Source organism: Larus michahellis, chromosome 11 (genome assembly GCF_964199755.1).
Source record: "Larus michahellis chromosome 11, bLarMic1.1, whole genome shotgun sequence".
In the NCBI taxonomy this organism is placed as follows: Eukaryota; Metazoa; Chordata; class Aves; order Charadriiformes; family Laridae; genus Larus; species Larus michahellis.
This window is the reverse complement of record NC_133906.1, coordinates 13,126,254-13,409,704: the sequence shown is the minus strand read 5'-3', so window position 1 is coordinate 13,409,704 and position 283,451 is coordinate 13,126,254. Positions and strand designations below refer to the sequence as shown.

At 44.4% G+C, this 283,451-nt stretch overlaps 13 protein-coding genes across 42 annotated transcripts in view; 7 read left to right on the top strand and 6 right to left on the bottom strand.

Annotated features, from left to right (window-relative positions):
- The window catches only part of KIF3A (kinesin family member 3A), a 21,198-nt gene extending 17,403 nt beyond the window's left edge, over positions 1-3,795 (bottom strand). For both annotated transcript variants that reach the window (XM_074603651.1, XM_074603652.1), the window contains exons 1-4: positions 3,725-3,795; positions 1,983-2,265; positions 258-402; positions 1-15 (exon numbers count right to left, since the gene is read on the bottom strand). The exon at positions 1-15 is cut by the window's left edge and continues 70 nt beyond it. In XM_074603651.1, coding sequence (XP_074459752.1) covers positions 1-15; positions 258-402; positions 1,983-2,265; positions 3,725-3,730 — 449 coding nt within the window. In that variant the 5' untranslated portion in view covers positions 3,731-3,795. The remainder of the gene's footprint in view (positions 16-257; positions 403-1,982; positions 2,266-3,724) is intronic.
- A 6,315-nt stretch (positions 3,796-10,110) lies between these two features.
- SEPTIN8 (septin 8) lies at positions 10,111-56,984 on the bottom strand. 7 transcript variants are annotated; one of them, XM_074603717.1, is made up of 10 exons: positions 56,817-56,984; positions 39,633-39,747; positions 35,688-35,883; positions 34,823-35,009; positions 29,330-29,491; positions 27,721-27,817; positions 27,209-27,377; positions 26,819-26,951; positions 25,963-26,153; positions 10,111-11,078 (listed from the first exon to the last, which is right to left on the bottom strand). In XM_074603717.1, exons 1-10 carry the CDS (start codon positions 56,844-56,846, stop codon positions 10,916-10,918), a joined length of 1,443 nt encoding a protein of 480 aa, XP_074459818.1. In that variant the 5' UTR covers positions 56,847-56,984; the 3' UTR covers positions 10,111-10,915. The 7 variants fall into 7 exon arrangements, with proteins under 7 accessions (XP_074459818.1, XP_074459817.1, XP_074459819.1 ...); XM_074603716.1 differs by having other exon boundaries at positions 10,111-11,081; positions 56,817-56,983; XM_074603718.1 differs by having other exon boundaries at positions 10,111-11,081; positions 34,823-35,003; positions 56,817-56,983.
- An 8,247-nt stretch (positions 56,985-65,231) lies between these two features.
- Positions 65,232-71,505, top strand: SOWAHA (sosondowah ankyrin repeat domain family member A). The gene has a single exon (XM_074604373.1). The coding sequence runs from the start codon at positions 65,413-65,415 to the stop codon at positions 66,796-66,798; it is 1,386 nt and encodes a 461-aa protein (XP_074460474.1). The 5' UTR covers positions 65,232-65,412; the 3' UTR covers positions 66,799-71,505.
- A 6,016-nt stretch (positions 71,506-77,521) lies between these two features.
- SHROOM1 (shroom family member 1) lies at positions 77,522-117,828 on the bottom strand. 10 transcript variants are annotated; one of them, XM_074604265.1, is made up of 9 exons: positions 117,811-117,828; positions 117,345-117,485; positions 89,888-90,086; positions 87,177-89,083; positions 85,899-85,969; positions 81,877-82,437; positions 81,319-81,472; positions 79,829-80,101; positions 77,530-78,332 (listed from the first exon to the last, which is right to left on the bottom strand). In XM_074604265.1, exons 3-9 carry the CDS (start codon positions 89,979-89,981, stop codon positions 78,078-78,080), a joined length of 3,315 nt encoding a protein of 1,104 aa, XP_074460366.1. In that variant the 5' UTR covers positions 89,982-90,086; positions 117,345-117,485; positions 117,811-117,828; the 3' UTR covers positions 77,530-78,077. The 10 variants fall into 10 exon arrangements, with proteins under 10 accessions (XP_074460364.1, XP_074460357.1, XP_074460363.1 ...); XM_074604256.1 differs by having other exon boundaries at positions 77,523-78,332; positions 87,177-90,086; XM_074604262.1 differs by having other exon boundaries at positions 77,523-78,332; positions 81,319-81,469; positions 87,177-90,086.
- Positions 117,829-124,363: 6,535 nt separating this feature from the next.
- On the top strand, positions 124,364-128,058 carry GDF9 (growth differentiation factor 9). The gene is made up of 2 exons (XM_074603983.1): positions 124,364-124,831; positions 126,755-128,058. The coding sequence occupies exons 1-2, from the start codon at positions 124,402-124,404 to the stop codon at positions 127,705-127,707; spliced, it is 1,383 nt and encodes a 460-aa protein (XP_074460084.1). The 5' UTR covers positions 124,364-124,401; the 3' UTR covers positions 127,708-128,058.
- A 2,464-nt stretch (positions 128,059-130,522) lies between these two features.
- On the top strand, positions 130,523-131,994 carry UQCRQ (ubiquinol-cytochrome c reductase complex III subunit VII). The gene is made up of 2 exons (XM_074604276.1): positions 130,523-130,756; positions 131,772-131,994. Exons 1-2 carry the CDS (start codon positions 130,603-130,605, stop codon positions 131,864-131,866), a joined length of 249 nt encoding a protein of 82 aa, XP_074460377.1. The 5' UTR covers positions 130,523-130,602; the 3' UTR covers positions 131,867-131,994.
- Positions 131,995-133,661: 1,667 nt separating this feature from the next.
- On the top strand, positions 133,662-138,130 carry LEAP2 (liver enriched antimicrobial peptide 2). Its single transcript, XM_074604277.1, has 3 exons — positions 133,662-136,267; positions 136,677-136,807; positions 137,767-138,130. Exons 1-3 carry the CDS (start codon positions 136,211-136,213, stop codon positions 137,801-137,803), a joined length of 225 nt encoding a protein of 74 aa, XP_074460378.1. The 5' UTR covers positions 133,662-136,210; the 3' UTR covers positions 137,804-138,130.
- A 597-nt stretch (positions 138,131-138,727) lies between these two features.
- On the bottom strand, positions 138,728-193,236 carry AFF4 (ALF transcription elongation factor 4). Of its 5 annotated transcripts, none has more exons than XM_074604274.1 (23): positions 193,018-193,235; positions 176,654-176,808; positions 173,479-173,605; positions 171,307-172,098; positions 169,905-169,949; positions 168,869-168,955; positions 163,548-163,584; positions 162,044-162,092; positions 160,730-160,750; positions 160,117-160,171; positions 159,074-159,111; positions 158,559-158,721; positions 156,886-157,803; positions 154,534-154,622; positions 152,721-152,958; positions 150,275-150,372; positions 148,461-148,524; positions 148,163-148,299; positions 147,695-147,766; positions 146,868-146,961; positions 145,779-145,822; positions 144,619-144,839; positions 138,728-144,033 (listed from the first exon to the last, which is right to left on the bottom strand). In XM_074604274.1, the coding sequence occupies exons 3-23, from the start codon at positions 173,599-173,601 to the stop codon at positions 143,915-143,917; spliced, it is 3,504 nt and encodes a 1,167-aa protein (XP_074460375.1). In that variant the 5' UTR covers positions 173,602-173,605; positions 176,654-176,808; positions 193,018-193,235; the 3' UTR covers positions 138,728-143,914. The 5 variants fall into 5 exon arrangements, with proteins under 5 accessions (XP_074460375.1, XP_074460374.1, XP_074460372.1 ...); XM_074604273.1 differs by having other exon boundaries at positions 192,807-193,234; XM_074604271.1 differs by lacking the exon at positions 176,654-176,808 and having other exon boundaries at positions 193,018-193,236.
- Positions 193,237-195,975: 2,739 nt separating this feature from the next.
- On the bottom strand, positions 195,976-208,161 carry ZCCHC10 (zinc finger CCHC-type containing 10). The gene is made up of 4 exons (XM_074604269.1): positions 207,511-208,161; positions 204,142-204,303; positions 201,360-201,401; positions 195,976-197,819 (listed from the first exon to the last, which is right to left on the bottom strand). The coding sequence occupies exons 1-4, from the start codon at positions 207,624-207,626 to the stop codon at positions 197,549-197,551; spliced, it is 591 nt and encodes a 196-aa protein (XP_074460370.1). The 5' UTR covers positions 207,627-208,161; the 3' UTR covers positions 195,976-197,548.
- A 12,598-nt stretch (positions 208,162-220,759) lies between these two features.
- On the top strand, positions 220,760-238,397 carry HSPA4 (heat shock protein family A (Hsp70) member 4). 3 transcript variants are annotated; one of them, XM_074604442.1, is made up of 19 exons: positions 220,760-221,042; positions 223,935-223,992; positions 225,697-225,837; positions 226,548-226,670; positions 227,140-227,239; positions 227,642-227,775; positions 229,673-229,917; positions 230,321-230,397; positions 230,694-230,845; positions 231,842-231,948; positions 232,287-232,420; positions 232,890-233,071; positions 233,476-233,565; positions 234,057-234,209; positions 234,716-234,841; positions 235,831-235,938; positions 236,256-236,375; positions 236,776-236,937; positions 237,201-238,397. In XM_074604442.1, exons 1-19 carry the CDS (start codon positions 220,936-220,938, stop codon positions 237,405-237,407), a joined length of 2,526 nt encoding a protein of 841 aa, XP_074460543.1. In that variant the 5' UTR covers positions 220,760-220,935; the 3' UTR covers positions 237,408-238,397. The 3 variants fall into 3 exon arrangements, 2 of the variants coding, with proteins under 2 accessions (XP_074460543.1, XP_074460544.1); XR_012589547.1 differs by having other exon boundaries at positions 220,762-221,042; positions 236,256-236,433; XM_074604443.1 differs by having other exon boundaries at positions 220,762-221,042; positions 225,761-225,837.
- A 256-nt stretch (positions 238,398-238,653) lies between these two features.
- RNF14 (ring finger protein 14) lies at positions 238,654-247,022 on the top strand. Of its 6 annotated transcripts, none has more exons than XM_074603485.1 (9): positions 238,654-238,788; positions 239,820-240,023; positions 240,549-240,741; positions 241,288-241,445; positions 241,805-242,332; positions 242,949-243,177; positions 243,990-244,162; positions 244,755-244,885; positions 245,616-247,022. In XM_074603485.1, exons 3-9 carry the CDS (start codon positions 240,588-240,590, stop codon positions 245,671-245,673), a joined length of 1,431 nt encoding a protein of 476 aa, XP_074459586.1. In that variant the 5' UTR covers positions 238,654-238,788; positions 239,820-240,023; positions 240,549-240,587; the 3' UTR covers positions 245,674-247,022. The 6 variants fall into 6 exon arrangements, with proteins under 6 accessions (XP_074459586.1, XP_074459591.1, XP_074459588.1 ...); XM_074603490.1 differs by having other exon boundaries at positions 238,656-238,794; positions 240,579-240,741; XM_074603487.1 differs by having other exon boundaries at positions 238,670-238,788; positions 240,579-240,741.
- Positions 247,023-249,699: 2,677 nt separating this feature from the next.
- On the bottom strand, positions 249,700-253,509 carry GNPDA1 (glucosamine-6-phosphate deaminase 1). 3 transcript variants are annotated; one of them, XM_074603492.1, is made up of 6 exons: positions 253,246-253,509; positions 253,067-253,168; positions 251,881-252,063; positions 251,056-251,240; positions 250,228-250,402; positions 249,700-249,952 (listed from the first exon to the last, which is right to left on the bottom strand). In XM_074603492.1, the coding sequence occupies exons 1-6, from the start codon at positions 253,367-253,369 to the stop codon at positions 249,855-249,857; spliced, it is 867 nt and encodes a 288-aa protein (XP_074459593.1). In that variant the 5' UTR covers positions 253,370-253,509; the 3' UTR covers positions 249,700-249,854. The 3 variants fall into 3 exon arrangements, with proteins under 3 accessions (XP_074459593.1, XP_074459595.1, XP_074459594.1); XM_074603494.1 differs by having other exon boundaries at positions 253,067-253,139; positions 253,246-253,488; XM_074603493.1 differs by lacking the exon at positions 253,067-253,168 and having other exon boundaries at positions 253,246-253,497.
- An 8,086-nt stretch (positions 253,510-261,595) lies between these two features.
- NDFIP1 (Nedd4 family interacting protein 1) lies at positions 261,596-280,137 on the top strand. Its single transcript, XM_074603926.1, has 8 exons — positions 261,596-261,798; positions 271,497-271,584; positions 272,744-272,874; positions 273,848-273,935; positions 274,126-274,250; positions 276,072-276,138; positions 276,747-276,852; positions 279,119-280,137. Exons 1-7 carry the CDS (start codon positions 261,754-261,756, stop codon positions 276,848-276,850), a joined length of 648 nt encoding a protein of 215 aa, XP_074460027.1. The 5' UTR covers positions 261,596-261,753; the 3' UTR covers positions 276,851-276,852; positions 279,119-280,137.
- The last annotated feature ends 3,314 nt before the right edge of the window (positions 280,138-283,451 follow it).

The following is a 283,451-nucleotide window of genomic DNA, read 5'->3' as shown; positions in this document are numbered from 1 at the left end:
ACACGAACTAAAAACCTGAGGACAAACAGTTGGGTAGCTTTCTTAGCAAGATACTTGTTCAAGTCCAACACACACAATAACAGATTGCAATGAAAATGTAGTGATATGCAAACACAATTGTGCCCCATCAAGAACCACCTAAGCAGGAATACTTTCAGCAAGGGCCAGAGGTACCATTTCAGTCACCATTGTCAGGGTCAGGCTCCTACTACAGATGGACACACAAAAGACAGAAGCACTGAAGAGAAACTGTTTACCTTGTATCCCCCTCTGCCTTGGCAATGTGACCAAATATATGGGCAAAGGAATTGGGAATGATGCCTCTAAGCTCAGGAACTGCTCGGACCCCTTCCATAGTGAAAGTTTTGCCTGTTCCAGTTTGCCCGTATGCAAAAATAGTACCTGAAGGATAAGAAAATATATGAATAAACTCTAAGAAGTTGCTAACTACAGTTTTACTTCATCCCTTCTTAACCTGAGAGCACTAAACACCTCTATTTTTAGAGATTTGAAATTTTCCACCCACTCCAGTAGATACCAAGGCTAGGAGTGACAGAAGTGCTGGACAACCACAGTGAATACAGTTGAGCCACTGTTTTATCCAGCCTGCAAGATACCTAAGAAAAAGTCAGCTTGTTTTAACTGCACAGAGTGATTAAAGTATGAAATGCTAGTACACTTAGGTCTCACACACAAATAATAAAGGCAAGCCCAATTAATAACATAGTCAATTAGAGGAAGATGATTATAAACCAACTGCAAAACCAATTATTGATAGCGCTAAGCCACAGCAGAAACAGCATGAGGCTTCTACAACACAGGCCACAGCACAAGCCCAGTTCTGAACCTGCAGAGTCAGCTACAATTTAGACTAAGTAATCAGCCTGCACAGAAAGACATCCAGAAAATTTACTGAGATCCCAGACTCTGGTACCCCAGAAATATACCGGTTCTTAAGTTTAGCCTAGCACTGCTGAAAACTCCTATTTTCCTTGTCAAGCCACTGACATTACAGTTTGGAAAAAGCTGAATAGAATATTTCAGTTGGAAGTGACCTAAAATGATCACGTAGTCCAATTGCCTGACCAAAAGTTAAAGCATGTTGTTAAGGGCATTGTCCAAATGCCTCTTAACACTGACATACTTGGGGCACCAACCACCTCTCCAGGAAGCCTGTTCCAGTGTTTGACCACCCTCTTGGTATAGAAATGCTTCCTCATGTCCAGTCTAAACCTCCCCTGGTACAGCTTTGAACTATTAATTTCTGAACCATGAATGTTCATCAGCTGAAACCTGGGTGCGTTAGCACAAGAGCTTATTAGGCATTTTACAAACCTCTAAGAACTTTGTAATCTGTTGTTGTTTATAGCATACTGTTATGGAAAGCAGTAATTTGCTTCCTTACTAGTATCTGCTTTCCTTTACAAAATACATTTACATGCATAACAGACACACACACAAATCATGGTCATACTCTTCCCAGCTGTAGGAAGCAACAGATTATCTGTGGAGCAGGGCAGATGTGTTTAACTAGTCATCTTAGTTTAAAACAGCAAAGTTTAGCAGAGGATATGCAGCAGTTATATGCACAAGTCTGGTATGCATACCTAGTTACTGCAGGACCGTGGCAGCTGCCTGGTTACTGAAATTGTATAGTGAAGAGCCGCTGAGAATTCTGATAATGAGATAAAGCGTATATCTTTTGCAAACAGAAGATACAGAATAAAAACATACAGCTGACTGACCTCAGCTGAGTCTTGTTCATCACTGATCTCCCACTGCTAATGATCATACTAGGTACAACCACTAAGTACTCAGAACAGCAAGTACCTTCAGGCTATTTTAAGTTAGAGGCCACAACAGAAACAATACAGGGCTACAGCCCTCAAAAGGTGAAACTCCTTTCAATAAGATCAGCAGGAACTCCACCAACACAAAGATTAGGAGATGGGATCCTTGACTTAAAAGAACAAGGGACTTACCATTGTAGCCTTCTAGGACAGAATCAATAATAGGTCTTGCAGTTAAATTATAGACATCCAGCTGTTTACTCTCTGGTCCAAACACTGTGTCAAATGTAAACGTCTTGGGAGGCTCATTGGAAGAGTCTGTTTTATGAACAGTTATTGTTCCTCTCATTTCGTCTACGTTGACTGCCATTTTGTAGCCCGTAGCTTTCTCTCGGTCATTAAGAGGCCGGCACCTAACAACAACCTTGACATTATCACAGCTTTCTGGCTTGTCCAGCTTCTCAGGCTTGTTGATCTATAATTATTGAAAAAGAAAAAAAAAAAATCACACAGGCTGTAATACTACTGTTAACACACCTGTGTGTTTAAGCACAAACACTGTTCAATCAACTCAAGTAGATGCATACATCTCCATAGGATCGTGAACTTGAGGACTTAAAACCAGAACTGGTTTATAATTAAAGCTGAGAGAATAACATACACTTACTTAGTCAATACAATCTTCTTCTGCTTGCTACCTCAGAATCTGGAGAATTTCACATTCAAGATCATCTATGAATTTCTTCAGGAAACAACTTAATGCTTGCAAATAACCTGCAAGCAGTTTGCTACAAGTAGGTGCAGCCGTGCCATTCTTTTGAACTACCACTGACCATGCTCTCACTGGAGCACACAAGTCTCACACCTTACAGATGACATAAGCAGAAACCAGTGAGCACTGGCTGAAGGAAATTCATTTAAGTAACAAGCTGTACTTGATGAATTTTAAGTTCAATAATTTAGAAAATTCAAACGCTGTACTGTAAATCCTCACAAACCTTTTCTTTCACAAAGTAGTTAAATACAAATTTTGAAGCACCACTGATTAATCTGATGTCATATGCTTCTCCTGATTAAAGAGGTCTAAAACCCATGTGATCCAGTAAAGTCTAAGACACAATCCCTGGTGACAGGTACTGCAGCTGAGCAGCTATCTTGGATGTCAACAAGAAACAAACCCCGTTTCCAAGCACCTCTCCCACCAGCTGCAGATTCCTCTCAGGCCCCAGCAGAAGCCAGGAACAGCTTCTGCTGCCCTGTGAGAGCAGAGGGCTGCCCAGTCTCACCTCAGCGGGGGGAAGACCCTGCAGCCCCATTCCACCACCACAGGTACTAGAGAACTTCTGAAATCAGCTACAGAATTAGCAAGTCCGATGAACCACACGCTACCCCTCCATCGCGCTGTCACCCGCAGCCTCCCAGAAGCACGCAGGCCGAGGAAGGCCGCCCGAGCCAGACAAGGCTCTGAAGGGGCTGACAAGGCTCTTCAGCCCGGCGAGACACCCCCGCTCCTCCCACCCGCCGCTTCTCCGGTCGGGGGGGGAGGCCGTTTGCCGGCGCACCGTCCCCGGGGACTCGGGAGCGGAAGCCAGACCCTGCCGTGAGGCGAGGCCAGCCTTAGCCCCTCATCGCCAAGGGGTGGCCCCCCCCCGGGGGACTCTCGCCACCCGCAGCCCTTCGCCGCACCGGCCCCGCTCGGCCTGACAGATCGGCACGCGCCGCCCGCCATCTCTCACCCCACCGCGCAGGCAGCCGCGGGGCCTGCGAACCCAAACCCATGCCTCCCCCCGCCCCGCCCCGCCCCACCCCACCCCCCCGCAGCTCCTGTCAGACACGGCCCGAAGAACGGGACAGCACCAGGGCCGGTCACACCGCGCCCCCGGAGCCCAGCGGGGTCTGGCCCCTCCGGAATCCGCCATGGCGGCAGAGCTCACCGGCATGGCGGCGGCGCGCGGGCAGGGAGCGGCGCCGGGCGCGAGTCAGCCGCCGAGCGGCACAGCGGAACAATAACAGCACCGCGCCTGCGCCCGCCCCCAGAGCCCGCCCCCCTCCACGGCCTTCAGCCAATCCCCGCGCGCTGCGGAGGCCGCGTAGCCAATAGGTGACGAGGAAAGGAGGGGCCCGGCCTGCTCCGCGCGGCCATAGGTACAAGGCCTCAGCCAATGAGAGAGGCGGGCGGGGCGTCGCCATGGGAACGGCGGGGCCGCAGGGCGGGGCGCCGCCGGTGTCACTGCGGTTCGACGGCGGAGGCCTGGCCCGGTGGGCCCGGGGCTCCGGCACAGGGCTGCGGGGGGGCGCCGGTTTAGGCCTGACGAGGCTCCGGGACTGACAGGCCTCCGTGGGGCTGACAAGGCTCTGGCGGGTCTGACAGGGCTCTGGATCTGACGAGGTTCTGAGGGGGCTGACAGGGCTTTGGGGCTCTGAGAGGGCTTCAGGGGATCTGACAGGGCTCCAGAGCTGACAGGGCTCCAGAGGCTCTGACAGAGGTCCAGTGGGTCTGACGGGGCTCCAGAGCTGCTCCAGAGCCGACCAGGCTGCAGCCCCAGCCTGCTCTCCACACAGGCAGAAAATCCATCTCCTTCTTTTCCTGGCCCCTGATCAGTGTCTCATGTCCCTCCCTGGCATTTCTGCACACGCAGATCCTGGCAAGTGTTTGCAAATCCTGCACACCTGAGTCACTGCCTTTGCTCTGGACACCGAGGCCCGCGATCCCAGAGCAAGGCCAAGAATAACCAGCAGTGAGCATCAAGCACAAACAAACTGAGAGCTATAAGTCAGTTGTGCCATATTTTTGCCAGAGGGCTGTAGGTGAGAGCAGGAATGTGGACAGGATTGATGTGGAGCTTTCAGAAGTGTTTCTGATCTCCCCCACCACACTCTCTGGTGTATCACAGGGCTGGGAACATGCCGGTAATGACAGGATGGGGCCATTCCCTCACACCCAGCTGAGTGTCTCCAGGTGAGTCAGGAAGCTTAAGGACAAGGTGTTCAGCAAATACAGTCACTTTGCTATTTATACATTGCCACAGTATTACTCAGAGCTGTACTGTATCCAAAGATTTGTAGACTAATAGAGTAAATTAGCACCAAAAAATGTATAACCCAGAAGTCTAGTGAGAGAACAGGGAGTCGTGTGTGGGCAGACAAAGTTGAGGAACAAGAAAAGGTTTAACATAATATATTGGAACTGGCTCCCCAGTAGAAAATGCTGCATGAGAAAAACAAAGGGAACAAGGAGCCAAGGGTAAAGCTGAGGAGAGCGGTTGCAAGAGGTGGAGAGACTCTGGTTGGAAGCAAACGTGGGGTGAAACACAAATGCTGGCAGAGCAGCCCAGCCCTGGGAGGGGACAGGGGTGCATATGCTCCATGAAACACAAAATCAAGGATCCTTCCCAGTGTCTGGCAGGAAAACAGCTCCTGACAGGTGTTGGGGGTGGTGTGGATGCAGCAAAAGGGTATTTTGGACATGGCAAGTGTCCAGATGGGGCAGTGCATTTGTTGAGGCAATAACTGATGCCAGTAAAAGGGGACGGGGTGGAGCTGGGGGCTATGCTGAAGGTTACCATGTTTTGCACCGTGGCAAAACTTCATCCCCATCCCAGGAACGTACGGCTTTGCCTGACACAATGATCTCTGTGCAGGTGAGACAGACCCACGTGGGCTGAGACAATGTTCACCTGGGAAATGCCAAGCGGTTTGGACTGGGAGAGCAGTGACCTGATGATCCAGTGGAGCCATTCCCCACGAGATCACCCCAAAGTCCTGCTTTCAGTGAAACACACACAACACAGTTTCAGCTTTAGAAAAGTCGAACAGTTTCCAGAGGATTCATGTCACTTTGGGGTTTTTAATGGACCTGTAGAGATAATGGTGTGAGCTTCCTAAAATCACCAGTGAGGAAACCCACATCCAGCACTCTACAAAGAAAAGCAGAAATGTTATATCTAGTAACATCTTTTTTCTGCTGTTAAAGAGACACCAAATGAGAGCTGAATGTGTGAAACAAGGTAAGGGGAGTAATACACACTGCTTGACCCAAGGTTACTCAAGCAAGCCTTTCCACAGCCTGGGAGGAAAAAAGCTTGACTGCACTGTTGTTTAGCCATCTGACGTTTGCTTTCATCATGGGCTTCCCCTGGGGAAAATCGATGACAGGATTGCTCTGTCTGCAAACAAACAAGTCGTATGGCTCCTCCCAACTTAGTTCTCAGCGTTGGAAAAGCATCACGAGAGGAAATCAGACTCAGCACAAGGAGCTGGGATGTTGCTTTGTAATTCTTCTTTTGGTTTTGACAGCAGCTCCCATCAGGGAAACTGCCTCAAAGCCTTGCCACCACGTGCCCTGGGCCTCCAGAGAGCTCAAGACTCACCTTCTTCCTGGAAAATGCCTTAGCCAGAGGGGCTAGGATTTGGAAAGTGTCAGTTTAGCAGAATCTCACCCTGAAGATATTCTCCCCTGTCCTCTTTGGGAGTGCCTAAGGGCCTCTGCAGATGCAGCTCTGGTCCTGCCATCTAATCCACCTGAATGCAAAAATCATCCCGTGTGGACTAAGCTTAAGGAATGGAGGCGGAGGAGGGCCTGTATTTGTCCCATCTTACATCTTATTAATGCCCCTTGTAAACCAGGTGCTTTGCATTTTTTTTTTGACTCAAGTAGTTTTGGGAAATCGAGTGGAGCAGGAAAGAGCAGACGATGATAAAGCCATAAAGATGTTACGTTAGAGCTAATTGTGCTCAACACCATCTTTGAGTCCCATCTATTCATATGGGAGAAGAGGGAATTCACTGAAGCCTAACAGAAATGCAGTCCCATTCCCAGCTGCTGAGGTGAGTCTATCTGCCACCTTAGGAAGCTGCAACACTTACTGGCTTCTGCGCACAATGGGGACAGTTACGCTCAGCTGCTCCTGTGAAGTGCATCGGATCCATGGAAGAAATGCACAGAAGTGCCCTGCCAGCCTGGTCTCTTTTTTGCAATAGTGTTGAAATGCTATTTTTTACCAAGTATTTTTACTACCAAATAAAGCAAAATAGTGACAGGGATAATGTAATGAGTAATATTAAATGAACTGGTGGTAAATGTTGTCTGTTCTGTGCAGCTACTTGGCCCTTTCAGGTCAGCAATAATGTCCAAATACGTGCCATGGGTCACGCATGACATTGTAACGGCAGCCACAGTCAAGTCCTTCCTCTCACCTGAATGCATCTTCAAATAAAATATCAGAAAGAAAAAACTGAGTACATTGTGCCTTGGGGGAGTCAAAAACCTGCCTCTGTTGTCCAAACGCTAAGCAAATTCAAGGGCTGTTAAAAAAGAACTCTTGAAGAGTAAATCAAAACCTGCTCCCAGCTCCAGTTTCTCTCTCCCTGTGGAGGCCATGGGAATGAAACACATGGTGCCTCGAAGGCTTCACGTAATAATGAACGTACTCAGCACTTCATTTGTAAGAGCTCGGTTTGGTGGCTCACACGTGCTGTGCAAGGGGAGGGCTGGGTGCTTCCCCATTCAGAACTCCAGTGCAGCCCAGTACATTCAGCATCCCACTGGAGCCTGACTGGGTGGGCAACACCAATGAGTGCTTTAAACTGCTCCGAAATTCACCCTTGCCCTCGCTCTGCAGACACAGCCCACAACTTTCTCCATTTCAAGCCTCCAGACATCTGAAATGTTAATTAGAGCACTTACTTAGAATGATTTGAGTCTTCCTTTGGAGATATGTTAACAAAATCATCAAAGCGCTAAGTGTATTCTAACTTTTTCTTCCCCTCAGGGCACAGATACCTCTCTGTCGTGTTACAAGAAAGCAGTTCTCTGGGTTGCAGAAATAAGCTCTCGGTTCCATTTTTACCCTGAAACATTTGCCTTAGCTACCAGCATCCTTAACCGGTTACGTGCACCAGTGAAGGTAGAGAACCTCTGTCAGCTTTTTCCTGGCTAGATTACTGATTGGGGATGTAAGGGAAATGTAATCAGTTTATACACAAAGCAGGTACTATGTTTGGCAGCAGATTTAGGGAGCAGACAGGGTCTTTGCTGGGGAAGGTTTTTAAGCACATATCCATGTATGTGAACTCCAGTGTCTGATGAGGTTCTACTGATTTACAGTCCTCGGAAAAAGTGTTTGTGCGAGTTGTAGTCCAAATGCTGTGATAAGTACAAAGAACTCATTATCTGCTTGCCTCTGCTAAACAGAAAACATTTGCATTATCACTTTAATATTTTAGTTTTGAAACTACTGTTTTTAACCAAACCACGGGGCTAACATTTTCTGCCGTTGAAGCAACAGCAAAGTTATGAGTTGAACTGCACCTTGCAGCTCTCAATTAGATCCATACTACCATTTGGCAAACGCATATTAATTAATATTTCATCTGAGAAAAGGAATAACATTGCATTGTAAATACTGTGGCATTGCATAGTCTAAAAATTGTGGGATACATGAATAAAAATTGCACCAAGAGGATTTATTTTGTTTCACTTTGGATTTCTGTGCTCTATTTCCAGCTTCAAATGAATCTTTCTGCAGCTAAACTAATTCAGAAGCAACTGTAACTTAAATGAAAGCTTGAAACTTCTGCATCTGTCGCAGAATGACAATTATTTTTCCCCAAGACGGTTATCTTATCTTCCTTACTCAGTGTTTTCTTCTTCTCCCTTCAGGCCCAATTAAAATATCTTCAGTGCATAGCAATTTCCTGCCTCGTCCTTGCAGCAAAAACCAATGAAGACGATGAGGTCTCTGTGTTTAATTTTAAACACAATAAATTCACCTCTTGTGCTCAAGTTGTTCCAAGCCTTTCAACAACTTGGGCATGAGGAAACGTTAACTTGTTTACCCTGAGTGGTCCATAAGGGGCGACAGTAACATTTTCAGTCCTGTTTCATCGTTGTTTACATGAATTGTGACCTTTATGGATGAAGGACTTGTGTTTGCTTATGTAATGGATGCATTTCCCTCCTCCTGCCCTTAGACGTCTCTCCTCTATCCAGAATCCTTGGCTCACAGTAAAGCTTAGTTGGGGTCGGGGGGACGGGGGACAGTCAAGATGCACAGGCAGAGTTTTGTGCGCACAACGTCAGAGTGCCGTAGTCCCTTGTTACAGGTCCTGGGAGAGTAAGGTAGGCAAGACAGACAGAGGTTCTTCAGAGGAAGCTTAAAATAGAAGAGTTTGCTTAGAGTCAAAACTGGTTTCTGAACCTGGTGAGGAAACGACTCAGTTCTGCACCTCAAGGTGAGCATGTAAAATCAGCAACCACTGATAGACTCCTTCAGACATCCACAAACATGAGCCAAAAGTATTTCAGATTGCATTTCTCCACTTGCCTTCATTCTGTTCTGAAACAGAACAGGAAACCGAGGAGGTGGGGTCTGACACGCAGGTCTCGTCGAACACCCCCTGCTGCGGTGCAATGCTCTTCATCGCCGTTCTTAGGATGCATCACACGGAGCTTATTCTTCTTTTCCCCTCAGCTAAAAATGAGAAGTTGAGTCCATGACCGCAGGAAACAAGACGACCACAGAAGGCCCCATAAAACAGACCGATAGGAAGCCGCCTCCTTGGCAGAGGAGCAAAACTCATGAGACTGATGAGACTGGCAGCGGGCAACGCGTGTCACTGATGCAGCGTTGAGGAGCTTCACGGTGCTAGGGAGGTGAACAGCATCATTCCTGCCGCGGGCTGGCTTCGTAGCCAGCTGCCCTGTGGCGAGCGCCTGTCAGTCTCCATTTAGGATGGGAGTTATCCAGGAAAGCGGCCTCCTGAACCAGCATTCCGCTCACCACTTTGGGATGTGTATAAACTCGTCAGATCCCTTCGCTATGCAGAGAAACACACACGACACAGTGCAGGATGTTGGCTTCTTTATTTTTTTTATTTTTTTTTTTTTACAGGTAATACCATCGGTGAAGATGCTCGCAGTGCAGAGTGGCTGTAAACGCTCTCCAGCTGAGATCTTGAGAATGGAAAGAATTACACTAGATAAGCTTCACTGGGATTTTTACACAGCAACACCAATGGATTTCTTAAACATTGTAAGCACTAAGTTTTGCTGATTTTTTTTCTTTAAAGAAACAGCTCATTATCAAATAAGACTAGAAAACACAGATGCACACACACACACCCCCACACATCCTTCCCCAAGATGCTTTGCAAACTACCTGTTCTTAGCGATCTGCAAGTCTTTTAAAGAATGTTACAGTGATTTTTTTTAAAATTTCTTTTTAAAATTTTCTAATATTTAAAACCTTTCATTTTTCTCAAAAAAATTACTTTCATCTTTAAAGGACAACTAAAACAGACGTTAAAAAGATTCTCATAATGCACAACTATACGCCATTTTTATTTTTTTAAATACACACTGCAAAAATATTTCTAACTATTTCCATTCTAGTAATACTGTACATAGAAAGCTGTCAGAGTTTTGCTACATTTCACACACAGGTTTTTTCTTAAACCATTTTACTTTTCATCCCACTAATTATTCCCCCTTGTTTTAGGCAATGAGACTACCCCAATCTGGCACTTGGTTCACGCTGCAGTTACTAAACATTTGATAGAAACAATTAAACTTTGTCTTCAAGAAACGATCATGTGCTAGTAAGGCAAAAATCATGTGATACGAACACGTCCTGGATCCCTTTTTTAAAGTTATGTGCAAATATTAAGCCACCTTAGGCTGCTGATTGTGAAAACTGCTTCTCTTAGGTGCTTGTTTCCTCAGCAAATTCAGAGCGCAGTCATTATTATTGGTTTTACTCTACTCGTATCTGCTGGCCTGAACTGAATCTCCTGGATAGCAATCTGGATAACGTAGAAACTTCAGAAATCGTTAGGAAACACAGACCTTGTACATTCATTATAAGCTCAAAAAAACCAGTTCAGTGGTTGGCAAGTACAAACACAGAACACAAAAAAAAAAAAAAAAAAAAAAGGGAGCAGGAACCCTTTAGTGTTCCTGATACGAGATGAAATTAGTCTCTATTCTGGTTGATAACATATGAAAACATACAAAGTTCACTGACCTCTGCTTTTTTTTTTTTTTTTAAATATATATATACTTTATCTTCTCTCCAGTTCCATGCCATGGTGATGTCCAACGGGCCCCATCTACTACATGGGCTGCCTCAGAGGAATCCTTCCCGCCATGTCGCGTTCTTGACCAAACAGCTACAGCACTGTATGGCGTGCCACCAACTAGTGCAGTTTAAGGGCTCCACACTGGTTTTGGTGATCATCACCTTGGAGCTGGAGAGGCTGACTCCTGAATGGTTTCCTGTTATTACTGATCTGCTAAAAAAAGCACAGGTAGGAATCAAAATGGCCTTTGGTCACAAATCTTGAGGCCGGAACACCGATAAATTAATACAGCGCACGTGTATTTCCAACCAACATTGCACTTCAGCAGCCGCCTGAGAAGCGCGTGTCCATGTTCTGCCTTTGCTGCAGACCTTGCTAGTGCCAACAAAAGGGAATAAAACTGCAGTTAAGGGCTGGGATCGGGGAGAGGGCCTTGCCTTTGGCAGGGAAGGCAGGTTTCCCCCTTGCTCGGCCGCAGGTAGCCCCTGCCTGCTGCGCAAGGCGAGATTCTCTCCCAGTGGCGCGTCCGGGAGCACCTAAAAACCTGCCCACTGTCCCCAGCCTCCCACTGAACACTACAAAAACTTCCAAGTACAGTTACATTGCTCTTAAAATACAATCAATTTGGCTTCTGATGACACACATTAAAGGCAAGCTCTGTTGGTTGGTTGGTTTGGTTTTTTTAAAGCTTTTCTCTGGTTTCATAAGACACACACCTTTTAAGAGAGCATACCTGTCAGGCCGAACACCCAGGCTGGCAGCTTACCCTCGACCCATTTTGTGATCTTGAATTTGCGTGGAATAACCCAGCCTCCTGCCGTCCCTCTGGACTGTTGTCCCCTCCTGAGAAGAGGGAGTGCTTGCCCACCTTTTTTGTGGAGGTTCAGGAGCTCCTGCTTAAGCGTTTTGCACCAAGGCCAACACACATATTGCCGATATGCATCTATGGAGGCATCCAGTGCAGCCTGTCCCTGCCCTCCCTCTAATTACAGAGATACAGGAGCAGTGGCCAGAAGAGAGAGTAATTTATCATCAACTTACAAAAACCCTGCATCTTTCCTTAGGGGTTAACAAACAGCACTGAAATCATCCACCGCCAAGAGCGTGTGGCTCAAGAGTTAATGTGCTGGCAGCCGTCCAACGCAGGAGGCTATGAACTGCACCAGGGAGAACCAAACACCTCAGAATTTACTTAATGCGTTAACTTTATTTGTGATGAAGGGCGACAGACTGAGCCTTTCATCCAGCTCAGTCCATTGCTCTCTAATTAGAGCTAATTGACTTGCCCCATGGGAGAGTAAAGAAGAGCTGCTTCCGAGGAAGGGGGAGCTCCCGCTGCTGGCTCGGTAAGAGCAGTCCTCAGGTGGAACCAAGGTTTGGATTCACAGTGAGAAGACTGAGAACCAAACCCTGCAGTTTTTCTTAGAGCCTTACTCTGGAATCCCAGAGGTCTGAGGTCTGTGCCCCTTCCTGCTTACACCATTACAGACCCAATCCCAGCTCCTACAGCCGTGGGAAATCGCTTCTTGTCCACAATCACTGTTGCCTTGGGCCCTCACCAACCAGCACGTGCCATTCAGGGGTTTTTGAATTTATTCTGTTTTACCAGACTAGACAATACAAAATGCCTTTAATTAATTCCCCACCACCACATTAGATTTTATTAACTGCTAATCTCCATAGCAAAGCATTTTTATAAGTTACAAAGGTCAGTTTAAACCTCTACTGCACTTCTTAAAATCAGCCTTACACATTCTTTTAAGATAAGTGTTTTCTTTAGGTTTTTATGTTTCTGTTCTTGTTTTACACAATAGGGCCAGCATTTTCAGGTGATTGTTATCCTAGCGTGAAGGTGCAATCCAGACAGTACTGGATGAATAACACCACCACACCTGCCAGTCCTGTCACAGAGCAGGAAAGGGTTTCATAGGGACCGGCACAGGCTAAATGCTGAGCAGGTGTCTCACCTAATGACACAGGATAAATAAATATGGGACAGGGATGAGACAGGAGCAAGGAGACCCTCATGCTGCATTACAGCAGCACTCATTAGCGCAGGAATAAAGTTTCTGGCCTTCCTCCCCTTGCTCATCATCTTACCTTGTAGGAGAGGAATTCCCGAACACCGGGCTGAGCAGGACTGATGTCCCGCGCAGCTCCACTGACAGATAACGCTTCCTAAAGTATTATGTTTGCCAGAACTGGCACCGAGAACAGAGCGAGCTTTGTGTGTGTGCAGGGAAAAAGCCATGCTTTTCTTTTTAAACCGCAAAGAAAGTGGTGCCAAGTGTTCCAGAAAGAAACATTTAGTAGTAGAGACTCATTGCAGATGCCACGTGTGAGCAGATGTGACTTGAACCAGCGCTGAAGGAGATCCCACCAGGCCAGGCAAAGCCAACACAACCTGTGACTGCTGTGCTGCCAGGGCAGCTCTGCCCTGGCACGGGGATGCCACAGGACCAGGAACCAGCGCCCAGTTTTAGACCAGACGAGGTTCAACAGGTACCTGCGCAGCCGGCAGACAGGCGGCAGCATATTTATTCATCCTGCCTATGGACCACAGGGGTTTTGATTGTGTAATAGGGCTCTCCTCTCCCCCCAGTGCAGCACCTTCCTTTTCTATCACAAGCTGTGACTTGACTGCCTGATTTTTTGAAGGAGGCAAGTTGTCTTTTGTAGTTTTCATTACACAAAATACAAGTTTGGTCTGCACGTTCTTGGTGTGCTGCTTGAAGAGTCCAGCCAAAAGCCCACAAAGGTCAACCTGGGGCGTGTGTCTGGTGCTGCTTTCCTCCCATCCCTTTGCCCTGTCTCAAGCACCACCACCAGCTGCGTTAACCAGTGGAAGTGCTAGCAGAAACAATCCACACGCAGTAATTAACATACTGTAACTTTATACCACAACAACCACATGTGATGTTTCTCCCCCCAGCTTTGAGCCTACATAACATGGTTTCTTGCCCATAAACTGGATGACACATTACAAGCCATGAACAAACCCGCTTTTCCAAACCTCTGCACATCTGTATGATCAACACTCAAAAGGATACGTTAACAGGGGGTTCATTCTAGAAGATGAAGTCAGTGCTGAAAGGCCCACCAGAGTCCTGTGTTCCCAGTCAGGGTGCGAGGTGCCATACTGGGATGGGAACAGTAAATCTGGAGCCTGGCTGCTCTCCCGGGACATGCTGCTGCTTCTCTGGCAGCACAGGTCCTTCCTGCACACCCATTCCCGTGCCGGAGATACCATAAAGGAGCTAACGTTTGTGGCTTGGTCTCAGCAGCTTAGAAGTGCCGCTTACCTTTGCGTTCCCGTCATCGTCAAGAGTGGAGCTTCCTGCCCTAAAGAACAAGCTGCAAAGCTGCTGTTGCAAAGGGATCATTCTTGTCACAGAAAAAGCATTTTTGACAGCAAGAGCTGCACAAATTCCCTTCGGACTGGCAGAACAGAGTCTTAGGCTGGTAACATCTTTCCCCTCTCCGCCTGGACAGGTACCAGTAACAAGACCAACACACCACACGCCCGGGTCACAGCAGTAACAGGAGCAAGCATTTTGCCCAGCTGAGTTTCACAGGTGATGAATATCCCACTTCTGCGCCTGCCTGGACGGCGCACAGCCTGCACGCTGCAGACACCTGCAGCTAAACTCACCCCTGGGGGTCCCATAACCGTTTTGCTACACACCAGTTACTGGCAGGAACAAGCCAGGATCAGCCGGCACAGCAAGTGCTGGCACAGATTAGACATATTTAGGGCTAATTTTGTGAGGATTGCTGTTTTGGGGAAGATTCAGTCCCTGTAAAAGTCCAGAGAACATTTACAGAGTATTTCAAAGAGTTCTTAGGGTGCCCCATCTTGACCTGGTAAGGACGGCTGCTTCCTCCCCGTCTCTGGGCACAAGCCCAGCGCAACTCCCCGGCCCTCGGCAGAGAAGTGAGGGGAGATTCATGTCAGCAATAGCAGGAGCCCATCTCCAGTAGAGGCTCAGCCCAGGTGAGGCACCTCTCCAACCCAGACCCTGAGGCACCCGTCTCTCTCCAGCCCAGACCCCGAGGCACCCGTCTCTCTCCAGCCCAGACCCCGAGGCACCTGTCTCTCTCCAGCCCAGACCCCGAGGCACCCGTCTCTCTCCAACCCAGACCCCGAGGCACCCGTCTCTCTCCAGCCCAGCCTCCCTCTGCTGCTGCCTTACTTCAGGACAGATTTCCAGATGCCTGAAGTTAACGCCACCCTGTAAACAAAGCTGCAGTTACATCCGAAATCCCCTACGCTAAGTACCCATGGAATTGTTTCGTCCTTCAAGAAGTTTCCTGGCAGACACCACTGCTGCTCAGATGCTGAATCAGAACCAAGACATAAACCAAACATTAAATCATCCTCAGAAACAGCAAAGCAATTTAGAGTTATCTCCAGTTACCACCGCATCTCCGATTCATAAACCACCACCAAAAGGAAACGTGTCACAGATAAATTAATAAGAACCATTACGAGGAAGGATGAAGCTGCCTCACTGCGGACCCACGTTCACCACCGCGTTTCAGATAATAAACCTGACTCAGCACTGCTACTTACGGTGGGCGTGCGATGACCTAGAAGAAGAGTTCATTTACACAGTTGCACAAATAAAGAAACTTCTGTGGTCAGAGAATTGATCAAGATAGAAGAAAACAGCAGAGGGAAGAGTAATACTCAATCGTCATTTTACTGTATTACAGGTTTCTGACAAAATTCGTTGATACATCAAAGAAACGCAGAGAAGCGATTCATAGCAACCAGCACCGGGGGCACAGGAAGCCCCTCCAGAGCAGCCCACCCCGGCACATCACCGGTACCAAGTGCTTTCAGACACGTATAAAGCCTTTATATCTCCTTTGTGGGGTTGCCTCTATGTGGTTGTTTGGGATTTGTTTCCTAATTGTCTTTAGTGTTTTAAATTCAATTTGACGAGTACTTACAGTTCAATTCTTTAAGAATGCAGAAAAGTGCACTTGGATCGAGTGATGCATTAACTCCCAGCCATTCTCAGCAGCTCCCCCTCGCTCTTCCTCGGCAAGGCGTGCAACTTGAATCCCACCGGTGACCAAACAATGGTCATGGCAAAGAGAACTTAATCAAATCTCCTGAGCAATCTGGGGGGAGGGAGACCCAATTCACCTGTCTGGATGGGAATCTAACTTGACAATAGCTCCAAAGTGGATTAAAGTTTTGCCAAGGGAATTTGCCTCAAGAGAGAACAGAGGCAAGTTTCAAACGGCCATCAAAGCAGCAGCAAAGGGCGTCTCATTGCCCAGCTCAGCCCGATGGACACCGCCTGCCCCAGCTCTCCTCCTGCTTGGCGCAGGCACAACAGACACGCAGGCAGACAGAGCCACCAGAGGTGGACTTCCAGCCCTGAACCCCCAAGAGACAGCCTGGTCAGACCCCGGCTGCTTCTCACTTGGTCCCACTGATGGCCATGATGCCTCGGCCCCGCGGGCTGCAGCAGCGGGGACAGGCAGGGACGAGCCGTGTGGCGTGGACGCACTTGTCAGGGGGCTTAGTGCCTCCTGCCTGCAAGCGGCAGGAGTTTCCAGAACTTCCCCATGTGCCCAGTTTCATTATTTTCAGACCACATACCTGTTACTCACCAAGATTTATTCCCAAATTCTAATTTATGCCAAGGGCATCCAGAGGTTTCGGTGACTGTTAGGTACAACGCACCCCGGGGACGGGAGCTCAGTGCCTGCGGCAGCCAGTGCCTCTACACCATCCTCTCAGTCTCAATGAACTCCTGGGTGGTGATGGAGACCCAGCCTGCTCAGCGGGAACCCCCCTGGGCTCCTGTCACCCACCCCGCTGCTCACAGCCAGACCGTGTCCCACCCCGGTCACCCCACACAAGGCGGGGGTGCGGGGGGCGAGCGTCCTCCAAACCTCTGCCCGAGGGCTGGTCTTCTGCTGGCCCTACGCCCCCAGCACCGTGTCAGGGCACCCGGGGGCAAACAGCCGCTTGGGGAAGGGGAGGGGGGTCTGCTGGCAGCAGCCCCCCCAAATGTATAGGGACACACAGGGGACATCACACTAACCACAGATACACAGGGTAAGGGGGTTAACAGAGAGAAACTGGAATAACAGCGAGGGTTGTGAATTTGGACACAGCACTCTGTGGTTCCAGTGAACATAACTAACACACAAAAGGTGGTTTTAACAGATGTTTGTTAAACAAGTCAGCTTTGATTTTATTAAACCCAGCTTTCGTACAAGCAGGTCATTCCTGAGATTCATTTACAAGGTTGTTTTAAAACAAAGATCAACCGGGGCCTCTCCCTGTTCCCGTGTGAAGTTAGACAGGGGCACAGACAGCACACTTTTTTTCTTTCCCCTTTTCTTTTTTTTTTTTTAAACAAGTATTTGTGTAAGGGGAAGTCAGTCACAAACACAGAACCCATGACCAGGAACGTTGAGTCTCCAGATTTAAACCGCTTCCCCTCCATTAACACGTAACATTTAGTTGTCCTTCAGAATGGTTCCCTTCACCCCACCACAGCGCGGGAGACGTGGCGGCGCGGGGACGGGCCAGGCAGCGGAACCGACCCCAGGCAGCCAGCGGGGAGGTGGGCAGGGAGCTCGGGGCGGAGGGGTAAGCGGTGAGACACCTCTCTGCAGCCCTGGGACAACTGAACAAACGAGGGTTGGGGGATTTTGGTTACAAAACCCGTAAGTCTATGGGGAAAAAAAAGCTGCCCGGAAGAGTTATTGCTAAGAAACGTGAGAATCCAGCGGAATTAGAGACGTTAGGAGCTTCTCCAGTTACACCCCAAAGCCAGACGGAGGAGAGGACACGCGGAAACCCCCTTCCAGCAGCAGCACAAGCAGCAAGTGAAAACTCACCTGGTGCTAACCCGGCTGAGTCCCTGCTCTCCCCAAAATCCCGTCAGTGCAAACTGCTTTGCACGGGCTCACGCCCGGAGATTAGCGCTTTGGTTTAGTGCAAGCCATGCAGCAGCCTTAATTAGCAATTTATCTTTTGGCAAGTATCTTAGATTTCAACCTTATCAAGAAACCTGATCAAGCAAACTTTTCCCAATCAAAAGATACGGTGCATCTTAGTCCTTGCTATTTAATCTCTTCTGTGCAATATATTGCAAGCTTAAAGGTGAAAGCACCAATTAATTTCTTCTGCATGAGATGTTTTGGCCTTAATAAATCTTCTAATTAACATGTCTTCCTGATGTTATGGAGCACGCACTGGGAAGACTAAAAAAGCTACAGAAAGAACAAAAGAGAATCAGTGTTTAAGTTTCAGTTATTTACATTACATAAAGACAGCATGAGAGGTCGAAGTACAAACGTAACACGTGCCGCCTGGCAGCACGCGGGGCTGGGTACGGACATGCCAATCTGAACCACTGCAGCCTGGAGACACTCTCACGGCTGCCAAGACCTGGTTTGGAACTGGTCATCGGAGGACTGATGTAAAACTTGAATGAGGCAAGAGCGCTGACTGGGAAAACCCGAGAAGTCCTGTGCTATGGAGATGCGGGATGGGGTGATGTGGGGAGCGCCTCCAGCCCCGCCAAGACCATAGGCGCCGCCGACCATGACGGGCAGCCCGAGCCAGGCCTTTGCCCTGTCCTCGCCTGGCCGGCCACGTCCCTCTCAGCCGCATGGGTCTCCCCATGGAGCAGCCTCGGACAAGGAGACGAGGCTGGGTTTGGGTTGTCTCCTGAACGGAAAGCACCAACACGTCCTAGGGCCTGTGTCACCGGGCTTCATGTCTGGAACTGCAGCACACGGAGAGCATCTACCTCAGCGCTCAACTGCCTCTGTAACAACCCTCTGCACTTCCCGTGCGCTTGCAAGCATCTCTAGGAGCTTTGTACAAATATCAGTGATATTTGATATCATAATATCATATCATGATATTTGAATTTTTCCACTCCTGTGGAAAAATTCCCAGTGTATATCATCCTGAATCAGCTGGTGGCCCCACCTTTAAGATGACCAGCCACTCTGCCACCTTAGTTTCCCCATTCGCATGTACCTGAATGCACTTTGTCTTCTGTGGCCTCCTAATTTGGCTTTAAAAAGTATTGGGATGGGAAAGTTGTAAAACATTTCATACAAACCACTTGGTATCAGCTGTGAAGTCCCCACTAAGGCTTATCCTTCCTTAGGATAGGCTTATCCTAAAAATTTAATGGGCTTAAGCAACACCTCTAACCCAGTGCAGATGCAGACTTTCTCCTGCACTTTGTCAGTGACCGCTACAGGCAACGTCACCCTAGTTCCAGCCACTGCCCCCGGCAGCGCTCTGCAGGGGGACGTACAGCGTCCGCACAGCACGGTACCGCAGGGGACAACCCTCCCGGCCTTGGAGGAAGGTGGGATGCAAAGAGGTTGCACAGAAGATGACCGGAACCACCCTCTGCCTTTTACGCAAGCTGTGTATTATATACAAAAAGCAGAGTTGTGGCACACAAGCCAACTCCTGCAGCAACAGCACAGTCCCACTGCTTGTTTCTAAGAAGATTTCAGAAGCAGCCAGTATCACCGACTTGGTTTTGTTCTTGAAACTGGGGCTGCAGGAGCAGCTCTCATGAGAAGTTCCACTTCAGCAAACACCGGCATCAAACTCCACTCGGTGGTTTTGCCTGAAATGCAGCGTTGATCTCAGTCCAATACCAAAATAAACCCGAGAGACACAGACACCCAAAGATAACTGAACATAACGTGACACGTAGCGATGGCCCACGGAACAGACAGCAAGAACAGGCCTTCAGGGAGAGCTCCAGCAGCTCTGAAAAGAGAACCCCAAATTAAAGCTCTGCTCTTTTTTTGGCCTTGATCTAAGTGTATGACGTGCTTCTCCAGAAAAAGCATAGAGCTTTGGAAGTACCCTTCGGAAACTAGCACCCTCCATCTCTGCTCCCTTCCCATCCTACCCTTAAATCACCTCTTTGGGCATCATTACAACAGCGAAACTGCTGGTAAATCCACCCGCTCAGTCACCAGATCCCAAAGGGGAAGTACAAACAAGCTTAAAGGCAACTTTTGCCCAAATAGGGATGGCAGTTGAATTAATACCTTAGAATTTCTCCCCAGATTACAGATGAGGTGCTTCTTGGCATACTGTACGATTAGCTAGTTGTTAATTAATTAGCTAATTTTATTTTTGAACATTCCCAATAGTCATAAGACATCCTGTGACTGGTAAGCTTTCAATCATCACATGCCATTATTTCAACAGAGGGGCACTAGGTAAGACAGGAAATCCACCGCTAAATAAACGACACCACAAAAACTCAAAATACATGTGAGATTTAATAAAAGAAAAAAAGTACAAAGTGAGTGGAAAGAACTGAAAGTCAAAAAAAAAACCCAAAAAAACACCAAACAAAAAACCCCAACACATTTGGAATGACGAAGTGAACGGACACAGCGCGTCCGAGGGGCTGCCGCCCCCCGGGCAGGTCCCCAAGTCACCTCCACCTGCTCCGAACCACCCCATCTCCACCCCCGGGGCACCCACCACAGCCAGATGCGAAGCCCACGGAGCTTAGAGCCCCGCAAAACACATTTTAAATTAGAAAGTAGACAACATACATGATGGTAAATGTTTAAATGATTAAAAAAAATGGATACTTTTTCCCATTAATACCAACCTTTTACAGATAAATGTATAAACAGTGGAAAGACACGTAACTGAACAGCTTCAGTCATTTCTGAAGGGTTTTTCTTTCACTTCTAGCCTATGAGATGTAAATCTTCGGACTGGAGTGAGAATAGCATCACCATGCACTTGTAACTTGTTAAATAAAAGTAAGATACAGAGCTACCCTATAGAACACATACTTAAACCTTGTCGCAGCCAAAAGGAAAAATCAGTACGAGAGGAAAAAAAAAAAAAAAAAAAGACTGAGTCCCATCGGGGCGATTATGATGTCAACTGCTCTAAGGAACAAGTAACTACAAGGAAAAGGTATCTTTGTCACAACATAAAGTCGTTGTATATATAATAATCATCATATTAAAATATTGTTACATACATTCTGAATGTCTTCATCAGAAAAAGCTGGAAATTTCTCCACAATGCCCACGGATTTGAAGGTTTTTACTCTTCCATTGTTATCATTATTTGTAACTACCTGTTATTCTAGGAAAAAAGAATTGATCTCTGACGAGCCAGGGCAGATGGAAGTGATGTGCATGGATCTTGCTGGCAGCAGCACGAGATCGGGAGAAAGCTATCGACTGGAAAAGCGATGGCAAGGCAGCTCTTTGCATACCCAGTACCACCAGTTACTGTTTCATCCCAGCTTTCGTAGCACTGGCCTCAAGAAGCACAACAACAAACCAAATAGCGCTGCTTACTTGTGCAATTAGTGCACCAGAGTTTCTCTCATTAGCAGAAATGAAAATCCTGCCACTAATTTGCTACATGTCTGGACTGGAGTCAGTAGTGAGCCGCAATTGTCTTCTTGCATGTAACAGGAGGTTGGGTTCCTCGTACGGTTCTCTGAGAAAAACACATTAACCCTCCTAACGTTTGACAGTTACTCTTTAAAATACACCTAACCTGGAGGCACAGCCTTAAAAATTACGTGTCCGGCTTTCAGCAGACTCCTAACAAGTGCACATAATTTTTAGTCTTTGAAAAACGGCCTGTTCCAAAAGGTACCTGTGAGCTCTTCGTGAGGTTCTTACGTGCACCAAGTAACACTGACATGACTTGCAGTATATCCAGAGAAAAGGCCAATGGCCATAAGAAAACAGTTTAACACCTGAGAATGTATTTAGAAAGAAAGAGGGAAAAAAAAAAAGCTGCTTTAATAGGATATGCAAGTTAAAGAACCTCATTTTCAAGTCCTGCAAAACGCTACCCTCGCACAGAGCCGTAGGGCTCGGATGCCAGGCCGTGCACCGCCACCTGCAAGTCAAGTAAGGAATTTGCTGACAGCTTAAAGACAAATCTTTAAGAAAAAAAAAAAACTATCAGAGAAATCCTGTAACATTAATAACTAAATAAAAATGCACACACTCACAACTAACACTTAGCCAGCCAGTGTTTTTATAAACTCCAAAGACACTATGTGGGGGTTAATATAAAATATTTGCTTTCATCTAGCCTGTTATCTGATGGATGGATGGAATTGGGTCCAACTATTTTTCCATGACAACATAGCTCTTTAGTTTCTATTTAGTTATCGTCCTGCCTTATCACAAAATGGTTTGAATGGAAAAAAATAATATTGATCCTAATTATTCCTCCAAGGTCAGTCGCTCAGGAAAACAAGGCCACGATTTCTAAGCATGAGGAGTGTTAAAGGAAGCACCTGCTAAGAGGAATAGAGCCCAACAGCATAAATACAGTGCATAGCTCAAGAGCAGGGGATTCTCCTTATTAGGCACACAATAAGTTTAAGGTTAGAGTAAAAGTAAAGATGACCGCTTAAATAGTTTTTCCACAACAGTAAAATACATTGGTAAATGACAACTGAAAAGTTACACAAATCCTGTAGTTCCATATTATACAACAAACTCTTATGAAAAAATCTTTCTATATAAGTGTTCTACTTTAGCAGTAAAGAAAATTCAAAACATTGTCCCATGAATTTTATTAACCACTCTCTCTTTTTATATATATATATATATATATTATAAATGATGTAGAAAGTGTTTAGAGTAATTCAGGATTAAAATATATAATCACTGGAATAAGGGTTACTCTGACTAAGATTCCCCAGGCAGAAAGTACTGTGTTTTTCTACCCATTCTAAAAACTTATTCAAATCAAGAATTTTGTTAGAAAAATAAACGTTTCAGCTTTCTTCATACCACTCCTCACACTTGTGCATGTACAGAGGAAGACAGATGAGCCTCAAGCAGCCACCTTAGCCAATTAAAAAGAAAATAAATCTAGAAAGCGAGTATTTAGCTGGTGGATGAGTTCAGACAAACAGTTATGGTCACTTTATACACAGCTGCTCAATCACTGGGTTTAGAACATCTTACTTTAGGGATTAGTTGACTTTGTTTAACAAAATGTACATGGTAAGGTTACTTCCTTAAAACCTCCTGATAAATTCTGTACAGATAACAGCGAGTCGTTACACCGCAACCACCGAAGATGCTCATTTTCTCTTTCACTTTGGTCCACTCACACAATGTTATGAGAAGGGTCACAGGGTGGGAAACTCAAGCAACTTAACACATGAAAGCACCAAGTCCACTCTTGGCCTGAAAGTCTGTGTGTGATTAACTGAAAGAAACATAAAAAAAAAAAAAGCATGAATTAAAGTTATGAAAATTAAACTAAAGCAAAACGTAGCGAAATATGTTAAAAAGAAAAAAAGGAAGAGAAGGGCAAACACTGCTCGGGCAGCTGGAGACCCACAGAGGAGAGTACCCCCTGGCACGCAGAGCCCCATGGCAGAGCACAACCTGCCCGAGAGCTGCAGGCACAAGAGTCTCAGCACCAACGCTTTCATTTCCCCTCCACACCTGCAATTCTTCCAGCTCCATTTTTTTTTACTTATTAAGGTACTAAAAACACTGTGTTGAAAAAGGAGACGATAAAAGGTTCAACTAGCTCTCCTAAAACTTGAAACAGGAAAACACCACCCCCCACCCAAGATCCCTGTCTTTATTCCCCCTCCCCAATATATTCCCAGGTCCCAACATCTCACCCATAAGCCCAGAACGCGTCTCCACCCGCATCCCCATCCCCTGGGGGACTGCAGGGCCTCTCTCAGCAGCGACGCTCCCCTGGCACCCTCTGGGTCCCCCTTCCCTGGCACCGCCCCGGGTGGGCGCCTGCCCCAGTGCCAGCCCCCAACTCCTATCACACCCGGCCCCCGCAGCACCGGCTCCTCGCTGACCAAAGCCCCGGGCGGAGCCTGACCCCTGCGTTCTGCCGGGGGGGTCCTGGAGGAGGACACGACACTCCTGCCACTAGCTCCCCAAATCCCAGCTGCCTTCCAGCCCGGCTTGGTTGGAAGACTTCGATAAGAAAGCTGGCAAAGACATTCCTGCTGCTTCCCAGGGAATACGCAGATCCTCATAACACTCAAGCAGTCGGTGGGGTCCGCATCAAACGCCTGGGATGGGTTAAGGCTGTGCTCTCTGACACACAGGTTTCACGAGACCTCCCCGGCTCCTTCTGAGGCCCCCAGATGAAGAGGGGGTCTGGGAAGACAGGTCACTGCCAAGGCCAAGGGGAGGTACCTTCCTTTGAATATTTTATTACAAATTTTGTTATCTTGCTTGAGCAGAAACCCCCGAATACCACATGTTGAAATAGCTCACAGATTTGCAAAAATAACCCAACAAACCAACCAACCCCAAAACCCAATCCAAAGCCACTTCCTCTCCCTAATTTATTAATTTTCTTCCTGGTGACAGTGCACCTCCTCTAGCTGTGCTCCAGAGCTGAAGAGAGCCCCCGCCCCAGCGCCGCGCGGGGGTCCCCACCGCACAGAGCACACACTGTGGGTGCCCCTTGGCCCTTCGTACGCTGCCTTCTCCTGGCCCCGCTTCTGACCGTGGCTGCTCTCTAATCACCACCTAGAAGAGGAAGGGCGTCCGGCTCATGGCTGCAGGTGGCCTAAAACCAGCAAAGCGCAGGAAACTTACTTCTATCGCAGCCAGACGGAGCAGAGGGGCAGCTGTAGCGTTTCCACCAGGCCAGCGCACCCAGTGCATCACCGCTGGAGCATTCCAGCGACCGGCACTGCTCGTGCAAGGGAACAGCGTGTGGCTTAGTGTCCTCACCTTCTTCAAGGCAGACCTGAGCCCCAGGCTGCCCTGGTATTCAGCCCCTAATTCATGTCTGAGTTTAACTGGATTATACCCTATTTTCAGCAAAATAGAGTCCAGAACAAACCGTTCTGGAGTCTATGCGTGCGGTGGGACATGCCCAGAGCATGCTGAGAGGTCTGCAGGGAGAGAGTGCTTTGGTTTTGTTTTAACACCAACACTTTTCATTCCAAGGAAACAGGTGAAGTAATACGCACTGTTATCTTCCAAAGGAAGACACAAATTACTCTCATGTCAGTACGCAGCATGAGCTGCTCCAGTGCTGCAGTTCACAGCAGAGAAATGACAGAGCACAAGACCTCATCAGCAACGTGAAGCCGAACACTGTGCTGTCAAGAGCAGCCTCGGGTGTTGCTATTCTTGATGGTCGTTTTTTCTTTTCATCACTAAAAGGCTCAGAAAGCATTGCCACCAGCCTGTTCCGGATTTGACAGAGTGCAGTTCAGACTCTTCAGCCCCTAGCCACTGTTCCTTGAAGACTGGCTTGAATGGAAGCAGGATCGCTTCCCCCCACCTTTTCTTTTTAAACCTCTTTGCCCCATTCCTGCTCTATCATTACACAACCAGGCAGCTGAAAGAGCATTATTTACATGCCCTCGCTCCATGTTCTTGCTGGCTTCAGCAATGTCAATTAACTTGCAGCAAGCTAAGATAAGAATTCTGCCTTTAGGGGAAAAGAGCTTTCTCGTAAGCAGAACTGTGTCTTGGAGCCCTATTTCGCATGGAGCTCTAATGAATTTCGAATGCATCTTCACTCTAAGCTGCTGTTTCCCTCTTTACAGCTCGGCCTCTAAAAAAAAAAGTAAGCGCAGCCTCCAAAGAGGGCCCCAAGCCCAGAGATCACAGTGAGGTAGTGTATGAGGGGGGACTTAATCTGTAAGACATTACAACCGTGTCACACTTGTCCCCAACTCCTCTCTGCTGGGGAGAAGATGCAGTTTATTTCTAGTCACCTTCCCGGCTGTCTCCAGGAGGAAATGTCTCGTCTCGCAGGGTCACTTGAGCTGGCCGTCACAGAGCCAAGGGCAAACCCCACAGGACTCTCAGCCCTTAGGAAATGGCCCCAAAGTGCGAATCCCTCCCACCTGCACCCACCAGGACTCCCACAGGGCAGTGCCCGAGCACAGGAGGACCCTGTCTCTCTCTACTTTAAGCAATGAGTCAGACGAGTAGGAATTAGGGTTCCAAAATTCCCTTTTCCATTTGCTGTCTAAGTAACTGACCAGACATTAAAGCGTCTGAACAGCCACCCAGCTTCCCAGCGGCAGAGGAGAAAGACTCAAGTTGAGACACTTACTTTTTCTTGTCTTTGTCCTTCTTCAGCGGCTGCTGTGAGGTAGCCTGCAAGGATTGGGACTGCAAGGTTTCCACCGCTACTTTTCGCCTGTTGAAGGCGTTCATCTCTTCCTCCAGCTCCCTCCTCTTCTCCTCCACCTTCCTTTTCTCTTCCTGGTGTATCCTTTTTAAGTGCTCAAATTTCTCATGCAGCTGGTAGGAGACAGATCCTCTGAGCATCACATGCAGCAGGACCGTCCGGAGCCAAAGTCACACCTCCCGCATGAATCCCACCACTCTACAGACACCGACCAGCTAGCAGGGTACAGCAGCCAGTGCCCCTGCATAAGCCCTGGATAAGCGCACTGAGGATCTCGGCTCAGTCTGCAGCCCTGCCACGGGGCTGTGGGCATTGCGGGCTCTTTCATTCCTCACTAATTTTGAAGATGGTCCATTCATTTCCTCCCCAGTCACAGCAGCTGCCCGTGGCCTCACAGCACTGACCTGGGGGACTTAAGCCCAGCTGCCCCCTTTATGCACTATCCAGTGAGCATCCGGGGTGAAGTCTACCCGACATTGATGCTCACCAAAACGTCCCGCATTGCCCTTTACTCACCAAGCGGCGGATGAATCTCCTACACACTACACAGGATGGGGAAGACTGTTGTTCCTGAGGCACCTAAAGCAGTGATGCTGTTTTGAAAACATTACCCCGTGTCCCCTCCTCTGAGTGGGGGAAGTTGTGTGTGTGTTTGTGCTTTGGCTGGTGAGGTGTGCTCAAGAGCTGCATGTGCTTTCCAGGATTCATATGTTGCCCAGACCAAAACCCTATGCTGGCTGTATTTTAGGCTCCTCTCACAGGTTTTTGGCACACCCACCTCTCTCTCCTTCTCCTTCAGCTCTGCCTCTGTCTCCTTGACTTTGTTAACAAACATTTGTCTCATTTCCTCCTCTTTCTTCTGGAGCTCACCCAAGAACTCTTTCCTTTTGGTCTCGTATGTTTCTTGGAGGCTGGGGAAGAAAGCAAACGAAATCCAGACTCTTTGGACACCAATGAGTTAGGGATGGGGAAATGCACGCCTCTCTGTGACGCTTAAAGACAAACAGGCAGGGAAGGGAATGCCAACAAAGTCAGCTGCAAAGTTCAAACCCAGTGCTAGTATTTTGCAGCCCAGCATCGTGGATACCACCTACAAACCTACCTTTTTTGGGGGGCGTCAGTACCAAACTATTGCCCTAAATTGATGCTAGATGTGTAGGCCGCTCACCTGAAGGGCTGGCTGTCTGGATCCGTGTCCTTAAAGCCCATCTCCTCCAGTTTGCACCTCCTGTACAGCTCGTAGTGGCGGGTGTGAGTCTGCTCCCGAAGATCCTCCATGTTGACTCGAATCAGCATTTCCCGCAGTTTCACAAAGTCACAGTGACTTTCATTCTCAACTGATGGAAGCAAAGGGGGAAGTCAGCAAACTGCACACATGGCGGGGGAGCACAAACGCACACACAGATTCACTCCAGAGACTCCCCTCCCAAAGACCTCTACCTGTCGTCCCGCACAGGGCACAACACAGGAATCATGCAGGGATTCCTGCTGACCATTACAACCTGCCAGTAGGAATGGGAATTCAAAGGAAAGATTGGCCAACCCACAAAGGCTGCACAAGACATTTCTGCACAGTTTAGCACCTTCATGCACGCGCGCTGGCAGGAGGGCAGAGCTGCAGAGGGTGCCAGTGTGCGCACACACAAGGGAGTGGGGGGTGCCTGGCTCACAGCGCCTTACCTTGCACCACTCCCCACGGGTACTGCCGAGCTCTCACCAGCTTGTTCCCAACCTTCACCTCCTCTGTGCTGCCGACCACAGCGAAGGGCAGATGAGCCTGAAACAGAGCCAAGGCCAGCGACTCAGTGCACGGGTGAACCCCTCAGAGATCAGCCTGACCATTAGGATCCCCCTCACCCAGACACAGGATCTACTTCAAAAAGTCCTTCCTCTGAAGCTGACAATCTCCAATACTCAGACCAGTTTCTACTATGAACTGGGATATTACAACAGAGAGCAGCATAGGGCCATATCACAGCTTACTAGCAATGCTGCCTGGACTGAACTAGATGAGGAAAATATTGTAGGAACACCATGATCAATACCGATCTCCCTCTATCCGTTTGTCAGGTTGTTCTTGCAGCTGCAGTCCCTCCACATGCCAAGAGCAGGGCGCTCCCTGCCTTGCAGAAAGCACGAGCAAAGACATCCGTAAACAGGGCTTGGCACAGCAGTTTGCGTGTGGGCACTGGAGGGGACATGTGCAGGATACAACATGTGCTCGCTGCTCGCCAAGTCTGCAAAGCATCGGGCACAGAAAGGAAGCAGGGGACCGTCCTCAAGCACTGCAGGAGAGGAGCCATGGAACAGGTGCTTCAGTGGGACGAGGTTGACAAAATCCTTCGCACTTAGGATAACATGGATCCAGAAGTGAGGAATCAGTAAAGAGGTGGCCAAAAAATATTTTTCTGGGGCGGAGAGACAGGGGGACACGGGACACGGGGACGGGATCAAGCAAGCGTGGCTCTTGTTTTTGTCCCCGATGCACGCAGCTTGCAATTATTTTTAAAAAGAGTGCATCCTCCAAAGTTTTCATGAATTCCACAAAAAAAGCACTATTATAGTGAAAACGCGTACCTAGTTGACCCAGAAATGAATTGGTTATTCAAAGTTGGTTGGTTTTGGCTTGGTGGTTTGTTTTTTTTTTTTTTTAAAAAAAGAGGTGTGCGTGAAAGAAAAGACAAAGCATGTAATCAGAAACAGCTATGCAGGAAAATGTTCATTCTGATGAAAAAGCTACTTTTTATTTAAAAAATTAACATTCATCAGTTTCTATTGCGATAGCTGCACTCTTGATTTGGGAGGCAGGAAACTTGAAAATGTTTTGCACATGCTTCAGCCAGGTCTGAATTTGATCTTTGAATTTCAAAGAAGACAAAATAGAGTCTAACAATTTTTCCTCTTTATTTTAAATTGGGTGTTCAGAAGTCAGAAGGCTAATGTAAATCTTAACTGTAAAATTTTTATTCAGAGTTTATCCTTCCTCAAGTGAAAAGTAGCCTAAAAGCAGACAGAATGAATTTCAAAGAAAGTATTTTTCAAAAATTCGATAAAAAAAAATTTAGAGCTGAGCTGACTTTCTCCAGAGAGCCCACAGATTAAACAAGAGCCACATTTTAATTAATTCTGTATGTAATAGCCTTAAGCATCTGTCAGATCCACAGCTCAACTTTCAAACAGATTTAGCGTCTGGACAATCCCAGTGAAACTTGCCCTTCAAATGCATTTTTGTGCAGCAATTTAATTTGTCACAACTTCTGGCATCAATGCCACTGGCAGCATTACTCACATTCATCACAGAGTTGATCTCAGCGACTGCTTCGTCATCCGTTGGGAACTGATAGATCTGCACGCCATTGCTGACCAGCTCGCTCATTATCTTTATCTTGAACTTGTGCAACTCGCTCTTGGAGATGGTGTCTGCTTTGGCAATGATCGGGATGATGTTCACCTACAGCAGAAGGAAGGAAGGAAGGAAAAATAACCAGGTGAGCAGTGGGGCAAGCAGCTCTGTTGGGAGCGTGGGTGCCCGCGGGGTGACCCGGGTCCTATCCCTCTGGCTACTTTACATTTCATAAAACGACAAAGCTGCTACGTTTTGCATGTGAGCTGCAGCACAAGCCCAGATGAACACTAGAGGGAAGCGTTTTCCAGGACTAATTTGTCTATGAGACTTCCAGATAAACCGAAGACAAACACCCTGCAATAAATACACAACGAGCAGATCAAAGCCTCTGCTCTTGCCTATGTATTTTGTTACACACTTCGAGGGAGGCAGAGACAGCGTAACTGTCACATCTCGAGTTATCACCTATCCACTCCTGGCTGTGCTGACAAGCCGTTTTATAAGACAAGTGCGAGGATGAAACGCTGCAGCGAGCTGATGTGAAGCCTTCCCATGCTTAAGCAGAAGGAGCAGGGACTCCTTACACACTTTCACAGCGGCTGTGGATCCCTTCGAGGACTCCCCGGGCCTCTCCGTGAGGATCACAATTCAGGCGTGCTGTGCAGATTACATGGACCAGCTGGGAAAGGTGCAGGGTGCCACACAGCAGGCGGGAGATTTATTTTCATGCTGCTGCTGTTCAGCTTTGGTTTCACACCAGCAGACACCACGCACACCACAGTGCACAGCTTCATCAACCCAGGTTTCACAAAGCCACCCGCAGGGTGGGGAGGTCACCCCTGTGCTCGGTACTTACAGCAAACGAGGGCCACGTCCCACATCCTTCAGGAGGGATGTGGTGCGCTATGACCCTGTGCTTCGGAGAGCTACAGTGGGGCAGGATCTGTCACAGGAACCTCTATTAGACAATGCTGCTGTGACCAGAAAAGCCAAGTGCAAAACTGCAAACCTGCTTAAACAAACAACAACAGAACTCGTCTGTCTGAACAGCGGCCAAATTCAGAGCAGTAAAACACAAGAATTCAGACAAATGAGGGGAAAGTCTGATTTGCCATCGAACATTTCCCAACAGCCAACGCTTTTTGTCCTACAGAGCAGAAATTCATAGCAGCCATTTGGTCTCCAATGGGTGCCCATTAAAATAAATAACCTTGTTTCCCAGCTCAAGTTCTCTTTGTAGCTAAGCCTTTTTTCCACAGTTCTTGTTTCCACCCTCACCCCCCACACACCCTGGTTTAGCACTCACTAAATAAAAGAGCATTTACTTGCTCCAAAAGAAAATAGTCTTAATTTGCTCATTGCAAATTTATCTGAGAGGATAAATTCCTTCTTTTTCTCAGCCACTGATACGACCTCTTTTACCAAGGGCCACAAGCCCACACAGAACAAGGTCTGCTGCTGACTCCACTCGTCAGCAGGCCGATGGCCTCATTACAAAAGTGAAAAGGGCCATGACCACAGCTGGGTGCCTCGCTGACCTGCTAAGAGGCGAGGAGGCTTGGATCCACCATCTCCCACAGGAAAAGGGTCAGCTCAGGGCTCACGTACCACCTGCTCAGGGAAAGGCACTGCCAGGGAGCTGCTGTCTGCAGGGCTTCGCGCACCCCAGCCAGCCAGGCACACTGACAAACCAGCACAAGAGACGATTTTAGTCCATTTTCAGATGGTCTAAGCAATTCCCCCTCTCCTTCCAAAAATCACCAGCTCAGCCCTGCCTACGGCAAGGCAGGGATACAGAGCCTGGAGCTTGGCACGGCTCTCCCAGCAGCAGAAGGCAGGCCCTGGGGTCACAGCTGCTGGCCCCAGCAGTACTCAAACAAGGTGCAAACTGAGGTTAACTCAAGTCCCCTCCAACCATGTGCTCCTCATGCTTTGAAAAGGCAACTCAGTCACAAAGTTTACAACCCAAAAGGATTTTACAAGTTCTCGTATTTCCAGTAATCAATAGCCAGCATCCATATTGTGGAGTCCTGGAAATGACATTTGAGTGTATCTCTCTCCTCCTCTCTTCTTCCCTTGTGAGTTCCTTATTTTTTTAAATTATTACTATTTTTATTTTGATTTCATGCATGCCTTGGAAAACCATGAGCTGGAATGCCACAGTTAACAAGTGACACCTGGAGCACCATTTAATTATCTTCCTGTTTTCCCTTCTCTGATTTTGAGCATGCGCACCCAAAAGCTGCCTAAGTCTAGAATGAGCTCATCCCTTTCCAATAAGGAGAAAGGATGGAAAAGTTTGGAAACAAAAACCAAACAAGATATGAGATGCTACCAAACCAAAGTGCATGTCTAATCCTGCACTCCTGCAGCACCTTCCACACATCCATTTCTATGCAAAGGCCCACTGTCTATGCAGTGTCTGTCAGTTCACATGCTGGAAGTCTTTGCTGGAGCTGAAATTATGACCAGAGGAAGTCTATGCTTCAAATAAGACAGTGAATTTACAGGCACACACAAAAAATGCACCTCATTCTCAAGTCATTCTGACCACAGAGTTATTTCTCATCTCCAAAAATAAAACTTAAAAGAACAAGCCAAAATAAGTCAGTTGGTAGAAAATAATTTTGCTAATATAACAAGGGTACATGCATTTTCACCACATAAAATACAGCTGGATCCTTCTGCATCTCCAAAGTGGTCCTGAATGCAAGTCCCAGTGAAGCCAAAAGGCAAATCCCACCTTGGAAACCAAACAGCAGAGGCACAAACCAGCCTGAAGCATCCCCACTGGCCAGTGACCCGCCTAGGATGTGTCAGTGCACGAAGGGCAAGCAATTAGCCACAGCTCGTAAACAGCACACGCTGACTGGAAACCATCCAGGGACGGCACCCAGGGAGCCCCAGGATGCCCATGCCAGCACACAGTTGTGCCATCACTTTGCAGGGCAGGGCTGTGTTTTAAATCAATAAATCTTGTTCTCATCTGATACAGATGCAATTTTGTTTATCTTATTTATTTGTCCCCTCCTTTTCCCAGGTTAAATCCAATGGAGAGCTAACCCTTGCCAGGTCATATGTGCTTCCCACCTGCCAGCCACATTTCACCTACCTAGAACCACTTCTGAAGATGCTTCTAGCTCTCTGTCTGTAATTAAATACCCTAGACAACAGCTGCCCATGAGCTCAGCCAAACAAATATTGTGTTACAGTACAATGGAAGATTTTATTTACAAAACAACTTTACTCAGAAAGGATTTTGTAAACTTCACACTAAAAGCAAGATTCATCACTGAAATTGTCACGCAGATTCAAAAGCCTGCCCAACCCCTGATGCCATGTCACTGGTGTGCTAAAGCAAAGGTGCAACGGAGCCTGGTTCCTACCGAAACCTCGGTAAACTAGCCTCAGCAGCTGAGCACGCAGCAAAGCATTGCCTCTGATACACCTTTTGTCTCCATGGACTCCACTCCTCAACCATAAAACAGGAGCCAGCAGCCATGTAAAGCTTTTCCAGAGGAAAGCCAGGTTCAGGTGTGCTCACACGACTGCAGACGTGAGTCAGAGCACGTCACCGCTCTGCTCAGCCGCGACAGCCACTCGCTGTCACCAGTCTGGAGCAGACAGAACGCTGCCTGGGGTTTGCTGACACCCCACTTCACTCTGCACACACGCTGGCCCCCAAGCACGAATGGTTCATGTGTACTGGGAAAGGTGCACAGCATCGTCACATACAAATCTTTAAGGAGGGCCTGGAAAGCACCTTGATGTCCTGGGATGACACTGATGCAGAAATGCAACACAAGCCCCTGACACCCAGAAAATATCAACGGTCTCTACTCGCTTGTTCATTTCCACGTGCGTGAAGCCACCACACGATGAAATCGAAGATGGTCTCAGACTGTGGTAAGAAGGGAGATGAGAGCAAAGGGATAAAATGACTTCAGAGACAACTATTTAAGTGGAAGTTTAGAAGTATAAAAAGCTCGTGTGCGCACAAAGTTCCCGTCTCTGCACAAGTCCAAAGGATTTATTTTGGTACTACCCAAGGACCACATTAAAGACAGCCACAGGGAGATGTGAAAAGTAGGGAACGCAGAAGGAAAGGAAGAGAAAAGCTTTGTGGGACCACCAGCACCAAGGGGAATCGTGCAGAAGCTTTCCTCCGAACATATTTCTGGGAACTTGTAATGCTGGCACAGCACCAAGAGACAAGAGTTTATTAAGGGAAAGTTTTCAGATTCCTGATGAAGTCAGTGTAACAGCCACCACGGTTACAAACAGCCCACTGCAGTGGGAAGCCAGCGCCTGCTCTGGAGCGGGGCCAAGGAAAAGCAGGCCAACAGCCCCGGGTGGCCAGGGCAAACAGCAGGGACTCTGCGAGGGGGAACTCTACCCGCCAGGAAAGTCCGATAGAGCTGCACGTGGACAACAGACAGAGAAGAGACCATTCCCTAAATGTAATCCAGGGGATCCCCAGCTACTGCAGGGTCCCAGCCACCTTCCCTGCCCCCTCTGTAAACTGGGCAGCATCTGCCATCTGAAAGGAACCACCACTTTGCTGCTAAAATACTGCTCTGAAAGACAGGAAATTCTTGCAAAGAAAAGAAGAGATACTGCTGCCACTAGTGACCTTTGAAGCCTCCTGCAGTTCCCTGGAAGCCAGCTGGAACAGCCAGAAGTGTGTCAGAAACCTCCTCCGAGCTACAGGAATACCAGCAGTAACCAGTTAAGTAACCCACTGCCCCCTAAGGCAGAATAGCTTATGCACAAAGAAACAACCCCCAGCTAGACCCTCTCATGACCCACTTTCAGGATCCCTATGACCTTGAGAACTTCTCACCATATTTACATTTTCAGAGGACATTGTGATCTGCTATTCAGATCATCCGGCACTACCAGCAGTGACGGCTCATATACTCCCTGTGTGCCAGCATGCACAGCCAACGCTCCTCTTCAACCCCTGTCTCCTCCCTACTGACCACCACCTTAGGACGCCTACAGCTTTAGTTGCTCTCAGCCCCTCCATCCCTGGTCAGGACAGCAGAGGTGGCTCCGCAGATTCCACACTTCAACTGCAGGAGCTGGAACACATCCTTACCTGCACACCTGTAAAGAAGAGCTAATAAAAATGCAGTTGATGGCTTTGATAAATATAAACTAAACAGTGATGGACACTCTAGATTTCCCACAGCTAGCTGGAAAACAAGTTTTTCACCTGACATTTTCAGGAAAGCCGGTGAGAAAAAAAGCACAGGACTTCAGCAACCCATCAGGGCAGACAAAGTTCTAGCAGAGTCCTAAAAACCGGTCAGCTATCGTGCAAGAAGGACTCCAGCACTTACATGTAAGGAACAAAACCTTCCACATGACAACCAATATAAATAGAAGTATCACCACTTCCAGAAAGAGGGACCAGGGTCTCCAACCCCTTACCTTGCTATCCAACTTCTTCATTGTCACCAGGTCCAAGGACTTGAGCGAGTGTCCGGTTGGGGTGATGAAGTACAGGCAGACGTGAATCCTCGTGTCATGATAGTTGAAGAGAGATCGGCGGATTTTCAGCTCTTCTTGCAAATAGTTTTCAAACTGCGTATCAATGTACTCAACTATCGGCCTGTAACTAAAACCATACAATTAGCAACCCAGATACTGGACCTCAAAATTACACAATGTGAAGGCTTAAGGAGTTCTCCTACACATACCATGCTATCATTTAAAAAGTAGTTATAAGACTCAAACAATTTAGCCTTACCACAGGAAAAGTGTGGCATTTACACACAGACCTTATAATCCAAAGGTTGCTGGAGTCTCCTGAGGCTGCACTGCAAAGCCTAAGGACAGCAGAGCATGGAAAGATGACTGCTTCCACAGAACAGACTTTGCCCAGATCTCAGGGCCGAGCCATCTGGCTGTAGCAATGCAACATGACCAAGGAGAGACCTTGGAGTCCCAGAAAGCCTTTACCTGGGGCTTGAGCAAGATGTCTGTGTAATTAAATGAGACGGGTCCAGAGACACTGGTCATTGCCAGAACAGATAATTCCCAACCCTGCACTGAGGACAGCTTGTTAACTGCTGATGCTCCTGGAGGACACCATTCCCTGCTGGAAAGACCTCCTGTGACCTCTCTTTCTGGTCCTCACCCAACTCCCTCTACACTCAGCCCCCAGAACCAGAGCCACTGCAGGGAGCTACTCGGTTACAGAAACATGGACACCGCCTCTGCAACACTGCAAGCAGCTCACATCTAAGCATCAAAGGCCAGCCCAGAAATGCCAAGCAGATGGCACGAGACCTGCCTTTCATCTTTATTTATCTGATCCCCAAATCCAACCGCGTCCACAATTGTTAGCTTCAGGTGGACGTTGCTCTCCTGCAGGTCGTAGGTCCGTGGCCGCAAGCGAACTGCGCTCTCATAGTGACTGGCTTCCTCCGTCTCAAATGTGGTATTGAAGAGGGTATTCATTAGTGTGGATTTCCCAATGCCGGTCTCACCTAGGAAGGAGAAATCATCAGCTCACTGCAGCATGAATTTGTCACAAGTACTTCAAAGAACATTAATTACAGAGCAGAACTAAATTATACTGTGAAAGGTTACTACAAACTGCTTGTGGACAGACATGTAATTGTCACAAATGTAACTGCATTCTTGAAGGCCTCCCACGCTTAATGCAAAGCTAACGCAGAGCACTTTGGTCTCATCTCCCCAGTGAGGATCTTACAGCACAGCAAAACATGCTATTCTCCTTTCCACGTACCCTGACTTTGCTTGGGATTCTGCACCAGAGAAGCTGGGGAGCGCACAATTTTAGTACAGTCTTTTGTGTCTTCAGATGAGAAGGAATAAAACTCAGCTGCTCCTACTGACAAGGACTATCTGGTCAGTTGTTGGCTGTCCCAAACACAGCGACAGCTCCAGGTAACACCGCAGCTCAGCGTGAAGCCAGGGGTGTTTGGTGGGCTGTGGAGGGGACAGGGAAGTCTGACAATGAGGATTCCTCTCACTCCTTTCTGTGAGATTCCAACTTTAACAGGCTTCTCTACCATTTTCTCTCTTTCCTTTATCTTGGCATTAAAGTCTCCGGGGACCTGCCTTTTTTGAAAGTGGAGATCTCTGTGAGGAGGGAATCTGGGGGCCTGTTTCAGTGCAGAGAAACAGGCACATAGCTCCGGACCTGCTGGGACAACTTGCCATCAGACCAAAAAATATCTTTTCACAGCAGAAAAGACGCTGGATGAAGGTTTCAAGATTTCACTGTGCAGCTGAACTTTGGTCCGCCTGGAAGCCTTAAAGCAGCTTGTCCCTCTTCCACAGCCTCAACCCTGCAGTCCCACATGTCCCATTAATAACTGCCGAAGGACTAAAGCCCATTCTGCTGTAACCCTTTCCCACTCCATCCACACAGCAGCTACACCAAAGCCAGCTCTGTGGCTCATTTGCTCTCCCCTCTGAAAAGCACCGCAAGCTCCACACAAGGCACTGAGCGAGCTGCTGAGATCTGGCTCGGTACATGCAAACTGTCCAAGATGGTCCTGTTCCGCACAGACACATCGCAGGCAGCATGTCTATGCTTTGAGATGATGGGGCCACCCGTGCAGCAACCAGAATTGGCCAAACTGGAGGAAATAAGCAACAAACTCTTCCATCACATCAAGCATGAGCTTCCACAGGCATCCAAACCATCTCAGCAAGACGGCAGCTGTCTGACAGAGAGCAAGAGGTGCTGCTCTGCCCTGAAGAGCTCCAGCTGCAGAGGGAGATCTTGCAACCCAGGCCAGATGATGGTGTTTGTTTTCAACATAGTCGGTTTCATCTCGTATCACTCTTGATTTCTGGAGTTTCCCTTTAGTATTTCTGCTTCCTTCAAGGCTGCCCTGTGGCCTCATGATTCTTCACACCACATCAGCCAAGGGGAGACAAGAACTCTGTTTTAGGGGAAAACACAGTGAAACCAATACCAAAATGCTATATAGCATCTGTGACACAGAGGCCAAAGCATGACAATGTTCTCAGAGGCCATGTTCCACGGTGCGTTTTTACTACAGACGTCAGCAGATCGCTGGGCTCAAGCAGGGCACTTCCAAGGCATCTTCATCTTTCCAATAGCAGAAAAAATTCTGCCAATTTGAACCTCTGAGATACGCAGAGGGAGAGAACGTGGAGTCATGAGGGGATAGCAGAGAAACTTGATGGGGAGAGAATCGTTCTTAGAAAACCAGTAGGGGCATGATTAGAAGTTTCCCATCTGCAGCCCCCCTGTTCCAACAGCCATTGAATGACACCTGGGATGCATCACAAACCAAGCTCCATCCCAGAATATTTGGCTCTCAGGCTGTTTCTGAGACAGAAAAGCTTTGAACTGCTGCTCCTGGTAACAAAATGAGACTCTGACATTTTCCAGATTGGCCTTCTAGGGGCCCCATTTAAACTCCTCATTCACTACAAGCAGCCCTATTGGCCAAGGGAGTGAAGAGAGGCAAAAATCCAAGGAAACAGCCTTCGACTCCCTGCTCATTTCCCAGGCAGTCCATCGTATTACACCTTTGGCATTGACAGCCTTCTACTGAGTGCAGCCCCTCTCGCTGGACCTGGCCACCTCCAAGGAGTCCTACAGTGGACACGCCGATGAGAGAGCAGGAAGGTGAGTGAGTATCTGTTTGAGGGAGGTGCCATACCTGCTGCCAAGGAGTCTGGGCTTTTTTCTTCTTCAAAAACCGCAGGTTCTGCTCTTCACTAGAGAATAAATACCTCATGGTGCTCAGAACAGGGCAGAGGAACACACTGCTTCCTACCAGCTGTGCCTAAGAGTCATGCAAGGAAATAAAAACAGCTTGGTGCTCCAGATTAATCTGAAAGGAAATTCATATGGAGATAGGAATTCTCCTGTTCAGTTGTAGGCACAGTTGGGAGCAGGAACTGGCAAACAGGGGTACCGTTTCTTTTTTCCTCTTATCCAAAAAAAAAAATTGCAGTAATTTTTTTCCAGTGCGTTACAAATGGTATGGCCAGGTGAGAATGCAGGTGTATCCATTCTGGTGTCCCCAAGAACATACTGCCTTCTGCTAAGGAACAGGTCTATGAAGTTCAACTGTGATTTCAGCCATGCTTTTTACTTGCGGTTGGATATGCAGAAGTGGCTTAGATATGGCTCAAGCACCTTGTGCAAGCTGCCAGGGTTTCACTGCACAGTCTGTACAGAGCCATATTCTCTTCGGGCAGATGAGGGCCAGGCAGGGATCTGCTGTCTCTAGATGTATTTCTGCTGGTCTAGCAGGTTACAATACTTCAGACCTCACACACAATACAAGAACCAGCCAAAGTAAAAATAATGCTCATCTCATCACTGGAAGGAATTGGTTTCCAGTAGTCTAGCCAGCATCGTCTACTAGATCATGCCAATACCAAAAGTAAAAAATAAGAATATAATGAGGGTATTTTAAAGACAACCTCTCGTACCTGCTCACAATCTTCAATGTAAATACTTTACTATCAATAAAAACAGAACACTCCCTTCCCTTTTCCTAGCACAGAGATGGTCATGCTTCAGGCCCTTTGACTTGCCCTGGGAAATCATTAACCAGGCACACACAGCTCAGATACAACCCTCTCATCCCCAGCTTCAGGGTGCAGGCTGATGCTCAGAAATGACCGAGTTACTGCCAGCAGCTCCCAGCTAACACATGGTGCCTCTGATGCATCTACTTGGACACCGCGTTCACCAAGAAGCTGCTCATACCAGCCACCCCGGTTTGCAAAGGGAAATATTTAACTTGCCACACACAGTCTTCCCTTAATCCTTCCTATTGAAAAGCTATTGCAGCGGAGGAGATGAGCAACACTTCACTGACTGCGGAAATTCCTCTAGTTCAGCCACTTGGACCTCCCTGCAGCTCCTGCAGCGGTAGCTCAGCTCAACGCACAGCTGGGCAGTCCCACACCTGTTTCCTCCCCCTTCCTCCTAACCAAAGGCAGAAAGCTGATATATTAAAGCTTTTCCCAAAACTCTCTAATTTTTGGCAATGAGTCTCCAACAGTTACTTGTGAAAGTCACAACTCAGAAGTATCAAGCTCCAGAGAGCTCAAATTCACTGAAATTAAAACATATTTAAGAGAGGTAGGACTTTCTGACTTGCTAAAGCCACTGCCGAGCCCCGTGGTGCAGCAGGACACACAAGAAATGCCGGTCCCAACGTCACCATGCCGCCTGCCCAGCCCACGCCTGTTTGCAGAGGACTGTGCTCACCCACACAGAGGATGTTGAAGCTGAAGCCTTGTGTGACAGACTTGCTGACCAGCTGATCGGGGAGACTGTCGAAGCCCACATGGCCCCCCAGGGAAAGGTTCCTCTTCTCTTCATTCTGGTAGGGAGAAGAAGACAGATTAGCAAACTGCACTGAGATGGCAAGTCAGATTGATGAGAGGAACCACCAAGCCCAAGAAATGACCACGCCCCCGGGCACTACAGAGCCACCAACACAAACCCTAATGCTGCCCACAAGAGCTTGTGTTTCAGCACGCCACAGTGCAAACCCTCTGACAGCCACCACCAACAGAAAAGAGAGGGGAAAAATACCGATCTTAATGGGGAATCGGGAGAACCAAGCTACCAGGCTACAAGGAAAACACCGGCATGAGCTCCAACTATACGCAGCTGGGAGAGATTAGCAAAGAAAAACCCACCACCACATGTTTTAGCACTCATTTCTCCTCATCCTTTTTTATTTTATTTTCTTAAACCCTCCAGCACTGAATTCAGCTCAACACACTCTGTATTTCACCCCCCGAGTACTTGATTTTTTTCCTTTGCTCTTGCCATAAGCAGCATGGTTTCATTCGCTCACGCGTCCAGGGGTGCTGGTCACACAGGCAGCGTGAGGAACCCTCTCGCTTTACCATCTGTGACCGCACGGTTTTCCACCGTTTCTCTGCTGTTCCTGTTCCTGCCTCCCCATATGCACTTTGTTCTTCCTTCTGTCTCCTCCCTCCCCCAGACGAAGGCTAAGCCGATCACCTGTACTAAGACAATAAACATCCAAAGAGACAACAGGTCTATGCCCTGCCTCATACAGAGAGGCAACCCGGATCTGCTGCAGTTCCAGAACAGAGGAGTTGACAGAAGGGTCGTTTCTGTTTCTAGGAGTTACGAAGGGGAGAGTTTGGATTTGCACAAATATTTCAACTGATGTTGCCACTTCTCAACGCAAATAAGCAATGCTGTCTGAGCCCAGGGATGGGAGCACTGTCCCTGCAGCCTCTCAAGCACTCTTATCCTTCCATGGAGAAGCAAGGATACATGATTTCAGAGCAGGATTCATTCACCTTCATAGTTTCTTCGGTAAACCACTCTGTTTTTCTTAACCACCAGCATGCAGTGGAAGATGGGGATGGAAAAAGTGTCTGCCCTTTGCCTGGCTCTGGCTCTTCTGTCCGTCCCTGACAATTCGGACTTTATGTCCCAGCACTAAGACTGCATGACAAGAGCATATCCTGAGAAAATCCTAAGCTGGCTGTCAAACTTCAAATTAACTCAAGAGGAAAATAAAAGAAATGACGTGACAAGCCTTGAGTATTGCTCTCTGCCTGCTAAAAAAAACACAAACCTTTGTTCAACCGCATCTCCGGTCAAAGCCTCCTTTAGTTCTGCCTTTGGTAGAACAAATATTCTCAGGTTTGTAAAATAAACCATTTAAATCAAAAGAATAACTCGTGAACAGCTGAAGCAGCTCCCATGCCTCACATACAAACCTTCTGGATGTCCTGGTTAACATTTGTTACCAACTTTCAGATTATTTTAGCCCAGTGCTCTCCCAGGAGACTCCCTGGACAGAAACACAATCAAATTGTAGCTGGGCTCCTGCGATCAATTCTGTTTCATCCCATCAGGATCCATCACACTCACTAACTAAGCGGAAATAGCAATCATTTAAGGTTTTCCTGTGGGAGAGACAGCATCAATTAAGGTTTTAAGGTGGCCAAGAGCTTAGGTGAATAAAAAAGGACCCCTAAGACAGGGAAACCTCTGAGTTACACTTTCTTCTGTTCATCTGTCACCACACGGAGATGCTCAAGCTCAGACTAACACCTCTGCAGGGCCAGACCCCAATGGCAGGATGATTCCCCGGCACAGGGAGAACAGCAAGTCCATGCTGAGCTGGCCAGCCCAACGCTGAACCGCAGATCCGGCACAGGATGGTGCAGCCGCACCAGGAAGGGGACTGTGGACGCACGTGTGCTGGGAAAGGGCTCAGAGTTGTTCAAGTTTGGTTTTCCTCTTAAGCAGGAGACTATCACAAGGCGCAGGAGGCCACTGCGTGTATCAGCACGGCTCGGGGGGCTTCCTCGGGCTCTCAGCCCTCGCTTCTCCTCTCCCCCCATGTCCCTCCGAGCCACCACCTTACAGAACTTCAAATGCCAGTTCCCACCACTGCAATGCAGTGACAGCCCAGCAAGCCGTTCCCACAGAAAGTCACCGAGTTTGACGGTTACACTTTGTGTCTTTTCATTTTAAATCATAAACAAAACCAAGCAAACAAAAACACAAACCAGAAGCCTGGGATGACATTTTGGAAGGGAAATAAATAAAGGCTGCCGATGGCTATGATTAGGCTGAGAGTGCCCGAGGCTGCGAAGAGGTTTCCAGGCAACAGGCAGCACCACTGCTCGGGATTTTAAAATAGGCTCCAGCTCGGCGAGGCTGCATTTTAAAATAAGCTCCAGCTAGGCAAGGCTGCATTGAGAACTCAGTCATGCTTCGGCCGGAGGAAACCCAAACGCGTTCGCACAGGGCTTTCTTTTTCTCTTCTTTTTTTGATGTTTGGTCACTCTTCGTTATGGGACAAGAATACGCTTACTCAAAACTGCTCGCCATCTCTTAAAGCGGCTAAACCAACGAGCCAAACTTCAGTGAAATATTTTTGTCAGTGACCTTGAAATGCACAGTTTCCTTTTATTTCTGTAAGCAGCGATAATAATCTGGTTCAAATCCAAGACACTGCTGATACCAAAGCAGAAAACCATTTGCTGTGCTTGCAGTGCGTTCAGCTGTCATTCAGCCTCCAAAAGGATTTTGCTATTGTTGCTATGTTAGGACAGACAATGGCAACAACTACTGGAAAGTAGTAAGACTAAGAAAAGAACGGGAAAAAAAAAAAGAAAGAAAGAAAGAAAGTTTTCTCTGTTTTATTCTTTCCCTCCAATCCATTGAGCTCACAAACTTGACAGCCTTGCGAACACAACCAATTTTTCTGCTCTCTTGTGTTGTTTGGTGTGCTGACCTGCCCTGCAGAGGAACTGACCCACCACCCCGATGAGCAACCACTGGCACTTCTTCCTGCATCTACCTGCAACTGATTTGCTAGTCTCATCCCGGATGACAAACCCTTTTAGCCAGCTCCCGCTCGCCCAGGGTAGCTCAAGGACAGCTTGACATGGTTCACCTACTAGTAAAGACAACAAGGTCACACACAAAATTGAATTCTTTCCAGCAGAAGCAGCCAGCCTGCAACGCTCAGCATAAATAATCAATCCAGAATACAAATGCTGGAATAAACGAGGGCAGCAGTAACACAGCAACGTGGGGTTTCTTTGTTGTTTTTGTTTTAAACAAGAGCTAGGAATTTCAGTAGGACTTTTTCCACCTTTGGTGCCAGCAATGCGCCTGCCCTGCAGGACGGGAGCAGGCAGGTTACGTGGCAGGGCTGGATGGGATCGGCTATGGCGAGAGCCAGGCAGAAACACAGCCCTGCCCTTTCCAGTTGCACTGCTCTCCGCAACACCCCCGCCCTCCACAACGCCCCATGAGAATTAGGTTCCTCATCTCACAGCCTGGAGAGACGACTCTCCTGCTTCTTACCAGGCAAGACCTCATCCTGGGGCTGCAAATAACCATGAGGCAGCCAACTTTTCCTGAAGCCCATTTGGTCATTTTGCAACATGATAATTAAGAGTCCGGGATGGCTCCGAGTGTGAACTCCCACCACGAACAACCACTGCGGCCCTGAACGTTCTTGGGTCACTAATGGCATCCAATGATGGGCAGCTACCAGGGTTTTACTGGGTGCCTTTGAATGTGTTCTTCGAAGACCTTCTGTGCCCTGAGCTTATCTTCAGGGCTTGAAGCAGAGAGACAAGGGGATGATTTGTATTTTGAATTTGGAATTTTGTGGGAAACAAGAGTCACCAGAAGGTCAGAGCAGAATTTATTAATCCAAAGTCCTTTAAACATTTTCACAGATGCTCTGGCCGGGCCGAGAAGCAGAGTCTGTCAAGGCAACAGGCGCACAAATGGCATCGGGGTGCACAGCCACGGGAACAGCCACCCCGGAGGGAAATCGATCTTTGGCTCTGGTTCCACAGCTACGTCACAGGACCCTTCTCCTGGCATGCAGCAGACAGACAGATGTGCCCTTGGTAGCACACATGGCCACACTTAGCTGAGCACCATGAGAACCAAAAAGAAACCTCCAAACATAGTGCCTCAAGCCTGCTGTAAGGCACCAGCCACCCCGGCTGGTGGCCACGCTCTGCTGGAGGCTGGGGATGCACTTGGGATGCATGATGGCACGCTGGCCCATTCCTGAGGCCACACCAGCACGAAGCTGCCCAGGCAACCGAAAACAGCATTTCAAACCCACATCAGCTTCCCAAGCCCATCCACGGCAGGGCCGTGCCATGCAGTGGGACTGCGGGGCTGGAAGGACACAGGGGGCAGCATCGCCGCAGGCACAGGCAGCAACACTGCACGCAGCCGCCCACAAACCACATCCGCAGAAGATATGTTATTTGGCCCTTTATTGCAAGTGAGACAAGAAAAGGCAGAGAAATACAATCAGAGAGAGCAAATCCAGATCCCTTTAAGAGGGTCCACACAGCATTCACATATTAATTAGGTTCTTCCTAGTAGAGAGAGGGATTAAAGAAACCTGTGAGGAGAAGTAGCACCGGCTACAGCACCATCCAGTGTGCCTATGATCCTTTAAAAAATAAAAATCTGATCACAGTTTCTCTTCTTCCAGTCTCTTCATGCTTCACCTCCGAATTAGCATCAGTTTCACTTTGCGTCATTACATTTTTCAGCTACTTGTACCAGGAAAAGTGGCTTTATCACTGCCTGCGCAACCCATGGGGGATGTCAGCAGCGAGACGATCAGCTCCGCATGCAGCTGCCCCTCAACTGCACAGTTTTCCTGGCTGGGGCTCCTGGTGCCGAGCGGAGCAGCTCACTCTGCTTTTAGATATGCTGCCCCTGTTCTCCTTGCTTTTCACACCAGGAGCAGTACAAACTGACTGGAACTTGGGATATAAAAAACCATTCTGACATCAGCTGGTTAAAAAAAAAAAAAAAAGAGACATATGATCTTTCAATTAATCTCAACAAGAAGTGGTCTTTGGTGACATATGCTGGTGTTTTCTGCTTGAGACAACCCTGACTTGTTTTACTGAATGAAGCAGGTGAAAGCATACAGGTAATCAAAAGCATAATTAAGTGCCATAATCATAAATCGTGATATTTATTTTTTTTAAATGGTGATCATTACTTTTTAAGACCTTGGCACGATGGGAGCTGTAACAGCAGACTCGCCAGCGTACAAGCAACTTGTGAATACGTCCTGTAAAACCAAGAGCAAAAATCGAAAATCACTGTTTATCAGCTAAACCATGACTTGAGTGAAGAATCCTGGTTTTATACCCTGAGGCACAGCACTTTGCTGTATCTAAGGTGCCTTTTCACTTTTCTGCGGCCCAACAAAAGAAGAGTGAGAAATATGAACAGCTGACATTTTGCAAGGCAAAACAGCAAAGGCCTACAGGGGAAAAAGGAGGGGAAACTCAGTCCTTTCTTCATTCTGCAAGATGAAAAAGGCTTATACTTGAGCAACAACCTTCAACCTGCTTCTCCCAAACGCTCCCTCTGGCAGCTCCGTAGGCTTCACACCGCCAACCTGGGGTGTCCTGGAGCTGTGGCCAGGCTGCAGCTCCCCAGACGCCAGCCCCGCACCCAGGGGAGAGGCACGGCTGTTCCGGTGAGAGATTTTTTGTTCCAAGAGCTCACAGGCAGCGGTATCACAGGTCCCTCTCTTCTGAGCTTTTTCCATTTACGTTTTCCACACACACTTATAAAATAGCAAGAGACAACAAACCAACATCTGCACAGCACTTTTCCATAGCGCTTCAGTTCCCACTGCTGAGGCACACTTTTGTCGATAAATTCCTCAATCCTGGATGACATCTTGAACTTAAATAATACCAACTCCCACAGGACTGTGCAGCACGGGAACCCTTCCAACCTGGGTACAGTCCGTTACCTTCTCACCAACGCCTTGCAGTAGCTCTGTAGCACTGGGTATACACACGGGCGCATCGTTTCGCACTGCAGTAGCACATGCAGACATGGAGTCACGGATCAGCGTGCCAGGCACCCTGCAAAGTGCAGAGCACAGACAGATCCTCTCCCTTCCAATTTACAATCAAATCAAAACAGAAAGATAAAATAGCGCTAGCAGACAGATTGCAGCTCCCCGATCAGAGTGACTCAGAGACCAGCATGAGGAAAAGCAGGGAAAGCTCCCATGGGCCCCCCTCCACGCGGCTGCGGCACCTTTGGCAGCGCTCCCGCGACGGGATGGAGCAGTCATCGCCCTGCAGAGCTGGGCACCCAGCACAGCTGGGGACTGCTGTTAGTCACAAAGCAATGACTTCACCTTCTTGATTCCCCATCCACAATCCACTGCCACAACAGGGCGTGCAACAGAAGTTTAATACCTATACCAGTGATGTCTGTAGGATGCTGTTCCCTTGTCTCCTGAACGGAAATGCATAGAATCAGGAAATTATTTGGTCCTGATGCAAGGAGTTTCATTTGCAACTGAGCAGAGAAAGGACTGAATGAGATCTGGCTGTTTATTAAATCCAAGCAGGGAAAGCTGGTCCCACACACAGGCTCACACACACACTGACACCCCAAGCAACCACACTGCCAACAGCTGGCATTGCTCTGCCCCTCTCAGACCAGTTCAGGCGACGGGGCAAGTCCAACTGCCCACACATCCATAGAGCAGAGTGCTCTGCTTCAGGGTCCAGCACATGCAGGGTCCCTACCCTAGTCCCACAACTGCGTGATGCTGAGGGGACCTCCCCCAGACATCCCCCAAACATCCATCCCTGCAAGACTCCTTGCAGAGGCGCTGGTAGTTTTATCGTCATTTCACAAGTAAACTGAGTCATGGAGCAGTTGAGTGCTTGCCTAGAGACCTTTGGGCAAACAGCGTCAGAAGCCAAATTCAGCTTATTTGTCCAAGCAGGCACTCCCTGGGGCTTGGCCCGGTTTCTGGATCAATGCAGAAAACTCTGGCAAGTCACTTCTCTCAGGAGATCCTACCCCATCTCCGAATACTGGATCAACAAACGCCACTTGACATTTTCAAAGAAATAGCAGCAAGTACAGACTGAAGTTTCCACAAAGAAAACACTTCTTTTGCCAAGCTCAGCAGCTGAGGGGTAGTAACAGCACCAGAACTGACGTTTGAAAAGCACCTCTGTGGTGCTAGCAACGTTCAAAGTAGACACTGTCACACACCAAAATACCTTTCTTGTAGTCACAGGTTAAAGACTATTAGATGTATTACAGCTCCGATGAATGAGCTCGCGCTTTACAGTCTACTAAGCAGGAAGAGATGGCCGAAGAGAGGTAATAAGACTAGATTTGATGTTGTCTAACAACAGTCAGAGGATGCTGAGCATAGTAAGTCTTGGCAGAGGGCTTAGGCACGGTACGCGTGACCCCGTGGGTGCCTTTGGTACTGGAGATGAAAGGAAGCACACTTTCAGCTGGGGCTGACCAGTGGAGATCTCAGCACCTCTCAGGCTAAACTTGTTGCACCCAAGTACCACCTAATCTCAAGCAGATTTGCAAAGCGCAAGCACATACGCAACTCTGAAGGTTTTCAGTTAATCTTAAGCATGTGCTCAAAACTCCAGATCCCCATTGTGGAGCACTTAATAACAGGCTGGGGGAAGAATGGAAGAAAAAAAAACTAAACCCTACAGAAATAATTTTAGATGTGGGGTTTGTACTGATTTACCACTTGTCTTACAATAGCAACCTGCTGTGCTTCAGCTTCTCTGCTGCCTCTCACTCCCAGTCCACTCTGGTGGTGGTACATGGCCAGTCAAACAGGACACATCTCAGATGGCATGAGTAACTCTGCCTTCACTGTGCCTGTGCAGGGAGGGCAAAAGTGTTTTCCCCACTATGGCAGCCCTGAAGAGCTGTAAATGGTAACACTGCAATGCCTAACACTGGCCTTCCTTCCAGCAATGGCAGGACAAAGCCTCCATGGCCTTTGCTTCCTTCTCTTTTCCAACACACAGCATAACAGAGCACAGCCACATCTGAACCACCCCTCCACGTACGGGACACCATTCCAGCCACTCATCTCCAGTTGCCTCATGCTCACAACAAGCTCCCAGCCCACACTGTAGTCTCCCCCAGTGAAAACCTCACGCTAAAAAAACCCCACAATTCCCAGCCCCCCTTTAAACCACTCTCCTAAGAATGACAAGAATTTTCCCAGACACTCAAGCCTTTATTCATATCCCTCCCGGCTCCCAGCTGCACTCCAGGCAGGCAAAAACATCACTGAAGAAATCAGATATGGAGTCACCACCAAGTCATGCCAAATCAAACTGAAAGCCACTCTACGTTACAGAGGCAAGGCGACTCAAAAGCTGAGGTTCTCTCCTGTAGGGCTCACTAAAGGTTACGTTGGCTGAAGTGATGCCTTTCTTGAAAGCTTTTGGATTCATTTTTAAGAGCTATTCATAAACCCCAAAATCAGTGAGGGCATTGTGAAGAGCAATGTTCAGCATTTGGAAAAACAAACAATAAAAACAAACAAACAAACAAAAAATCACTGGTCCAGTATCAATGTTTCATATGCCCCAGGCTAGTCTGGGAAGAAAAGGCGGTGCTGCACACCTGTAAAAATCCAGCGTGCTGAACACGCACTTGTAGTCACCTACACATAAGAAGGTGGACAGGGATTCAAGTGAGAAAGCAAAACTCCTTTTAAGGGAGGAACTCCTTCGACAAACTCCTTAACTGCTTTCCTGTATCCAAGCCACTGGTGCCAAATGGTGTTTTGATTCCTGCGGCACACCTTGTACCGATATCCCAGCAACACGCCGGACGGGAAGCACTCCCAGCAGTGAGCCAGGAGCAGGGATCTGCACACTCAACATATTCCCCTTCTGCAGCCAGCCTGCTCACTCGAACATCTGCAAGCAAAGAGCTAAAATGAACTGCAGACACTGCCTTCAGCTTTGCTTCAGTCTCAAGCAGCCTTTCCTCCTTAAAAACCCACAAAAAACCCTGCAAAACATCAAATAGAAATCCTACACACATCTACAGAATCAAATGAATTGGCACAGGCTTAAAACATCAGGTTTTGCTGAATTTCGGAGCTAAGTTTGAAGGGAGAGTAAAGCTTCTCATCTTTTCTCATACAACACACACCCAAGATGATATTCCCAACCTGTGAATGCAACATCGGTTTTAATTTTCTGCAAACAAACTGACTGTTTCTGGCTTAAATTCCTCTCTGACTTTTTACAGTAAAAGTAAAATTCCCACATGCTTCCTGTTCTTAAGCTGTTATTTAGTTATTTCTCTATAACATTTATGAAGCTTAATTAATTAATTGTGAGGTCCTTCTTAATTAAGAAAGGATTAAACATGCATTTTGTCCCTATCGCAAGCCCCAGCTGAGAGTTTACCAAGGAGCAAAACAGGATTTGCTGGGCATTATGCACACAATGTTTTGCAAACAAGAATGTTGCCTTTGAGAATAAGGAAAGTTGGTTAAAACAGAGAAAACTATGGAACCAAAAATGAGAGACATTTCCTTCAAAATGACCTTGAAGGATGAGAAAGTTCAGCCTTTCGTCAGCCTGAGAATTCCATCCCCCATGAGCTATTCAAAATCAAGAAACCAAAGTCCAAAACACAAACATAGCTCTTCCTTCAGCCTGTTTAAAAAAGAACCCAAAATACAGATAAACAAGAACACACCAGACTACGCCAGTTCGTTTCTTTTCAAAATTATTTATTCAGAAGGTGCTGAGGTTTTTAATTTAATGGAATTTCCCAATTAACCCTGACAAGAGACTAATCTTATCACCTTATCTACTAAGAGACTTTCCCAAGTTCACCCAAGGCAGCAGATGCATTCCCGGCTTGCACTCAACCGATCTGGCCAGCAGGACCTCTTCCCTTCCCCACCGTCCCTCCACGAGGAAGAGGAGGAGATACCTGGCACATACAAATGGCCATGGGACAAAGCCAAGAGAGAAATGGAGTGCCTGCCCCTAAGGAGTGGCATGGAAAAGGCTTGGGGAAGTTTAAAAGAAACGTCAAAAAGGGAAAAAGGATCTGGATCCCCATCATGCCAAACAAGCCATGCTGGATATCAGCCACCACAACTATTTGTTTTAGTTACCACTTAAAATAAACACAGCTAATTCCCACATACATTTCCAGAATTTATTGCCCAATTACAATAAATACTATTATTCAGCATATTTTTAGACAAGGAAACAGAGATATAATGGGAACCCAAGAGTTTTGGTCACCACTGCATGATTTTTTTCCCAGTTTGTCTTACGCAGCCATCTCACAGCATCTCCACAAACAGCATTTCCAGCTACTGGACAAGTCTCGTAATACTGCCTGGAAGACACCAGAAAGAGAAGTTTTACATATCCCAGCCACTCAGCTCCAAGAGCTACACCAGAGTCATCATGCTAATAAGCTGACTGCTATATATCCTATTAACACATGCCTCCAGAAAGCCTCAAAGTGTATTAGCGCAGAATACCTTTAAGCTGAAGACTCAAGGCCATAGAAAAAGAAAAGAAAACCTCTATCTGAAATAAGTACATTGCAAAAAGAGAAGCTGAAAGAACTATTCATTCTGTACGAAACTACAGAATAAACTTATATCACCAATGCAAACTGGAAACATCTTTGCTGCAGAAGATGGGGGAAGGAGAGCGTTCCTGGGAGCCCGGCTCTGGCAGCCCTTTTTCAGACAACCTTTTTACTGCAGCAGAGCTGAAAGCCAGGATCGAGTTGGATTAGGACCCAAGATCCGGAGCAGCGTGCTGTAAGCAGGGTCTGGACCAGAGACCCAGCAATGTCCCTCTGACCCGAGCTGCCCCACAATCGCACCAAGCACCTGCAGGAATATACATGCAATTTAAATGCCATGCGGTCAGTCTCCTCTCCCAGCAACCGACCTGAGCAACCTTGGCTGCGGGAAGGTTCGATTTTCTAGCATGAACACCACGAGCTCCGGGAACATGCTTCACGCCAGCCCACAGCTGAAGGCATGCCTGTACAGTCCTTTGCAGGCAGACATGAACTCAGCCGAGCAGAAGCCAACGGATGTGTCCTGCCTCTCCGTTACAGCAAGAACCAGCCGAAACGCTGATTGCCTGTGGAGGACTCTGGATGCATTCCCCACATGCTTCCTCACACACGTAATGCAGTGGTGGCACAGACTCATCACAACACCTCATCCAGCGGCGAGGAGAGGATGGGAGCAGCCCGAAGTCCCTCCATGGAAATCCAGCCCAGGCTCTCTCGCTCCACAGCTCCCTGCGACAATCTGGTTTTGAGGCTGTGCGAGCCAGAGAGGGCAAGAGCCCCGAGGCAGGGTGCTCCATGGGAACCTCTCTCTAGCCGTCTGACATCTCTGGAATTTCATGTGTGTGGGAGACAGACGCTTTTTGGCTTCACAAAGGAATCCGAACATCTAAACAGTGGTGCCTCCACAACCCCAACCCCATCTATGGGCCCTGGTCAGCCCGTAAGCTGAGACCAGCAACCGGGGATGTATCTGAGAAGGCTGTGGTTCTCACTGACGTTGTTCTCCCACAGCCCTCTGAAAGTCTCCACTGTCACCCCATTTTGGAGGGTGCAGATTCCCTGTCTGGCTCCACCTTTCACATTCACATGTCACAAGACGGAGGCGAGCACAGCCACTTATGCCGGAGAAAAGGCTCTGGAAGCAAAGCATCTGGCTGGGACTGAGGAGAAGCAGCACCTTTAGGATTCTTTTTCTCACTTGAGCTGCTGTGGGAGCAGAGATGGGCTCTCCTCCCCATCTGACGCTTCTACGATACATGAATACAAATGCAAAGTTTCAGGTATAAACCCAGAGCTCACTGCTGCTACACTGATGGGAAGGGGACAAACAAGCAGGCTGTGCATAAACACACAGGCCTCACCTCATCAAAACACAAACACGGGACAGGACAACATAATTTCTAAGGGCTGCAGCTAATCTGAAAAGAGCAGGACAGCTTCTCCCAGCCACAGCCTGTGATGTGCCCAGGACATGTTCTGAATAATCAGAGTTAATCACATAAATGTGCCCCTACCTCACACAGGCGGGATGGAAACAGCGTGCCCACGCCCTGTGCGTCTCCCTCAGTCCCATGGCCGCCCAGATTCCTCCTCTTAATTGCACAACCCATGAAAAGCCAATTTAGCATCATGCCATTTCTTCCCCTCCCAACCTCTGAGCCAAAGGAGCCCGAGAAGGAAAGGAGATGAGCATGACCACTGCTCCTGCAGACAGACAAACAGCCCAGTCCCCAGAGCACTCCGTTTGCACGGTGGTGCCTCGAGACGACGGGACTGGGGACAGCGGGGGCACTCGGAGACAGGGCTGTGTCTCTCCCCGCAGCTGGCAACAGCACTGGTATTCTGCTACAGAAGATAATATTTAGGGAGCTTTTGGCCTTCCAGCAACGCTGGGGACTGGCTGACAGCTGCCACCACAGCACTGATGACGAGCCCTGACACCATGCCGGCCTCCTGAAAGAGAGTTATTCTTCAGGCTTTCATTTGTTTTGCCGAGGCAGAGGGCACACACGGCTTCAGCATTTGCCAGCTCACGTCCTTCCACCCACCGCCTGGGCGCTCGCTGTGATTATAAGCGGTTAAGAGCAGCTCTGGAGCTCCCACGCAGAACAACATGTTGCATCTCTGCTGCAGGAGGAAGAGATGCTCCGGATTCACCGACAGCAACAGAACCACAGCGGGGAAGGAAAAAAAAAACCAAAAAACAAAAAACACACACACCCCAACACAAAACACCAACCCAAAAAAACAAAATCTTTTTCTGGGCAACATTTGTTCCCAGCACATACATTCAAAATAAGTGTTTAACTGCGATGGACTGTGGTTGAGCTAATTGGTCCTGCGGTTGAAACAGTCAGGGCTGGCTTCCTGTCTGAGCACAGGCGAGCCTCCCGGGGAAGGATTGCGAGGCTCGGAGAGGCAACCACCAATTTGTCTTCTCCCATGGAAGACCATTTTCCCCATCCCTCCTTCCCAAAAAAGCATACGCTACAGGCAGAAGAGCTGGCCAGGGCAGGGAGGGAAAGGGCTGCTCCCGCTGGGCCCGCTTCCTGGTGCGTGTTACCAGCTTGGAGAAAAATCTGTCACTTATGTTCCACACTGCATGGGGGATCACTTGAGTTTTTCCAGGCTAAAGGTAAAATAATTGAACGACAAAAACAGACAAGGAAATTTAACCCTGGAAATTCCAAATGGTGCTGCTGGCTGGGCAAAAAACAGGGCAGGAGGAATGTCCGAATCCAAACAAACCCCAGTTTCCACTGGAATTGAGCCATGGAAACATTTTCCTCAAGAGTTTGATTAAAAGAAAATGTAAGCCTATGCTTAGGACCTGTAGCGATTAAGTCTTCTGGCAACTGCTCTGCTCCAGCCACAGTACGCAGAGCTGTTCTCAGCCCACTCCTCATGTCCGTCTTTCATGGACTATGGTGTAACACTGGCCCCCTCACACAGGGGAGCGGGTTCAGGCTGTGCAGTCAGTAAGAGAAAACACAAGCTTACAGAAAACAGCAGAAATGCATGAAGTTTATCGCAACCCAGGCGTTGTGGCAGGACCAGGCACAGTTCAAAGGTCCCTCTCCTCCCACAGAGTTGGGAGCCGGTCACGAGAAGGCAGTGGTGTGTAAACAGGTAACGCTCACGCGAAGCTGCCAAACTGGCCAGACCCCCCCAGCTCAGCAGCTCCCTGTGACAAAAAAAACTCCATTGTCTCTTCCCAGCAAGGAAGATGTTGTTCGTCTTTCCTCTATATAAAGTGGTGGTTTTTCTGGCAAGATCTTCTAAGGGGCATTAATTTACAGTGAAGCTACCAGTAAAAGCCTAGCTATCAATCACTGACATGAAGGGGCATCTTCTCGGGACTGCACATAGACAGCTGCCCCGCAGCTACAGCACACACACAGCTACATGCACGCTGTGCACTCTTCACTGGGCGTCACCATGCCCAAATCCCTTGTCCGTGCACAGCGTCACAGTATGCACACAAAGCAAAGAGCGACAACATTTTTAAAACTTATGGCATAATGTTAAATTCTTCTTTCAGCCCAACCTTAAGGCTGAGGACACCTGCTCCTCCTCACATGCATGCGTTTGAGAGCACGTGGCCGCCTAGTTTAGAGACCAAGCAGCTGCCTTTGCACTTCCAAGTCAGACAATAGGTTAATGCAGATCGTTAAGCAACGGCATTTCGGGAGGTCGACAGGTTTTATTCTAAAAGAGAGAAAGCAACAGATTTGGGGGATTGAAAAAGCTTCTCAAAAGCAAAACAGTCTTACAGTCTCAGTCTCACATCTCATCCCATTTACTCTCCTACGCATCTGCAGTTGCTTCTCCATCACTTCTTCTCCTTCCAGCTTTTCTAGCTTCCTCCAGAGCTTCTGCATTTCCCTGCTGCATTTCACGCACTTTCTGGCTTCCGCTTGCACGTGGTGGTTCGGCTGTTTCCCGCTCAACATACCAACATCTTTGCTAATACTGCCAGTGTCTGCTCCAGCACACAGTCATCACACGTGTGCTAGCTCAGCACCAGCCAGAACAGGCAATGGAGAAGCTCTGAGCTTTGGTGACAAAGTATTTCATAATAAAACCAAACTTTATCAGCTTGCTTTCCACTCTGGTGGTAACTGTAATGATGACAACTGGCCTCGGGTATCTAGTAGTGATGCTTGCAGAGCAAGTACCAAACGCAGCAGTGGTGAGACACTGTCTCAGGGCAGATCTGCAGAAAACTTCAGTCTCCAGGGGCTGAAGCCAATCTCTCTTACAAGCCCTACATTCACAAAAACAAAGGCGGTCTTGAGCACCGCTGGTGTGATTCTGCTGCCTTAGAGGCAGCTTTCTATGGGCGAGCTTCCTTTCATTTGCTTTTGTTGGTCATTTCCAACAGCAGCACTTCAAGGGAACTTTATTGTGCTGGAGACAGAGGCGTTCTGGAGGACTGTACAAGGGAAGCGTGCATCTGGGGAGTTTTGAAAACACATTATCCAAACCTAAGGGTCACTACATTCCAGGATGTCAGTGTCAGCTGGACACTTATAAATAGCTTCACCAATCCAAATAGCATGACCTATTGTATATCAAAAACCTCCTTCAGAGGCTTTTTCAACGTTACTTCCCACTGCAGATACAAACAGACAATAAAAGTAAATTAATTTATCATCACCTTTTCTTGGCAGTAATGAGCTATTTCCACCCAGACTTTGTGCTCAGGAAGCTGAGGCACAGTGATATAAAGTGGCACCAAGAAGGCTGTAAACCCCGCAGAAAGAACAACTCGGAACACCTTAATCATGAGGTTTCTATGATACTGGTGGAGGAACAGCATCAGAGCTGAGACACGTGCTGAGGATAAAGGAAACAGCAGCTGGGACAGTCCTCTGCCCTACATCAAATGGAAACGAGATGCTGCTCTCCCACACACTTCTGCCAGATCCATGGTTCCAGGCGAAAGGCAAACTAGTCCAAAGCAAAGATCAGCACATCACCAGATCTACTGGGCCTGCAGATCCCTATAAACTCTCCCCAGCTCCCCGCACAAAGTAAGCAGATTTTCTCCTAATGGAGTTGGGCACTAAAGTCATGTTGGAGCCCAGCCATTTCACTTTGGTGCCCAAATGAGAGCCCAGCACCCTTCCCCCACTCCCCCCTTTCTTTTTTTAAATAAAAGTGACAGAGTATTGGCACAAGTACACCAAGCATTCAAGTACCCACACCAAAGAATGCAAGATTCATTTTACTTTTCTCCCAGGCTACGCAGTATTTTAGGTTCCTGTAACACCTATGAATATCTGCACAGGCACACCAAATCAACATTAGAAATATTTACATATGATATAAATGCCAAAAGAATTGCAGTGAGACAGTTAGGGTGTTCCCATTCCCTGACACTGAAGCTTTACCTTAATCCGCTCTCCCCAGAGTTTAGAAGCATTTGCTTTCTTAAATAAGAGCCCACAATCAATTTTCCTTTATGCAAGTTTTAAGTAAGTTACAGTCTTGCAAATTCATTCTTGAGCTGGAAACTTTTGGGCCAGGATTCAAAGAAATGAAGCAGAGTTTGAGATTCCTGGCAATAAGTAGTTTACAGCGAAAACAGTAGCAGGGACTTGTTTGTGCTCAAACGGCATGCCTATAATTCAGACAACCACCACTGCTGTTCCCATTTATTTAGCAATATCACACCAGACATTTTTGACTTTTGCGAGCCATGCTATTTAGTGTGGTAAAAATGTTTTTAGCTCCGAAAGGCTGCAAGATGCATCACCGAGTTACTCAATCACAACAGCCGTCCAACGACAACAAAAAACTCAAGCCTTAGACAAAGAATAGTTTGAAGCCGACACAGATTTTAGCCAGATTGACTTCCGATAGCAGTTATACAACATGTGAGCTGCAGAGAGGCGGCGGTGCACAGGTCACGCTCCATATTTGCTGTACAGCATTCTTCATACATTGGCTCAGAGACCACTTAGCCTCAAGGGTTTGCTTTGCCCGTGTTTGAATCAGTGTGCCTCTCACAGTACTATACACACACCGTTAAGTTACTCACTGTTTTAGTGTTTGGATACCAGTGGTATGTAAACAATTCTTATTTAGGAAGGTCTGACCCCATTTCTTTCCGCCCCTCATTGCGGGGTGCTCTATGCCTGCAGACACAGGGATACGGGACACCCTTTGTGAGCATCTCAGGCATCCAAGGAGCGCTCACGGAAGGTTTTCGTTACCGGTTTCAGCATCAGACCGAGCACCAGGGCCTCGGAGCCTCCCAGCCCCCGGCGGGACCTTCCCGCACGGACTCTCCCCGCACCGAGGACACCGGCTTCGTCCCTCTCCCAACCCCATCCCGCCTCCTCCCGGCTCCGCTGGCCGCTGACAGCATCCCCCCGGCTGCCCTGGCCCCAACACCGCCTGCATAATTTCCACACACACCCCCCGAAGGAAAAAAAAAACCACCCAGTGATTCCCCCCAGGAGAGGCGCGCAGGAGAGCGGGGCCGCTGCTCACCGAGAAGCGCTCCAGGTCGGTGGCGGCCATGGCCGGGGCTGGCGCGGCTCCGGCGGCGGGAGCGCGGCTCTCCCCGCCGCGGCTGGATGCGGCTGAATGGATCCAATATGGCCACTTCCTGGAAACTCCCCTCCGCCCGTCGCAGGCGCCGCCCGACGGACCGACAGACCGACCGGGGGACGGGCACCGGCACCGGCCGGGGGCGGGACTGGGCGGGGGCGGGCGGGCTTTAGCCCGGCCCCTTCCCTCCCTCCCGTCCGCTGCCGCAGGGGGGACACGGAGCCGAGGAAGGTCCGGGCGTCTCTGCTTCCCCCCTCGGGACCGGCGTCGGCCGCAGGGACAGGGTGGGAGGTGCGGGGAGGGGGACACGGCACTGATGGCGTTCCGCAGGTGGAGGGGGCTGAGAGAGAGCCGTGCAGAAAACCTTAACACAGACATTAATCATAGAATCGTCCAGGTCGGAAGGGACCTTCCAGATCGAGTCCAACTGTCAGCCTAACACTGCCAAAACCACCACTAAACCACGTCCCTCAGCACCACCTTTACCCAGCTTTTAAATATTTCCAGGGATGCCGAATCCACCACTTCCCTGGGCAGCCTGTTCCAATGCTTGATAACTCTTTCAGTGAAGATATTTTCCTAATATCCAATCTAAACCTCCCCTGGTGCACCTTGAGGTCATTTCCTCTTGTCCTATGGCCTGTTATTTGGGAGAAGAGACCGACCCCCCACCCCTCTACAACCTCCTTCCAGGTGGTTGTATGAAGCTTTGAGTGTGACCATAGAGGTGCCAGGAGCATCCTCTGCAGGGTTCAGAGGATGCACACAGAGACCCATTTCCCTGCCTCGAGGAGCTCTCATGTGTCCAGCATGCTGGAAGATACCCGGCCTCTGCACCAAGGTGCCTCATCGCACATGGGAGTTACACCAAAGGTGCAACCTGAGCATGGGTTTGCACAGGGATGCCAAGACCTCATGGCCGTTACGCTGCCTGTCTTCATGGCAAGTTAAAGTATGCAACAGAGGACTGTCGAGTCTTTCTTCATCATTCCTTCCCACATAAAGCACAAAGCCAATCCCATCACCCTCAGTCTTTGTAACCCACAAAGACATTGGTATTTCGCAAGCTGTTAGCACAGAGCAAAGTTTTCCCGGCTTTCTGGTGCCCTCTGCTGCAGTGCACCGACCAAGGAACAGCTCACCAGAGCCACACGTTCTCCCAGTCACACAGCTGGTCACTGGGCCAGACCTACACCCCTAGGTGTGTACACCCCTAGACCTACACCCTAGACCCTGCATTAGTCGTTCCCCAGTCTTTCGATCAGACGCTGCGTCCCCCTCTTTTCTCCTCATCCTCTCTCTTGGAGCAATGCTCACTTCCAGATGGAGAGCTGAGTTTGAGCAAAAAGATCAAATACTTTCCCCCCACAACACTGACTCTGCGTGGGGAAAGGGCTGCTGAGGATCGTTTTGAACCCCTCAAGAAGGGCAAGGTTTTGCAACTCCCTGCACACGGGAGCCAGAGAAAAGCTCCTGTGTGCGCAAACGGGCAGCGGTTACTATGGGATTGCTGAAGGCACAGCAGAACCACCCCCTCCCAGCAGCTTTGGACACAACACAGAGCCCTCCCTTTCTGTTGTTAGACACGTCTGCTCAGCGAGCTGCTCCTCAAAGCCAATCCTCGGGGCTGCTCCTCCACTCAGTGCACGCACCAGTGATAAGGGAGCGTTAAGGAATGCAGGTAACTCTGAGAATGGGTTGAGGTTTGATGTTCCGCTCCCCTCCTCAGGTAGGGCTAGAACCTGCCGTTCCATCTTTGCTGTCATTGCTGGTGAGGATTGTCCTTCAAGAATCAGTTCCCAGCCTGAACTTCCCTAAATTATGCCAGATGTGGGATGCTAATCCCACCGCACGATGCAACCACCTCTGAGGGAACGGACAAGGGAGAAGTTACCTGGAGTGACCCTGTCCAGGAGACTCTTCCTTGTCTACTCAGGTGCTCCTAGATCACCTCCAGCATCCTGCACAAAGGAGGGCCACAAATAGAGTCATTAGCTAAATATGATACAGCTAAAGCTCTGAGCCCCACCCCAATTACTAGGAAACAGTGAGCAACTGTGCTTAGGCCCCACTTCCAGTTATTTTTCAAAAGGTTTGCCAAATTTCAACTTTTTGGCAAGATAAGGAAAAGGAAAGATAGCCAATATCCCAGTTCCTTTCATTCATCGCCCACAAAAGCACAATCCCTGGAGAGCCCTAAAGCAGGACTGAAGTATTCAAAGACAATCAAACCTCAGCGACCAAATTAAAACAGAACTTATGCTTCATTACAATAGTCTACGAGCTGCACTTCGTATTAACGTCTGTCTTCTCCCTTACCTGCTATTTGTGATCTTAACAAAGGTCTCTTGCTCCCACGGCCATATAAATAAACGAGCCCACGCTGTGCTGGTGGGCACTGAGTTGCTGTGTTACAGCAGGTGCGTAAGATCGTATGTTCCTTCTCTGCATCTTTGATTCTTCCCAAGACGCCTTGGGATCCACCTGTGTTGCGCTGCGGGAGCTCTGGGAAGCATTGTTCACCCCAGAAGGGGACTGTGCTTATGCTGGAGAAATAAAACAGGTTGTGAAAATTAGATGTAGGTAATTGAAGGGAGGGGGCAAGGGTTATCAAACGCAAGTGCTTAGAGGGGTTAGAGATTATGAAGAAGGTTGTGTTCTCCCTTGAAGCAATTTCAAGGCATTTTCTGAGTGTTATCCAAGTGATCTGCTTTTTGCAGGTCAAAAAAGCTGGGTTTCTGTCTTTCCTGAGTGAACTGCCTACAACCAAATTAATTCTGCTAATCCATGTATCAGTTCTGGCTAAAGATAGGTTGCCAAAATGTTGTATTTTTCTAAAAAGGACATTGCTGAACACCATCTGTTAATTTATTTTCTTGGGTCACCAAAAATGACAAAAAGCCCCACAGCTCGTCACTAATGCTGCCTTGTACTAGAGCTGCTGGGGAGTTAACTTTCTGGGCCTTCTTTACATATCACAAAGAAGCAAAAATAAACAGGTAAAAAGGTTAAAAAGTTACTTTTTTTTTTTCTTTTTTACATTACAGGCACACTTTGGAGTCCTGATTTAAGACAACGTAAAACTCCTGCTTAACACACACTTAAATGCCATTATAACAGGTACTTTGGGAGAAGTGATTGACTTAGATTCATTAAGAGCTCTTTTCCCTGCCAATAAAGCGCAGACTGTAACAACACGAGACTCACAAAAGCCGATTCCCAGACAGCTACAGGTTTCTGCGAGCTGCAGTCAGATTCATGGCATAAAGGGAATTCTGAGCCATTGGAACAGATGAAGGGACAGCACTGCTGTCACCTGGCTCTGATTGAGCTGTGCTGCTGAGACCTTCTGCAGCTGGAGTCCTCTCTCCCTTTGTCCATCGGCACTGCCACCAGCATGGGGCGGATCTCTGGGACAGGACAGCACTGCGTAAAAGCTTGCAGTTATTTTTAAACACCTTGTTATTTCAAAAAGCACACTTTTTCTAATGCCAATTCAAGAGAAACCCTGCTAATTTCAAAAGCTTCAGGTGCATAAAAGCTGCTTCAAGAGAAGGGAAATGGATTTGGTGGCCCCTTTAACTGCTAAAGCATCAATTGTTATGCAAATTATTCCTAATAGCTCGGAACTCAACGTATGTTACAGTGCTGGATGCTTCTGCAAGGATTTTAAACTCTGTGGAATATTTGTACCTGCTAAATGCACAGTGAATTTAGGATGAGCTCTGAATTTTCTACAGTTAAAGAGCTGGGGCAGAGAGGCACAAATGTACCCTGGAACCTCTTTGTCCAGGGGAGGGGAAGGAAAATGCCCCTTGCTGCATGCATGGTGGCATGGCAGTAGCGCATGGTGGGGAGGTCAGCAAGAGTTGCTTTACTTTTTCATGTTGTCACCCCAGGTAAGGCAATGAAAATGGAGAGAAACAAATGTTATCACAGCCCCTTTTACGTCACACGCAGACACAGCGAGTAAGTGATCATCCTACCTGCCACATGAATACCACAGCAACACCAAGGCCTTAGAAGATGGCTGCATCTTTCAGGGCTGAGTAAAATCCTCAATCTGCAAATCCAGGTGGTGCAGACAAACAGAACTCCATCACGTTTTTCAACACAGGCCGGAGGAAGCAGCTTATTGGAAACTCTTCATTTCTCACAATGCGTCCTCTGGGGATTATTAGAAATCCAATGGTTTCATGGCTACTCTTTTAGCAGTACTACCACCAAGCACCTTATTAAACTTTCACTGGTTATACTAACAATATATGGGATGTATAAGGCATTTCTACAGAAGTGCTGTCCTTCTAAGCTGAAAGTCAATAGGAGCTGCAGGTCCATTGCCCCAACGCAAACTAAGTGGTCCTGGTAAATGTAAGTGGGATGGCTGGAAGCAAACCCTGAATTTCCCCAGCTCCTCACGTCAAAGGGCAGAATTACCACACTGCACCTCAGGCCAGCTTTGCATTATCCTGCTAGAAATCCCATCAAGTTCACAGGCATCACCTGAAAACCAGAGGATGGTTGGGATGGGTCCTTGCACCACCTGTGTGGAACAAGCAGTATGTAATAAATACACACCCTGAGGTACAAGGAAAACTGCATTTAAATGGTTGTGGTTGAGAAACATTGTCCAAACTGGTTGCTGAGGTCCTTGAGTTACAGCTGAACCTTGCTCATTTATGAGAAAATGCCTTTTCTCTGCAAATAATCTTCTCTACCTCTCCCTGCCCCTTCACAGACTTTTGCTCAATTGTTTATCTATGGAAGGTTACTGCATTTCTCCATGGAACAAAGGAAGAGCTATTTTCCTTCACAATGCGTGCTCTTTGTTTCACACGAAAATATCAACAAGGAAAGTGGAAAATCATGGCCTTTGTCATCCTATTTATTCCGCGAACGCTGATATCATTTCAGAGGAAAACAAGTTTTCCTTGAGGTACAAACCCCATCCGCAGTCAATAGCACCTAAGCTTCACCTCCCTGCAAAGCACCAGCACCCTCTCCGACTATGACTATCCCCCTTATTCCCTTTTTCTTCCTCCGTTGCTTCCAACCTGGCACCTGACCTTCCCTGTGGCTCTGAGAATGTCACACACGAAGGAGCAGGACCTGGGATACCACCTCCTTCAGTTTTGAAGTGTCACTAGAAACTTCTTTGCTCTGACTAGATGCTTTGCTTGATCTCCCACTTCATTTCCTGGTTTTGTGCGGTGTGAATAATTACACTCACATAACCTTTACCTTCCTCCCCCGAAGGGGTGGCAAAAGGCCCCAGATCTCTATGTCGATTACTACACTGTAATGTTGGTAGTTTGAAAGTTTGTGAAACTTCTTCACTGGAAAGATAATTCTCCTCAGTTGTACAGTTCAAAATAGAGGCCATCTATGGCTTATGACGTAGAACTACCAAACTGCAATATTTGTGTTTAAAAAAAGCAGTAGTAAATTAATTTAATCGTGGGTTTCTGTACATTGTTTTTCTCCCAGCCAGTAAATTAAAAATATCAAGACAGTTGGCTTGAAATCTCCTACGAAGCAGCCCACAGTATTCCGTAAATAGCCCCACAAAAAATACTTGCTTTGTAGGTTTTTGGTGACACAGAAAAAGAGGCAAAACTTCTCATGCTTTTGAAGACTGGAAATTTCAGATGACTGATAAGCACAACACCCATAATGCTCCAGGCTCTTATTATCTATATTAATAAAATTCATTCAGACAGCTTAATTTCTGCTGCACAATCTGATCAGAATATGACCAGTGCTCAGTAAAGTAAGAGGAGCTCACTGGGATCTGGTCCCTGCGTACTTGGCACTCAGCCTGAAAGGTGGGCAACCAAAAGGTATCAATGGATAGAGGGAAAGGTTGGCAAACAGGATGCACCCCATGCTGCAGTCTGGAAACGGTACGCAGGATTAGCCAGAGTGTTGTTTCCTTCTTAATTACAGAAAGTACAAGACTAACATAACACCTACTGACTGTGAAAAGGAACACAATCACACGGCACGGGTTGCCCACAAAGGAGCACGCATGGGACAGGTGGTTGGATGCATCACTGGAAAATTACCTGGGGAAAGAGCTCCTTGCGTCAGGGCAGTTAAACGAGAGCAACCAGTTCACCCCTGGCATGGCACAAGGTGTGCTTGGAGACATCCTTCTCTCCTCTTCTAGGACCTCCTGGGGATGTGCCCTTCTGCTCAGTGGCCACAAGGAATGCCAGCACCTGCAGTGGGGAACAGTCTCAGTAACACCCCTCCTTCGGGACCCCAACCCAACGCCCTGGAGAGATGATGGGACCTCAGTGGCCCCAGAGTTGCTCCTTGGGTGCTGAGCAGTAAGGCTTCCTGGGGACCACGGAGATCCCTCTGCAGGATAGATGCCAGGGATAGGGCTGGGGATAAAACGGGTGGGATCTGATGGCACCCTCGTGGGTCTCAAAGGATACATGGGTGCAGGGGGCTGATGCTTTCCTCAGGCTGTCCAGGCAGGGAGGGAGCACCCACAGAAACACCCTCCGCGCAGCGGTGAGCCCGAGGACATACCCTGCCACGCTTGAACCTATTCAAGCAATAAGAACAACTTCTCCCTTAACATTTGTAGCATAAGAAAATGTTGCGGGCTTTTTTTTTAAAGAACCTATTCTCCTGAATTATTTTCCCTCCTCGCTCATTTGCAGATATGAACTATAATCCTAGGGTATGGCTGAAAGTTTGCAACGCAAAAATCATAGACTGCTGAGATTTTCTTATGCCTGCAATGGATTCTAGTAAGGAAAAGAAATCAACACTGAAAGCAAGGCATAGCAATTAATGTTTGGATGCATGCTCATTATTAGCTCTCTACAGTAGGCAAGGCAGAACCGTGGTGATGCCATAAGCTAGAAAGCATTGCTAATGCAGTAAAACGCTAGACGCAAGTGGCTGCTTCAGCAGAGGGTGAGGTTGCTGTGTACGCCGTGTGAAAAGGCAGTAATAAGAGGTGTGCGATTCACGTAGAAGCACTGAATTGCTACAAGCAGCATGAAGATTACATGCTATTATGCGAAAGAACATTAGAGCAGCAAAATGATTTTGAGGAACTGGCTCAGCGCCAGCTTGTTAGCAAGAGATAAAATAGCTTTTCAGAGATTTGCACAAAGATGGAGAGGGAAGGGGAAAGGCTGCCAAAGGAAGACTCTGAGCAATCTGTGGGAAGAGGCTCTTCCACCACCAGGAAAAGGTGTGAAGAGGCAGAAGGGAGGTCAGCATCAACAAGAAGGGAGAGAGATGCACTGCGTGGGGATCAATGCACCTCAAATTGTCTTCAAAATGGAGACTTTGGCACAGGCTGATACTCCATTTTATTCAAGTTCTAAGACAGTGAAAACAAAAACGAATCTGTTTTCTTATCCATCCTTCTACAGACAGTTACTTTTATCTGTCTTCATACCACACCGACTGTGTTCATTCTGTGCTCAGTCTCTCTTGCTGTTTTCCTAGACAAACTGTTCAGTCATTTAGGAATCAATTTAGCCATCCCAATTGCAACACTCTGTGGAGGAGAAAACAAGTTTGCAGGCTGAACGCCATCCCTCCAGGAGGTCTTCAGCCCTACTCCTTCGCCTGGGGAAAGGCATTTGTCTGGGATTTTCTTTTTTTCCCCCTGTAGAATAGAGAACAATAATGTTAAATGCTTAAGCAGAAGTAATTGATATGTCTGCAGAGACAGCTTCTCGCTTTAGAAAAAGAGCTCTGTCTTCTCCAGGTGTACATGATTAGATGCAGGCATGTTGTAAAGATGTAATCAATTATATAGTTACACATATGCACACTGTAGATGCAATGTAAGTAAAAGATATATAGAGAATAGATATAATACATGTAGTATCACATAGAGTGGAATATCTTTCAAAAAACTGATCCATCCATCCATCTTCTGACTTATGTTGAGGCAGGAAGCTGTTAACCCAGAAGAACTGCAGCTCCTGCCCAACACCAGAGGCTTCTTGGAGAGCGGAGACCTGACTCTGCAGAGCGATTCCTACCTAAATCCGCACCACTTATTTACCATTGAAAAAAAAAAACAACAAACAGCCAACCAACCAACCAAAAAAACCAACAAAAAATAAGCATTTTGGGAAGCTGGAAGAGGAGTAAGTCAATCAAGCGTTTTCCCTGCCTGAGGAGTCTCCCAGGAGCTGACACACCGGTGATACACCTCCCCGACCCTCTCCTCAGCTCCCCGACAGTCAGGCCTTCCCACCCGGCTCCTCACCTGCCGCGGGGATCGCCGGCCCCGGCGCGGGGCCGGGCGGGTTCCCCTCAGCACCGCCCCGCGGGAGGAGACAGGCGCCGGTGCCGCTCCGCTCCCTCAGACGGAGGCGGAGGCAGGGCGAGGCGGGGCGGCCCGGCCCGATCACCTCAGCGGGAGCGGCCGCCGCAGGTGCCTGCAAACCCCGGTGAGTCCCCGGAGGGCGGGCGGGCTCCCTCACCTCCGCCGCGGGGAGTCGGAAGAGGAGAAGGAGGCGGCGGCGGCTCCACCACCACCTGTGGCGGCGGGATGGCGGAGCTCGACATCAGCCCGGCAGCCGTGCTGGGTTTCCTGCGGGAGCGCGGCGGCTGGGTGCGCAACACCGAGCTGGTGAGCACCTTCCGGCCGCTGCTGGAGGCCGGCGGGGAGGCGGCGGAGCGGGCGGAGCGGCGGGAGCGCTTCAAGGCGGCGGTGAACGCGGTGGCGGTGGTGAAGGAGCGGGACGGCGCCAAGGTGGTCGTCCTGAGGCGGCAGCTGCGCACCGCCCCGGCGCCAGGGGGCGCCACGCCGCCGGGGGGCGCGCTGGCAGCGGAGGAAAATGGCGGCGCCCCCGTCGCTGTCCCCGTCCCCGTCCCCAGCGGGCGGCTGTCGCCGGTGCCCCCCGAGGAGCTGCCGTCGCCGCGGGCCGTCTCCGAGCTGCGGGATCTCTTCCAGGGCGGCGGCGGCGGGGTGCCCCTGCCCGCCGGTGCGGGGGGGTCCAGGCGGGAGCCGCTCCCCAAGCCCTGCATGCTGCCCGTGCGCTGCGTGCCGCCCCCTGCCGCTGCCGCTGCCGCCACCACCACCACCCCGGGGCCACCTGAGGAGCCGGCATCCCCCTTGTCGCCCCCAGAGGAGGAGGTTGGGTCCCGCTCACCTGGCCTGCGGCGGGGGCCCAAGGCCCATCGGGCCAGCGAGGAGACGGCGGCGGCGGCGGTGCCGCTGGAGGAGGCCGAGCACCAGTGGCTGGTGATGGCAGCTGGCGGGCAGTGGACCCAGCAGCTCCACGGGCTGCTGCTGGGCGACGCCAGCTTGGCGGCCCGCAGGGACTTCATCTCGGGCTTCACCGCCCTGCACTGGGCTGCCAAGAGTGGCAACTGCGACATGGTGACAAATATCATCAGAGCGGCCGAGAAAGGGGGAACTCGTGTCAATGTGGACGCCAGGTCACATGGCGGCTACACGGCGCTCCACCTGGCTGCCATACACGGCCAGGAGAAGATCATCACCATGCTGGTCTACAGCTACCACGCCAAGACCGACCTGAGGGACTACAGTGGGAAGAAGCCGCACCAGTACTTAAAGGAAGGGGCCTCCTCTGCAGTCAGGCGCTTGCTGGGGGACCCCAGCCTTTCCCACAGTGCAGAGCCCTCCGTGCCCATCAAGAAGACCACAAAGCTTGCGGCTTCAATCTTGAGCTCCACTAGCACGTTTCTGGGGGTCATATCCGATGACATGGCTTTCTACGATCTCACCAAAGGTTTAAGGAAGCCCTCTTCTTTAAACAAGCTCCTGGCTGCCACTACGGGCCCGAGGCGGAAGCCAAAGACCAGAGGGGGCTTCCCTTCATATTCCTCCCTCTCCGAGGTAACAGAGGAGGAGGAAGAGGAGGTCGTTGTGAAACGCAGACCCGTTTCTGAGCTTTTCTTCGGCCACTAACCTCTGCCTTCTTGGGATCAAAATTGTTTAATAACGTGACTGGGGTCTGGATTTTTCTCTCACAGAAGCAGCTTGGATTTCTTCTCTCCATGTCTGTCTTTTTGGATGTTCAATTAAATCAGTGATAGAGCCTGGCTCCAAAGGCCGCTGGATGAAACCCAGCTCACAGACACCTGTGGAAAGGGAGTGTTACAACTGCTGTATGTACCATCATGCTGCTGTGTTGGTGGAGACTGCAGACTTTAATGGTTGAAAAACTAAAACAACCTCTGTGTGTGTAGACAGGTTAAAATGCTTAAGGTACTGCCTTCTTGATCTGTGTTCCTCGGATGGAGAGCAAAAGTAAGGTAAAGAATGGCATATCCTACACTGTGAATAGCAAGCTGGTAGCTGGCTACTTTAACATGGCTTGTTATATAGCAGGCTTAAATTATTAGAAGCAAGATTCATAGTTTTCTATGATGTTTCTGATTATTTTGGTAACAGAAGAGGAATATTTCTATTTAAAAAAAATTGTGTACTTTTTCAAAACAAAGCTTGTCACTATCAGAAATACTAACATAACAATCTCAACTGTTGCCTAAAGCATTTTATTAGATGAACAGGTTTAAAAAAAAATAAAACCCCAACCTTCAGCACTCAAGTCACCGTGACCTGTCTACCTCAGTTTCAAAGCTAGGTTAGCATTTTAAATTTTTTTTCCTCTTCCTGAAAGACTTTTTGTCCAGGTGGAACTAGCCACATGTCTTGATGATACTGTGAACATTTAAACTTGACTGTAGTTCAATCACTTAATCTGAATAAAAGCCTTGGTGATGTCTGACAGTGAAAAACTGAACTGAAAACATGGGAACTGGATCCTGCAGAGTTTCCGAGTAGCCAACTGGAAACAAAGTTGGGCTTGTATGTCTGATTCTTTTTATTTAAAACTTGGCCTTTGATTTTGACCTGTTTACAATAAATATTTATAAAAATTGGGCTTTATGTTATGTTAGGTGCTTCATGATAGAATGTCTGCATGACCTCTTAAAGCAATGTTTATCTCAACAGCATGAATCACTGACCTAAAACTAACTCTTCTTCTTTTATATTATAAACATAATTGTTCTATATATAGAACTACACGTAGCTCCAGAAAGCATGCTAACTGCAGGTTAAGTAATACATTTGCAGTGAGATTAACCAATAGTAATTAAAAAAATAATGATGTGAAGAGGCAGAGCTAAGAAGAGAAACTGTCCGATTCCTGGGGCCAATCTGGTAAACCATCACGTTTTCTCTAAAAATGTAACAAAACCACCTGTATCATTCAGAGGTGAGGAAGGTGATGGCAATACTGCCCTTGCTCTGCTTTTCAGCACCGTCGGGTGTTTTGGTTTCCGTACTCAAACACTTGTTTGCATGCTTTGCCTTTCTTTCCAAGCCAGTGACTTCAGGAATGTGTTTTTTTCAGCCTTGAATTAAGCCTAGTACTTCTAATTGGCTGTAATTGGCTTCTCCCAAATGCTGGGCAAGGAATGCCGTAGGACTGTGCTGAAGGGGGAAGCACTGCCCTCTTTTACTTTAAAACGTTCTCCTTGGAGTTGGTGACATTTGCTCGAGCATCATCAGCGATTGCAGAGGGGTCTGCTCCGCCCGCTCTCAGAAGAGAGTGGATTATTCTGCACTGGGCTGCTTCCGTATTGAACTAATTAAGTTGTTAAGCAAACGTTAATGATCAAGCGCCTCATGACTTCTATATCTGGAGTAGGGTTTAAAAAAAAAATCCTATTTGCTCCCTCGCTGTTGGTGTGACCATTGACCAGCATGGTCATTTGAAACCCTGATTTGTGCTGCACTGCGTCAGCTTGCAGAGTTCCAGGAAAAAAAAATTTGTTGCTCTGTTTTAAAAAGTCTTTCCAAGTTTATTGACATTAAATACTTTTTTCTGTATTTTCTGAAACCAGGGGAGCCTGTGTGTGTGTGTGTTACATCTGAGGCACTGGCAGGACTGACATTGCCTGGTAAAAGCGTTCGGTTTCTGTGTGAATTGGAAACACTCTCCAGTTTGACTTGGCCTTATTGGGAAGTTTGTTCATTAGTTATGGATACGAGCTTGATACCTGTTCAAGTCACTTAGCTGAATTTTTAGTGATAATTCTGAGTAAAACCTACGTGAGTCGGAGGTAAGGTTCCAAGATGGAGTGTTTTCTGTTTAAGAAAAAAGCGAACCAACCAACCAACCTATAAAGCGCAGTTCTGACTTCACCGTAAGGGAAGCAGGGAGAAGGTCTCATTGCTCTTGTATTGTTGTGTCAAAGGAAAAACAAGAAGTCACGGCTGAGATAAGACTTCGTTGCAACACGTATCATCAAGGAAGTTCTCTGCTACTCCTTCCTCAGAGGCATCACAGCCACGAGCTAGAAAAATGCCTGGCAACAACCACAGCGGAGCCCTGGTCCTTTCGTCGCTCCCCGGGGGGGGGGCTGGGAGTTGGCAGGGAGGTTGCAACACAAAGGTGGGGAGCTGCAAGGTCAGGTGCTGTGGGTGGGGTGGGCCAGGCTCTGCCAACAAGTCTTCGTGGTGACTCAGCTCATTCCTCCTCCTTGTTGAGCAGATGAAGGAAAAGATAGTATTAAGGCAGGCTGTGATTAGTATACCCAGTGCTGCATGACTTCAGGTGCAAACAAATACTGAGAGGTATTGAAAATGCGCTGCTGTAATCTTACAAAAATATACATCACCCTTAGTTTGAAGTAAAACCAGTCCATCAGCCTTTCTGGGGTTTGCTTTCGTATGTTGCCATTTACACTGTGGAAGGGGCACCGTAGGATGATCATGGGAGTGTTTTTCTGGCAGAGACTGAGGCTGTGGCTGTTTCATGAATCCCTCAGCTTCATAGATCTCCTTAATTTCACTCTTTGACTTAATTTCAGCCAAATCTGTCTGAACACAGTAGGATTTTCACGTGAATGAATGAGAGCTGTGAAGTTAAGCCAGGATGCTTTCACAAGTGATAGAGGACATGGCTCCTGGTGCTGCTGGCCTGGGGCAGAGGCTGTGTGCCACAGGCTGGGCGAGCAGCCTTTTGAACCTCTGGCCCAGCCCAGAGCCGGGAGCTGCCTTCTGCACCTTCAAAGCTGATTGCAGAAGAGGATAAAACCAAAAAACCCTAGCCCCCTGGGCTCCTGCCCCAGGGAGATGGCTTGTGTGGTGGGGGCAGGCTGGCAGCAGGGTAGAGCTGGAGACGGGAGGTGCAGATAAGGCACAGGACCACGATTCAGCAGCTCGGGGCTGTTTTGCCTTGGTTACATCTTTTCCCTGCCTACTTGCCACAGCTCAGTTTTCCTGCTATAAAATGGAGATAATCATCCTGGACGCCGCTTTAAAGCGTGCAATATTGATAATCCAAATAGAAATCAAGATAATTTTTTAGACCTGTAGGCAGCACAAGCAGTGTCATCCGCAACCCATGGATGCTTCGCATTCAGTGGGGCGCCTACGCAAATAAAACTGGCTCAGGTTTTAGCTCGGCAGCATCAGAGATCAGCAAAGCTAATGTTTGTCTGACCCTGGCTCAGTCCGTCTTTCTAAAGATAACTCAGTTCATCTATTCCTCAGCACATTTTGTTCTGAGGCGTATCAGCTCAGCAACCTGCACTGGAGAGGTCTGCAAACAAGCTTCCAGCCGCGATTATATACAAAGGGACAGACTTTGTCCTCCCGGATGCGGCTGTTTGAGCAGCATGCGGCGGAGCGCTCCTGCTCCGGCTCAAATAGGTTTTTGGCTGTCTCTGTTCCCTTGTGAGTGCTGCACAGAAAGACCTGTTCTATAGAAGTCCTGGGAAATGCTGCTCCTGCACTGCAAAGGAGACTTTATGAGATTTCAGGTTCATCACAAAACCAAGGTCCGGAAGAGTCACAGAATAACTCCAACAGACCAGCAGCAGCCGCCAGCTGAAGGTAGAGGAGGCCTTTCGAGACAGTCCCCAAGCCCCACAGCTTGTCCCTTCTCCTCCCGCTCCGCAGGTTTCCACTGTGACCTACATTCCTTGGATGCACTTGCCTCCCGATTTGCATTTTAATCTGAGTAAAATGGCAACATGGCAGTTTTTGCTCTTTCCAGTGATTTGTGGGACTCCCCCCAAATTAAGAAGTTGTTAACAGGGACTTGGCCAGCACGTAGCACGGGCACGAACAGCAGGGTGTTTGTTTGCTGCAGGGGGAGAACAGGGCCAGAGCAGATCAAAAACTCTGCATCATAATGAGGAACATTCATTCTCTATTCCAGTTCCGAAGTTTATTTCAGTAATTTATGAGACAAAGCAAATCACTAAGCACATGGATGCTGCTTGTGCAACACTGAACTGAACCATCACCAACTGCTGGTCACTGAACGACGGTGGCTGGTCACCGACTGGCCGTTTTGGAGTGAACTACCAGAAAAGTCCCACCAGGAGACGCTTTCTGATGGTGATGTAGCTGCCAGGAGTAAGACAGGGTCCTTGCCAAATAATCTAGACTAGTTTAAAAAAAAAACACATTTAGAGATAGATAAACTGTTCTCACCAACCTCATTCCACTGATCAACACTGTTGCACCTGCAAAGATTTCTAAACCAGACCTGCTGTAGAAAGCCCCCATCGGAAGTGCTCTGGTCCTATTCACTGCCCCCAAAAGGGACATTAAGAAAAATGTTTTTTAAAAAAAAAAAGCCAATTGCACTGCAAAGCACTTCTTGGTAAATATGTATCAACAAACGCTTCTGGTAGAAATGCAGATTTTACAAGGGAAAGACTGTTTGCGTAGAACTCGCACCATTCCTCAAGTGGAATAAAACATACTGGATTTTCTGGCCAATCTGAGCGTATCCACCAGCACAGGCGCTGGGACAGGATTTACCACAGCAGCTCTGCCAGTAACACCCCTAATCTAGGCCGAGCCTTGGCAGCTTCTCTGAAAACACACAGGACGCGCAGCCAGAGCTGCACCCAACCGCTTTCCTCCCCGGTCCCCACGTCTCACCTCGCACCCATCGTTTCACACCGTCTCTTCATCCTGTTTGAATTGGCCGCCGCAGCATCCTTCCTTTTGTGACAGCCACAGCTAAGAGCTCGCCTGTCTGTGCTTCATCAGGCTCGAAACAAAGCCCAGATGTAAAGGGCCTGTGGTGGCGATAACGCTGCACTCGGACGATGCCTGAAAGCCTGCTGGTTTGTGTCGCGGTCTTCAGCGGGGCCACCAAGCAAAGGTGCTGCCTGGACCAGCAGCACCATGGCCGGGCTGGGAAACCCCCAGCCTGGCTGCAGCCCCCCCCCCCGGCCGGCAGAGCTCTGCCCCTCTGGGGCTCACTCAGCAGCCGCACCGCGCTGCCAATCTCCATCCTTCCAGCTCAGCACAGGCAGCTGGGTTTTTTTTTTAATTATTACTGGGATGAAAAATACCTCTGATCTTAAGGCCAAGCAAAATAGATCCGTACTGTTAATATCAGCACAGCTTTTGTAGGTCAAAAAGCGGTGCTGGAGCCATTAGCCATCCCACCAGGAGCTGCCCAGGGGCAGGGATCTCGGGAGGGATTTTTTCACAAGTGGTTCCTTCTTGAGGTAGTTTGGGATGTTCTTGTTCTCACATGATGGGCTGAAAGCCATTAGAAAGACACCTGCCTGTTTCCCACACATTTTTAGAAGCGTCTCTTATTCTCTAAATCAAGACTATCAGTTCAGCCCATATTTCCTCTCCGTGGATTTATCTATGAGATGACTCAGCTTCGAGGCTCATGTGACATTTAAGAGTCTCTTTGATAACCTTTAGTGCCGTTTAGCACTGAAATTCATGTGCCGCTTCTTGAGTGCGTTTTGTGAAACCCAGAGGTTGCGTGATTCCTACAGCCTGATTATTCGTTAATGTATACGTGGGCTCCCTTCAGGCGCAGAAGATTAGCTTTGCAATGCTGCTCTGGGTTTATTTTTAAAATTTTATTCAGATGGTTGCCATGAATTCCCAAAGCAGAGAGAACATCCTTCTACTTATTAAATGCAGCTCTCACAAGCACCAAATAGACCTTCTGCAGAGTACATTTACATTAACCCCTGCACCCCTCCATTCCTTAATAAGCTCCACACGCAAAAGTCCCAGAGCATAATGCCCCAGTGAAGAAAATGAGGCCTGGGATTAAAAAAATAATAAACAATCCTTCAGTTTAGTGCCGGAGAGGCTGAAACAGCAGCTCCGGATCCAGCAGTGACTCCCACACACTGCAGTGGGTGTTAAATCAAATTCTAAATGAGCCGCTATGTCTGAAATCCCAGCAGCTGCTGCCAAGGTGCTGTCAGAGGCGGGACGTGATGCTCACTCTGCTCTCGCTGGCCACTCGCTCTGGCCCACACCTGTAGTGCTTGCTCATCTCCCTGGCGCTAGGCAATAAACGGGATCTTTTTACCCCAAAATCAGGCCCACCTGCTTTTGCTCAGCAGAACATACGCTACTGCAGTTTCCTCCCCCTCACTGCTTGCGCGTGGATGGCCACATGAGTTACAGAGATGGTTCCTGGAATCCCACCAGCCTCCCACAGCGTCACCCCCAGGGGAGACCTCGGCTCTCAAGTTTTGCCTGTTCCACCTTCTTCCTTCTCCTCAGCACTATTATTTTGCATTCTCCTCGATGTAGCCGCAATTAATTCAGACAGAGGCCTCGCCGCAGGTCTTGGATAGCAGTCCTCTCACAGTGGCGGGGTCATGTTACCTTCTCCCTGGGATGCTAAGAAGGAATTAGACTTGCAGGCTGCAACAGGAGACTCCCAAGCATTCCTGCTCCCACTGGGGATTTCCTGCCTGCTCTCCCCAGAGGGTCAGGTAGCAGGGAGCTCCTTCATTCCTTACATTCCCCCAGCACACACGCCTGACTTCGTCTGCATAAGAAGTAGCGCGGCAGGTCTCAGCACTGGTGAACTGCCGAGGCCCTGCAGCCCCTGAAGCCACCAGCTTCGGGAGGGAGAGCAGAGCATTAAGGCTGCCCTGGTCTCATGCACGCTGGGCACAGGCAACTCGGTGTCATTTGCTGGAGAAGTCACCAACGGAAGGCTAGTGAGTGGTGATATTAATAGTAATTACGTACACACACCGCACAGGGTTTCATTTCCATAATCCTTATATTTGCAAGATTTGCCTTCCCAAGATCACTATGTACTGCCATTTACAGCCCAAATATCAGATAACAGTCTTCTGCTTGTATAGGGTCAGACAATAGCTGTCCAGAGAAGTTTTTCATAGGATCATAGAAAGCGTTGGGTTGTAAGGGACCTTTAAAGGTCATCTAGTCCAACCACCCTGCAGTCAGCAGGGACATAGAATCATAGAATCATTACGGTTGGAAGGGACCTTAAAGATCATCTAGTTCCAACCCCCCTGCCATAGGCAGGGACACCTCCCACTAGATCACGTTGCTCAGAGCCCCATCCAGCCTGGCCTTAAAAACTTCCAGGGATGGGGCTTCCACCAACTCTCTGGGCAACCTGTTCCAGTGTCTCACCACCCTCATGGTGAAGAACTTCTTCCTAACACATCTTTAATGGATCACATTGCTCAGAGCCTCATCAAGCCTGGCCTTGAATGTCTTGTCTGAAGAAGGGGAGCTGGAACTAGATGATCTTTAAGGTCCCTTCCAACCTAAACCATTCTGTGATTCTATGGAGTGTGGGATCAGTGTTGTAGAAAGAAGGTGCTCTGCTCTGGCCATCTTGGTTTCTGCACTCCAAGAGGGAGGAGAGGAAGGCAGAACAAACGGGGAGCCGTGCGAACGTGACCGCAGCAGTGCTGGCCAAGGCTGGGGTCGGGGTCGGCTGCCTCTGCGCTGCAGCAATGGCAGATGCAGCAGGTACTCGGGGTTTTGGTCTCCGTTGCTGCAGGAACCTGTGGAAGGAGGCACCCAGCTGGAGAAGGGAGAGCCCGGGAAGGCTGTAGGAAATCTGTTTACAGAGCTCCTCAGGCAGCTTAGGCTGGAATATGAAGTCTTCTCATGTCATCTCCCAGAATAAAGTTAAGAGAATATCAGCTAAACTGCATGACTTGAAGTTGGGAAAAACATAAGCAAAGGTTATTGGTATGGGGACGTACTTAGTGCTTTAAATACTAAACCTTAAGAAAAAGGTAGTCCTCTTTTTTCCCCAAATAGGATTCAAAAGCAGGTACTTAACCATTTCTTGACTTCAGTCCATACTTCCAAAGACTACAGCTGACCGGAGCGGAGAGGGACACTTACTTTACGTAAAACAGCTGAGCTGCAGGATGATTCAAGGTCTCACTCACTGGGACGGCGTCCTGCAAGCCCCGTGAACAAGCTCAGTCTGCACGCTCCACTTCAGAGAAAGAATTTTAAACAAATAATGTAAACTGATGTAAAGACAAGATCACCCAGAGGATGCAGATGCCACCTGCCTGACGTGGTCCTCTCTGCCAGCAGCTAAGATCCCTTTCTCCTGCAGGCAGTGGCTTTCACCAGTCCCAGAGGCACCCAGGGCTGCTCCTAGCTATTAAAAAGGACCCTCAGTGAAGCTCTTAAGAGGGGATCAGATTAAATCATTATTTGCATTTGCACATCAGACTGTGACTTTAAAAGCCCACATCTTAGTATGTCGGAGTGCCAGGAACGCTGCACGTGACTTACGTCCAGTATGAACTACCATCGTTACCTTGGGCTTGGCCCCCAGTAATAAATTGGTAACAAATGATCAGTACCAAAATCGGGACTCACCTGACAATCCAGACCTGCTGGTGCTTTGGAAAGGGGGTTTCTGCTTGGCAGCGAGGAGGTCTCCATGCCATCCCTGTATCCATTTTTCACTTTGCCTGAAATTCACAGCTCTAACAAAGTAACAAGGAGCACAGATATGTGACTTTTTGGAAAAGAGATTAAAAGTTATTTCTGATTGTTGCTCTTTGAAGCATACCTGTGAATGCCAGTCTGGGAGGAGCAGCAACCATCCTTCCCATGACAGGAAAGACCAAAAAGACAAGAGAAACTAAACAGGGCAGACCCATTCTTCCCCTTAAAGGCAAGCATTAGCTTCAATTATCAAACGTTTCTTTTCCCATCTGGTGGATTTTCCTCAACTAGGGATAATAATAACAGAGCGCACCTCCAAGTCAGGTTTCTCAAATAACGCAAACAGCTCATTTAACATATTTTTTAAATTCTCCACTGATTCCGTTAGCATCAGTTCTGTTATTTTAAAGACCATTTTCAAAAGGCAGCTTTCAGATTTACATATGAAAAGCCTTTTGAGAACCACTGAGCAGATCTGCTCACAGGAACTACAAAGTCTGGCCATTTTCCCCCACATGTTAAGGCAATAACCACAGAACACAGGGCACCTTGGTCCCTGCACTCCTGCAGTTGCTTGTGTCCAAGTGAAAGTGTGTTTTCAGCATTAAGCACAATCTATTTTGTTCAGATCACTGGAACAAAATGTTAATATTCCCAAAACTACTCTTTGCTATGTACCATCCACTTGCACGCTTTATTGCAAATACCTTTACTGATAGTTGGTACACATCCTAAAACTGACTTCTGGTGCCAAGTCTTGGCAGCCTTACTCAGCATGCGATGTTGTTTCTCTTGAAATGTGGGCAGGGCTATAGATACGGGCACTTCTGCATGAATATGCAAACTTAGAACAGAACAATGCTGCTTTGTTGGAGTCTGGACAGCACCTGATGATACACTTGTTTATTCTGACGACACCCTTGGAGCCTGGCAAGCCCTTTGTGCTTTACTGTGCTGTCCGGTAACTCCCAGGCCGCTTCTCAATTTGCTCAGGGGCAAGTGCAGCGCGTTGTACCTTCTTTGGTGCCTCTTTCAGCAGGCAGGACTGTTGGCACGTTATCCGTAACAAACATCACTCACGCAGAACGCCTACAGTGGTCTCCTTTTCCTACGCTGCCATTTATTGATCAGTTCATCCATGTTGCCCAGTGGGTAAACTCAGATGAAGAATGTGATGCGAGGTAAAACGAACCCAACTCATCAATCTAAACCCATATGGAGTCCCCATGTTGCGTGGCTCTGTGTTTATTGAAAGCTCACGCAATCCCAAAGGAGAAGATGCCTCAGAAACAGGACAGTGATAGTCTCTCAGTGGTGACGGTACTCACTGTAGTCAGGACACACACCACTAGTGAAACATTTCTTGGTGAAGCCCAACATCATAAACAACGAACATCTCTTTTGCCTATGGAAGAAACCTGAGTTCAATCAGGAGCCGCCTTACTCATGGTCTAGGTAAGTAGCCCAGATGGAATATTCCTCTCACTGAATAATTAAACAAACAAAACACACTCAAATTTTAAATACAGCAACGTTACTGGCTTGACTCAACACACAACATTAGTTTAAAAGATTTTTTGCCAAGGGATTTATATAAAGCCTCATTGAAACTGAATAATTTCCTCCACTCGTCCTAGCTGCCTCGTGCTGCCGCAGAGCTTCCCCTCACGCTGAGCACCTCCTTGTGCACGCCAACAATTGAAAACTACCTAAAAAACAAACCCCTGAAGGTGCTGCTTGAAAAATAAGCACTTTGAAAGCATAGCAAGGACTTTGCAAATGACTGTGCAGGAATAGGTTTCAGAGTTTATCATTCCCAAAAGTGCTCATTCAAGCTGCCTCCGTCAACGATCGGCTCTTTTTCATGTCAACAAGGACCATTCTTTTTTCTGACCTCCTAAAACTTGCTACTGAACAGCCTGCCGGGATTATGCAGAGCCAGGAAAGACTCATGGATGGCAACTGCCAAGAAAGGAAATAATTATTTTCTTCCATTACAGTGTATTTTTACTGTGTCATACATATAAACAGTACAAACGAGGAGTTTCACTGAAATGGTCCATAACATTTCCTATGGCTTTGTGCAATCTCCAATTCAAATTTGAACACCCACATCATTTTTCATTTCAAACACTCAACCCACCCACAAGAGGAAAATATTTGTATGGTTCTTTTATTGAGATTATGTCAATCTGGAAACAGATGGACAGACAACAAGAAAGGGAAATATGCGCCAAGTTAATAGGAGCAACACATCCTATCAGTCATTTCCAAAATGCAGTTTGCTACATATGAGAGATGTTGTCAGTTGGACTGTCCAAAGGGGAAGGAACGTACAGCGTGTGCCCAGAGCATCTAAGCACTTGTCAATAGCGTGGCACTAACAGGATTGCAAGAATTCACCAATCCAAGCACCTGGGGATTGCCAGGGAAACATCACAAATTACGATGTGTCAAAACGAACGGGCGGTTGGTGGGTATTAGAGGGGGATGCTTTTCTCAAGACTTCCTAATTGTTCTTCCAAAAATTTAATCTGCTCTTCAAGGTCCTTCTGTTCAATCAGCAAGGAGGTCTTGAGTTGAACGAAGCGCCGGTAGTCCTGGAGCTGCTGGTCAGTCAGGTATTTGGCAAGGATGCCAGAGACCACTCTCTCCCTGCGGTCTAGATTCTCTTTCAGGTCTTTTGCGTCTTCCCGCTGTCTAGACAAGAGCTTGTGCCGTTCGTTCAGTGATTGCTAATAGGATGAAAAAACAAAGCAGCACACTATGAAAACTCATAATTCCTGGCAGACTCTAGATCTTCATTTGGAAGCCACAGTCGATTTAGTTTAATTACTTCCTCTTGTGGGCTTTGTGTTCCACATGAGTTTTTTCTTGATTGAATTACTCATTCTTGTGGCTTGTAAGGTAAAGGCACCCAGTAAAACCCATCAAGGCTCTCTTCTTCCATGCTGCCCTCAGGAAAAAATTCAATCTACTTAACATTCTGTTAATTTTAGACTCTCCTGTATCAATCTTCTTTCAATTAGAAGCTCTTTAATGCACATATCTTTGTATTTTGTGAGTTGCGTGTGGCCAGAGTGCCAATGTCATATTAAAAAGATAGTGTAACTTCTATTAAAAGGTACATGCAATAAAATAACTTTGATGGAGACAGTAGCTGTTCATTGAAGGTTTCTTTTTATCAAATCCACAAGAATCAAGCCTTGCCTGTTCTACAGGATTTTAATACCTTTGATATTTTAGCTAATTCTCTTTCAGCTCTACTGTTCTTCACAGATTTTCCGTAAGTGTACCACAGAGCGATGGTCACCATCGACACCCTAAAAACGGAGTCAACGATCAAGACCACTGGTTTTGCTAACATGGGGGCAGTTGCAGCCACTGGAAGATAGTTGTAAAAATGCTGGCATGTAACCAAGTCTTTATTGAGCATGTTTTTCAAAATCTTGAATAGAAGATTTTAATGTATTTACTATGAAGACTATAAATGTATCACTAAAGAAACAGCAGCCCTCTCTACCCCCCGCCAACCACCATGTCTGTTGGCCAAAGTCAGCATGAGATACTGCCCCAAATTATTCATGTTAACACGACTGACATTTTGGAGCGGGTAGATCCTGATCCTCCATATCACACTGCACGGCAGGACTCTTTTAGTGCCTTTCTGCATGTAAACAACGATAAACCTCTAGAGCTACAGGTCAGAAGCAGCACAGCTCCAGGAAACCCCAGCTTTTCTAACTCTCTGCTTTTCTAACTTCCAAATGAGAGATAACAGCAGGTATTGTATTGATAAAAACATGCCTAAAAGCAATAAGGACAGCGGGAAAGCATCATTCCTGGGATAAATTTGGCTTGTCTTCTCTAGCAAAAAAGCGTATATCAGACTTGAAAAGATTTCCTGGTGACGTGAGACAATTCCTCACTTTCCAGCAAAACTGGCTAGTTGAGTTAAACTACAGGGAATTTTGTCTCAAGTTGCGACCACATCTTCTTCCTGCTTGCTGTAGTTAAGACAAGCCCATTAAGTGAAATACAATATCACAGGCAGTAATTACTGTGGGGGAAAAAAAAAAACCAAACCAACAAAAAGCCCTCTGAATCTGGCTGGGATTCCTGTATAATTTACAACTTTCATTTAGAGCTGTCAGACAAACGAGGTGAGCACAGCCCCACCTGAAGAGAAGTGAACAAACCAAATTAAATACCCTGCTCGTTTGTCCCTCACCTTCTCTTCAGCATCTGTATTGCCATCAATCCTCCTCATGGCGTTTTGGACTCGGGCAAGGCGGCTGGACAGGCAGAGTAAGAGGCTCACAACCTTCTCCAGGTCCCCGATGAACATCATGTAGCGCTCGAACTCGTTGGGCTTGCAGAGCTCCCGCACCGTCGCCTCCAGCTCCTCGCCCTGCTCCGCACACTCCCTGGCTTCAGAGAGGACAAGCTCCCTTTCCTCCCACAGCGTCCGCAGCTTTGACCGGAGGCTGGAGATGAGTTCCAGCTGCAAAGGGTAAAAAAAAAAAAATAAAAAAAAAATCATAGAAGCTGTTATGGCCGAAGAGAATCCATATCATTTCTAGAGAATGGATTTTCCTCACGTTGTCTTTGCCAAATTTTGCCGTTTTAAAATAATTTTAAGCTCTAGGAAAGAAAAAAAAGGAAAAATTTTCTAAGCTGTACTTAATTCTCAAACTCTGAAAAGCAAATTACTGGTAATCGCCTTAACTAGTGATATAATCCCTAGCTCAGAGAGAGCTTCCAATCAGTCAGAAGTGAACTGCAATAAAGATTACAACATGATTACACATGGTTACGCTCTAAGACATGAGCATGAAGTCACAGCTCTATTACCAAGCTTTACGAGAACTGACTGCAATTTCGTTTATGATATTCACAGAAAAAGTCCATTCCATGGCTGATTCAAGCAAGCCATGGTGCCTGTGCAGCGAAGCAGAGGCGGCTGTTTGTTATGGAAATGCTGACATGGAAAAAGGCCCCAAGAGAAGGTGGGAGAAGATCCCTATCAGCTTTTTTGTAAATCAGGAGCGGCAGCCAGACAGCGGGTACCAAAACCATCACCGTGTGCCCAGCAGGAGGAGCTTCAGGAAGGCAGATTGTCATTACCTGGGCTGGGGCATGGCCAGGTTCCTACAGGAAAAAAAAAAAGGTATCTAATTCTTCTACATCTCGCCCTTCCAAGCTGCCGTGTTTCTATCGCGGTCCAGCTATGTCCAGGCTACCTCTATTCCCTGTGTGTATGGAAATTAACAGGGCACTGTAGTGCGCAGAAACTGCTGCCAATTCTCTCAAGAGTAAAAAATATTTCTTATTTAGGCTGCCAGTTATAATGAATTTTACAGATTTTGAGACCAGATTTGAGTGCTAAACCGTGAGTCAGCTACTGCACAGGAGCTGGCCTGGCACGGGAACGTATAGCCAACTCTGCATGCTCATTCCAGATCCAACCTATCCCTGAGGACCTGCTGAAGAGAAAAGTATGTGGGAGGAGAGATCTGAATCAAAGCAGGCAGGATTTAAATACCACCATTTATGATCAGTATGCCAATTTGCCAGGACTTTACCTATAAGCAAAAATGGACTCAAAGTTATCTGTGAAACATTATTATTGGGATACAAGTAATGAATAAAAATATCCACAGTAATAACTTCTTTGCTGTGGTGAAGAAACTCTAGTTCCTCTGACATTCATCTACCCACTTTCTTAGACGTGATGTCATCTAGGTCATTTGTGCCGTCTCTGCTCCTGTTCAGGACTTGATTTCCCTTAGAGGTAGGATCTTCGCTCCTTCGCTTGGCATAGCGTTCAGATTCAGGACATTCTTCTGTTGCATCTTTACTGCTTTTCCTGCTACTGGAACAGAAAATAAATACCTGTAGCAAGCTGAGTTTTGTTCTCAAACATTGTGTTCATGGTTTTATCCATCCTGACTTCAGAATTACTCTCCTCACTTCTCACAGCAGCATTTTTTCTATTTTTTTTAAAGATAGAGAGCAAAAGATTTGCAGCCCAGGTTTGTCACAGTCCCTTTTAATAAGGTATCTTCAAACCACATTTCTTCTGTCATATGCCCATAGCCTCAGATATTTCTTGCTATGTAAATCAGAAAGCTAAAATATTTTGCTAGTTAAATAAATATTAAAAAAAAAAATATGCTCATCATCTTACTAGTAGTACATACATGGTATTTCTACGCTAAAATAGTTTAAAATACTAGATAATTGCTTCTGTCTACTTACTCATTCTGCTGCACATACCGTACGTCTCCCTTTTTTCGGTGTGATTTATCCAGCATAGAAACGTTAACAGGGAACAGACCCTCCATCAGGTCCAAAGCAGTTTTTCTAACAGGATGAGGCATGAGAATATCAACCAGAGAACGGTCTTTGGCAACGACCTCCATAGCAAGTTCTTCATAGCGCTGGTCCTCAGGAGACTGCAGTCTCCTTTGGGGCAGATCTGTCTCTGTCTCGGGGAGAACGTCATCTTGGCTACTGTGCACAGATGTCTCCTTTGCAACTAAACCCTTGGCTGTATCTTTGTCTGCCGGGTGAGGCTGAGGTAACGCTATGTGGCAGGGCAGTACTTGCTCCGGAGGAGCTGCAGGCTGCTGCTCTGGATTTATTAACGCGTTGCCATTCAGAGATGTAGTGCTGCATTCCTCCTCCACCTGAGCATCTTCCTCGCCTCCGCTTCTCGGGACAGGAATAGAAGTTTCAGGAGTCAGCCCCTTCATATCCTGACAACACGCACATCCAGTTATGGCACTGTCTTTACATTCATGATCCTCACATCCATCTTTCTCAGGATCACGGAAACTATAAGAAAGAACACACTTCCTTTGATTTCAGACACTTCCTCTACAATAAATATTTTTGCAGACTGTTTAAGCAGCTGCAGGTAATTGTCACTATCTTTCCAGCTTTCTCTTTTTATTAAAGGTTTCTAAATTAATATTCCATAATAGCTATTAATTGTGCTTGGGGAAAAAAGGGAGTATGTAAAATGTCTCGCTGCACCGGATTGTTTGAACCCCTATTAAACTTCTTTGTCTAATTATGACCAACATACATGTTTTCTGAAATAAACCCGTGGTAAAAAGTGCCCTCAATGTCACACCGATGCCGTCTGGCAACTGGATGAAAAGCACGCAGCATCCCACCGGCCATGGCGAGCAGCTGCTGGCAGGACGAGGCACTTGCAGGGACCAGGGCTTGCCGAGACCTTTCTGAGGCCACACCTGGCACCACCGGGCCGCCACAGGCACTTTGCGATTCCCTCCACCAGCCCTCTCGTAACACACTGACTGTATTGCAAGAGGGCAAATCTTTACTGACTTGTTCCTTACACCTTCTTATTTCTATAGCAAGAACGTTTCAGCCCAAGAGTGAGAGCTGGTTTACGCCATCACTGTCTCCTGTGCATCAATTCTCAGTCCTTCTTAGAGACCACAGCTAGCGCTTCCTCCTCTTAAGAACTGAATGCCACCACAGAGGAAACACTTCATCTGAGGCTTCCATTTTGAAAAGGCCCTTAGACTTCAGTAAAAGTTTTACTAAATCCTTTCAGTTAACCATTTTGAGATCAAACTTCTACTCTTGAGTTGGCCAATGCACGTCTGACTCAGTGCTTCGAGTTTTCTGACATGACACTTCCGATAGAAAAAGCTACTGTCTGCAAGGCATTAAATAATTATATTCATGATGACAGAATAAGTAGATGTATGTAATTTAAAAATACACTTTGGACCGGAACTTGCAAGGATATAGGGGCACTGTTGAACACAAGATGACTGGAGCACACGTAGACCATCTTCTGCAATCACTGACGTGCACATATACATCCATGGAACTGCTTGTGAAAACAGCCAGTGCATCTGTGTATTTAAATACTATTATATTAAACCTATTTCTTCCTCTAGCAGAATTTTTCATAACCTAAAAGGATTATGAGGGGACAGTAGAGAGGAAAGCTAGAGGGATTAGATGGAAGGAACATCTATAAGGCCCGATTTAACTACGTTAACTTTACATACAAGCTTCAAAGTTGTAGGCGCAAAGCAAAAATTTTCTCCCTCAAAACAGGCAGACAGGTTCTGTCCACCGTTGCCTGGCTTTTTCTCTAAGGTCGCATATAAAGGCGACGGCAGCAATCGCTCCTTCCTGCCCCTAAAGGTACTCGTTAAGCCCATCTCTATGGATGGTGTCTTTCCTAAGCCATACATGAAGGTAGGAATTTTCTTTCCCTGACAGAGACCGGGGCAGTGGAGAGCCATGAAGAGAGTTAGTGCCTAACAGCGAAGACTGCTGCTCCCCCAGTGGAGATAGACACACACGCACACAGAGAATAGTTTCTAGATTCAAGAAAATACCAGCAGACTGTTGTGCTAGGAGAGCTTCCACATGCTTGGACTATTATATTTAACGCCACGAGCCACACACTATCTCCAGCCGTTGCTTGTCTGGGCAGGTTTCCCGAGGCAGACGTGGATGCAGAGTGCGGACGGTCCACAGCCCAGCGGGGCTCACCCGGCACAAGCTTCTCATGTGGCCAAACCGAGGGGCGCTGTGGCTCAGCAAGGAAAGTCTTGCTATTTCATCGTCTCTCACAGTTTCCCTTCTTCCAGCTCTACTCTGCAGCTTTAACGCAGTCATTTTAGCTTCTCATCAAAAAATGAAGTCAGCTTGACAAAGGGAAATTTAATCATAGTTCGTACTAGATAATGACCAACAATGTCACTTAGAGATATCTATTATGTGCACATTTTCACTGCAATTAAAAATAAAAAACTCATTTGAGCTTAACTTGAACTACCTAGTTCTGATGATTTAGTGATGCCATTAACACTGGAAAAGCCTTTCCATCAAAAACGTGCTAGAAATACCCCCTGCAAACACCACCACATCACAATGCGATGCTGTACTGTGACATATAAATCAATGTGATGATGATACAATATTGCGATCATGGATTGATAAGTGTTTGTGGAGTGATTGACAATGAAAAGAAGAGCCACAAAGACACCCAAGAAAATCACCACAAACATGGCTGGGCCTTATTCTTACTCATTCTCAGGCCCCATTGCAACGGCAGCGGGTAGGACCAGCTTGTGGGCTAAACCAGCCATCTGCAGCAGTTACCACGGAAAATGGGTAATATCAGTGGAAACTACCTCTAAATTGTATTGTGCAATCAGATGGATGCAAAATATGCATAAGAATGTCCTCAAGGATTTTTTTCACTAACCCCCAGACACCATCGGGGTAGGTAACGATCACAGCTTGCTCTTCCTGCTGGTCCCAGCTGGAACTTTTATTTGAGTAATTAACACTGCAAACACGCCCAGTCTAGTTGTTGAGCCACAGCTCAACAGCACTTTCTGGTGGAGGAAAGCAGAGAAAAATGAGATACAGCTGTAACAGAATGAAACCTGTACTTACAGCTATTTCCCAAAGATTATCATCTAAATTAATTACTAATGAAACCAGTTCTGGATTTCTCATCTTTTCATTACTTAGAATATATTACAGAGCTATGATCAAATATGTTTCTGATGTTACTGTTCTGTCCAGAACTTCCAGTGACACTCATGCTGACCCGCTAAACCTCTTAGCTAAACCAGGAAATCTGAGGAAAAACTTCAAAAGCTTAGTATAAATACATATTTTTTTTCCTAATATAATCAAGCCTCCAGAAACCACTGGGAGCTTTTTGCATGACTGAAGCAGTGGGAATTTTATTACTATACAAGTGTCAGCGTCACCGCCTTGGCGAGACAAAGTTCAGATCTTTTTCTCCCCTGATGCTCCTCAAAGAAGAAAAACAAATATGGAGAGTTAACGTACAAACTTCCTTGTTAGCTATGCGTAAATGGCACAGTATGTTTTTTCCTTTAAAAGAAAAACACACCAAAAGCCCCTATCACACCACTCTGCGAGCAGGTGTATTTTTCGAGACTGGGGACATCCGAGCTGTTGCAGATGCCGTTTTTGCCAGAGCTCAGATGAGGGAGCTGCGATCTCAGAGATGTGAAGGAGCACAGCTGCCGCGGGGAGAGCGGCTCAGGTTCACTCTGCATTTCCACTTTTGCTCCACACCCTAGAAATTATTTTAAAGACTGTCCCAAAATGAAAAAAAAAAAAAAAAAAAAATAGCGTAGTGGATGAGTATTCCCGTCTGGGCAAAGGATCCCGAGACACAAGGACAGACGCAGACGGACGTGGCTGCCGCTGGAGATCACACATCTCAGACACAGGCTCTACCCTGGGCGCAGCCTTACCTGGGGGAGCCGAGACAGCTCTCACAATGCCGAGCCGGTGCCGCCTCACCACCGCTGCTTCCGTAAGGCTCCTGGAAATGAAAACAGCACACTGGGACAACCAGCATTTTCAGGCTAGGTTTCATTCTACTCCCCTGTTTGTTATCCCCCAAAACAGAAGTCAACAGTAGATCTCCGAGTAGCTACACCAAGGTTTTTATTTTTGAGTTTATCTATCTCTTTTTATTAATGAAGTTGCTATTACACTCTTCCTAGGTAACGTCCGTCTCTTTGTCCCAGAAAACCAAAGAACAGCTGGCAACACAACAGATACTCTCACTGACTCTTACCATTCAGAAAGTAGGCAGCATGGCTGGAAGTCTGTCAGCCTCTTCAGTTGGGTAATTTTAATAGCATATTAGATTATTTGTTTTCTGACCCTTTCATCTTCTTTATTCTTCTTAACAACAATATTGACAGCTGCTGTCCTTCAAATTCAGGGGCCAAAAAGGTTGGTCATTTATAAAAATCTCTCTCTAGCAACCTTTTCTGGGATAGTGCTGTAATGAAGTTGCTGTAGTTAACAACAGTCGCTGCTGAAATGCGAGCATCCTGCGTACAGCACGTGTTCTCTGCAAATGCATCTCCCGCGTGCCAGACCCCGCGCACACCCCTCAGCGGCTCCGCAGGGGACCCTCTGGCGCCCGGTGTTGGCCCACCCTCGAGCGGAGCCCCCGGCACTCGCACAGCGTGTCCCTTGAAGCAGACGCTCCTCTTCCTTCCTGCCCGTCCCCGTGCCCTGCTGAGCGGTAACAGGGAACTCGCCCAGCCCACGCACCCTTCTCAGGCGGCTGCCGTGAAGTTCCCATCCGTATGCAGTTCTCCTATCACTTTTCACATTAAAGAATGCCTCGTTTGGCTGCAACACTTTCTTACAAAATACTTTCAAGAATAATGAATGGTCGCTATTAACCATAAGTATTTAATGTGTTAAAATTGGTAGCACTTCTCCCCAAATCCCCCTGTATTATTTCTCCGGCACACTGGAAAGCAGAGCATGCGTTTTGCTTTCCAACAGCTACACAGCATTTCCTCTGGATTGAGCAAACGTGGCTTCTCCTCCACATCCATCATCTCTCTATTGCACGCTAAAAAGATAATTAATAATAAATCAAGTCTTAATCCCTAATTTGTGATGTTCAGCAGTTTTCCATGGGTATAGTCCCACAGTTCTCTAAAACAGGTAGATAGTCGTAACTTGGACTCAAACACTAATCACTCACTTCGCATCTTTCTTACCTGTGTGGAAGGAGGAGTCGATTTTGACCCCTCGCGAGCTCTCCCCAATGCGGGATCGCCCGCCTGCGGGAGGCTTTCGGCTGAGGCACACTTGCTGCTGCAGCTCCCGTCTGCTGCGCTAGGAGACGGGTCGTGCTCAGAGGCGGCTGCTCCAGCAGCAGGGCTGGGATCGCCCCCACTGCTCACGCTCGGGGGGGGAGCAAAAGCCAAAGGAGGAGAAACATCTGATGATTTTTCTTTAGAGATAACTTGGCAGAAAACCTCAGTGTTCTGCACCTTCCTGCTCCCGTTTGGATTGGAAACCTTGCCGGGAGGCCATTTGGGATGCGACAGCCTCTTCTGCAGGGGTGGCTTATGCAGTGGGAGGTGCTGGGAACTACCTGGCCTTTGATTAATCTTTCGCTCCATGTATTCCATAAGTGCAGTATGCTGGATTTGTTTCAGCTCTGTCCTGGAGATACTTGAACTGGAAAGTGCCCTCCCTCTGTTCTCCAGAGTCTTTTTCCTAGCTGCCACTGTATCTTGCTCAGTGATTTCATCCCCGACTTGATTCCATGATACTTCCTTATCTGCCAGCTGATCGAGTTTCTCAGGTTCAGAGTAACACAGTTTCTTTTGCTCTTTGGTTACCCTTTTCCTTCCCCCTATTCGACCTGTTTGTGGCCTCTTGATTTCTTCATCTCTATTGAAACTTTCCAGGGATTCTAGGTGAGAAGGGGAACAAGGAACAGGATTGGCATCCTCACTTGCACTGGATAAAGAGAAAGACCTAAGGTGTTCAATTGAAGGCCTTTTAGAGGGTTTCTGTCTCAGTCTAACGGGCAAACTCATCTGTAAGTCTTTTCTTTTAAAGGAAGTTTCTCTCAGAACCTTTTTCTGAGCCACTTTAAGTTTCTCTCTATAGTCATTCTTGAAACTCTCCTCCACGGATGAAGCAGGACTCCCAAGAATGAGATCTTCAGTCTCAAGCAGGAGATCGTCAGCACTGTATGGAAGGTGGTGGCTGGTCCTTTGAAGCTGACTGCTTTCCCTTTGGATCTCTAGACACCGCGCTGAAGCAGAGTAGCTGCTTACTGGAAATGCCTTTGGTGAACTCCTCGAGTCCTCCTGACACCGGGTGAGCTTGTTGTGGTGGAGGATGTTGGTTGTTTTCCCTCCAGAAAGATAGTAAAGCATGGGAGTCGTCTGCCTGGTTATTTGTTCACCAGCAGGATCATCCTGAAGCTGTCTTAAGAGCTGTTTTTGAAATTCAGGTTGGCGTTTCTGATAAGGAACAGGAGGTTCCTCTTGTTCCAGACGCACACTAAGGTCAGCGCTGCTGTTGGTAGCCTGTTTTTCTTTCTTGACTTCATGTAAAAACCACGACGTGGAATCTTCCTTTGGTCTGAAATAAGACATTTGGTTAGTATTGTCATAGCATTGCTTGTTTCCCTGATCTGACCCCTCACAGCGAGGGTGCTCTGCTTCTGTGGTGCCGCGGCTGCAGGACAGTGACGATCGCTGCATTTTGGCTTGCTGATTATGGAGCGGTTCCTTAACATCGCTCCCAATTTTTCCTTCAGAGTCACAGCACTGATTTTCATCTGTACAACTGGTCAGCTTCCTGGAAGCGTTTTTAATTAGAAGAACATTGTCCATATATTTTATATCACAACTGTCCTCAAACACATCTTGATCCAAGTCTGAACACACCTCAGCAGGGATTGGGCACTGAGCGCAGGGCAAGGATCCTTTTCGGTGGCTGGGCTCCGGCACCACGCTTTCCAGATCTGCGTCTCTGAAAGCTGGCTTACGTATGCTGCAGGGATGCTGTTCGTCTTCTTGTGTATCATTAACTGTGCTGGGGCTGGTATGCACTGGGCGACAGGACTTGGAGCTCATCTCTTCAGGAATTTTGTAGGCAGGAACTGAATTATAAGCAGAAAGTATTTTAGGGACATTTGCCAAAGAGTCAGTCTTTAAATATTCTTGAAAAATGAATGAAGAAGGCCTGCTAAAAACGTGTGGATTGTTTCTCTTTATAAGTTGTTGGGAAGGGCTCCACTCTCCATTTTCCTCCGTCTTTAACCCCTGAATTTTTGATATAAATACCTCATTTGTAGAATCAGAAGAAGACAGACCCTTGTTTTCCAGAGTCTTTCTCCGAGCAGCCACTATATCTTGCTCAGTCATCTCATCCCTATGTTGCCTCCATGGTACATCCCTGTCCGCTGGCTGACTGTCCTGCATGCCAGGACCTGGCTGCACACTACGCTCACTGTGACTGCCAGAGTTGTGTCTCCCTCTTGAGTTTTCAAGGTGTCTAGTGACTTTATAGCTATCGAGTCTGGTGGGAGGAGAAGGTGGGGGTGCAGCCAGAGGCAGCGGTCCCTGATTCGACGTCCCTCGGGTAGGAGTGCTTCCACAGCGTTCAGCGAGGCTGGAGCTGTGAGAGTTACTATGGATGCTCAGGTCTGGTGCCTTGTACAGGTGCAGGCACCTGAGGTCAGAGTTTGCTGCACTGGGATTATAAATACCTCTTACGTATTCTGAGTCCATGTACGATACCTGCTCTGGAGGCAAACAGCAGTTTTCACCATAGCACAAAGGGGTGGGATACTCTGGAACATTTGATCCCCCTGAGAAAGAGCTATAAGCAGAGTCTGCTCTCCCAGGCAGGTGCAGGAGATGGTCTACACCGCCCATCGACTTCACCGGCGAAAGATGATTACCGTTTTCAGGCGAGATGATGGGCTCCACCAGCTCTCCAATCCTGCCACCTTGCCTGTGAGTCCATTGTGCTATCTCATTCCCTGAAGAAGCCATGTTGTAGCATTTCCAGAAATCAAAGTCTGATTAAATGTCCACAAACAAGTTGTTAGAAAAGTGCATTTTTCTCTGTAGTCACATTCCAATAATATCTAGAGGATCCTAAAAAAAAAAAAAAAAAAAAAGAGAAACGTGAAAAAAAACTCAGTGGGAGGATTCTGATGGCACCTGAGAAGATCAGACAACGAGCACCACACACATGCTCGAGATAAGAACTTGAAAATAGTATTTAGAGCAGCTAGAAGTAAATTTCTGGCTTCAGCCAATTATCAGAACCTTGGAATGATCATTTCCTCTATCACAGAGCAACTGAGTCTTTAATAACAAGAGTTCTCTAGATCTTCATTAAATCTAAAAGACTATACATACAATTAGAAGATGCCCTCTCATTACAACTGCAAAATATCAAGGGCCAGAATCAAAACTAGTTTCTGAATCTGCCTAGAAATAAACCTGAGAGGTTGAAACTCCCAGCTCAGATGCTGCCTCCTCCTGGAGGCGCTTAAATACAACATGCACCTGGTGGTTGAAGTTTCAAAGTGACTTAAGAGTTGTGCTTCCAAAAATGCGCATAACCATGGGCCAGTGCCTGGCTCTCATCTAGCTCTCATTCGGATGGATGCGGCCCTGACCCAAACAGCATGGGGGTTTGCAACTGCACGACTGCAGTGACAGTACACAAAGTGTGCCCAAACCCCACATTTCCTTCCAGAAAATCTCACGCAGAAATATGAACACATGGACAGTGAGTCAGACACGTCAGTGCCCTGTGGATAACTGTACCGAACAAGCAATGCACAGATTAACCCCAAAGAATTATCAAATATGAAGACATCATTATTATAATCAATCTTATCAGGCTTCTCCCCTCTCCTTAAAGGCTTCCATTGTTTCTCAGAGAAGCAAGAACCAAATCACACTTTATTTGATGAACGTGATGGAAATGGTTTGTTGTTTAAGTGAGTTTCCGTGCCATTTCCATCCATGCTCAAAAATACATATTTTCAAAAACCTTTCCCAGAGGCTTATAGAAAGTGCCCTGATGAGAGATCGACAGAGTATCTCGATGAGAGATTCTGCAGCCAGTAGCAAATCACAGATTTTAAGAGACAGCCAAATATTTTTATGGCTGATGCTAGGAACTCCCCTGCAAACACACCAAACGTACTAGAAAAATACCATCTTAGTGTTCACGTACAACAAAGACACAACTTCTGTAAAGTCTAGAAAACAGCCTGTGTTTATTAGCAGCATTTGACATTTACTCTGATTGTTATACATGGCGCATGCAGGTTTACTTTAACAAGTGAGATCCCTACCGGCAGCCCGCTCAATAGGCCAACAGAAGACATGCAGGAGACGGTCACAACTCTACCAGCGCGACCCCCTCAACCGCCTCTGCCACTGCAAACCCCTCTGCCACGCTCACAGCCAGTATGAGCCCCTAACAACAGCCTGGACCTGGCAAGGCAGGCAGGTACTAGCCACAGACCTGATTTAGTAATTTGCATTTAAATGAGTTCTAAAGGCTGATTAGTTATTAAAATAAAGCCAATAGTCTTGAAAACCTTTGGTGGCAAACTGCTCCACATGACACACCTTCCGAGGAGATGTAAACTGTTCCAAGTCCTACCAGAATATTACATGTCTCTTTTCTTCAAAGAGGCTGAACTCGCCAGACCTTTCATCTGTCATTCCCAGTACCCCACTTCTGCGGCGGGGCCTCATAGGTCTGGCAGAGAGAGAGGTTTCAGGGATGATGTTGCTGTTTAATCAAAAAACTTCACATTCCTGCCTTGTTTGAAAGACAGTCCTGGTATCATTCACTTTGAGCCAAAGGAAGAGGTGGACAGGAGCCAAAATACACAAGTTAATCTATAAAGGGAACTTGGACTGGTGGGACACAGTAAATAAATTAACTAGATTCTGGGAAATTAAAACAGCATAACACTGCACAGTGGGAACTTCTGCTGGGCTTTTTTGGATGTTTCAGTAAGAAACTGACTCAAGGACGCCTGGAGAAGTTCTCTCTCTCTTTACAGATGATCTAAAATGCAGCTGTGAATTTAATTGTCTAATCCCTGAATAACAGGGTCACACAGGAAACATGAAGCATCAACAGCTGATGACGACATTCCCCACCCTTTTCACCACAGTGTGTTGAAGAATTTAAAGAAATAAAAACCTTAGATACCCGCTGAAAGGAAAACCTTGGATTTTCTGAAGCTGCACAGAAAGAGAAGCAGTGGAGGGGATGACCGCACTGACACTAAATGCAGGATCAGATCGCACCACAGCTGCTGTCACACCACCATGGCGGTACCTAAACGAACGGACTGCACCGGAGAACCGGGAGCACCGCAGTGAGCACAGGGTCTTGCTGAGCCGGTGGTATCTGGAGGTGCTGGGAGGCGCACAGGACCGAACCCCGTGGGAGCCACATTCCATGAGAGAACCAGAAGGCAGATTCCTCTGTCATTCTTATCTCCATTTTTTTTTAATCAAAATTTTGTTCCAGTGGAACTTCTCCAAGCAGCTCAACTACTCGACTGTTGCTATTAATAGACCGAGCCAAGTCTTTGTCTGGGATGTGCTGGCACCGTTCCACTGAAGTTAATGGAGCCACCCTGATTTACGACGAGAATTTGGCTCTAACTTCTCCCAGCTATGTGTAGAATTTAAATAACAGTTGTACTTTGGTTTATGTATATCAATGAGAGTACCCTCTTGGTTTCCTTTACCAGCGGTTCCCAAGATGTCTTTTCCCCTATTATTTCAAGCTACCTATTCATGATTTACAGTGAGGTCAGCAACATAATCAAGGTCTTTTGTCTCAGGTTTTTATGATAAAATAAAAAAGAAATAATAGGAAATATAATTTCAATATCTTAGAATACCGAGGTAAAAACACCTGACTTGAGAACAGCAGCAGCAAGCACTGAATCCCCATTTGCAGGAGGACACTGCAGCTTGTAGGACATTCCCTCCTCCGTCTGCTCCTCTTGCACAGTCTCTCCCGTAGCCCGTCTGAAGTGACCTGAGCCTTTCCTTCTGCTCCATGGAGAAGTGCCAGACAAGCAAGAGGACTTTCCCCCTGCCTCACTGGGTGCCCTCTGGTCCCACTCTTGCCGTGAGCTTGCATTTTGCGTATCTGTTTTGCTTAAGACCAAGTTTGCAAATTCTCATCCTTGAAGTGACAGAAAAACGATAAGAACTGCAGTAATATCCTCAAGAACAGCAATACACTCTTCTCCAGAAGCCTCTGCTAAAATGTAATGAAACGATACAGTAATGAAACACATGTTAAGGAAAATCTAACATGTTTCTTTGGGGGAAGATGTCTCCTAAACGCTGGAAGCAGAATCGTTGGTCTCAATGTGTTTAAAGAACTATGTGAAAACTGCTTTCTCTGTCACATGGCAAAGAAAAACATTAATGTACTTAAAACTCAACTGACAGTAACAATGGTGTTACTGTTCTACTCAGCTGGTAGGTGGTAGAGCACCCTCACGGACTACATTGTCTCTGGGTCTTAGAAATGCCCTGGCAAGGCTGCAACACAACGTGCACATTCCAGACAAGCTCGCAATATTTTCATTGTAAACCTCTGAAAGCAAAAAAAGAAAAACGTTAAATTAGAAGTACATCAGAACCAAGAACACCAGAAGATAAAGGGAAGTATATTAACGGTGTGTTGCTTCGTGCTTAAGGAGGAAATAAATCCACTAACAACCTATTAAGATCCAAAGGTTTTTGGTTGGTTGGTTGGTGGTGGTTTTTGGGGTTTTTTTGGTTTGGGTTTTTTTTTTTTTTTAAAAAAAAAAAAAAGGCTAACTTGACTTCCACTCACTTATTTATCATATGTACTCCAATACTACCCAGAAAACCCTACACAGAGCACAGCCCTCTATGCAAAGCCTATTGCAAACATAAAGCACACACTCTCTGCTTTATAGATCTGACAAACAAGAGAGATTAGATGAAAAAAAGTGTGGAAGAGAAACAGGGTCTCCGTAGGGATTGGGACGTGGCTAATGCTTCCCAGCAGGCTGACAGCTGAGGGAGAACAAGACCCAGATGACACACTGTGTACAAGGGGCTGTGCTGTCTCTGGGCTAGGATAAAGATGTCTTATGTCTCAAAAAACAAGATTTGTTACAAGTTTTCACCATAATAATGCAAAAAAAAAAAAATTAGTAGTGGCAAGGCAGCGCCAGGAAATCCACGTTGTCGCTGCCCACACTGTATGTTTTCTCAGCTCAGGTACCAGTGCTGTGCATTGGAATTCTGTGTTTACCCAAACATTATCAAATACAGTCCCCGAGCGACCAGTGCAGGTTCAAGCCCTGCTGATGTCTCCAGCCCCACGCTGACTGCTGTTAAAATACCAGTCGCCACCTCAACCTCTTCATTCTAGGGAAAGGTGGTTTATATTGCACAATCTTGAATTCCTTGCAACCAACTCAGTAGGTCAAAGCCTCATGTCTCTGGCAAATTAACTCTGTACAGAGAGAAATCAGTGACTCAGACGGCGGCCAATTAACAAGTTACCTGTCTTTTAAGGGTAAGCTTTCTTCTACTTACAGTTTGTTCTTGTTTGACGTCATTTAGATTATATTAGGTGCTGCTAATTAATCCATAACTCACCTGCAGTTATACACAATGCTTGCCCAAAGTGTCACCCATCCGAAACACAGGTATTTTCTTCATTAAGCCTCTCATTTACCCTCAACAACCCAGGAAGAACAGCCCCTGGTGCTCAACACAGCCATGCAGTATGTTTGCATACTTGTGCAGTTCCATTAAAGTTTACCAACACAATCTTTCCATCAGAGAAGCAAGAATGAGCATTTTCCACAATAAATACAAGCAGAGTTCAAACCTTCTTTTGAGACCGGGCTGTTGGTTCTTATGGGTGAGGAATTGTAACTTTGGAAAACCAAACAGGATTTCTCCTCCAAAACGCTCTGGAGAAAGAGGCAACACCCTGCTAACATGCTGGCATGTGGAAAACTTCAGAGATCTATTTCTATTAAAACCGTCCTTTTAAAAAAAAAACCAAACATGGCTCCATGGAAATAAAGGGGGAAAGCACAGCTATTAATCCATATCAAACTACAATATGCAACTGTTCTCCAAGCAACAGGAACGGTAAGTGTCTGATGCAAAGCAAACACTGTGACCAACCTACCAATATTATGTCATGTACGTGTTTGTGAATGACCTGTTTCTTATCAAAGGTTAAACACCCGATGTAAATATTAGCCGAAATTCTTCAGATTCCGATCAGTTGCACAGTCTGCAGCACCTGACCCATCTGCTTCACAGACCATGAGATCTAATGGCTACCAAAGTACCATCTGCGAGACTCTTGCTTTAGCAGACAATCTTCCTGGCTGCCCTAGGGAAGCCTGGAGAGTCTGAAAATCTGGTGAAGGCAAGTACCAAGTCTCTGGTATCACAGACACCTTCAGTAGGTCATCGGTTGATGATCTAGCACAGGTTCCCAGATCTCCATCCAGGTCTTCCTGGACAGAAATCTACATGCATGCACAACACGGATGCATTCTTGGTGACTGTGCCTCTGAGACATGAGATGGCTGGAAATAAGAGCTGCTCCTTTGACCAGACTGTGAAATATCCAGAAATTCCAGACAAATGTCTGAAGTCTTCAAATTCCAGCACTTTCACAGGACTGTTGAAAGGGTGAAAGAAATGGAAGGATACCACATCCAGGAAAGTGTCGCTGTCTCATCATCTTTGTACCCAGCACCTCTGAAAGTCACCATTTCTCTCTTTTAAAGAGATACATTCCCTTTATTATTTTTTCTAGCCTATAATCAAGAATTTTGTCCCCTAGGACTTTCAGCTTTAGGTTTCAAACAGGAAGGCAAGCATATCAGATGACGTCCCCTTTAGATGACTGGAAAACACACATTCTGCTAATCTGTATTTTTCTTGCAAAGATTTCTGAGACTCTTAAAAAGCAGATTTCTCATTTCCTGCAATTTCCAGAACTACCATGCAGGTAGCTAGCAGTTGCCAAGGACATCATACATCAAAACCCAAGGACACACTTTCAAGTTTGGTTTACACAGGCCCAGTGGGAACCTTACCCGGCTACTGAGAGCCAGGGAAAGTCAAAGTGTCAGACGTTCTCAAAACAGAGCCTAAACGGGATTTAGATGAGGTTTATGCCTTGTGTGCACAGGAATAAATTTCACCATAGTTTGAGGAATGTAAACACCATAGACAGACTTAAGGCTTTCTGGAGCTATGAAAGTGTCTTGAATAATTTAGAGGAGGATGAAAATAATAATACTGCATCCCACTATCCCCCTTTTTGGGGGGGGGGGAGAGGACATGACGTGGGGCAGGATGGATGGACACAAGAGAGGGGGAGATAAATCTTCCTGAACTTCCTTACCCAGCTCTGCCGAGCTCTCTACAGAAGGAAGAGATTCCTCCTGGCTAGCGTGGGAGCTTTGCTTGAGCCACAATGGCAGAACTGGTCCATCCTCCACCTTCCCTGGAGTCACTTCCCACGCAGCGATGACATCTCACTGCTGGACATGAACGTTTGGCATTTCAATAACACACATACTTGGCTGGTGAAAAGCTGAGGCCCAAATAAAATGCTTTGGGACCCGAGAACCATGGTCCGATCTCTGGCCAAGGATTTAATGAGGAAGATCAGGTTTGGCAATTCTTCACAGCCCTGTGAGAGACCTTTTCTGAGCACCCAACAGAGTCTGACCTTTTAATTAGGGCACTCACCCGCCACATACTTCTCCATTGTCCTTGAATTCCCTGACTTTCCTCATTCAGCCTCAAAAATTTCTCTTGGCTTCCCCATCGTCCTTACTCCCTAATCTACTAAACACCAAACACTTATTTCTTGTTTCTACTTCTGAAAGCACTTCTCAAAAAATGCTTTTCCAGAAATCACAGCTTCATCCTAAACGTACGCGTTTCTTTACAGTCACTTCCATTTCATCCCTTCTTATTTCATCACAATTTCCCTTCTTTCTTTTTTAAATCTAATCAAGTTCATTCGATGCTGTAAATTCACTATCCATGCTGCTTTTACAGGCTACAAGAACAGACTCAAAAATATTCAAGAGAATTAAAGAATTACAGACTCTGAAGAACTCAAAATTTCAGAAAGAGAAAAAACCTAATGACACTGTTGATTTTTTCATACATATGCCTTTAGAATTAGCTTACATTATCCAATGTCCTAGAAAACACATAAGAAAATTCAAAGTAAAAAGCCTTCATTAGTCTCCTTCCTCTCCCAACAAGTTTAGGAAAAAAAGCGACTCTTTAAGGGCAGAAAACTACTTTCCACTTCCCCCACACACACACTCGATTCAGTACACATAGCGAGGCAAGGAATCTCAAATAGACGAGGAATCTCAGACAGAGGAGGACACAGCCAGAGAACTGCTTTCTCCTTGATGGATAAACCACCGTATTTTAACATAGCAAGAAAAAAGAGATTTGATTTCCAGGAACAGGGTAAGCCGCAACATAAGCGCACCCATCAGTGGGCAGAGCCGTCTCAGAAGATGTTTTCTCATTTCCACCTTACTGACAGCTCGCCAGCAAAGCCGTCCAAGAAACACCAGAGAAAAATAAAATTCTCCTAGTCCCCCTGACCTACTACTGACTGCACCGAGCTTCCCACAGCACAGGCGCCAAGCCAAGCCCACAAGAGAAGAAACCGGCCTCTAAACAGGTGAAATCCAGTTCAACATCTCCAACTGATGTATGGTTTGGGTCCAGAATAACTAACAGTAAGAGTCTGTCGTCACTCTATGCAAGACAGAGTTTTAAAAATATGTCTGTTATTAGCAGCTTGTAATTAGAAAAATCAGACAGCTCCAGCAACTGCCCCGCATCCCAAACCAAATGTAGTCACAGCACTATATGGATCAGAATTTGCCTTTCCTGGGCTTTCTTAGAGCTCTGAGAGAGCTAGCTCTCACCCAAAGTCATGAGTGAGAGCTGGCTGGCTGGGAAATGCCATAAAGTCATCTTATCTTCTGAAGAATAGTGGTTTTCTGGCAGCTAGATATGCTTTCTTCTGTTATAATATAAAACTGTTCTCAGAAGCTTAATGGATGGCTCAGTCATCACAGCCCAAGAGGCCCACACAGAAAAAAACCCCTGCAGACTCCAGTTTCCCTGTGCTGTAATTATGTTTTCCACAGACAAAACTGCCATGAGAAACATCGCTGCTGCTGCTCCAGCTTTAGACCAGGTGGATCCAGAGGCACCGGGCCGGGCAAGGGGCAAGTGTTCAGCTCACACTTCATCAAGTGGGATTATATATATTATTGATCTATATAAATATATATATGTGTATTTATATTTAGATTATTGCTTTTAGACATAATAAAGATGGATTAAACAATTCATTCTCTGCCCCTTAAATGTAATGAGAAGCCTTCTGCTGAACTTGGCAAGCTTTAGACTGTGTGCTATGAACTTCTTGAAGGAAACGGAAACACTCATGCTCCCTTCACCATATCCCCACAGTCATTCCCACCTAGGGATTACCCACACGTACAATGTTGGACGGAGAATCCTACCAGATCTTCCCAGAGCAGAGGGATGGCACAGCCAGGCTGGCTCCTCACCCAGAGAGCAGGGGAGCACAGCAATCAGCTTGTGCTAATTGGAAAACCTCGTAACACTGAGCGCAGGGGAGGAGGAGACTGAGCACGTGAGAAAAACAGACAAAGAGAGAACGAAGGCAGAGATGTGGCAACAGAACTTCATCTAACAAAATGATCTCCTTGTACCTCAGAGTATATCTTAAACTTTAACCACACACCGCCAATACCAGCAGGATTATTTGCTTTACCATAAAACCGTTTGAGAGTCCTACACTGGAACAGCACCCACCACTCTGGCCTCCCCAGCGCTTCTCCTAACTACGAATTAACTTTTTTAATAACTTACTCCCCTCAATAAAGCATATAACTTTTCTACCCTTTCATAGCACATTGCCAGTCTAAAATGTAATTAGCAAACAATATTAGCACTTCCATTTTCTTATATACAGATTAAGGATTATGAATTAATATTAATTTATTTGGTATTAAAAGAGCCATTAGCCCTTTAACTTTTTTATTTTGACATACGAAGCAGAAACTATTCCCTTCCAGAGGATGTCTGTTTTCAGTCTAACTCATCCAGATGTTAAACATAATCGTGCCTGCCTTCAGGCTGAGGGAGACAGTAATGTAATATCCAGTTACTACAGAACATTCCACTGGAATAAGAGAAAAACACCAAATATATAAAAGACACATTATACTACGCTGGTCCATTCCTTTGGCAAGTATTGCATTTGAGTATTTTCCCATATCTTTCATTTAGGCAAAATTCATAAGCATTTATTCTTAATCTTACTGGTTTCCATAACAAACAATGAGAAAGCGTGTAAATTAAAAATAATCTGGAAATATCTATTAGTTATGTTAGTAGAGTTTAATGGCAGGGTGCAAGTTGCTCAGAATCACAGGCAGAAACGAAGCACCTGGTCTGCAAACAGTATTCAGACACGCTGCAACACTGATAGGGGATGCTGGAGGAAAAAGACTGGGGAAAGCATAAATTTATATAATTCTGGGAAAAGGCAGTACCTGGAGCAATAACCAGCGAGACTTTAACAAGGCAGCTGGCACCAGGGCAGTTACCGCACCTCTGACGACAGGCGAGTAATTCCACTGAGAAGCGGAGTTTCATTTAGAGGATCGCCTGCCTGGCATATAAACAAGAGACCACGCGATTCCCTGTCTGTAACACTTCATAGCAGTTAGTACCTATCCAAACAGAGAAGTGTGAGATTTTTCAGACACGGCTTTCTACATTTACTCTGTTCTCCAGGAACTTCCTCTTTGAGTCCCCAAATTGGTCACCTATAACCTGCGTTTCACCATCTGCCTCGCCACTTAAACACTGCCTGTGCCGAAGGATCATGACGTGCATTTCTATGAAGGTAACTATTTTTTCTGTAAAAACGTCTAACTGCCAGACCTCTTACCTCATCTATTTAATATGGATCTACATTTTATTTATTCTGAATAAAAAGAAAAAAAATACATAATCTGCACACCCAAAGGTAGAGCAGAGCTCCTGCGCTTGTATTAGAATGACGGTCACGCCAGACGTGGCACACCGGACTGTCCGTGCGCACAACAGGTGTGAGATCGGTCCTTTACACATTATAACACACTAATAATGTTATCATTTCAAAGATAAATTCTCTGCTGTAAATTAAGTTCTGCTGTTGTTCCACTTCCTTGGTTACATTCACGCATTTCCCTATGAAAAATGTCATCTTGCACACGCAGAGACAGAGGGGATAAGCCCAGAAGTTCAGGCTGCCTTGTGCAATTACATATGCCTAAGGCTGCTTTCAACCCCAGGTTAAACATTTCAAAGCGTGGTTTTAATATTTTCCAAGATATATCCTGCTCCTTCCCCTGTTTTCCTGCAGACTGTCACAGAAGGGTGCCTCCGGATGGAGCAGATGGACTTTGGCAGCAGATGCTCTGGAAGAAACTTGACAGCTGAGTCAGCCCTTGGTGGGGAGACAGGATCCATAGAAAACAGGACACTTCCACACTGTTTTCCAACGTAACACCATCTTCTCCCGCACCTCCACCAGCTCATGCCTGGGTCTGGGCGTGCGCTTGCGATACGTCTCTAATCATCGTCACCGCGTGTGACCAGCAGCAGAGCACACACTCTGCGCCTCCTGTTCCGTGCAGACCTTGCAAAGCACTTGGAAACTGCTGCCAGGATGCCCACAGGCACACCTGGAAGCACTCAGACCATGCAGCATCGCACAAACTCTGCATTAAACCCTGTGAGGTCTGAGGACCTGTGTGGCATCCTCCAGCGGCTCTGGGACACGCTCAAGTGCCACCGTCTCAATGAGGGAAAAGCTGTGTGTAAGGAGAGACGAGTGCGATCATCCAGAGCACAGCACAGACACAGCCACTGGGGCCCTCAAAGGTCCGCCCTCGGGGTTTCGCTAAATCGCTCTCCCTCCCCAAACACAGGCACTTATCCAGAGATGAAGGCGCAGTTACTTAGACCACGGATCAGCAGAATCACTGTTCCTACCAGATTTACAGCAAACTAGATACAACACAGAGTAACCAGAATGTTATTTTCATTCTTTTCTTGCATGAAGCAAATATACACATAGGCATCACAGCAACTGTTGAATTACAGAGAGCCAATATATACCAGATACAGACATCTAGAATATATGTACCACTCTGAGACGACATTTAGTTTAGTTACCTCTAGAGATCTGGATGCACATTCACAGTAAATACAGCTAGCTCAGATTTTCTACCTCCAATTTTCTCTTTAGAAAACCAAAGCTAATGCTTTGGGTCCACATTCCAGCTACGTCTGTAGAAATTATCTGAAAGTCAGCGGAAAAGAAATCGCAAACATCAGAATCTGAAGTGTTTTCAAATGCGACTCGTACCGTGTCAGAGATTTCCCTGATCCCACCTGGCCCCGCCACCGGGACGTCTCAGAGGCAGCGGGCGGCTCCACGCAGGGCACGAGCACCAAAGCTGCACGAGTGACTGTCACAGGCAGCTCCTCCGTCTCACACTGGAGGCTGCCCTTTGGTTCATGCCATTCCGCCGTGCGCAGTGTTACAGTGGCAGTGGAAAAGGAAGAAAAGCAAACAGCAGGCTCGGCTATTTCATTATCTCACCAGTCAATCATTAACGATGGCGCTTTTTCTGCCCAGCTGTTGGGCAGCAGCCACGACTCCCGCGTGGGCACAACTGAAAAATTCCATGAAGATGATGCCGAGGCCACAGCGGAGAGAGCAGGAGAGGCCCTCGCCCCCCGGGACCAACGCACCCCCTCCCGTGCAGCCCCCTGGGTGGTATCACCAGAGGAGCATCCCTCAGCTCCCCCACACCTCGTCCTCCCCTGTCCCCAGCCCGGGTCACACCGCACGGGGAAGAGCCCCTGCTCTGGGGCAGCTGAGACACGCTGCCAGACAAAAGCTAATTAAATCCAACTGAAAGCAGGTAGATTTAATCCAATGATTTTATTTTCTTAAAAAATTAGGTACTACTTCCAAAAGGGGAGAGGAAGAGGGTTGCACAATAAAAGTTAATACAGTTCAAGGAAACACTGAAGCTATGTTTTGTATGCTGCAGGTTTTTTCGGTTTTTTTCTTGTTTGTTTGTTTTTTTAATGTTTTGTTCATAAAACAGCACAGAAGGCACACAGATTGAGGCTTTCATCTATTTTGTGCAACTCTGAATCAACTCAAGCCTGTGCAATAAATTCTTTCCTGCCTCCAAATATATGCGATGGAGCCTGAACATTTTATAACATCCTTATCTGGCGAGATGAATTCCTGCTCGTTTCCAGCTGGGCTTAAAAAATAAGCCGATTTTATGCCACTATTTTTTTCCTCAAACTAAGCTGCCAACTGGATAATGCCATGCAAGCAACAGCTCTCTGATTTGTTCTTAGGTGTCGTCTCTCAAAGGAAAACCAGGGACTCCTTCAACATTTCCTACAAAAAGAATCCGCTCGCCTGTGGCTACGTTCAATCTTTACATGGTGGCAAGGAGCAGACAGCTCTCCAGTGGGACACAGATTCTGCTGAAGACACCGCAGAGGCTTCAGAATCCATCCCTGCTTTACTGCACAGCAGAAATAGGAGGGGACAGGGATCATTTCGTTGGGAACATCTAAATTCTGCATCTCCTGTGCAGGAGGGGAATACAGTAGCCTCCGCCGAGAGCAACCATCCGGGCTCCTCCTCAAAATCCTGTACACAAACAGGCCATCCCTAAGCATAATTTTTTTTCCCCCAGCAGCACATGATGTGATCAGTACCTCCCGGAGTATAGAAGGGCTCCTGGGAAGTTACTCAGTAACTAACTCCGTGTTTAGTCACTGCATTAAATACTGTTTTCACAAAGCAGTGACTTGGTATCTGATCGCGTCAAGTGTTCTCCAATGGGAGGCGAGGGGACTGTTTCCAATGGTCCAAGACATGAGAAGAAAAAAATAATCTTGCCCTGCGTGATGCCAGCTTGGCAGGAAAAAGACAAACCTGAGCAAGTCCTCCTGCCAGGCCACGAGCAAAGCTCTCCTTGGGGACAGAGCTGGTGACGCCGGTCGTGCCTCGTCTGTGCAGGGGGCTTCGTGCATTTCTTTTGTAACTGTAAATTTTGCGCAGGTATTTCAGAGATTACCAATTTGTTAAAGTGCTGCAGACAGAAATCTGATCTTAGCTCTACATGAATAGTAAAGGTTCAAACATACCACAACAACAAAAAAATAAATATAGAAAGCCGAAGTCGTCATTCTTCCACCCGAGGCCTTGGGTCTTGGAGGGTTAATGCACCAACTGCTGCCTCTCCGGGCACAGGGGACACCTGAATTCGGCAGAGAGGCTGCGAACGTTGGAGAGTTCAGGTTAGCACCGAGATTTGCCACAGATCTTTGTAAGCTTTGGCCCTTAGATTACAATGAGATTTTTTTTAAGATATTTGAGCACATCGAGGTATGACAGTGTCCAGACTTTTCCGGACACAGCACAGCACCCCACCTGTGACTCCTGCCCACTCTGAACAAGAACTGAACAGACATGGAAGTTGAAGTGTTCCTAAACGAAGTGTCTCTTTTATGTAAATGGGGGATAAACAACTTGCCACGCTGCTGTCAGGATAAATCCATTAAAAACCGTGAGACTCTCAGAATCAAACACAAGTTCCCCCCTAAGGTGAAGGTGCCGAAAGCTCTGCAGGACAGAGAGTGTCAGCAACAGCTCGGAGCAATCACCTGAAACTCTGCAAAACAGCGCAAAGCCTCGGGAAAAGGGCCCTGTCAGCACAGTATCACATAATCCAGAGCTCTAAACCAGCCGAAGTTTTACTAGTAACTTGCAATAATAAGTTTTACTAGAAACTCGCAATAATGCACAGTACTATACATACAATAATAGCATTCACTGGTTATAAAATTATTTCAGATATAAATCACATGCCTCCAAATGTTCCTCCTAAATTATAAACCAGTTGCCTTGTAAAGAAGTTATTAAATATTATATATGGTCCACAGCTCTAATGATTTGTATCTCACAATGGCAAGTTGTTCTGAGGCTGGTTACGATGGGGGAGGGCAGCGCAGCCCCCCTCGGCTGCTGAAACCCCAAACCCTGGGCAGAGCTAACGGGGAGCAGGGCTAGAGCTCCTTCAGGGCCCCGGCTGTCACAGCAAATCCCTGTTTTACAAGAATTAACAATTAAACCTTCCCACTGCCTTTGCATGAAGCGCTGTAGCTTTGGGCTGAGTAACTGCCCTTTGCTCCGTGCTGGGATTGGAGTCACCCGTCGGCACAGCCGCGCAGGAGGGACGGCCAGAACAACACACTCCTGAGAGACAGGGTAACCACAGCCCTGCCCCGACTTAAATGCGGTATTATGTTTAATGACTAATAACGACTGAATGGGATGGGATGGAGAGACCCCGGATGAGAGAATTTACAGCTGCTCTTGGCAATTAAAAAGCACTACAATGCATCAAAATCAGAGAATACGATAGACCCAAGGCAGAAAACCTCCTCTCAGGTCAGCACAAGCACACCAGCCATCATTCATCACCACTAGGACATAACCAAAGTATTCTCAGGAGATCTACAAGTCATGAAAATGCACGCTTAGGTTTGTTACCTGTAAACTTCCATGGTAACAATAATAAACAGAACCAAGAGTAAAAACAATCAAAGGATTTTGTAAAAACAACAGAGCTGAGGTTCGTTTTATCTGTCCTTGGGTTCCTAAACGTTTAGAGTGCATTTACATTATGTTTTCAAACTCTTCTTCACAGCCAGAAATATTGATATATACAGTGGATTTCTTAATGGAGAGTTAAGACTTTCAGGGAATCCCTTGAATTTTTACAACTAATGCTTTCAGAGATGCGTAAAATCTCACAATGCTCATGATAAAGATGTCAGTGGTTGCCTGTCATTTCTGAACACTGCCACAGCCACTGCACAAAACTGCTTGGAAGTAGAAAATTAGGTTTACGGGCCAAAACTTGCCTCTTAATGTTATTTTCCAGATCTTCTGCTTAATCTGCACACCACCAGGATGTGTTCTGCACTTGTGTGCAGCTCCTGAGGGCAAGGACCAATAAGTCTGGATAAAACACAGAAAACACCAGCGATCAACAACAACCAGGGGAGACGTCTGCTCACCATTCATCGGCACCTCACATTCCGTCACTGCTCATTTCATCCTAATTGCACAGTACCGACATCACAAAAGTGCTGACAAACTGTAGAGGTATCAGATAAGCACGCAATATTAAAATAATTTCTCGTGGCTGTGACAGTCTTTTTTCATACAGCCCCACATACATCCAATTAGTCTCTGGTGAGCCCCTTAATGCAGCAGGATGAAGTAAAACCACAGCGACCCTGGGATTCCTCACCCGCCTCACGCAGGTAGAGAGCCGTGGGCTGATCGGAGCCTCCCGGCCCCACAGTGCTACTCCCTGCACATCTGCCTTCCTAGCCTTTGGTACGAGGTGTCGGGAAGTGAAATCCGACAGGGGAAGCAACACAAACAGCAAATGCTACCCATAAAAACCTCCAATCGCCCACTGGGCTATTACCTTTCAATGTTATTTTCATTACTTGGCATCAGCTGGGATACAGATGGCTGCTCGGGGTTATTGGCTTCGAAAACTAGGTCAACGGCGGCACAGATGCAAAGTAAAAATAAAAATCCTGGGGTTTACCCACCAAAATCATCCAAGTAACAGCAGCCTAATAGAATAATATCCCTGAGAGAACTCATCAATCCCAGACTTCACGGATGTGGCTGCCCTACCTAGTAACCAAACCAGCTCGCAGGGCAGGACTCCAACAGGGCTATTATAGATTATATTCATTACTTTTTCACTAGAATCTAGTAACTCCTACAGGAGTTAATCCTTCTGCATAACATTACAGCAAACACAACCAGTATTTTTTTAGCATTTCCTATGATTTAGTAAATTGTTTAGTAATAGTGTATAGAAGAAAGGTAACACAAAGCCAGTGCTATTGTTCTAAGTCATGCAGATGTACCCTGGATCAGAGACAGGTCCCCGTGTTCCTTCAGTCCCTGATGGGATACGAAATGTTCCGCAGCCAAAGCAACCTACAGAACCTTCCTTTGCTCGCGCTCCGTTTAAGGCTGGTTTCCCAGTTCACAGCAATGGAAGCAGCTGCGAGGAGCCCGGGTTTCTGCTGCAGCGCGGAGCAGAAGCCGCCAGCCACGTGCTGGGGAACGCACGGCTGCCAAGAATTACCTAAAATTGGCACTGCCCCCCAACAGCATAGCCACGCTCTCACTCACGTACATCTTCCCTGGGAGTTTTGACTGAGTAGGGTTACAGGATTTGTCCCTGGTAAAATACTTAATGTTCTCACCTACAGACGTGAGGTCAAATCATACCATATTTGAAAGCCTCATTAGAAAAAGAAAACAATATTTAGCTGAACACAGTTCCCAGCTGAAACCACGCTGTAAGCACATTTAAATGCTGCACCACCAGTGCCTGAGCTCTTTGAACCCACAGAAAAATCTTCAGAGAATAGCATATGCTGTACCACACAACACGGGGACATTTGAGCATCTGAACCAAGGGGCTGCACCAGCCCAGGTGAGTGGGTTTAATTTTACTGTTTAACATAGTTTCTCAAACCAGCTGAACTTCATTTTGTGTGGCTCGCAGATTCCCAGCCATCCCTGGGCCTCAGAGCGGAATCCACTCAAGCCATTAAAATGGAAATGCAGCAGAATCCCAACTGCTGCCGAAAGGGGCGAGATTTGCCTTTGTCCTCCTCTGCCCACTTCTTCCTCCATCCCCACGCTGGCCTTACTGCAGCCCCAGCGTTTGTGGGCTCTGCCGAGTCGATTCGGTTCGCTAACCCGGCAGGAGCTGTTCAGGGTGTGTGTTTGGTTTTCTGCTGGTTTATTGAGCTGAAAGAGCTCACCGAGGAACTGGGTGAACGTCAAGCTGACGCCGTGGGAGAGGAGGGGAGCGGGGCAGGGCAGCCACGTCCCAGCAGCTCGTGCTCTAACGCAGAAATTCATCCCCAGTCACTTCATGCTCGCGGTGTCAGTGCTCTGCCGAGCTTCCTTCCACATCCAACAGTCTGGGCAAGAACTGCAAAAAGCGTTAATTAGGGCTTGTCCCTCTGACCTGTGCTCCCCTGAGCCACTGGCAGAGGGTGCACCCTCGGGGGTGCGGTACCCGCGGCACAAACCTGTACCCAGCAAACAGGCTTAGCAGAGATCTGCTTTGAGTCTGATACTGATTCCACCCAAATCAATGGCAAAACTCTTCCTTTAAACCGGCTAAATGAAAGGGCATTAAAAAAAAAGAAACAGGGCATTGTTTCAGGAATGTGTCACTCATCAGAAGTTGTAAGTTCTCTTTTTTTTTTCCACAGACTATTATAAAACTCATATTTAAAGGAGATTTGTCACTACATTTAAAAAATTTGTTCAGGAGTCACACACATATCTAAGTATTAAAGAGCAGTGCAGGATGCTAATAAACAACTCCCAAGGAGACTGTGATCTATTTGTTTACCTTTTAAGCATTGTAAAATGTGAGAAAGTAAGAAGAGAGGGACATTATGGCTCCCCGGGGACAAGGGTCCAGCTGAAGAGCAGAAATGCCAGCTGCTGCCTGCTTTTGTCATCAGGTATGTGCTCCTCTCTTTCTGCACTAAGAAAAATAAATAAATATCAAGGGCTTCTGGTGGTATGTCGATCCAGTTACACGGCAAAGGCAGCGTCAGGCTCTCTGCTTTCTCTCACAACACACAAGTACAATGCTGGCTTTGTTATGGCGAGGCTAAATAAATAATGTAGCCATTAGATGTCATAAAGAAAAGGAGCACTAGGCGATTAAATTCCAGATAGAGCGCGGGGCGGCTCTGCCACGCTCCCAGATAAACCGACGTACAGCGAAGGAAGCCACAGACTCTGCCAGCGCTTAGGCCAGCAGCTTGCGGTTTTTAAAGGCCAAAATTACACACAGTCAACAGAGATATGGAACATGAAGGTCTGGGCATTAAGCAAGTTCAGTTCAGAAGAATGACTGATAACAGGTATTTCTTTCTCACATGCGTGCGTTTACTGCAGTGGAGCTTATAGATGTATAAAACCCGCAGGGTCTGAACTAACGTCTCTTGAACGCAGCTTTTGAAAAAAAAAAAAATCAGTCTGTCCAACAAGGCAACTTGAGCACATGTATTTTCACAAGTAAAAGCAATATTATTCTTATAATCAAACACTAAAAAGAGTTTTGGAGGTCTCCAAGCAAACCTGGCTCATTAATCACATAACTTCACATTTGGTAAGCACTCATTTGGCCAGCAGTCTGGAAATACCAGTTAATCATTTAAATTCTGGAGTCTCCCTGAACTTCAGGTGGCATTGGGATGACAAAATAACAGAGAGCCATTTTACATTTAAGATTAGTATTTTAGGAAGCATACATTTTCTTTTCTATGAACCTTTTCTGCTAATAAGGACCTTATTCTACAAGCTATCCACAATGGAAATTTCACAACAGCTTTTGTGAGAGCCTTCACTATGGAAAAAACCCAGGAACAAGCTTCAAGATGTTTTTCGTGTGCTAGAGTTGTAAGAAGTTATTAACAGAAAACAGGAAGCACAGAAGGCGTCTGCTCTGGAAACTCCTATAAGTGGATAAACAAGATGCTACACATGATCTCTGCTTTTTATATCTGGTTTTATATATTAAAAGAAGCAATTTTCCTAGGTACACAATGGGAAATTCCGTTAGTCTCATCTAACAACTGACAATTCACTAACAAAACTCACTAACCTGGAAAGCATTTCTTTTTTGTTTAATATGAGCAAATCCTTCTTGTTCTACCAGTCAGTTTTATATAATATAGGCAAAGTTACTTGCAATATATATAAAGGTCCTTTGAACTCAACATTTCTCAGATGAAGAGCTGACAGAAGTTATTCAATGGACAGGCTTGGGGCTACACAACGATTTAGCCGCATTCATGCAATCAGTTAATGGCAAAAGTGGAAAGAGAACAAGTCTACTGTGCAACCCCCTGCTCTACGGACAGACCAGATTTCCTGCGTTAAATCATCACGCAACAGGCAAGCTTTGTGGGTGCACTTCAGGGGTCAGCTCAGGTTATAGGCTCAGATTCTTAAGCCCGAGAGACCCAAGGGTAGGCATGCAAGCTCACATTCCCTTAGAGTGCTACAAGAAGTTCTACTGACCCTCCTGAAACACCCCCCAAGACACCTCTGAAATACCACAGAAGCAATTCTAAAAACCGTGCCACTTACCATGGGCCTTAATATGGATTTTAAGTGTCTCTTCTACATTAGTGTGCGAGATGTGCCACAGGGAAAAGGAGAGCAGCTGGTGCAAAAGGAATGGCAGGGAGGGACTGGTACATCCTGGTGTCGCTCTCACCCGGGTAATTCTAAGCTTGGTTATGGTTCTGCATCTGCCCGATACATGGGGCTCCTCAGCCCTCACTGGGAAATGCCACTTGGAGCTTCCCAAGGAACAGATGCTGCTTATGGAGAGAGTCATATCCTCCAGTCAAACCACTTATTTTAGTCAAGGGTTCACAGGGAATTCTCATGAGACTGGGACTAGAAACTCAAAGTTTCACACCAGTAGAACGTCAAAGACATGAACCTTGCCAGCCGAGATCTGCCAGGAACAGCTTTCTGGCTTTGTCCCATCGTAGATATTTTCAGTTTGAATCAGTTAAGAATTGCTTCAGTTCATATCAAAATCACTTTTTCAGCTTGTCTATAAAAAAAAACAACCTTAAAAGTACAAGCTTTTGTTTTGTGCCACATAAAACATTCCAATTCCACACAGAATCAAACATTTTATTTCAAGGTATTCAGGACAGGCAAAACCATCATAGAACCACCAAACTGCCGAGATGGTCATCAGCATAACTGCACAAGGGCTGCAAAACGCACCTGAAAGCAGGACGCTTCCTTGGGCAGTTAACTCCTCCTGAGGTCTCCTAGAGCACTGGAGGTAGCTAAAGCAGGGGACCGCGAGGACAGCACTCCTACCCCTACAATCTTACAATTAAATTGCCTTAGAGCTTCTTCTACAAATGGTCTTCAGCAGCAGGGACAGGTGAGGGAACGAGCAGAGGGAGGCTGGGACAGGTGCAAACTCCACACTTGCCATACACAGAAAGACCACACGATGTCTGGATTCAACAAAACCACAAATGGTATGAGCTCATCCGATCTGAGGCTGGAAGGACCCTTGAATGTCTAAATCCCTCAGCAATGCGGAATATGCACGTACAGCCGTCATGGGGAATCAGCCCAGATGACCTCCTTTCAGCCTCCACCAAACGCACATTCCCAACACAAGCCAAGCTGTTACCGCTCGGGATGCGCAATCGGTGGTCGAGGGAGCAGAGAATTCCAGCTCTGCCAGATCCCATCATCACATCGCTGCTGTTCTGAGCGTGCCGAAGTGGGGTGGGCACCACATCCTAGGGCTTGCATAAATCTCCTAAATCAGACCTAGTGGTGCTGGGAATACTGTTCCCCTAAAAGGCTCGATTGGGTGAAGAGCTGAACGGGGCAGTTTGGGGAACTGAGACACTGGTCATGTCTCGGGACAACGCTGGTAGTGTCAGTAACGTACAAGCAGCATTACATTGCTAGTGCTTGGATTTCTACTGTATGAGGTATGCAACAAAGTCACTCTTGAGCCTTCTACAAACGGTCCTGTAGAAACGGCTTGTGATATTGTAGGTACCACAAAATTCAACTTAAGCAATAAATATGCAACATGACGTGACCATTTCAAAGATTGAACGGTAAAAACCCAGCGATCAGCTTTACAGTCTACAGATTAGTCACAAAAGTACAAACAACCCTTGGGTCAAGCCTTTAAATTTTACAGGCTCTAAGATTATCACAAAACTCAGCTCAAAGAGTATGTTTACTATCTCAATCATTTGTTTTACAACTGATGGAAAGTTTGTTGACGAATCTAAAATAAATACTCATTTGTAATTTTATATGACTAACTTTTTTCAGAAAAACAATGAAAAAACCCTTGCTGATTTATATTATTATCATAAAAAAATAATTAACAGGAAACATTCACTTCAAACCAGGACTGCAAGTTTATAAGATGCATAATTACTCCTTGACAGACGAATAGCAAAAAGATATTATTTTCAAATTCTGATCATCCTCCTTCCCTGTTCTCAAAGCTAGAAGGCTGTCTAGTAACAGGGACAGGTGCAGAAGAGATCCAAGACATAATCTTATATAGCTCCACACATGGAATGCCGCACCAAGAATAAAATCCCAAAGAGGAGAGATGTCATTTCGTATTTGGGATAAAAAAAAAAAAGAGAGGTTTGTGTATTCTAGAAAGGTCCTATGTGTACCAGTGCTGCTTCCTGCTGTGGGTACTTATTATGACAGATGTTTATCCATTTGATGGGAATATTCCAGGTGGAGATGTGGTCATAGGGTTTGGGTGTTCTTTTTTTAAATTGTCAGATGAAGTGTTCCAGCTGTTTCAGAACAAGTCTCAAGATAATACATTGTCTTATCAAGGTTAAAAAAAAATAATATCTGGCAATCCTTTATGAAACAGTAGCTCTTGTCCTTTAGAGTTCAGACTAAAAATCTGGCAAGGAACAGCCATTGCACCAAGTACTTGGGTTTGATTTATCTGTGAAATCTAAGTAATCTAAATTTGGGACTGAATTTAAACCCCAGAACAATCCCTTTGCATTAATACATCAAGTCTCTACTGAATTTAAGTTTCCATGCAGTCCATCCACAGCTTACAAGGCTGTTCTTGGAATTTCTTTTGGAAGCCCAGCACGGCCCACAGCTAGTGAAACCAGAGCTCCTTTCGGCTGTGCTCGCGCCTCTGTGCTGCTTCTGTCAGTCAGGTGGGGCAAAGGAATTGCCAAATTCAGAGAAGAGTTACAATCAGGTGGAATATAGCAGAGGGAAAGCGTGTTGAGGCTGGACTGGTGGGCCAGAGGGAAAACGATGGGTACAACTGTCCTAGGAAGGAGGGTTGAAATAGGAGCCAACAAAGGAAAGTAATTGGGGGGGGCACCAAAAAACCAAAAATGCACATTTGGAGGAGGATGAAGACAAAGATCAGATGGGAAACAAGGGGAGTTTGGATTTGCCCGGCAAAGAGATTGGGGCTTGGAAGTAAGAGAGCGACAAGGAAGAGCTGCAGCCCAGGCACACAGACACGGCGAGAGCCAGCAGAACAAGGGCTCCTCAGGCAAAAAGAGAAATGAACAAAATCTCAAAGCTCAAGACACAAAATAAAATCAAACTAATAAAACCAAGGGAATATTAAGTATTCTTAACTTAGTGAGAAGGAAGAACATTCTTGCTAAGCAAGCTAGAGGCTTTGCTCAAAAAGCCAAAAACAAGCTGGTCATTTTGGTCATTACTGAAAACTACCACCCCAGCGGATGAGCTCACCCTTGAACAGGGAAAGTACAGATTCCTAAGCAGAATAAATTACAGGTCCACACATTGTCTCAGTCTGACAGACTTCACTCCAGGATACTTAAGGCCTGGTTAAAGCAGCCTCAGGACTGTTACTGTTTATCTCCGAGGGCTGATGGAAGCTCATCACATCACAGAAGACAGGGAAAAAGGCAAATAAAATGCCTGTCAAAAGAGGGTGAGCTGGAAAAAATAAAGAGGAAGGAGAGAGAAAGCATCTCATTGGCCTACCTTTGATTTGACCATGTCATTGTTGACAAGTCCATGTTTTTAAACAGTCTGTTAACTTACAGTTGCTTATGATCAGTTCATTTGATTATTTACATTCATTCACTTTATGAAGATTTTCCAAGCTCAAACACTTTACATATGCCTACACAGTAGCCCAAAAGTATTCATTCTTGGACTACCTTCTGTCATTCCTCATTTATTCTGTGAGTCCTCCCAGTGTCAGACACGAGAAGTCTTTGGGGACAGCAAGAGGCTGATGGAAGATCCCCAGGCTAACTCCGCCAGCACACGGGTCACTTCACATACAGGCAGGAGGCAGAAGCAGCACATGTTTTACCCCGTACCCAAAGCCTCCCTGAGCCAACTGCTGCTCTGGCAGGAACACAGGCCATGCTTGTATTTATAGAGTGATGCATATCTCTGAGAGCAAGTACAAGCACTCTGTTAAACCGCATAAGAAAAAAATTATAAATCTCATTCTGAGACACATAGTCTACATCCCTGCATGCCCACAGAGCAAAAAATATAAGTTCTGTGTCATCTGTGATGATGCACAGACTGTATTTGGGCATAATTTTCTAAACGTCTGGTTCCCATTCTGGCTTGACATGCATTGTACAACCACAGGAACAGGGAATCCCCGAATCAGCAGGAGCATCATCCTCAGTATTGGTATGACCGATTTCACCTCCAGGTCCCACTGTCAGGTGCTCATTCTCACACCTTAGCACTCAGCATTGTTCAATGCCAAAAACTAAAAACACTTAAGCCATAAAAATCATCCTCCTCCTGATAGTGAAGGATCTCCCAGGTCACCAGAAAGTGCCCTTGTCAGATTATAATAAATTTATTCATTTTTAAAGACAGACATAATTTGACACAACATTAAGTTCTGTTGTTATCCTTTAAAAAGCTTTTTCAAGGCCAACTGAAGTAAATGCACCTTTACATTGATTTTGCTGTTTTGAATCAGACCTAAGTCAGACCCAAAGGAATGCGCCGGAGATATGCACAGCAATTAATCTTTTGCATACACTTGAGATAAATAAATCCCTTGTTTAAAGGAAGTTTACATTTGCCCTCGCTCCTTGGAGTGTGCAAATGGTACACTGAAAAAAAAAAAAAAGAGCAAAAACCTGCGCTGAAACACAGCAGGGTGATAGGCAGGGAACACCGAGCACCTGAGCTGGGGAGCGCTCCGCTACTGGAATCACCTGAAGACACTGAAATCACACGGCCTTGCACTTGGCCAACACTTCCAGCACAAGCAGTGGAGGTGTGGATGTCCACAGTATTCTGGATGATACCTGCTGTGCTGTCCAGCGAGCTGATACCACAACACCAAAGAGATGAAAACCCAGGTAGCAGAAATTAGAGGGAACTTCTCAAAGCATAAAGTTTGAGATATAGTCAAATTTGATATCAATGATATTTCTAACACAAGTTTTCCTTTGCAAAAAACTTCTAAAGAAATTAAAACTTCATTTTAATAACTAAGATTAGGAAAACATTATAAACAAAGAACTAACTACAATTAGTTCCTTTTCCACACCTCTCCTTTGCTTTTTGTTTACTCGGTATTAAAATTCTATACATATAAAATTATGTTAAACACACACTCGCAGCACTCCTATTCCACTTCTGTGCCTGCCCCACCCTTCAATTATTTTACAAATCCATTTTCCCTGTTTCGTGCCAGCAGGTCTCCTGTCAAGCCACCCCAGAGGGCTCAGCCAGTGCCAGCTCTTAGCTCCAAACTGGCCAAGGCCAACTGGAACCAGCCACAGTGGTGACAATCTGGTTTATCATCTGAAGCCACAGGTCAAAGGCAGTATCTTCATTTATGCTTTGGGACTGGCACAGAGTCAGCCCAGCCACGGCTGGAAGCTCTTGGAGATTCCAGCATGTTGAGGACAGAATCCTCAGACATTTTAAATTACTAAAAAAAAAATATAAAATCAAAGCATGTACATTTTTCAGAGACTTGTTAATTGGCCAGACTTGGGAAGATTTTCAGAGGGAACAACAAAAAGCACATCCCTGATGCAAATTCATGCAAAACAAAGTTTAGTTCCCTTCTCCAAAGCGTGGGAAACAAGAGTTCTTCAGTGACAGGTCAGAAGCATTGAAAATAGGGAAGACATCTTTTTCTTCCCTCAGCTTGTTCTTAGAAATACAGGATTCATTTTGTCCCCAGCTGCCCAAAATTCTAGGCAAAGGAACCAACCGGAATGCAAATTCCCAGATGAAAAACTCTGGCAAAGGCAGAATGAGGAAATGAGTGGGTTAAAACTGAAAGTACCGAACACCTGGTAGCAGGCAGAAGGACCAGCTACGCTCCTTCACCCTGAGCCAGAGACAGGGCTGGAGAGGCTGTGTCGGGGCTGGCCAGGCAGGGGACCTCGGTGGCCCATTCCCCAGCCCCTCTCCAGCCACATCCTGAAGTTTCTGTCACTGGATGCTTGGATGTGGTTTCCACAGTTTGCCCTGGGGTGTGCGTGCAGCCAGTGGGACCCTGACAGGCCCGAGTAGCTCTGGGAGTATGAATGTGGCCCTTGGCATGTTTGGACTTGCACCTTAGCACTAATAAGGCCAAACAAGAGACAGTATCAGAGCATACCAGAACCCTCTCAGGCAAATTAATAAATAAATACATTTGCATAGTCTCTCACCATTTGTAAGTGGCTGGAAAATCTTATATGATTCCCTCCCCCTACCACATGAAAATACTTTTCTTTCTCTCCCCTAATTTTTTCAACCTGGATTTCTATTTTCTAAATGCACACTCAAGTTGTTTTTCAAGTTTTAATTTTGCTGTTTTCTCATTAATTTTCACACATCAGTGCATACCAATTGGAGATGTTTCTACTTTTTAAATACATCACGTCAAGAATACTTTGCAAAACACCAAACACTCTAAAGTTAAGTCTGGAATTTTTTAGAATATGCTTCTGCATTGAAATACATTCAGTTTCTACCTGACACTGCTTCATTCTTGACATTAAATGCTGCTACGGAGACCTTTCTTTCTGAGAGAAGAATCCTATTAACAGGTCTTTGCACAACAGGAAAAGAAGGGTCCAGGCAATTACTGCCCCTGTGATTTTTGCAGGAAATAATTATGTAGCTCAGATTCTGTAAATTCTAGAAAGATTAAAAACCCTCCTGCTGAAGACAGCACAAATAAGCCACACTGTTACATGACAAAACTGTTTTGGCACTGTAATTCCACATATTCTAAACTTTGAAAGAATGCTTTTTACCACTGAAATAATACCAGCTGAGATAAAATAATTTTTAAGAACTCTTCTGTTCTTAGCAGACAACAGCATGCTATCCGGCAGCGCGCCTGTACCACCGCACACGCGATCCGCGGCAATACACCGAGGGGACCCGCGGCAATACACCGAGGGGACCCGCCGCCCCCCCGCTCACCCGGGACCGCTGAAGGCAGGCGGGGGCTGCGCCGGCCACACGCGTTTCCCCCCATCGTTCCAATCCCAGGCTGGTGGAAGCGCCGCTTTGTGCGGCTTCCAAAGAGCTCCCCGAACTTTCGCTGGCTCCCTCCCCCCCAGCATTCCCAAAGCCCTCCACCTCCGCAACCCCCATTCACCTTCTCAAAGGCCACTCGCCTCCAGCTGGGCGCGCACAGTTACAGTAATTAGAAGCAATCAGTGTAATTTCTGTAACGTGGATCATCACCGCCAGCGTTCGTCACATCGGGCTGTAGCTTCCTCTGCCAGGTCCGCGGGGACAACGCCGTCTCCGAGCATCCCCCATCCCCCGGGACGGGCTTACCTGGACCCCGCGGCGCTCCCCGGGCCGGCCGCGCCAGCTCCGCCTCCCGCGGGGACACCGCGGGCAAAACGCCCAGCCCCCGCCGCTGCCGGGGCTACTTGTATCCCGGGAAGGTAGCGGGGAGGGCCCTGCCCTGCCCAGGGGGAGGCACGGAGGTGGGGTCAGGGTAATGAACCTGAAGCTGCCGGCGGGGGAGAGGCTTTTCTCTGAGCCACGGCGGGCGAGCGCTCGCCGCCAGCGCAGGGCTCTGAGGCACAGGACCAGCTCCAGGAGAGAATCGGAGTCATTTAGGCTGGAAAAGACCCTTAAGGTCACCGAGTCCAACCATAAACCAAACACATAGCCGCACACCAGGAGCGTATCCATGTATGAAGCATAAGAATGGAGAGACTGGGAAAGAATCTAATTCTGTAATTTATTTCCCTGCAGTTTTAAGAAGCTAAATTAGCCTTTTTTCTCACTAAGGGTCACATAAAGGCTTGCATCTTCACCATATCAGATAGTAGTAGAAAATAAACAAGATCTCAATAAAATGAGAAAGACACAGTTCCCCAACTCCTACCTTACAGCCACAACTGAACCCTACGGCAGAGATGCTGCAAGAATAGCCAGAACTGTTATTTTATTTAGGAACAATGAAAACATTTCTGAAAAACAAACAAACAAACAAGCCACCCTGAAATCGCACTGATTATACAGCAACTTACCTGCCCTGTACGCTGTCTGAGGTGAGGTTTGAGGTAACAGCAGCAGGCTCTCCATTTTTCACAATTTTTATCCCTCAGGGTTTTCTTTGCTCTCCAGTTTGTAAACAAGAGTTTGCCAGGCAGGAAAATACACCAGGAAGGCTGAAAGTGATAATAACAAGCTTAGCAAATTCAGTTTTCCACACCAATACAAGAGGAAGAGCATCCAATATAAGACCCCAATTTCCTAGTTTTTTTTAAATATTCGTTCCAAATATTTTTCTTCTCCCTTCTGAAAAAAGGGAAAGGAGATAAACACACAGGCAGGATTAAGGAATCATGAAGAGGAGGGGAAAAAACCACCCAAACAAACAAAAAACCCCAACTAATTTCTACCTGCTCATTTACATTTTCTCATTTGTGTAATTTCACATTATACCCAAATTAAGCTAACTACAAGATGCTCTCAAAAGCAGCAGGCCAGTACCTCCAACCTTCTTTCTTAGTACAGAACACATACCAGTCTGCCCCACAGCTTTATATTGAGCGTGCAGCTGGGGAATGATAGAACTGGTCGTTGAGCTCACAGCCCAGGTGAAAACTGTTCCACCAACACACGGAAAAAGGCTAAAAGCCAAGGAGGAAAAGGCAAAACTCACCCCTGATAGTGGGAGCCTCAGACTGGGTTAAATGGATTCTGAAACTTGGCCTGAAAGCCACATTTTATGGATGTGTGTATAGCACCTCCCTGTAACAGAAACAGCACGTGCAAACAAACAGCAGTTCTATTTACACAATTCAGAAGTTTCATTTCCATAAATACTTAACTACATTAAAAGACTACCTCATCCAGGTTCCACATGGGCAGCCGTGTTTGTAAGCATGCACAAAACTTTCCCTAGAATGGCTTTTCAAAGATCTACATAAAGTCAATGTCACGGATTTTACTCTTTGCAGATAGTGCATACCAAAACTTTAACTCTGATATTTTTGCTATACGCCTATTAGATGCTACACAACCGAGAAATAACATAAATAGAGGTGTCCCTCTCTTGAAGGGCCCCTCTGGGAACTTTCTCTGCTACCTTCGGTAGCTCTTTTCTGCAGCTGTTGTTTCTTTTCAGAGAATGAGATCTCATTATTTTTTAAAAGAATATCTGATTACACCAAGGAGAAACCTACTAGTTTCCCATGGGATATTTGCTTAGCAGGTAAAATTGTGAGTGCCATACTTTAGCACTGAGTATCTACATTTTTCCCCAGTCATCACATGGATGATGAACAGTAACGTGTGAATGAGTTATAAACCAAACTCTTGATACAGAAGAGCACTCTAAGAGAGCACTCCAGAAGTGTGTACCCTCAGGTCAGTAAAGCTGAAGAGGTTTGACAAAGATACCACACCAATATCCCAATGGCCACCAGCAGTCTCCCAGCAAAGGGAAAAAGAGGCTCATTTTCAGTGGCAGAGGGAAGCCACAGGTTGCTGGTTGCTAATCATTTGTTTTCACAACAGGACGAAATAAAACTTTTCTCACGCTGCTGCCTATAAAGCCACTAAACTCATGTAGGAAATGAACCAACTGATTACCCTGTCAAGAACATTTATTATTTCTAGTTGTGTAAAGTGTTCACAAGGTCACTTCTCCTCAGTGTTATTCAGCGGTGGGTGTACAGCAATGCCACAGAAGGTAACAGCAAGGTGACGTGCCCAAAGGGATGGCAGCAGGAGCTCTGAAATGTGCCACCATTCCAGCTTGGCACCACCTTCCTCGGCATCCTCTGAGAAGCCACTACGTTTATTTTTATTGCTGTATCTTTGTACATCAAACCCCACACTCAGACCAAGCTGTTTCATCTGTCAGCTAGTATTTTGTAACACTTGAAAGAGTTACTTATTTTTATTGACATATAAATAGTACAATAAACCAGCGATGAGGTTTCACTTTTGGTCAGAACATCCTAATTCATTATATAGAATGCACGAGCTATTAAAATGTTTAGTAAAATGATACTTCCATAAATCTAGAATTTATTTCCATAAATCTAGAAATTCTATGTAGAACTAAATTGAGTACTGGACCAGCTATAGCTAGATCTTTTAGCACAAAGCGCCGACACCTATTGTGAATAATGGAAGTGTACATTAACTTTAGGCACCATTATAATGTATGTTTTTGTAAAGTGGGAATCCAGTACTTTAGACGCGGATGCCTTAGTGAAGCAGGCAGAGGCAGAGGCAATGTTTTTTTTCTCTTTTTGACTGACTCACTGCTGTGCCCTTGGCAGGAGAGTAAAACATAACAATATGCCAGCCCCTGCCTTTGCAGCAGCCAACTCCACTCCATGGGGAGCGGTTCAGAGACCAGTGTCTTCAGGTACAGAGAAAGCGGGAGACACCTGTGGAGGAGGAGTATTTCTCTTCTGAGCACTCCTCGCTGCCCGGTACAACACAACGCTCATCTCCTCCCCCTTCTCACCTTCCTCACTGGAGTCAACCACCAGGGAACGATCTTTCCTCATCCTGGTGCTTTGGGGACCTCGGCGGGCGTGTAAACAAAGAAAGAGGCCCTCTTGGGCATATCCTCCTCATGCAGGGTTTTCCCTTGTCCAAGGAACTGAGACAATTGTAACTTGAAAGTTTTGAATTATTTGACATTGTAAAACCTGATTACTGTGGAAAACCCACCATGTTTCACCATTTCTCTAAAGTCCATCATCACTGCTGCTGGCTATTACAGCAGCATCCTGCAGACACCAAACAATACTTGAGACACAGTCATGATCGTGGCTGTGTGCCGAGCTGTGTGTATCTATTTCAGGTCCTTACAAAACTAGTATTATCCTAGGGCTTGAATGCTTCATAATGTTTAATATATTCATCCTCAGAGCACCCCGACAAGGTAGGTGTACTTTGCCGACTCCCTCTCATGGGGCCAGCTTCCATTCTTCACCAGTTAAATTTTCAAACAAGATCTTCACGCGGCCCCTGATGCAAACAGCAGCAATGCTCTCTTATAATCTCCCTTAAATCCCTAAAACTCTGCTTTTCTATGATGCCAACAAATAGAAGATAACTGTTCGTATGCTAAGTCCTTTCTCTTGTCCTATATTTAGATTACAAACTCTCTGGGCAGTTCAGTCTGTATTTATGCAGCACACAGGAAAATAGGCTCATGGTCCATTAGGGAAATTTCCAGGTTCTATAAGTAATGATAATAAAGTGATGGTAAATTAAAACATTTAGAAAACAAAAGATACATGCAAAGCTGCATAGGTCATAGGAGAAGTAGTCTGCACGAAAAAATGAATTCATAAACTATCCATCACTGCCACAGCTTATGTCTATGCCTAGGACTTTTCAGTTCTTTTCCAAGCTTTTCAGGGAGGTTGACCTTTCAGCTAGGGAAATACGACTTCCATGGGACAATTAAAGATATGATAAATGGGGAAAATCTCATCCACTGTGTGTGTGAAAAACAGCTCAAATGGCAGGTATGACTACAGAGACTCCGGGGACTGCTCTAACGATCAGGTACCAGGAGGTGGTTAGGAACAGAGGCAAATGCAGCCCAGTCTTCTGGCTCTCACCAATTTAAGGGACTGCTGATGTTAACATCCAGGAGATAAAAATGGGCTGACTTGAGCATAGGCTGCTATCATCAGTGATTAAAAAAACAGCTGTTTTACACTCTAGTCATAAGATCAGTGTTACATAGTTTTTTAGCTCTGATTCTGTCTTGTCGAACGATGACATATGTATATATGCATTGGTTCTTTAAAATGATTTGTTTGATCTTTTTGGTTTATGGCAGGAAAAAGCTATTAGAAGTAACAGGAAACATTTCTTCTTTTGAAATTGTTAGAAATCTCTAGAGCTCACATCTGTATAGCAGACACGTATCTCAGCTGTTCCTGTGCGCAAGCAGTTAGCTAAGTTTCTGCAACATTATTAATGGGCCTTGCAGAGAGCACCTGATACTTCTTATATTTCAAAGTCCACTGAGTCAGCTCAGTGAGCCAAAATGAAAACACTTTGTTTATCGGGGCATAACAGCTATGCCTGTGATTAATGCTTTTGCTCCCATGTGGAAACAAACAAACGTCATTATCTAGTTCCAGGGCAAAGCTACACATTCTTCAGGTCTGTTTTATAGGAATCTGAAAATTGTTATTACTTCGTGGTAGTATGGATTACGTACTCACTTAGTGTTTCCCAGGGAAAAAAAGGAAAATACAGTTTCTGCTGCAACAATCTAATGATTAATAATAGAGAGAATAAATATTCGAGATATACAAAACATAAGATTATCAAACAATCTAATAATGGTCTGGATTTTAAAGAGATTTAAGAAACTAATCTCCTTGGATACTGTGTTTTACTAAACAAGTCTTTAACATCTTAAATGCTTGTGCACATGTATTTGCAACTTCCTACAAGTGTAAGTATGCCAGAATCTTCCCTCAAATACAGCTGCAATTTATAACTCTTCAGCAAGTGTGTCCAAGCGTTGAGAAACCTGAAGCCCCGTAAATAGTCACTGTTTGGAGGATAAACTGGCTTTGGCAGCAAGCATGGCTTACACGGCTCTCTCTTTCCTCTTGCATTCCCTCCCCCAGCTCATGGCTCCCCTGCAAGTCGCTGGGCGCCAGTTCTGCACGTAGGGATTGCTGGGACTGGGCTGGATCAGGGATCTGTGCAGGGGAACTGTGTTTCAGAGGAAGTAATCAACAGCAACATAAACTCCAGTTTTCTCCCTCTTTATTATAGGCTACTGCAGAGCAAAGGAAGTCCAGTTTATTAGAAGCTGCTGAAGAAATGCCTGAAGTTATAAATAAATTCACATGAAGACTCTAAGGCTTCAGTAATGAAAAGAATTCCTGCATTCCTATAGCCCCTCTGAGCACTTCAGCTCCTATTTATGCACTGAAAATTATCACATTTTCTAAAGGGTCGAGTAGTCAACCCACCACAGTCAAATCAATTGACCTACTGAACATTTCCACAGGTCTAGACCAACCAGTTACTAAAAATGGGAAAACTTAGCCATAAGACCCTTTGAAAGCCTCCGCAGCATCTCACCCAGCCAGACCCCAGGATGAAGGAAAATAAACAGGATCTAACCTTCTTCTACACCAAAGCACCACAGGATGGTAATCAGCATTATGCTTGACCACGAGATGAGAAACAGTTGTGTTGGTGGCCTCCAGCCATCACTACAGCAGCTCCCAGCTTTGGCCAGTGCACCACCAGGCAGTTTGCGTTAGATTTCTCCTTCTCGTTACAATCAGTGAAGGTGCCTCTTCAGGGATATATTGGCTCAAGTTGGATGTATTTGGACTTTGACTTCTCTGCTTACATTTCTAACAAGACAGCAAATACATGTGGATGAGCTTTACGATCAGGCCACTAGACTATGCAAAAGAGGGGGATATATCTGGTCAGGGCTAGGTTTAAATCTACAGTTAAAAATCTCCATATCCTTTCACCTGTTTCCTCAACTTTTCAGTCTACTCAAGTAAAATTTTCAAAAGCTACATCTTTATGAACTCTTCAATGCAGTGTATATATAAAAATATGTAAGATTATTTTGGCACTCACCGTACTGAATAACACTTAAGGATTTCCTACACCTTCAGCATCCAGAAGTAGCACTCACGTCCAGTCGAGCCCTGAATTATTCAAGATAGGCTTAATTGTTCTCAACTTCCCCAGTGGTTTCAATAACGTAAAGCAAATATTCACTTTTTGTTGGATTATTTCCCCACCATTTCAGCTCCCTGACTGGACCCACCATAAGATCTGATAACAGGAAAATCAGTGCAAAGGAGAGAGCAGAAATGCACATTCGGTTTGTGGAAGAGGGTAGGGTTAAAGGGCATCTTAAATTGTCACCAAACAGCTGAAACTGTAGTTACATTTGTTTGAAATGAATGTAAAGTGGGACTAATTCAGACCCACAAGGGAGCGAGCAGATGAGCTTGTTTGGTGCAAGCATACCTGACTGAAGGATATATTTTTAAAATAAATCAAAGTGCAGATCACCTTGTACAAAACAGTTTAAGCATAGGTGACCCTAGAAGTGACAGTATCCCCCTCTTATCATAATCAAATCAGCTTTAAGACATTTAGCAGCAAAGGTTATATAGTTTCATACTATAGATTGTTATCTGAGTTAACCTACTCCAAATCAAAGAATGCCAGACTGACATTTTTGTAAGTTAATTAAACACTCTCCCAACAAGCAATCCTTACTCAGAAGCCTTAAGATATGAAAGTTAAATTATGGGTGACATTTCACTAGATTATTGATAGCATAGCTCTAATTAAAAACACCTGTTATGAAAACACATTTTTTCCCCCCTGTATTTTCCTAATGAAATAAAACTAAACTCCATCCCTTTAGTTATGCTCAGCTACAAGAGTTTCTGAATATTCCTGATGCAATCAATATTACTCTGTTTGGAGTCTTTTGGAGCACGCTCCACAGACATCTGATACTGAGTGAAAAAGCATTCTGCTTGTTGGATGCCTTACCTCAGACTGGAGGAAAATACGTGCTGTGTGCTGGAATGAAAACGAAGCTGATGGTACCAGAGTCACAGTTACCTCCCTCAAGCGGGTATTACAGTCAACACAGAAACGAAATGTGAGAAGTATATGAGAAAATGAAAACCAGTTTATTTCTTTTTTTTATTAGCTTATTATTGCTAATAGCAATAATATTTAGCATTATGTATTTCTGCAAATAAACAGATTTAGTTAGACTAGCCAATACCAACTTGTCTCCCCAGCTCCCTCTAGAGGATGGCACACGCTCTTGTTTTGTAATTGACACGTGAAAAAGGTTAACTCTCAGAATAAGGATTTTTCATGGCCAAAGGCTCTAGCCTAAATGCAGACAAGCATGTGGTTTCAGCAGACAGCTGCAGGTCTTTCTCTTTGGTTTCTAATCAGAAAGATTCCTCCCTCCCATTCCACAGCTGTGACATATATAAGGGATGGGGCTTAGGTGCTCTTTTTTTCTTGACTATTTTAGGAGAGGTTGGTTTTTTTTTGGCTGTAACCCTAAAGAGCATGGAGAGTACTTGGAGAATTTGTGTTTGTTTCTATTGCTGTCTTCACTGGCTTTCTTTGAGTATCCAGTGTTCCCCTCACTCCAGGGGTCGTGTGGTCTTTGACAAGAGCCCTGGGTTATTGGTGGCTCCTGAGGACACCGCCATTGAGCTAAATCCATTGTTGCGGCTGCCGAAAGGCATGAGACGTGGATATGCCCTCCTGCCTCCCCTTCTCAAGGTGCTGTCTGACCGGGGACACAAGAACTGGGAGAGTGAGGCCCCCAGGCTACAGCCACACTCCAGAGCCCTTCGGTACATGAAGAGGCTGTATAAGATGTCTGCTACCAAGGAGGGAATCCCTAAGGCTAACAAAAGCCACCTCTATAACACTGTTCGACTTTTCACTCCATGTTCTGAATGCAAGCACCGTCACAAGGACCTCCTGAAAGGTAGGTGTGGGGTGGCCTCTGTTGCAAAGGTCAAACAGGGGTTTTCTGCGTGTTCTGTGCTTGCAGCATAGTATAAAAATATCTTATTTCTTTAGAGTTGTTGCTATTTTAATCCTGATGGTTCTTCTCTTAAACAGTAGGAGTTTTTCATAACCTACTTCTCCTTGAATGGTATTAGACATAGACTTCCCCACAGTTTGGGAACTGCCATGCAAATGGTACTATGTTCAAGACGATATTGAAGTTTCAGGATGACTCATCTTATTATAGTGAGTCAGAGAAAACTCTACAATCACTTCTAAGTAGGAAAAGTAGAAAAATGGTTAGGTGTAATGGCATCACGTTTCCTTCTACTGCCCATCTCAGTTCTGCTTTTTTTAAGGCCATAAAAACGTAGCACTGTAATGAGACTTGTAACAAACTGCCAGAATCCCATTGCAAGATCACTTTTCTCCCTGCTTTGTACGCTTGCTAGGGACAAAACACAACCCAAATGTGTGAATATCCTAAAGGGAAGAGTAGAACTACTTGTAAATCAGGCAGAGGACTGAAAAACTAGGATGGCTGGGGCCCTTGTAACTTACTGTGCTTTCATGGTTTTCTTCAATGTGGGCTGGTCACAGCAACAGCAGCTAGAAATCCTTGGCCTTTAATTCTACTTATGGGACTGCTGGCAAGTGATCTGAGTTCTCCTGGCTTGGATTTTTTCACTTGGAAAGACAGATAACCTTAAACACAAATACCATACTCGTGCACAGTGAACTTTGAGATCGAGGATCAGTTAAGAAGTATTCACTATGGAAAAAATAAAATTAAAATCAATGTTCGTGACTAAAATTTCCTGGCATAATATAATCTTCTGATTCAGAAATATACTCACAATTAATAGTTAATCTCATGATTATATATCCTAAATGTAGTAATAATTAAAGTAGCAGCCTGAATCAACTTCCTACAATTATTGAGGCTATTCAAATTCATGATTGTAGAAAAGTTCATTAATATAGAAAAGATAAGTTCATCAAGATCCACAGAGCCCCCATCTGATTTCTGGTTATTTGGCGTATGTAAGTTTGAAGACATCACTTAATGCATTTGAGTTTCTAATTCACAGAAAAAATACAGTGGTGCGTAGTAAAAAAAGGCAATATATTAAACATATGTTATGTCCACATCTAGAAAACAGGCCAGGAAACAGGTTCATCAATCTCAAAATAAGATGGAAATTGGAGCAAATTCAAAGAATGCATAAAAATGTTTAAAATTGGGGCAAAGATAAGAGTAGTGTATCTTACAGTAGAGGTGAATGTGGCAGAAATGTGCATTCAGAATAACTTGGAAGCTCTGGTTCTGTTTCATAAAAGAAAAGCAAAATGACACTCATGAAACAATGATAATTTTTTTTTAAGTAGTGCTAATAAATAAATTTCTGCCTTGCCATTACTCAGACTTGCTGGCAGCTGCTGGTCAAGTGATTTAAATAGGAAAAAAATATATAAGTAGGAAGAATAAGTAGAGCTAATGCTAAAAAGCTCTGAAAGCATTCACTTTAAAACTTTAGTTATTTCCTTTCATGGCTTGTATAATCTGGAGTGTCTAGTTCCTGTTTCCCCATATCAACACTGAAAAGATTACTGTCAGCTTCCTCCTATACTGTTTTGGTTTTTGGTTTTTTTTTTAAATTAAATGAATCCTAATACCTCTGAAAATCATGGGGCTTCTTGGTTTTGTTGTCATTTCTTAACTTTTAAATCTTATATCCCTTACCAAAGTAGAAACTCCATACAATAAAAGTAAGGGAGGGCGTCTACATTGGTTTCTTCTGCTGCTGAGTATTTTCTACTTATCCACTACATGATAGTATTTATGTCTAGGGGAAAATTAAGATGCACTAACTCTACAGAATTTTGTTTCCCTTTTCAGGAGATGTTCACTCGGTGGATTTACTCTTCAACCTGGATCGTGTTACTGCTCTAGAGCACTTACTCAAGTCTGTCTTGCTATATTCCTTTGACACATCGGTTCCCATTTCTTCTTCCATTACATGCATGTGCCATTTATTTGTCAAGGAGCATGATTTCTCTAGCCAAGTATGTCCCAGCATTTCGCACTCTGTAGCTTTTAGCCTGCACTTTGAAGTTAGAAAACGCAAGTGGGTTGAGATTGATGTGACTTCTTTTCTCCAGCCTCTAATTGCTACTAACAGGAGGAATATTCATATGGCTGTGAACTTCACTTGTCTGGTGGGTGATCCACAACAGAACACTAAACTGGAAAATCCCATTAATGTGGCACTGGTTCCCCCTTCTCTTCTTCTTTATCTGAATGATACCAGTGAGCAAGCTTATCACAGGTGGAACTCACTTAGACACAGAAGGAAAAACCCAGTGCGGCCCAGGCAAAGGAACAGTCTGCGTGTTGATCCTACGGGCGACAAAGGAAAAGAGAATTCACAGGGTAAAAGGGCCTCTCGACGCCGAAGAGATGAGAATCTGAAAGAAGCACCAGCAACTCCACCTCACAATTTGAGCGAATATTTCAAACAATTTCTTTTCCCTCAAAACGAGTGTGAGCTCCACAACTTCCGTCTAAGTTTTAGCCAACTAAAATGGGACAGATGGATCATAGCACCACACAGGTACAGCCCTCAGTACTGCAAAGGCGACTGCCCGCGGGTTGTTGGGCATCGTTATGGCTCTCCTGTCCACACAATGGTACAGAACATAATATACGAGACACTGGACTCCTCTGTTCCAAAGCCCTCCTGTGTTCCTGCCGAATACAGCCCACTGAGCGTCCTGACTATAGAGCCTGATGGCTCCATCGTCTACAAAGAGTACGAAGATATGATAGCTACCAAGTGCACTTGTCGGTAGTGGGTGACTCCTCATTGGTTTTACTCCGGGTTTGGGTATTTCTGCATTCTCAAAGTATCTGTAATCAACTGAACAGCATTTGTGTAGTTCTAAGAGCGCTATAAAATCAGTTGGGATTGAGCATGGAGTTAGTAGAAGGTGTTTACATCATAGCACTTATTTTTGTAGCCACTCAGCCTTTCTAGAATATGAAATTAAATGTAAATAATATCTTTTTATTGGAATAATTTTGCATTTAAAATATGGAAAAGGTTTCAACTACCAGTTGTCTATTTTAAGCTGTTTTGTTACAGATTTAAAATAAGAAATAAATGCCTATCATGCATACCACTTACATTCAGTGCCTGCTAGTTTTCCTCTTTATGAAGAAATCTTTTGTGTGACAACTCCAGCAAGTCTCTAGGAAGAGAGGAGAGTCTTTAATGTTAAAATTGCTGTCTCAGTTCTTAATTCTTTTTCCCTACCACATTTCCAGTTCACCCAAGCAAGAAGACAACTCTTCCTTATGGTTCTGTAAAAAGTTTCAAGGTTGTTTCTTGCTTTTCTTCTGTTGTGCTCTTTGGGCTTTCTCAACCATGGGTGGTGAGAATTTAAGGACAGCTGTGTGGTAACTTGTAAAAATTTAAATAACTGAACTATTTGAGTAAGAACTGGCACCAGCTTACTGGTGAGCTGTTAAAAACAGAGAGGTCTGATCTAGTCCAAGAACAAATCACAAGCTGCTCACAGGGTGAGGGCACAGGATCAGGCACATGGAACTACACTGCCACTTGCTTGGGAATTGTGAAACGTTCAATGCTGTCAGCTGAAAAAAAAAAAAAAAAGGCTTTTAGAAGCCTTTAAAATTAGTTTATTTAAATGCTGTTAAATTGGTTTTGTAGTCTGAAAATGTGGGGCCACAGCCTCATTTCCTCTCTCAGTGAGATTGTAGGGTAACACTGCCTTAATTCTATGTGCTTTCAAACCAAATTTTTACTACAATTTATTTATTTTCTCCTGGACTTTTCTAGTGTTTTTTTGGTCAAAAATGCTAGTTTCAGGCTGGAGACCCCAGCTAAGAGGGCTTTAGATGGGACTCAGACACAAAAACCCCGAGCTTTGGTAGGGATTTTAAGATTTTTTTATTATTATTATTAATAAAAGGATGTGGAGTAGCACTGTATTTGCCAAACTTATTAGGAGTAGCCCTTAAAATGGTGACTCACTAATGCATCAATACATAAATGCCTGAACTTTCTACAGTAAGCCACCTACCCTGAGATCTGACCTGTGCAACGCCCGTGGGCTCAGCCTGGGGTTGGGAGTTCTGCCTGGCAGGGGAAGGGCTGAACCCGAGGGGACTCTGTGACTGTGACAATGGCTCAGCTCGGTACTGCTGGTGTGACACCTCTCCAAGCTGTAAGTACTCGGGGGAAGAGCAATAGGATCTGGCTAACAGTCATTTAACTTCTATCAAAATGAAGTTCCTAATTGAAGATTGCATTAGCCTGGAGCTGTTGAACTAAAAATAGCGCTCGCTTTGGCTCTAATTGAATGTACGTTTGAAGTAAGTACTAAAAGCTCAAGGTAAATATCTTGATGTCAAACAAAAAAAAAAATCCCAGCCCCTGGTCCATGCTACGTTTGCTTGGTTTGAAACAAATTGCTTAATACAAGGTCACTCCCACTAATCCCTTTACAACAGTGGGAATTCAGCTTTACTGGGCCTCCGAGGAGGATAATAAAATTAATTCTTTCTTTAGCACAAATGGAAAAGACAAAGGGCTGAAATCAAGCTAAGGAAATACATTTTTGGGACAGCTACAAGCAGTTTTGGAAATACGTAGCCTCAGCAATGGATTAAAGGTTGAGACGTTCTCCAGGGCGGATTTATGCTGCTACACCGTTTTTAGTCTGCAGCAATACTTATTTGAAGAATAATCCCAGTAGTCAAGACCTCTTGCTGAGGTAGGAAACCGTCATTGCTATAAAATGCTGGCCTCTTCTATGATGATAAGCTTGGTTTTGCTATGAATGAGAGGATTTTGAGGCGTCCACTCACAAAGCTGTTGTCTGAGAAATCAGATTCGTTACCTGGTGTGCAATACCCAATCTCACATGCCAGGATGAGACATTGATTATTTATTTCAAAGTTGTACAAGGCTGGGTGCTCGCTGGTTTCCCACAAATCAAGCACACCAAACGGGACTCTGCGCAATTTTATACACATCTTACAACATCATTATCATATTAGTACCTGTATTTGATTGCTTAGTAATTTACATATGGTTACCCAATCGAGTTAGAGTGTGCTCAGGGGAATGGTCTTCACCTGGGCGAGAGTCATCTTTGACCTATGGGTGTGATTTTCAGTATTATAATGAAGGTACATCAGCTTAGGACACTTAAAATCTTCACTTTTCTGCCAAGTTGGCTTAACTTTTTGCCACATGTAGTTTAGTTGCAGTTTCAAGGTCTATCTGCTCATATGTTCCAGGATGTGCCTCCTCAAGAATGATAACAATACATACTTTCCTCGATTAGGCGTTCTCGCATTAATTCACCCTTGACACATTCAAGGATAGAATCCTCGTTGTCCGTTATGTGCATACGGCCTCTCAACATTAGTTCGCTGTTAATGATGTCGAGGACAAGCTTTGGTAACGAAGCGGCACCCACTCGCCTTTTGAACCCCTCCTTACTCAGGGGAAGTGTCACCGCGATTAAATTATTACAACTGGAGTATAGAAAAGGTGATTTTACACCGTCACCAGCCGGCGGCAGCGCTGAGGAGCGCAGCTGAGGCAACGGGCCGCCGTCCGCACCGGAAGCGGAAGCGGCATCGGAGATGCCGCTTCCGCTTCCGGTGCGGACGGCGGCAGAGGCGTCCGGTGGGGAAGGTGACACGGAGCCGCCATGGGCCTTCACTTCGGTAACCTGGCGCGGGTCCGCCATGTCATCACCTACAGCCTCTCGCCTTTCGAGCAACGCGCCTTCCCCAACGTCTTCTCGCACGGGGTGCCCAACGTCTGGCGCCGGTTCAGCTCCCAGGTCTTCAAGGTGGTGCCCCGTGAGTATGGGGAGATACCTCAGGGATCGAACACCCCCCACCCCCCCGTTTTCCTCCTCAGCGTCTCCATTTTGGGGATGGGGGATTGTCCAGAGAAAGGCAAGGGAGCTGGTGAGGGGTCTGAGGCACAAGTCTGATGAGGAGCCCCTGAGGGAGCTGGGGGTGTTCAGCCTGGAGAAAAGGAGGCTGAGGGGAGACCTTCTCGCTCTCTACAACTCCCCGAAAGGAGGAGTAGGAGCTGGGGGTGTTGGTCGACAGCCGGCTGAACATGAGCCAGCAGTGTGCCCAGGTCGCCAAGGCGGCCACCAGTATCCCGGCCTGTGTCAGCAACAGTGTGGCCAGCAGGACCGGGGCAGTGACTGTCCCCCTGTACTGGGCACTGGGGAGGCCCCACCTCGAGTGCTGTGTCCAGGTTTGGGCCCCTCACCACAAGAAAGACCTTGAGGTGCTGGAGCGTGTCCAGAGAAGGGCAACGGAGCTGGCGAGGGGTCTGGGGCACCCTCAAGTCTTGTGAGGAGCGACTGAGGGAGCTGGGGGTGTTCAGCCTGGAGAAAAGGAGGCCGAGGGGAGCCCTTCTCGCTCTCTACATCTCCCTGAAAGGAGGGTGTAGCCAGGGGGGGTTGGTCTCTTCTCCCAAGGAACAGGCAACAGGACAAGAGGAAACAGCCTCAAGGTGCACCAGGGGAGGTTTAGGATGGATATTAGGAAAAGTTTCTTCATGGAAAGGGTTATCAAGCATTGGAAGAGGCTGCCCAGGGAAGTGGTTGAGGCACCATCCCCAGAGGTATTTAGAAGATGGGCAGACGTGGTGCTGAGGGACATGGGTTAGTGGGGGTTTTGTCAGAGTTAGGCTGATGGTTGGACTTGATGGTCTGAAAGGTCCCTTCCAACTGAGATGATTCTGTCTGTGTAATGGTGGCCTTCTGTAATGCGGTCTCTAGCACAGAAGCCTGGTGGTGTGAGCCACTCTGTGTTGATTGCAGTGTGACTTGTGAGTGTCCCCTTTCCTTTCCAGCTTTTCTGGCAGGCTATCTCCTCTACTCCTGGGGAACACAAGAGTTTGAGAGGCTGAAGAGGAAGAACCCTGCTGACTATGAAAACGACCAGTAATCGACTTAATAAGGAGACTGTTACCACCCTGTATTATCAACTTGGTGTTGCTAAGCTTGTTTGCATGACTACAAGAGTATTAAGAGGGAGATAAGTCTTGTCTAATAAACTTTAACTTTGTCCCATGACTTTGTGTGAAATCTGTGTCTTGAGATGTTTAAGGTAAGTAGCAGCAAATCTCTGTCTGGTTCACTCTGTACAGGGAGATAATCGGGGTAAAGTTCTGTATGCTCAGACTCTTCTGTTAGAGCATTTCCAGCCTTTTTTGGCTCCTGTTTCTTTGAAACGTTTCTCAGTATAACTAGTGTAGCGAGGGGTGCCTTCAGCTGGAGGTGATTGGAAATAACGGCTCATTGCTCCTTTTACCTTTCCAGCAGTGGCCACTGCTTTTTTCTTTAACCTTGATACCTGTGAAAAACAAACAGGCACCTCGTTTGGTATTGACCAAAACGGCATGAGCTGGCTGATGGCTCGGGATTGAATGTGGACTTTGACCTCTGTACAGAGGCTCATCCCTTCACATCCAGGAGACACGGGGCAATGGGTAAAATTTGCAGCGGGAGAGATTTCATCTCGATGTAAGAGTGGAATTTTTTTACTGTGAGAACAATCAATCACTGGAACAACATCCCCAGGGACGTGGTGGTGACTGGACAGGGTGCTGCATAATCTCATCTGGGCTCCCCACAAAAGGGATCTTTTGAGGTCCCTTCCAACCTGGGCTGTTCTGTGATTCTGTGTTATTATTTACCTAGTTATCATATTAATGTTAATTGGATGCTTAACTGCAATTCTGATATCTGATTAGTGTTAATAGGCTGGATCAGAAGTTTCTTCTTGGAAACTACCAGGAGAAACAAGACTGTTTAATACCTGAAGATGATTTAAAAACAAATATCTGTACTAAAGTTACTTAAGTATGTGACAAATTCACCCTGTGGCTCTCAGTGTATAAACAAGCTTCACTATTCAAAGTCTGGCACATCTGGCTGGTTCCTTTATCCCTTTACTTCTTCCTTTCAGCCTTGAGCTGACTGTCTGAAGCTCGTGCACTGTGCAGAGCCACACATTTATCTCCTGTCCTGCTGTTCTTGTAGCTGGTACTGAGCGTTTATCTTATCCGCAGGGCAGGAGTGACGTTTCCCTGTGTTGGTCTCTTGGTGCGCTCAGGGCTGGGCTCTCTGGAAGCCAAAGATGCTGTCTCCCATGTCAGGAAGTTGGGGGGTATGCAATTTTTATAGCTGAATGCTTTGTTCTTTTGGGGCTCAACATACCTTTAAAAAGCACGTGAGACTAAACTCAGTCTTAGGCTGTTCCTACTGCTCTTGTGTTTACTCCGAGCACAGTCTGAGGTTGGCATCAACAGGAGTAATACAAGTCACACTGCAGCAAGTTGTGCTAAAAATATTCCATGCTTAAATTTAACTCTGAGTTTCAGTTCGTTGGTATTTTCTAGGCGGCTTAACCAAGCAGGGAGGAACGAACTGACTGCTATGACTGTGAGAGCTGGCGAAGACGTCTAGAGGCAGACTTTATTCAAAACTTTACTTGTGTTCTGCTTATTTAGCCTCTGAGAGCACCCACAGCAGCTGACAGGTAGCATCAATGAGAGCACGTGTGAACTTTTACATTAGTAGCTTCAGTAAATAGTTGTTTTTTCCACGACTTTTGTCTCAGCAGCTCTGCTGAAGGCGAGCAGCGCATCTCGGTTGCTCTCACAAGGTCTCTGTCCCCATTCACAGACAGCTGAACTGTGTCTGAACCAGTTGCCAGGCACCTGTCAACAGCGTGGCACCTTCACCCCAGCCGCCGACCAGTTACCCGAGGCCCCGCAGCCCAGCGACTGCGTGGGCAGTGGCTCAGCCCCGCCGCATTGTCAGCAGCGAGGCAGCCGCCAGGCTGGGCCTCCTCACCCTTTGCTCCACCGCCGGCCTGTCGCAACCCTGCCCAGCCTTTCTCCGGTCCTGCCCAGCCGTTCTCCGCTGCCTCCGCCGCCCTGTGCCTCCCGCCGGGCAGGGAGAGGGATGCAGAACCCGTTACCGGCAGGGATGGCTCCTGTTGATGTGTGGCATTCAGGAGTTTGGACAGTAGGTATTTCAGAATCCGAACAAAGCGCATGAAAATTTTTCAGTCATTAATTAATTTCTGTTCTCCCTTTCCTAAATGTTAGAAGTGGCAACAGAGCAACATTTTGTGTCCTTTTTTTTTTTTTTTTTTTTTTTTTTTGTTTTGTTATAACATCTTTGCTGTGGCATTTTACTGGTGTGCTGGACTTGTATGCATGGAAACAACTGGTTCAGTTTTATTTTGTTTTCCCTGGTTTCTTGCCCAGAGTAAACACGTTGCTGCCTGAAAGGGATATGCTGATGCTATTAGTAATCCAGAAGGAGACAGAACAATTTTGACGTACGTATTGTCACAAAGTACTAGTCTCACCTAGCCAAAAGCTGACGACTTGCAGAGGGCACTGCTGTCAGAATTGAAAGAGCTGTCACTGCAGGTCCTGTGCTCCAGAGGTGAGGGTGAGACTGCTGCTGCTGCCTCTTGCTTTCCTTTCCCTGCTCTAGTACAGTGCCTAGCGGAAACAGCAGAAATTAGAACTCGGATGCATGTAAAGAAAGGATTTAATGGGAAAAACAACTGAGAAATTCACAGCCAAACGTAAAAGAAACTTTTAAAGTTCAGCTGTTTGTTGTGCCATGATCCACTGTCGCATTTCCTTCCCTCTGTAAGGCCCAGGAAGGTGAAATGATGAAGGGGTTTGATTCCTCCTCACAGGGCAGGACGACAAACAGGTCAGAGGAAAGAGTGTAAGAACCATTGTAGGAAAGGAACAAATTTTCCAATAGGAGCTGTAGACAATACAATGCAAAGGGTTTTTATTTAATCCAGTGAAGTTTGGGCTAAGGGGTAATCATTGCAGACAGGAACCTGACAACATGGCATTATCTTAATCTAGGTAACTCGCCTTCCACGCTGGCACTTACGCCTCCATATCAAGCAATCACAGAGAACGGCAGCCTGTTACATCCAGATTTCTATTTCCAATTCAGCTAAAATGTAGTTCATTTTTTTTGTACAGTATCTTCCTACTTGAAGTAACTTAAAACACAGTGTGCACCAAAGCCTGTGTGTACTCGACTCAAGTAAACTGGTAATCTCTTTATTATGTTATTCTGCAATCTCACAAGTCTGGTACCCAGCAGACCTGGCATTCACGGGATGGATGTGGGAGCCGGAGGCACGAGATCCCACAGCTGAGGAGCAGCAGCGAGTACCAGCAAGGTCCATTTAAAGACTGGTGATCTCAGGCGTACGCTTTTCCCTTGTCCCCATGTTTGTAAGCTGGGAGAATTTTAGAGAGAATAAGGGGTAAGAGAGAGCTCTTCTTAAACACTCTCTTCTCTGGGCTGTCACAATCTCGTTTCACAATGGAAAAAATTAAGATTCCTCTTAATTACAAACTGCCCATCCCCATCATGGGAGTTGCTGGCACCTTTGAGAAGACTAACGGTGAGTGACGCTGTAAGGTTCGGAGCAGACTGCAGCCGGCGGCTCTTCTAAAGAAACCATCCTCTGGCCACATGGAGCAACTCGGCTCTGGAACACCCCTGTGGCAGTCGCTTCTGCTTTGGGGATTAGCTGTCTAGGGATCAGCATCTGCAACTGCACATCTGGATCCTTGGCAAAAGAGGTCTATTATTTATCACACATAACATTTTTAAATTCCAAAACCCATCTGAAAAGTATTACATCTGCTTTTTAAGTGCCACGTGCGTGGAAAGGAAGGTGAAGTAACTTCCTCGTGATTCTTTCATGTACCAAGAACGGGGAGCAGAATCACAAGCGTGATTCTCTGCTCCAAACAAGCTCGATAAGACAATACTTACCTCTGGCTGACAAAATCAAAGCCACACACACTGTAAACGTCACGGAAGTTAAATAGGGTTATGGCTTTTGATCTTTACCATAATACTGTGGGCCAAACACCCTCTTGCTTGCAAATACACCATAGAGTTCTGGTAACACATTAGGTAGGTTTTAAAAAAAGGAACAGTTGGCGCATGTGGTAAGCTGACCAGACAAAGTACAAGTGGAAGGAGAGTAAATCATTAGCTAAACAGACAGGCCTTGAACCAAATCACTTCAGCAGATGCTAACTTAGTAATTCCCTCTTGCTCCGAAACGAACTTTGTTCCTGTAATGACTGACAGCTGATGCAATGATAAGAGAATGAAGTCTATAAAAATCTAGCTGAGGCTTGGGAAGTTCTATTTGGGGCTCTTCCTACCTCCTCCGCCCAAGGCCGGTCCCGCGGTGGAAGTGGCGGCTCACAGCGTGAAGATGCACTCCTGGAAAGCGATGGCAGTCCTACTGCTCTGCTCGCTGCTGCTCAGCCAGGTAAAGAGAGAACTATTTAAAGCGCTAATTCGAAATGGTCAGGCAGTTAATAAAAAGCGTTAGGATTTGCATGAATAACTGGCAGGAGTTAGAGGTGACAGCAGAGATCTCTTAGAGGATTCGACATCGTAAAAAAGTAGAGTAACTGCCTGGTGAATGCTGGATTGCTCTGAGATGTACCTTAGCAATTCATTCTGCCTTCCCTCCATGAGGATTAAAAAACCAGTTTTTATACTTTTTGCTTCTTTGGGGTTAAGATACAAGCAAGTACACATTACCAGATCATGCTAGCATCTGAAAATGAGAAAGATTTCACGTTTCTCACTTGAGACTACTGAGCTCAGCATCAGAGTGACCGAGTGCTCGCAGCCGCGGATGCTCTGACGGCGGCACGACCCCTCTGTTTCAGACCCTCTGTGCTTCCCTGCACCCCCCGCTCAGCAGGCAGAGGCGGATGACACCGTTCTGGAGAGGCGTCTCGCTGCGACCCGTCGGAGCCTCGTGCAGGGATAACAGCGAATGCATCACCATGCTGTGCAGGTAATGGACCCTCATCAGCGTTAAGGTTCGGCGACACTTGATATCGTATTATGTAGAGGAAGTTCCCACTTATTCTTACCCAAACGAGATACGGAATTAATTCTGTGCATAGAAAAAGATACCAGGAATAGGGATGGGGCAATAGATTCAGACCTCTTTTGTAAGCAATGCAAACAGAGCAGAGTCCACGTGCCCTTGATTACAAGCCTTAGTCCTTTCCTTGCAACCCAAAATAACCTGTCTCTTGAAAAAGGAACATGGGATTCTAGACAGCTTTTAGGTAGACACTTAAGAGACCTTAAAATTAAGCCTTCTTAAAGCCAATACTGTTCACTTGGGAGCACTTATCAATTAAAAGCAGTATCTTACCCTAAATTAATCACTTTAAGGTGATTACTTAAGCTCATAGTTTAAGACAGCTAAAATACCAAAAGCCATTTAGTTCTCATGAACACAAGACATTAGCAAATCGTCCAACTCCATATAATTAAACTGATTAGTTAAAATTACTGCTTAGTGACCGAAAGCTGATTTTGTGTGGCACCTGCTGTACACATACCACAAAGCAGAGACAATCCATAAATACAATAGGGCATGGTAGTCGAGCTGCTATTTTACATGCACTTGAAACACGTCATTTCGTTCTACCGACTAACAGAGGCGAACTGTAACAGCAGCTACAGGAAGATACAGACAGAAAGGGATTTATAGAGCCTGTAATTTCTGCACCCCAGCCTGACAGTATAGCCCTGGGAAACAGGCACTTTGGAGCTGTTGTGCAAAGCAAAGAACATAAATGAATCAAGCTGAACTGAACAGAGTTAAAGAGGTGAATACAACGTGCACGGCTGCAGGAGCTGGGCCCGAGCACTGCTGTCGCAGTAAGCGCAGCACTGCTGGGGACGTACGCGTGGATGCCTGTCCGAGCTGGCAGCGCCTGATGATGTTTTGTTTTCCAGGAAGAATCGCTGTTTCCTTAGAACAGCCTCGGAGTGACCTGTCGCCATGAAAACACTCATCACTGTTACTGCTAACGATGCTCCCCTCTACTTGGGAAATATTTATTGACCGTTCAAAAGCTAGGACAGTGACTCGAGCAATAAGTATATTTAACATTTCTGTCATATGAACTGGTAAAAGGACTTCAAAGAGCTTGAGCGCGTTTCCTAGCCAAGGCTGTCGCTCTGCAGCAGCGTCAGGATGACTCTCTGGCCAAGCTCAATAAAAGGACTCTGCCTCTCCTCTTCGTTTTGGTTTTTTGTAATGGTTCATATATATTATTTTTTTTAAGGTGTGAATTAAAAATTTATATTCAGCAAGCCACCTTGGTTTTCCTTGTATCCTCTGAGCAAAGTGTGCGGTGAGCGCACATCACGGAGTTCAAGCAGAAGTGCTTATTTCAGACTGGACTTTAGACATTTATCCTTCAACCTGGCAAGTGCAGAAAGTAGATCAGGCTTCCACCTGGTTTCCATCTCAGCAGCTGAACTCTCTAACAGGCCCTTATCTGAGGTGCTGATAAAAGAAGGACCAAACAAACTGATAATACTGATAGCATTTCCAATATCCCAAATATAACCAGTGATAACGGGGGGGGAAAGTATTTACTTTTAATTACTTCTAATCACACTTACTTAAATGACTGTCCTAGACTGACTTCTGAAACCGAAGCATCTACTATTTTAAAATAAATCGATCAAAATACATTTTTGACCGGTTGCACGTTAACTTGGAGGGCTAAAAGAAACAAAGTCACTTTTGATTAGGCAAATACCACCAAGTCGGGGACACAAATACTGAATGCTGCTTGCCCTTTGTTATACACAAAGCACGAGGATCAAAAAAGACAACTCTGCTTAAAAATGCAGCATCGGGGAGGAGAACGGCCACGCAACAGACACGAGCACAGTGGTTTGGAAGTTTAATACAGAAAATCTATTTGATATTTATTAAACTTAGTTTCTCCAGTTACAGTTTTGCATTGTACAAAGCATTTTAATGACACAGTAGTTAAAAAGATCTTTACAAATTGAAATGTGATACCCTTTTCTCCAAATATTTTAATTGCCATAAATTTGTTTAAAAATACACATTAAACGCATGTTTCAGACACTAAACTTTCTATAATCTCAATACCACAAAATACATAGAATATACTATACAGATGTGGAAAAAATCTAGTTAGTATATAATACTTTGCTCACCATTAACAGCTTTATTACGTGAAATGCACATACTGACTTAGAAATCCTAATTTTGAGCCCCAAAGTACCCTTTGAAATTTCAAATGTATTGCAACAAATAAAAATCACAGTTTGTTTTCTTTTAGGTTTTGGTTGAAGACAGATGCCTAAATATTTTGATAGAAACAAAAATGTAACACATGGACTTGTCATGTACAAAGCATAAAACAGAGACATCCCATTAGTTACTAACAGTACCTTTCTGTACGATTAATAAGGGCTTCATTTATAAGTGACAGGTTAAAAGTTACCTTCCCCCCACCCCCCCCCAGCCCTCCCCCGAAAGAAAAACCTTTCTTCACCAAATAATAATTTCAAATAAGATAAAGGATTTTTAATAAATATATAAGCACTTTATCCTCCATATACAAAATTTCTTAAAACAATTTAAAAGGGGGACCAGATACAAATGTCAGGAACTGTGCTTGCAAACGTCATGCCTGGTCCTTAGAGTTGAGTTTTCGGATGTGTAATGCCAACGCAGCCAAAACCAAGCGCTGCGCAAGTTCCGCGCACCCAACGACACCGACCGCGGGGGTTGCATATAAAAACCGAAGACAGGGAACGCTGTGTTCTAATGTGCCTGGATCCGCTCCGCCCGTGCGCATCCAGACTTAACGCCCGGAACGGTGGAAACCCACCAAGGTTTCCAGATGAAACTAGAAGAGGTGAAGCCTTCACACGAGGACAGCCAACATGAACCCCATGCTGCAGCACAGCGCGTCCAGCTGCTCCCTACGCTGTGTTTGGGTGAAACTCGGCCGAGCGCCGGCGGATCCCAGCAAGCAGAGGAGCCCCTGTGGCGGCGCTGGCGCAGGGCAGAGCCCTCCCCGGGCCCCCCCGGCCCTGCTGTGGGCAAACGCCACCGTGGCCGCACGGACCCATTCCTCGAAAAGCAACGGAGCCCGACACACACCACCATTCCCTGATTGTTCGAGTTGACGTAACTTTCCTCCTTAGGAAGTTCGTCTCCTGGAATAGGTCTGGATTTGTCTGAGTTGGCTGGCAAAAGCTTTGGCTACCCTTTAGACGGAAAGATGTCTGGCATTAACTGTGTCGCTTGGAAACCCAGGGTTTTCCATAACACTGATTCATCAGATGGAGTAATTGAAACGCTGACCAAAGTATTTGTCAGAAATCTAAGAATTTGGAAGTTGTTTACTCCCCAATGGGTAATTCAAACTTGACTTGCTCAGGCCCTTTTGTATCTGCCTTAATATAAACACTGCAGTGACGGCAAATATCTGTTAGGTAAATGAAATATTAAATACAGCAAAGGTAGTCTCTCTCTCCAGTGGTTTGCCATTTTGGCAAACTACATTAATTATCCGCCTACGGCTTTATTTTACTTGCCCCAGGCAAGCGCTACATTTTTTTTCCATAAAGTCCTGACTCTCCGTATGTTGGGGCCATTCATAAATACATTTCAGGGCATTTTTTTGTTATCACAGCAATCAAGCCTCAGCAATCTAAAGGAATATACATTGCACTCCTGTATAATATGCAAGATTTATCACCAATAAGATGGTGACTCAGCACTCAATAAATAATATATCAATATAGTCAGTTGCACCATAATCTAAAAACAAGTATAACATATACTTTGGACAGACTGAGTTCATATATATATACATATATATTAAAAGACACATACAATACAAATTGCATACTGCCATCAAAAGCCAAGAAGAGCCATCCATATGCTCTGCTTTATGGCTAATAGTTTCAAATCAAACTAAAAGTCTCGGGCTGTTTGACTCTGGGGTCCTGAAGATTTGTTTATAATTACAAATGGTTGCACCTTATCACCTCGGAACCTGCAAGTTTGACAGCAAATTCAAATAGTTGTGATATCTGAGCAAGCCTAGTCTGATTAAGCCATTTTTAAGATTCACCAGCTGGGACCGCGTTCAGTGAGGGAATTCAAATTACGGCGTTGATATGTATTTAATATACAGTCCTGCAGGGAATCAATGAGGAAGCCAAGAGTTAGGGATTCCCTCGTCGTTAGTCACTACTGCGCCGCGTGCGAGGACTGGAGCGACGCGCGCTGCCGCGGGGGAGGAACCACGGGCAGCTTTGGACCATCCGCCCCCACTTTGACAGAGGGATGGAAGCCTGTAACGTACTGGCATTATTTTTAAGCTACGAAATCTGACAAAGTACATCACTTTTCTCTCGGAAACAATGGTAAATCCCAAGTTAAGATATGCTTTTGGAATTGCGAAATTTAAATGTATCTGTTTGAAATAGCCACAGACGCATAAGGCATTTCTTTCCAATTAACAAGACCTCTGCACATCTCCCGGACAGACAGACGACGCGGGACAGCACTCTGGAGGGGATTTTACTACAACGTACACTGTGCAGGTGGGACACTTTCAACCAGTTCAGGTCCACATTTTGACACGATGTAAAAAGTCTTCTGGTCATTGAAGACAATTTTTTTTAAGATCCACTGATCTAGGAATAAGAGATACTTTTTTTTAAGAGACCAATTTCGCGTGACACCAAAAGGTATTTGTGGGACTCGAGTTAAGGAAAAAAAATTCCCAGAGATGAGACCATTCCTGCTAAGAGCAATGGTAACTGTGCACGAAGGAGCAAGCCAAAAATCAGCCATGCCGGCTAGTGCAGCACTACACAAAAAATAAACTATGAATGCAACTTCTAAGAAGATATTTTTTTATATAGCGTCAAAAGTGTGCTAGGCACTTTAGAGTATTAAAGGAAAAATAGTTGACAGTGTCCCATTAACCAAGATGCGGAGTCTGAGGGTACAGAGTTCTGTCTCGAACAGCAAACACTAACAGAAACGTGACCTTGCACAGTGATTCAATAAAAAGGATGCTCCAACAGACCTGACGAGTAAATTCAGCTATCGTGGAAAAAGTCCCAGGTCTGTTAACCATGTAACAAGTCGTATGTAGCAAAGCTTTTCTGGAAGTACAAAACACGCTGGAACGCAAAGGAAGCTCTACGAATATGCAGCTACCTTTTAGTAGGTTACTAATTTGCAAAACTTCTAAACTCTTAAAGCCCATAGGACATACTGCAGTACTAAGTAGCGTAGAATTCTATTCCTTCTCTCGAGGTTGCCGTGATTTTGGCACTTAACTACTACTACACAAAAAATTTAGTGCAATCATTTTCCTGAACATGCACGTTCATATCTGGTACAGAATAAAGGGTTAAATGGGAGAGAAAACAAAGCAGCATTCCACAATCTCACTCCAAAGGATTCAGAGTTTGACTCTTCGAAAGGAGACCACCACAAGGAGAAGTCAGTTCGTGGGACAGACGCTAGGACTTTGAAAAAGGAAATGGAATTTTACCAAAGTACTGCAGAAGACCACTGCATACAGTATACCTGGTCCTGCTGTAAAACATCTTGTAAACAGTTCATAAAATCTTCATCTAAAAGTAAGGCATAAGGCACACCAGACGTGTTCGGGGCACTAAGCAATACTGAAAGCAGTAGCGTTTGAAACCTTTTACTCAGACAAGCACCTTACGTGGAAAGGTACTTTGGTTTACACTTTTTGAGAGCGGCCAACTGCAACTCCGTGAACCACTTCTGTCGCACCGAGTCGCTCCCTCGCAAGCGAGGATTACGCTCCATCAAACATTAACAGGACCTTCATTAACACGGGGTAAATACAAGTTTTAAATCCATTCTGCATCGAAACAGTCGGTTTCCCTGTAATAGCTGTGTGCTCCCACCCCACGACGGCTGTTGCACTGTCATCCCGTAGTGTCTGTTACCGATCAGACCCTAAAAGGAAAACACGGACCTCGATTTCTACTTAAGATTCCTGGTTTCTCAGTCAATGGAAAAGATGCAAATGACAGTTCTGCTAGGAATTTAACTACTGTTGTGTTTTTAACCACAAAGTTCACCGATTTTGTAAGCGTCAAAAAATGACAAGCAAGGAAACAAAACGTGTTTTAAATGAAGAGATGCAAAAAAGCACAAGATTGTCCATTTCAGAAACCTCTCCTGTATGCATCGCACCTATCGGACTGAAGTTCATTCTTACACCACTACTTCCATATTACATTAAATGCAAATTACTGTAATGTTTTGTGATTGTTATAGTGTTAATCGATGTTTTGAAACTGCCTGGAAAACAATCCAAGTCAGATCCAGCTAAATACTTTTCCATAAAAATTTCTTTATAATTCATTTAAACGAAGTATCTTAATACGTAGAAGAATATCTGGAATTTTTCTATTTAGTACAAATTCTGCAATAATAAATCTGTAGTTGCCATTATTAGTCGACTCATAGGCATTAGGCATGAAAAGTATGGTGTCCCTACACGTTAGAACCTATCAACCCTAGTTCCTTTTACAGGCTCTACCACCACAAGACATTACAGAGTAACAAAGCTCACAAAGTACTTAAATAAAGTGTCTATGTTTAATTTCTGCTAAGTACTCGAAAGGGTAAATTCAGGGAAGAAATAGCTAAAAACTGCCCCACACTGGGCTTTTCAAAATTAAAATTAAAAAAATTAAAATAAATAGGATTTAAACTGACTATTTATGTATTATGACCGGAATTCCAATGATCTATCCATGATAGATCAGCAAAACTACACCTTTATATGTAGCAAATTTTAATATATTTAAATAACTTAAAACGGGAATACTGAAGAAGTCCATTGACCAGATGATTGGGGGTTAAAACACAAAACACAAATGAGGATGGGAGACATGTGAAAGCAATCCTTGCTCTTAGTGTCAACTAAGCAATGTGTTATGGCAGTCTTCCTTATCGACATGACACAGTGTTGTGGAGATAAATCAGAGGCAGCGAGAAAAAATGTGTTCGATTTTTCCATTCCTTCAGTTCAAAGTATCACTTGGCATCCAGGCGCAACCAATGCAATCCCTGCCGGGTGTAACGCACTAGGTCTGTCATGATGCTCGAGTTAAAAATCAGAGGGCCCATAACTTTATCCAGTTCAGCAAAGAACTCTAAAACAACAGAAACACAAGTTAAACTAGACACGTATTTTCATACAGGAAATATTACACCCAAACTCCCCACCTTTTCAGCATGAATCTTTCTCAGATTGACAGAAGAAAAAGATGGATGGAAGAATAAAAATAATGGAAAACAGTCCTTTCTAATCAATTTCTTTACTCTTTTGCAGACTGGCTGATAAGAATAATTAGAGTACGGTTAAACTATTGTAAAACTTCCTTGGCCTTCCGCCTCAAATGTGTATTTCACTTAAGAATTTCAGAAATGGAAATGTACGGAGTTCCCCTTCCTACAGCTAACGTTTTATGACAAATGCAACAAAGATTTTTTTTTTTTTTTTTTTTTTCAACACATAGCTGGTAGGAAACGTTACATCTCCAACACCACCCTGACCACCAGGACACCCAGCTGGGGTACCACTGTAACCGGAGGTATCACTTCCCATCTTACTTTGGCAGAGGCCCTGGTTAAACATCCCATGCACCATTAACTGCCACTCCAAGACTCAAAGCCCGTGAGCATTTCAGCACACCCTGGTACATCCGAGGGTACAACCCACCCGTGCCAGCCCTTACCTTTCTGTTCTTTAGACAGCTGTTCGGCTTGGTCCCAAATTTCAGTGGCATAGAGGAAGTTGGACGTAACTTGGACGTAGCTGGCCGCCATCTGATGGATCCTCTGGGGGATCGTCACCGAAGACCCGCTCCCTGAAGGGTTGGCTGCCCCGGAAGAGTAATTTCCTGAATTCCCTGGAGACAGCTTTGGAGAGACTGGAGACGGCATACCGACAGGCTTGCTGCTTATCCAGAGAAAAGTATTACATTGTAAAACGCAAATGTAGGTACTTCGGTCACATCATGCTGTAAGATTAATGCTCTCCAGGACCTCTCTTCCCACATCTCAGAGCGCAAGACACTAAAGCACTCCCACTTTACGCATCAAGAAGTCAGGATTTGCCCTACAACAAGTGACACGCGTGAACTGGTAACAACTGCTGAGGATCCTCCAACTCTTATGTTTTAGCTTCACAGCCAAAACCTAACCACCGAACCTCCTTGCCTTTTAATTCAATAAAATCTTAAATTCGCTGTTTAAATAAAATGAATCTTAAAGAATAATAATGAAACCATTACAACTACGTGATAACTATTCTGCCATATTACACTTTCAGATAACACGATGCCAATCTGAAATGCCCTCCTAAAACTCAGAATAATCTCTCAAAGCTCCATTGTTAGGTTTTGAAGAATAGAAGTAAAATGCTGTACTATGGAACAGACAACCCTGAAGCTACCTGTAGCTGCCTGGGCTTGCAGCATTAATAAAGCTATTGTTTTGAGCAGAAAAGCATTAAATCATAGTATCATTTAGGTTGGAAAAGACCTTTAAGATCATCGAGTCCAACCATTAACCCAACACTGCCAAGTCCACCACGTCTACCTGCCTTTTAAACACCTCCAGGGATAAATAAAACAAGAGAACTCACTGAGACAAGTGACTTGTGTGTTAGTGCAACAGGGAGTCTCCTGACAGACTCTCTGCTGAGCACTAGCACAAGCAGCAATTTTCCAAACCTTTTATTACGCAAACAACTGGGTCAAAATCTACACCTTTAGAAGAACCACCCCAACACTTCAAACAGTAAAAAGCTATTTTTTGAGCACCTCAGGCACACAGGTTACAGAGAAAACTAGCTGTAAACTGAGAAATACAGGTAACAGCTTTTACTACTTACCTTCCCATACCAGGTGATGGTGCTTGAGAATTATTATAGGAATTCTGTTGGGGAAAAAATAAATCTGTCACCTGATTTGTTTATACTTTAACTAGTTATTATTTACCTGTTTATTTAATTGGTTATTTTAAACCAAATTATTTCTTGTTATTTTTCTTTTAAACAATAACCAACATTCTGAATAACATCACAATAAATTCAAATTTGGGAAAAATATCATTTTTTACTGATGCCTAAAACACAAATTAAAGGATTATTTTAGCAACACAAAGAAGGCCACTAAATATATATAGGATTGGAGCGGTCTTCTGTTCTAAGCGTTAGATCCTATTGCCACCTATGAGAACATTTTGAGAACTGTTTCCTCTCAGTATTGATAGCGGGAAGTTTCAGAGAAACCCAATGACATTAGTTACCTATCCCCAAGCCTTCCTGTGAAAAATCTGTCTTACGGACTGAGTAACATTACAGAAGTATCATAACTGCTTTTCTCATCTGCAACATCTTGATTCAAATACGTTAATTCAAAGGATGTGTCTCTTGGTATCCTTTACCAAGGACAGCACTTAAATCAATTGCAGAAGAATTGAGTTAAATTCATGTGGTGGAATAAGAAAAAAAAAAATAATCAAACATCCCACTGCAAACGACAAAACCTCAGAAAGACCAGTTTGGTTTTCAAGGAGAAGTTGGCTCCAGTGCCAGCTTTTGCGAAAGCTGAACAGCTGCAGCCTGTGAAATACAGCCCTACATCCTGAATTCCCCTAAGCTTAAACACAAAAGTGACGTTTCAGTTTGTTGTATCTGCAGCAAGAAAAACAAAGCCTACTAAATTTATTAAAGACAACAAAAGCTAGATCAAATTGCTAAGAGAGTGCTATCATGCTGGGAGCAGTATGGTTATGACAGCCATGCTGTCTCTTCCCAGCTTTAAATTACTTAACTTTAATATACTTTCAAGGTCCAGTTCTAAATAGGGTATACTCCAGGTTCACACGCAGCAGTCTGAAAATTGGCTTCAGGAATGCAAAGTGATGTAGAGCTTTAATTTGATTAGGTTCTAATATTCTAAGAAAATACTGCAATTACCTTCAGATGTTCAGTCAGAGTTTTAGAATATTTCAATGCACTTTCCTTTTTCAGTTTGAAAAGCCTTAGGTATAGTAGAGATTGACACCGAAGACTGACCAAAGACAGAATAACAAAACATTTACAGTTAAAGTCAAGTTAAACACAACTGAGTGAAGTTCAAAAATCTCCTAGCTGTGTTTTTAAAGCTTTCTCTGCAAACTCCCAAATTGTAGGTCTATCAAAAAAATCCATAATCACCTTTACAAGGAAACAAAAGCATAGCTTTGTGTGCTTTAAGCTGAAACTCTAATTTTCAGTGATGCTGCTGGTACAACCCCTTTCCAGTTCTTGGCTTAGGAGACGACACTGAGCTACTTCCTAGACAAGGGCATCATTGATTTTTCGCTCGTGTCAGGACATTCTGAGTCCAACACGTTCTGCTGTGGCCTCCCCTTTCTTTTCCGCCTGACGCCACCTGGTTCTGGTCCTTACACCTGCTGGGGCTGTTCCATTGATCTAGGAGGCCAGTGACAATTCTTCACAGCCAGTCCAAATTAGGACTTATCCCTGGATGAGTACATAGGAAGGACCCCCATCCCTTCTGTGGCTACTCCGCACAAATCTACCAATTTCCTTAATATTTCAAAGACTTGGCCCTTGTCAACATCCTCTCTGCCCCGATTTACAGTAACCAGATATACAGCGTTAATCTTTACATGCAGCCAAGCGGAAATCTCATACAGTTGGCTCAGCATCACCTGACAACTCAGTGTAATACAGCATTTCATGCAGATAAAACATTTGAAATTATTCACTGCATTGTATTAAGTTCCAAACAGACATACCAAAGCACTGCTAGCCTTTTATCTGCAGCCGTAGCATCCGGGGCCAAGTAATTCTTCAGTTTCATAGTGTATCTACAAACAAAGACATAAAGTAAACGATAAAATGAAGATTACAGTACCATTTATCAATCATAAAACACTTATGTTCTTACAAATTTCCAGTTTCAACTCTCTTCACCGTTTCAGGAACCTCTCTCAGACCCAAACAAAATGCTGACTAGGCAGTAATTGGAGTAATTTTGCTTCTTGTGTGTTATACATTGTAGAGAGACGTCAAGAGCCTTAGCAGAAAGGATCTTAACCTTCACGAAAACACTTTAAGCTACAGCAACTGGAACATCCAGTTTTACTGAAGAATAAGAGATTTCAAAAATTGGTGGCAAAACTTTAGTCAATCTAAAAGAAAGCTCTGATTTCCAGACCTCTTCCCCACCCACCTGACTTTTGTACGTGCTTTGCAATGCTTACTTGATTAATTCCACAGTTTCTGAATACATAGGGAACGGGGACTTGGATTCCTGAGCATTTTTCTCCAATGCATTCCCACACTCAATGAATGACACCACAGCATCTAGGTAGTACACAGCCTTCTCAAACCTGTCAGACTGGGGAGAGCGGAGAAAATTTTTAAGGACAAAAAACCAGAGAGGAAGTACAAGAAAGCTCCAGTACAAAAGGGCAGCAAAATGGCAAAAGCAGTAAACAAACCCCCAGTATAACCCCAGTATAATGGCAAACATTAGATAAGTATTGGAGATGTACTTACCAATGCGTCTGCGTTATGTTTTAACTTCTTTGCTTCTTGTAAATAATGATCAGCTGAGTAAGTCCTGCAACAGAGAACACAAGTTTATGGACCCAGCCCCACCCACGCTGCATTTCCTTTTATGACTTGACGGTTCTCACTGTCAAATTTCAGATCTTTTCTAACGCAGGTTACAGAAGCTACACTATGATAAAACTGTTAAAGTTAACTAGTATGATTAGTTACAGTATGATAAAACTGTTAAAAATATTTTAAAATTAGTTCTCTAGTTTCAGGTAATTCTAAACAGTATTTCAAGCAAGTCGGTAAGTAAAGATGACTTGGTTAAATTTACTGCATTTGATAGTCAAGCAAAACAAATACTTGACCAGCAACAGGGGCGGGGGAAGGAAAAAGCCTCTGAAAATCTGAGGACTAATTAATCCAGTGTCTCCAGGACTGGCATTACTGAGGCTGTGAAACATTTAAAAATTATGATGATAATACTAAATAAACCAAGGTACATTCAGGTGTTAATTGCTTTTGCTTAGCCACCCAAGGCAATCAATGCTAAATGACTTTCACAACTAGATGAGCAGAGGATAATTATAAAAGTGTAATAATACGTGACAATATATTAACATATTACCTATAAATTGATTAAAGTTTGAAATAAATTCCTCCATCCATCCTACCTTACTTATTTGTATTAATGTAATAAATAAAGATATTTAAAATCAACGCTTTTAACAGTCCACTTACAGGAAACTGATGTCATTACAAAGCAAGAGTTCATAGTAAAAAGATTATGTACCTACAAAATTAGTTCGATCAGTTCTAGGCCCACAAAATCTGACAACGTCTCAGTCATAACCACAAAGTTATCACGTCACCTCCCTAAAGCACAATTACTGTTCCTTGGAAGATGCTCTCATTATCTTCCTATACATGCTCTCATGTATCTTCCTATACATCAATACACATTCAGATTTTTTTTTTTTTAAAGTTCGATCTTATCTCAATTTCTTGGACCTGTTTTGTCTTGGAATAATTAGAAAATCCCCATAAACTATTTTGTCCTAAGTGATTGTTAGTGTACTCTAACCATCTAATTCACTCGACTGTTTTCTTTTTTTTTTTAAGGAATAACTACCAGGAGAAAAACACTGACCAATTTGCTCGTCCACTTCCAAAGAGATCTTAACCAGGAAGTTACTTTTACATTTGGTATAAACATAATTTTCTCTATAAAGTGAATTTAAAGAACAACAAATAGAAACGCTTTAAGAGCAAACATTCTGCTGAGATTTGAATTGGTACAAGAGAAACATAAAGTTGGCACAAGACTGTAAAATATTTGTTTTAATTTCTTCTCAAGATATTTTCTTTGACCCCACAGGATTAAATCCCAATCCTGCTCTTGGGGATCTGGAATGTCAAAAACTAAAGGCTCCTCTCTACTATCAACGACCCCAACTCCTGACTCTAGAGGACGTGGGCTCTGGTGAGGAGAGGCAGACAGGCAGCAGCAGTGCCCTGGTTAAGGTGAAAAGGACCCATCAGCGTTTGAAAACAGAACAACCCTGAGCTATTTAAGCTTATTGCTGGTCCTTTTATGCTCGGCAGGAATGTACAGGGCAGGCCATGGGACTGCGCCGTCTGCCCGGCCCATGGCACAGGGAAGACAGCACATCCCCGCAGGAACAACGCACAGCTCTCCAGAGCCTGAGCTTGTACTTAACAGCTTTTCTGAAGCAAAAGGACAATGATTCTCTGCGGGGACCTGGCTACGCATCAAGATTCACAGAGGGAAAGGCACCTTTTGCCGTACTTACCTATCATCAAAAACAAGTTTTGCTCTTCTTGACTTTGAACTTTCTGTAGACGGAGCAGAGGCAGGAGGGCAGTTTGATGAATTGTTCAGAATCTTTTCCTGAAAGGAAAATTGTTGCCAAATAATAAGTTTAAAGAACAGTTAAATCTTCCCTGCCTTCAAGAAAAGCATTTGTGGTATAAATTTCTCCCATGACTTCGCTCTATATGCAATAAGGTCAGTTTTGCAGCTGCTTTAGCTGCCATTCACCATAGACAGTAACACAGCTTCCACGAGGCTTTCACCTCATGCCGGCACAGAGAAGACACAGTAGCTGTAACCAAACTCCTCGTTCTCCCACACCAGGGGATCTCCTTTAGAAGAGGGAATGCAGTCCAGGCTTTCTACACACCTGGGTCCAGGAAATCCCTCCCCAAATCTCCCATGTCACTGTTTCTAAGTCCTGTTTTTTCCACTCTAACAAGAACGGGATGAATATTTTTACAATTTCTCATTTCTCTGCTGAATGTCTTTGCCTTGGAAAAAAAAAATATATATATTTCGGAAAGATAAGCATCATCTTCAAGGAGAAAAGTTAGCTGTCTTCACAACACACTGTCCTTGCTCCCCTAAATTATACAAGGCTCAACATGACACTTCAGGGTGAAGACCGGACACTAGAAACATTCTGTGAATAGTAAGTTAATCAATTTCTAGTAACTAAGCAGTATAAAACAACTCCCCAGCTTCATATGTGTTTTCCTCTCTCTTCATTTACCATGACCAAAGGTCATCTATATAGATGTATTTCATAACCTACATTTATCAGATTATCAGTAACCAGAAGGATCCTGGAGTTGCAAGGCACCAGATTTGCAGAGCAATGTACTACCTACCACTGTAAGGCAGGCACAATAACAACAGATGCAGGGAAACACAGGAAGACTATATACAACTTTAAGAAAGGCATGACTAAGCATATCTGAAGTATAAAACAATAAACATCTCACAAACTAACTGCTGGCTTAGGGACATTGCTATGCTGACGAATAAAGACAGGGCAGAGCCCCAGTCTGTGAGGTAAACGCACTGCCTACAGCTCCTGGAAGCGCCTTACGCAGCCGCGACACGCCGCCCTGCCAGCCTTCCAAAGCTCAGGGTACTGGCGTGTGAAGTCACGCAGCACGTCTCCCCGCGCAGAGATTCACCAACTCCACCCTGATGACTAAGTTACTTTCTGCCATTGCTGATGACTGTTTGCTGCTTTCCACCTCCCCAAATCAATGATCCTTCCTGAACATTTTTAGGCTTTGCTTCTAAGCTTTTCAGAGACTGCAAATCCAACAACCGAGGCTTAGCAGTTGCTTAAACTCGGGGCGCCTCCACAGCCTGTAGGACGCTTTGGGGCTTTGAAGCCGCCCCCCCCAACACCTGCAGCACAGCAAAGACTGAATACGCTCAACGCAAACTTGAACATAGGAAGTTCCACCTAAACATGAGAAAGAACTTCTTTACTTTGAGGGTGGCAGAGCCCTGGCAAGCCCAGAGAGGTGGGGGAGTCTCCGTCTCTGGAGACATTCCAAACCCGCCTGGACGCGTTCCTGTGCCACCTGCTCTGGGTGACCCTGCTCTGGCAGGGCGTTGGACTGGGTGATCTCCAGAGGTCCCTGCCAGCCCCTGCCAGTCTGTGATTCTGTAACTGACCATACAACAGAAACTGCTCATCACAGCTATTCAACAACACGCTCTCAGATGCCCTCACAGGCTAATTTCTGTCCAGTAACACACATTTATATACTGATGAAAAAGCACGTTTCAATTGAGTGGCCTAAGAGTATCATCTGCCTATAATATTTTTTAATGCTACCATCTAAATATCTTCCTAACCTAAACCTCTTTAAAAACATTTTCTGCACCATCTTTATAAACATGTTTTCTCTACTCCAACCACAGAAAGCATGGTAGATCCCCGAGCTGGACTTAATACAACCGCTCTGGGCTCCCACAGTGTCGGAAAACAGGAGCTATAGCTTCTCATCCTAGTGCTGAGCACAGACTGAGCGCCTGCTCTCCTTAAAAAAATCAGGGCAAGATCTGTATCTGCTCCGATGAGACAAGAGTAACCTCATTGTTCCATTTATGTTGCATAAACTGCTTTCTAGTGGTATTTCCTATTAACAAATTAAAAAATAAAGAAGCAGCATCTGTAATCAGAAGACTACTAAACACATTTCACTAATTAATGCAAGAATTTGGTAGGAATAAGCATCAGTATTCCACAATCTCTCCCAAATTATTTTCTAATTTATAGACTTCCAAGGCACTTAAGCACTATGACATAAACAATGTTTATCTGAAACTAATTATGTTTTAACTTGAACTGCAAATTACTGTTCAGATCACACTAAGCGCATCAAACTGCAAAGCAAAGGAAGAGGCTGGAGGCATTTACAGAATAAGCCCTTTACCTTGGGCTCTTTAGCGCTGCCAGAACCTTTCCCCTCTGTCTTCTTTTGCTTAGAAGATGAGCTGCTTTTACTGCCACCGCCGCTCTCCTTGCTGAGGTTGCTACTGGACTTTAAGGATGACGACTGACTGACCGTCCTCTTCCGTGACCCGTGTTCTTGCTTGGAATCTTTCTGCGGGACCGGGGCAGCAGGAGACGGCAGTAAATCCTTCTCTTTAACAGCACTTGGCTTTGAAGACCTGGATAAAATGAACGAATTGAGGTTTGGGTTTTTTTTCCTTACAAAAAAAACCAAACAAAAAACCAAAAACAAAACCCCAAAATCCAACACAAACAAACCCCAAAACTTTTTATTTTAAACTAAAAAACCCCCATTTTTAAAGAACAACGGTTTTTGTTGTTAGACCTAGCAAACCAGGTATGGAGGAAAAGAACAAGAATAATCATCTCGTTTCTGTGAAGCCAGATTGAACTCGTTTTCACCATTTTATTTGTTCTGACCTGAAAACACAGCAGACAAGTTCTAACCATAAAACCACATCCCTACAACAGCTCTTAAAAAAAACACCCGAATCACTTACAGCGTAAGAAATTAATGCCAATGGCAGCGCCAGCCTGTCTGTGGCAGACTGCTCAGCCCAACAGCTCAGAAAAAAGATGGTCCAGATAAACGTTCTACGGAACCCAGGAAACTGGGAAGTTTCTCCATGCAGCCTTGCAGTACCTTGGCTGCTGAGGGCTACAGTTGGCTATTCTTGGCTTCCCATAATAATTATTTCTACTAGATTATTTTTATAAAATCGTAGTTTCATTAAGTTAAACGGCCTTCAGATAACTGCACTGGCAGTCAAGCAAAGATCAGAAATAACAGGTAAAAAAGCATAATCAAGCTAGAAATGCATCTGTTCAGGCTACATCTGTTTCCTAACAAATAGTAAGGCACTCTAATTCTGAACAGGCAAACAAGATTTCTCACATCTGATGTGCCACAGCTCCTCACATATTTGTAATTTGGCAATTACTCACTATACAGCAATATTTTCCATGACATAATTATACCAGTTTTCAGTTGCATGACCTGAAATAGCAGAGTTTTAAAAGGCAGTGGAAAAAACCTTACTCTTTCCTGTGGATTAACACTGACCAAGAAATAAATCAAACAAAAGCATAACAGCTATTACAAAAAGCATGTAAAATTACAGAAATAACATACAAGCAGAAGAGTATTAAACAACATTACTGATCTGCTAATTTTGTATTACTTTGCTTTTGTGTCACTCACACTTTTCTTTAGCTAATCTATGAAGCAAATGTGAGGCTAAATCCATGGATCCAAATTTCAATGCCATCAGCTTCCCAGACAATGCCAGTTAAGTCATTTACTCTCAGTTTACAAACTCACTAAATGGAGAATTACCAGACTGGGTTAAATTTAAAAGCATCGATTTTGCAAGATCAAAAAGCTAGATGCACAGCTGATTTCTAAAACAAACCAAATCCCCGCTGTAACATTAGAGAAAAACCAGGACGCATATATTCCATAATATACCAGCCCTGCACGAGGGGTTACCTGACTTCTGTTATGTACAACAGCTGTCCTTGTTTGTACTGCTTTTGGCCAACTACTAGTAGAAATTCTGAAATAAGTCTGTCTGAAGGGTAAGGAGCAATGAAATTTAATTTTACCCGCCAATTAATAATGAGGGAACACTTTGGGGACGGGAGGGGGAGGAGAAGAGGGGGAAAGACGGTCATCCATCTTCTCCTTGCTCACCCTGAGCCTCCAACATTGAAAACACAGCCAAGATACTCACTCCCTACTGCTAGAAGTCTTGTGTCCTGATGGAGCTTTTTCTTCCAGTTTCGTTTTCTTGCTTTCACTGGCTCTGTTTTCATCCTCATTCTGAATAAAGCAAACAAGAAATACATCCAGGCAAACGTCCACATTTACAGCTTCACTGAGAGTGGCAATGTTTCACATTAAGAGACTTCATTTAGCAGGTATTTTGCAGTGTACAGAATAAGACACGTACAGACCACAAAAATATCCCTACAGCATCTTGTCCGTACCAAATACTCAACCAGACCCTGATACTGGAACATAATGAAAAACAAAGTCTGGCTTCTAAATTACCAACCTGCATAAAAGAAGTAGCAGTTAAATCGTTCATTTTAGCACAAACAAGTTATCACCATGAAATACCAGAAAAATTTGCTGAAGGCTTCACTAAAAAGATCAAGAGACAGATTTTACGTTGTGGAGCCCAACAGAGGTGTCTTGTGAATGTCAGAAAAAGGTAAAAGTCTTGTAGTCTATTAAAGTAAGCTCAGAGATTTTTATATAAATTTAATCCCAAAGTCAAAGTGCCTTGAAGGTAAATGTCTAAGCTGTCTTCAGCAAGCACTGCAACTACTAATACAGTGAATTAAAATGGAAAATAGGGCCTCACAGACGAAGTCATCTGGTAACATAACCCAGATTCAAACCCAAAAGGTTTCATTTTTGTCACACCGATGCTGCAACCCTGAGCCTTATCACCAAGGAAGCACCCGAGCAAGTAACGTGTAGAAATCAAGTCGTGACAGTCAGGTACAGAGCACTCCCAAACCTAAAAGCCGGAGGGGTGGGGGAAAGGGTGGGTTTTCTTTCGTTGCCTCAAACAGGCTGGCATCGTCCCTGGTACGTACGAGGGTAATCTGAGGACTCAAACCAATTAACAACCAGACTATTTGCTGGGAATAAAGCCTAAATTTAATTGGTCTTCCCAAAGCTTTCTGGTTTAGATGTAAGAGCACAGATCTTTAATGCTATAGCTCCAAACGTGGACTGAAAGGTGTAACCGGTCAAAGAAATGAAAGTCAGTGTATTCAGCGCCACAGGAACCTGTGAGGGCACTCCCATGAACATGAGGAATTATTTAGTAATTCCTGCAAAAACTGATTAGTCACTGGTCAGAGTTACTCCAATTTTACAAAAAAAAAAAAAAAAAAAAAAAAAACAAAACAAAACACCAAACCCTCACACCTTTTCATTTAATTTCCTTATCCAGAGTAAACAGGAATCTTAGTTAGGAAGAGTACAGGAGAAAGCCCTGTTTGCAGTTACACATCAAGTCTCCTAGACAACACTAATTTCAGAAAGTGACCAAGTTTACTTAGTTGCTCAGTAGGAAAACTGGTTTAACTGAAATGATCTATCTCCTAGAGAGAGTCAATGACTCTCCGGATGATATCATATAACCCTTTGATTCCACACGTCAACAAAGTCTTACAACCACTGCCAAATCCCTGTCAAAATGAAACTGTCAAAATGAAATCCAGAGTAGCATAGCAATTTTTGAATCCCTGTACCAGGGTCACAGTCCAAACTTCATGGAAACCAGAAATTTATAAAAGCTCAATGGACCACTGAGTCCATTGTACAGTCACAGGTTTGCTCTGTACACAGACTGTTTATGTCCTCAGGTTTCTAAAAGCGGTTTAAAATTACACTACCAACCACTTACCATTCCCCCCATTCATGAGTACTATTTCTATTCAGCTCCCCCATTGATTCCTGTCCATTCTACTGCCCCCAGGCATTCCTGCTTTTTTATCTACAGTTGAAAAGTTGAAGTGCTTTTTTGGAAAAGATTAACTATCATTATGGAGACATCCCTCTGCTCCCAGTAAAGCAGCACACCTGGATTATGGTTTCTGTTGCTGTCATGCCCCAGGCTCTTTTCTGCCCCATTCCTTGTCCTGGCAATATGAAACTGCATCATTCACTGGTTCGAGGAGCTGATCCAGCTGAAAACTGCCCTTATTTATTTTTATTTTTTGGCCAGGTGCAACAGGGGCTGGTGCCAATGGGGTGGAGGCACAAGAGGGTGGGGATGCTCAGTGCTGGGAGGTCCTGAAACTGCGCTGCCTCCATGAGCTCTAGCTACAGTGTCAACGCTCCCACAGGCGCTACCTTCTCCCTTCCCCGCTTCAAAAGAAAACCCCAGCAGTCTCTACTCTAACAGCACAGGGACGATCAACGTGTTCTACCCAAACCAGCTAGCCAAAGTCATCCCCAAAAACGCTCAAAGTCACTCCACTGAGGTATGGTCTGGGCTGCTGGGCCACATGCTTGACACCAGCAGGCCAAGATAACAGGAAAATCTCTATCTAAAAATTATCACCTGCTTATGTTTCCTTTTGCCTTTTGTAGCACTTTTGTCAGATGGCTGCTTCTGGGATTCTCTCGTGTGCTTCTCTTGCACGTTTTTCTTTTCCACTTTGGGTGCATCAGCATCCTTGTAAGGCTTCCCTGGTATTCGTGATAAGAGGCTCAGGTCAATCTTCACAATAAGTGGGTACCTTTCATCAGGATCACTGAGTGGTGAAAGAAGCTCTTTCTCTTCCATAGGAGAGAACATTCTTTGCCGAAAAAAGCTGTCATCCTCCTCCATGGAAGATTTAACAGGAGTCCTATTGCTCTCAGAGTATTTGGGTGTTTGCGATGAAGGAGGCAGGCTCTCATTTTCATCTGAATCAGAGGATGAGGTATCTGTTTCTATGAATTCCCTGGATTTCTGGGCAGATTTGCTTGAAGCCTTATATTTCTTTTTCTCTGTTGTAGGCCGAGGGGAAGATTTGGGCTCTTTCTTTATATTGGGTTTCCTGGAGCCTTTTGTGGCTGCCTTATGCCTGTTTGAAGGTATATTTGTTGCCATGTCTACTGGGGTTTCACTTTCTATTTTAAGACCTCCTCTTGGCTCTTCAACAGACGTCTTTTCTGCTTTCTTGGGCTGCTTTTTACCTACAGTCCTCCTCTGTGTTGAGCTGTCACTCTGGGCAGGCGATTTCTGCCTGCCGCGACTGCTTTCTGAGCCCTTTTGGGCGGGTTTGGAATCTCGCCCTGGTGTAGAAGAAATCGAATCCTTGGATCCGCTTTGATCAGCATATCCACTCCCTGTCCCCTGATCCCGTCCCTCTTTTTTGTAGCCTTGGGAGGATGGGATATTGCTGTCCACAGAAGAAGCTGGTGACACTTTATGTGAATTAACTTTGTTCAACCAGTTATCCAGTTGCCATTTGTTTGTTGGTGGTGGCTCTGGCTAAAAACAAATAAAAAACCCAGCGTTAGATAAAATATTTCACACTTCTTCCAAGAGGTACACGAAAAAAACCTGAGATAAATAACAAATGACATATAGGTTAACGCATAACAACGATGATGATAAATCATAGAATCATGGAATGGTTAGAGTTGGAAGGGACCTTAAAGCCCATCAGTGCCACCCCCTGCCCTGGGCAGGGACACCTCCCACCACACCAGGTTGCTCCAAGCCCCGTCCAACCTGGCCTTGAACCCCTCCAGGGATGGGGCAGCCACAGCTTCTCTGGGCAACCTGGGCCAGGGGATCACCACCCTCACAGCAAAGAATTTCTTCCTAATATCTAACCTAAATCTCCCCTCTTTCAATTTAAAACTGAAAATAATACCAGCTCTCATTTTCCATTCCTCTGGAGCTATCAACAGGCAATACTCGCTGCCAGAGCTTTCCAGACTAAAAGCCCAGAGGTTTAAGCTACTGTTACTATATCTAACTTCTGCACTTCAACAGGAAACTGGTGGTAAAAATCACCTCAAAGTCAAACGTCAAACGTGTGCTTATATAAAGAATTGTTACTATATCCAATTACAGGTACTTCAGCAGAAGAATATTCCATCTTGAAAGTGATCCCACCTTTGTCAGTCTAACTTTTTTTTTTTTTAACAGTTGGAGAATTTATTAATATTTTTCTGCTTCTAAAACTCAGGATTAATGCCAAGCTAACAAACACAGTCCAAATACACGTCAAATCCTACCTCGGGGGATGCGCTCTGTGATGGTTCATTAGCTTCACTGTCACTGGAACTGCTTTCACTTTCAGAGTCAGATCCTGAACTGCTTTCAGATCCACTATGGCTGCTCGAGTCATCCCTTGAATTATCTGCTCCTTCGCTGTTATGCTGCGAAGGTTCAGAATTACTGAAAACAAAAATGAGGAAAAATAAACAAACACTAGCCAAGGCACAAATATATCCTAGTAGTCCTTTCATTAGAAAGAATAAAATGCCATATTTTAATTAACGTTTACTAGAACATTCAACATAACTGAACACAGTTCAGCCTGACTGTTTTTCCCCCCCCTCCCCAAAGTGGTTACAACAACTTGCAGGTTATACACTATTTCATCACTGATTGAATTCTAATCACCTTTTGCTTTAACACAAGACAAAAGACAAACGTGTATTTTAGAAATGAGATCAAGCCCAGAGTGCTGACTGGACGGAATATCACCGCTCTACTCTCTATGCTGCAATCTTCCAGGAATGCCTACCTTCCAGGTGTGCTCCTTGGCACGGTCTTATCGCAGTCCTGCAATTAAGAAAAACAGCATGAAACTTCTAGAAGTTATTTTAGGATTGTATATATAATTAAATTGCAAAGCATCAATTTAGAGCCTTTACATTTTTTAAATTATTTAGCCTGAATAGCATCTTAATTCAGTACTTGCAGCAGTTTAAATTTGTCTGCATTCTCCTTATACAGAAAGGAAAATAAATCAGAGTTTTCTCCAAGTTTTCACCACAAACCTAGTATCTCAGTCCTACATATTCTGACTACAGCTCTACAAGTTCCTAGTTCCACCACTCACTGTGTTTCCATCTTTTTGAATCAGATGATTCAACATTTCACAATGCTATTCCTGAGACGCCCAGAGTACTAGGAGTTAACCAATTAAATATACTATCCTCAAAGTTTTCCACATGAAGCAAATAAAGTACTGGAACTGGGAACAGGAAGAAAAGAAACAAAAAGAGGAGTGTGGATTACTGCTGGGTAGCACAGACCCTACAAGGTATTTTTAATTTAGCAAGCCAAATGGCATTTCTGGCAGAAGCTGCACAAAATTAGCATTGACAAAAAGGAAAAAAGAGACTTTTCGATAAAAATAAAGGTGCCGCTATACTCCCAGTTACGCTATACTCACAGATGATAATCCCTTATCACCCCAAACACCATCCTATGCTACTAACGTGCAGAGACGTTCATACCAAGTGCTCTTTAGCTGGAGTGACAGAACGTGAAGGGTTCTATTTTTAAACAGTGGGCCATTACCATTTTACGTTCAGATAAAACAAGATTTTCTAGATAAAAGTGTACTGTTTCAACAAAAGAGATAATTTTCCCCAAATTTACATTTAGGTAAATTTACATTTACCTGAAGTTCGTCTAAAAACACGCCATTTGATTTTTGTTTCTAAATCATAAACCTCCTCTTACGCTGCTCAGTTTGCAGCGAGAATTTTGAACGCTGTCGCGATACTGAACTGTGAGTGCCTTTGTTATGTTTTTCTGAAATTGATGTAATGAACATACCTGCTCTCCATCGCTGTCTTCACTACTGCTAAGTTTTAAGTCATCTTTCAACATACTAAGTAAAAGGGAGAAAGTGAGACAAGTTTTTCCACGTACTTTAATTACTTTCAAAGCATTCTTCTGTATTTCAACATGCTATTGTTTATACTGCAGAATAGGCTGCGTGGGTGAAATCCACAAGATACCATTCTAACATTTAACGTTTAGGAATGGTGAGTTAAGTCATTCTTTAGAGAAGACTAAGGATTTTAGTACTTTGACTCCTTAGTCCATTCTGTTTAATTTAGAAAGGAAATTTGACACATTTTACTAATGCGGGAGAAGCTAACGTGGATGTTCAACTTCTTATACACAATGGCCAAGAATACCGTTTTAAACAGAATCAAGAAAGCTAACACTAGTGGCTGTTTCCTGTCTTGTGGCAACAGTGCAACTGTTCTAAGACAGAATTATTTTATTACTATTCAAATGCATAATTACTTATGGTAGTCAGACATATACACACTATTTCACAATACTGAAAATATGCAAACAGACTGAAAACATATAGCAGGGTACAGGGCCTTTGTGCTTATTGAAAAACACCTTTGATTACAAAAATAAAACATCTTACTCTGTCTGGTTCGATTCACATCTGGAGAAAGAAAATGAGAAAGGATTAAAAGTCTAGTAATTCTGCATTTCACAGTATAGCTGTTCTACTGATGATCTGAAAAGATACACCAGCCTCTAGGATCTAGTTCCTGAAATACTCTTCATTGCTAACCTTTTCCAAAAGGTACATTTATCTCCTTTTTTATGTGTTTTGACCAGATCACAATCACTTTTAAAAAAAAATTTTTTAAAACTGTATTGTCACAGTAAACTTCTTCCTGTGCATCCCAGTTCAACACATGTCCAATGCTACCTCTTGTTCTTAGAAGTGCTCACATTCCCCAGCTTTGGAAATAGCTCAGCTCCATCCTAGCAGTCTACGCTGCTGTCACGAGAGCAAAGCCCAATGGGAACCTCTATTCCTACCACTTGTTCAACTGGCTCCATACGAGCGTCTTCTGAAACTACATATTTTTGTGAAAGTGACTGTAAGTCTAAAACAATTGAGGGGGTTTTCTTTTTGTTCTATTCCCTTCCCATAGGACATGTGCTTTTTAATCTTGCTAATACTGTAACACGTGCACAGACAAACAGAAGAACTAGACTTCGTTTTGTGATTGCATCATAATAAATGTTGACTTCGAACACCAAGTTTTCAGAATCTACAACCACTTTCATTCATTAAACGTACAATCAGATGGTAAACATTTCTTTTCGTGGACATATTTGTTTGGAAACAATCTTTTAACAGCATGTAATTGATTTTCAGGTATGAGAAAGGTGGGCTACAGCCAGCTAGAATATTCCAGTTGATTTTTATTGTTTCTTCCAGTTGCACAATTGATAAAGTAAAATATTGGGTCTGTGTCTGTAACTAATAGAAATGTTTGCCGGTCAGTTAAGAGACTGGATAGAACAAATTTAATTAGATGCCAAACATAATTTGCCATCCCCTATTTGAGCATCCCCTATGTCCCGCTCCCAGGTGACAGCTCTTGGTTGGCAAGTCCCATCCCATCCTGCCCACTCTTATATGCCGATACCTTTCTGGTTCACAAGCTGATTCCAACATCCAAACCCTTGGACACCTCTCCTGACAACTGACAAGAAAACAGGGGAACGGAAAGGTGGCACAGTGCATTTGATATTCACTCCAATGCATCATATTTGCTCTACTCTGCTTAAAAATTATCCCCTTTTTTTGCCAGTGAAGCAGAAGTGTGCTAAAGAGTCTGTGTAAGAACTGACACATTCTAGTAAAAGAAACAGCTATTTTCCAAGTCTCTTAAAATTCAACTGTTGTCTGAGAAACGTTTTCTCAACAGCCACTTACGATTTGGACTGATGACCGTTGGATGTTTTTGATGAAGGATTGTATCGTTCTAGAAGAAGAAGGAGGAAAAAAAAAAAGCACAGTTGAAAACTCAGCCAGCAAAATAAGTCACTCCCAAACTGCCAGAAGTACAGTCTTAGCTAAGAGAAAGTAGTAACTACCTAACACCAGCTACAATCTCCCACAGACTGGAGTGGATGTAGAGACAAAATAACAAATACAGAAAATAATTTAATCAAGAATATCTAGAAAATTATTTAAGTCACTGCTGTCTAAACCAATACACGCTTAATTTGTTATTAATGGTGTGAAAAACTGTTTTGCTTCTATCAAGATTAATCTATTGCTTTCCACTTGCAGGAGACAGGATATAAATCAGCCTGTCAGGCTCTGACTTATTTCAGCATCCCTACGTAGCTTTTCAGCGGATGAGTGGATCTTTACATCCAGAAATCTAACTCAGAAACCAATTCTTACAAGAGGAATACATACTGATGTAATCTGCTTTTCAGTTTGGAGGCGTTTCCTTCCCTTTTCTTTAATTCTGGCAAATTGCGTAGTTAAACAGAAATAAGAACTGAGGTTGTTAAAAATTTCCCAGAAGATTCAAACAGGAGTTAAAAACTGGTTCCGTGTTTCGCCTACCCCTGCCTCTCCATTTACACACCTAAAGACCAGTTGCTCCTATAATGGAAATCTATGGTTTAGCATTATGGAATTTAGTTTTAATTTGTTTCCTTAATTCCCCACTGTATCAGGTGTTTAGATTAAGCTGCTTGTGAACATCTAAGAATAAACCATTACTCCCTTTACTATTTAATCTGTTTAATCACTTCAAGAGGGAGTGGAAAGACTTTTGGAAGGTAACAGCACAAATCTAATTCAATTTTCAAGTTCAATATTCAAAACAACAACACAGTTAAAGAGAAATAAAAGCTGCCTTTGTCTGAAATCTGAAAGTGCACCACGGGACAAGAAATGCAAGGATATTGCTAAGCGTATTACTGTATGAGTGCTTGACCAGTTCATTCTCTTGATTTTAAAATGACAAAGTGAAAATGAACAGTGAAATGGCAATGTGCTTTTTCTATTGAAATATAAACATACGCACCATTTCAGTTTCTAGTATGTCCCCCAGCAGAGATTTGGATTTTTTAAAGGGTGTTTTGTTTTAGTACTCAGCTATTTTCAATTAGATCAACCAAGGAGACATTTTTTCAAGAATGAGAAACGTGACAAATCAAAAATAACGTATTTTTTTTTCCTAGAAGACAGTAACAACCTTGCAACTCGGTCATAACTTTCTAGCTCTCAGCAAGAAATGTGAAAGAAAACCATGCAATTGTTTTACAGGTTAAAACTTGAGAAAGTACAGAAAATCTTAACTTAGGCTCCATGCTATGACCAGTCTGGAAAATCTCATTCTCTAAAAAGCACGACATACCAAGAATACTGAATCACAACAAAAACATTAAACACATCACAGGAAGTTTAATATACTCACTCTGTTCTCCAGTGCCAAAACTGGACTGTTGAGACTCCTAAGGGAATAAAAGATCACAAGTGGTTTTTTCACTGGGAATTTTAACATATCAAAAAACATGCTGTAATCCAGATATTCTTTCCACTTCAAGGACGGCACCTAACCTCTAAAAAAGGAAAAAATCTAACAACAAAAGAGGAAGAGTGATTCTGTAGCTGGGCCCCAACTCCTCCATCCAGCCCAGGGAAGGAGTGCTTCAGCCTCCTCTTCCTCAGCCCAGCTCTCCCACTTGCTCAGTTCTAAGGGTCATGTGCAGTGATGGCTGAAACTCCAAAATCACTATGGAACTTCCATAAATCCCATCTCCATCTATGTTTAGCACAGAGAGGAAGCATTCAGTATATTTTTCTTTATCTTCCTTATACACAGAAAAGCTTGGCTGCTAGTTTTATGTATTTTCATTCAAATTCTTTGCTCTGCATTTTTCTTTTTCAGACACATACAGCATCGTGGTGGACAAGGAATGAGTACAGTAACGTATCAACCAAAAAAATATCTCATGCAAAGGAGCCCAGAGGACAATGAAACATAAAATCTGAAGAGCTCTGCCCACTCTGCCCAAAGCCCGGCTCCCCCCGGCTCCCCGCCACCCCTGGCAAAGGCAGGGGGACACAGCCGGCAACACATCGGTCCTCCCCCCAGAGACCAGATCTTCATGTAATCACACAATTCATTTGTACAAAACCCAATAAACAATGATAGGGAACTTCCTTTGAGATATAATGAATCTGTAAATCCAGCCTTGAAAGATGAAGCTTTGCAAATTTTAGCACTTGTACGATCTTCAGTATTCCCATTCCAGAAAACCCAATTCTGACTCCCAAGACATGGTAGATTATAAATTCTTTTGAAACCCTAAAATATAGTTTTAACAAACAAATATGCAGAGGCTACCGTGTTACTGACAACCTCCTTCTAGACTAGACTGCCATTTTAAAATAGGACCTTCCTGACCTCATTTTAAAATGAGGACAAATGCTGGCCCTATAAATAAAAATTGAAAATATTTGACTCAATTCATAGAGTTATATACACATTTTACTTAAAAGCTCTGGCAATGGCAAACCAGAACTACAATTCAGCAACAAATTCCAGGGTTTTATTGTATACCTGCGAAACAGCCTTCCCAAACAGCCACGTCAGTGATGTGAAGCAGTTATATACGCAGTTTACAAAATTTGATTTTTTAAAAACACAAAGGCTTTACACAGCAAAGCGCACTTAATATTTCTAATTTCCCTTAACTTTTTATTTCAAAAGTGAAAGCAGTTGCAATGATGCATTGAACAATATTTTGTTGATAGGGACCTTGGTATGGAACCTTCCTTGTAAGGTGCTTCAAATCTTTCCTAATTGAAAGAAAGAAAAGTACAATAAAAATAAAATTAACCTATGTTTAAAGTGCAAAGCAAAGATAGAGAGAAGCCTTGTGACATCAAGAGAAAGCAACAGCTACACTTCCTTCAAAATAAAAACTGATTTTTATCGTTCACATAGGTGTGAGAAGTGTGAGTGTGATTCCCGGATTGCCTTTTTCCACAGTCAGCTTAGACAAGCTGACAAACCATAAGTCAAAAAAGAAGTAAATATCACTCAGTAATGGACACCACATCTACAGAGCAACCGGGCTGGGCTGGGCACCAGATGAGGAACCGGCACCCGTCCTCACCAACACTCAAAACACAAATTCTGCAGAAAGCACCTGCCCAATCGCTGGCTTCAGTCAACTTCCTATTTTTAAGGTATAGTGCAGTCTGTCTGTTAAGTGCACTTTAACGAGGTGTTATGTATAAATGTGCAACTTTTTCCAACTCCCTTGCCATCTGTTTTGCCTTTGAATACACACTTCTTTCAGAAACTCAGAGATTAAAAAAAAAATTGCTATACTTTCAACTCCCGAGTTATGTAGAGCAGTATCTTCTAAAGGTCTACTTCAGAAAGAAGAAATTAAAAACAACTTAAAGGAAGGAAACACTTTTAACCAAAGTATAATAGACTGCTGAGGTTAGATGGCAAAGACACCTAAGCAGGAAACAAAATCGCAGCTTGTACTCAAATACAGAAAGTGTGGAGAGAAAACCGCTCGCCAGCGGGCCAGAACGGCAGGCGGGACCGGGTTCTCCTCTGGAAGTTACCAGCTTGTCTGGAGTCCCGGCTGCGGGGAATGGGACCCGTTTCCATTTAACGTTCGAAATCTCAGGTCAGATCGGCTTTTTATTTCTCGGAAGAGAGTTTCGGTATTACAGCAGCTCAAGGGACCTGAGTTCTGGCCTCCTCAGGAGCTCCAGATGCTGAACAAACCTGGAGACAGGATCCACCTCTGCAGACGCCTGGAGGCCCCCGCGCAGGCACGGAAACTGCCAATGCTCTCCGGGGCTTTGAAATGAAAAACTTCCACCCTCTAAGAAACAGCTGGTGTTTTTAATATCTTTTACAAACATGCCAGTATTTTTGGAGTTTTTGAATGCGAGCCCATGGCTTAAAAAAATTACATAGGATAAAGTCATAGAGGGTTAGGTCATTGGATAACATTTTTTTATCAAGGCTCAGGAATCTACATTTTTTTCATAGCATCCATAAAAGTTTCCCTGACCTATTTTCATGAAGTTTTATCTTCTGATTCAAAGACTTCCTGATAATTATTAGATATATTTATAGTAAATGCAGAGAGGCCCCAGTCAGGAGTCTGGGTTCCTTCAAGCTACTATCTACACACAGGGAAAATCACCTTATCCCAACACTCTTACAAATAAAATCGACTGGCCAGCCAAAGGAAGCTTAATTTTATGTGCACAGGCAAAACACACCAAACTTCTGCACACAAGACGAATGCTGTGTAACACTGCAGCATACTACTTTAAATAGATAGAGCACAGTATTAAAAACAAGCTTTCCTCGAACAGTACTGCTTGATTAAAGTAAACCACTGCTTTGTTTTGCTTTCTGAATTCTGCTCTGGGTCCCAACTGCACAAGCCTATGGCTCGCTAACTCACTGGAATTCTGAGAAGATCCCGCTGCCAAGAATGACAGAGGGGAGAAGGCAGAGGAAATTATAGGCTTTGGATGAAGAGAGAGAAGTTGACAAAGTTCCACGGCCAAGATGCGCAGCCACAAAATAAAAAAGCTGGCGACAAGTCAAAAGACTCAGAGCAGCCATAAATGGAATTTTTTTGCAAACCGGGTGAAGAAACACAATCCAGGTCGATAGGTTCAAAAAAACCACAACCTACCTTTTTTGTTCAAATATCAACAAGACTCTGCAATCTTACGTAGTTTCTCTCTGCGTCACCAAGACACATATATCTCCGCACACCTTCTTTCTTCCCAAACTGAGTCAAATACCAGGGAAACACAGAAACGAGCGGTTCTAGCAACCCCACGATCAAGTATGCTGAAAAGTGTGTGAAGGGACAACACCTCCCAGAGGTTCAGGAAGACTTATTCAAAGCAGTGGAATAAGTACCCTTGTTGATGAGGAAAGGTGTGGAATTTCTTGCTTTACTATAAAAAGGTAAGAATTATTTCCAAGTTCACAGTTTTATGTAACACAGGAAATAAACCCTGGCTAAAGGTAATATAGGCAAGATTAATATTTATCTAGCTCATCATTATAATGTTAAGAAACTAGATAATGACATTTGTTTCTAGATATGCCTTCAAAAGTAAAGCTGCGACCTGTACAGTATGTTCTGTGTTTTCAGCTGACTGGAGAGAAGTGTGCAAGATGCAGAGCGACAGGAAGAGGCAAGGCAGAGGACGATGACAAGAGGACTGTCCCCAGCCCCGGGACATCCCAGCAGGATGAGACCCCGAACTGTTCAACTCGCACCCGTCTGCGGGAGGTCTGTGGATGTGCACTTACAGCATGGGACCTGACAGTGCCCAAAAAAAGGTGATGCTAAAGCATTCACATAAGACAATCTGTTTAGACAGATTACATTAGAGATCTCAGGGTGAGAAAACCTTCTTAAAGTACTCCACTGTTTCGTTTCGGGGAGCAATTTGGATCAAACAGGAAACTGATAACAGCAAGTGGTGCTCTAGAACAGCAGTCTGGTCAGAAAAAGTGGAGTCTTCATTATATGAAGGCAATTTTTAAAAGACAAACAGCATCATTTCTTCCCTCTGAAGTTATGCCAAATTAGGGATGGAGTACCCCAATCCATTTCAGAGATATGTTGAGTCTGGAGAAAAATTACATTGTCGAGTTCAATCTTTTACTGGTAATCAGTAGATACAGGAAACAAAACATGAATTCTTGAATGAGTCAGCAAGTACAGTTCAGCTGGTGATAGCTGAAGTTGCTACCCACAGCTATCTCCCCTGCCCATCTCCACCCAGCAGCTTCCAAGATACCACCGACTGCAGAGCTGTGCTCAAGGCAACAACTGCCACTGCCAGTCTGCCCCGAAACCCCGCAGCTGGGGGGAGCCAGCAGCCGAGAGCAGGAGGACTCCTTCTTCAGAGCCGTCAGCTCAAGCAGGTCCCCTAGAAACATGCCCTGTGCTGCCAACAGCAGCAAAGAGCAACTGATTTCTCTTTAGAATTAATAGCTTGCACACTTCAGTAGTTATTAAGTATATGGGAGGTTTGGAAGAGATCTTTCGGAACAAGAGATCTAAAAATTTCTTTAGCAAAACATCTGATTTTAAAACTTCTAATTTTTTTTGTAATTGAAAATATAAGATCTAATAGAACTATTGATGGAATTATGAAGAAAATTCAGTTTATGCAGAAAATTACATTTGAATTTCTTAGACCTGCCAGTCTCCATTGCTTTGGTAACTGAAAATATAAGATCTAATAGAACTATTAATGGACTTCAAAGTTATAAGGAAAATTCAGTTTATGCAGAAAATGTCACTTAAATTTCTTAGCATTTACCAGCCAGTCTCCATTGTTTTGCTAGATGAAGGTAAACACTATACAAAAAGGTGCAAAACGCTTCCCTAATGGGGAAAAAGGCTCAATGGCATTTCCAAGCTTCAGAAGTATCCTGAAGAAGGTCTGAATTTATGAAACAAAAATTAAAAAGTAAAAGGAAAGCCATATTATAGACATCTTTGCAGACTGCTGTGTGTGTGTAAACCAGAGGAAAAACGATGACATTCTTCATAAGGCTACTGCTGAAAAATGTTACTGTGAAGCAAGATAGAGAGATACAAAGCACTGAAACAAACCCAGAACTATACAGAATTGAATTTAAAGGAGTTTCAAAATCCTGATCTTTAACAGGAGTTACTCTTTCAACAGCACCCAGTATTTGACTACAGGACTGACCTTTGTTGGAAAAGGAAATTTTGACGGTTCCGTTTTGCATGGTGTATGAATAGCAGTCAGCGGAGGAGGCCAAGAATGGGTCATCTCCTATAACCAGAACAAAAGAGAAAAGCTATTAACAAAATTAACACAAAGATTTCAAGTTACAATCTTGATTCAAAAGGTAACCTGTCTGTCAGTTTTCAGTTCATTGTCCACACTTCGCAAAGCTTTATATTCAAATCTTAATTTCCCAAATGTGTAACAAAGATTTTACACGTAAACCTAAATCTTAAATTATTACCCATGAGAACAGATAGTTAAGACGTAACAACAAGCAGAAAGACATAAACCAGTAAAATTGGTTGGCCTGAACATAAACTGCAGTAGAAGTCAGAGTCCGATCATTTCAGACTGTGAAGAGCACATGTAGGATACAGAGGCAGAAAGAAGTATCCTACGAAAGGGAAGCCTGTCAAGTTTGAGGAAAAAGAGGAAAATCAAATGCCTGACGCTGGAAAAAAGTGTCTTGTACTGTCTCTAAGCATCTCCAAGGGCCATGGAGTACTGAAAGTCAGAGCAAACAGTAAGCCGTGGAAATGCTCCAGGGGAATCTGATGATTCTTTTGTAATGATAGACATACGACCAGGGGATTGCATGAGGAGTACAATACTTGAGAAAATAGCTTAGGTGGAAGAGAAGGGGAAGTTCTGCTGTGGGGTAGCAAAAAATTACTATAATCTAAAAAGATATCAAAATGTCAGGACTGTATTTTGGTGGAAGAAATGGGTGATTCTGGTGCGGTTAACAGGGAGGTGGCCCAGAAGAGCAAGAATGCAGTGAGGGTATCCAGCAGGCGATGCGCACACCCAGCAACGCCCAGTGCCCGGCTCTGCTGCCAGTTCTCCCCAGTCTACCTGCTAGAGGAGTAATTGAAGAGCCCTCCTGTAAGGACTTGCAGCCAAGGCACTAATCAACTGCAGAGTACTTCCCACCTCCTTCGTAATGTTTGTACGTTCAACAAATAAGTTAAGAACAAAAGCACAAAGAACTTACTTTGAGAATTTCATCCACACAGCTCACATCACCAGATGCTGATGCCTACAAATCAAAACTCAAGATTAACATCTCCTAAAGCAAATTTTCCTTAAAAGATACCAGGGGCTAGAAACAGTTAAAAAAAACCCCTTCAATCCTTATCATGATTCATATGGACTTTCTACAGATACAAACACACCTTGCTAATTCTTTTCAGCAACATTAATTTTAATATCAGATAGATCCATATTTTTATGGTATGAGTCACATCCAGTTACGAAAAGCAAACACATGAGATCTATAAAACTGCCACAATAATCTACTTTTCACTTGACAGTTACAGTGATCATAGGCAGCCAGTGATATTAAAAACTTCTAAAGAGAAAGACAATCATAGCTTTCAATCATTTCCTGAAGAAGTCACTGGATAGTATCTGAATTCAAATGCACGACCGTGAATATACAGTAACGAAACTGCATCATGAAGTAAAACAGACATTACAGCATGAATCTGGAAACAGCAATAATTATGATACTTCTGCATCCCTGGCTGCCACAGGCAGAAAGGAAGCAAAGCTACTACACAATTCACTGCATCAGCACATCAAGTCTTCACGAATAAGAAAATAATTAATTTTCAAATTTCCTTACCTGTGTCCTGGATCTTATTTTGCTATTTGTTGAAATCCCAGGAACAAATGCTTTTCTCTAACTACTGTGATTCACGCAGTTTAACAGGAGATGGAACGACATTTTATTATTAAGAAAGGCACTCTCCTTATAAGTGAGCTGTAGTTAGAGACTGTGCCTTAATGATTCAGGAATTACCAAACTACTAAAAGTTGTTAACCTAACACTATTTTGTATCCAGCATACCCAATACAAACTCTGAACCCTGTTCAATTTAGTGTGTTTTAGCGTTAGCTTATTTTCCCCAGGTGAAGCTATAATAACCACATCTAGTAATTGCTACACACTTCAAAAGAAAATCTGATACGTGCAGATAGCATCACTAGTCTAAGACAACATGGCTCCCAGTAATGACAATATATGTATCTAGCTTGTCAACATATTTGTGAATATCCTGCTATTTCACTAACTTCTGACTATAGAAATACTCTATGAAAATTAGCGTTTCTGGATTAAGTTAGTCTTTCTGAATGTCTCATAGCCTTTACCTAACAAAAATCACAGTATCCACATGGAAGAATCAGAAGGAAAAAATAATTAGTTTTGTAAATTCCTCAGTTAAAATACAGGTCTTCACTGCATACGTTTAAGATGCTTCGCGTAACAAAAAAACACCAGTGTTTACTAAAAACTAAATTTTGGTTAGGTAGGTTGGGATTTTAAAGAAGCTGGAAAATCCCAGCCCAAAGGGACTTAGGTTTAAGAAGCCAGGAATCAGACAGCAACTTACATCTAGCGGTTGAGAAGGTATTTTCAGCTTGGTGAGATGCGCTTTGCTGCTGGGCTTCAGCTCATTCACGTTGCTGCTGTGAGTCTGGCTACAGTAGTGTTCGGAGGATAACTTTGGTTCCATGGATTCCTGCCCATCCATTGGCCTGACGTACGCAGTGGGTTTCTGTAACATTGAACTGGACTTGGACATTAGTGAAGGTGGAAAAGACTGGTTAGAGTGCTGTCCACTTGAAAATGAGGGAACACGGGAGGGAGAGTCCCAGTTGGCATCAGGATCCCGGGGAGATTTTGAACGTTGATGTTCTTTGCTGTGGTGATCATTTCCATGAGATCTCGAATGGCTGGAGCTCAGTGAAGAAACGGTAGATGGTTTTCCAGGGCTGGAAGACCGGGGTTTGGAGTGTTCGGACCCATGCTGGCTTTTTTTGCGACTGCTGCTGCTACTGTACGAGTCACGGTCGTGTCTCTGGCCACTACTGCTAGTGTTATTGCCACTGCCGCGCTGACTACTGTGTCCGCTCTGTAAACCCGAGGACCGTTTCTGAGATTGCGAGGAAGTGCTGGGTGCAGGTCCTACAGGAGTCCATTTGCTGCTCTGATGGGAGCCAGCATTATGTCTCTGATCACCAAAGAAACTTTGGTTTGATTTTTCATCTGGTGTTGATGGTACGGTTGGTTTGGGAATTCCAACAAGCTTTTGTAGCGACCTATCTCCTATAAGATCCTTCATTTCATCATAATTACCAAGCATGCTCTGAATACGACTAGACAATTTGTCTTCTTTGCTGGTCTGTGAAAATAATTTTAAAAAATAACGCTTTAAAAATCACAACTTCACTTTCAGTTAATTGACTGGACAACTACAGCAATTAATCCAAATTTTAGGGACAAGAACATGGCTAGCAACCACGTCTTTTTTGCCATTGTTTCCAATTCCCAATTTTGGTTCTTAAAGCAGTAACTTAACCCCATGAAGCATAAGGAAAAGATCTATTTCAGCAACAGGAGCAGCTGAAATAGCACTAAGCAGTGCTTCAAATGATGCACTGGTGAGCTGGATACAAGTTTAAAAATTGTAGATGCTTACTGTCACCTTAAAGACTTTCACCCTGAAGACTGTATTAGAATGTATTACTCCTAAAAAGTTTTAATTAACAGTAAAATAAAATCAGCTTAACCTCATCACTGTATGTAATTTTTAATTGGTATTTATACTGGCATAATTCTTATTGCCAACAAGAGTATATAGAAGGAAGGGTTCTTTCTTATACAACCAGTTTGTTTTCAAATAAGGTACACTGTATCCCATGCATCCCAAGTAGCTTTAGCTAACCTCACACGTGTGGCGTTTGGTTATCACCCACAGTAAAGCGATGGGAGGACAGGAATAAAAAAAACCCAGACATCTCTCAACTTTCCTCCTGCAGGAGGACAGTTTTCAGTCACAATGTTTTACTTCTTGCAAACCAGCCGAAATTGTGATAAGGGAACAGGTTTGCTTTCAAAGTGAGTTTTGAGCTACATAATTAAAATCTGAAATGGTACTTTTTTAGCTATCCCAGACTTAGGTTATTTTTTACAGTTCTGTTCAGCAAAGCAAAGCTGGAAGGAAACCCAGCACAGGCTGAAAGCTGCTCAAGATCACAAACAGAGCCAACTTCTTCAAAACAAACTAAAAAAAATCAGATACAAACTACTGCCCCACTAGCTAAAGCTGATAATTCTATTATATCAGGCATTTCAGCATTTAAAATTAACTGCCTACTTAAATATTCTCTTTCTGAACCCACCCAGCTCTGGATTACACTGATTGAAAGTTAGAAAGTTTAGCAACAGGCTAAAGCACCAAAAAAAAGCAGTTTGGCATGATCCATGGACAGTTTAATTGTTTTGAGTCGGTGTAGCAAAAGCTGAAGAAAGCAAATAAATTTCATGGGTTTATCATGCTTTTCTCACTCCCTGCAAAGCAGCCCCTCCTTCACAAGCATTACTATAAATCCGCCAGTAGAGCTGGTTACTAACTGCGCATCCTTATTTTCCAGCCCTGCTCAAATACTTGGTTGACGTAAGAGCTGTGGATATAAAAAGAGCGCAGATAACAATAAATTTCAATTACAAATCTGCATACAACTGCTAAAAAAAAACAAGTGTAAGAACTGCATAAACTCACAACTTTGTACGGTTCAGCAAAGAGAGGAGAGTTAGGTGGAAAGGCTTCTTCACCCTGTTGAATTTCTTGATTTCGCCTTTCCCTTTCTTTCATACGCAGCACATTCCGGTCTTCACGGTTCATGTTGCTACGAACAAAAAGATAATTTCTGATGACAGATGGAAGGGAGGAGGGATGCAGGCGCGCAGTGAGCCCCTCTACCTCTTTTGCCCGATCTCAGTTAAGAACCCTCTGCTGACTGTGACCCCTCAAAACTGCAAAGATGTCCGTCCAACTTCAGATACCTCACACTTCGAAGAGCTACAACCCACACTTCAAGGTAGCTTCTAACAGGGGAAGTTCATGCAGTAATTAAAAAATGAAAAAAATCCACGATGTCCTCAGGCAAGTAACTATTTCAAACCATTTCACCTGCTTGAATCATTGAGCTATTTCAACCCACGCTGTACATCTCCCATTCATTTCTGAAATACTTTTTCTCCTCCACAACCCCCAAAATGTTCTGCAATTTTACTCTCTCATCCCCCCACCCATCCAGTGCCTGACTTCTACTGCAGGTTTGGGTGTATTTTTGCTGCTGACTTACCTTTATTGGCACCCTTTCCCCAACGTATTCTAACCTCAAGCTTTGATGTTGTTTCCAGGTTTCCCTTCCTCCAACTCCCAAAAGACATTTCTACTCAAAGCAGTAATTTCAGTGAAGTTCTGGCAATATTGTGCCTTTTGCCTTAAACCATACACTATTCTCCTATTGCAAAAATGCAGATTAAAAAACTGCCAATCTCCCCTCTTACTTTGCAGTAAGAGTAAGTAAAAAAAGTAAAAAAATGCAATTTTACTTTGCAGTTTGGTCTTCCTGCTTCAGTTACCAGAAATACGTCAAATTGTTGCAACACACCAAAAAAAAAAAAAAAGTTGGAAAGGATTCCCTTTGAGCTTGATAAAGCATTCAGACTTAAAGGAGTAAACAAAACAAGATGATAAATAAGGTGGGTACTAATTCTTCTAACATGTGCTATATTTCATATCAAGAGATTTATAAATGCACCTTATTGATCTGCAAAAAGAATGGCAGGTGCTTCTAGGAAAGAAACAGATGTTCTTCCACATAATTTGCAGTATAAAATGAAAATGTCTTCTGCTTAGAAAATTGTTATTTCATGTTTTTAGACAGCTGCATGATTATTAAAAGAAAATAAAATTGCTACAGCATTACTTTGAAAGCTGTGCAAACCCAGCTACTCCATTCTAAACAAGACGACTTCAACCTATCACTTAACAAACATATCACTAAAAGGTTAAAATATTAACCTTTTCACCTTAATAACATTTAATCTCTTACTGTAATTTCTTACTCATTTGGCTTCATTTCATCTATCACTCTGAGTATAGTGAAATTTAAGAGGATGCCAAAACCAGAATAGATCCACAGCGAAAGTTTAAATCTTTGACATTTTTTAAGGCGATGGGTTTATTTCCCTGCATCGTGAACAAGGCAAAAGCACTAGCGTAACCCAACTCAACAGTCATATCAAGCCTCTGAATATGATAACTTTTAAATTATATGTGAAAAATTACTTTTCTCTCCAGTTATCCTGTAATCAGCTGAACTCATGTGAGTACAGGTGAACATTAAGGCTGCCTACGGAGAGCGGGACCCGTACACGGGACCGTGGCAAGCAAACAATCTGCATCATTTTGACATTAATGGCAAACTTCTTGTAAAAGTTTGAGCTTTAAAAAGCTTATTCTTCAGACTGCAGCCCAATTTCTTATACGTGTAGGATTTAAACAGAGACAAATATCAGATTTAATTATAGATACTGATCAGTTAAAGCCAACTGGAACAGTTTGAATCTATGCCATTTTACTATTAAAGGCAAAATGTGAGGCAAGGAGCAGGAGTGCCTAATCTTTGAGTAGTTCATTCACATCAATAAACTAAGATTGTGAACTATATACAGCTATACAGGTTGAAGACTATAGTCTTAACTAAGAATTTTACACCTCCATTTTACAAATAGAGAGTTAAATATTAACAAAGATCTTTACTATTTTTTACAGAGACAAGCATCATCTTTCAAAACTGTATCGACGTTTACTGTAACTCTTGGGACTGAGGAAAACCCCAACATTTGTACCAATGCTGTCACGTGAAAGGAACATTATAGCAAAGATCCACTTGAGATCAGGGCTGGAGCAAAACCAGAGCTGATCTGGCTATACCTGCCAGGTCAATGGAGGATGAGTCATTAGAAATACACCAGCTAAATCACACTTTTTATCACTCCTCCCCGTTTTTTTTTGTAATATAGTCAATGACAAATATCTTCATGGGTAGTCATTTTGACTGTATGGGGATTGGGTTTCGGGGTTTTTTTAATTAATTTTTTATTAGTCAATAGTTTGAATGTGATTCAAGTTACTCTTGTTTGTATCTAATCTTTTAAATCTCTACACAGAGATATTTTAAGTGCCTCCAGTGTGCATGATGCTATTAAAATCACATTAGCACTGAACATGTAAATAAATGAAGTTAGTGGGGCTTCCCTAGCTCTGGACTTCAGACAACTTCCCAGTCAAATCTTCCACAGCCACGAAACGTAACGCAAGATAAACCTGCCCAAATTCAGGAAACACAAGCAGTAGAGGTACTCTGAAAAGCAGAAGACGAAGGCATGCCTACTAAATCATCATTGCTAGCAATTAACTTCAGCACAGAGGAAATTGCAAAACTAAGTGTTCAGACCACTTGTAACTATAACGAACTTTTAAAATCTGCTATGCAAAATTCTACTACTGTGATCAAAGTTATGTATTATTTGCTCAGTTTTTTCCACGCCAAGCCTGAGCTGACACCAGCCCCATCCCACACTGGCCTGGGAAGCTCTGTTCTCTCCCAGTTCCACCACTGACTGGTGGGAATAAGCTCTGCCCCAGCGCTGCAGACCCAATCAGAGCTGCATGGAGGCAGAACTACTTCTCCCTCTCCAATATCCATACCCACTCCCCAGATTTAAACCTTTTCCCAGAATATAAGAGTTGGGAGCATCTTTGTGCAACTGAACTCCTGCCACCCCCCACCCCACTCTCTGGGCAAGGGGACAGCATCCCTGCTCCTCCCTCCCTGCACACCAGGCCTGAAGTGGAAGATGAAGAATGTGTTGACTTATACCTGCTGCTATCAAGAGGATCCTGCTATAATTTCCCTTTCCCTTGTCCCGGGAGGCCTGAGCGAAAGCGTGAACACCCAGGAGGAGCAGAGCCAGGCTAAGGGAGACAAAACTCATGCCCCCGCAGCAAGGACCAAAGTCACCTTAATTTCCACATCTGGGGAAAGAAAAGTTCAAAAATTAAAAGAAAATAGAAAACAGGCCTAAAGCACAGCATAGCATTTCCATTTTCAGAAAGTCTAACTCTCTATGGTTTGAGTCGTTATTTTTGCAGTTAGACAGGCTGTACCCTGCCCAGCCCATTTACTGCCTGATTTCACTACACAACTGACTCTGTTGAAATCTCTTCTCCAGCTCAATACGAAAAGTTGAAAGCTAGCAGGAAATTCAGCAGGAAGTTCACAGAACCTTCTGCCACAAAATCCACTTGTGCATATTCTTTAACCACTGTTAACTGCTGATCTACACGTACTGAACTAGTCGAGCATCATTCAAATCATCCATACCAGAAACACAATTTTCATTTCTCGTTCCAACATCTTACTAAATCCTGTTTGGTATTTCTGTTCATCCTTAATCCAAAGAGGGCATGGCTTTGGCTAGAGTTGACTCAAGCAATCATCATCTTGGACTTTATAACTTGTGTTATGAAATTGCCGTGTTGCTGCTGCCCTGCCCATCGGCTGCAGCTTTCACAGAATGGTTCAGGTTGGAAGGAATCTTTTAAGGTCATCTAGTCCAACCTCCCCCTGCAATAAGCAGGGATACCTCCCACCAGACCAGAATGCTCCAAGCCCCGTCCAACCTGACCTTGAATGTTTCCAGGGATGGGGCAGCCACAGCTTCTCTGGGCAGCCTGGGCCAATGTCTCACCACCCTCATTGTAAAAATTTTCTTCCCTCATATCTAGTCTAATAGAAGATATCTATATCTTCTACTGCCTCCCACCTCCTGTTCCCTCAGCTCTGAAGCAAGGGGACAGAAACCAGGTATGGGATTTCTGGACCACATTTTCGGTTTAAAAAAAACAACCAACACACCCACATTGGCAGAGTTTTACTGGCAACACCATTAAAGGAAAGAGGACCTTGGCCAATCCCTGGGTAGAGGCGTAGGACTAGCAGCCTACTTCTCGCCCTTCTTGAACCACATCAGGCATGCAAGAGCCTTGCACAAGTTCACCAGCAGCACCGCTCCATCTTCCCAGACACCATAAGGCAAAACCATCAAAGGTGAAGGTCTGCCCGAGGAACTCTCCACACATAGCCCATCAAAAAGTGATCCAAACCCACCACTTCTCAACCAGGCATTAGTGGATCTTCAAAGCATGTTTACAACACCTTGACTTCCTTCAAGACCTCCTCATTTAACTCAAGGGCTTTCTTGTATCTGAATTGCTTTCATAAGCAAGAGAAAATCAAACAGTTCATTTATCCAGTGCTGGTTAATTGGCTTTGATGAAACACAAATTTTGTTTGACAACATTTGGCCATGAATGATAAACAGTCTTCAGACAGAACACACAATATCTAGCACTTCGTGCAGGGCACACCCAGCTGCATGAAGCACAGACAACTCAAACAAATTTATTTAAAAAAAAAAGAGGAAAAAAAAAGCTGGAAATCTTGCTTGTAATAAGGAATAATATGTTTTCATAAGGCATTTAAAAATACCAGAAACTGCCTAAATGCTGCATCCAGCTCCATCCCAAAGATACCTGGTATTTATTTCAAATATTTTTCTTACTTGTACCATGACTAGCAAGGAGTATCTAAGGAGCTGGCATGGCATGCTTCTCCCAAAACTCATGCATTGAGTATGGCATCGCTACTAATCCTGTCACTAAAATCATGTACACAATCCTGAAATGCTACTCTGACAGTTTTTAATACAAATACACTCACTTAGGAGCTATTAAGAAAGGGAGAAATTAAAAAATAACTGCCCTCCAAGAACAAAATTAACAAACACCCACCAACACACAAAAGAGGAACATGACCTGGTGTCACCAAGAACTACTGAATACTTATCACATAAAAGTGAACGTGTGGTCTTAACATCTAGCTTTCTATGTTATGGTAAAGAAAAAAAATGTAGAAACAATAAAACGTTTCCTACTAAAATGACACAGCTTTGCACAAGAGAGCAGAAACAGTACACTTCTACAGGTAAAGTTTAAAGGATAATCACAATGTTGCAAATACAGAAGCACTATAATCATCAAAGCTGTCCTATTAGAGTTTTCTAACACTGAAATAAGGAACAAAACTAAGAACAAGAGCTTACAGAGAATTCAAATAATATTCATATGTGTCAAGAAAGAGGAAAAAAACAACTTTTGAAAAGGACGAAGTATTCCATTTCATTTCTCCCCCGCACCCCTCTGACACAGCGGCTGCCGTTTTCCATCAGCTCTGGTTAATGCTGCAGAGGGATCCTGTGCCAAGGGAGGGGTGTTTGGTTTGGGGGGGGGCTCCAACTCCAAACGGTTCTGCTCCACCGAAGAAAAAGTGGTGATAGCAGCAGTACGCTTAAATTGTAACTCGGTGTCAATCAACTCGCTGCTGGGCACGCTCACACCGTAAGATTGCATACGTGAACGTAAGAAAGCTTAAACCATAATCTCATTCAGATATGTGGATGAGAATCAACTGTTACATAGCTCCAGCTCTAGAAGAGAGCTGCTACCCCTCTTTCTGGGGTTTCATCAGAGGGTCCGAGCTACCGGTAAAACGATACAAATACAAACCAGTGATTCACCATTAATATAAATCTAAGTGTTTCTTGTTTCTGTAATATAAACATAAATGTTCCTATTCCACCTTTCATGTCAGGGATCCCTTCTGCACATTCAACAGGGAAATCATAAAGTACTGTAAGAGCTGGACGTCGACACCTTTGTACGCATTGCAAGGGTGGGAGAGCTTCAGAAAAATAAATAAATGAAAAAAAAGTCAGTTGGCCTAGGTCAGGTTAATGTTTGATGAGAACTAGCAGGGAGGGCAGAGCGAGCAGTTTGCTGTAGGCACTTCTGCTTCCTACTCAGCTCCGAAATACCACAGAAATCCCCAAGAAAGCTCTATACGCCTGGACTTGTCACTGCTTCTTAGGCAAACGAACACAAATCCCTCACCACCGTTAGTCGAGGAAAATTTCACAGTACTTTTTGTAAGAGTACGCTGTTAATTCCAGTGTCGTCAAGTGATGATACAAGTAATTACGTCCTGCTCTTCAGTTTTACCTGCCAGATTTCCCCTTTGCTCCCCAAAGCTGTATCAGGCTACCCATGTACAGGCCCGCCGGCATCTTCTGCTTGAGAAGCCACCACGCTGCAATGATGGATTTAAGAATTATAGTGGTGATTTGTAACTCAACACTAACTACTGAAGAAGGACTTGGGAATCTTTTACAACTAAAGAGGCTCTATAACCGTAACGTCTCATTAAACAAGTTCAAATGAGAAATGAGTATAAATGAGTATATTATTCATCATACACGAGAGTCAGGACACCGAGGCAAGGACTGCATTTTGACTAAGGAAACAGTTAACACCCAGCAACTGGATTTTACAAGTCAAATTAAGGAGGTACTGTCTAACTTCAGCTGCAATACAGCTCATTTAAAACCAAGTTTTAAGTCCATTTCTAAAACATACTGCTAAAATAGCTGAAAATTGTTTACATCCAGGAAGAATTTGCAAGACTGGTTTGATGTAATTTACTCAAGGGATCTTAGGAGATCCAAAACTATCCGTCCTTTAAAATATCACAGTATTTTTGTGCAAAAGTATTCCAGGGTAGCAAAGACGTCTGGTTCCGCCCTCCCTGTTATTGACCTCACACAGAAACAAAGTTCCCAGCTTTTTCTCTTCGCAGCGAGCAGAGCTGCTCACAGGACACTATCTGCAGCCCCTCCTTTTTGTCCTGTCTCTTCAGAAACGGTAGAGGATCAGGGAAGCCGAGGATCAACAGCACCGTCCCTGCTCTCTCACCCTCTCTGGGCAGACGCAGAGGAAGATTCGCTCCTCCATCGGCCGTCCCTCTGCCATAAAGCAAAGGCACACGCGGAGGGCACAGATCCCAGGGGATGACCCAGCAGTGGTGTTACTGACTCTCAAAGGAAAAGAGTATTCCTAAAATTGAACACTGTGATACAACAAAGCCAGAATCTACTAAAATTGTCATTTTCTGCATCAATCACAACATTAAGTCAGATAAAAAAGAGGAGCCACAAGGTACTCGTTATCAATAACAGAGCCTGAGCCAGAAGAGTAAAGCTCATTTCTGTTGTTAACCCAAGCAGAATTTCAGTGTTGCCTTCCCAAATTTTTGCATTTCTATTTGCTTCATCTTGCAATACCAAAACTACTCTCAGGAATACAAGGCTTTCTTAGACAAGGCAATGATACTCTTTTTAATACCATCTGAAGCTCGAGCCCTGACGTCCTCCAGTTCAGAAGACAACAAACCCCGAAGCACTGGAGAGCAGGCTGAACTCAACAGAGCCCTGTCATCCGCTGGGAACACAATTTTGTTTCTTGCGCAAATCTCAACTCAGCAAACTTCAGTCCAATTCAATCTAACACAATGACGTCCTCCTCCAGTTCTCCATCGCTGGTAGATGCTATAATTTGCACAGTGCAAAGATGGAGCATCATGAACACAAAATTTTTTACATGCAACCTTTTCATGTCCACACAGGCAAACCAAAGCATATTCTAATACTGTTTCCCAACAATATTCTGCAGTTTAATTGGGCAGAAACTTAATAACCGAATTCCTGTGCCTACATGTTCATCTGTTTAAACTTTGAAGCCAAAACAATTGGTGTTTAAATTTTATTAAGCAATAGTTATTCAGACATCCAACATTAATCTGGCTATTATAGTTCTGACTTCCTCACATTAATTTACTTTCATAAAAGACATCATTACATTTGAGTGTTATGAACTCTATGGCATTAGGATTAAGAAAGTATTCACTTCACAGAAATTCTCTGATAAATATGCTCTGTATAAGATTTGAAACAGTAGGTGATGTTTTAATGAGGTGCCATCTAAACCAAAAGAGTGAAAAGGCAAAAGATCACGTTCAAGGTTCACTACCTTCTCCCACCTTAACAGCACTACAGAAAAAGCGAGGAGAGAAAAAGTTTATCACATACTTTACCCAGGTTTAACTGCCATTTCCTCCAGCCTTATTGAAAGATCATCTGTCTGCACTGTCTCACAAGACATTTATCTTGCCCTTCCTATCATAACCAAGGTTCACGTGTTCTGCTGCATAACATACTAAAACGAGCATCAGGCTTTGAGATAATAACTTCAGCCACTGTATAAAACCACTTAGGTCTTTTGTAACTGTTCACAGGAGTAAGGTCTCTTCCACACGACAACACTATAAAAATACCGATAGCATCTCTGCCTCTTCCCCTTGCTACTTCAAACACGGCTTATTTTCTAAACACAACTTTTATTTGATGCATCTTCACAACACAAATATCAATAATAAAATATTTTGGGGCTGTTACTACATCCTGTGCCCAGCTCTACTTGGTACTTGAAGCAAAAGGCAATTTTTAGCATTTGAGAGGACAGTCTGGGTGTGGTTCTGAGTCCCCGGTTTAGGGCGGACGCCCCGCGCAGCCCCCACCCCACACCGCTCTCCTGGGCGTGCTGGCGCAGGCGGCTACTGGAGCTGGTCCAGCCCAATTAGGGAAAATGGGGAAATCTGTGCAAGTTCAAAATAGGTACTTTGAGGTCAGAGTTATTTTTAAACTCAGGTAAGTTTGAACGCTCCATTGCCTCCAAAACAGTCATACCAGCATTAGAGAGCAGGAATAAGCAATCTGTTTAAAACAAAGTAACAACAAAAAACCCTAACAAATAAAATCCTCCCCCAAATCCACGTAAGTCTCATTGAATTACTGCCTATGTTTTTTGCATCGCAGTGTCACAGGTGGACTCTCTCTGCAACAGCTGACAAGGTTACGGCTGATGAAAGAAGAGCAGAAGGACGCTGGGGAGCAGGTTGGCGGCCCAGCCAGCGTTAAAAACTTCACTATTTTGTGATTTCACTCTCTTCAGAAACACGGGAAATCACTCGAGGTAGGCTACAGCAAGACTGGGTAGCACAACGTGAATTCTGTTTCCAGACTGTTAGCAGAACAGCCAAAGGGGGTGGAGGGGAAGCAGCAAAAGGCAACCAGGTTCACGCATGTCGGCATGTAAATACCTTTTCAGAAGGGATGGCTTGAACTCACATGGCACCAACGGGCCCGTTCGCAGTTACGGTATTTCCAGGATCGCTTTGCATTTTGAAAACTGGAAGGGTTCAACAGACTTCTTAAAATCCACAATTTTGAGTACCAGAAAAGAGAGAATTTTAACTCTGATTCCCAGTTTTCAACCCTAACTCGTACGCAAAACGTTTACCGAACTCATCATCATTCGCTGCCTGTCTAAAAACTGCTGCTAACACGTGAATGACATGACAGCTCTGAGATACTTTCTGATAACTTAAAACTTTCTTTTAAAATTGAAATACACTAAGATGATGAAAGCGCATATTAGTTAAACTTTGAAAAAACCCACTAGAAGAGTATTTAAGATTTGCAGACAAAGCAAAAAAAAAAAAATTCAAAGAAAGAGGAAGGGACCAGAACTATCTACAGAGGGAAGCTGAAATTCACCAGGAAAGCCACAGCTTTGATGTGCAATGCTTCCAAACAAACAATGGTTAAAAAAGTTGGAAAGTTTTAATCTTTCATCCTATTTATTAAATGCCACCTGTATTTTATAATCCCTGTAAGTAGACTGAGAAAAATATTAACATTTCAGCAGCCACCGAGTACCAAGACATTTAGTATAGTATCTATTACTTCAGGAAAACAGCTGACAGACGTTAACTAAGCTATAGAAGACCCTTATAATAAAGTAACATTAGCTTTTTTTCCCCTAATGACTTGAGGCTGTGGGTTCCCCCTCCGCCTCCCCCCCCCCCCGCAAAGTCCTTAGACCTTTTTCTCCCTTTTTTGGATGTGGCCTTAAAACAGAAGTCATGCTGTTCACAGGTCTATCAGATTTAAGCACCAAAAAGAGACCCAGCCACCCAGGACAGAACATGCCCCATGCTGCTCCCTGTGGACAGGGACCCCGTGTCCCCATCAGGGCAACCCGGAATGCCACGGCACCTTCATGGCCATCCCCACAGAGCACCAGCACTGCTCGGGGGCAACCCACGCTCAGCCCCGGACTGCCCAGGTACACCAGGGATGTGATCATTATGAACAACAGTAATTATGAAGTATCTTCCGCAGAAGATCACACAAAGGTTAGAGTTGGAAGGGACCGTAAAGACCATCTAGTGCCACCCCCTGCCCTGGGCAGGGACACCCGCCACACCAGGTTGCTCCAAGCCCCGTCCAGCCTGGCCTTGAACACCTCCAGGGATGGGGCAGCCACAGCTTCTCTGGGAACCTGGGCCAGGGGCTCACCACCCTCACAGCAAACAATTTCTTCCTGAGATCTCATCTAAATCTCCCCTCTTTCAGTGTAAAACCGTTCCCCCTCCTCCTATGGCTCCCCTCCCTGCTCCAGAGTCCCTCCCCAGCTTTCCTGGAGCCCCTTGAGGGACTGGAAGGGGCTCCAAGGTCTCCCCGGAGCCTTCTCTTCTCCAGGCTGAACCCCCCCAGCTCTCTCAGCCTGTCCTCACAGCAGAGGGGCTCCAGCCCTCCCAGCATCTCCGGGGCCTCCTCTGGCCCCGCTCCAACAGCTCCGTGTCCTTCTGCTGTTGGTGCCCCAGAGCTGGAGGCAGCACTGCAGGGGGGTCTCCCCAGAGCGGAGCAGAGGGGCAGAATCCCCCCCTCGCCCTGCTGCCCACGCTGCTGGGGATGCAGCCCAGGCTGCGGGGGGTTTCTGGGCTGCCAGTGCATGTTGCCAGCTCGTGTTGAGCTTCTCATCCACCAACACCCCCAAGTCCTTCTCCTCAGGGCTGCTCTCCAGCCATTCTCCACCCAACCTGGACTTGTGCTTATATCTAAAGTTATCTAAACAGTTTTTGGTCTGGGCAGACCAAGAACTTAACTTCTGCATTTGATAAACTAGTAAATATGTTGTGCAAGCTGGTTTTGAACTGCTGCTCCTAACGGATTTTTAACTGTAATCTAAAAGACTTGACAGAGATGAAACTGCGAAACATAGAACCATAACAAAACATATAATTCAAAATCAGTGAGACTCACTGAATCTTGCCACTACAGAAAGAAGTCAAGCTTTTTCTTGTATGAAGTTAAAGAAAAACACAAGCAACCATGCAAAAGCCTTGTCAAATTTCAGTTGAATTTCAAAACACTTGATGCAATAGCCCAGTTCAGTTCACACAGAGACTTCCAGCGCCTCAGTTTGTTACAAAACTTAAACCTTATAATGTCTCTGTTAACAGATAAAACCGCTTTCAAGTGCTACAGAAATTATATGGCAAGAAATGCTTCTTGTTGTTAAAGTTTCCATGCCTATGGTGGACAAATAGCTTCAATTAAACTGTTTTGCTGCCTTTCTTAGGCACCTGGCATGGACGGCAACTCCTCATTGTTGGCTGAATTAACTGAATTCTATTATGTACAAGATTAATTTTTTAAAGGTATGATTCACTATTTACTTATGCATAATAATTTAAAAAATATTAAGCTGTATAATAGATTAAAATAAATTGTATAAATACAAAGTACACTCCTGCTGGCAAGAAATCACCCCATTATACCAGCCAATGAGATCCAAATTTTGTACTCGTCTTCTCTTAAATAGAAACCAAGATTAAACCACACCCACTTCTGACCATCTTTAGTTTTCAAGTCTGTCAGTAAATCATGACTGAATGTATTTAACATTCCTCTGAATAAACACACGCTGGTGCGCACCGGGACAGAGAGCAGGAGGAGAGTCCGGCAGCAAGTCCCTGCACTCAGCAGCGTCCCCCACGCTGTTTCTCTGCGGGGCAGAGCACACGGGAATTGGATTTATCAAAAAAACTCACCCTAACAAACAACAAAAGTCATCACAAACTGCTTAGGCCAGTTAGGTACATGAAGAGGACACCATGAAAACATCTTTAAACATCAATTCAGCATGGATCTTGCTTCACGTGGCCATAAAAGAATGCAACTTTTTCTTAAAAAGGAGAAAATTGGAGCCAAATGAAGAAAGAAAAGTCCTTTTTTAGGAGATTATTAGTGATTAACAAATTTAAGCTCAAGACTCCTTGTTAAAATTCTCCCCTAGTAAAACATATTTCTGGTAATTACTGGCTAAGAATGTGTCACAATACAAACTTCTTACTTGTTTTTTTTCCTCATTAAATATAATTGGTGCAGATATTTCAGCAGAAGTAATCATTACTCCAGGAAAAACCTTTTCACCCTTTATCTTTCAAAGGCTATCTACGCCAGTTTTCACTGTCTCAGATCAACATTCTAATAAGATGCTCATTTATCCTAGCAGCATCATAAGGACAAAATTAAACACAGCGGTTCCAAAATTTCACGGGTGAATTTAAGCCAATCCCCCCATCAGGGAGAGTGGCCGTGCTGCTTCCACCCACAGCCCGCGCACACACAGACCACATGCCAACGGGAAGGTTTAAGGGTAAATCTCAGACAAACAGCAAACCCCACCACCACCAGCCACCTGTCCACCCAAATATACAAAAACCTACTCAAAACACACAAACAAAACTCTCAGTAAGCTCTTTTCTGTACAGGACCGCCCAGCACATCAAAAAAAAAACGACACAAGATTGTCCATTTTATCTCATCTCGGACAATCTTTATGCCTCAAGGGCCTTGAAATTACAAGAATAAAATAGTATTAAGACTTCTTCATAAAATCAAGCATTTTTCAATCCCAGCAACTTCCATTAGGTTACTATTCTTATTTATGTCAAAAAAACAGTACAACTCCCTAAATTAACTTTACAACATTTTCCTCCATTAAGTCCTTTAACCCATTTCTCCATATTCAATTTTTGCAAAATTTTCATCTTAATGGCTCAATTTTTCAGATTTGGACTTTGACCAAGCAATTTTTTTAATTACCTTTAAATAAGGAAATGCTTATGGTAATAGTAATGGAACACTGGAAAATGAGATTGGCACATTTCTGATTTTTTTTTCCAGAAACTCTGGTTACTCCTCTGCCCACAAAATACATAACACACAAAAACTAAGTTCCCATTTTGATGTGGCTTTTTTGGTTTGCTATAACCCTCCCCTATAGGAAAAATACTCCCTTAGCTGCTCTGCAGCCAAACTATACAAAGAGAATTGTGGACTCTTATCTCCTCATCCTACTCGCTTTAATGATTTGTGCACATCAAAGCCTGATTAAAACCATTTAAGTACTTCCATCACTGAAATCTCTTTAACGTCTTTTGGAACTTAAATTAAATACAGGAACATAAAAAATACACGTGAATGTACAAAGTGTAGAATTATGATCAGCTATTGATCTTTCATAGTAATGTTAGCACAGGTGGGGACATACAGGAAGTCCACATTCAGTATTTTTAAGCATAATTTATGTATAAATATTGCAGACAACCAATATAAATATTAAATATTCATTTAAAAACAGACACTTGCAACAGGATCACACTAACACTAACAAAAGTGCATTCTATGTTTCTGACTGCTCTACACAGAAAAAAAGGGCCGAAGAGAAGTGTCTGCTCGGGTAAATAAAGCTATCACAACTTGTTTCCAGATTTTCTGATGCTGGAGGAGGTTACACTAACATTGCCTTATATGGCCTCGGGGTGGCTGTACATTTATCTATGAGTTTGTGTCTATCTATGGGTAGGTGCCTCCTACCTCGGGATCTATACGATGTATGCAGCCAGAAGAGCAACAAAACATCTGCTCTGTGCTCCTCGTATTTATTTGGTTTCTGTATTTGAAACACAATTCCATTTCTCCCATCTCTGCCTGATCACAGATCGCGACGCGACTCTCAAAGTAAAGATTCATATGAACCTGCTACGCTTCGGTGGAAAAGCTGGAAAGAGAGATTATTCAATGGTGTGAAATTTCAGCAGGAACCAAAACTGTTGAGGAAAGTATCTAATAGGCAGCAAATTACCTTGATGAAATCTTGGAATCTGAGCTAAGGACAAGTTTAAACAATTTTTCCTGCCTGAAAAGTACTTTTTAACTTGTCACTGGTTAGAAACACTATTTTCCCAATGCTTAGTTCTAAAATTTAAACATAAAGTTACTTTTTCCTTAAAACTGGAAAAATATATGTAAATAAAGTGATCTGTGACCCAACTCTAGTGAGATACCAAGTACTCACCGCTGTTGCCAGATTAGAGAGTTACAGCATACCAAAACCTCCTCATTTTAACACCACGTACAGTAAAAGGTAAATTTTTAAAAGCACTAAGTTTAGGGATCCATTTTGGTTTGACAAATTCTCCAACAGCCTTCCCAGCCCCAGCAGAGCCACCCTCCAGAGCTTCAGGAGGAGCACACCTATCTCCAGCACTCCCTTCTGCCCCTCCATGAATAAGCCACTAAACTTAAAAGCTGAGGAAAGTTTTGCATCCAGTCCAAAAGCATCTTAAAGTGACTCTTGGAAACTGCGGACAAAGGGGGAAACATCAATCCTTCGCAGGAAAATAACCCCAGTGCTAACACTGAAGAGAACCGCACCGTTATTCCGGCCTCTTGTCTACTACACCTCGTCTTTACGCCCTCAGTGTTATACTGGGAATAAACAGCAAGAGACTGGTGTGAGGCTGGAGAGGAGGATACCTATCCATGGGGAGAGTCTTGGAATGATAAAACAGTCTGTCCTGAAAAACATCATCATGACAGGACTACAATATTAGTAAAAGTACACTATATATGTTTAAGTATAAAACATAGAAAGTGAGTAAATGATCAATAGGTGTCATGACATGAATAAAAACGATGATAAAGTGTAATAAAGAGAGATGAATAAAAGGGTGCTACGAGCTGCCTAGTGAGGTGGTGTTGGGACTGGGTTCTGTAGCTCAATAGAAAGAAGTGCAGGAAAACCTTTCTTAATGAGCTGTTAACAGAAGAAAATTAGTTCAAGACTTCAGGGCAAGAACTTCTCTTATTCAATGTTTGTAGAGTACTGAGCACAAAGAGATTTTTTTTTTTTCCTTTTTTTCCTGTCCGTACCTGGCGCTACTGCCAGTTAATAAACTGGGTTTTACATTCATCAGCAAGAATTAATGAATCAAGTAAGAACAAGAGACATGACAACGTGAAGAACTACAAGCTTGGGGAGAAAATATAGTTCACTACATTAGGGAAAAAAAGAGGTTTGAAACACAAAATTGGAGAAAGAAACTTGGAAAACAGCAAGAATTTGAGAGCCTGGGGAGATGGCTGACACCGAGTGCATGAGGCAAACAATATCACAGCTACGGGGAAAATGGAATTTTGGACGGCACGTACGAAGCTGGCACAGAACCAGCCAAGGAAGGAAGCCGTGCAAGGCTGCAGCTCTGCGCTGTGCTACCTCTACACCATCACATCTTCATTTCAGAGAGCACTGGTACGGTTATTCGACATGGGAAATTTTAATTCAACAGGAATACGTACATCTAGTTCAAGTATCTGAAAAGAATAAATCTGGATTCCCATAAGAGACAAATACAGAGTAAGACATCAGTACTACTTTAAAAATTCAGGCTTACTAAACTTAAGAGAAAAGCTTTATACGAGGAAAGAGCACGAGCCTGTACAGCTGTATTTCCTATGCAGTGACAGAGCCCCTGTCATTTCCCAAGCTGGAGAGCATCCTGTTAGTCATTAGTAACTGCAGAGAAGGAACAATCCTGCAAGAGAAGAGTATTTGCCAGATAAGTTCTTTCATCTTTAGCTTTGCAATTCTATGAACCTGATTTCTTATTTTAACACAGTTAGCAATATATTTTACATACATCTAACCCTTCTCTATCTAAATGTAATCTGTTAAAAGTTTCCTGACTCATTTCCAGACGGTCCCTCTTCATCCTATGGCCTCTCCATCTCCTCACCATTTGGAGCGTTCTTTTCTCACTGCTTAGCGAAAATGACATCAACATCGCTTCTTTCTTGATACAAACTCCAAGAGAGACATTAAAATCGAGTGACAAGACAAGTGGACTCAAGTTCAGTTATTTCTTAGCCTCTATTGAAGGTAACTGTGAGACTACAGTAAGATGAGAGAAAGGAAACATGCCTGTAGAACAAACCACATGTGAGTAACAATCTGAAATTATGTGGCCGAGAACAATTACTGCAGCAGAAAGGAAACCTCAAAGTCACTAAAATCCCAAGACTATTCTTACATCCTCAGACAGGCAGACCCCAAAAACGACACTGTGCGACTAACTTTCCTCCAAGTTCTACATACACACTCCTGCTGGTAGAGGCAGCTTCTTGAAAGATGCTCATACTCTTTCCATGTGCCCAAGAAGGGCAAAATCTGCCTATCGGATAGGGGCTGATTTCATGTCTCAACTCAAGATTCAGCCTCAGACACGGGTATCACCAAGGGTTAATGTTTCTACCCTCAACACTGCAGATTTCTGTTGATCTGGAGAAAAAAGTGTAGTAATGACTAAAAAACTCACAAAACAAGAGGATGAGCAGGAAGGGAGGCATCAGAAGCAGTTATGGTAACTCTTGTAAGCACTGAAAATACCAGGGGGGTGACAAGGGGACAGCAGTTTCACCATCACTTGGCCACAGAGTCCCCTGTCTGCTTCACGAGATGCTGTGAACTGCATGAACTGCTCTCAGTCAGTAACACACAACTCATGTACGTCTTTAGTCACATCCGACATCCAGGGGCACCCTCAGTGGAAAACAAAGTGCAGCGGAACATCCTTGCCAGCAGCTGTGAGCTAGAAAAGGAAGAAGGAACTAGTGCATGTGTGCCAACTTATTACCCATCAACTGTGAAGTCAGGACAGATTTCTGCTGCAACTAGTTATCTACAAAACCTGCAGAACACAAAGTGTATGGCTTTTGCAGATAAAAGTATGCAGCTTCTTCTCATTAAACAGCTGGTTCATAACATGCAAAAGCATCTGTATATCGCAGCTTACTAAAAATACAACCTAGAAGTAATATTTCACTGAAGTTTTATCATGCTTTCTCAAGTTCAGATCATTATAACTGGGAAGAATGCAAACCACACAAATACGAACTATTTTTTTTTTTGCTTGCTGTGTGCCTTCTTGCACAAAAACCTATTCCAGGTACTCGGCCTCGCTCTCTCAATGTTTGAGACACCGGAGAAAAGTCAGAAAATGAGAAGTGCAGAGATGTTTGAAGGAAATATTACGGACCTGAAACTGGTTTTGAGACTGGAATTGAAATTTACTGTTTTCTTCCATGGCTTTTAAAACTGTTCAAAAGAGGAGAGTTTGAACAAAGCTGCAAATACACTGCATAGCAGTGAGGAAAGCATAAAAATTAACATTGATACACTAATAAAGCCAAGATATTAATAATGCCAAAGGGTAAAATCTTCTTTGTTGTTACAGACCAACAAGAACTGCATGATTACCATTATGAGCCATTGTATAACTCCAATACAATACCCCTATACAGTCTCTATGTGACTAAGACTGTATATATCACACCTTGCTGAGGTGGACGACACAACACTAGCACTATGAGTTTAATAATGTTTCTCTCATTAGAGTAGATAACGAAATGACAAATCAAGCCTAGAACCACTCCTCCAAAGCACTTGACCAGAGCCTATTTCGCAATAACACCCCCGGGCTGCAAAGCACTGTGTTCCAGTGACTTAAGAGGAGTATTCAGAAGTTTTAAAGAAATGCAAGGAACTAGAAATATACCCAGAAGAAGTTCAGTAATCAGAAGGGAGCTGGCAACAAGGTGACAAACAAAAGCATAGACTGCAGCAGAAGTTGTTAATTTCAAAGACTACTGATGCTGAGTAAGTGCCTGTTCAGCTCACACAGGCAAGTGGGAGGTCTGACTGACATCAGTGGAAACATGGGAACATTTAAAACTGTCAGACTCTTCATAAGTAAATGATCAAACAAGGCCATAATAAGCCGAGGAGATGGGCTTGTGAAATAGAAGGGCCCACACCTGCTAAGCAGAGCTCGCTTTTTGTTAGAATATCATCTTTTCGGGCCATATTTGAGATACAGGTATAAGCACTCTCCGTTTTTCCCCCCAAATGCAGTTAACCACTTTCTCATTTCAAGGAGTAAATGAAAGACACAGCAACTGAAAGTACCAATATCCATATTACAACTCTCAACACTTCCTTGCTTTGTTTCGTTCATTGGGAAAAAAAAAAGAAAGAAAAAAGAAAACACTTGTTGGCCCAGGCTCCAGAAACGTTAAGCGATCGCTCTTTTGATTACACAGTACAGCACAATCCTCATCAGGGATGACGCTTTATGTAAGGACTATCCAGTCACTGGCCAGGAGGATGTGACTGTGTCAGTAACCCCCTGAGCCTCCCTTCTCCTCACCTTCGGCAGCACCTCCATGAAGCCGTTCCCCAGGACCCCGCAGCCCCCCACCCTGCCCGCTCCATCCCAGAGCGGCTCAGGGCCTCAAACGCAGAGAGCAAAGGGGAAGGAACAAAGCCTTGACGTCAATTACTGCAACAGGATTAAACCCAACGGCCGAGAGAGGGGACTGCATCGCCCCACCAGCCCCCACATCCCCCCTAAACAGACAGTTTAAGGGGGGCCACCCGGGCTTTGCTCTCTAGGACGAGAGGGGGAGCGGTGCCCGGCACCGGCCCCGCCGGCTGTGGGACCCCTCTCGCCGTGTCACTCCCCCAGGAGGTGAGCGGGGACGGGCGGCGCTCCCGCGGTTCGAAGCGGCAGAGATGCGCCATGGAACGGGCGATTCCAACCGCCGGGAACGGCAGCCCTGCGGGGCGGGGGGGGCCGGGCCCCGCGCAGGTAACGCCGGCACGGAGAGCCGGGACGGGGCAGCTCCCCCAGAAGCGAGCGCGGGGGAGCGGAGCGGGACCCGACGGTGGCCGCTCCCGGGACCCTGCGGTGATGTCGGCGTCGGCGGGAGGGCCTGTCCCCCTGCCCCGCGGCCGGCCCCGGCGCCTCCCCACCCCCGGCTGCGTCTCACCTCCGTTCACCGCTCCGCTAGGCCCGGACCATTTCCTGGCTGCCGCCACCGGCCCGCCGGGCGGGGAGGAGTGGGGGGGGGGCGGGCGAAGAGGCCCGAGGGAGCGGGGGCGCCGCGGCCGAGTCACCGACCGCCCGGGGAGCGCGGGGGCAGGCCTGGCCCCCAGCGGGGGGACGAGGCTCGGGGGCGGGGGGGGGGGGGAGCGGCTCACTGGCGGGAGGCGACGACGGCTCCCCAGGGGTCCCGGCGCTCCATCGCGGGCCGGGGCCAGGCTGTCGGCGAGGCGAGGTCGGGGAGGGCCGGCGACGTCGGCCTGGGCAGCCCGCGGGCCCTCGCCCGGCTCCGGCCTCCCTCCCTCCCTCCGCCCGCAGCCGGGCACTCGCGCTTCCCGGCAGCCCCCGCGCCGCCGCAGCCCCGCCGCCGCTCACGTGACCCGCCGACGAGGGGACGCCGCGAGCACGTGACCCCGCCGGGCGGGGAGGGAGGGGCGCGGCTCGGCCCGCGTCACGTGGTAGGGCTGCGCGCGCTCCGCCCCCTGGCGGCGGCGCGCGGGGTCACGTGCTCGCCAATATTTAAATTTCAATATTGGACTTCGGAACAAACGCCCCTTTGTAACTGCTCTGAGACGGGGCGTAAAGTCATCGCCGGTAATTACCCGCAGATCGGTCGGTGACAGGCCCGTTGGCCGCGTGCTGGGGCACGCAGGGGCAGCAGTTAATTTTTCTAAATAATTATTTCAGAATTTTCTCCAGAATCCTCCCCAGCGTCCCCCGGGTAGGCCCCGCGGGGCAGCGCCGCTCCCGAGCCGCTCCGACGCCTTTGTGCAACTCCCTGCTCTGCCGGAGAACTCCGGTTTTCATCTCAGCGGAGCATCGCGACGCTCATTTTTGACCAAAACCAGCAGATCTGACCTAAACCGGGCGGCAGAGCTCGGACTGAACCCGAGCTGCCCCAGGGACAGCCCCCTTACGCCGGCAGGGTTACCGCAGCTTCCAGAATTGGCATTTAAAATAATGTCCAGAAGAGGCTATTTTTGAAAACCCTACAACTATCATGTATAAACATTTGGCATTTAAACAAAAACTACTTCCTCCACATAAACTGATTTCAAAATAGTTCTACTTTGAATTCTTATTTTAAAAGTAATACTTCAATATTTGAAACATGAGTGAAGCGCAGCAGAACAGTGCAAAAAAAGCCACCCTTTTTTTTTTTTTCACAAGCATAACAAACTCCAGAATCTAAGTTTTCTTTGAAAAGTATAGTCTGTGATACTGTGACTGCAGAGACCCTTCATACAAAAATGCTGTAAAAAGACACAATAACAGCGTTAAGTCTAGAGCCAATCTCAATCAGCTCAGAACTAATTTAACTGACAGTTCAATCTGAAGTTTGGCAGGACATTGAAATATGACCAAAACAGGATCAAACGGGGCAGGATCCCCAACCTACCTGGAACCCAAATGCACCCACAACTCCCTCTGCTCTATGGGCAGTGCCCCTGGGAAAGTGACGCTCTGCTGGAAACAACAGAAAGCAACAGGGAATAATAAAAATACCCCATTCCTATCATGTTTCAATGATGTTTCTACAATTATGTTCTGCCAGTGATGGTTCTGATATACCCCCATCCCAGAAGCCAAACCTATTCTCACATTTGGTATTACCACCACCACCCCCCCCATCTCAATTAACAACACAAGGCTGTGAAGCTCTGCCGCTGACACCGCTGATGTCTCAGTGTCTGGTTAAAAGCAGAGCTTGGGTAAATATAATTCATAAAGCAAATTAAACCCATGGGGTTAAGGTATGTTGAATCGTCTCTTTATAAATCAAATCCACTTGATAGCAAGTCCTATTTATTAAGGACTCCTCCCTAAAAAAATAAATAAATAAATCCATCAATCCACAAGAGACTGTATAATGCAATTTCATTGAGGGCACCCAAAAACCTGTTCCTGACTGACAGATGTTTGATTTAATAAAGGCCTGGACCAGAAGATCAGGTTGTCTCTCCCTCCTCCTGCTCTCCCATCGGTTCCAGTGGTTCTCCTTGAAATGCGATGCCTTTTCCTGAGGCTGTTTTTCTACCAGACTGCAGCAATTGCTTCCCTTCAATTAGCGACGGCAGCTTTACTTCTAATTGGAAGGATTAAAATTGAGGCTGTTCAGAGCTACGCAGGTCTCATGTAACTGCTTAATAAAGATAATAATTTCTAGTTAGTGGGGTTTTTTTGTTGGCTTTTTTTTTTTTTTTAAAATCAATGATCTTTTGTACATAACCTAGAGCTTTGGAAGACAGTAATCAAAGAAATACCTTTCCCGTTGAAAAAAGTTTGAATCAAAGCATGCAGTAAGAAATCAGGATGTGATCTAGGGAAAGGTTAACTGGCTCTTGACAGGCTGCTGGGTTTTACTCTGTAAAACAAGAACATGTAGTGACAAATTCAACAGAAAGGGCAATTAAAAAAAAACACAACAAAAATATTGTCTTTGAAATCAAACATTTAAAAAAATAAATATCTCAGGACAGAGGCAGTTATGGTTGGTCTGGGATGTGACCAGCAGCTGGCAGTACCAGAGCCCAGTGAAAGCAGCAAGCCACCTCTTCCAGCCTCCACTCATGAGCCAACAGCAGACCAGAAGTTAAATTAAGGTCTCCTTAGTATCATCTGTAATTACATTACCATCCCCTAGCCGCTGCTGACAGTGCCCAACACGCACACAAGTGTTTCCTTCTCTCTTTGTGAAGGGACCCAATTTGTCTGCACTTAAGACACCAAACCTGAACAGAAGCCCGAAGAGACCAACCCCCTGGAGCTGACGAGCTTTAGTACTTGGTCCTCATCTAACAGTCTTAAACATCTCTTTTCTTGGCAGAGACAACCTAATGGGGAGAAATAACATATTTGTGCGAAGCAATGCACACTTCCGACAAAACCACCTACACACAAACACCAGCAGCATTAAAGAAACAAATGTACAAGATGGTCTTAAAAGGGTGGCAGAGGTACCTGAGCCTCAATACTCCAAAGGGCTTCCACACCCACACTTTGCTACTACGGTATCGCTTCCATTTGGATTTGCAGTAAGCATGAACTTAGCAACTACCGTTTAATAATTTATTAACTTTTCCCATTAAATGGTACATTCACTCAAGACAACTTCAACAATTTTCTGGTAATTTTATTTACAGTCTGCAGAGTGTTCTGTAAAACACAGTAATGATTACAGACTAAAACACACAACATACATATTTTCAAACATTTAAATAAGCACAGTTTATTCAAAAGTAATTCTACGCACTACTTTCTCCATAAAAATATAAAAAATAGTTTAGTTACTATATTTTACCTAAACCAAGATATTTAAGAATTCATCCACATGTGATGCCCCTCCCCAAAAAGGGCACTCCAACGATAAGAAATTTAGGAGACTGCATCACAAATTAAAATACTAATGCCAACTGCTTCAATCCACCAAAAGAACAAATAACTTTCAATGTGCAACCAGCAATAATTGTTCTGCAGTACTCTTGGATTTTGCTTTTGTTGTTTGTTTTTTTTTTGCACTAACTTGCTTCTCCCATGCCAGATTTTCACAGACACGTACACAGAATTACATAAAAATAATGGACTGATTATACTGCAGACTATAATGCCAGCCACCATATGCCCAACAAAACAGATCAGTAATCTTGCATTACACAACAATTTTTTGCAAAAAATATCAAAAGGGAAACACTTTCCTTTGGGACCTCTAAAGGTGACTCCTTTTCTTACTGAGCAACCAGTGAAAATAGCCTTTTTCCTATTTCCTTGAAAACAGTGCCCATTTTGTTCATTACTACTAGTTCTCTGGTTTTACTGACCGTATTCTGTATGGAAAGCTAGTGGAGTTCTGAAAAACACCCACTCAAGCCCTTCTCTCACGAGGATACATTTAATTTACAAAAAAAAGGCACAAAGATGAAACCCCTAAGCAGCATCAGTGATCATTCTTCCGCAGTACACTGCTCGCTCTTACCCAGACGCTGCTGCAAGAGACACTCTGTGTCTCCAGAAGATACTACAAATACATGAGCTAAGGAAACAGGCGGGTTGAAAAGACTAAAGCCTCTGTACAGTACGAGTAGTATACTGATCGTTAACAAATGAACACTACTTAAAGTTTTATGTTGCAGTTAAGACTCAACCTGAAAGCATCAGGAAAAGCCATCAGAAAAAGAGCTCAGCAGCATATAATACATTTGTTAACGGTGAGATGGAAGGCCCTCTGTGTGCAATGTTGTGCATTCAATTTCGACAATGACAGTGCCCTACAGCCAGCAGTATAAAACTTTTGCTTCTAATAGTTTAGAGGATTTTCTCAATGTAAGTGAAGCTGTCATAAACAGAGGAGTAGCATATGATGCACAGCATGATCTGCAACAAAAATGCTTTTGCTTTCCAGCATGTAAACATCCAGGTTACTGGACCTTAGCTCATATAAACAAATCTGATGATAGATTTTTGAACTAAAAAAGTAAAATTTTCCATAAAAGGATAAACCACAAAAATACTCTTTCAGTAAGCCTCACGTGCCATCGAATACCTTTCATGTCCTATGAACAACTATGCAAAACATTTAGAAAGTTTTAGCAGTAGAAATGTTGACCAGGTAAACTGTTTGGCAACCATGTGCTCAAAACATCGTTGAAGAGTGTTATCATTCACTAAACAACAGTTCTACACTGCACCACACTATTTCTTCTTCTTTTTCTTTGGTGGCTCATCATCAGAACTACTGTCTGTGCTGCTGCTGCTGCTACTGCTGGAGGAACTAGAATCCGATTCAAACTCTGAAGAAGAGGAAGTGCTACTCGAGGATGGAGAAGATGAGGAAGTCGAGGAGCTCTCATCGCTGTCACTGTCATCAGAAGAAGAGGAGGTAGAAGAATCTTCACTGTCGGATGAGGAATCACTAGCCGAGCTGGCACTGCTACTGCTGCTGGAACTGGTCACGCTTTTAGATCTGAAAGAAAACAAATACACAGATGAGAACAGGCCTGCCAGAGACAGTGTTCATTACACACTGTTCTTTACACCGTGTTGTAACCCACAGATCAATTATTTGGTCTGAAAATTTCCAGGCCTGACAATGTAAGAGAACCCCACACCCCTCTAATTCTGAGCAAATGCATTTTGGTCATTTGAGCAATGGCAGAGTGACACCATGTACATGAAGTAAGCCAGAACAGGACTACAGAAAAAGGTTAATTTTGAAAGCTGGCAAGGATCTTGTTCATAGTAATGATGAGTGTCTTTACTATCTTGGCTAAATAGAAGAGCAAGGCTGCAGGAGAAGCATGAATGTCCTGCACTACTAAAACCTCAGGGAAAAATTAACAAAGATCAGTTCCCTAGCACACCATTGTAATAAGGAGTGGAATTTTGGCAATGTAAGAGTCAGTGGAAGTTTCATCAGTGATTTCACAAATGTCAGAATTGTACTCAACGGAAATTGTTCTTAGATTACTCCTGGCAAAAGAACCCAAATTACCTGCCACTACAGGATGCTTGTTTTCAGGGTGGAAGAGGAGTGGAAACAGTCAAAGATAAAGACAAAATTACAAACGTAGCAAAGTGGGTTTCTATATCCTCTGCAATTTTTTCTATGTTTAGCCCTCACTGAGGCTGTTGTTCTCAAGATGAAGGTGTCTGATTAAGTAAGGCAATATGAATTCCAAGAAAGTACAATTAAGTCCTCCCATAGATCTTTCTCCAATCAAAGTGTAAAGGTACTAATTCACCTCCCTTCCCGCCAAGCCAACCAAATAGCACGCAAAAATGCTAGACGTAATAATGCAGAATCTTTTTTCCATTAGGAAATTAATGTAGTAGTTTTTATCAGAGGGTTTGGTTAAATATAGCAACTCAGGAAATGCTTATGTTAAGGCTATTAGAGAAAGAGTAATGTTTTTTCATGGTATCAGCCATGGTCACATCAGCTGACAAATCTGGATGCATGTATTAAGCTGTGAACCACTGAAGATTTTATAATGTATCTGTAATCTGTTATCTCTGTGCATGCAGCCACAATGGCTGTTTATTAAAGATAAATCCATAAGGGCTGATTAAATACAGACTTACTGTTTGTGAAAAACTAGTTTTAGGATGAGGAAAACAAACAAAAAAATGGGACTAGTAGTTTGAATCTGAACAGTTTCATTAGATGTGCAGAGCCATTTATATGGACAAGAATCAGTCAGAGGATCACCTGAATGATAACTCTGAACTTCTCTTCCTAATCATCTGTCATAGAATCCATAGAAGCAGTCCATGGACCTCCAATATTTAGGTTATAATCTGAAATCCACTCACAAACATCAGAATATAACACTTAATACTGCCTCTCCTAGACAGAAGCAATAGCTAGATCTATGAGAGAAGAAACAAGCAGATACTTGTTTTCAGGTGATGCAAGATGTGGCCTGTTGCCAGTTACAGAATGAGGATGGAGATGGGAGCAAGTAAAATTCACCTACTTCACCTTGTCCTAATTAGGTAATGTGACAATCCCAATACTATAGACTGGTAGATCTAAGATTTTGGGGTCTACTACACCACTGTACAGATACAAAATTTCCCCAGCTGACAAACATTCATTCTCCTCAAAACAAGTTTGCAAGTGTTAATATCTCGTATGATCTCTACACACCAACTGTGGGATGACTGCTGCCTTTTGTAACACATGCTATTGCCCTTCTCTGAGCCTTTTTGTCCCTTCTAATTCTATTGCAATCATCTAACAACCCCAGCTGATTTTAAACAGGCTACTTAAATTGAATCTACAATTTTGGGCACAATCACAGCTGCAAGCCTGAAGAAACAAGTTAATTAAGGCATGATTCTACCCTTCAGACAGGTAGATTTATCCGTGATCCAAGCATAAAACGGGCTTTCAGTTAATAACCAGAGCATGCCGCATGGGAACGCTGGAGCCAACATGCACCCAGAAGACAGCTCGGTGTCACCTGAGGTCACAATTATTGTACAACAGCTGTTTTGCCTGTTCCTGTTTTTCTGGTTAAGCCTGTAGCTTACTTATTACTGTTTATATCAAAACAAACATACACTATGCAAAAGGTTAGTGCTCACTACTGCCAGAACCCTAACTTTTGCTTTTTTTTCTTTTTTAATCTGGAACTAGTATATTCAATGGTAACCCTTTGCTGAATTTTCTGCATTTAATTCTTCCTGTACCATAATAAAAGTATAAATAGCAAACTATCTGGAAAGGAATTTACATTGATGGATTTGCTGCTTGCATAAAACCAGAATAACAATTCAAACCTAGAAGAATTTTAAAATTCTAAGAAAAAAGTGACCAAACCACCCCCTCCCCCATAAATCCTTTTACTCTTTGCATTTTTGCATTGGTTTAGAGCTCAAATATTCTGAAAATCATTATGCCAAGTAGGAGACTGCAGCATGAGAAAGCTGAGGCAGGAAGAGGTCTGAACTACACTGTTCAGAAATCAGTTAACTTATGATCTCATTAGTCCTAAGTAACTCTAACAATAAATGGACACTACTGAGAGAGAAGCCTTTGTTAAAACATATTCTGATAGTAGAACTAAGACACTCACCAAGAAGCATTCCAGTAAAGCCACATTCCATATGATAGCCTAAAATAAAGGCATGTTTTAAAAAACTGCTGTGGCTTATTTAATGACTGCCACACAAAGAACAAGGCCTAGTCTTTAAAAAAAAAATCTTCCAAAAACTGTTTTTACAAAATTAGAGACGGAGAACAGTCAACTAAATGCAAAGAGATAATGAGGCTACTACTGTACAGGTATCCCGCGTCAGGAAAACTCAGAACATGATTAGCAGGAGTATTACAGACAGGGTTACAGCTGTTCCAGAAAGCATTTTGCTAATAAAAACAGAAGCAAATTCCCAAGCAAACGTAACTGCAAAGTGGAGTAGAAATAACATCAGAAGAGAAAGGGTTCTTGGCTTAAATTAGTACTGGGAGGGGAGGTTTATTTGGTCTTGGATTGGGGGTTTTTGTTTGGTTTTGGGGTTGGGTTTTGGCTTTTTTTTTTTCTGGATGCTTCATTCCATTCTCTACACAAAGCTTGAGAGAGAGACAACTGCTACCAGAAGGGAATGAAAACAAGAAACGGAAGAGCAAGATGGGTAGATGGAGTGATTACGAGCTAGAAAACAGTATGCCATTCTTGCACAATTGTTTAAAATACACTTGGCAAACTTTGAGGCAGAAATAGGAAGATTTTTATTATTAAATCAAGATCACGTAGAGATAGGACAATCAGTAGGGAGAAAAGCAGAGGACAAAGAATTTAGAGTTTTTGGACAGGGAGGAGTAGAAATTCTCCAAATATCTGTCATACAAATGTCTGTAAAAGGCTAAAAGCAGTAAAATCAAAACTGTATTTGCAATGTTGAGTTTCCCCACACGCCCCTTCCAAGTTTCCTGCCGCCATACCCCATGCAAGATCACACACTGACACAGCTGCACAATTTGTCATTGTTCCCTGCATACCTTTTTTTCTTGGCCTTCCTTTCTGCAGTACTTTCTCCAGCACTAATTAAGGGGGGAAAAACAATGGCTTCGATTAATGCAATAAGAAAATTAAATAAACAGGAGCACAGTGGAACTCAGTTTAACATTAGAAAATTGGTATCCCACCACCAGAGTGCCGCACCACCCAAACTTCTTTTGGCATCTATTTTCAGTCGCTATTCAAACCAGAAAAACAACAATACCTACAAATCAGGAAAGAAAAAAAAAAAGCAGAAATTCACCTCTAATTTTCCGTGATAAGTATGGTTTACTCTATTCTTCTTCATATTACACAGACAACAACATTTTGGGGGATGGGAAAGGCACAGGAGAAAAGGATATAAAAAAAGTTCTGTATAACCGTATTTAGCAATAATTGAACTAATTCAAACAAAGGGTAAAATATTGAATTAGTATGTAGCTTTCACCATTCATTTCTTTCAAGTACAAAAAGACACAGAACAATCTATTTATATTGATGCTTTCCAGCTATTTATCTTTCAGATTCCCATGTATTCATACACTCCCAGAAAGTTTTAGTGGTAAATAATACAGAAGAAAGTTTCTTTTAACAAAACACTAAAGGATTTTTTTAAACCAGTCTTCACTTCTGGATTTTTTTTATACTTTTTGAAAAGAAAATAAAATGCTTTCAGTCAAATGTACCAGTCACGTGCTCTTCTCAATGCACTGCAGATACATAGCACATAATTCAACCTGGAACATACATGTGTGATTAAAGCAGTCCCTCATCATATACTTACAACGTGCTTAAAGTTGTACGTTCTTTCATGAACCAGGATACTTTCTCCTCAACTGAAATCTATTATTGGAAGTCATCCTAAATACACAGCAATAAAAGTAAAAACTGCAAATATATTTCATTTTGAAATTAGACAGTAGTATGTGCTGATAAAAACTCCAGAAAAGGGTAAAAAGAAAAAAGCATTAGGTGTAAGTTATATTGTATTTTAATAAAGGTTCTTGATGCCATTTGTTTGTCAGAAAAAAATAAGATTTTTCTTCTTTTTATTTTCACACATATGGTATGAAAATATTGTATTTACACAGAAGAGTTTTCCACACACCCCACAATCTCCTGTTGGCAAGAGGAAGATTCATTGATCTTCAAATTTTGAACCAAGTTATAATCCCTCCTGTGTTGCTGAATGCTGTCAATATTTATATTATGAGGGCCTTATACCCTTACCATAGGTAACCAGGTGTTTCACAGGTTTGTTGTGAGTAAACAGAATTGGATCCCAAAGCATCTTTCAGAAGACAGGACCTAATTCAGCAAGCGAGTAACACGGGCTCCGGAGGCACGGGTCTGTGTCTCCCTCTAGCGTTTCCCGTCTGGATGAGTATAGAGAGTTCACAACTCTGGGAACTACGCAGCTGAGAGGGGTCAGTCCCCCGCAGATCAAACAGATCTCATTCCTGTCACTTGGTCATCTTCCCTGTGGCACCACACTGTCTTCAGAACCATAAATAAGATTCAGGCATCCTGGGTTTGGCTAAATGCAGTAACATCACTAAGTTATTGAATAAGCATTTTCTCCCCTTTCCTCCCTACTCTAGGATGGGCAAGCAGCAGGCTCTACTGGCACCAGTAAGCAAAACCTCCATAATGGCCATCAGAATTGTGGGGTCAACACTGGGCAAACAGAAGGATCCTGGAACAACTGCTGAAATGAGTTAATGCTGAAAAATCTTGTACATGGTTGTCAAAAAGTAAATATTAACCTTATTAGACTATGTTTGCCTTCTGGTTAATGATTCATTATCAGATCTTTAAAGATGATGTACAAATACTCTGAAGCAGACCTGTAGGAGACCCAACTTCTCTGCAGACAAGAAACAACCTTCCAAAGCAAGCTATGCGGTAAGTAAAAGCGTGCCCTAGAAAGTTGTTCTTTCCACAAAGAATAAGCTTCATCCTTGAAAGTGTAATATTGGCACCTATGGAACTGGGTGCCCCATGGCACAGTTAAGGAGCTTCGGAGAACTTATGATGATATAACCAGTATGAATCCAGCCCAATTTAAGCAGGATTAAAAACTGTTCCCCATCCAAGGATTACTTAGTCTTCCTTTCTTGAGATGACTTTTCACAGCACGTACCCCTCGCACTGTGGACTGTTAGACTTACAGCTCAAAAAACTCCATTCATGACAGACGCTGAACAGGCCTGTAACTCCTATATAAAATTATCCCATATATAGACTCGAGCACAATGGCTAAGCAACAAGCAATTTCACCTTCAATTCACCATCTTTCAGGACCTGTCAGGTCATACCCAGAAGACCAGGTTTCAACTGCACAGCCTAACAGCAAACCTAAACAGAAGTCAAAAAAATTCCTTCTTTTTTTATGAATACATTTACAGTTTTTACACCAACCTGCTCGTACCAGCACACAAACATATGCAACCAAGCAATTCAGGAAACACCATTTCATTACAAAAAAAAAAAAAGGCTCCAAATGTTTTAACTTTAGCTTAGTGCCCTTTTTTGTTTCAGACAGGCCAAAAAAGTTTTAATTGTATTTCAGATGAGCAGGTGTCAATGAACAACATTTTAATTTTGTGGGACCCAAATGCACATACTCCACTAACACACAAAATGGCTCTAATATTAAGCAAGCGTCACACAGTCTGGAAGAAAAGATAACAGAAAATAGACTAAGACACCATCTCTCCCACCCACATAAAAATTATCTTTTAATTAATAAACTAGACATTTTCATTCTGTCAATCTTACCTTTGCTGCAGTAATAACCGCTTTTCTTTTTCTTTAAGAATTTTCGCTAATTGAGCTGTCCTTGAAGGTCTATGCAGGTATTTTCTCTTCCCTGTACATTCATACGTCCAATGTCCAAACTCTAAACATTTTTGACATCTTACATGCTGCTTGTTTGCCTCCCTAGAAAAATGCAGAATTGCTTAAGTGACTGATTCCAAGCCTGTTCTACCTATTGAAAAAACCTTTTTTTTTTGTCATACAGATTCTAAAGAGTGTATGTAGTTATGATTACACCAGACATTCGTGGGTGCTTTAGCTATTATACATCACATCTTAAATCAGGACAAGAACAGTAACATCAGATACATACAGAATTTAGGCAAACAGATTTTCATTTATTAAAACATTCTCATATCAACTATTTATGAAAGAGAACAAGGAGACACTTTTTCCTCTATTCCAGAGCTTCAGCTTCAGTCATCTTCTGCTAAAGTAGCAAATGCTGAACTACTGACATAACTGTCACCACACTCATCAACTGCACCTGAATTCCATTTTTAGTTTTACACTAGTGCTGGTGAGCCTGCCTTGTACCTTCCTGTACTCTTGAGACTCCATGATATCCCACCCCCTTTAGATATTGTAAGCAGTCTAAACATTTTGAAAAACGCTACTAGGACCATTCTCTGTCAGTAAACAAAGATTAATCCTGTCACCAAAATCACATTTTGATCAACCTAATTGGCACAGCTTTTAGCACTATAGGATAATAATTGTACAACAGTTACTGGGAATGATTACACTGCATACAATTTGTAACCATTCAATAACTGCATATGATTCTAGCTTGCTTCAGATAAATAATTATCTTTAGAACACTGTTAGCAGAAAGCAGGCAGCCTCATTTCCAAATGCTAGTATTAAACATTCAAGTACCAAACTGCCAAATTCTCACAGAGAGCCTAGGACTTTGAGCAAACAAAACAGAGATGCTCCTAGTTGTAGCTTATTTGCATTTTCATAAGATTCATTAAAGGCTGGCAGAAGGTTTATCATAAGACCAACCAGATTCTTGCTCACTTCACGCAATGTAAATCAAGCAAGACTTCACTTACTACTCTGCACCATCCAAATACCTGAAGGATTTAGTGAGCATTTTACATCCACATTTCGGTTTTCACACTGTGGTAAAATCCTTTGACCATTATTAAAAGCCAGTTAAGGGAGAAAATGTATATTTTCCTATTCTAGCTCTTACTCCACTATTCAGAAGCTTTGCAAAAGGTGTTTTGCTATCTTCTCCTCCTTAGGACAGACACCCTCCTCCTTTACAAATAAGGACACTCATACAGTGGTCAAGTGACTCAATCAAGGTCAGAATCACAAGTTAGTTTTAGAGCCAGGACTGAAATAAGGACTTTGTAGCTCCCATGCAGTTCACTGCAAATACTGTAACTTATTTCCACCTCCTATCATTTTTATTTCCAAACACCAAATTACTAATTTTTCAAGGTCAGCCCATCTAAATTACCTGAAATCAACAGCCTTGGCTTAACTAGGAGGAGGCTCCTAGACTGTTCATTTAGTATTCAGAGAGCATGAAGTGACAGACCACTAGGGAGCATTTTTCTCTCAAAATGAGTGTTGCTTTTCAAGGCAAAGTGTGAATTGCTTCTCTTTCAACTCTAGCCATCTTGAAGGGAATCTTGTTCTGAACATCTATCCCTTTTTCAATACAAAGAGTATTCGGTTTCATAATCTGGCTTTAGAAATACTAACCTAAATCTGCACTAGAAAACTAATTAAACTTGCAACCTATGCTGCACAATTAACTTGAACTTTAACAGCAAGCAGTACATCTAGTAATGAACAAAAAAATGCCAACATCTTTGAATGGTTTGCGTTGTCTTGCTTGGACTTCTGGCTCTGCCACAAATTACATATAAACAGAACAAGGATACTCCCTCCTCTTCATCAACACACATAACTAAAAAGTGAATGTTTTTATACCTCAAACTAGCCCAGATCTGTCTCCACAGGAATAAAATGGGAGTTTAAAGCAATAATAAAATAACTCAGTATTTCCAGGGTTTTAGTAGTACTCACATGACCAGGACAGACAATTCTACGCAAGCTAAAATGATAAGATCAAGCCCTAAAAGCAATATAAGTAATTACCAGGAAAACAGATCAAAACAGCTCAACAACGACAGATCTATAAATACCATATCAGCACTAACAAGTTTTAACTACTAATGAAAAGCACGAGACTGAAGCAAACTTTTAGCCAGGATCAACAACCACAACCTAGAAGCAAAGGCTGGCAGATGTACAACTCAGCATATACCCATCGAGCACGTTGAGACATATAAAGTAGCATAAGAAATCAATCCTTGACTCATAATAAAATACCAGCTTAAAAGAACAAGCATTCCATGAGTACTTTGAAATCACAAGTTACTTTTCATTAGAAAACAGAAAAGAAATCGTACTGAAAAATAAAAAAGGAAAGAGAATGCAGAAGTCATCCATATTCTGTCCAACTCCTATGATCAGACAAAAAAAAAAAAGCATGCTCCAAAAATTGAAATGCAAGAAATAAATTATTCTAAGGAAGGAAAAACAAACAAACAACAAACCCCAACACAACAAACAAAAAAAGCCAACGCAAGTAACACAGGAGAGTGGAACACAGGTATTTGCCATACTTAACAGAAACAAGCAAAAATGTTGGCTTTTCCTCATTTCAGTGTTTGGCAATCAGATCCCTTTGGTGTTGAGAGGATTACTTGAATGCAATATCTATATCTGAATAAATGTTGCTTGTTTGGCATTTTCCCTCTTCTTTTATAGTTCTGTAGATAGATCATGACATGAACCTAGAATTTATTTTTTAAACTGACTGTTTAAAGTCTACAATGAAGACGGGTAACTGCCGGCATCAAAAGATCTTACACACTTCACCGAGAACTCTGGCATGCCGACACCTGTAAGGGAGCCTTCTCCCAAAACGCTGCTAACCAGCGTTAACACCGAAAGCGAAACTTTGAAGACTTCCTCTCCTTTTCCACAATGCCGCTTTCACTCTCATCATTTCACCACAGTCATGTCACTAACCGGGCCGTATTTTGGGGCAATATCCTTACAGACAAGCAGCACCCTGCCTGGGATGCAGAGCACCGCCGAGAAAGGGAATGTGTGCCCTCAGAAAGCCCCCGGGCCCACTCGCGGGGGACGCCCCTGTTCCTGCCCCGGCCCCGCTCCCCCGGGGCCCGCAGCCGCCCCCTCCCCGCCAGACGATGCCTCAGGGCGCTGCCCGGTGGGCCTCCCCTCGCTCCGGCTCGCCTACGGGACCCCCCTGCCTATGGGACCGTCCGCCACACTCACGCCTGTCTCCGAGCGATGAGTCGGTGCATGGGAGTCGCCATCTTAGCGGCCCGGCCGGGAAGTGAGGCGCGGGCCGCGGTGCATGCCGGGCCATGCCGCCCGCCGCCGCCTCCCATTGGGGGAACGAGCGGCCGCCACAGAGAGTAAATCCTCCTGCGGCCAGAGAGGACGCGTCGGGAGGGCCGCGCTTTCCGGCTCGCCTCGCTTCGCCTCCTCCCGCGTTGTCATGGCACCGCCCTGGCGCGGGGGGGTGTGTGTCTATCGTGGCCCCCGGCCGGGCGGCCCAGGGCAGCCCGCGGTCCCCGGTCCCCGTCCCTGCCGCTTCAGCCCTGCGCTTTCCGCCTCGTCCAGCCAGCTCTGCGCTGGCCTCTGCGCCAGCCCCGCGGCGCACGGTTGTGATGGCGCGGCGCACGGTGTGTCCTCAGGGCGCTGAGCCCTCCGTCGGGCCCGCTCCGCCGCCTCAGCCGCTCCGCCGTCAGCCGCCGGCTCCCGGCCTGTCAGCGCCTAACCGCCGCTTCCCTCTTCTTTCAGTCAGTCTTACAAGAACCTGCCTCTCACTTAAAACTTTGTAAGTTTTCTTAGAAGGGATATGTTTTAAATACCTGAACCCAGCAGTGGAACGGACTGTAACTGAGACAACTGACTCTGTGTGTTGACTGTTGAAGGCTTTTTGGCTGATGTAGGCCGTCAGAGGGGAGCACGGGAGGTGAGGAAGAGGGGGGTTATTGATCCAGGTCTGTCCTGCCACAGGGCACCACCTCCGAGCTGCCTCAGCCAGCCAGCAGGCCAGACCGCAGGGTGACTTTGGGATAGTTTCACCTTCATTAGTCCACATGAATAATTCAGTGTAGCTGCAGGTAGACCGCTCCAGCTTCTCAAGAGCTTTCAGCTATGTGACAAATCAGAAAGCATACTAGCTCTCTGGTCATAACATGAAGGCTACAGAAAAAATGTTAGAAAGAACTAGATTTCAGAACAGAATAATTTAACTCATCACTCCTAAAAAGTTGCAAGCATTTACTAACACATTAATTTTTAGCAGGTCAAATTTTTATACCCCACCCTGACAGAAAGAGAAATCTCAGTAAAATTGAGATTAATTCTGCTACTGGTATGGGTGCACAACCATGGCTCAGTAATCCATTAAACATGACTCTCATGGCCAGAGGATACTGAGAAGTCATGTTTGTGTTAACCCAATGCGATCTATACTTGATTTTAAGGTAATGTAGTTCAGATATGTCTAGGAATCATAAGGCAAATTCTTTCTTTTACTCCATTCAGCCCAAGACACTGTTAGTCTCCCAGCTATGCCAACAGTAGCTAGTATTTTTGGCTCCTGCATCATCTCCTTAGAGTCGCTGGCATGGGAGGAGAGGTCTAGGGACAGAAAAGATGAGTAGCAGCGGCTGTAGCTTTCTGATGGCACATACCTGGCAGGCATCCCCATGGGAATCTTTGCCAGCTGGCACAAGTAGAGCAGCCAATGTCCTGGATTCAGGGAAGCAAGGAATGTGGCTTCATGTATTGGCTCTATCAAAACACATTGTTATCTCAAGGGATCAGTTTTAAAATGATATCTTAAATTTTGTGATAAAAATCCTCAAGAAAACATTTTTTATAATGCTGAATTGCGGTTATTACTGTCCTGGAAGTACTTTATATCCAACCATTTTTAGTATCAATTCAGAACTATCCTGTCACAGAGACAATTGATAGGCAATAAATGGGCATTCCACTGGACATTTACATTTAGTGAAATAGTTGAACTGTTACCGATTTGTAATAGCTTAGTATCAGCTATGTAGCTCTTTAAAATGTGCTGCTTGTGAGTCAGTGGCATTCCTTTATCATATAAAATAAAAATACATATTGTATTTTCTTAAGTTCAGCAGAATCCAACTGTACCAGTTGGATCATTACTGTGTGAGGAACTGTAGAAATAGGGTAAGAGGCAGCCCTTGCTGAGAAAAGCTCACACTTGCCTTGAGACAAGATACAGGGTGGGCACATGGTACAACAGAATTTGTGGGAAGAAAAAATAGGAATGTAACAGTAGTGAGAACAGATGGCTATACAAGTTTATATTTTAAGTAATTCATGTATAAAAGTAAAATATATGTCACATATAACACAGCAATAAAAATCTGATGCTTTCAGGCGATGAGTATCCCAGGTCTTGAATTAGCAGGCATGTGGCATAGAGGTGTTTCACCTTGAATGGTGCACAAATCCAGCCAGGAGATACCAGAGCCAGAACTTCCTGCTGTGTGTCACATAGTATTTATAATAACAGGAATGGTAACAACATCTGCTGGGTACAATGGCACCAATTAAATATCACACTGGGAAGGTAAGATACTGAGGGATTCTGTTAGACATAAACAGGTCCAATTCATCAGGATTAATTACCACGGGACTAATTGTTGAATATTGTGGTAGTTCCTGTCTCCAAACTCTGTAATTGTAATGTCTAAGGCTAGTGGCTGTTCTGTATGTGTCATGTTTTCTTCTATATCTGGCATTTCTTGCGGTATCTAATCATCGTCCTGTTTTGGATGATGCTCTGCGATAACCTGTGATTAATCGTATCTGGCACCTTGTTAATTCTGACGTGTGATGCCTGGTACATTATAAATGCAGCAGAGTTTGGCCTCAATATTTGAATTTTGATGTCTGGCATCTCACTTTTAACGGAGAAAGTCAGACAGAAGAATTTCCTGTTTTAGGATTGACTAAGAAATTTTCCTAAAAATACAAAATAGCTAAGAACAGCTGTTTATAACAATCCATGCTTTATAATAAGTTCCTATCTGCTGATCCCTTTTTTACCTCAGTATCACTTAACATCTTGGAGTAAATTACACATCAATAGCAATATCTGTACTCTACTTAACAACTTCTGGTGCTTCTAATACCTGTGCAACTCTCCTAATGTCAATGCAGCAGAACGACAGTTCCCTAAATTTACCAGTCTAGCAAAATTTCTGGTATCATGTGCCAGATTATTCCATAGAGCGTGTAGGCTCTTCCTTATGCTTTGAAGATGTACATTTTATTAGAACAATGCACTTGAAATCCTTCTACCTGAGGAGTTTGAAAGTGTTCTTGTGAGTTCAAAGTCCGCAGGTTCCTACAGCCTGAATCTCTGTTTCACAGCCATTCTTTTGCTCAGAGGCAGTTCACCACGGGCTGATGAGCGCACTGGAGGATGCGACTCCGAGACTCTCCAGACTAAATGTGCAGAGTCACTGCACAGTGCTGGCTTCGCTGGCGGGGGGACAGTTCCAGGGAGCTGCTGCTCAATGAACTGACGGTGCCCATAAATCCTACCTTTGCACATTCAGTTGCTATTTAAAGTTGCAGTGTCATTAACCTATTTCTAAATATGCTGGACAGGGAAATTACTTTCCAAAATGTGCCCCTCTCTCAGCAGGAAAGGGAGGAGGTATGCAGGCAAGACAGGAGAAAAAAATGGGGAAAGTACTGAAGGCTCAGTGGCACCAACACTGTGCTGCCTTGTGTCAGCTCCTCAGTGTCCTTTCTCACTATGCTTCCAACCCTCCAGCACTTTTCTGTGCTTATGAAATGAATAAGGGTTTGTATGTGAAAATGGAAAAATGTTGTCAGAGCTTTCTTCCCATTGGCTTAGGAAGAACAGAGTCCATGAATAAATGGTTAAAACTTCCTTGCCAAGACTGCTGGCTACTAGTGGCAGTTACCCAAAACTCTGGTCAGTCTTCCAAAATGACAAGCAATTAAGTAGCTGGCTGTGCTAATGCTGGACAATAATAATGATAAACTGGGAGCACTAGAGATGGTGCCACCTGGCATTATTTAAATGTGAATTTTATTTTTTTCCCCTAGCGTTCTTGCAGAACATATCCAAAGAGAAATCAGTCATATCATCTATTCCATAATGAAAAAAATTACAAATAAAAGCACAATTCAAATTGGACATGGAAATAATGATGATAATTAAAAAAAAAAAAAGCAACCAAAGCAAAACACCCACACTAGCTACCAAATTCCTGCGTGTAGAGCTGTTAGCGTTTTCAGCATCAGAAAAAACTAGAAGTGAGAGACAGAAACACAGAAGATCCTTATTCAGGCAAAAATGCAGGCTGGAAAAAAAATCTCTGTGATAAGGAATATCATCAGTAAGTTTGAATCACTCCCTGCCTGGGATTTCCTGCCTCCCCTCAGTCGTACCTGCAGGAACTGCAAGTTTACACACAGCAGTACGTTCAGGTGACACAGTGCAGCTGGCCAGGTTGCGTTGCTGCTCTGCCCAGGGAACAAGCTCACGCAAAACTCCAGGTTACTGCTTTTGGGTACACGAAACAAATTTGGTTCAGGTATTTCTAAATAGCCCTACAGTCACAATGTGGACACAACCTGGGGTACTGCAGAGTCTTTTCTTCTGTTTTCTGTGTTTCCTGATTCAGAACAAAAAGTAAACATTTTGACACTGCCTATGAAATAAAATGTCTGGAAGAAATTAAGCGATCTTACCAAACCAGGTTTTATTTCTCTAATTAAAGCTTTTCCTGATGTGATTCTTTGCCAGGGCATCTGGAGTTTTAATTTCCAGATAATAACCTAATTCTTCCAAGGAACAATGCCACACCTGTAGTGCCAGTCCAGACTGAAATCCAAGAGCCAGGCAGGGTGTCTGGGGCAATGGAGCTTTACGTCAGAACATGATAGAAAGTGGTTTACTGGAAAGTCTGGATCAGCGCTGGGCTGCTGCATGTTTCAGCTGGATCTGAATCCACCTGGGGTTATTGAAGCAAATATTTAAAAAACGCAAAGGAGGATTTTCTCAAAGCTTTTCTACCTTTTCCAAGCACCGATTGGCCTAATGTAAGATACTGTCTCTACCTACAGAGACTTTCTTAAAAAAACAGCCAACCTAAAATGAAGAAAATCCCAAAGTTTCTTCTCATCACAAGAACAAAACCAGAGCAGCCAAGTGAAAGAGCACTCACTGCAGTGAACCCCGAGCACAAACATGGTACCCTGCTGTCTCTTACAAGGGATATAAAGAGCAAAACTACTATTTCCCTCCGGAGTGTTGCCTGTACGCGGCATTTATATGATGGTTTTCTCATATTGTGCCATCTGGTGGATTTCAGTGAACTGGCCTCAGCACAGCATGTTCTAGCACATTGGGGTAAGGAACTCCAGGTGAGATCCCATCTGTCCTGATTTCAGATTACTTGCTTGTGAGAAGCGGAAATATGGGAATCCCTACCTAGGCATAAAGCAAAACTCAAAAACTCTCAGTTATGTTTCTGTCTCATAACTTCCCAAGCAAGATGGGTTCCTTCATTCCTTCTTCTGTATTTTCCTTGCAGTATAAATTGCTGAATGTATTATGAGATTACATTTGATGGTGAAAAGGGTCTCCTCTTCTGCAGAGTCACAAAAAGTATTTCTTTCAACTACTTAAGAGGCAATGCAAGAGGAAAGTACTTGTGATATATATAAAATTAGTGCCAGTATGACTGTAGGTCTGTTCCAGTAAAATCAATGCAGATTCTCAATATTTATATCGGTAACTAAGAGCAGACGCTGGCTCTATTATTAACATTCCAGGCTTGCATAATATCAGACTCCTTTGGTATCCACCATATAAACAGGCAATTAGAGGATAGTACAGAAAGCTGAAAGAAAAAAGACAGATATCCTGGTTAATGTTCACACAAAGGAAGCTTTTTGAGCCTTAAATCAGATTAGTCTTCATTAGGTCATCTGTTGTAAAAATAGATTGAAAGGGATAATGCCCCCCAAGCCCCTGTAATCTGTATGGATACCCAATCACAGTTCCCATTGAAATAAAAAGTAAAAAATAGGCTTTATTATTATAATGCATGTAAATGAACTTAATGATAATCTGTGAAGTAGAGATGAACACCCTTTTTCTAGGGGGCAGCACTGGGGTGGCGTTGCTATGGGGCTGTGGTGTTATCCTGATTGTACCCTCCGTGAGTGCCTGCTGAGTGACTGTTCCTGCTCCAGCCTAGAAAACTCTGCCCTATTTTTAGATCCCCAGCTCACATTTCAGCGAACGCTAAGTATCTCTGTGTGTCAACAGATCCTGAATGTCTCCCGATGGCGCGTCAAGCACGTCGACGTAGCGGGGACGTCATTTGTGTGTGCGGTTTGTGGAAGCTTACATCACTAAATATGTCACTGGTATGTATTAAATTGGTTTAGAACAAATTCAGATGTTTTCCTTTCCTGGGCAGACAGCCAGCAGACCATAGCGTACAAAGGAGCCTCACGGCAGGTGGAGGGGCTCGGGGCTGTTGGCTAGGCAAGGGACAGTGCAGCCCCGATGCCTAGCTGGCAGTCCAAACTCCAATGGGACAAGAGGGGATGGCTGTCACCCCCACCAAATATGTGTGCACCCCACACAAGCTACTGGAACTTTTAGGAGGTTTGTGGATAGTCTGGATGGAGAAAATAGGTGCTGAGCTCCCGTTGGGTGCCCAACTCAGCACTTCGCCCCACTGAGATGGGCTCACAGGGCCCAACTCCTGGATCTGTCACCAGGCGCCATGGGGAAGGGCTGGACAAGGAGTGACAGTGGCTTCAATCCTTTTAGGATTCTCGTGCTTTGGAATTGCAGAGTTCAAAGTTACCCACTGGGTACTGCTGCCATGTCCAGTTATCGTGGGAACCATTTCACAGAATCCCATCTATACACTCACGCTGATTCATCTTTAAAGCTGTATGTTTTTTTTCTTCCCAGCTCTCTTTAGCAGACTTTCCAGAGCTTGATTGCTGCAATTGCTCCAGCATCCCCCTGATTTCTGAGTTAATTTATTGGTGATCAGTTTATCCATTTGTTCATGTCAGCTCTTCTTTAGTTTAAGTACTTATTCCCGTCCCCGCTGTGCTTACAGCATTGCTTGTATCCCCTCTTGTATTCATTTCACTCACACGAGGGCAATCTCCATCCCTAATACCGACTGTCCATTCCCCTGACCATCACCGTGTCCCTTCTGGGAGCCTCTGCAATGCTTTTGAATGTGCGTGACAAGAATTAAGCATAGTATTATTCCACATCCCGATGACACTAACACTTTCCTGTCTCAGATGGAGATACCTTACGCATCTTAAGAGACTTTCTTCTTCATGTTTGCAGGATGGTGTCCACCCGCTGAGCCATCCTCTGCTCAGCCAGGCTGGATGTAAGTCATTCTCTTCTGCCATTATTTCCTACTGAGGAGCTTCCAGTTTCTAACAGAATTTTTTTGCTATTAGTTCATGTGACATGACCTAAATCCACATACCATTGAATTTCATTCCAGTCTTAACTACTCTAGTCATCAGGATACTTTTAATCGATAATGTCTCCTAATTTCATGTCACATCAAAAAACCTCATCACAATTTTAAAATTTCTCTCCTAAAGCCATTCATTCTGTGACGGGATGTACACTAGCATTTAGGACTGATAATTTTTTCTTCTTTACCATAGCCACTGTTTCATAGTTTGAAATGATATGACACCATCCTTACTTTATCAATATGTTAAAAATTCTGTCCGCTGGACCTGCAGCTCAGCGCAGTGCCTCCAGAACTCAGTGGGGAGGCTGACCCGTCAACCTGTCCGAATAAAGCCTCTGGCATTTTGCTGCCACCTTTCACGGACCAACACGCTGCGAAGGATCTTACACGTTTAAAATGTAAGCCCGTTCATGCGGGCAGGCTGCCTCAAGGCACTAATTTCCAGTCTGAGAAATTATATGCAAAACTATGAACTAGCCTTAATTATACAATTATGATGTATGTGTAATACACAACATCCAGGAGGAAATAATTGTTTCAGGACACATTTGTATATTCTTTAGACTTCCACATTTGTTGCTATAGTGCCCATCACATTCCAATATTCCTTTTCTTGTATCTGTTTTTCCTCCTTTTTTTCTATTTGCTTTTGTTTCTGTGGAAAATTTTCAGTTTGTTGTTTTGGGTTTTGCTTGGTGGGCAATTGTCCATCTCTGATACTTCAAATGCATGAAATCTAATTATCTTTCAAGTTTGATGGAAGACTATGAAAACCAGAATAAGAGGGAAATTTATCTCTTCAGCATTTATTTCACTGCAAATTCTTGAGATAACTGCACTGGTGAAAAGGGCTGCCGAGTAACCTTCTGTAGCACAGAGGGGCAGGATTTTCTGAGAACTGTGTTATATGTGGTATGAGTCATACCAGAGCTCGGGGCAACACGATACTCCAGATACCCTCAGCTGAGGAGACTGCAAAACCCATTTCTGTTTGAATATCCCAGAATAGCACTATGAACCATACATTAGATGACATGCAATGACTATTTACAGCAGCCCAAAGAATAGCCTGTGACAGATAGCAGCTAGGACTTATTTTAAGCCCATGTTCATTTTGGTGTTTGGCCGGCATTAATGAAGTGCAAGACATGCCGCTGTAAACAGAGGCTGAAGATGCGGGGCGTACACTGAGAGAGGCCGTAGTGGCAGGTTCACAGTATGTAAACAATTCCACTGAAATCACACATCTATTTTGCATACCGATAATACAAAAAGGGGAATTCTTAATCTGCCAGGCCAGGATTTCTCTGTGAAGCTCCTGGAGGAGTAAGTCTGGGAAAGTCCAGAGGCTGCAGACTGAGATCAGCACTAAGGCACAGATCAGGTGAACCGCTGAATGAAAGCACAATGGGGACACTTTGAAGAAGACAAAATCACCCACAGCATACAAACTAACAGAGATGCATCAGTCTTTTTCCCATTTTTTTATAGCCATGTTTTTTGAGGATTAGATATTTGTAGCCTGTCGCTACAGAAGATCTGTTTGCCGCTCAGAGCAGTGAAATGGTATCAAGTATATCAGCAGCAAAGTATTCCTCCTTTAAAAAACAGCCAGGAGGTTTAGGCCATCTTATCATTACATTTTGAATACATTCTTTGACTCATGTTTTCTTATATATAGCAGTAGCTGATTAAATATATTACTGAACTCTGAAAGTCTTGAGCATATGATGTGATTATGAAACTTCAATGCTTTTGCTGTTTTGTTTACATTATCTTCAAAAGCCTGAGAATTTCTGAGACATTTTGTTCTTAGAATAGTTGCCATCTATTTTAAAAGAGACAAGCTGCATCTTCAACAGCCTTTTTTAATGATTCTTCTTCTGTTTTTTTCTCCTTAATTTAAAATAAAATTTCTGATTATTGTGATAACAAAAGAGAACAAAAAGTATTCAGCTATTTATGACTTTATTGATAAGCAACTAAGTAGCAACATACACCACACATTCCAAATGACAAACACAGTATATTCAAATAAGGAATATTTATGCCTGATAGGGATTCACAGATTATGTATTTAAGTGCATAAGAAAAAGGCAAGTTACTTGCTCAGAAGAAGATGAAGTCTGCCTTGATGTAAGAAATTAAATTACTTCCTTAAATTGATGTGGCAAGGTGATATGCTACCTCATAGTTGAATTTTGCCTTGATATTTCTTAATGTACTGAGACACTTCTAGTCATACATCTCCGTTAAAAATAAATGTATTCAGTGCCGCAAATCCAATTTGAAAATGTGCTAGAAAGCTTGTGAAAGCAATGATAAACATGCAGATTTCTCCCCATAATTTCCAGCATGTCAGGTTTATTTATTCTTGATTTTCATGGTTCAGGTCTTCTGGAATAATTAGATACTGTGACAGAGTTTTAAAAATGTAACATAATAAATACCTCTATTAATTAAAAGCTGGAAACCATTGAACATAAAATTCATGAGTTCTTGGCAATTCCAGACCCTTAGTAACTCAATTTCACAAGCTAATGAACAGTTTAACACAGAAAGGCCTAAACAACGTGATGACTTCAGTGCACACCCGAGCAGAGGATGCATCTCTGGGACACCACAAAACAAACCCCGGCTTTGAAGTTATTTGAAACAAATCTGCACACTGTTGGCATACTCCTTAAGCATCCACAGAGAATCACAGCAAAGTTTTCTGCCTCTGTGTCGGGTGAAAGAGTTTGTGTTTATTTGCCCGGCGAGGGAAGGTGGAGCAGCAGAGTCCAGGGCATTTGAGTGGGCTCCAGCAGGACAGACACGGACCAGGTCAAACGTCCCCTGACCACACACTGCCATGCCGTGGGTGGAGGGTATCAAGCCCATACCACAGGGGATATAAAAGGCAACTAAACTCCTGCCTGTTCTTTCTTCAGTGCCTTACCATCGTACTGGGGAATGGACAGAAATGCAGACAAAGAATGTGCTTTAGGACCAGGCTGCCCATTATTCCAGACATTTTTTCTTCTACTCTTTGTTTCTCTTTTTTTCCCCCCTCTCTCTTTTCACATCTCCTTCCTTCTCAATGCATTTTACCCACCACACTGGCCTAGGCAGGCTTCATTTCCCAATTTGTTTTCCATGCTCACATAAGCAATAAATTAAGACTTACCTTTTGAGTATCTCTTAGCTTTGGATCAGTCCTCTGAGGGTAATTGTCACTCTCTAATAACAATTGTTTTAGGCTGTTACAAATTTAGCAGACCACAAACACCGGTTTATTCTGAACTCCCAACTGGGAGGCTGGAAATGTTGGCCAAGGTCTGACCTCAGTGGGAATATCTATATTGGAAATTGAGACAAAGAGGCTTTGGTTATTCCGATTTCTTTCCAAATGCAAAGCTTCTCAGCTGTGTATAGCTGGTGGAACACACACTCTTGGGGAAGGTGAACCCTACGGGAGCAGAAGAGTGGATCCTGCCTGCGGCGCTCCCCGAGCTGCAAGGCACGGAGCCGGGAAAGGCACCCAGACCCTGGGTGAGCCGGCTCACAGCCAAAACCATCCCTGTCCACGGCTTCTTCCAGGCTCCAGGTGGGAACCTGCTTCACCCTACCGACACCCCAAGAAGGGGATGTTCGCCAAATTAAGTATAAATGCCTCCGTACTGGGTGATGTGCACAGTTTTGTGTAGGATTCTCAGTGCCCTCAGCAATGACTACGTTTTTATAACACACTGAAGGTCAAAAATCTGTGGCAAAAGGAATAGCCAGTCTGGATTCAAAAAGGATTAATCAGAAGTTATAGGAGTGGGAAAAAATATCAAAAAAGCACATACAGAATAAAAAAAAAGCATATATAGAATCATCTCAAAAGTCAAGAGCTGTCAAGCTCGTAGGTAAAATCCAGTAAGTCGAATTACCCCAACTGGTACTTTGCTGTTTCCTTTCACAACCGCTCTCTCTACTGCAAATCAGTCTTCACCAGGGAAGAAATGATAAAGTCTTATTAAAGAGTACAAATTACAAGAGTTCAGGATAAGCTATGTGTCTTCCAGCTGTCATCAAATCCTAATTATTTATTGGAAATATTTCTTACAGTCTTTTCATGTTTTGTACATTAGAAGTCTCACTTTTTACAAGAAAAAACATTCAGAAAATAGAGGAGAGTGGGGAGAATCATGGAATCTGTTCCACTTCAGATGACTACATCTCGACACCTCATGTTTTGAGTTGATTTCTTTATTTTTTGAGTCGATTTCTTTATTTTTCCCCCAGCTGGGGGGGTGCCCCTGCAGATCAGGCCAGTTTGGGTTGGCGGATCCCCTCTCTCCCACCGCCCCCCCGTCTCTGGGGCAGCATCCCTGGCCAGGTCCCAGGCCCGTGTCCCAGTGCGGGGCCGTGGGAGCTCTGGGCACAGATCCCCTCTGACACCAGCTCCCGGCCCCTCTGCTGGCAGGGTCTCTCCTTTTAAAAATCAAAGTGAAAAAAAAAAACAAACGGGGTAACCCAGGTGATGTTCTTTCTCACTGTTCTTTGTGCCGTGGGTATGTGTTGTACAATATTCTCCATGTGTGGGCTGGTTCCATTCCTTGGTGCCTCGCTCTACGCTCAAGGACATCCGAGGTGAAATACTTCATTATTATTCTGTCATTAGCACCGTGATGCAATTCCCAGCCCACTGGCAGCTGCCAGAGCAGCGTCACTCCGGGTGCTGCCAGGAATGGCAAACGCGCGGCGCTGAGGCTGCTCCACAGCCTCTGGGGCAGGACTCCTTCCTGCTTCAAATATTGAATTTCTCTGCCATGTGTTTTCTGGATCATTAGAACAAGGAGCAGCAGTGTAAATACAGGGCTGGGAATTTGGAAACAGACTGTTTGTAACACATTTTGTTGCCCTATTTTAGGCACGTTTTAGCTCAGAATTAAAAACATTCCCAAACATTCAGTTTCACAACATCCATGAATATAAGTGCCAGAATTAGGTTTGTGTTAGGATTAATCCAACAGGTCCATGTCCTTCTGCTGTTGGTGCCCCAGAGCTGGAGGCAGCACTGCAGGGGGGTCTCCCCAGAGCGGAGCAGAGGGGCAGAATCCCCCCCTCGCCCTGCTGCCCACGCTGCTGGGGATGCAGCCCAGGCTGCGGGGGGTTTCTGGGCTGTCAGCGCACATAGAATCACAGTCTTTTAGGTTGGAAAAGACCTTTAAGATCATCAAGTCCAACCATTAACCTAACATTGACAAAACCCCCACTAACCCATGTCCCTCAGCACCACGTCTGCCCTCCAGGGATGGTGCCTCAACCACTTCCCTGGGCTGCCTGTTCCAATCCTTGATAACCCTTTCCATGAAGAAACTTTTCCTAAACCTCCCCTGGTGCACCTTGAGGCTGTTTCCTCTTGTCCTGTCGCCTGTTCCGTGGGAGAAGAGACCGACCCCCCCTGGCTACACCCTCCTTTCAGGGAGTTGTAGAGAGCGAGAATGTCTCCCCTCAGCCCCCTTTTCTCCAGGCTGAACACCCCCAGCTCCCTCAGACGCTCCTCACAAGACTTGTGCCCCAGACCCCTCGCCAGCTCCGTTGCCCTTCTCTGGACACTTCCCTAGTCCTGCTGGCCACACTATTCCTGACACAAGCCGGGATAGGCTCATGTTGAGCTTCTCATCCAGCGACACCCCCCACGTCCCTCTCCCCAGGGCTGCTCTCCAGCCATTCCCCACCCACCCTGTATTTGTGCTGGGGGGTTGCCCCCCACCCGCCTGCAGCACCGTCCTCTTGGCCTTATCCTAACAGCACATAGAACTACTCAGGAGGTGCTTAGGTCGAAAGAAAAAGGGCTTTTTGGGAAAGAAAAGGACAATTGCGCGGGTGGGCGGAGCCCCCTGCTCCGCCCACCCGCGCAACGGGCGTGGTCTTGGATAGCCACGCCCCCATGCGTGCGCTCCCGCGCCTGCGCGGTCTCTCTCGGCGGTAGTCTCGCGAGAGTTGACCCCTTTCCCCTCAGCGGCGGCCCGACGGGATCTTTCGAGAAGTCCCCCCGCCCCGAGGAGGCAGCGCCCGCCGCCGCCGCGCATTTAAACGGGCCTGAGCCGCCGCTCCTCTGCCGCCTCAGCCACCTTCCCCCGCCTCAGCCATGTCGGTGGTGGGCATCGATTTGGGTTTCCAGAGCTGCTATGTGGCCGTGGCCCGCGCCGGCGGTATCGAGACCATCGCCAATGAGTACAGCGACCGCAGCACGCCGTGAGTGGGGCCTGAGGCGGGCCGGGCTGAGGGTAGAAGCGGGGCTGGGGAGGGCTGAGGGGAGAAGCGGGGCTGCGGCCTCCACCTGAAGGGAAGGTGTCCGCTGGGCCCCGTCCTGCCGTGGTGCGGGGGGGTAAGCGAGCCGGGTTCGGGAGAAGCGGGTTTCTTTAGTAAATGCTGAAAAGAAGAACAGGTATCATGCGGCCATCAAACGCGGAGAGATGTTCCGCGTGACCCGCTCTGCTCCTTTCCTTTTTCTATAGCGCGACCAGTTTGTCCTCCCTGAGGCAGGGCTTTGCTGTTATGATTAAAAGGATGGGGTGCGTGAATATAATAAAAACAACGCATCTCTCTCCGTGTTGGAAGTTACAAATCTTAATTTCCTATATACCTGTTTCCCCTAGTGCAACTGGACCGTGGAGGTGAATGCTGAGCTGGTGCTTAGCTCTGTGCGAGCTCCTTGGCCTGCCGTTGGGTCAAAGCTTAGAAAAGCTTCTTAGCAGCCTTCCTTTCAGTCTGTGTATTTCTTTGTTCAGCAAAAAAATTTGCACTTGTTTTGAGTATTGGGTCCTTTAAGCTCTCACTTGAAACTAGCCACCAGATTGATGAGTTATGAGGATGGGGAAATAGAATGTGAATAGACAGTACAGCATCAGACATCCCCTTTCCTGGGAAGGGGGACTAACAGTGCAATTTGCTGGTGAACTTGGTCTTGAAGCATGTTATGCTTTACAGTGGTTATAGTATATTCTAACTGAACTTATATAAATAAGCCTTCCAACACATTTCTGAAGAAGAGTGTGCATTGTTTATTTTTAATAAGAAACTTGCTAAGAAGGAGAGGGAGGACTGGGATAAAACTCTTCTAAGAATGAATTGCAAAATGGAAGGTGGAAAAAGAACTTCCAGTGCATCAGACCCAGAGGGGAACTGTTTGGAAAGCTGTCTTAAAAGTGTTTCTACAGCTTACTATATGTAGGATAGCTTTATTTTAAGAAGGTACTAAAATAAGTAGCGGTCTTGGTGAGTCAGATGCATTGTCTTGTGTTTTTTTTTTTCTTTCAGATCCCTCATACCTGTTTAAAAAGACCAGAACCATAAAATGACCTTGCTTCTCATTAGACAGTCCCTTAGTTCTGTTTGCCTGTTACTGTTTCTAAGCAATGAATACATGAAGAAAGAAATTTTAAATTTGGTATATGTGCTAGAGTAAGGACTAGTCTCTGAAGTATTCTCAGTAATACAGAGGTTTAAAGGTTAGATGTACTAGGAAAACATTTAATGTAAAGCATTTCAGAGTAGTCTTCTGATAGCTCTAGGCATCTGACCCTCAGGGAGTTGAGGTTCTGCTTTCATATATTTGAGATATGAAGACAAATCTAGCTCATTGAAGGAGATGAGCTATATAAAATATCTGACACAGTGCATCTTTCAGGAAATAATTCAGTTATTAAAGGCTAGAAGTGAAATTGAAAAAAAATAGTATAATGAAAATGGTAGAGTTTTTAACAAGACTTAATCTTGAAGTACTGTTCTGAGGGAATGCCAAAAACCAAATTTTCAGTGTAGAGGAAATATTCTGTCAGGGGATGTCTTCTGAAGAAGTGAGGGCAGGTGGGAGGGCAAAGGAGAAGTAATGCCTCCAGGTGTGTAAGGAAGTTCAAAGCTCTGCTTCAGTTGCTTCATAAGATCTCTGATGACCTCCACTGTGGTGGTTAAAATGCTATGAACTTCCTCACTTTTCGTTAACCAATCGCTTGAATAGTTATTTCAAATAATAACAGATTAATTCAGAAATGTTACTTCTGTTGCAGCATATGCTTTAGGGTGGGCCTTGTTTCATTTGTTAAGCTTATTAATAAATTGGAGGAAGATATAAAACCAATGCAATTATATCACTCTAGTCTTCAAGTCTGTTTTTGACAATTGCTGCTTGGAAGACCAGTTCTAAACCTCAGGCTGAGTTGGAATTTGTTTGTTGGCATAGTCCTGCTGTAAAGAAGTTTCTTGACCTGCTGCATAGAGAGCAGCTTAATTATGCTGTTAGTATATTGTGTGAATAGTAAATGTCTGACAACAGTAAATTGACTAATAGCAGGTTTTTTTCCCCTCTAAGTTTACCTCAATGGTATGAGGAACTTGGATTAGAAGGCTGGATCTAATTTTCTTAAGGCTTCTGTAGTTAAAATATGTAAATCAAGAGGATTAATAGGTCTAGGAATTTCTCTAAAAGGGAGGATTTTTTTATTCTGTATTTTTCAGAGCTCCAAGCTATCACAAAGTAGTTTATAGTGAAGTATGACTTTTCTTTCTGTAATCTACATTATTTCAGTGAGTACAGATGAAACCCATAAACACCAGTCTTTCTCTCAGATTTTGTCTTCCTGCTCATGAAGGGCTTGCTGTAAAACTGAAAAATTTAGTAAGCATTTGGTACAGATGTACCAGAATATGTACCATGATACAGGAATTATTCTCTTAATATCAAATTTACCTTGTGTATTTCTTCTGAACAATTGAATGTTTCCTGTATTATTAGCAAATGACTTATCTTTGAGTGGCTTAGATAGGCAGGTAATTATTGAGGTAAAGGGTGTCTACTGAGTTATTACCTAGATGTAAATCTTGAAATAGTATGAATAAGTTCGGGTTCAGTGCTGCTCTGCAGTGAGGAGTGTTACTGTTTTAATGTAATTTAGAGTGCCTGTTTCTTTCCAGAATTTACAGAACATTCCATGCATGTATTGTAGTGAGTGAGTAACTTGCTTAATGGACCAAATACTATTTAAAATATCTCTAATCTAGTTAATACTATCAACATTTTTAACAAAAAGATAGGCAGTGTAGTTCAACCAATCACTTACTAACTGGAAATCTTTCTTCTCCTTACAGGTCATGTATAGCCTTTGGACCCAAGAATCGCTCGATTGGTGCTGCAGCTAAAAGCCAGGTGAGCGTATAATTTGGGTAAAAGCAACTTTAGTAGTCAAACATCAGATTAGCAGAATGTGTTTTTTATCATTGAAGGTTACAAATGTCTCTAAGCTGGTGTCCATAACTGTAATGGACATGTCTCCATAACTGTAATGAACAGCTGAGCTTAATTCAGCTGTTCAGCATGTAATGCTGCTTTGTCATCTTGGATAGAAATCTAAAGGTTAATAGTTGTACATAATGAAATGTATAAAAAGGGAAAAAAAAAATCTTTGCCTCTTAAGGAATTCTTATAAATACTAATTTTTTTTTTAGGTTGCAAATGTAAATTCTCAAGCAGAGCAGTAGTGTTTCATCCTACCTTAGCTTGTTCCAGTTTGTGTGCATTATGACAGCTTTTAATTATGTGGTTACATTCTATAGAATTCCATTAAATGCATAATTTTGTGAAAGGGGACATAATTAAATGTAGATACATATAGCTTTCTTCCCTCTTTGTGGTTGAGTTACAACCTAAGTATCTGATTTAGGCATTCTTGCTCATACTTTGAGTTTCTGTTGGTGTAGGTAGGTAAATATGATTTAAGGACCAAGAAGAAGTTAAGCTGATTTGTCCTGCTTGTGACATTTAGGTCCTGCTGTATCATATCTTGTGTTGCTGTAAAACCCCTATAAAACATGACTCTTTTTTTGAAGTCCTCTACAGGAAGTGACTATTCAAACACTTGGTTTTTCTTAGCCTAAAATACCTAGAGATGTGTGAAGATTCATTATCTAGAATACAAAAATGACTGGACACAACCATGTTATTCAAGAACAGAAGAACTGTGCTAGAACTAAATACAGATGTTTTTTCTGCAATTGAGTGTCTGCTTAGCTTAAAGAAATTCATTGATACAGAGATCCAGTAGAGATGAGGTATGTCCTGCAGAAACTAAACTTACAGAAAATCAAAACCAGGTTACTTAGGAAATAGACACTTGACTGAAACTGAATCACAGGTAAATGTTGTATGGTACAGTGCTTGTCTGCGTTGTCAATTACTGTGTTTTTTCAGTATGTGTCTTGCTCTAATAGAAATGAAGGAATTAAACAAGTTTACTTGCACTACGTGAAAACAAGCTGTAATGATTTTTCACTTCTCCACTTGCACTGATATCTGCTGTTAATAAAAGACAATCTATCTTTTGTCAGTCAAATCAAGCTGACACTATCATCTTGGGGCCCTCCTGACTTTTTAAAGCTTCATGTCAAGGTCCTTGAGCTGTTTTGTGAGAATATCCTGTGTGTTGACTGTCACATGCATGTGATGAACCTGAACTGGAGTTTACATCAATATGCTTGTTATGTTTGCTAAATTACTGGCTGCAACGCAGTAGAAAGGTAGGGTGGTAGGAAACAGGTAAAAGGGAAAGACACTTTGCTAACTTTTTTAAATTGCCCTACACATACACTATGAAAGTTGAGTGCTATTTTAATCAATTTTTGGTAAAATCTCAGCTCAGTTTTCTAGCATACATTTTTATCTTAAATCTCAAATTCTTGTAGGTTACCTGAGCAATCAGAATGAAGTTGCTTACCTTCTAGCAACTGCCCTGGTACTATTAAGATACAAATGACAAATATTCTGGTGAGGGAAGCATGAGAACAAAACTCTTGTCTTCTGTTTGAAATGCAATGTTCCCCTGACACGTTGTATTAAAGATTTCTTTTCCTCTAGGTTATTTCAAATGCAAAGAATACAGTACAAAGTTTTAAAAGATTTCATGGTCGTGCATTCTCAGATCCCTTTGTTCAAGCTGAAAAAGCAAGCCTTGCGTATGAACTTGTCCAGCTGCCAACAGGCTCAACTGGCATCAAGGTAAGTCTGGCATATTTGAAGAAGAGCCAGAGGAGGAAACTGATAAAGTTTCCTTTTATCTCTTTATTTTGAATCTGCTTGCTGTAGTCTCTGTTCTCTTGTGAATGGAAAGCCTTAAACAGGGAATAAGAGATGGTCTCTCCAGGTGTTAGGTGAGACTGATTTTAACACAGTTATACAATTTCTCTGCCTTGCAAAGCCAGTCTCATACAAACTGTTAGCAGTGCTTTTTTTTTTTCCCCTTGACTCCATGTTAAATTTGTCAAGACAAGCTACTTGACCGGTGTACTTATGCTGTTCAGATACTGCAAGGGTCTTAAGATGTCAGCTTAGTACTTCAGGTGAAATGGTAAAAACTTCTCTTTCAACAATGGCTGAACTTCTGTTTTGGATTTTAGTAATAACTAATTAACTTATTCCAAAACAGTAGGGAGGAAGGCATCTGAGGCATTGTCTAGTGATTTGGATTAAAAAAAAATCTGTGTCCAGAGCAGCTTTGTGTATGTGAATTCTTAAATGTGCATTCCAGTGCTTATGTATTATCTTATTGCACTTGCTATGCACAAGCTAGGCCGTTGGAGAGAAGGTGGCATAGAGCTGCATTACTTAAGCTTGTTTTTTGTAAAGACTTTCTTGAATGTGTTCCTTACGTTTGTAGTGCATGTTTTTTACTGTAGTGTAATATATATGTACACAATTTTTATTTGAAGGCCATGTATATGGAAGAAGAAAGAAACTTTACTATTGAACAGGTGACAGGAATGCTTCTTACCAAATTAAAAGAGACTGCTGAGAATGCGCTTAAGAAGCCTGTAGTTGACTGTGTTGTTTCTGTAAGTATGTGATAATAAATAATTATGTATTTGGTTAGTATCATAAACTGAAGAGGTTGGTTGTAACAGCTTTAAATTGCCCATTAAACCTGAATATTCAGGTCTTTGTCTCTTGTATTTAAAACCAAACCTTACTCACATCTCTTCTCCAAAACTAGATTTGCTTCTGTAATGGTGAAATGTCTTAAATTGCTGCTAATTAGCAGCATAAATAATATTTGACACCTGTTTCTGGTTCTTTGCTCCTAAAATGAGTAGCTTGTGAGAGGGAATGGAAGAAGGTTTGCAAAAAGTAACTTTGTCTTCACGTGATGTTTTCTTTGCTTTCTCTATTGCAGCTGTCATGAGCACTAAATTTGAAGGATACCTCAGCTGTTCTCTATACCAAGTCCCTATATGCACTTGTTGTAACTGTTTACTAAAGATGGCTTTTCTAAATGTTAATATTAGCTGTCTGATCTTCTTGCAGGTTCCTTCTTTTTACACAGATGCAGAAAGGAGATCTGTGATGGATGCTACACAGATTGCTGGTCTCAACTGTCTGAGACTAATAAATGAAACAACCGCAGGTAATACCTTCCTTTCTCTTTCACCTAATATTGTAGTTTTATTAGGTAAAAGGGCTTTTAATCTGTCATTTGTCCATACCCTTTGGTATTACTGCTAGTTTTGTAAACTTAAAATAGATTAGTTGATCACAAAGTTTCTTAAGCTCTGTTCTGTTTTCCTTCACTGATTTACAGAGGCATAAAGAGACTTCTCGAATATTTTTGTTTTAATGCAGCTACTAGGAGGGACTAATGCTGTTTAGTGTTCTTCCATGTTTCTTTAGCATTGGGAATTTTCTTTAATGAGATAATCAATTTCTGTAGTTTGAAAAGTAAGATGAAATGCTGATGCTGTTTACTGATGTACCATTTATTAAGCAATTACAAAACTGAATGTTGTCTTTGACTCTTCTGTCTGTGTAGTTGCCCTTGCATATGGAATCTATAAGCAAGACCTGCCTGCCTTGGAAGAGAAGCCACGGAATGTTGTTTTTGTGGATATGGGGCATTCTGCATATCAAGTTTCTGTTTGTGCATTCAACAAAGGAAAACTGAAAGTAAACAATGTGTTATGCATCCATTTTAATCACCAGTAGTAATATTCATCATACATACATGGCCTGTGACAGGCAAGCTTGCCTGTCTTTATATAAGCACCTTCAGACAACTCAATTCATATTCTAAAAATTGTACTTTGTCTGGAGTTAAAAGTAGGGCAGGGAACTAGAGAGCTTTTGAGCGATATGTGGAGGAAGTAAACATGTCTTAATCAGCAGACTTTGGCAAAGAATAACAAACATGGATTAAATTACTTATTCAGAAATTATCATAGCTGACTGTATGCTGCTTTCAAAAAATAATCCAGTTCAGTCATGAGATCCAGCATTAAAACAGGAATTTCTAGAATGTTGTAAGTGACAATGTGTTTTTATTCTTTTACATGAGCACCACAGTGAATGGTAAAAAAAAAAATAATTCTTAATTACTTTAAGCTGCAAGTGGAAGTTAAGTTACAGTGTACTTCTAAGTGTAAGTTGCCGAAGCATTACTATTTTCCAGCAAATACTAACATTTCTTAGTTGGCTCTTTTACAATAACAGTCTGGATTTTTTTCAGTTCCAATAGCTTATTCGGCTTGAGAAACAGACACACATTTCAAAGTATGGGGTAGTGAAATGAAGAGAAGTCAAGAGTTCTGAAAGCATTAGTTTTGTTGTGAGGAAACGTAACCTACTTTGTGTTTCTCATATTTGTCTTTTAAACTTTGAAACCATACAATTATTGAAGGGATGCTTTTGAGTGTAGAATGGAGAGCTGGACAGCAAGGCAGTTAAAACAGTGTAGTGACCAAACCTAGTCTAATGTGTGTTGAGAATAATGTGATACTTTACTGATTTCTATTTAAAAAAAGTTCAAAATATATTTAAAAAGTAGAATCAGCTGAGGTGGATGGGCTACAGATGTTCTTTGCAGATAATTCCCTCATCAAAAATGAGCTCCTTTTTGCAGGAGTTAATAACATTTATTCTCTTCATGTTTTATTTTTAGCTTGGTGTAAGCATGTTCCACCCTTATGAGGCATCAAATATTAAACTGGGATATGATTCAAACTGACAGTGGCGAAGCAGAGCCTGGAAACTCTGATGGTCTGCTTACAGTACAAGTTACTGAACAGATTGTGTTGCTAAGCCTTGCTCTGCCTTCCTAAATTTCTTTTAAAAGTTGTCACCTCATTACAGGAGGGCTGCTGTGCCCAAGGCTGCTTTTTAGCATTTGAGATAGCAGATGTTTTTTTCTTCTCTGGGAGCTTGTAACTGCTGTATGTGTGCACTGCAATTTGTGTGAGAATTACTGGTCACAAAGACATCTAACTTGTGTAGCTGCCAGAATTTGGCCGTGGTCATGGTGGTTCTTTCTCTAATAGCACTTCGAACATACTGTATCAGCTACAAAAGCCATAGGATAATAATGGTTTAGACTTGGTAGGCTGAAAAAAAAAACAAAAAAAAACCAAAACCCCAAATATCTTAAGATGTGTATGACTATTACTGCAGTTACAATCCACATAAACTATCAGATGTTAGTGATGCAATTGCTACTTAGATTGCCCTGAAATATAGGAGAATAGCTTAATTATTGCCAGCAGTGTCCATGAAATCTGAAAGATGAGTATGAGACAAAGCTTTATTGTTTGGGATAGGTTAGACTTCTAGATGAGGCTTATCAAAAGAAACTCCTTACTGGTGATGGGAAGGGCAGAATAAAAATGAACTGTACTGGATTTTTTGTGTTGTGGCTGCACCAGTATCATTCTTCCTCTGTAGTAATGTTGTAATACTTGCTTTATCTTAGGACTATATTTGAAACAAGCAAATATGTTCACATTAACTGCTAATCAGTTTCAGTGAAGTAATGACAAATTGTACTATTACTGAAGAGTTGAATTTTTTTAAGGTTCTTGCTACATCATTTGATACAACACTTGGAGGCAGAAAGTTTGATGAGATGTTAGTTGAATACTTTTGTGAAGAATTCGGAAAGAAATACAAACTAGACATAAAGTCAAAGATTCGTGCGTTGTTGAGGCTGTACCAGGAATGTGAAAAACTGAAAAAATTGATGAGTGCTAATGCCTCTGATCTCCCGATGAACATAGAATGCTTCATGAATGACATAGATGTCTCTGGAACAATGAACAGGTAATGTTTACGCTTTTACAAAGGTAAGCTTTAGAGTGCCCTTCATTGAAGTTGCTTCAGTCAAGAAAGTAACTTAGCATAAAGTCCTAGTTCTTAGGACTGGAGGGAGGTGGCAAATGTAAGAACATGTGCAGGGGTGCTGCTCAACATCATAATGTTTAGAGACTGGTTGGTGGCCTTGAGTTACGAGGAAGGGCTGTGAATGTTGCAAGTGTGCCTAGACTACTAGAACCAGATTTGTTTGGGGGAATATGCAAAATAAGTATAAAACCAGGATTGGGGGAGAGAAAAACCTGCAGTACATAGTTAAAATGGCATTCTTACCATTTTGGTGTCCTGTTGTATTTGCAGAATTAACTTGCTTATGGAATACTAAAGCTTTATTTATGGCTTCTTCCAACAGAAGCAAATTTTTAGAGATGTGTGATGGACTCCTTGCAAGAGTAGAACCACCCCTTCGCAGTGTGCTGGAGCAAGCCAGTAAGTGTATGCACATTCTGTATTCTGCATACAGAAAAGAGATCCATAATACAAGCTTCCTTTGGGTGTTGACAGAAGTTGGACAAATGGATTTAGCATAGCTATCAATTTCTCGCTTAGCAGTTACAAGCTCTTTAAAACTTTCATACAAGCTAAGATCTAAAACTCTTATTACTTAGCGAACAAGCTCAAAATAATGGTTGGTTTAGTAAAACATTTAGTTTACAATGTTCACGCATATTCACGTAAAACAGCAACACTTAATTTATAAAAACTAATGCCTAACTCCTTTCTAGAGTTAAAGAAGGAGGATATTTATGCAGTAGAGATAGTTGGTGGTACCACAAGAATCCCTGCCGTAAAAGAGAAGATCAGTAAATTTTTTGGCAAAGAAGTCAGTACAACTTTGAATGCAGATGAGGCTGTGGCACGAGGTTGTGCTCTGCAGGTAAAAAGTGCTGTTTGTTTTACCGTGAGTATTTGTATTGAAATCCATAAATATTTGAGCCAGAGTTCACAGGTAATATAAAAGATACTTCACGTGTATCATAGAATGGATTCAAATAAGCTTCAGGAAAGCAGTTGGAAGAATGAGAACAGCAGCTTTAAGTGATTCCTTTGTGCTGTTAAAGCCAAATCAATGGATCGGTGTAGCTTGAAGCGAAATTTGTACTCTGCTTGTGCTATGGCTGGAACCTGGGAGTCTGTTAAAGCTCTTATGATGATGTCTTCTCCTCCAGGCTCCTTTGGGGGTCTAGGTTAAACAAGGGAAAATTTTTTTACAGCACTGCTGATAAACTTGTGTTACGGCAGTTGCTTAGCAACAAGGGTGGAAATGAAAGCTTAGATTCTTGCTAATGGAGATCTGTGTCCTGAACTGGAATTGGTCACTGTTGAATGGCTTAAGCAGTAGTAAATACTCTGTGGTTACTAGTGCTACCATCTTCTGTGTGCACCTTAATTCTGCTGTGATCATCTCATTTCTCTCCTCAAATACTTAACATGTGCTTAGAGCTCTGTTCCATCAGTGGTATGAATTAGGTGTTGGAATCCGCTTAAAAGTAGAGTTTTGTATTACAGTATGCAAAAAGACCCTTACTACTATGTCACTATAAAAAGTAATTTTAATTGATGCTTTCTGATTTCTTATGTTGCTACTGAAAACAACTCATTAGCCTAACCACAGCAAACCAAACACGATGGCTCTAAATGAGAATTTTTGTATTTCCATTTTCAGAGTGAACAGACTGGGTCAGCTTCCTGAAAAGGAAGGGTCCATAAGAGCTTCCAGTACTTATTATGCAGGTTCCAAGCCCATCAGTTTTAGTCCTCCCTTAACCTAGAGTAAATCTACATATTAAGCAGTGTAAATAGCTACTTGCTGAATAAATTACTGTTCGCCTGAAGTTTGACTGTTTGTAATATGACTCTTGTGCTCTTTCAGTGTGCTATTTTATCTCCGGCTTTCAAAGTGAGAGAATTTTCTATCACAGATTTGATACCATATCCTGTTTCTTTACGATGGAATTCACCAGCAGAGGAAGGGCTAAGGTAAAAAAAAGTCAATCTTTTTGCATGGTTACATACAATTTAAAACTACCTGATGACAATGAGAGTAAATAACACTTCAAGAATAGTGCCTATTTAAAAATTTAGATTTGATACTTTTTATTAAGTTAATGACAGTAGAAAACAAAACCGAGGATGGATGGCAGTTTAGCACTTCCTGCATGGCGCTTGGTCTTATTTTAACTTAACAGGTTAGACTCTTTTGTCACTTTTTTAAAAAGCTGTTCCTTAAGGTATAAGAGTATCTAGAAGAGTTTTGTTATCTTTATAAGACGCATTATCCCACATACTGAATAAATGCTCTGTGTTTTCTTTTACAGTGACTGTGAGGTCTTCCCCAAGAACCATCCTGCTCCATTTTCCAAGGTCCTCACATTCTACAGAAAGGAGCCTTTTACTCTTGAGGCATACTACAGCTCTCCCAAGGAGTTGCCTTACCCAGATCCTGCTATAGGTTAAGACCATTCTGTAACTTTAAGCTTTGTTAATAGTCTTGCACATGTTTCAGGACTTCTGTCTAATTAATGTAGTCTGGAAAGTGCAACTACTACAAATGCTGTAGGAATGGGTTTCCAAAGTCATGGATCCACAGTAAAATGAGTGGAGTAACATTAAGTTTGTGGGCAAATAGGCTCAATAACTAGCATCTTAATGTTGGAGCAAACCTGAAAGGGGCATACTCAGAATTGTGCGGTCTTTTACTAAAATACAAGATAACATCAGCTTTTACAGTGTGCCATGGAGAAGTTCTAGTAGCCATGTATCCTAGCTTTGCTGTGTGAAACACTGAATTGTTTGACTTGAGTAGCACTTGCGCATCGGAGTGCATTGCAGTGATCTGTTGTCAGCAACAGTCAGGTTTTACTTTACATTTGGCAATGAAGTTAATCAAATGGTGTGTTTTTCTCTCTGGGATTGTTTAGCTCACTTCTTGGTTCAGAAGGTCACGCCTCAAACAGATGGATCCAGTTCAAAAGTGAAGGTCAAAGTTAGAGTAAATATCCATGGTATCTTCAGTGTGTCAAGTGCATCTTTAGTGGAGGTTCATAAGTCAGATGAGAATGAAGAGCCTATGGAAACAGATCAGCATGTGAAAGAGGAAGAGGTAGGAAACTTCATTGCTCTTAGCTACTTAGAAAACTCATGAAGCACAATTGGCCAATTCTGGGAAGGTTCTAAGACTTGTGTAGGGATTCAGTAGACCTGTCCAGCAACTAAAATATGAAGATGTGATTAAGTACTAATTGAAGTATGTTACACCAGTGACAGATCTCTTGAAACCAGGACTGTGAGGTATAGATGAACTTTCTAATCATGGAGCTGTTGCTTGCCTAAGCAAAGACTAAAAGCTCTTATAATTTATACCTTGAGACTTTACTTGAGTTTTCATTCTGTTTCTTTTGCCTAAAGAGCATTAGGTATAAGTGAAGTGATCAGCTTAGGAACTGTAGCAATGATCTGGTTATGCATTGTTTAATATGTCAAATTGTATCTCTTCATGAATTTCAGAAAATGCAAGTAGACCAGGAAGAGCAACAAAAGACTGAAGAACACCAGCAGGCTCAACCTGAAAATAAGGCAGAGTCTGAAGAAATGGAGGTAACATGAACCTATTTTCTTACAGGGTACTTCGTGCCAGCATGTAGTGCATGAGCATATCTGCTGCCTTTTGTTATAGCTCTGGAAGCTAAACTTTTATTTGAATATATTGGTAGTCTGCATTGTGGTTAGAGCTTTAGGAGTACATAAATGGCATGGATAATTGCAGACCTGTCAAGTGATGTGGTACGGATAAAGTGGGTGAACTTTCCTGTTCTTGGAAGAAATAATAGTTTAGTTTTCAATAACTTAATACTAGAAAAGTCTTGTACTCTAAGAACCACCACCCCCATGAGTGTAGTCAGGGTGCCCAGTAAAGTTCACTTTTTTCAGCTTTTTAGCAGCTGAAGTGTCAGAATGACAGATAATATGTAGTTCTGATGTTGAGGTGTGCTAGCTCAATAGTACTCTTCCTATTGTAAGTCTTGAATACTCAGATCGAACGAACTAGTGATGCTGTCTTTGACTTTGAGTCTATTTCTTTAATGCAGACTTCTCAGGCTGACTCAAAAGACAAGAAAGTGGATCAGCCACCTCAAGCCAAGAAGGCTAAAGTAAAGACTACTACAGTGGACCTTCCCATTGAGAATCAGTTGGTGTGGCAGATAGGGAAGGACATGCTGAACTTATTCATCGAGAACGAGGTAAACTCTTACTCGTCCAAGCTAAATATTTCACTGGTCAATCTCCAGAAATTTTGCTGTTCATTGAATGTGGTTAAGGGTGATCAAGTAAAGGTGAAAAGGAAAAAACATGCAGTTTTTTCTGAGGTGAACAACAGTGTCCCATGGAGCCAAAATATATTATTCCTGTTAAGTGAATGCTGTAAATCTTACTGAAGAGGTGTTCTGCAGGAAAGCTAGTTCACAGAGTGAGTATTTCCAAAATGACCTGCAGTTATGAGGTACTGGATGGCTGCTACCATCAGGGTGAAGGTTCCTCAACTGCAGCAAGGTTCTTCTGTGCTGTATTGGATATCCCGGCAAAACTGAAATTAGTTTTTATTCATGTGCTGTGTTTAGGGCAGTTCTGTAAACCACAGTTATTTCAAAATCTTTAGTCAAACTTAAGTCTTTGCTCACAAGGTATCCTGACAATAAATGTTAAATGAGTAGGTTTCTAGCCAGCTAACTTGACAACTTGTTCACAGGGTAAAATGATAATGCAGGATAAGCTAGAGAAAGAGAGGAACGATGCCAAGAATGCAGTGGAAGAATATGTGTATGATATGAGAGACAAACTCTGCAGTATTTATGAGAAGTTTGTTAGTGAAGACGTAAGTATTGCTAGCTTGATTGTCTTTTAATGTGTTTTGTTAAAATGAACAGTTCTGTTTTAATAACCTTTAACATGTATCAGATACTATGTTTACTTAGACTATATTTTCAGACTTCAAATTTGGAGAAACAGCTTTTTACCTTTCTGGCTATGAAGATAACCTTCTAAATGTGGCCCAAGTACAAGCAGATGGTACCCAGGATATACTGTGTGTTCTCCAAAACAGTTGCAGTAATTAAGATGATATCAGAGCATGTGTGTTCAGACTGAAACAGACTAGGAGCACTTGCACAATCATTTTAAGGCAATCTGATCTATTTTGGTGCTCTGTCAATGTTTAGGAATAGTTTGAGTAAAAAGAAAGAACGAACAACCCTACCTAGGAACATAATGGGTGGGATTAGTCTGACTAAATGCGGGAAGCTGTATCTGAATAGGTTGCCTAAAATTCTCTTTGATATTATTAATTAGCTTTTCCTGGTGTACTAAAGGAGCTTGGTGTGTAATTAATAAAATTGTGACTTAGATGACTATATTAGTCAGATGAATCACTCTGAACTCTTGGCTAGACCTCCGTTTATTATAATGGGAGCCTTGCTAGCAAGGTGTCTGCAGAGCTAAAACTGGGACAAGCCAAGTGAGATTCATGGTACCTTTGCTAAAGACAAGTTCCACTCTGTTCTCAGACTTGCTTGTGTAGTGATGATGTAAATGTGAAGGGGGAAAAAAACAGGTGGGGGGAAATATGCTTTTATGTGATAGTATTGATCTGAACAGTGGATGTCACTTCCTTAGTCCTGCTCTCCACCACAAAGCCATGCTGAAGAATACTTTGTTGCTTATTCTTAACTAAAATAGGATAAAGAGTTTCAGACAGTTCTTTACATTCTAAAAACATAACCCTTCCAGAAATGTTCCAAGTACCACTTAATACCATCTGCCACCTAATAGAATTCTCACCTACCTGTTTTGTATGGATTGCTTCAGGATCGAAATAGCTTCACGCTGAAGCTGGAAGATACAGAAAACTGGCTTTATGAAGATGGTGAAGACCAACCCAAACAAATTTACATTGATAAATTGACAGAATTGAAGGTAAGTGGTTCTTACATTCCCATTGGAATTGGCTGAATCTAGAGAACTTTGTTCATGTGGGGAGCTGTCTTGGGTCTGCTGATCCAGAGATTGGCACTGATGCAAACTAAGTAGTTTGTCTTATTAAGTGTATGAGGAGCAGATCTCCAGTAGATCCGTAAGAATATGGAAGTGAGGGAGATTCAGTCACTCCTGTAAGTGGAGGGAAGAGTAAAAGTTCCATAAGGGGTTCAGAAATGCTGATGTACCCTGCCAAATCTTGCAGGATCATATTATGACATGGCATGGGTTTTGATACCTATTGTACTTTGTTTCAGGCTCTGGGTCAGCCTATCCAGGCAAGGTTTCAAGAATCGGAGGAAAGACCAAAAGCATTTGAGGACTTAGGGAAGCAGATTCAACAGTACATGAAAACTGTTCATGCATTCAAAGCAAAGGTATTTCCATCCTTCTGGCAAATGCAAGGAAGTGGTACAAATCTTCTCTGAATTTTAAGTAAGCTCCTTCAAACAAAAAGCTGGGGCAGCCTCCTGGGTAGCTTCTGGGTTCTTGATAATTACTGTATTTTCAGAAGTGGATGTTGGCTTGAAAATTTAACAGTCTCTTTTAATCAGGTGTTGATTTCCTCAGGGAGGGGAAAATGCCAGCAGCAGTAGAGCTTCAGTTCTCTGGTTACAGAGCTGTGGGGGATCAGCTTAACTGCTCTGCTAATTAGAACAGCCTTTGGGCTAAATGGTCTTTCTAGTGTTTTGAAGCTCAAAGCTTGAAGAAATAAGCATTCAATTTAGATGTTAAAGACAAATATTTTACATGCTACTACTAAGTTGTCTGTTGCAGGATGAACAGTATGACCATCTAGATGAAGCTGATGTAGCAAAAGTGGAGAAGAGTGCGAATGAAGCTATGGAGTGGATGAACAATAAACTTAATCTTCAAAACAAGAGAAGTCTTACTTTGGATCCAGTTATAAAAGCTAAAGAGATACAAGCTAAAACTAAAGTAAGTCTCTTACTTGGCTGAATTTCTGTGAATCTTTCTGTCGTCTTGGTCTATATGTTTGTGCCCAGAGGAAAATTCTGAGGTGAGAAATCTCTACTAGCAGGACAGTGACTGGGTATTAATCTGTTCAACATGTATTGGGGGACATCAGCTGTCAACTCAAACACCCAGCTGGTGCTATCAAAATTTAATTTGAGCAGCATTATCTACCAACTGTTGGTAGATAGAAATATCTCTAACAGTGTTTTACTTCTGTTTTCTAGGAATTGACAAGTATTTGTAATCCTATAGTCACAAAACCAAAACCCAAAGTTGAACTCCCAAAGGAGGAGCAGAAACCAGCTGAACCTAATGGACCAGTAGAAGGTGGGGGAGAAGCCACCACTGGGTCCCAGGCTGCTGAGCAGAGTGGGGCTGGTGCTGCCCCCACTGCCACTGAGAAGAAGCTTCCTGAAATGGACATTGACTGAATTTCAGCACTTGTTTATATTATTGCGAATTACAATAAAGCTTTAAGTTGTCAACTTTGTATGTTCTGGATACAACTGAAGCAAGTCAATACCACAGCACTCTTAACTCTTGGAGAGGTTTGGTCAGTGCATCGAGTCAGAACACTTAGGTAGCTAACTATTCAAATAAACAGTATTTCTTGCCATTAGGATTGTATTTAGAAGTTCTGGTATTCTTTCTAGACCTACAGAAACAGCCCTAAGCTGGTTCTCCATTTTTAATGTCCACCGTGAGTCAATCTTGCTTTAAAGTAGCGAGACGGCAACATCTGAAGTCAAACTTGGCATGCTGTTTGCTTTCCCTTGTGGTTTAGAGCAACAGTGTCTGTATAAAGTGCCCATTAAGGCCAGGACTGCAGGAATATATAACTGGGACAGGGGGTGCTTCTTCTAGACCCTGAAGCATAGTCTTTCAGTTGCTCATCTTAGTCCACCTCTCCTACTAATCTAGATTTACTTTGGTTTGCACTTGAGCAGTTCACCGTTAACACAAGGTCATTCACTTACCTGATGGGTAGAGCAGCAGCTGTCCCCTCCCGTGGCTCAGGCTGTGCATGAGAGCGTGCTCCTGGCCAATGTCCCATCTCATTCGACCATGTAAACTCTGTCTCTAGCTAAATTAGCTGCTTGTAGAAAGAATGAGTATTTGTATTTCGGCTGCCTATGCTCATAGTCGATTCTGACTTGTTCCTAACTTTTTCTGAAGGGGGTATGCTTGCTTCCACGAGGCCTTCATTTGGAATGCTTAGGGTTTTGTTTTGTGTTTTTTTCCCCAGGAAAAAAAAATACATGACTAATTTGGCATTTTTTTTCTATGAGCTTTATACAATGATGTGCTTCTAGTACTGATTGTCATTAAACTTGCAAACATTAATTTGTATGTGTTACAATCCAAAGCTGAAACACCCGTTCGGATATTGCAAGACAATAAATGCACTGGATTCTACTGGATGAGCTTCTCCCGCTGTTGATTGCGATGGCGGTGGGGCAGGCCTGAGGGGGGGCCGTCCGATCCGGGGGCGGGAATGCTTCAATGCTTTTCTTGCTGGCACGGGTGGAGTTGTGTGAAACCCCCGTTAATGAAGCAGCGCTAATAAACACCCGCTGATAGGGCTGCTGAGGGAAGGGCGGAGGGGCGCCGGGGCCGGGCCGGGCCGAGCTGGGGCCGGGCCCTGCGGTTGTTCCTCCCGGTCGCCGGCGGCGCTGCGGGGCCGAAGCCGGGCCGTGCCTGCGCCCGGCTGCCCTGCGCTTCCGCTCCCTTCCCTTCACCGCCTCCGTGGTGCCGTGAGGGGCCGGGCCCTGCCTCGCCGTTCCTGGCCCCGCGCTGCTCCCCGCGGCTGAGGTAACGGTGAGGCCGGGCGGAGGAGGAGCGGGCCCTACTGTGCCGCAGGCCTGGGGAGCGGCCGGTGCGGCCCGGGCCTCCCTCCGCCCCGGCGGGATGGGGGGTGCGGGGCTGCTGGTGCTGCCCGTAGCTTCAGGAGAGCTGCCGGCACGGCTTAGGTGGTGTGCTGGGGCCGGGACGGTGCTGCGAGGGCTGGAGCCCCTCTGCTGTGAGGACAGGCTGAGAGAGTTGGAGGGGTTCAGCCTGGAGAAGAGAAGGCTCCGGGGAGACCTTGGAGCCCCTTCCAGTCCCTCAAGGGGCTCCAGGAGAGCTGGGGAGGGACTCTGGAGCAGGGAGGGGAGCCATAGGAGGAGGGGGAACGGTTTTACACTGAAAGAGGGGAGATTCAGATATTAGGAAGAAATTCTTGGTGAGCCCCTGGCCCAGGTTGCCCAGAGAAGCTGTGGCTGCCCCATCCCTGGAGGGGTTCAAGGCCAGGCTGGACGGGGCTTGGAGCAACCTGGTGTGGTGGGAGGTGTCCCTGCCCAGGGCAGGGGGTGGCACTGATGGGCTTTAAGGTCCCTTCCAACCCAAACCATTCTGTGATTCTAGGAAAAGATGGGAATGGTTAAAACTGAAATAACAGTTGTACAGCTGCTTGTGTCAGGGAGCTTGACCTGAAAACTCACCTTTTCCTTTAATTTTTCCACTGCTCCCCATATATTTTTTTGGTTATGTTTCTTCTTCCCCATGCTACTGGTTTGGAAGGGCTGCCTCTTCTTTGCTGTTCACCAGTGAATAATCTCCCTGAATAGTGTGGGGGGAAGCAGCAGGGTGAGATTTCAGCCCTTATCAGGCTCCCGATAACAGGTAACAGAACTGCAGTGTTCACAGCTTACACACATAAATAAGTTACTGCTATAAGAGCTGTAAAGAGATTATTCTGAATTACTGAGCATGTCTGGTCAAACGAAACATCAGTTACTGTTCGTAACAAAATTGGTGAGAGGACTTTAATCCCTCTGAGCATTTGTTTGTTTATTTGTCTACAGGCACCTCAGAAGTACCGGTGCCATAACCATATGCACTTCCATGACAAAAGTCAACATTTTTCATGGCGTATGTGAGGAAAATTTTATGACCTCCGGTTCTCCCAGGGGAATGATCAGGGGCTCTGCTCTGGCCCTCCTAACGTGGCTGTCCCTGGTCAGCACCAGAACCTACAGCTTTGCCGCTGCGCAGTTGTGAATAAAAAGGTAATCCATTAAATGTAGCTTTATTGCCCCAAATCTAGAACTGAAATGGTATAGGAGTGCATCTGCAAGATGCTTGTGTAGGATTTGAAGCTGCTTATTGATATCTTCAATAACTTTAGTCATAAATGTGGCTGTTTGCTTGTTTGTTTTGGAACACTGGACGAGAGATACTGTTACTAATTCCTTTTTCTTGGTTTTTTTTGGGGGTGGTGGTGGTGGTGTCTGTTTTCCCTTTCAAAATTATTGAAATGTCCCTCTGTCGCTTTTGCCATTGGTGTGTTTCACTAGTTTTTCCCCCTCACAGCAGTCTTTAGCTACTAACACTTACGACAGATTGCTTTTTGACTTTTCAATGTTCTGTTAAGGTGTTTGTTTTATTTTATAAAGCTATCAATATTTTTTCAACCTGTAAAAAATCTTAATTACATTTTACGTCATTATGTATTAGATACTTGGGTTTCTAAATCTTACAGTACTATAAAATAGGTACCCCAAATAAATAATTTTAATAGTGCGTTAATTCAGTTGATCTTGCAGAGTGGTGTTACTCCACAGAAAATTTAAATGTCTTCAGAAGACAAAGAAGCTCAGGAGGATGAGCTGCTGGCTTTGGCGAGTATTTATGATGAAGATGAGTTTAAGAGAGCCGAGTCAGCCCAAGGAGGAGAAACAAGAATTTGTCTGGAGTTGCCCCAAAACTTCAAAATTTTTGTGAGTGGTGAGTTGAGATGTCTTGTTTTATCCCAAAATTAGTTTTTAACAAGCTAATTATCTGGTACATGCTCAGATGGTTGCTGCTTTAGCGACCTGTAGAGCACTGACCGGAGAAAGCCACGACTGACCCGATACTGTGCTTGTGGTATTGGTGGGGTTTATGTCCGAATGGGTGATTTCATCCTCATAACTTCTTTAGTGACCTTTAAAATTAGAGATGAGTAATAGTATTTCTTTAGAATAATTAAGTTCTGTTGGTTTGGGTTTTGTTGTTGTGTTTTTTTTTCCCCTTGAGGGTACGTCTTTCCAGGTTCTTGGTTTGCGTAGGGTCTGATATTTCACAGTACCGGTGTTTAGTGATTTAACCATATATGTACAACCCCATGAAATTCTACTGCACTGAGAAGTTCTGTTATTTAGGGTTGAATAAATGATTTTAAACCCAGAAATTTATCAAATGAAAAGAGATATATTGGGTGCTGTCATAAACAGTTACGGTTCATTAGTTTTCATTTTCTTGTTATTTCTCAAACTCTCTCAATTCTCTTAGATTCAGGCAATTCCACAGAAAGCCTCCAGAACAGCGGGTTTGAATACACCGTGTGCTTTCTGCCTCCCCTCGTGCTGAACTTTGAACTCCCGCCAGACTACCCCTCAACTTCCCCGCCACTCTTTACCCTCAGTGGCAAATGGCTCTCCCGGGCCCAGGTTTGCAACACAGTTTTAACGTTTTAACAGAGCTTTTGTGATCAGGAGTAAGTTCATAATTTACAGTGCTCTTTTGGGTGGATGTTAATATAGTAGATGAAAGTAAAATTAAGACATAAGCAGTTACATTGCCCTTTCAGTTGGCTCTTCTTTTGTTTCCTACGTGTTTGTATTTGGTCACCATTCTGAGGAATAAAAGCTTGCATCTATGAGCATTATTTTTATATGTATTTTATGTATCTATAAAAACTCCACAATCTGAAATCTAAATAAGCATTAAGGAGGACCGTGGCAGAGGAAAACAGTAATGAGTTGTCAGAACATACTGAAATCTGTAATTGTATTTTTTTTTTTTCCAGCTCAGTGCTCTTTGCAAACACTTAGACAACGTATGGGAAGAGAATCGAGGCTGTGTGGTCTTATTTGCCTGGATGCAGTTTCTGAAGGAAGAAACACTGAGTTACTTGAATATTTCCTCCCCCTATGAGCTAAAAATGTGCCATCAAGGGAGTGGGCAGAGCAGGACACCTTTGGTCCCTCTTGCTGCCGAGAAGGATTGTGGTGGTGCAGCGGGCTCTGCAGCAGCTGAAGAAGAAATCATCGATGCAAGAGCTGTACGGGATGTGGAGTCGTTGTCGAGTCTGATTAGGGAAATCTTGGACTTTGATCAGGCTCAGAGGAGGAAGAGCTTTAACAGTAAGATGTACTTGTGCAATATCTGCTTCTGTGAGAAGCTGGGCAGTGAATGTATGTACTTCACCGAGTGCAGCCATGTGTACTGCAAAGCATGCCTGAAGGACTACTTTGAAATTCAGATCAGGGATGGGCAGGTCCATTGTCTCAACTGTCCAGAACCGAAGTGTTCTTCTGTTGCTACTCCTGGCCAGGTAATAGAAGTGTGCAAGCACTGACAGTAGAGTTGTGCTAACTTACCAATAGTTACAGAAGACAAGGTGTGGCTTTTCATGGTGAGCATTGGGAATAGACCCGGGGCAGTTTTTTCCCATACTCTGAGCCACACAGAGGCATCAGTGTTGGCAAAATGCCAAAAATTTCTTCCCTGAAAGGGTTGTCAAGCATTGGAACAGGCTGCCCAGGGAAGTGATGGAATTACCATCCCTGGAGGCATTTAAAAGCCGGGCAAACGTGGTGCTGAGGGACATGGGTTAGTGGTGGACTTGGCAGTGTTGGGTTGATGGTTGGACTTGATGATCTTAAAGGTCCCTTCCAACCTAGTTGATTCTATACTTTGCCCACTCTATTGGTACTGGCATTTGTCAGAGACCTGAATTAATGTCCCATTGCATTTGACACCACATGCTTTTCATTTGATTATTTAACTGTTATTAAAATAGCATTCTAGGAGTAATTTCTTGACATATTGGAGAATATAAAGTGGATTCATCGCAGCTGTAGGTACTTTTTCATTGATACTGTTTTTTTGCTGAAGCTGGCAGGCTCAGAATTTCAGATGCACGTAATCTATCTTTGATCTTTGTTTAGGTTAAGGAGTTGGTTGGAGAGCAGCTGTTTGCACGCTATGACCGCCTGCTTCTGCAGTCCAGCTTGGACCTGATGGCGGATGTGGTGTATTGCCCTCGCCCAGGCTGTCAGACGCCCGTCATGCAAGAACCAGGTTGCACCATGGGCATATGTTCCTGTTGTAACTACGCTTTTTGTACTCTCTGTAAAATGACTTACCATGGGGTCTCTCCGTGCAAAGTTACTGCTGGTGAGTTGTTGTATTTCAGAAATGGATCAAGAAACCATTAAGTCTTGTGTGAAAAAGACCGAAAATCAGAAATTAGGCAAGGAAACTCATCAACGTGTGAGTTTTCTAAAAGATCAGACAGGTTCATTTGGAGTAGGTCTGTTGCTGGCAATTAAAAAGTATTCATTTGGTGACAGTCTGCAGCTCAGAAAGTCCCTAAACTGCTGATTGCCAAATTCTGAGAGACCATAACAGGGGAAGAATAATTTTATTTATATGCCTTTTTTTTTTTTCACCCTTTCCTGTGAGTCTGCTACTTTTTGTCGTCAGGGTTGATGTTGGAATCAGGCAGATGTTTCTCTATCTGTTTGGCCTCAAAATCATGTGACAAAGTTTTATTAAATGTGTGTTCAGAAAAAATATTTCCATTTTTGAGTTTGTTTTACATTGTAGATTTGTTGTAATTCCATTGTCTGGTCTCTTTTATCATGAAACAGTGCAAAACCGTTGAATTTTGAGGTAGAGGGGTTTTAATATTCTCATCTTTTTCTTAGATATTCTAATGTTTTACTTGCTTTTTAATTAACGATGTTAGTTTCCTTTGAGAGTACTTTATGCTGCTGTTCAAGGTCAGGCTGGACGGGGCTCTGAGCAACCTGATCTACTTGAAGATGTCCCTGCTCGTGGCAGGGGGTGGGACTAGATGGCCTTTAAAGGTCCCCTCCAACCCAAACTATTCTATGATTAGCTGGACTTCTTTATATATTACAAAAGTGGGGGTTTCTTTGTTTCTTTTTGGTTTTGTTTTGAGTTTTTTTTGTTTTATTCCCCAGAGAAATTAATGGATTTGCGAAATGAATATTTAGAAGCAGACGAGGCAACTAAACGATTTTTGGAACAACGCTACGGCAAACGAGTGATTCAGAAAGCTCTTGAGGAGATGGAGAGTAAAGAATGGCTAGAAAAGAACTCCAAGTCTTGTCCTTGCTGTGGCACTCACATAGAGGTGAGCACGGAGGGGAAAAGCTGGAGAATCATAGGAACCCATAACAGAAACTAACATAAATTGTGGAGTCGGTTCTGTATTTAGGCTGGAACAGAGATTTATTTAAAGCCTCCAAGTTCACCAGGGAAGGTAAATTTCTAGGAAATGGTAAGAGAACTTTCCATTCCTGTCTGCGTTGTATAGAAAAGGAGGTGATGGTTCTGGAGCTCAGGGACTTGAGTAAATACAGCAGCTGGGTGTTGTTCAGCCTCCAGTACTAAAAAGATCCAGGTTGAATACGGATCCATATGAATCCCTTTGTTTTCCATGTGTTTCAGGCTGCCGCTGTTTCAAACTACAGCCAGTAAATAGAACTAGCTTCAGAAAAATACTGATTTCCATTATTGTTAGTATTATAACCAATCTACAGTTCTGTGATTCTAGTTCCTAATTCTCCTGAACAGTGAAAAAATATGAGAGTTATGATAGAGTCGGGGTAAAATGTATTCATTAGTTGATGTGGTTTTGAGGACTGTTCTCATACAGAGACAGGCCTGAAGACTGACACGGTGAGATTTTCTTACTGCTGTTTCTTGTTTCTTTCCCCTGCCAGAAACTAGATGGCTGTAACAAAATGACGTGTACTGGCTGCATGCAGTATTTCTGCTGGCTCTGCATGGGTTCTCTGTCGAGGATGAACCCATACAGACACTTCAATGATCCATCTTCCCCGTGCTTTAATAGGTCAGTATTTACAGGTATTTCTTCCAGTGCCATATGACTTGTTGTATTTTTTCTTACAGTCTCTCCCAGATTATTGTTACCTGGAAATTTGTAGCTATACAGTTTAAGACACAGTTTTCTTCTCTCAAATATTTACACTTAGAAGGACCTGACGCTAACAATAAAAAAAATCAGGAGTGATTTGGGATATGGTTTTGCTTTTTAAGAACTTTTGTTTTAAAATGCTGGAGAAGTCTTCTAGGCCTGTTCCTGATGCTTTACTTGCTGCCTCTGACAGAGAGGCAGAGCCTGTAGTGAAATGTTTCCTTGCAGATGCTCAGGTATGTGATAGTGCAACACAAGGCTTTGGGCAAGAAAGCGGCTTCTAAAAAGCTGCAGTCTTGGGAGCAGGCAGGCTTGGCTGCTGGTTATGTACTGCCTAAAGAGCAGGTAAGAATGGCAGCATGCTAGCTAACTTTACTATGTTTTGGATTATTAATATTTTCAGGGATTTCTTGAGACATCACGTTTGTAAGGTACTGTAAAACCTTTTGTTATGCTATAGTAGTGCAGAGCGGCTTATTTTAATAACCTGCAGTTTGAAGAGTGCAGTATGAGTGGTTTATGATACTGAAAAATATTGTGAAACTTGCTGCCTTTGGTTTTTTTTGTCACATTTAGACTGATATTTTTTTTGGTACATATTTTACATATTTCTACATCCTGATGTAAATTCTTGGCTGTCTTGCAGATTGTTTCAAGCCATGCATATTGATGGTGAGTTCTGGGAAGCTGAAGATGAAGACTAGTAGCTTTCTCTAGCAACAAAAGCTGGACAAGCCAGAGACAGATGCTTTCCATTTTTGTGTCAAGTTTGTTTGCTTTTCACTTCCATTATGTGATAGAAAAATGGTAACTACCTTGCACTGCAGATACTCACACTTCAGAGGCTGTTGCCAAAACCAAAGGAGACCATTTTACCCATCCTGGGGTCAGGATCACCATTGAAGGCCCTAAATATCATATCCATTGCTGAAGACACATACAACCGGTCAGAAGTTGGACAAGTACTGGAAAAAAACGTAAACTAAGAGGTGCCCCTTTTTCAAAAGCAAACAAACAAAACTGAAGCCCTAAATCATAGAAATATTTGGGGGTCTCCTTGAGGGAGACCGACTGTTTGAGGATCTTGGTGCGTATCCATTGTGGGTTCTAGGGTGGTGGTGTTACAGCTGTACTGCTCTTTCTGGAGCTGTTTAGCAACGCTGCTTGGACGGGGGAAGTTTTCTGATACAATACAGAAAATTTCTTCTGTATTCAGCAACTGAGCCTGTTGCTTCCATAGCATTTCCTGACCTGTTTCTCTGAAAAACAGCTCGTTGCTGTGTCAGTGGTGCTTTCTAATGATGGTAAAGTTGATTAGCCCCCTTTGTACTGGCTGTAATGCCTGGGCCTCTGCATTACTGAATGCTGTGGCAGAAAATGACCAACAGCTGTTTGGAGACATTTGAATCAGTTTGGTGACTCATCTCACTCAGTGTTGCTGTTGTCTTAACTCACATGGCCTCTCCGTATTTTGACTGAGCGTGTGGCCACTGAGAGGATGAAAAGTATCAGTCAGATATTGAAACGCATTTTGTGGATACGTAGTTGAGATTAACTTGAATTCAAGATGTTGAAAATTACCTTGTCTTCTCAGATGGTGAAGTATTTTATTTTTTACTAACTCTTCATATGAGAAATTTGATGAGTTGATATTTCCTTCTGGACTACCTTATTTCCACTGTTCTTGCACTTCAAATTATTTCAAAACCCTAAAAGCTCAGTAAGTAGTTTTGTGAGCATGAAGGTAATTACTGGAAGGAACCACTAATTTTTTAGAAGTTTTTCCACTTGCAGAAGGGTCTAAAAATTTATTTTGAAATTAAAACTGCATGTGCTGTGTTCAAAACAAAAAGCAGGGTCCAGACGGATAGCTCAGGAGCTGGAAGACTCTTTGGAAACTCAAGGTGAACACCTCTCAGTGAGTTTTGGCTGATAGTAAATAAATTTATACTCGGATATCTGGCCAAAATGAGTGCTGATCTAGTTCCTTTCACAGATGATGAAAGTCTGTACTATTGGAACGGGCAGTGATTAAAACGATGGTAAAAGCGGATGTCTTGGTTTAGGCTATAGGACAGCATGTAGGGGAAGTTTACGTTGTGTATGGTTTAAATTGTATTTCCTGCACCTTTCACATGCACTAAATTCACTTTAAGACAGTAAACATAGTTGTCTCCCCCTTTGTCTTCATTATGGCATGTACATGGCAGCGCAGGTCTGTGTGTGGGTGGTAATGGCCTCTAGTACTCGTGTGCCACGGGGCTGAGGTGCTCACAGGCATCTGTGGAGTGACAGAGACCAGCCCTGGGCTTGCACAAAGCTCTCGAGCGGAGCTGGCCCAGGACCTGTTCTGCTGGTGGAAGTTTGGATGTTCACATATGCAAAGTGTCCTCATACTCAAAACCCCGTGGTTTTCCCTGGGAGATGCAAGCCCCTACTTGATGCACAGTGGCTACGGTGACACTAGTGTGGGACACTGCTGTGGATACAGCCAGTTTTTGGCTGCCATCCTCATGCTAGTTTCCACTCTGGCCACAATTTTTTTTTAACTACAGGCGGAGTCCAAAAGCTGCCTGCTTTTGGAAGGGGCTTTCCTCCCACTAAGCTGCATATGTGGGCAGATGGGGAATGTTTGTGATGAGGACAAGCACGTGCTTAACCCCCATTTTCCTGCCTGGATGGAGGAGATGGTATTGAAGCTCTCAAACCTACAGGAGGCTGGGCAAGTCCCTTCCGCCAGGACAGTGGTGGCCAAGTGCAGGGCCTGGATGCCAAAGGGAACGTTGGAATGAAAAGCCATGGCAGGGGACGGCTGCCAGAGCACAAGCGCTATGGTGAAGTATTTGAAGATGTTACAATGAACTACCTCTGCTTTCAAGAACTTTGTGTGGAGAGAGGAGGAATGGTGACGTAGTCACCACCGTGTCTGAATTCTGGGCACTTGGAGACCCCTGGGCTGGAGCTCCCATATCCTGCAGCGAGGCAGAGGAGGACAGACCCTCTGAGGAGAGGACAAGGAGGTGACTACAGCTGTAGGACAAGCAGCTGGTGTTGCAAAGGTGGGACAGCTAAAACCAGAACCTGTCTCCACTGACAGCAAGGCAGGCAACTCAAGTAACGTGATGCAGAGTTTCTTTCTCAGTTGTTTTTTCCTCTTGTAGACCTCCTCTCACTCGCTCCCGCTCTGTGCATGCACAGAATGTTAGGTTATTTGCAGACATTTTGTGGTAAAAGGTAGAGAACTGCGATCTCCTTTTTCCTTTAAAGATCCCTTTGTGTTCTACGAAACGGCTGCTGCCTGGGAGGACAGAACAGCAGCAAGTGTTTTGTGGAAACCTGCCGGCAATTACTGGACGAGGGAGGAAGCTCTTGAGGTCGAGCACAGCAGTAGCTATTTTCTACCAAACTGCTTTCAATACAGCTTTGGTTCTAAGTGACAGAAATCTTGTGCAAACAACAGGTTTTTCCTCATGCTTTGAAGGTTTTGTTGTTCTGTTCAAAGATGGTATTACAAGTCCCGTTCAGCCTCATAAACTGGTCCATGTTTCACTACTACAATGGGCACTGTGCACCACATACAGACAATATGACCGTTTAGAAAAAATTAAGACATTTACTGTAGGAAGTTACAGTACAGATCAACAGCTTAGAAGATTTCTGCATAAAGAAAATAAATCCTACCCAGTTTGTCTTGCCCTTCATTGGATAGGAAGCCTAGGAATCAAGATGCAGAATTGGTGGCGTCTTGCCAGTACAGGCTGTTGTCCACCTGAGGTCAGAGGGAACAGCATGTTTCTTATTTGGCATTTCCTTGTAGCAATGTAAAGCATGGGAAGGAGGGAGAGAGAACTGATGGCTCCAGGCTCCGCACTGACACAGATAACGGAGTGCTGAGCAGCACAGAGAGAAGCCATTTATGCTTAATCTGAAAAAATCTACGCTCCTGCAGTACATCGTAAAGCACCAGGGCATATAAAATCATACCCTGAAACTGAACATGTAAGACTTCTTGTGTGACAACAAATAAAATCTTATAGATGTGCAAACTAACCATTAACTGCATTGCATTGTTAACACAGCACTGATGAATGCTGTCTGTACCCTCGCTTTTGCCAAGATGGTCTCAAGTCCCACATCTGGCTGGAAGTGGGACTCAGCCAGGGCTTACCCAGTCAGGTCTTTAAAACCTCTTCAGGACAGAGTGTGCACAACCTCATTGGGCAACCTGCCCCACGGCTTGCCTGTCCTCTGGGGTAGGGCTTTTCCTTAGATCCAGTCTGAGCATCTTGTCTTAACTCAAGCCCCATTGTCTCTTCTCATCTTCCTCCCACACACACTGCCCAGGAGAGCCTGGCTTCATCTTCCTGATGACCTCCTCGTAGTGGTGAAACATGCTGCCATTGGGTCATGCTGAAGCTTTCTCTTCTCCAGGCTGAACAAGCTCAGCTCCCATTTTAAATGACTGTAACGTAAGTGTTTTGTGGAGGGGGCATGACGCAAGGTACTTGTCCTAATTGCAAGGAATACATCCCAAAGCGATTACCCATTTGGTTTCTGCAGCACTGTACTTTCACATATCTTCACGCTTAAGTTTTGGGGCCTTCAGTCCTCATTACAGTTGCTTCATAGATTCAACTACTTGCTCTCCATTGACTTTGTCTTTAGAGAGTAAGTTAGTGGCAGAAGTTTGTGGAATTGCAGTATACTGGATCCCATCCTCATTTGGTTAATTAAGGCAGGTGTTTGGCATCTTTTTAATAATGAGAAACAAGCACATAATCATTTTGCTAATTTAAGAACAAATATGAGTTTCTGCAGCAATTCCCTTTCTTCACAGCTGGTTTTCAACAGAAAAGCTGGTTCAGCACCACTCTGAACAGCGAGATTAATCGCTGTATGGCTTCTTAGACTGGCTTCTTTCTGCTTCTGTCTCCTTCATGCTGTGTAAGGGTTCCACAAGCTTGTTGTGAACCAGCATTAAACCTGATATAGAAAGTAAAAAGATGACAATAAAGCAAAATTGTCATTCATTGGTTGCTAATGAAATTAGGCATTACTAGAGTCCTTGTTCCTTTGCTCCCATGCCCACACAGTTAAGCATTCCCTTTGCACTTTTATTCTCACTGTACATGTCAGCTCATAGATTTAAGGAATGTACTCCTTTGGGAGTTGATGAAATAGAAACGTCTAAAGCAAAGCATGGCTTGTGACATTTAAAAACTAAGTACAACAGCTGCTTGGACTGGTCGAACACTCACCTTTAAAGTATTTCACTGTCTTCACCTTGAGTTCCAGCGTGGCATCCTCATCGCACACAAACACAGTGTTGGGGTGTTGCTGGAAAGCAGACACCGTCCACATGTGGTTGACACCTTCCTCAATGGCTTTGTACAAAGCAAAGGCTTTGTGGGCTCCTGTGATAAGAATCATCACCTGGACTCAGAGACACAGAGGATGGCAGTTAGGGTTGAGAAGACGAATTCAGAGAGAGCACACACCCACACCCTGCTGAACTAAGAGCTGCCCCGGTCCCTAACAGGGACCTCCCCAGAGGCACTTCACATATCACAATTCTGTTTACTCTGTCTTCGTTTTATTTGTCAATTCAATCATAGCCTAGTAAGTCATTGTAATCATTTCGATCCTTTGAGCTCCCCTGTTAGGCACCTATATGCTGAGACTTAACAAGATTAAATCAAGGTGTAGACTCAATTAAAAGCTATCCCATACAGTTGTCATGATCTGCTGGTGTAACATCAAGTCAACCAGTGATTCTTGCAGTTATTTCCCCAAGTGAGATTCTTAACCAAAGACATCCTCCCAAGCCTTTCTAGCTCCCTGTGGATCACAGCTGTACTGCAGGGTTACACGAACGTAAGCATTAGTAGAGCAAAAATGGAACATGGAGCAAGAGCTTTTCCAGAGTGTTGCAGGACGCAAGAGAACAGGAGGGTCAGGTATTCAGCAGCCAGTGGCAGGAAAAGCAGAAGCTGGCCTACGCCAGCAGGGTGCAATGTGGCTCCAAGACTGGATAATCTCTAGCCGCTCCAGGAAGCCCTGTCTGAAGTCACTGCTCTTCTCCTAACCTCTCTGGCATCCATGACAGTGCCTACTCCAACCGTCAAAGCCATAGTGGGGACTTTGGAGAGGTCACCATCAAAGAACCTGGCATTAGCCAATATAGTGTCCATAGCCAAGGTCTTCACGCGTGTCCTGGATACCAAACTCGATCCAGGCTCGTTGAAGGCAATGTGACCATCTGGGCCAATACCTGTGACAGAGAGGGTTTGAGAGGTAGGTCAGTGGCTGTAATGGTTACTGTAGGAAGCAGAGCCAGCAGCACTCCTATTAGAAGGACACTCAATGCTTCAGAAATAGATACAAATCTGAGAAAAACACTTGCAATTTTTCTGCTCCAGCTTAAATTTGCTTGCGGTAGGAATGATAGCACACCCCCCCCTCCCCCCGAAGGCAACAAAGACTCTTCCCTAATTGTGCTGGGACAAGAAGTAGATGTCAGAATCTTAAGGCAAGCTGATGGGAAAAGCTTGCGTTGAGCTCCTGTTGTCTCAGAGGACTCTGACTACTCCTAGCAGTTTCCTGTTAGCACTGGCATCCGTAATACATTTTGTATTTGGTACAATTCTAGCCCTGCCTGCCTCTCCTCCTAATCGTTTCCTGAACAATTCACTTACTGGATTCAAATACTTAAAACTGGGGGAGCGGTACATTGGAAGACAAGGCTGCCAGCACATGAGTGCCCAGGGCAATGGAGTACGGGGTGACTTTCACTGCAAATCCACTGCACTGCACTGAAAATGAACTCTCCTGACAATAAATGAGACAGCTGGTGGAGGAAAGGCAGTGCTTCCTGCCAGTGTTGAGAGACCAATAGTCCTTCAGGTTTTCACCTCCAACAAAGAGTTCAATTCCTCCAGCTGCTTTGATTTTATCCTCAAACGCGTTGCATTCTGCCTGTAGATCAGGTGCATTTCCATCCAAAATGTGAACATTTTCTGGCGAGATGTCAATATGCTTAAAGAAGTTATTCCACATGAAGGAATGGTAACTTTCTGGGTGATCCCTCGGGAGACCTGGTAACAGAGCATGCACAGGAGTAAGACCAACTGAAAGAATATCACCCCTAACATAAACCACCTCTAGGCCCTTGCAGTGCCTTTGGTGAAGCACTACTTTCTCTGTCTGTCATTTGTGACTCCCTCAACTTTCATGAGTCATTTTTATTTCCCCAAATAGCAAAATAAAAATCACAATAGCTCCCATAAGGCATGTGCTCATATTAACATGCGATGGATATTCCAGAAAAGCAGGCAAACGCTACGCCTCAACTCTTACTACCTCTTCAGCATTCCTACCAGTTTGTATTAGCAAGAACAATTAAAAAACTGTGCAGAAGCTTGAGGAATAACTTACTGTGTGATTTATTTCCCCCTTGAATGCTATAAACCCACACTGGACTGCCTATTCCCTAATGCTGCTTGATAAGGATTGTTCACAGAAAAACTTCTTGGCCAGACCAAGATTAGCATTAGCAAATATTTAGCCTGTATGTTTTTCACCTTTGGAGCTTTAGGCTTGACCGCTAATCTCTCTGTACTCTGTCTTCTGAGGAGGCTATTTCATCACAGCTTCATAAACGAAATTGTCCTCTGCTATCTTAACAGGGGTGCACGTTAGCTGCCGAAGGGCATCACATCAGTCCTTGTGAGAGACCTGGAGCTAAAGTGACCTTTATAATCCCAGAGCAAAGGTGCTAGTTAATATCGCACAGTATCTCGGCTTGCCATAAGAAGAGGGATCCTTAGCTGGCCAATACCCAAGTACAGGTAAAATACAGCAGTGCGTGTAATACCAGGCAACACCCAATACCCTTAAACATGTCTTATATAGGTTTTCAAATTGTCCCCGTTAACAAATTTTATCCTTCCTACCTTGAATCTTTTGCAGGTGGGATTTTCTCCCCACATTAGTGAGACAGTGGGGCTGCAGCACCGGGGGCCCACCAGCCTCCGTGACCGGACTGTGCCGATGGACGATACACGGCCACACCAGCAACGAGAGCCCAACAGCACTCACCCACGTACTCGTCCATGTTGAAGGTTTTCACGTACTTGAAGGAGAGGTCCCCGTTCCGGCAGTACTCCACCAGCTTCTTGTAGCAGCCCAGCGGCGTGCTGCCTGCGGGGGAGCCGCCGCCTCAGGCCAGGCCAGGCCAGGCCGGGTCCCCCCGGCCCCCTCCCGGCCCCGGTACCCACCTGTGGGCAGCCCCAGCGTGAAAAACCGCCCGGGACCAGGCCCGAAGTGGACGATGCGGTTGCGGATGTACTTGGCGGCCCACTCGCTGGCCTGCGCGTACGTCTCCAGGATGACGAGCTTCATGGCGGGGGCCGAGCTGAAGGGAGCGCCGCTACGCCGCCATCTTACCGCCGCCCCGATCACCTACCTGCCTGCCCGTCCGCCCGCCGCCGCTTCCCGCCCCGGGAGCCCCTCAGCCGCCCGGGCCGGCCTCCGCGCCCGCCCCGCCGGTGGGCGGTGAGCGCCGGGCCCGGCCCCTCACGGCGAGAGGAGGTGTCCCGGCCCCGCCATGCCCGGTCCCGCCGGGATCGCAGGTCAGCGTTCAGGGTTAGAATGCAAATAAGCGGTTAATTACACCCAGTAACAAAGTGGTTGGGCTGCTAACAGCCGTTCACATAATCGAAGGACCGTTGTCCCTAAATCAGGGTTCTTCAAGCCAGCGTGCAAAAACACAACCCACACGCTGAGTCGAGGGATTTGTCTTTATTTCGGTTCTGCAGAACGGGCGTTTGACCGCAGCCAGCGGCTCTGACGGACCGACAGCTGCAGAGGCGAGACACAGCCCGTGGGTGAGCTGCAGCCCCCATCACACATACCCACTCCAGTTAATGCTTTAAACGTTTGCGGGTGACCCCCTTAATTAGCGTGCTCATTATTTACGAGAGGATGTGCGTTTTGGTATGATAATCTCCTCGGGCTCCTCTCGGACACACTCTTATCTCAGCTCCGTTCCACAGACGATATGTCTGTCTTGTCATCCTGCACCCAGACCAGACACTGGGAGCACCTTGTTCGCCTTCAGTAACCTCTCCAGACGGTAATCCTTCAACAATTCCGTTTCTTTGATCTAAGTTTCGGTTAATTTGTTTCTACATCTGGTCCAGGTGGATATGCAAGGACATAATTAAGTTTAATTGTTCCTACATCTAGACCAGGTGCAAAAGGCCCAATTAAGTTTTAATTTCAGGAGTTCAGATGAAGTTCAATCAAAGTTCTATTACAATTTTATACAAAGCGCTTATGTAACTTTGTAACCATATTCTTTTGACATCAGTTGTGAACACTGGAAATGTGCTTTATGCTTTTTGGGAACCAGCATTTTCCTCAAATGTGTTAAAATGACCATGAGATCTTTAAATGTACTTATTCCTTCATGCTGCTGCTGGGGTGTCCCTGACTTGGCCCCTCGGCTACTCTGGGCATCTGGCCATGACCCACCATCCCCAGAGTGAAGCCATCAGCCATGCCTGGGCAGGAACCAACAGCTCTCGCACTTGAAGTGTTCCATAGGGACCCGCTTCAGGGCACGTTGGGGTTGTTTGTGGGCTTCAGCTGGACAAGGAACAGACTGTGACCTGCGGATGTTTGTGCTGCTCCCAACAGCAGTGGTATCCCCAGAAAGACCCTTCTGCTCTTGCTCTGGCTGCCTTCAAGCTGTGATGGAAACGTGCCCAACCTCTCCTTGCAAAGTCTTTGTTCGTTGTTGAGATGCAAAGCTCTTACTTCAAAGTTAGACAGCTTTTTACTTCTATTAGAAGAAAGAATAATACACAAATTGCTTTGCTAGGATCCAGCTTGTGCAGTTCCTTCTTATTTTAATAATTTAAATGACCTGGCTAGACTGAGTGCTCCTGATACTACCTCATCACGGATGCTGAGAAGCCCTGGCTTGGTTTGCATTTGGGTGGGGAATGATGGGTGTGACGGGCCGTAGCCAGACTGCTGTGGTCAGACACAGGAAGAATTTTAGGCCACAGAAACTGAGTAAATTGAAAGCGCCATGTGTTTCCATCAGCAGTGGTTAGCCAGCAGGCAGGAAAGTATTTCGGTGGCTGTAGTGCTGGGTGAAGAGCTGACAGCAGCGGCATCCTCGTCTCTCCTGCAGCACAAAGCACCCTGGGCTTTGGCTCTGTGAAATGGCTTTTACACTTTTCCTGTCGGGGTCATATCGGTGTGATAGACCCATCGGTGCTGTGGACAATGGCAGAAATTACAGCGTCGGTGGGTTCATAAGCACAGGACGGAGGTGCTGAGCCTCCACTGGGATGGAGGGGCAGCGGGGACCTGGCTGAGGTCTGAACAGTCCCCGTCCTGGGGCCGCTTCAGTCTATTCCCCAGGTACTGTCGGCATGAAGGGAATCTGGTGAATGTACCTCCTGACCTGCACACTGACGTGGGAGTTGTGGTGAAGAACACATCACTGTTACTGCAGCACACCTGCAGCTTCTGGTGTGCAAAGCCAAAACTACTGCAGGGCTCGGGTGAGAGAGTGCACCACACCAGCACCTCCATTCTGCAGATAACCCACATCGGATTGCTCAGCGTTACCATGGAAACACGGCAAGGGCTCGGGGGTTTTCTGAAAAGCAAATACTGGAAGCACAGACTGCATAGGAATTGATTGCAAGAGACACTGTGGGCTTCCCACAACGGTGAGCTGTAGGGCAACAGCCGTGTCCCTCCCTGGGGTGACTTGTGGGCTGTTGGCTTTGTCTGCCATCAGAGTGGCCTGTGGACAGCCATCACCTCATCCCCTGCCGCCTGCCTTGCCTGCTCTACTGCACTTTTCCATATGGAGAGCTGCTGCATTTGAGGATCAGCCTTACAGAACCTACCACGCTGCTCGCACTGCCCCAGCGTCAGGATGGATTTGGTTTAAATTCAAATGCTGTGGGTCTCTGTTGCTTGCAGAAGGTCTGGCTCTCGCTTTAATCTCCTGTGCAAGTGGCTTTGGCAGACACGGTGCACAAAGACGTAGGAGGCAGCCGGCAGCTCCCTGTAAAAGCAAAACATGTTTTGATGGGAGGAAAAAACTACAACGGTGCAAGAGAGCTGGGCACGTGCATCTGCTGCCACAGCTGCCCCGTTCTGCCCACATCCCGTGTATCTGCATACTTTATGCAGTCTTACGTTACTTAGGAATTGCTCCAGGGCTGGGTTATATGGGTGACTAGAATGCAGGGTATTTTTAGGTATGATAATTTATGCATGTTATTGTTTCTTCGTTTACAGCTAGCTGTTCAAATGTTGAAGAACTTCCTGGTATCTGAACAGGCTGATTTTCCTTTCTTGCAAAGACAGCAGATGGAAGGAAACAAACACTTCTCTGCAGAAGAAGCTGAAGTTTAACCACAGCATTCTAACAAGCACAGCATTTTCTTTTTCTCTGTGTTGAAGAGATTAGAGCCAACAGCGCCCAGAGACCAGGGCTTTCACTACCGGGAACTGCTTGGGAGCACTGGGATTTTTTTCCTAAAAATAGCAACAATTAAAAAATTATCTGCATAAAGGACTCTCTCTCCAAATCCTGTAATTAAAGAGTTTTTTTAATATCCACCATCTGTCACCTCTTCCTGCTCCAGCATGTTCCACTTACCTTCTCACGCCTATTTGTAAGAAAAGGAGAAACAAGATTCCACGTTGGAGAGATCTGAAGGGGAGCTGCTCTTTTCTGCAAGCCCCGCTCACTGCTTAGCTCTCCCAGCAGCACCCAAATCCCAGTTAGGAGTTTGTTGGGGTGTCACAGCAAGCTGACGCGCTCGGGCAATGCATGAACAGGCAGCTCCAGAGAGCACGCATGCCAGCCCCTTCCCGTTTTTGCAGATGAGGCTCCCATGGGAAAGCTGGCAGAGCTTCACTCTCTCCTCACCGGAGTTAAAAACTGCTAGGCTATGCAGTAAGGGGGGATTTAATCTGGATAGCAAGATTAAATTAACCATTGGTTAATCGTGATTTCTCCGGTAAGCTGAAGAAATAATGGAGTGACAAAGATCACTGGTGAAATCAGTGAGCTAGGACTCCAAAAATCAGGCTCAGACAGAATTGGCTACACTAGATTAAGGTAATTTGGAGCTCAGCTGTCTGCCTTGCCCCATTCTCAGTCAGCACAAACTTGGCTTCATCATGCAATATCTGAACCTCAGTTCTGCTGCTGAATTTCAGAAGAAGAGAAGTCCTGTTGGGAGTGTCTTCCACAGCAGTGCTGCTGCTATCTTCGTTCCCCTTCGTTACAATACCTGTGGCTTATTGGGGCGTAATTTTGTGCACCAGTAAACAAGGCATTGCTTACGAAGAGCTCAGCCTGGGCTGTAAGAGCGTGTGTGGTTGTGCTCGCTGTGTAGGTCCTCCTCGTTACGGCAGACCTGACCTGATCGAGCGGCTTTTGTTGTTACAACAGGCAGTCATGGAAGATTGCAGCTGCGTGCGTGTTCAAAGCTGCGTACAGTGATCCACGCCTGCATCTGCCGTGCCAGGGAACCTGCTGTCTGCCGAAGCTGGCCAAGGTGTGGTGCAGCCTGTTTGGCCAGGGGCTGTCCTGGGGCCCCCAAGTGCTTTTAGAGGCTGTGTCAGAGCGTGTTTGACCGGGCAGCATAAAGGCAGGCACATCCAGAGGTGTGAAGCCATGCTGCCTGTGAAACAGCTGGGGTTGATGCTTGCATAGACCGGTCATCACCAATTCGGTTTCTCTGAAGAGGCAGCAAAACCAGAACGACCCAACGAGGCCCTGAGCTGCTGCAGATACATCAGTAACATGGTTTTAAACCAACTTGAGATAAGAATAATACTGTACTCTGTCAATAAAGCTTTGAACTGGCAAAAAGCTAAAAGATGATTCAAATACAACATGGTAGTGAGTACAAAATATTAAGAAACTGAGGAGCATCGAGGTATATCGTGGTGTCTCAAAGCAAAGATAACTTCCTATCAGTAGATTGCTAGAAACAATTGACAACCATATCAAAGTTAACATAAGAGAGACCCATCTCCTGTTTCTTGCCCTTCCTTTACATTTTCACGGCTGCAGACATCTTTCATGATGTTTTGGGGAGGAACATCTGCTAGGCAGTATTTATTAATCCTTAACAAATCTCTTCAGCCTAATTATACAACTATAATTCAGGATGTTATTCCACAGTGTGAAAACAAGACATGACACGTATGTATATTCAAACCCTGTGATTCCATTTCTTGCATATCGAGTATGTATGCCTCTAGGGGCACAGGAATACTCCTCACTTTATTATTTATAGTTGATGACAAAAAAGTTTTTTCAGTAAGAATGTAAATGTACCGACAACCAGTGAACACTACAAACAGCTACTGGGACGGAAGGAACCAAGCGGACGGCAGCAGCTCAGCTCCCAGCCATGCTGAAGCACTCAGGTTTTTGTGGGCAGCACAGTGAAGTTTCTGTTAATACCAGCAGCCTTTGGATCAGAGTTGTCATAAAGTTTCTGTCTTCCTTGAGCCCAGCATTGCGAATGGGTGCATAATCCAGCCTTTTAATGAACACTGTCACTTTTTCTTAACCCACCAGTTGCAGCCTGCTTGCATGTGATTAAGCTATTAAACTGGAGAGCTTCAGAGGTACAATCTGACCCATTAGCTCATGTGAACATTTTTTCTTTGCTTCTTTCTTAATTGTGTCATTTATCACTAAAAGATTAGAAGAACGATCTAGTTTAAATGTCCTGCTTATTTCTTATTAGTCTAGCTTTAAAATGCTCTGCCTTTGAGGTTTATTATTTAGCTTTTAAGGTTCAATATTTATTACAAAGTGTAGATTAAAAGCATTCCCTTTATTGCTCAGTCCTACACAATAATTAAAGGAACACTTGCACAGCACTAGGATTTCAGAAGACTCACAGTACTGCAATTCTGTAATACTTTCAATTACTTTCAAATACTTTCACAGTGCATCCCGTGTGGAAGTCACTAAAAAGCAATGACTTCAATCTTCAGAACGTCTCTTGGGAGAAAAGACATTTTGCACTAGAGGAAAAGTCAAAAAACAGAGAGGCGTGAAGTGATTTGCCTAAAACCATGTGGGAAATTAAAGCAGAACCAGTCATGCACTGTAACCACAGCATCATCTTTCTACAGAGCTTCCCCACCTAAGAAAATAAAATACATACACAGAAAGCAGCTGGAAGAAATTGCCATTGCCCCTCCTGATTAGTCTTGCTCAGACTAGATGGCTAATTAGCTTCCAGCTGTCCCCAAAATGGCTTCGACACAAACTGTTTCACCATTTCTTCAGGATACTTTGCAGCATCTTTTCTGAGGACGCGTACAGGTTGCTTCTTATTTTAGTCTCTACGATGTCCAAGTCAATCAGTGTACAGCTAATTACCACTGGCTATAGCCTTACTTAGGGATATAATCCCACATCAATGGTAAGTAAATCCATGCATGTCATCAGCACAGCTTCTTACTGCAGAGAGATTCTTAGTGCAAATTGTGAATCTTGTGGAAAGGTGAAACCAGAGAGTCTGTCAGTGCCTGCAGCTCTCATTCCAGCTCCTTCAAAGGTATCTCTGTTGCAAGAAACCTGCATTCTCCTTGTGTCTCCAGCATTTCTCAGGAGCCACTCTTTGAGGTTACGCCTGGCTAAAATCCTTTACAATTCCTGCCTCTCATTCAACGTGAGGACTGTGATGTTCATTCATCTCGCTAAGACATCAGTGAACTATCTACTCCTGCAAAGGCAAAATGCAGAAAAAAAAATAAATCCAACCTGATGATGGTACTGAATAATGAGCATTAAGGCATGTATTTATGACTGAGTATGCAGTTCAAAACCATGTCCTCAGTTTTAAATGCTTGCGACTCTGAATTTGCGGCTTGGAATCCCAGCGGGGCTGATTCAGCCTTCCTCATCCTAAAGCTGATATATTTAAGTCTCATCAACCTTAGGGATTGATGTGGGTAGTTTTGTACAAGCCTGACTATAGCTGAACTGTGCATGTAGAAAATAAAGGTTACACAAGCTGGGAAGTCTCTTAACCAATGTAACATTCAAGGCAAAAACTCTCTGAATAATCAAACTTCTGTCTCTGCATGGTTTCCTACGCATGCTTCTTTTGGAATGAGATTTTGAATCTGCAACGCCATCTGCGTTGTGTGGATATGAAAGATCTGACGGCGCTTTCGGAGGAGTTGGCCAACATCTCATGTTTGCTTCAGCTGCAGTGCAGCACGTTGCAGGCCTCTTCTCTGCCTGCTGGGAACGGTGGTGCGGGCACGTATTGGCATAACGATGTGGTGTTGGTGACAGGGATAGCTGATGGGTGTATATCGTAGAATCATATCATAGAATCCTAGAATGGTTTGGGTTGGAAGAGACCTTAAAGCTCATCCAGTGCCACCCCCTGCCCTGGGCAGGGACACCTCCCACCACACCAGGTTGCTCCAAGCCCCATCCAACCTGGCCTTGAACACCTCCAGGGATGGGGCAGCCACAGCTCCACTGGGCTCCAGCCCCCGATCATCTTCGTGGCCTGCTGTGGACCTGCTCCAACAGGTCCATGTCCTTCTTATGTTGGGGGCCCAAGAGCTGGATGCAGCACTGCAGGAGGGTCTCCCCAGTGTGGAGCAGAGGGGCAGTTGACACACAAGAGGGAAGGGATGCCATCCAGAGGGACCTGGACAGTCTCGAGAAGTGGGCCTGTGCAAACGTCATGGGGTTCAACAAGGGCAAGTGCAAGGTCCTGCACATGGGTCGGGGCAACCCCAAGCACAAATCCAGGCTGGTCAGAGAATGGCTGGAGAGCAGCCCTGAGGAGAAGGACTTGCGGGTGCTGGTGGATGAGAAGCCCCACATGAGCCAGCAACATGCGCTGGCAGCCCAGAAACCCCCCGCAGCCTGGGCTGCATCCCCAGCAGCGTGGGCAGCAGGGCGAGGGGGGGATTCTGCCCCTCTGCTCCGCTCTGGGGAGACCCCCCTGCAGTGCTGCCTCCAGCTCTGGGGCACCAACAGCAGAAGGACACGGAGCTGTTGGAGCGGGGCCAGAGGAGGCCCCGGAGATGCTGGGAGGGCTGGAGCCCCTCTGCTGTGAGGACAGGCTGAGAGAGCTGGGGGGGTTCAGCCTGGGGAAGAGAAGGCTCCAGGGAGACCTTGGAGCCCCTTCCAGTCCCTAAAGGGGCTCCAGGAGAGCTGGGGAGGGACTCTGGAGCAGGGAGGGGAGCCATAGGAGGAGGGGGAACGGTTTTACACTGAAAGAGGGGAGATTCAGATCTGTGAGGGTGGTGAGCCCCTGGCCCAGGTTGCCCAGAGAAGCTGTGGCTGCCCCATCCCTGAAGGTGTTCAAGGCCAGGTTGGACGGGGCTTGGAGCAACCTGGTGTGGTGGGAGGTGTCCCTGCCCAGGGCAGGGGGTGGCACTGGCTGAGCTTTAAATTTCCTTCCCACCCAAACCATTCCATCGTTCCATGGTTCTGTGACCGCTCCCCTGAGTGCTGCCCCGCCCGGGCGGCCCCGGCTGCCGGCAGGACGCGGCCCCGGGCGGGCGGGGCGGGAGGCGGGCGCGACCGAGCGTGACGGGCGGAGGGCGGGAGCGGAGCCCGCAGCGAGGAGCCACCCGGTGCCGCCGCCTCCGCCTCCGCAGCGCCCGTCGGGAGGCGGCCGGGCAGCGCCGCCGCCGAGCCCCCCCCGCCCGCTCCCTCGCCCGCCCTCGCCCCGCCGAGCGCCATGGCGGCCGCGGCCGCCGAGCCCAGCAGCGGCCGGTACCAGCAGGTGAGGGGGGCGGCGGGCTCCGTAGGCCGCGCCGGGGAGGACGGACGGCGGGGCCGCGCGGTGGGTCCGGAGGCGCTGGCGCCGCCTCCCGCCGCGGACGGGGCCCGCGGACGGGCGGCGCCTCAGCCCCGGCCCGAAGCCGGGCGTCTCCCGGGGCCTGGGGCCGGGCCGGGCCTGCGGGCGCAGCCGCCGCTGTCCCGCTGCGGGGGGAGCGCGGCGGCGAGCGGGCCCGCGGCCTCCGGCGGCGCCCGGGGCGGAGGCCTCGGCTGTCGCTGAGGCGCTGGGGGCCGGGCCGGGGCCGCGCTGCCCCAGGCCTCTCCCGGGGCCGGTGCGACCTTGTGCGCAGGGCGCTGTCCCCGCCGGTTCGAGGAGGGAACTTGTTCTGCTTTGTCTTGAAATTAGCGTTAATTCGATTTATCTCTTACATGTGGACCCCTCTGGCTCGGATTGAAATCCCTGTAGGCCGGAGACTGGCCTTAACTGAGCTCCCTCGTAAATTTGGGGTCGTTCTTCCTTCCCGGCCTCCTGAAGGAGAGGACGTGTCCTGCCATCAGCGCCAGCCTTGCAGAGGGGGTTCAGGGTCGGTGGGGTCCTGCTCCGTGACCCAGATCATGCGCGTTTCTGTCTTTTCTTGCTTAAAGTAAGGGAGAGAAATCCCTCTAAACGGTACACAATACCGAGGTTCCCATAAAAAAACACTGTGTTATGACTTGGCCTTGGCAGCGTTTTCAGCGTGGGTAGGCTCACTCTCTTCAGGATATGAGATGCACCTTCCCATTGGGAAGGGATATTAATCTCATCATGACAGCTGGAGGTCTCTGTTTTTTACATACTAGAAATGTAAAAGTGAAGTAAAACTTAAGTATTTTTTTTTTCTTTGACTCTGTGTAATACAGATGTGCTCACTTACAAAGACAATTATCTTTCTTGTTGTTCTCGGAAATGGTAGGTACAGATAACCAGGCCTTTTCACTTATCACCTTTCCTACCAGAGTCCTGCTGTTAGTATCGGACCCCGACAAACGCCTTCACAAATGTCTCTTACAAAGGGATCTAGCTTCCCATCGCCTTGAGCCCCTGGAGATACGTGACGGCACGTGTCAAAGGACGCTGTTGCCTCGTTCTTCAGCGACTCTGTACCTGACCGATATGCCCAGTCCTGGTTTTCCTTAAAGAGAAAAGTGTAAAGCTGCTGTTTCGCCAGCTCCTGCTAACACATCCGACAGCCAGCAGACACCGCGCTCGCTGCAGAGTGTGACTGCCTGGTGCTGCAGAGATTAGGGAGGCAGGCTGGGCCCCAAAGGATTTATACTGCCAAAGACAAACAGATAACGGAGGCCCTGTGAAATGACTGGTGTAACTGGAGTGCGGAATCAGAAACTCACATATAAATATATTTACTTTTGTGTAGCAGTTTAGAAATTGCTGCTTTTTTCCTTGCCCTCTGCCAGGAAACTGGTATTCCTATTGTTGTAAGGTGTGTTACTGCTGAACTGGCTCTTAGTGCTTGTGTTGCTCCAAAAATCTCTGCAAGCTATTGAAACTAAGGATTCGGGACTGATATTTGGATGAAGAGGAGATGAGAGGGTGGGTCAGTCTCTACAGCATTGAATGTGTCTCTTTTTTTTTTCCACACATCGAAATATATGGAAAATTGTACGTGAATGTACAATTAACGAACATTACATGTTTCAACAAGGAGGGACTTGTAGTGAATTGATAACATTAATGACTAAAGCTAATAGAGGATCCAGTAAGTAGGGGTAGCTTGTAGAAATGCAGAACAAGCTCATTTAATCTTTAAGTTACTGGATTATGAGGCAGTGGAGGAGAACGGAGAATTTTAAAATTTGATAATTTTTTTGAGGGGGAAAGAGGGGTAATGGGGTAGTGGGGTTTGTCACATCACTGGCGGTTCCTGTACAGCTAGAGGTGATGCACTGTCTGAGCATGCCAGAGTCCAGTAACTCCGGCTCCGGGAAGTGTTACTGGTGTTAGACCTGTGTGTAGGAGCTGCGCTGTTGAGGTGTGGGCACTATTTGAACCTGTAAGATATTTGTAGGATTCCCTGAGTTTGTGTATTTTCAGGGAATGAGGTGATAGTTAATGAGGATAAACTGAGGACAAGAGAAATGTATAACTGAGTTGGGAACCTGTGCATTTATCCTTCTGCCCTGTTCCTTGGCTCGTGTGGCCCTGCAGATGGGGGGTGTGGGGTGGGCCGTGTGCCCCCAGGAGCTGCCTCTGCTGCAAACTCACAGTTGGTGACCTTTCACTGATTCGTGCGGTGTTAAAGGGATGTACGATGGCATACGATTTATTTCCTAAAGCTAACTTTATAGCCCTTGTGCTTTGTTCGGGCATTAGATAATCTGATAAAAAAATAGCCTGTGATGACGCCTGTGGATGATGTAGCGGTCTGATCTGATACACTGAGGAAATGCAGCTTGATGAAGAATAAAGCTAAAACTCCAGAGCCACGATCTCGGCTTCCCCCGGCCCCTTCCGTCGGGAGCATGGTCTGGGCAATGGGGGCAGATGCTGGCTTCGGTTCCTACTCTGCTTGTGGAGGTGGGAATGGGAGATTTTTGGAAGGCAGGAATCGTTATTCTGGGCAGTGCTGGGTCCCAAAAAGGGACACTGGGAGGCTGTTGTCATTCAGACTTGCCTTTGGGAAAGTTATACAGGGATGTCGTTGGGATTAAGTGTTTAAAGCCTTTTGAGCGTAACCCCTGGATTGTGAGTTCAGTGGCAGAACTGTATTTCATCCTCGGAATAGAAACTGGCCTCCATTCTGGAAAAAATAGCCAGGCTTTTAATAGGTTTATTTACACTGTATGTTAACCGAGGCATGCTTTTTACTTGAAGCGTTTGAAAATATATGTGATGTATATGAGTAATGTAAACCCACTTAGAAAATGGTGGGTGTGTTAAATAATGAAGACATATTCCATTTTTAGTGATATTTCTTCCTGTTCCACTTGTTGAAGGCTTACATGGATCATTTTGTAAAGGATGGTGTCCATAGGAAACATAAGGAAGAAGGATTTTTCCGTTTGTTTAGTTTTCTTTCTTGCTGAAGATACAGTGTGAATACCGTTTAAATCCGTGAAGGACCACAGTGCTTACTTAATATCTGGGAAGGCTGGAGTGAAATAGGAAGGCGGATGTCAGTTGTCACCTTGTGCTTACCTTGAGCTTGTATTTTATTTTTTTTTCAGTTGAAATGGGCATGCAGATTGAAACTGAAAGATGAGAATATACCATGTTTTTTGTAATGTAGGTATTTAGAATTAGTAATGTCAGTGGCTACTTGTTTCCTTGGTGAGGTCCTGGTAGCATGCAGAAGATGTGCTTGCCAAAGGTACAGGCATCTGATACGACTGGTCAGGAAATTTCCAGGGTAGGTCATTTTCACATTTTTTTCTTTTTTTTTGTATAAGTAGGGTAGGAGGTACCTGTAACAGTAAAGATTTTTAAAGAAATTGCAGAGTGAAGTCTGGTCTCTTGCACAGCCACTGCTCCTATGTTCTGCTGCAGCTGGTGGGGGCCACGCGCTTTTCCTGAAGCTGCCTGATGTCCAGCCCGGTCTGTGTTCAGGTGACTGAAATCTCACTGGTTTGTTCTGAAACACCCACTTCTGTAGGCAATGGCACCTGTCAGGTGAGCGTGCAGGGTTTTAGTGTTTCTATGGGAAAAAGTAATTATAGAATGAAAATAGATTCCATCTTTAAAACTCAAAGGACTTGGGAAATGCTGTTGAACAGTAGTAGTCCAGTCTTATCATGTAGCTTGTGTAACAGCAGAAAATGGCCTTGCATGCAAGCTTTTTAAAAAAAAATATTATCATCTTGGGTATCAGGATTGTGTTGGACTCGTATCTGGGCTTCTTTGGTGACTTTTCTGTCATCACTGAAATTCAGTGGGGCTCAGTAGCCCCCATCTGGGACGCAGATGTAGGAACAGTCCCTCAGGCCTTCGGTTGTTATGTGGCCCACAGGAGGTGTGGTACCTCTTTGTGTGGGCTTGGCATCGTGTTTCGAAGGGAGCCATACCGAAAGCAAGCAGCAAAAGTGGTGTGTGTGTGTGAATTCTGATTCTTTGTCATTGGGACTAATAAGAAAATTTCATTATTAAGATGTATCTATTCATTCTGTTTCTGCCTCTTCTTGTGAGATAGACAAATTTGATATATGGTGGCACAATGGGATTTTTTTTTTTGAAGATAGTTAACATTCTTCATATGAGAATTAAAAAAAATGTGGTATTTTAAAATGTTTAAAAGATACAGAATTCTTTCTGTGATGTCTTAATGTCCAGAAAAAAGGTTAATGTGATCCTAAATACTACAGTAAGGCCTTACGCGTTGTCAAGCGTTTGAAGTTTAATTACAGCTATCTAAGATTTAAACCTACTTCTTGTGTATTAAGACCTTGAACACGCAAACCCAAGGACAGTCTGTACACAGGTTTGTACTGGCCCCAGTGCTTGTTTACAGTCTTGCCAGACCAGTATAATTCCCCATTTGAACAGGGGCAGGGGAATTAGATCAGCATGTTTCCCAGGGCTGAGGTGTATTTCCATGTTGTCAGGCCATTAACTGCAGTGAGTCAGTGAAGAACGACATCCTCGTGAGCGCGGATTGTGTTTTTGATGGACATAAAGCTGTTTTGATTGGTGTTTTTACCTTGGTAGCTGGGAGGGTCATTGCAAACGTACCCTTCAGTTGGATGCTCCCACTGGTTTCTGGTCCTTGCCCTGTGTGTCCCACTGCCTGGGTGCAGCTCTGTGCTTGCTGCAGGGCAGGGAGCTGGTCCAGCTGGGGGGAGAAGAAGCGTTTTTTGGGAGGGGGAGTGGAGGCACGTTTTTCAGCCCTTTATTAAAATGAAAGAGTAGCTCAGGTTGGCAGAGACCTTGGGAGGTCACTCCCCAGAGCTGGGCTGTGCTTGGGGCCCTGGGGAGAATTGATTCCACAGTGGGAGGCTTGGGCAGGGGCATCAGCATCTCCTGGTGCAGGGAGAAGCCTGGGGAGGGTTTGGTTAGATAGTGCGGCTGCCAAGCGTGTCCCCCAGAGTCACACTGCACACACCTGGGTGCAGGTAGCTGGGGGAGACACGCCATTCGTGCTCTCACTCTCCATCGGTTAAACGAGCTGGAAGTGCCCGTGGGAGAAAACAGTTATTTGCTCATCAAGGAAAGGAGAGGGCTGATGCATGTGGGTTGACTTGTCTAATAGCTTATCGTTACTCCTGCTGATTAATAAGCTGATATTAAGTTATAGGAATCTGCAACAGCATTGGGCAAAAGTCAGGATTTCAAATCAGAGTATGTTTAAAGTGAAGCGTAAGTCAATAAAAATAAGTCTCCTCTTCTTCAGGGTTGGCAGCAATTTTCATTTGCTTCCAAAGGGTCAGAGAGATGGAAAGAGAAAAGTAAGGGGTGTTGCAATGGGAATGAAGTGTAACCTTTTTGCGGGCAGGCTTTGCCTTGGCAGAGTAATCTCAATTTTAGTAGTGATACACATTTCTATTTATTTATTTATTTTAACGTTTTCTTGCAAAGGTTATAACTTCGTTGTTCTGGAAAAAATCAATCCTATCACCTTTTAAAAAAAAGTATTGATTCTCTTTCTGTCGTTAGCCTAAATATCTGCCTTTTTTGAAATCTCAGAGAAACCCTAGTAACAACAAAAATGAGATCCGATTAGGGTTATCTTCAGTCTAGAATTCCTGTGGGATTTCTGTGCAGTTCTGCCTTGTGTGCCAGAATATATAATAAGAATCGAAATGCAGTAAACCTTGATGATACATAGCTGAGTTAATATATTACTGATGATACATTGCTAAGGCAAAGTTTGTAGTAATGCTGATTTAGTGTAGAGAATATTTGCATGCAGCCTAAGGACTTGGGGCAAGGGAAAGAAAAGAAAAAAAAAAAAAAATCCAAAACTGTGTCAGCAGCCTATGTGCTAAGTTTAGAAAATTTGGAAGAATTAACAGACATATTTAATGGAAATGCTTTCTTCAAAGTTTACACCAAAGTATTTCAAAACGTTTTGTAAGTTTTGAACTTTAATGCTACTGTGCTGTGTGTATTTACACGTGACGTGTCTCAAGCAGGGGGAAGTGGCGATGTCTTCTCACAGCCAAGATTCTGATGGTGTTTGTTGGGGGGGGAAAAAAAAAGTCCCAGGGATTTATCCTGTTCTGCCAGGCAACTTTCTGTTGTTATATCAATCCAGTGAAAAAATCACAGCCAAACTTCTGTTTTCATAACTGTACGCATTGCTGTAAAGGCTGTCTACTTTTTAAGGCCACAAATACAAGAATCCTGCTTTAAAGGCTAAAATCCACCATTGACTCAAAGAATATCCCACAGCCTCAGCAAAACAGACTTTAGCCAAACGCTGCTTTCATCAGGTTCTCCGGGTTCTGAAGACTCTTGGCAGTGGCTTGGAGGGGGGGGAATTGCCCGCCGTCCCGAGTAGCGCAGCCTTCCTCTTCCTCATTGCATGTACCCGGTGCTGCAGACGGCGTCTGGGCCACGCAGGGAGCATGGTGCAGCGGTGCTGGGCCACGCGAGGCGAATGATGACTCATTCTTCCTGTCACATGAACCCGGACTGCTTTGCTAATAAGCACTTAGTTGAATTTTAGATGCCTGGAATCATTAAAAAGGCTGGAAGGCATTTGTGTACCTTGTCCATTAGAAGAAGAATCTGTTCTCTGTAACTGTATACCTTCTACAGCCTCTAGCTCAACTTTAAAAAGTCACTACGTTTTTTGTGTCATTACCTGAATTGTAATGGTTTGAAGCCAGCAGTAAGTTCATGTGGCTTTCTCCCGCACAAGGTAGTTGTAAGAATACGTGTTTCTTTTTACTGTTGAAAGAAGAACCTTGTAAGAATTCCAGTGGTAGGAATTAATCCTCTTTTGTTTTGTCTCTTGCAGTGTTGTCACATCTAGTGTTTTCCTTTTGCCCTCCTTGGTGATTTGACTGTTAGGTTGTATATGTCTTTTTTTCTTACAAACATCAGGGGTTTAATTTCTGCCACCCCTGATGAGGAGAGTAGGTGATGCAGGGCATGCGGTACCTAGAGACCGTCCCTAGTCTGTCGGAGCCTTTCCTCCTTCGCTAACAGACTAGGTCTTGTGTAGGTGGAAGAAAAAAAGGGGAGAAGTATTGAATTTTCATGGATAGACTAAAAATAAGCATGGTAGAGAATTACCTAAAAATTCATAGACTACAGAGCTGGAGAGACTGAATCAACTGGTTTGACTCTGCATTTTACTGGGTTATTCCTTAGGTTGCCCCTCTCGTGCTGTGTGCAGGCTGCTCTTGAATTTCTATAGCAGTGCGCTCTTTTTTTTTTTTTTAATTTTTTAAAGCTTATTTTAATAGGCAATTACTTCACAAGTTAGTTTGCATTTTCTACTAATGACTGAACTCCATGGGGTTTATAAAAAAAAAAAAAAAGGTATTTTTATTTCTTGGTAAGGGCTCATGCTGAACTAGCTGGTTTGAAAAAGATGAAGATGAATTTCTGTTGTAGGAGTTTCTGCAGCTTATCATGTTAATTGCTTGGTGCCCTGAGGCTAATTAAAGCTGCAGCCATTGAGGCAGGTACCTGCCACCTCCACCCTGGTTTGTGTGGGTGCACATCTGGCTAGAGCCAGCATTTTAGATGTCTCCTGCCGGCAGCCACAGCATCTGTGCTGGGAGGTGCTCTTGGTGTAATACGGATTAAGTTTTCATCCGGATCACTTCATTTCTCCTCCTTCAAGGAGGCAGTTCAGCTTTGTGCCACGTGGGGAGTCCTTACCCAGAGAGCTTGGGGATGACCAGCTCCCTCTTTTTTTTTTTTTTTTCTTTTTTTTTCCACCTCTCCTGTTTGGAAAATGTGACTGGGCAGAGGATGGAGACTTGCTGTTCGAGTAGCGAGGTGAGCTTCGCCTGCCAGTGAAACAGCGGAGGGCTGGGTTGGGCTGTTGGTTTGGTACAGCTGAGTGGGTGACAGTGCTGCTGAATCTTTTCCAGTGCTTCACAGTGTCATTTCTTCCCTTTCCCCTCTTGGCCAACCCCTTGGACCTGCCAGCAGAAACGCTTGTGTCGTCGCCTGTTAACCCAAGTCATTTCAGCCTTACTCGGTTAGTGTCCTTTAACAGCAGGTGTGTTTAAAATCTTTTTGATGTAACTGGCGTAGGGAGCCATGACACACCAGCTACGCTGGCAGCCTCCACGCCGAGGAGGTGGAAGGCTGCGGGATGTTGTGTCCGGCTGCAGTGCGAGGAGGAACCATGGGCTTGCAGCTCCCCGTCCTGTGCATGCTCCCGGGTGTGCAGCGGGTGGAGGCGTGCGGCTGTCGGTTAACGGTGAGACAATCCACGCTCTTCTCAGAAAACTGAGTAGTGGGACTTGGATGTCTCTCAGTTCAGACACGCATCTGTGGTTGGGATGCAAATCTCCAATGAGTTGCACTCAATACATCTGAAAAAGTTTTGGCTTTGCTTTGGCTTTCAGAGGGGACATGGATGTAGTCTGGTCTTTGATCATAGGCAGCAAAAGGAATAAAAACCCAAGAGGCAAAATGGTTATGTGTAAACCAAGACCTTCATTTAGAAGTGTGAGCTGATTTATTGGTTGTTGTTTTGTTTTGTTTTTTGTTCCTGATGAAACATACAAGTAAAATAAGAACATATCCCCATCCCCCTGCATGAAATGCTTAGGAAGGACTTGAGTGGCAACATATCTGTCCAAAGAAAAGAAAGCAAAATGTCGTGGATGGCTTCACAAGGGTTAGCAGGGGTGTGCAGGAGGGATAGTTCAAGAAGACATTAAGGAAGAAGTTGCAGGGTTGCTGCTGTTTCGTGGTGATTGCGAAAGAGGGTAATGTCTCTCTGTTCAGGCAAGTGGTTCAGTCCCAAGGTGCTTTTTTGAAATGAGTTGTCTTTCTGCATCAAAATTCGCTTTCTTTGGTGATGAGATGAGAAATGGGAAGAAGAAAAAACCAAAACGGTGGCAGTTGATCTGTAAATTCCTTTCTGGTGTGTTCTGCTTTGAACGCTTCTGGCCTGGTATTGTCAGCGCCTCTGATCAAAGCCCGTGTTTGTGTTACCTGCTTCGTGCAAGTGACACTCTGCATTTGATAATCCGTGTGGTTATTTATACAGAGCCTGTGGGAAGCACAGTGCCCAAAATAAACCGTCTCCTTTTCAATAATACAGTGCGAAAGGTTGAAGGGAAACGGCAAGCTTCATACTTATATGTGTCATTATGTAATGTATACATGAAAAACCCCTTCCTTAGCAAAGCCACAGGCAGCAACGGAGTCTTTTGTTGGGTGTCTCCTGCTGTTTCTGCGACTAAAACAGATGCAACTGCAGCTCCTAAGCAGTGTGAGCTGAGGAATCTGAGGAAGTGACAGGGAAATGGAAAGGTACTGAAAAGATGTCTGCTGTGCTTTGTCGAAGTCCAGGTGTGTGAGGATATGACTTAAAAACACATTAAAACTGAGATGGCATATTGATCATTTCAAGTGGGAGTGCTTCGGAGGGAAGCTGAGCAGCTGCTCGAGTGTCCCATGGTGACGTAGAACAGTCCTCTTCCAGAAGAATCTGTTGGGTGCAATTAAAGCTACAGGGGTAATTTGACAGAATTTGAGAAACCCCATTAACCTCTCTCGTGTGTGGGTCTGTTCAGCTGCAGAATGAAGAGGAGCCAGGCGAGACTGCGGCAGTGGTGAATGATGCCCCTCCGCCTTACAGCAGCATTTCTGCGGAGAATACAGGTAAATGTAACTGAGAGGAAATAGCTAGGTTCGCTCTCTTGGTCTTGCTTAATTGTTCTCCTTATTGACGGATGGCATTGCAGCATCCTTACCAAGGCTGCGAAGGATCAGAATTGATCCAGAGAGGCTATTGTTACTTGTGGTTTAGAAGATGCGTTTTGGCTGCATTCATCTGATGTCATGCCATCAAGCAGTGTTCAAGTTACATTTCACAGTGTTCTCAGTAGATTGAAGGCAGTTAAAAATCAAAGTGCTACGAGGATTTGTGGTTCTCCTCATTATTTGGCATTTGGATGATGCTGTGCTCCTTCCAAAAGGGACTTGTTACTTAAAAGCAATTAAAGAATTCACTCTTTCTGCAGTTTTCAATAACTAAGGACTTGGTCATAAGGATTATACTCTTATGAACCATCGTACTGTCATGTCACTAATAGCTTTTAGCAAAACAGCTTGTTTTATATATCCGACAGTTTTATTTATAACAGCTTGGTTACATATCAGAGTATTTTGACTTAGGTAATTCTTTTCACTTTTTCCCTCCATAAGTTTCATAGTCAATTACTCAAATAAGATTTGTGAATCAAATGCAACGTACTGTCAGTCCCTCAAACAGCCAGCCAGGTTTGGATAACCATAAGCTTTTACTAACCGTAAAGGTGTCCCATTAGCTCTGGTTCCTTAGTGCATCTCGGCAACAGGCTCAGAAGTGCTATGTTTGATTTCTGTTCCAATCCCGCTCCCCTCCATCAGAAAACAGTTTGGAGTCTCTCTCTGGAAAAATGGGTCACCAGTGGCCTGAGATCTGCAGTGATCCTTTTTTGACTCACTCAAACCGCTTGCATTTGGAAATATGACTACTTCTGTTTATTGAAGTCGGGAGGGACACAGCATATATCTTTATTTTAAAAATAAGTACAGCCAAGCATGTTAAAGTAGTGCTCCGTGTATTACTTTATATTAGATAAGATGCTCCTGTGTTTTTTCGCTTTCTGGTTTGGGATGGCAGGAGGCTGGAAGGGTGGGGAGGGGACAGGAGGAGCAGGATTCAGCAGTGTGGGATAATGGGGTATTTTGAAGTCATCTGAAATGTTTCTCATTCCCAACATGGTGTTCTTAAGGAACTAACAAGATACCTTCTATGTAACTTTTTTTTTTTCAGCTTATTTTGACTACAAGGATGAGTCAGGATTTCCAAAGCCTCCATCTTACAATGTGGCCACAACACTGCCTAGCTATGATGAGGCAGAGAGAACCAAGGCTGAAGCTACAATTCCCTTGGTTCCGGGAAGGGTGAGTGCGCTTGGCTGGCTCTGTCCTTTGCGTTTCTTCTCTAGAATTTCTGGTTTGACTCCTGCCCATCAAGTGTCATGACCATGACTTTTTTTTTTTTTTAAAAGCTTTTCTGGGGTGGTGATATTACACACTTCAGAGTTCTGTAGCTGATTTGGTTGTTGGGTTTGGTTTTTTTTTTTTTTTTTTTTTTAAAATTATCCTCTGGGCGGCTATGATGATGTAAGACATCTCAATAATGCCAGCATGTGCTGTCCAGATTAGTTTGGTAAGCTGACAGAGGAACTGTCCTGTAGCCCTGTGCACTGTCACTGTTTTTTAAAAAGAATATTTAGGATTAATTGTTCGGCTATCTAGCATATCTACATTTGATACTCCTGCTGCTTATTTAGTTGACTTTTCCAGAGGTCGGTGTAGCTGATACAAGGCTAAAATCATTGTCAGAATAATTATTTTTTAATTTTTTTGTGTGTTTTTTTCAGCATTCTCTCTTGTTCAGCTTCTTCCTCCACCCCTGCTAGCATTAGTTGTCTGCTGCTCATTATATTTCTTCGTAGAAGCCAAATTCCTTGCTGAGATGATAAGTTTAATTTTTTTGATGAGTAAGGGAATTCATTAAAGTGAGAACAAGAACATGCCCAATCATGACCATCTTAAAAAAAAAAAAAAAAAAAAAAAATTAAAATACTGCCACTGAGGTAGTATTTCATGCCCTGTATCATCTCAGGATGAGAAGCAGGAATTTTTCCTGTTTGCATTTGGAGCTATTTGAGATTTAGGATTCCCCTCTGCCCCCACAGGGGGCTTTCCTTAAATGTAAACAAAGCGCTTTGTATCCCTCCATCATACACCGCTTTTTGCGGGCTATACAGTTTGCTGGTCCTCTTTTGAAGAGCCATGTGCCTAAATGGAATTGCTGTATGGACTGGAATGACTCAAATCCACCCCCGTCTTGCCTCCCTTTGCTTTACAGGATGACGACTTTGTGACACGGGATGATTTTGACGACACCGACCAGCTGAGGATAGGAAATGACGGCATTTTCATGCTAACTTTCTTCAGTAAGTACATGATGGAACTTAACTTTTTTTCAGGCAGTGACCCAAAATATCTGGAGTTATTTTCACACTTAGGTTTATGTAGCATCAGGAAAAACCTGTGTGCAAGGGTTTTATGGTTTGTTTGTTGTTTTTTTTTTTCCCCTTTGGAATATAAAGAGGGTTTGACCTGCTGCTTTTCTCCTGCTTTTAGTGGCATTCCTCTTCAACTGGATTGGATTTTTCCTGTCTTTCTGTCTGACTACTTCAGCTGCAGGACGATACGGGGCCATTTCTGGGTTTGGTCTGTCTCTTATTAAGTGGATCCTTATTGTCAGGGTAAGTTGTTTAGTGCAAAAACATGTACATGGACACTGGTATTGTTTTCCCTAGCTTGTTTTTATCTCCCTTATACTGAAGTTAGTTATAAACTTAGCTTTTTATAACAAAATAGATTTTGAGCCCCTTATTCACTGAGAACAGGGCTTTTTCATGATTCTGTCCTGTTTGTATGCTGGAATTATTATTGCAATAAAAGAGAATAAAGATTGCTCACCCAAGTATGGCACTCTCTGACAGAACTACAGTATTGGATCAAAATGTGTTTGTGCGTTGAGCAGTAACAGTGATCTCTGATCTTTGTAAAACATGTATCCAGGCAAAGCAAGGTCTGCCGTTAGCATAGGGATGTTTCTCTCCAGTATGATGTGCCTTAGGTGCTCCTCTGAAAAAAAATAATTCTCTAAAACGTGGGATAACCGTGAGTGTGATTGATGGGAAGAGGGAAACAAGGACTTGAAAGTTAGGAAGCGTGAGGTTTGCTTTTCGTTTGGGGAAGAAGAGGCAGCCACTGCTTTGTCACATGGATGGGAGAAGCCCTCTGGTGCCCTCTGGTGTGATGTGCCTGCGGCACAAGCAGCAGGGGATCAGGAGGAAACACCATTTTCCTGTTTTATTTCCGTATAAACTCAGTTAAAACATCCACTGGGCTCTGCTCCACCAGATCACACGGGGAGAGGAAGGGGGTGACTGATCAGAACTGGTTTGTGTTATGGGAACCTGGGTGCCCCTGCTGGGCACAGAGCTCTGCCTACAGAAGCAAGTAAGGCTGACATAGTATTTTTAAAACTTGAAGGGGAAGAAAGAGAAACCTTTCCGGAAAAAAAAAAAGGGTACGGATGTGCTGATGCTGGAAGGAATGGAAAAAAATCCAGCTATTTATTGGAGGGACTGTGAGAAAATATGAAAAAAGCTTTATTTGGAGCTCACGGAAAGAAGGTGTCTATGAAAATGGCACACAGACATTCCAGGCCAAATTTTGAATTTCAAGCAAACGATACCAGTTGTGCACAAGTAGAAGTAGAGAGCATTAGTGTTAGGGCTGTCACTTCATAGCTAATCTCTTTGGGCTAGGAACTGTAATTTGTAAATCCAGCATCTGTTAACTTTTTCTGTAGAAAGTTAAGATTTTTGGGGTCACCTTGTAACAGTGGTGTTAACTATTTGCTGGATTAAGTGGTGTGGCAGTGAAACAGGTGACCTTAACTGTGGATTTGATTTAAACCTTGATAACAAGCTTACCTTTCCTTAGGTTTTTAAACTTGAATAGAATGAAAACAAAAAAATTACACTGTATTTATCACTGACATAGTGAACTTCAGTGCTCTAATAGTGTCAGTGCCTTTTATAGGCAGTAATTTTTCCCAATAGAAAATCTTGTCAGAGGGTTCCACAGGTCTGGGATTTCTTTTTTAACTATGCTTTTGTTGGATATACTGTCCAGCCTTACAGTGTAATTAGCGTGGTACAGCATGCACTGCTGTAAACCTGCTCTTCCCTTTCAGAAGCTGCAACTGTGGTTTATAAGCATTAAAGATGTCAGGGAAAATAGAAGTATTTGCTCAGTGGTGCCTTTCTGCTCCACTGCTTGCGGGAGTTTATGGCTGGGTATTGAGTCTGTTCCATTCCCCTTGATTAGAGTTGGTCTGACATGTGTAGAAAAACCTTAAATGCAAGTTTCTGGAGATGGTTTGTTCCCTGCAGTCTGTGCAGATGATGAAGTGTAGCACTCTGTACGCAATTGGTGAGAATAGATTTGGGTTCAGAAATCGACATGTATGCTCTAACTTGTTGTTTGTGTGGGTTTGTTCTTTTTTTCAGTTCTCCACCTATTTTCCGGGTTATTTTGATGGCCAGTACTGGCTTTGGTGGGTCTTCCTTGTACTAGGTGAGTGTTTGTTCTGGGGGGAAGAGGGAATGCATGCTTCAAACTCCGTGAAGTGCAGTGAGGGCTTTTGAGAGCATAGCTTTACTGGCTACTGAAATATGTGTGCGTAGATGTAAGATTGAAATGTCACCCTCAGAGTACTCATCCTCTTATTGAATGAAAGCCTGCTATGTTTTAAAGGTACACGTAAACACTGTCCCTTTGTTGTCATTTCTTGGTGGCAGCATCCTATTTATCATCCAGAAGGAGTAAGGAAGAGAACAAAGCTTGTTTTCATAGTAACTGATGTTGTATCTATTCTTAAATAGAAGAGTGGGTAGAGGTTGTTCATTTTGGGTTTTTTTCTTTTTTCTCCTCCTTTGGAAGTAACTGGATCTTATTTGGAGGCAAATGTTTTGTGACTGGCTAAGGAAAGTTTGTTTTTGAAATTGCATGAAATTGAAAGGTTAGGTGTTATTGGTACCAGAAAAATGCCTGTCTTTAATCAGCTGTTGTGCATCCCAGTGACTTAGTTCCCTCTGTACTAGGAATGGTGTGTTGAACTGCTCGTTTTCTAATTGAAGAAGCAAAATCTGTGTTAACTGGACAAACATGTTTCTTTCATCTAGGTTTTCTGCTGTTTCTCAGAGGATTTATTAATTATGCAAAGGTTAGGAAGATGCCAGATACGTTTTCCACTCTGCCCAGAACCAGAGTTCTCTTTATTTACTAAAGGTAAACTTTCTGCTTTCCTGAATTTGTTCTGTTTTGTTTTAACTCCAATTTAGTGACTCGTTTAGGCTAGACTTTTCTTTGATTGGCTATTTTTAGAACACAAGGCAGGAGAAAACAGTTGTTTCTTGGCATCCCGTGTGCAGCTCCTGTTTCTGCAGAGTCCAGACTGACCTGGTGGGAAGCAGAGGAATACTTGACGTTTCTTCCTGAGCTTTTGCTTTGAGGAACTGAATATTCATTAGATTGCGTTACTTGAACTGTAGGAACAAAATCTTTGCCCCTTGGTATTGCGCTGTATTTGGCAGGTGCCTCTTTCAGAATAAATAGCATACGTGGTATGTCCTAAACATGAGTAAAGGTCACAAAATGTTCTTAGAAGATTGTACCAGTGTCTTTGGCTTATGTCCCAGAAAGAACAATTTGTCTGAATTTTGCTTGCTGTTTAAAGTTTTTGCCAAGTTCCTGAAGAAATTAAACTCTTGCACACCTTTGCTCTTTGAAAACCCCTGCCACATACCTGAACTACTGTCCCGCCTGAGCATCCTTCAAAAACATTAATGCCGAAAAGCCTTTTGCTTTAAGGCCGAACCTTAACGTTTCTTCTGCCTTAATGGGACTTTAAAGGAGGAGGCTTAAGTAGCTGAACCCTTCTAGCATAATTTCCTGCTTACAGCAGATAATGGCCTTGCATTAACTGTCCCTCCCTGAGGGGAAGGAAATCCTGTAATAGGTTGCTTCCCAGATGGCAAGTGCAACACGATGCTCCCTTTAGAAATATCATAATAACACTAGATTTCCCCAAGATGGGATTGAGGCAATTGCAGCTGTGACAGCGGTATAAAGAAACCAAACAAACCCCAGCGCTAAATTGGGGGTCATTAAATTGTTCAGATTTTAAAGCCGAGGTTTGATTTTCCAAATGCACTTTCCTTTTATTAGAAACTGCAAATTGCGTAAGATTCTGCTGCTTTTCTACTCTGTAGAGAGAACGTGCTACACAAAACGGGCATTGTGCAGTGTTTTCCAGCTTGAGTTTTCCACTGGTGATAGTGTATAAAAATAGTTCAGTCAATTTATTTAAGTGTTTCGGTTCTGTTTAACAAAGTTATGGTTTATGACCTCCTCCAGGATTTGTAATATCCTCTCAAATTCCTGCTGAGTCACCAGCGGGTTTATTTCCCCCAGTTGTATGGTCACGTAGTGTGAGCGTTTAGGCAACAGCTTTATCGTCTGTAGTTTGTTCTTACTGAACTTCTTTTTTTTTTTTTTTTTAATTTTGCTTCTTTGCTGAAACTTAATTTTTCATTTATTAAGGAGCTGTGTGGTTTCTTGTTGCACAGGCTTTTCCTACATTTGGGATTTGAAATTATAGAGACCTTACTTGACTCCTTGCTTGTGAGGATGGAGGTGTAGAGTTTGTTAAATTTTTTAAATTTTTTTTTTGTCATTTTATAGCTTTCAAAAAGCACTCTCAGATATATTGAGATAAATGTCCAGAATAATTTCTAAATATTACAACTTCGACACTTCTCCTGAAAATAAATCTTTAATCCAAAATTCTGAGCAGGGAAACCACAAAAGACTTGGATTTTCAGTGTATTATTGTTCTGAAGACTAGATTTTTCTCTGTTGGGCTTAATGAAAAGAGCATGGTGAACGAACATTTTCATTTTAGAGCAGGAATACACTTTAGAAAATTAGGAGGAGAGGAGTAATTAGTGCAAACCAGCAAATAATAACTGTGAAAATGAATGTAATGGCAAGCTTGGTGTTTCCTGTTCCATCTGTGTGTGCCAGTAATGGACATTATCCCATGAGCACATCGGCTGTGGGTGGTTTCTGTTGGATCTGGGGTTCCAGCGGTTGTGTCCAGTGTGGACGGGCAGGCGCTTGGTGTCTGACCAGGACACTTGGTACAAAGATAAAAACCTCACAATTATCCTGGCAGGATGCAGCAACTGAAGACTGAGTCAAATTTTCTTCGCATAGTGCAAATGCAGCGTAACTTCAGACACCTGTATATTTTTCTGCTAGTGTTTCTAAGAGCATTGTCTGATTTGGTGTCTGTTTTCCCCTACGGAATTTTAACTCTTTAAAACTATAAAATATGCACAAAACTACTGAGTGTTTTGCTAGAGTCACGTCATTGTGTACTGAGATACTTTATAAGCCTTAGACATCCTGCACTCTTTGTGAACTACATCCTTCTGTTATCCGAAATAACAATCTAACTATAGTTTCAATATTCAATATCCTTCTCCGACAGATGTTTTCTGGCAAATGTCTTCCTGCGTTAGTGAATTCTCCCTCAAGAAGCAGCAGGACACCTGCAGGAAGTGAATCAAGACTTTGGAGCAGAAGAAAAAATAGTCACCTGCTTTAAAATAAATGAAAATAAAAGTACTGTTGGAAAAAAAAAGTACAAGAAAAAAAAAGGAGAAGCATTTCTTTCTATTTGTTTCTAGGTGTAAAATTTTAATAATTAATGCAGAATACTGTAACCATTGAATCATTAGTGGCTAATGTTTGACAAAGCTATTGCAGTCCAGTCCGTGCCGTGCTAATGAAGCCTTCTGTAGTTTGTGCTGTAGTGATGCGGGTCGCCTGAGCCCTGGCCCCGGGGCCAGCAGGGGACAGACTTGCTTTGTGTCCTCCGGCCCGGCGGGATCGGGGATGGACGTGCTGGGAGCAGGGATGGATGCGGCAGGAGCCAGGATGGATGCTCTGGGGAGTGGGAGCGATGGCCTTGCCACGGCTCCCCACCTTTCTGCGGCTTCCAGCCAGTGCCCGAAAGGAAAAGTGGGTCTGTGCGGTATGGATCCCTGAGGTGGAACTGGGAGAGAGTATTACTTTGAAGGTGGCACAAGTATTAGGGTTTTTTTTTTTTAATAGTCTATATTCTCAATGTTGTAGCATACTTTGCTTTCATACTACCTACTTTTTGGACTATCTAGGGATTTTCACAGTACACATTGATAGTGTAAAAATGAAAGATCACGTTGCAACTTTGTATAAAAAAAATTACCTTGCAAAACAAAGGCCTTTTTTTTTTTTTTTTTTTGTTTTGTTCCCCCCCCACTTCGGCTTGGGACTTTTGAGACAATTCCTAACGTACCTGTAATTCTTGCTTTTCTAATTTGTGTTAGCAGAGACTATGATGTGTTATAAATGTAGATTGAATGTGCACTTCTGTGCTTTCTGCCAAGTGGTAATTCACTTTGGAGTTTTACTATGTTAAAACTGTAAATATAGCAGAACATTAATAAATGTCACTTATGTAGCAAATTTTCCTGTAGAGCAGTGTTTAATTTAGTTTCAATGCTTTATTGCACCTGTTTATTGATTACAAATGCAGATGATCTGTGCGAATTTCATGACTTTTCCTGAGAAGGTGTAACGCAAATCTCCATTTCGAGGTGTCTGGCTTCCCCTTTGTAACCAGGGCTTCAAACCCAGAGACAGTCTTTGGCGTCAGCCTGGCAGATCAGGAAACGGCGATTCCCTACATTTTTGGGGGAGTGTTGGGTTTTTCTTGTTCTCACATATATAACTTACCCGCCTCATGAAAGGGTTTGTTGGTGGTTTTGGTTTATGGCTGAAACTCTGATGTATAGTCCTCGCAAACAAGCAGTCGGGGCTGACAAAGACAGATGGAGGTTATGCAGAGGCTTCCCTTTTTAAACAAGAATAAGTGTACACAGAGAGAATTATTAAGTTTATCCTGTGAGGCAAAATCTGCAGCACTAGGGAACTCTGAATCACATTTGCCCAAACTTGGTAGATCAGCCTTGTGTTTACTCTCCGGGCATCTGAGCCTTATTTGGTCTTGTATATTCGGAGAACTTGGAATATTTGGCATTCCTGTTCCTCTTCATTGGGTGGCCTGACGTTGCAGACACCTAGAGCTGAGATGTTCCTCCGCAGACGGCGGTTCCGGGAGCGCAGGGAGGGATGCCATGCCCAGAGCGGGGGGCTGATGGCTCTGAAGACCCCCGCGGTTGTGGTTGGCAGGGGTTAGCACCACCTCCAGGCTCAAATAATTATTTTGGGTCTGTGACAGCTCAGCCACTTTATACCACGTAAGTGGCAGGTCTGTGGTCATCTGCAGTGACCCACTAAATCCCTTTGGCCTTCCTGCCTGCGCTTTGCCAGCCAGGTTGTTCTCTCTTCCAGCACTGTGAACCTCTGGGCAGGTTCAGACAGGATTCAGGCTCCATCTCCCGGGAACGGGTTTCATCTTTTGAGTGTGGAAAGCAGCATTCTGCGTCCTTCTCCGGAGAGGGAGCAGCTGGACAGACTCAGCCCTTGCCATGGGCAAGACTCGTCATTTCCATGGCGGTTTTAAAATGTGCTGCCTCGCATGGTGACCTTTGCGGAAGACCCAGTGATGGGATTTTGCTGGAGCTTGCTGGGGTGGGATGGTTTGTGTCACACCTTTTGTACTGCGTACGCCTAAAGTGGCATCTCTGAAATGTCAGTGTCACATCACTACTCCCCCTGTTTTAGATTTGCTTCCGCTTTGATGCATTTTGATAACCCCAGAATTTCTTGGACTCTGACCGTCTCTCTGAGCCTTACCCGGCTGTGATGAGCACGCTGAAACATGTGGATGAGCCTCTGAGCGAGGGACTGACCTGAACGAAGGCAGGACCTCTCCTTTGGCCGTTGGCCTTGGAGGGGATAACAAGAAATGCCAATAGAGATTGAGATTCTGTAGCAAATCACCCTAAATTTAATAGTCTCACCATTTCTATGCAAGAAGCATCAAGCTCTCTAGTATCGCTTTTAGCCAGCCGTGCCTGGAAGAGGGATGGGGCTTTGTGGGCTGTTGAGGGCACGCACAGGATGTGCCTGGGTGGGACGAGAGCTCCGAGGGACACACATTGCTCCCTGCTGCCCGCCCTGGGGCTTGTGCTTGGCCCTGGCCCAGCTCCCAGGTGCTTTGGGGGCTTCCAGGTCCCTCCTGCCACAGTGGGGTCCTGGCAGCCATCCTGGTGCTGGGGTGAGCCGGCGGCTCTGCAGAAACGCCGGTTGTTCCCGATGAAGGCAGAGGTTGGTGTGAGCCAGGATGGGAGATGTCGGCGGGGACGGCGTGGCTGCTGGCACAGGTCATTCCATGGCAAGTCTCAAAATGATAAAACTCTTCTGCATCAGTAACAATCTTGTTTAGAAAAGCTCGTCTGTGTTACAGAGGAGTTGCTTTTCTTTTGGTCCAAATACCAGAATTGTTTGTCAAATTCGATTTTTTTTAAAAATATTTTGCAATCATTTGAAAGTCGCTCTAAGGTTATTTTTCCAGGTCTTGTAGGAAGCACGTCTTGAGAGCTGATTTCCAGTTCCCGTGAAAGCAGGAGAGCAGCCCGAGGGCAGAGGGATCCAATAAGGGAGGACAGCACGTGCTGGAGGAAACCAGCTCTGCCTGTGGAGAAGGCAGGACGGCCGTGGAGGAAAGGAATGGGATCTGCCCATTGTCTGGGCTCTTCCGCCCGCTCTGCTCCGGCGGGAGCTCGGCCTCCAGTGAAAAGATTGGTGCTAATTGTCCGTGGCATCCATGTGAAACAGAGGATTAAGCTGAGGAATAAAACCCCTAAATGGGAGACCTCCCAGTTACTTAAAAAAGCCTTTTTTCCCCCTCTCCTCTTGCTCTGGCTGATGCACAATTATATTTCCAAGAAGCTGATAAATATTGCCAGATTTAGGAATGATTTCTAGAAACCCTTTTGCAAGTAAAGCAAAAGTCCTTTCTCACAAGCAAAACGCTGCAGTGAATTCATTGCTTTGTGTTTTGGCCACACAAAGCCCAGGACTGACTCATTTTGGGTGGCTTCGTTAGTGGAAATGATTCCCGGGCTGGATTGCCGTGCCCCTGGGCTGCTGCGCTCTCCTCTTTTCAGATGCTGGTGCGGGCGGAGGGGATGCTCCGGAGATCCTGAGGCAGGGGGTGGTAGGAAGCACCTGGAAGGGCCAGAAGAAGTAATTCAGCCAAACTCTGCAGCCCAGCCCAGGGCTGTGGTGCCTCCCTGTACCCAGACCCTGTCTGGAGGGGCTGGGGGACGTGCTGATGTCTTTTTACACGATGAATTAAGTTTTTATAGTACCTACTGTTGTTTCCATTGCCTCGTCTTTAAAAGATGGCATAGCTTTAATTGGAAGGAAAGAGAAAGAAACATGTTGCAAAAATACACACGATAAGCCAAACCCGTCAGCAGTTGGATTAATGAACCTTTCTAAAAACTCCTCAAATGCAGAACATTTCCAAGGCCGTTTTAGTGGTGACACTTATCACTCATCACATCAAACCATCCCGCAGTGTGGGTACCGGCAGCGCCCTGGCGCTCACCCAGCCCGCTCCTGTTACCACCCGAGTCCATTCCCTGCTCCATCTGGGAAGTTTACATCCATTCAGCGGCTGTTTCTCAACACCAGGTCAGTAAAGTTGCATATCTTTTCATTTTAGATTGCTCCTTTCGTCCAAAGGGTTGTACTAGGAGTCTTTCTTACCACGTGTATTGCTGAGAAAATATGGTGAGAGTTACTGTGACCTCGGACAATGAGGAGTTTCTCTCTCCTCCAAATAGTCCTTAGCCGGTTTCCTTGCA

What these genes read in the sequence shown, in the direction of transcription:
- SEPTIN8 (XM_074603716.1), bottom strand. Translation starts at nt 56,846, where the DNA reads ATGGCCGCCACCGACCTGGAGCGCTTCTCG. An exon ending in CTTCAACATCCTCTGTGTGG is followed by an intron (nt 35,884 to 39,632) that starts GTGAGCACAGTC and finishes TCTCCTTCCTAG; the next exon opens with GTGAGACCGGCATTGGGAAA. An exon ending in CCCGTGGGGAGTGGTGCAAG is followed by an intron (nt 27,378 to 27,720) that starts GTAAGGCGCTGT and finishes TGCTTCCATCAG; the next exon opens with TTGAGAATGAAAGTCACTGT.
- SOWAHA (XM_074604373.1), top strand. Translation starts at nt 65,413, where the DNA reads ATGGCGGAGCTCGACATCAGCCCGGCAGCCGTGCTGGGTTTCCTGCGG.
- SHROOM1 (XM_074604256.1), bottom strand. Translation starts at nt 89,981, where the DNA reads ATGGCTTCTTCAGGGAATGAGATAGCACAATGGACTCACAGGCAAGGT. An exon ending in CGACTCCTCCTTCCACACAG is followed by an intron (nt 85,970 to 87,176) that starts GTAAGAAAGATG and finishes TTTCATTTCCAG; the next exon opens with GAGCCTTACGGAAGCAGCGG. An exon ending in AGCTGTCTCGGCTCCCCCAG is followed by an intron (nt 82,438 to 85,898) that starts GTAAGGCTGCGC and finishes TCTTTCTTATAG; the next exon opens with TTTCCGTGATCCTGAGAAAG.
- GDF9 (XM_074603983.1), top strand. Translation starts at nt 124,402, where the DNA reads ATGGAGAGTACTTGGAGAATTTGTGTTTGTTTCTATTGCTGTCTTCAC. An exon ending in TCACAAGGACCTCCTGAAAG is followed by an intron (nt 124,832 to 126,754) that starts GTAGGTGTGGGG and finishes TTCCCTTTTCAG; the next exon opens with GAGATGTTCACTCGGTGGAT.
- UQCRQ (XM_074604276.1), top strand. Translation starts at nt 130,603, where the DNA reads ATGGGCCTTCACTTCGGTAACCTGGCGCGGGTCCGCCATGTCATCACC. An exon ending in GGTCTTCAAGGTGGTGCCCC is followed by an intron (nt 130,757 to 131,771) that starts GTGAGTATGGGG and finishes TTTCCTTTCCAG; the next exon opens with CTTTTCTGGCAGGCTATCTC.
- LEAP2 (XM_074604277.1), top strand. Translation starts at nt 136,211, where the DNA reads ATGCACTCCTGGAAAGCGATGGCAGTCCTACTGCTCTGCTCGCTGCTG. An exon ending in GCTCGCTGCTGCTCAGCCAG is followed by an intron (nt 136,268 to 136,676) that starts GTAAAGAGAGAA and finishes CCTCTGTTTCAG; the next exon opens with ACCCTCTGTGCTTCCCTGCA. An exon ending in TGCATCACCATGCTGTGCAG is followed by an intron (nt 136,808 to 137,766) that starts GTAATGGACCCT and finishes TTTGTTTTCCAG; the next exon opens with GAAGAATCGCTGTTTCCTTA.
- AFF4 (XM_074604271.1), bottom strand. Translation starts at nt 193,061, where the DNA reads ATGGAGCGCCGGGACCCCTGGGGAGCCGTCGTCGCCTCCCGCCA. An exon ending in TACCTTCTCAACCGCTAGAT is followed by an intron (nt 169,950 to 171,306) that starts GTAAGTTGCTGT and finishes TTTGATTTGTAG; the next exon opens with GCATCAGCATCTGGTGATGT. An exon ending in CCAAGGAGCACACCTGGAAG is followed by an intron (nt 158,722 to 159,073) that starts GTAGGCATTCCT and finishes TTTTGTTTTCAG; the next exon opens with TAATTCTGAACCTTCGCAGC.
- ZCCHC10 (XM_074604269.1), bottom strand. Translation starts at nt 207,626, where the DNA reads ATGGGAGGCGGCGGCGGGCGGCATGGCCCGGCATGCACCGCGGCCCGC. An exon ending in CTCATCGCTCGGAGACAGGC is followed by an intron (nt 204,304 to 207,510) that starts GTGAGTGTGGCG and finishes GCATTTTTCTAG; the next exon opens with GGAGGCAAACAAGCAGCATG. An exon ending in AGGAAGGCCAAGAAAAAAAG is followed by an intron (nt 197,820 to 201,359) that starts GTATGCAGGGAA and finishes GTTTTCTTTCAG; the next exon opens with ATCTAAAAGCGTGACCAGTT.
- HSPA4 (XM_074604442.1), top strand. Translation starts at nt 220,936, where the DNA reads ATGTCGGTGGTGGGCATCGATTTGGGTTTCCAGAGCTGCTATGTGGCC. An exon ending in AGAAGTTTGTTAGTGAAGAC is followed by an intron (nt 234,842 to 235,830) that starts GTAAGTATTGCT and finishes GGATTGCTTCAG; the next exon opens with GATCGAAATAGCTTCACGCT. An exon ending in AGATACAAGCTAAAACTAAA is followed by an intron (nt 236,938 to 237,200) that starts GTAAGTCTCTTA and finishes TCTGTTTTCTAG; the next exon opens with GAATTGACAAGTATTTGTAA.
- RNF14 (XM_074603485.1), top strand. Translation starts at nt 240,588, where the DNA reads ATGTCTTCAGAAGACAAAGAAGCTCAGGAGGATGAGCTGCTGGCTTTG. An exon ending in AATGGCTCTCCCGGGCCCAG is followed by an intron (nt 241,446 to 241,804) that starts GTTTGCAACACA and finishes TTTTTTTTCCAG; the next exon opens with CTCAGTGCTCTTTGCAAACA. An exon ending in TCTTCCCCGTGCTTTAATAG is followed by an intron (nt 244,886 to 245,615) that starts GTCAGTATTTAC and finishes GCTGTCTTGCAG; the next exon opens with ATTGTTTCAAGCCATGCATA.
- GNPDA1 (XM_074603492.1), bottom strand. Translation starts at nt 253,369, where the DNA reads ATGAAGCTCGTCATCCTGGAGACGTACGCGCAGGCCAGCGAGTGGGCC. An exon ending in CACGCTGGGGCTGCCCACAG is followed by an intron (nt 253,169 to 253,245) that starts GTGGGTACCGGG and finishes GCTCCCCCGCAG; the next exon opens with GCAGCACGCCGCTGGGCTGC. An exon ending in AATTGAACTCTTTGTTGGAG is followed by an intron (nt 251,241 to 251,880) that starts GTGAAAACCTGA and finishes TCTCTGTCACAG; the next exon opens with GTATTGGCCCAGATGGTCAC.
- NDFIP1 (XM_074603926.1), top strand. Translation starts at nt 261,754, where the DNA reads ATGGCGGCCGCGGCCGCCGAGCCCAGCAGCGGCCGGTACCAGCAG. An exon ending in TTTCATGCTAACTTTCTTCA is followed by an intron (nt 273,936 to 274,125) that starts GTAAGTACATGA and finishes TCCTGCTTTTAG; the next exon opens with TGGCATTCCTCTTCAACTGG. An exon ending in AGTGGATCCTTATTGTCAGG is followed by an intron (nt 274,251 to 276,071) that starts GTAAGTTGTTTA and finishes TCTTTTTTTCAG; the next exon opens with TTCTCCACCTATTTTCCGGG.